General features: G+C 41.8%; 2 protein-coding genes and 1 pseudogene across 3 annotated transcripts; 2 read left to right on the top strand and 1 right to left on the bottom strand.

Annotated features, from left to right (window-relative positions):
• Window positions 1-9,723: 9,723 nt before the first annotated feature.
• ANKRD31 (ankyrin repeat domain 31) lies at window positions 9,724-144,304 on the top strand (the record flags this gene model as incomplete). Its single annotated transcript, XM_081090248.1, has 25 exons — window positions 9,724-9,827; window positions 16,823-16,896; window positions 21,257-21,366; window positions 27,804-27,844; window positions 31,142-31,212; window positions 37,598-37,641; window positions 41,502-42,251; window positions 48,926-49,194; window positions 56,432-56,541; window positions 58,834-58,989; window positions 70,986-71,128; window positions 79,357-79,501; window positions 82,180-82,232; window positions 83,183-84,680; window positions 85,177-85,317; window positions 95,414-95,551; window positions 96,367-96,509; window positions 100,926-101,088; window positions 102,992-103,107; window positions 112,305-112,392; window positions 115,629-115,725; window positions 121,456-122,452; window positions 126,568-126,708; window positions 137,609-137,711; window positions 144,032-144,304. 25 exons carry the CDS (start codon window positions 9,724-9,726, stop codon window positions 144,175-144,177), a joined length of 5,841 nt encoding a protein of 1,946 aa, XP_080946374.1. The 3' UTR covers window positions 144,178-144,304.
• On the bottom strand, window positions 77,633-78,201 carry LOC308518471 (RWD domain-containing protein 4-like; annotated as a pseudogene). The gene has a single exon. The product of its transcript is annotated as an RWD domain-containing protein 4-like (transcript).
• A 10,384-nt stretch (window positions 144,305-154,688) lies between the features above and the next one.
• GCNT4 (glucosaminyl (N-acetyl) transferase 4) lies at window positions 154,689-176,418 on the top strand (the record flags this gene model as incomplete). The annotated part of the gene is given in 3 exon segments (XM_081089941.1): window positions 154,689-155,067; window positions 175,052-176,390; window positions 176,392-176,418. Coding segments are annotated over 2 exon segments (1,365 nt in total). The 5' UTR covers window positions 154,689-155,067; window position 175,052.
• Window positions 176,419-252,166: the final 75,748 nt, after the last annotated feature.

Raw genomic sequence — 252,166 nt, 5'->3', positions numbered from 1 at the left:
CCACTGGGCCCTATAGGACACCTAGCACAGAAAGCCACTCTATCGACACAGCGAAGCATAAAAAAATGCGGAGACAAAGAAACAGGACACAAATGACAGAAATGGAGAAAAGCAAACTATTGGATATAGAGTTCAAAACCACACTTATAAGGTTTTTCAAGAATATTCTAGAAACCGCTGATAAACTTAATGAGACCCTCAAGAAATCTAGTGAGACCCTCAATGCTGTAATAAAGGACCAACTAGAAATTAAACATACACTGACTGAAATAAAGAATATTATACAGACTTCCAACAGCAGACTAGAGGATTGCAAGAATCAAGTCAAAGATTTGAAATACGAAGAAGCAAAAACCACCCAACCGGAAAAGCAAAATGAAAAAAGTATCCAAAAATATGAAGGTTGTAGTTAAGCTGTCAAGGCTTAACTACAACAAGACTGTGCACAAAACCCACAAGGGGTGCACCAAGAGTGTTTACCTCAGGTAATTGGGGAGGCTGAGCCACTGGGCCCTATAGGACACCTAGCACAGAAAGCCACTCTATCGACACAGCGAAGCATAAAAAAATGCGGAGACAAAGAAACAGGACACAAATGACAGAAATGGAGAAAAGCAAACTATTGGATATAGAGTTCAAGTGTACTCTATACTCTGGGACAGCTTCAAGTGTACCAACATCAGAATTATAGGGGTGCCAGAAGAAGTGAGAAAGCAAGATATTGAAAACCTATTTGAAGAAATAATGACAGAAAACTTCCCCCACCTGGTGAAAGAAATAGACTTACAGGTCCAGGAAGCACAGAGAACCCCAAACAAAAGGAATCCAAAGAGGACCACACCAAGACACATCATAATTAAAATGCCAAGAGCAAAAGACAAAGAGAGAATCTTAAACGCAGCAAGAGAAAGAAAGTCAGTTACCTACAAGGGAGTACCCATACGACTGTCAGCTGATTTCTCTACAGAAAATTTGCAGGCCAGAAGGGAGTGGCAAGAAATATTCAAAGTGATGAATACCAAGAACCTACAACCAAGATTACTTTATCCAGCAAAGCTATCATTCAGAATTGAAGGTCAGATAAAGAGCTTCACAGATAAGAAAAAGTTAGAGGAGTTCATCACCACTAAACCAGTATTATATGAAATGCTGAAAGGTATCCTTTAAGAAGAGGAAGAAGAAGAAAAAGGTAAAGATACAAATTATGAACAACAAATATGCATCTATCAACAAGTGAATCTAAGAATCAAGTGAATAAATAATCTGATGAACAGAATGAACTGGTGATTATAATAGAATCAGGGACATAGAAAGGGAATGGACTGACTATTCTTGGGGGGGAAAGGGGTGTGGGAGATGCGGGAAGAGACTGGACAAAAATCGTGCACCTATGGATGAGGACAGTGGGTGGGGAGTGAGGGCGGAGGGTGGGGCGGGAACTGGGAGGAGGGGAGTTATGGGGGGGAAAAAGAGGAACAAATGTAATAATCTGAACAATAAAGATTTAATTTAAAAAAAAAAGAATATTTAACAAAAAAAATATTCTTAAAATTTCTTTATATGTCATAAAAATAGAGTGTACATTTTGTTTTAATATTGGTAGAAATTATTATGCCCATCACATTTAAGACCTTGGACTATTGGAAGAACCTGTCAATAGATAGTTAAGCATTCCAAACTTTCTGCCCATAAGATCTAACTATTAAATCCTAAAAGGAGCGAGAATTAGGTAGTGAATGCTAATGTGTTCCTGTTTGCCTACAGGTTGCTCTAATCCAGCGATTTTCTCTTTTTTTTTCCTTTTTTTTAATTTAATCTTTTTTAAAAAAATATATTTTATTGATTTTTTACAGAGAGGAAGGGAGAGAGATAGAGAGTTAGAAACATCGATGAGAGAGGAACATCGATCAGCTGCCTCCTGCACATCTCCCACTGGGGATGTGCCCGCAACCCAAGTACATGCCCTTGACCGGAATGGAACCTGGGACCTTTCAGTCCTCAGGCTGACGCTCTATCCACTGAGCCAAACCGGTTTTGGCTAATTTAATCTTTATTGTTGAAAGTATTACATATGTCCCCTTTTCCACCCATTGACCCCCTCCAGCCTGTCCCTGCCCCCCATCCCAGGCCTTCACCGCCCTATTGTCTGTGTCCATGGGTTATGCATATATGCATACAAGTTCTTTGGTTGATCACCACCCACCCTACCCCACCCTCTGAGATTCCACACTCTGTTCCATGCTCCCATGTTTCTGGATTCACTCCATTCATCAGTTTATTTTGTTCATTAGATTCCACATATAAGTGACATCATGTGCTACTTGAGGATAATAAAGGCCTGTAGCAAAGGGAAGGCAGAGGAAATTTAATCCAGCGTGTTCAACCAATGTGCTGCAAGAGGCACAATGGTGTGCCTCAAGATTTTTTAAAACATGCAATACCTAACTATTTAGTCAGGGGAACCTGAGCTCTTTTCCCTTAGATCAGTGGTTCTCAACCTTCCTAATGCCGCGACCCTTTAATACCATTCCTCATGTTGTGGTGACACCTAACCATAAAATTATTTTCATTGCTACTTCATAACTGTAATTTTGCTACTGTTATGAATCGTAATGTAAATATCTGATATGCAGGATGTATTTTCATTGTTACAAATTGAACATAATTAAAGCATAGTGATTAATCACAAAAACAATATGTAATTATATATGTGTTTTCCGATGGTCTTAGGCGACCCCTGTGAAAGGGTTGTTCGACCCCCAAAGGGCTCGCAACACACAGGTTGAGAACTGCTGCCTTAGATTGTCAAATAAAAAAATGACAACAGCCAACACAATAGCTGTGAATGAATCAAAATCATACCTTTTATTTTTGTCGGACCAGCAAAAAATATATTTTTTGGTGTGCTGCAGAATTTTAGTAATTCATTTATGTGTGCCATGAGACAAAAAAGGTTGAAAATTGCTGCTCTAATCTATGTCACTGTTACTCCTCTCTTTGATATTATATTAGAGATGTGCTTCTTGTTATGACTATTAGCCCATTATTTGTGATATATTTTGCAAGTATTGTCTTCCAGTTTATCTTTTGATTTTGCTTCTGGTGATTTTTGCTACATAAAGTTTTTGTAAAAAATGTAGTCTTTTATTACATTTGGATTTTGAATTATAGTTCAAAAACCTTCCCCACACCCAGGTTATAAAGAATTCATCGGTGTTTTAGTACTTGTTTGGTTTTGTTCTTTACATTAAGATCTCTGATTCCTTTGGATTCTATTTTTTGGTGTAGAGTGAGGTATAGAGCCAATTTAATCTTTTGACCAATGACTATATTTTCTGCAACCACACATCTATAAGCTCTCCCTTAGGATGAGTCACTTAGTGAATCACATTAGTTTTTTTGTTTGGTTCCAAAGGATAGTGTTTTCTGAAAATGTATATAGATTCTGAGGGTGTAACTTATCTGGAGCTCTAGTGCCTCGTATAAAGAATATTGTATTTACAAAGTACTTTTCTAATTGGCCAGACCTACTAAAGCAAGGGTTGTGGAAATTTTAAATAAGGTGAAAGATATGGTTTCCATGATTAAGGACTTCAACTTGTGGAAGTACATGTGGAGTGATTAGAAAACAATTGAAGGCAGCATAACTACTAGACTTTCCATTTTGTGTTACTCCCTACATACCAGGAAGTATTTCTCTGCACTAGGGCAATCAATCTATGAAGGAGTTGCTTTTGAATTATTCATTTCATTTTTTTCTTTTTATTAAAATTTATTGGGATGACATTGATTAATAAGATTATATAGGTTTCAAGTGTTCATTTTTATGATACATTTCAACTACAAGTAATGGAGAATTTAACTTACAGAGAGGCTTAAACATTTTTTCCCCTCTTATATCAAGACAAGAAATCTGGAGGTAGACGGCGGTTACTAGCTTTGGTCCAACAGCGCAACAGTGATAGGTATACCACCTCTACGGAATAGAAAAAGAAAATGAAAGAGGGGGATAAGGACACATATTAATACCTTAATCAATAAAGAAATTTAAAAGAAAAAGAAAATAGTTGAAAAAAAATGAAAGATAAATAATCAAGATATTGTCTGATTCAGTTGCTAAACTTTATATATAAAGAACTCTTCAGATCCCCGGCACAAAATCATAAGAGAAAAAATATGTTTATCTCTGATTTTTCTATAGCAGCATTTAACACCAAAAGACAATGGAGCTGTGTCTACAAGTTCTGAGAAAATGTATGACCCAAGAATATTATACTCAGCCAGGTTTAACTCAATTTTAAATGCAGCTAGTAGAAATTCTTAAATATGAAAATACTTAAGGAATATAACACTCATGAGCCATTTTTAAAAAATTTATAGGTGGGTAAATCCAGCTAACAAAAAGATGATTAGGAATAGTGTTAAAAGGACAAAAGGGAGTCTAATGTTAGAAAGAAATGGAGGAATGTACACATTTTTGGAAGGAAAATGTATGTGATCTAAATCTATGGAAAACCAGGCAAGTTATCCTTCAAGTATAAAGGCAAAAGGCAGACATATTAAAGGTAAAAAGAAACTCAGTGGGTACAATACCTATGAATGCTCTTGAAAATGTTACTTGTTGAAAAAATTCAGTGATCCAGGAAATGAATGAAATTCAAAAATGCATGTATGGAGAAAACGTGGTAAAAAGACTGGCAAATTTATATCAATTTAAATATAAAACGAAACCTAAATTGACAGAAATTATTATTATAAAACTATGATTATATAACTATGATTGCATAACTATAAGTATATAAATGTATTTAACTATAAATATAACTTTTTTAAAAATAAATCTTTATTGTTCAGTTTATTACAGTTGTTCCTCTTTTTTCCCCCCATAGCTCCCCTCTGCCCGGTTCCCACCCCACTCCATGCCCTTACCCCCACACTGTCCTCCTCCATAGGTGTATGATTTTTGTCCAGTCTCTTCCCGCACCCCCACACCCCTTTCGCCCCAAGAATTGTCAGTCCACTCCCTTTCTATGTCCCTGATTCTATTATATTCACTAGTTTATTCTGTTCAGATTTTTTATTCACTTGACTTTTAGATTCACCTGTTGATAGATATGTATTTGTTGTCACTTTGTTCTTCATAATTTTTATCTTTACCTTTTTCTTTTTCTTCCTCTTCTTAAAGAATACCCTTCAGCATTTCATATAATACTGGTTTGGTGGTGATGAACCCCTTTAGCTTTTCCTTACCTGTGAAGCTCTTTATCTGACCTTCAATTCTGAATGATAACTTTGCTGGATAAAGTAATTTTGGTTGTAGGTTCTTGCTATTCATCACTTTGAATATTTCTTGCCACTCCTTTCTGGCCCAGCATAGTTTCTGTTGAGAAATCCGCTGACAGTCATATGGGTACTCCCTTGTAGGTAAATAACTGTTTTTTCTCTTGCTGCTTTTAAGATTCTCTCTTTGTCTTTTGCCCTTGGCATTTTAATTATGATGTGTCTTGGTGTGGTCCTCTTTGGATTCCTCTTGTTTTGGATTCTCTGTGCTTCCTGGACTTATAAGTCTATTTCTTTCACAAGGTAGGGGAAGTTTTCTGTCATTATTTCTTCAAATAGGTTTTCAATATCTTGCTCTCTCTCTTCTTCTGGCACCCTCATAATTCGGATGTTGGTGCGCTTGAAGTTGTCCCAGAGGCTCCTTACACTATCTTCATATTTTTGGATTCTTTTTTCTTTTCTGGTTGGGTGTTATTTGCTTCTTCATATTTCAAATCTTTGATATGATTCTTGGGATCCTCTAGTCTGCTGTTGGATCTCTGTATATTATTCTTTATTTCAGTCTGTGTATGCTTAATTTCTAATTGGTCTTTTTTCATATCCTTGAGGGTCTCACTAAATTTCTCAGGTTTCCAGAAGATTCTTGAGTAACCTTATAACCGTGGTTTTGAACTCTATATCCAGTAGTTTGCTTTCCTCCATTTCTTTCATTTGTGACATGTGTTTTTATCTCTGAATTTTGGCTGCTTCTCTGTGTTGATAGAGTGGCTTTGTGTGCTAGGTGTCCTATAGGGCCCAGTGGCTCAGCCTCCCTAATTACATGAGGTGGACACTCTTGGTGCACCCCTTTGTGGGCTGTGTGCACAGTCTTGTAGTTAAGCCTTGATTGCTGTTGGTATCACTGGGAGGAATTGACCACCAGGCCAATTTGCTGTGAGGACCAGCTGTGTCTACATGGGAGAACTGCTGTGCTGGAGACACCCTTATGGGACAGGACTTGCTTCAGTGGCCCTTTGGTGCTCACTGAGTCTGCCCCTTGAGTGTGTCTCTTATGGATGTGAAGAGTTTTAAGCCGGTATGGTCTCACTCTGACGTCTGGGTACACTGGCTCTTGGATATCCAAGAAGGTGCAAAGTCAGTCACTGCCTGAGGCCACCCAGCAGGAGCTACAGAGACATCTGCAGATTCCTTTTCTTTGTTTGGGGTTTGGAGGTACCCAGATGAGGCCCAGCTGTGAAGCAATGCAGGCTGCTGTCAAGCCTTTTGGAAGCTCTGGTACTCTCTGACCCAGTTGCAGTTTGTTAGGTTTTAGGCAGTGAGCACACAGGCCATTCATATGCAAAAGCTGCTGCACACAGCTTGGATGGGGTTGTAAATTGGGTGGGGAGGGGTCTCAGGGAATCACCAGGGCGGAGCAAACAGCAGTGGCTGCCAGTCAGCCCTGCATTGGAGAGGTCCTCGCCTCTCCATGTTTCCCCCCACCCCCTTGCCCCCCACGGAGGAACAATGATTGCTGCAAGCACCTCTGAGAGAAAGCCGCCCTCGTGTTCCTGCTTGATGCCAGACAATCCAGTTTCTCCCCATATGAGTCTGGGTCCCCAGAGTCTCACCTGGAACTGGAGTTCAGAGCAATCAAGAGCTTGTATCTCCCTCCAGATTGAAAAAGAGAACAGCGCACCCAGTTGCCAGCCCATTTTGTGCGTGCCTCCGTACCTCCACACTTCCACACCTCCGCACCTCCTACCAGTCTCAAATGCGCTTTTCTCTTTTCTTCTTGTAGAACTTCCATTCGGCCAGCCTTCCTGTGGTTCTGGATGATATCCATTTTGTCTGTTAGTTGTATTTTTGATGTGGTTGTGCGAGGCAGCAAGTATAGGTGTGTACCTATGCCGCCATCTTGGTTCCTCCTAAATATAACTTTTGATAATGTAAAAATAATATAACTAAGAAATATTAGGTGATGGCTATGGAGTACAAAAAGAATATGCAGCCGTAACCGGTTTGGCTCAATGGATAGAGCGTCGGCCTGAGGACTGAAAGGTCTCAGGTTCAATTCTGGTCAAGGGCATGTACCTTGGTTGCGGGCACATCCCCAGTGGAAGGTGTGCAGGAGGCTGCTGGTTGATGTTTCTCTCTCACTGATGTTTCTGACTCTCTCTATCCCTCTCCCTTCCTCTCTGTAAAAAATCAATAAAATATATTTTTAAAAAAAAGGAAAAAAAAGAATATGCAATAAAAAATAAGACTGCTAATTTCTTTATCTTTCCTAGCAGTAAGTCAATTAACATTTGAATAGTCAGGTACTCTTTGACTATTGTGGAATTAAGATATAAATCACAAAAATAATGCCTCATACCTTGAAAATTAAATAGTACACTGTCACATACCCATGAGTCAAAGAAGAAATCACAGCTTGAAAAATCTTTTGAGCTGAATGATAATAAAGATTCAACATACTCAAACCTGTGAAATATTATTCAAGTGGCATTTAGAGAGAAATCTATGCTTTTAAGTGCATATATTAGAGATCAACCGAAGGACTTGTATGCAGGCATATAAGCATAACCAGTGGACACAAGACATGGGGGGGTGGGGTGAGGGCATGTGCTGGGGTATAGGGGAGGTCGAGGGAAGGTCAATGGAGGGAAAAAAATAAAGGAGACATATGTACTACTATCTGTAATACTTTAAACAATAAAATAAAATTAAAAAAAATATTTTTAAAAAAGATGAAGGAAGTTGATAACCCTCTATCAACATGGAAAAAAAGAGAACAAACACAAACTAACATTACTACATCGTGTTCATATTAAAAAGATATTGATATAATATTATAAACCATTTATGTCTCCCATTTAACATACTGCATTGTAATACTGGGTTAACTTGTCTATCACTGAACTCAGACTGAGACAAGGAGCTCAGACCAAGACAAGAGGTACTATCTGTACCATCTCTGTTTAGTTCATATGAAGTGGTCAATAAATGCAGAGTTAATAACAGAGGAGAGGGAGCACCTATTACCCAGGATTGTAAACAAAGACTGCTTTCAATAGTTTTTATTGCTCAACCAATAATTGATGGTTGGGTTACTCAAGACTTTTTTTAGCTGTAAGTCTAAACAATAGCAATTTCAAAACCACGATATTAAGGAAACACACACACCTATTTTTTTTTATTTAAGAAAAAGATAAAGTAATAAAATAAACAATATTATCCCAAAGCAATAGAGAGCTTTGAGCTAAATCCAATGTATCTTTCCTTTATTGTACACGGACCAATGCTATATCTTCTTATGTAATTTTAAATTCCACCCAGGTTATTTCCTCATGTCAATTTTAAAAGAAAAATACAGGATTCTTTGGGGTTGCATATATTTCCCATAATGGACTTACAGTGTAAATTTTGGTTAACATTTTATAAACATCCATCAAGGCTGTACATGTTGGAGGGGACAGCTACAATGCATCCCAAAGAACCATAGAGGAACCATTTATAGTGATGCAGAATAGAAGTCAGGGGAGGCCATTTTCTACTAGATTTCCAAATAGTTTAAGAGAGCAACAGTGAGATTTGTATATGTGGTGGTGCTCTTGTTTTGTTGTAATATTTATGTGTTTTGGCAAAATCTTTTTAGGCAAGCTGGCAGGTGAACTGTTTCTTAATAACTTTACTGTTATGTAAAAGGAAATTTTAAGAAAATATCTTTTTTATTGATTTTAGAGAGTGAAAAGAAGGGAGAGGGAGAAACATCCATCAGTTGTCTCCCAGGAATCAAACCTGAAGCCTGGGTATGTGGCCTGACCGGGAATCAAACTGGCAACCTTTCGGTGCATGTGAGGACGCTCAGAACGCCAGGCTGGGGCTGCCGGGTCCTGCAGGAGCTGACAGTTCGCTCCTCCGGGGTCTGGGTCGCATGAGCCTCAGGTGCCCGGCAGGTGATGCCACCCTGGACTCCGCCCCCCCCCCCCCCCCCCCCCCCCCGGCCGATGGCATTAGCGCGCTCGGCCGGCCGGCTGCCTGCGGCGGCGCTGCTTTTCTGGCCTCACTGTCGCAACTTCAGCCCCCACACCGCCCAGCCAGCCAAGAGGACGGGAAGCTAACCCGCAGGCGGCTTGGCAGCGGGCCACGCCCTACCCGGACGGGAAAGCCGGAGCCGGCGCGCGCCAGCGGCCACTTCCGGCCACGTGAGCGGGGGTGTGTGGCACGCGCGGGGAGGGGGTAGAGCGCACGCGGCGCGCGGCTCCCCCTGCCGGCGGCGCGCGGCCAGGCAGCCCAGCCGGACCGCCTTGCCACGACGACCCTCCTGGTTCCTCTGACCTCCTCAGCGCGCTGTGCAAGGCCAGGCTCCCGCCACGAATTTTGTTTTTAACTTACAGCGTAAAGAGGCGCTCACAGAGCCTTCTGGTTGCGGGAAGGGGACACCTGGAGGGCGAGGTGAAGATGGAGGAAGGCGCCCAGGCCCCAGACTGGGACAGCGACGAAACGGTGATAGACGGGTCGGTGACGGAGAGTGACCTGGAGGACGAGGAGCTGCCCTGGAGAAGGTGACCATCAGCCCCCGGTGCTGGGCCGGGTGACCGCCCTGAGGCCCGCACCGGCGCCGGGTGGGGAGACATTACCAGACCAGAGTCCGTAGGCCTTGTGAGGCCGCCAGGCCTGAGCTGAGAACTCGTAAACAAACAAGGCCACAACCCCCCAACTTAAGACAAAACGAGCTTTACAGGAGCTGGCTTTATGGCATTAAAAAAATAAATAAAATAAAAATTAAAAAAGCCTTTACTCTTAGCCTGAGGCCGTAAGTCCTTTTAAACAGGCCAAAACGTAGTAGGTCTACACAGCTGCAATGCATTTTGCTTCCAGCAGCTTGTAGCTCGGGTCTAGGAGACGGTTAACATCATCTCTCGGGAGAAGAGTGTGTGATGGGAGAACCGGATACCACCAGGCTGGAAACCGGGAATTCCCTAAGAATCAAAGAAGGCGGCAGTGTAGTCCACCAACACCTTCTTGGACACACGTCGCGTTCAGTGCTAGATTCGGGGAAAGGATAAAAGAGCTGGGGCCCCTGCCTTTGGAAGGACAGACACGTGCACACAATCTCCCTGCGGTGCGGGCAGCCCGGGTGGTTGAGGAGCTCGGAGTCTGCCATCGCAGCCCAGGTGGCCGTCGGAGCTGGTTGGGGTTATTTCTGAGTCCAGGCTCCAGGACGGGGTAGGAATTAGCCAGACGGAGAACAGGAGGTGTTCCAGGCCAGGGCCTGGCTGTGGGACATGGCATTGTGTTGTGTGTGGTGGAATGTACGGTTAGCGCTTACCGAAGTGCCGGATGCCGAGGTGGGGGGTGGTGGGCGGTGAGCCTGGTAGGGTGAGGTCTCCTAAGGCCTCAGATATCCCACATGTGTCCCTGTGAAATGTTAGGTGGAGGAGCAGCCTTTTCAGATTTCTGTTGACTCCAGCATGTCCTAGACCAGGGCCTTAAATTAAATTAACTAATTAATTAATTAATTTATTTTTAAGATAGGGATGTCCACTTTCACCACTCCTTTTAAAAGATATATACTTTTATTGTTTTCAGAGAGGGAGAGGAAGAGAGAGAGAGAAAAATCCATGATGAGACAATCATTGACTGGCTGCCTCCTGCATGCCCCCCCACACTGGGCATTGAGCCCGAAACCCAGGCATGTGCCCTGACCAAGAATCGAACCATGACCTCCTGGTTCATAGGTAGATGCTCAACCACTGAGCCACGCTGGCTGGGCTAGACTAGGGCTTTTAAAATTTTAATGCCCTTGTAAATCACTGTGGAATCCTGGTAAAATGTGTATTCCAATTCAGGAGTTATCTGGAGGGATCTGAGATTCTGCATTGCTAACAAGCTTCCAGATTAAAGTTGGTACTATTAGAGAGGGTATCACCTTTTACAAGGGCTTATCAAAGTAGTAACAGACTGGGATGATGAGAGCTCAACTAAGAAACAATGGGAATGGAGGGAAAAGGGCAAATTTGAGAAATCTTTAGAGAGTAGATTTGGCAGGAGATGGTGGTTCATTAGAAGCAGAGGATGATACCCAGGTTTCTGGCTTGTTTATGTACTAGAGGCCCAGTGCACGAAATCGTGCACTGGTGGGGTTCCCAGTGCCTGCTGGCTGCTGGCCAGGGCCTTCCTCCCTTCCCCTGGCCAGTCCCATCCCCTGGTTGAACTCCCAGAGAACTCCTGGTCCAGGGGACAATTTGCATACTACACTTTTATTATATAGAATACACATACAATAATAATCGCTCTTGTTGGTGTCCAGGAAACATTTTGACTAATCTTACAACCACCACCACAATCAAGATCCACACAGTTCCATCACTCTAGAAAAACTCCCTTTAGCTGCCCCTTTGTAGTTAAGCCCCTCTCCAATTTATTTTTAAAAAAATATATTTTATTGATTTTTCACAGAGAGGCAGGGAGAGGGAGAGTTAGAAACATCGATGAGAGAGAAACATTGATCAGCTGCCTCCTGCATGCCCCCTACTGGGGATGTGCCCACAACCAAGGTATATCCCCTTGACCGGAATTGAACCCAGGACCCCCCAGTCTGCAGGCTGACACTCTATCCACTGAGCCAAACCGGTTAAGGCAAGCCCCTCTCCAATTTAAATCACTATTCCTATATATGTAGTATATCATCTTTTTTGTCTGTTTTCTTTCTTTCCTCCTCCCTTCATCTTTGGTTGTTAGCAGTTTGATTATGATGTGCCTAGGCATGACTTTTTCCTGTTTTTGGTTCATTGATTTTGAATCTATAAATGTATGGCTTTCACCAAACTTGCGAAGTTTTCTGTTATAATTCCTTCATATATATTTTTTTCTGTACCAATTTCTTCTCTTCTGGAACTTTAAATGACCATAAATGGTCTCCCAGCTGCCTGAAGCTTTATTAATTCTATGGTCTTTCCTCTGTGTGCATGCATACCTGGTGTATCCCTCTCTTCTAATTTGATTATTAGATACCAGTCATATTAGATTAGGGCCCCACCCTTATTGCCAGGGTCCAGCCTCAGCAGGCCAGGGGTTCCCAAAGGTGTGGATGGAGTCAGCGAAGAATGTTTTACACGGAGTAGCTCTCTTTACTCTCCGTGGATCTTCCTGTGCCTGGCTGAGGCCACAGAGAAAGATCCCGAGGCAAGCTGAGCCTTTATTTTATAGTCAGAGGTAAACAAGGTAGTGGTTACCATAGTTACACTGTTCTTGTGAGTTTCACTTGTTTTTGTTCTTGCTGCACTTCCCTCAGCCCATTAGCTTCCCAGATAAGATCTAGGGAGCAGTTATAAGGTCAAGCCTAATTATGCTAACAGGACTGTGCCCTCTAAGCTGGGACTTGTTTGTGACTTTGCCAACAGGTCAGTTGGAGGCTTAACCCTATAGCGGCTCCCCACACCTTATAATCTTAATTGCCTCCTTTAAGGACTTGTTTCCAAATCTAGTCACATTGGGGGTTGATCTAAGTGGGTTCATGTCAAAAAACCCATGAGCCACTTTGAAGAAGCTATCACTAGCTAAAAATGGGACAGTTTGAACATTGAGAAGAACTATAACAGCAGTGGATTTAAATCAATGAGTTTGTAATGGTCTTTAAAAACATATTTAAATATTATGAAAACTGATAAGGAAAGAGAAAGAAGCAGCCCTAGCTGGTTTGGCTCAGTGGATAGAGCGTCAGCCTGTGGACTGAAGGGTCCCGGGTTCAAGTTAGGTCAAGGGCACATGCCCAGGTTGTGAGCTCGGTCCACAGTAGGGGGTGCAGGAGGCAATTTTTGTTTCTATCTCTATCTCCCTCACCCTTTCTCTCTGAAATCAATAAAAAATTTTTAAATAAAATACATAAAATAAAAAGAAAGGAGGGAAGAAAGGAAGAAAGAAGCAGGCATTTATTTTGCCTTTCCTATGCAAACTGTAACTAAGTAACTTGGCTGAGTTAACATAGCTTGATGGAAGGTAATTGTATAGTTGATAAGTGAAAGTGTTTTTTAAAAAATATGTTTTTATTGACTTCAGAGAGAGAAAGGGAGAGGGAGAGAGAGAGAGAAACATCAATGATGAGAGAGAATCATTCATCGGCTGCCTCTTACATGACCCTTGCATGTGTCCTGACTGGGAATCGAACCCTGACCTCCTGGTTCATGGGTTGATGCTCAACCACTGAACCACACCAGCTGGGCATGAGTGAAAGTTTTTAAAAATATGTATTTCAATTAATAAATGAAGAAAGTAATAAAGTAGAATATTGCCATTTTATATACTCCTAATAATGAATAGACCTAGGCAGGGTCAATCAGTGGTCACTAACATCACAAAATGAGTTACAACCATCATATTGAGCAAGTGGCATCTGTTGCCTATCACCAGAAGCAGAAATCCAGACACTTCTACCCACAGTATCTTGGTATCAGAGTCACCGATGAAAACACAGTGCTGGAACAACACTTCACTCACATAGAGAAGGGACAGAGCAAGATTGGCTTCAATAGTGGGCACTGGTCCCCCATGGCCACTGGCATGCCCACACCCCTCTTGTGCCACAGAATGAGGAACTTCATCCTCTCCCCACAGAAGACATATATAGTGGTGGGATTGGCCAGGTGCCAAGTGACACACACTTAAATCAAAGGAATACACATTGAGTCTGAAACAAGGAAAGGTATTCTCACACAAGGTAATAGGTCCAGCACAGCCTGAGAGAACTCTTTGTCTCTTTGTAAGAAAGTGTTTCAAGCTCGAGGCCAAAAGGTAGTTGAAAGACTGCATGCAGAAGACTGCCTTTCCCGACATATACTTCATTATCTTCTGTAGGAAGTACACATATGCTTCCCCAAATTGAACTTGAATTAGATCAAACCTCTAGGTCTAATAACCAGTTTACAGGAAATATACAAGATAGAGGAACATATTAAATAACATGCAGTCAGTAAATGCAAAATGTGGGAAACTCTTCAGTAAAAACAACCCAGTTTTTTCAACAAATAAATTGCAAAGGGGTGGGGGAGGTTGGGGGTAATATATAGATTTAAAAAGAGACTTACATAGCATCTAAATGCAATGTGTACCTTGTTTGGATCCTGATTTGAACAAAACAACTGTAAAAAGAGACACTTGGGGAAAAGTAACTAAAATCTCTTTATTAGTTTTCCATTGCTGTATAACAACTTATTCCAAAACTTAGCATCTTAAAACAATAAACATTACTATCTTGTAGTTTTTGTGCTTCAGGAATCTGGGAGTTGCTTAACTAAATCATCCTGCTCAGGGACTCCCAAGGCTGCATTCATCTCAAGGGTTCATGAGAAGGATCCATTTACACATGGTGGTTTTAAGAATTAGTTCCTCTCTGGCCTTAGTTCCTCTCTTACCTTCTTGCCACATAGGCTTCTCCACAGCGCATTTCACAACAAGGCGAACTGACTTCCATGAGCATCTAGAAGCAAGAGAGTAAGTGGAAGACAAGATGGAAGCTAGTGAATTTTTGTAACCTAATCTCAGAAGTAACATCCCAACATATTAATAGTGGTATAACTAAGAATGCTAGCAAGTTTAGGTATAAAAAAATGACAGTTAAGGTTTCATTTTTTATGGCCGAGTAATATTCCATCTTATATCTGTACCACAACTTTTTTATCCACTCGTCTATTGATAGGTACTTGGTTTGCTTTCATATCTTTTTTTTTTTTTAAATATATTTTATTGAGGTTTTACAGAGAGGAAAGGAGAGAAGATAGAGAGTTAGAAACATCGATGAGAGAGAAACATCGACCAGCCGCCTCCTGCACACTTCCCACTGGGGACGTGCCCGCAACCAAGGTACATGCCCTTGACCGGAATCGAACCTGGGACCTTTCAGTCTGCAGGCCGATGCTCTATCCACTGAGCCAAACCGGTTTCGGCTGCTTTCATATCTTGGCTATTCTAAATAACACTGCAGTGAACATAGATAGGGATGCATATAATCTTTTGGGTTTCTTCTGATAAATCTCCAGAAGTGGAATTGGTGGGTCATAAAGTAGTTCATTTTTAATTTTTTGAGGAAACTCCATACTGTTTTCCATAGTGGCTGCACCAATCTGCATTCCCACCAACAGTGCATGAGGGTTCCCTTTTCTCCACATCCTTGTCAACACTTATCACTTGTTGATGGTAGCCGTTCTGACAGGTGTGAGGTGATATCTCATTGTGGTTTTAATTTTCATTTCTCTGATAGTGATGTTGAGCATCTTTTTATATGACTGTTGCCCAACTATATGTCCTCTTCAGAGAAGTGTCTCAGATCCTGTCCTAATTTTTTGTTACTCCTCACCCGAGAATTTTTTTTCCAATTGACATTTAGAGAGAGTGGAAGGGAGGAAGGAGGAAGATGAGAGAGAGAGAGAGAGAGAGAGAGAGAGAGAGAGAGAGAGAGAGAGAGAAAGAAACATCAGTATGAGAAAGACCGATTGGTTGCCTTCTGCATGTGACAGTGCTGGCCAGGGATTGAACCTTCAACCCAGGTACATGCCCTTGACTCTCTGGTGTGAGGGCCAACACTCTAATCACTTAGCCATACAGTCCAGGGCCTGTGCTCCTTTTTTAAATTGGATTGTTTGTTGTTGCGACAGACTGGATGGACCTAGAGGGGAGTATGCTCAGTGAAATAAGTCAGTCAGAGAAAAAATACTACATGATTTCACGAATATGCGGAATCTAAAGAACAAAATAAACAAAACGGACTTATAGATGCAGATGGTTGCCAGAAGGGAGAAGGGGCTGGGGATTGGGTGAAAAAGGTGAAGGGATTAAGAAGAACAAATTGGCAGTTACAAAATAGTCACAGGTATGTAAAGGAAAGCATAGGGAATATAGTCAATAATATTGTATGGTGCCAATTGGGAACTGGAAATATTGAGGGGAACACTTTGTAAAGTATATGATTGTCTAACGTCTAAGCCAGCCGTGGGCAAACTACGGCCCGCTGGCCGGATCCGGCCCGTTCGGCTGTTCTATCCGGCCCGCGGAGCCGGAAGAGCGTAGGGTTCTCTTGCTCTCCCCTCCGCTCCTTCACCAGCAGCAGTGCTAACATGGCAACGTTGGGAAACACGACCGCAGCTCTTCTTCTGAATCCAGTTTAAGAACCCACTGTGGCCCTCGAGTCAAAAAGTTTGCCCACCCCTGGTCTAAGCTGTACACCCTAAACCAGTGTTTGGCAAACTGCGGCTCGCGAGCCACATGCGGCTCTTTGGCCCCTTGAGTGTGGCTCTTTCTAAGCCTTAGGAGTACCCTAATTAAGTTAATAACAGTGTACCTACCTATATAGTTTAAGTTTAAAAAATTGGGCTCTCAAAAGAAATTTCAATCATTGTACTGTTGATATTTGGCTCTGTTGACTAATGAGTTTGCCGACCACAGCCCTAAACCAATACAAAATAAAATTGACAGTAAACTGTAGGAAAAAACCTGACAGTTAAATTGTTAGTCTTTGTTTAGGAAACATGATAACAATCTGTACCTTCTTTTTGGTATTTGAAAGGTTGCTCTTTGATCAAGACACATCTCTTAGATCTGAGTTCAGTCTCCATCCTGATATAAGTGGAATATGCAAAGGTGAGAAATAATTCTTTTCACTAAGTAGTCCATTTAATTTCGCAGGTGTTATTATTTCATTAATGTCTCCTTTTACATTTAGTCTTGTTCTTTAACTTTACACAGAGTTAGTTTCTTTGAGGCATCTGTAATAGATCCTGAGGTCTATTAAGGTCTGTTACTATGAGGACAGCAATGGGGATTATACTTCTGGAAGATGTTTACAACAGAGATATGGTAGTAGTACTGAGATAGCTCTTCTCTGCCCCCCAACTCTATAGCTTAACCCTAGAAGCTGCAAAAGTAAATACTTTTTTTCTTGTTAATCCGCTCCCAAGGATATTTTTCCCATTGATTTTTAGAGAGAGGAGGGAGCAGGAGAAAGATAGAGAAACATCAATGTGAGAGAGACACATTGACTGGTTGCCTCCTACACACACCCCAACAGGAGCTGGGGATCAAACCTGCAACCCAGGTACGTGTTCTTGACTGGGAATTGAACCCACGACCCTTTGGTATACAGGCCAACGCTCTAACTACTGAGCAACAACTGCCAGGGCAGTAAATAGTACTTTTTAATAACCAGTCTGATTCTTTCAGTCAAAATTAAGTTGCAGATACCCTTGGTATATATTTTTTATTTATTTTCATTTTATTATTTTTTATTGAGGTATAAGTAACATATAACCTCATATTATTTTCAAGTGTAAAAAATAATGATTCAGTATCCTATATAATAAAACCCTTATATGCAAATAGATTGAATGGCAGAACGACCAGCAGAACGACCGGTCACTATAATGCACACTGACCACCAGGGAGCAGATGTTTAATGCAGGAGTTGCTCCTGCATTGAGCATCTGGCCCCCCGCCCCCCCAGAGGGAAGTGACTGGCAGCAGTGATCAGGGGGTGAGGCCGGCCAGTGGGCGGCGCCAGGCTGCCAGCCAAGGTGGGTGCCAGCAGGGTCCCCCCCATCGCCGTGCCCGTTGGTTGCCCCACAGATGGCCCTGATTGCCGGCCAGGCCTAGGGACCATACCCTATATATTGGGAACAGTCTCTTGGATTTAAAAATTAAAACCTGGCAAGGCTACTCTAACACTGAAAAAACAGGATGATGCAGTGATGACATGCATGGACTCTGGCTTGCACATTTTGTGGTCAGCCCTGATTCTGACACTTATAACTGTGTGACAAAGCCAATTACTTAACTTCTCTCTGCTTCAGTTTTTCTACCCGTAAGATAGGGAAAATTGTACTACTGCCTCAGAAGGATCATGTTATGTACTGCTTTTTATAATGAGGGCAAAAAAATGCAGCTGCCCATACAACAAACAGCAAGATGCCTTTCACCTGTATGAAAAGTATGGTCACTGGTGCATACAGTGTTCGGATTTCGAGAGGGATATCCGACTGCTGGTTTAGACCCGACATCCCCTGAGGGGGTCCCGGATTGCAAGAGGACACAGGCCAGGCTGAGGGACCCCCCTCCATGCACGGATTTCATGTACCGGGCCTCTAGTTTCTATATATTTTGAAATGATCACTACAGTAAGTCTAGTTAACAGTCTATTACATTAGTGCAGTTAACATTGTCACACAATAAGTCTAGTTATATATTTTTCAAAAATGCCTGTCACCTGCCAATTCATACTTCCTGAGTCCACTTCTAGATCAATGTAAATGGTGTCTAGAAAAGCCTGTCACTAATTGTTACTGTTTAAAAAGTTCAGTTCTGCAGTTGGTGTTTAAACGGTAGGTTATCTCCTTGTATTATTTCTTCTTGTGAGAATTTTCATTTTGGAGGATGTCTGGAAATGAGTATAGAAGAAAAATTTCCTAAACACCATGAAGATCTTTGTATAGTTTGCAATGTCTTTTCACTGTACATTACTTCACCTCATACCACAATGGCAAGTTACAGTTTCGTCTTGGAGTGGTTTTTCTTACTTGTAATTGGAAGGGACAGTGAGTAATATTGGTCTTCAGAATGTATTCTTTGATGTATAAAGTGCCAGTAGGAAAAAGTTAGAGGTCTGCTTTAATATTCTATCCAAGTTTTTTCTTTTATTTCCTTTTCCAAATAGACTTTTATTATTTTTGCTAATTACTAAAAGTATAAAACATTTTAAAAATAAAAAATTATATTATGTAGAAAATTGAAGATCCTATCCCCTATTCTTTCCTACAGTTCCACTCCCAATAATTGCCAGCATTTAGTATTTGTATATCCTTCTAGACTTTTGTATGCCAACATAAATATCTCTTATCATGATTGCTATTGTACTACATGTTTCATATTTTGTTATATTTATCTACCTTAACCTTTTAAATTGCTACATATTATTTTGTATGAATGTACTCTTACTTAATAAATAGATTATATTTTTGATGTTTCTCAATACTATAACAAATATGAATATTCTAATGCTTACACCTTTGCCTACTTTTTAATTATTTATTTAGAATAAATAACTAGCTAAAATTAAATTAACTTTCAAATAATGTATTCTGATTTTAAAGGATCTGACATGTGTCAGATCTTGATATTATGGACCCCTAGAAAAATGGCTTTCCCCTCTAACCAACATAGGACATATTCAGTCTTTGCAAACCTAATAAATAAAAAGTATCTGATTATTTTAATTTTAATTTTAAAGACTATTTAGGCATATATTAATTTTGATCATTCATACTTTTTTTTGGTGTGACTTGGCTTATATATCTCCTAATCTTTATTATTGATTTATAAGAGCATTTTACATATTAAATATAACAAAAATTGTCATATGTATTGCAAATAGGTTTTCCCAGTTTCTTAGTTATGTTTTCATGTTATTCATGATATGTTTTGTATTGCAGAAGTTTTAAGTTTTTATGTAGTAAAAGTCAGTCTTTTTTCTTTTAACTTTTTTTTTTTTTAATCCTCACCCGAGGATATTTTTCCATTGAATTTTAGAGAGAGTGGAAGAGAGAGAGGAAGAGAGAGAGAAACATCAGTGTGAGAGAAACACATCAATAGGTTGTCTCCTGCATGCACCCCGACCAGGGCCCAGAGATGAGTCTGCAACCCAGGTATGTGCCCTTGACCAGAATGGAATCCGGGACTCTTTGGTCCACAGGATGATGCTTTTATCCACTGAGCCAAACCGGCTAGGGCAGTCTCTTCTTTTTTTTTTTTTTTTTTTTTTAAGGTTTATTAGTTTTTTCAAATTTAGAAATAGTTTACCTATTTCAAGACTATAAAGTATTTTCTTCTCTCTTTATTTCCACTTATTATATTTATAGCTTTTACAAATAATCTCTTTGGAATATTTTGGCCTATGGGAAGGTAGTTCTAAATTTATTTTTTTCTAAATGATTAACCAATTTTCCCAATATTATTTATTGAATAATTCTTCTTGGTGCCACTGTTTAAAATACCATATTGTTACATATTAAATTCCTAGATATATATGTCTGTTTCCCACTTTTTTTTGTTTTGTTTCATTGATCTTTTTGACTATTTCTACTTCTGTGCCATTATTACATTATTTTACCAACCTTAGCTTTTAGTCCATTTCTATATCTGGGCAGGAATATATCTTCCTACACAGAGGAGCTGGCTACACCATTCATCCTAAGCTTCTTGGATACAAACAGCAAGCTCAGTACCACCGTGAACTTCTAATCTACGCTCTTGCATCTTTGTTGGTGGGATTCCTGAGCTGGGCAGTTTTCAGGGATGCTGATGGAAAAAGTCCATATACTAGTAGTTACTTCTGAAGGAGCCCCTCCCTTTCTATGTTGAGTGACCAGCTGTTTACTAATATTTTCTATTTAATCTATTTTCATCTTCTAATCTATAGAGGGTATCTTCCCCCCACCCCCCACCCCTGCCTTTTTTTTTTTTTTAAAAAAAACAAAAACAAAAACCATTGCTGTTTTAGATTTTTAAAACCTAATCATTTCTTTGGATTCTTTTTAGGAATTGGGAAGGGAAGAAAGTTAAAATATGGGCTCAATTTGCCATCTTGAAACAGAAATTTGGACTTTTTTTGAATTATATACTAGCATGATGGGTTTTTAAAAAGACCTAAAATTTTTTTTAAAAGGAAAGTATTCTTTCTAGTGGGATTTAAGTCTATATAATTTTCTATTTATATCCTTTGCGTCATTCATCCTGAAAAAAAGTAACTATCAAGTATTATTTTATTTACTGTAATGTGTATGTTTCTTCCTAATTAATAAGTTAAAAACCATAATTCATAAAAGTGACAATTAGGAAATTATAATTTAGAAAATGACCTTTAATGACATTTTTTTTTACTATCTTTAAATCCTTGAGTCATTGTCAGAGCAATAAAACTGTTATGAATGACTGTGATTATATTCCATTCTAGGCACATGCTCTCCTGAGATTCAACTTGGGTTGAAGCTCAGAGAGGATCCACAAATGCAAATAAGTAAAAAGAAGACTATGCCTGTGCTTAATGAGGATGCAGTCTTACAGGTGTGTAAGCATATTGATTAAATACATACTTGTTAAAAATTGGAAATGCTACTTTAAAGAGTGACAAATTACTAATGATTAATTCTTTTTGTCTGTTATTTTGCTGCTTCTTTCTTTTATCAGTTTTTTTCTCCGTTCTTAGCTAATCATTCTGTTTCTCTGTTGCAAATTTATTGAAAGACAGTTGTTTTAGGAGGAGGTGTTAAAATATTTCCGTTTTCCTCTTTATTTTTCTCTTTCAGTAGAGATGTGGAAGTGGGAGGAACAGAATGTTGTAAGAGGTTAGAATTATATTAGAATATAATAATTACAGTTTTCATCTCCATGATATGTCAGAGTCATCTTAAATTTGTGAAGAAGATACTAGTCTGTGTGGTAGAATTTGTGGTATGGGCCACTGAAAGGCTTTTCTGTTGTTCTGTGTGTGTGAATGCATGTGTGTGTACACACACTTATATACACACATTTTTATTTGCTTTGTAATGTAATCACCTTGAGGTAAGGTAAGGGGTGATTTAGTTAGTACCTTGACCTTGGCATAAATAAATTAGCTAACCAGAGATACCTATAAAGTCTTAAGGAATGGAAGGGAAGATTTGACCTGAGGATCTATTTAATATTGTACCTAGGAAGGTGTCTCACTTGAATTATCTCTGATTAAAAGAACATTTTAACATAAAATATTTTTTCTTAAAGCTGAAATGTCTATATTTAGTTTCTAATAATTTGTTTAAAATCATTTTGCAATTTCTGAGTTAAGGGAAAAACATTTTCCTTAGTCTCAGTAATTGTGAAATGGGAAATAATTTTATCAGTTTATTTCAGAAGCATTTGCTATGAGAATATTGTACCAGGCTCTAGATTATACCGCAGAACAGTGATTTTGAAAGTTTGATTATTAGACTCATTTGGATAGCTTTTTAAAAATATAGACCCTTAACACCTGTACCTGAGTGGAACTTAGGAATCTCCATTTTTTAAAATATATATTTTATTGATTTTTTACAGAGAGGAAGGGAGAGGGATAGAGAGTTAGAAATATTAATCAGCTGCCTCCTGCACACCCCATATTGAGGATGTGCCTGAAACCAAGGTACATGCCCTTGACCAGAATCGAACCCAGGACCCTTCAGTCCACAGGCCAATGCTCTGTCTACTGAGCCAAACCGGTTAGGGCAGGAATCTCCATTTTGAAACACTCCAAAGTAATTTCTGATAATCAACCAGCTTGGAACAATTGCTTTACAGGACTTTAAGAGTTAATGATTAGCCGAAACTGGTTTGGCTCAGTGGATAGAGCGTTGGCCTGCGGACTGAAAGGTCCTAGGTTCGATTCCGGTCAAGGGCATGTACCTGGGTTGCGGGCACATCCCCAGTAGGAGATGTGCAGGAGGCGGCTGATCGATGTTTCTCTCTCATCGATGTTTCTAACTCTCTATCTCTCTCCCTTCCTCTCTGTAAAAAATCAATAAAATATATTTTTTTAAAAAAAGAGTTAATGATTATATCTTTCAAAGGTTGGACATCAGATAGTAAATCAGTCATCTGCTGTATGGGCTTGTTGTAAAATTAGAAGAAGAAGGATAAATGAAGTATTTGATATTTGTTCCTCTTTTCTTCACCTTCATGGGAATTCATTGGTAGTAAAATAGATACCTCCTTTAACTTTCCCCTATCCCTCTTTTTTTGTCTGCAGTAAAAGTTAGACCATATAACCAAAATGTTTAAACATCTGTAGTGAATTTTAATATTATTTTAAAAATTGATACATATTGTTCTCATTTTTATTTTTATTCTATGAAAATAAACCATTAGGGGAAGGGAATATTCTTTCCCCACCTTAAAAAACAGACCCCAACACTTTTCCACAGTTGTTCTTTCTTTATATTCCAACACTCAGAACCCTTGTGACATTAGCCAGTGGGGGCTTGTGTGAACCATGGATGGAAATGCAAGTGGGCCTCAGCCAAGGAGACAGACAGACTTGGGTCTCTTTCCCTCAACCTTTACACTTGGTCAATTTGAAATAAAAAGTCACTCTAGGGCAGTGGTTCTCAACCTTCCTATTGCCGCGACCCTTTAATACAGTTCCTCATGTTGTGGTGACCCCCAATTTCATTGTTACAAATTGAACATAATTAAAGCATAGTGATTCATCACAAAAACAATATGTAATTATATGTGTTTTCTGATGGTCTTAGGCGACCCCTGTGAAAGGGTCGTTTGACCCCCAAAGGGGTCGCGACCCACAGGTTGAGAACCGCTGCTCTAGGGGGTCGGGGGAGAAAGAAAAGTCCACTGTGGGGGGGAGAGGGGAGAAGAAATTATATGAAAGAAATTGATTTTATCACGCTGAAACCGGTTTGGCTCAGTGGATAGGGCGTCAGCCTGTGGACTGAAAGGTCGCAGGTTCGATTCCGGTCAAGGGCATGTACCTTGGTTGCGGGCACATCCCCAGTGGGGGATGTGCAGGAGGCAGCTGATCGATGTTTCTCTCTCATCGATGTTTCTAACTCTCTCTCTCTCTCTCTTCCTCTCTGTAAAAAATCAATAAAATATATTTAAAAAAAAAAAAGAAAAAAAGAAATTGATTTTATCAAATAAAGAAATGGAGAGACCAGAAAAGATGCTTTCCCATAATTATTTTCAAATAATAAAATATATTGCTTTATACCTTGAATTGATTTCTAAATAAATTCCAAAAAATTACTAAATGGATTTCTAAATAAATTGTTCCTTAGTACTCATACAATATTTATATTTCAACTTCAAAACTGAATATTTTAGAAATGATGGACTATTTTACATAAGGATAAACTTTGTAGAAATCGAGGATCTTTGGTTTGTTATACACTGTACTAATTTTTAAAAATATAGGCAGGTACTGGCCGGTGTGGCTCAGTTGGCTGGGCGTTGTCTTGTCCACCAAAAGATTGCCAGTTTGATTCCCAGTCATGGACACATGGCTGAGTTGTGGGCTCAGTGTCCGGTAGGGGGTGTGCAGGAGACAACCAATCGCTGTTACACTCTCACATCGATGTTTCTCTCAATCTCTAAAAAAACCAATACATTATTCTTAAAAAGTAAAATAAAAATGTAAACAGCATCTGCCCTAACTGGTTTGGCTCAGTGGATAGAGTGTTGGCCTGCTGACTTAAAGGTCCCAGGGTCGATTCTGGTCAAGGGCATGTACCTTGGTTGCAGGCACATCCCCAGTAGGAGGTGTGCAGGAGGCAGCTGATCGATGTTTCTCTCTCATCCATGTTTCTAACTCTCTATCCCTCTCCCTTCCACTCTGTAAAAAAATCAATAAAAATAAAAAAAATATATAAGCAGCATCTTTAAAAATATTTCATATTCATCATTTTTGTTGGGTCTTGCAATACCTTTCCTTATTATTTACAGGTGCTATATAGCAAACAGTTTTTATTTTTAAATTTTTATTTTTTATTTTATTTGAACATTTATTTTCATTGATATATATAAGGTGGGACAAAAGTAGATTTACAGTTGTAAGTATGAGAAACAGTTTATTCTTGTGTTATTATTGATTAACTAGAGGCCTGGTGCATGAATTTGTGCACCAGTGGTGTCCCTTGGCCTGGCCTGCGGGATCGGGCCGAAACCGGCTCTCCGATATCCCCTGAGGGATCCCATATTGCGAGAGGGCACAGACCAGGCCAAGGGACCCCACGGGTACACGATCAGGGCTGGGAGGGACTTGGGAGGTTGACCAGCTGGGGAGGGACTGCAGGAGGGCTCCAGGGCGTGTCTGGCCCATCTCACTCAGTCCCAATTGGCCAGACCCCAGCAGCAAGCTAACCTACCGGTCAGAGTGTCTGCCCCCTGGTGGTCAGTGCATGTCATAGCGAGCGGTTGAACGGCCTTAACATATCATTAGCATATTATACTTTGATTGGTTGAATGGACGACTGGACGACTGGACACTTAGCATATTAGGCTTTTATTATATAGGATTCCTGTATTATTTGCCATACAAACAACTGTAAACCTATTTTTGCCCCACCTATATAGAACCTGTTTTATTATATTTCTAGGTGACATATTTTTTTGGAAAGCAGTTTTTTAACTTTACATGGAAAATGTTTAGTATAGCAGTTTCTGAGAGGATGTTTTTGACCCCCAAAGGGGTTAATAAATCTATATATTAACATTTAAATAATAGATTTTAGTAGAGTAGATTACCCTCCATAATGTAGGTGGCCCTCATCCAACCAGTTGAAGGTCTCAATAGAACAAAAAGACAGCTGCCCTGAGCAAGAGAGAATTTTCCAGCAGACAGCCTTTGGACTTCGTCTGCATCATCAGTTTTCCTGAGTCTTGAGCCTTGTGACCCACACCGCAGATTGGACTTGCCAGTCCATGAAGCCAATACCTTATAATACATCTCTTTCTATACATATGTACATATTCTATTGGTTTTGTTTCTCTGGAGAATGCTGATTAGTACAGGGGCATCACTGGTTTTATTATAATCCATTTTTGATCATATAGAAAATACTTGTTTAACAGGGAATAATGATTAATTCAATCTTACGGATATTACCTGTGGAACTCTTTATCTGAGAGGTGTGAATTCAGGTTGAATCTCACTTTCCTTCTCCATTCTGCAGCTTTCACCTTCCATCCTTACCCATATGTAAAGGTGAAATCAGTTTAAATCAGCGGTTCTCAACCTGTGGGTCGTGACCCCTTTGGGGGTCAAATGACCCTTTCACAGTGGTTGCCTAAGACCATCGGAAAACACATATATAATTACATATTGTTTTTGTGATTAATCACTATGCTTTAATTATGTTCAATTTGTAACAATGAAAATACATCCTGCATATCAGATATTTACATTACGATTCATAACAGTAGCAAAATTACAGCTATGAAGTAGCCACGAAAGTAATTTTATGGTTGGGGGTCACCACAACATGAGGAACTGTATTAAAGGGTCGCAGCATTAGGAAGGTTGAGAACCACTGGTTTAAATGAACATTAATGAGAACCTTGAAGGAAATGAACAATCACAAGCTTGTTTGATGACCATGTAATAGAAGAAGGATCATGGTTGGCAAGGCCAGCACTCGTAGAGAGATTTATATGTATATATAGTACCTGTTTTATTATATATGTAGCTGAAGCTGGTGTGTGTGTGTGTGTGTGTGTGTGTGTGTATCAGTATCAGTCTTTTTAAGCCCTAGTAGGGAGGTGACATTCTCTTTTTTAAAAATATATATTTTATTGATTTTTCACAGAGAGAAAGGGAGAGGGATAGAGAGCGAGAAACATCGATGAGAGAGAAACATTGATCAGCTGCCTCCTGCACACCCCCCACTGGGGAAGTGCCCGCAACCAAGGTACATGCCCTTGACCGGAATCAAACCCAAGACCCCCGGAATCTGTAGGCCGACACTCTATCCACTGAGCCAAACCAGCCAGGGCGACATTCTCTCTTAATCAGAATTCTTACTCATTGCTTGTGGGAAATGTAGAATGGTTGCAGTCTCTGTGGAAAATGGTATAGTGATCTCACAAAATATTATACATAGGATCCAAAAATTCCACTTTTGCAATTATACCTAAAATAAGTGGATATAGAGACTCAGAAATATATTTGTTTACCCACTTTCATAGAAACATTATTCACAATAGCCAAAAGGTGGAAGTAACCAAAGTGTCTACTAATAAATGAGTGGGTAAACAAAATATGGTACATACAATGGAATATTCTTCAGCCATGCTACAACATGGATAAACCTTGAAGACATTATACCAAGTGAAATAAACCACTCATAAGAGGACAAATATATGTAGTATTTCGTTTCTTTTTTCTTTTTAATCCTCATCGAGGATATTTTTCCATTATTTTTAGAGAGAGTGGAAGGGAGGGAGAGAGGCAGAGAGAAACATCGGACTGGTTGCTTTCCACTCGTGCCCCTACTTGGGTCCAGGGATTGAGCCTGCAACCGATGTACATGCCCTTGACCGGGAATTGAACCCATGACCCTTCAGCCCGCTGGCCAGCACTCTATCCACTAGGCAAAACTGGCTAGGGCTGCAGTATTTTTTTAATATGAGCTACTTAGAGTAGTCAAATTCATAGAGACAAAAAGTAAAAGGGTAGATGCTGAGGGTTGGTGGGGTGGTGAATGGACAGTTAGTGTTTAATGGGTATGGAGTTTTAGTAGGAGAGGATGAATAACTTCTGGAGATGGATGGTGGTGATGGTTGCACATCATTGTGAATATATATGTACCACAGAACTGTACATGGTTAAAATTGTAAATTTTATTTTAGACGTATTTTACTACAATAAAAAAATGCTAAGAAAGAATAATATGAATCACCTTAAATGTTAAATTTTTAGTGTGTTGCATTGGGTTAGTATTCATCAGTTGGAAAACTACTGTGTTTTTTTTCCCTAGCAACCTCAAGATGAAATGGAACAAAATCAAGTTCTGTTAGAGTAAGCATACTAATTTTTGGCTTTATTATGTTATAGATACTTAGTCATTTTGCACATCAAAAAAGTCTTCATTTTCGTTTTAGAATTATGTTTTTGAATAATTGCCCCTTTAGCAGCATATATATATATATATATATAATTTTACAAATACTTTCAAGTTTTATTTCTTTTTAAAATTTATTTTTTTTAAAGTATTCTTTTTTAAAAAATATGTTTTTATTGATTTTTAGAGAGAAAAGAAGGGAGAGGGATAGAGAGATAGAAACATCAATGATGAGAGAGAATCATTGATTGGCTGCATCCTGCACGCCCCCTGCTAGAGCCCGAACCTGCAACCTGGGCATGCGCCCTGACTGGGAATTGAACCAGTGACCTCTTGGCGCATGGGTCAATGCTCAACCACTGAACCACACTGTCTGGGCAGTAAGTTTTATTTCTTAAGAGAGGTTGAATCAGATTAAATGATTCTGTTTATTAATATTATTTTGAAAGGGAATTTAAGGCATAGCATGAAAGAAGAATTTGTAAAGTTTATTATATTAGATTTCATACAACTATTTACTTTAGGAGACTTTACTCTTTTAGTTCTTTTAAAACAATGATTCCCAAAGTATGGTCTGTGCACCATCTAGGAATCTTTGAGCCTCTTTCCAGAGAGTCTGTGAGGTCAAAATTATTTTCATAACAATACCAACACATTATTGCCTATTGCACGGTATTTATGTTTGCACTTACAGTCCTAAAGTAAATGGGTAAAATTCTGGAGCCATAGGTAAGAATCAGGGCAGTGCCACCAAATAGCACTAATAATCATAGTATTTTTCACTGCCATGTACTAGCAGTTAAAAACAAACAAAAAAAAACCTCAGCCATTTTCACTTAATGAATTTGTTGAAGCAGAAAAATTATTAGTTTTATTAAATCAAATGAAGCGGGAAGTATGCTAATAGTACTGAAGTGCTCTAATAGAGCACTTGTTTGAATTGTAAGCATTGTAAGAAAACTAGCCTTACTTTTCTTTTTAATTTGAAAAAATAACTAACAAACCAGTTATTCACACTTGTTTATATGTCAGACATTTTCTTGAAAATGAATGAAGTAACCCAGTCACTTCAAGGAAAATTGCTAATGGTATTTGTTGCAAAAGAAAAAATTCAAGCTTTCAAGAGAAAATTAGAGTTTAGGAAAACTTCTGTCTACCACTTTGACATTGATGTCTTTCCAGTACTTAAAAGTTTTCTGGTGAGATCAGTGGTAATATTTATAAAGGTGATCTTTTTGATATTTTATAATGAAACACATAGAAGATTTGCATGATTCGCCCTGGCCAGCTGGCAAAGTTGGTTAGAGTGTCATCCCATATACCTAAAAAGGTTTCAGGTTCAATTCCCAGTCAAGGCACATACCTAGGTTTCTGGTTCAATCCCTGGTTGGAGTGTATACAGGACACACTGATTGGTTTCTTTCTCACATCAGTGTTTTTCTCTCTCTCTTTTCCTCTCTCTTTAAAAATCAATAAAAACATATCCTTGAATGAGATTTAAAAAAAGATTTGCATAACTCAGTATTTTCTAAAAGACCAATGCATGATGTCACAAAATCAGTAATCCTATATAATAAAAGCTTAATATACAAATCGAGCAAACGGCAGAAGACCTGTGGAATGACTGGTCCCTATGATGTGCACTGACCACCAGGGGGCAGATGCTCAATACAGGAGCTGCCCCCAGGCCAGCCAAGGTGGGTGCCAGCGGTTGGGGGGTGTGTGTGTGATCACTCCGCCGGTTGCCCTACAGATGGGCCCTGATCACTGACCAGGCCTAGGGATCATACCCATGCATGAATTTCGTGCATTGAGCCTCTATGTGTTATAATGTAACACAATACAAAAAGTTCATTGAGTTTGATTCAATATCTACATTTTCAGTTACCTTTAAGGAAGTTATTGCTTTCATTTTATCTAAAAAGACTATTAAAATACTCCTTCCTTTCTCTTTTCTTTTTTTTTTTAAATATTTTTTTGATTTTTTACAGAGAGGAAGGGAGAGAGATAGTTAGAAACATCGATCAGCTGCCTCCTGCACACCCCCCACTGGGGATATGCCCGCAACCAAGGTACATGCCCTTGACCAGAATCAAACCTGGGACCCTTGAGTCCGCAGGCCAACACTTTATCCACTGAGCCAAACCGGTTAGGGCCTCCTTCCTTTTTCAGCTGCATGTCTGTTTAAGATCAGATTTTTATTATATATGTCAAACAAAATATATGGCAAAAGAGTGAAAACAGTCTTGGCCTGTGTTTCTCAGTGGTTAGAGTGTCAGCCCATGCACTGAAGGGTCACAGGTTTGATTTGTACCTGGGTTGCAAGTTCCATCCCTAGCCCTGGTCTGGGCGTGTGCAAGAGGGAACCAATCAATGTGTGTCTCTCTCACGTAGGTCTCTCTCCCTCTCTCCCTCTCTCCCTCTCCTCCTTCTCCCTCTTCCTCTCTCTCTCCCTCTTCCTCCCCCCCCTCCTTTCCCTGTGCTTCCCTCCTTCTCTCCCACTCTCTCTAAAAATCAATGGAGCCTGGCTGGTGTGGCTCAGTGGTTGAATGGTGACCCATGAACCAGGAGGTCACAGTTCGATTCCCAGTCAGGGCACATGCCTGGGTTGTGGGTTTAGTCCCAAGTAAGGGGCATGCAGGAGGCAGTCAATTGATGATTCTCTCTCATCATTGATTTTTCTCCATCTCCCTTTCGCTTCCTCTCTTTGAAATCTATAAAAACATATTTTTAAAAATCTATGGAAAAAATATTGAGTGAGGATTAGCAAAACAAAAAGATTAAAAGGAGTAACAAATATGAGATAGTAGCTTACATTAAAGAGATTTTTATTTTATTTTATTTTTAAATATATTTTATTGATTTTTTACAGAGAGGAAGGGAGAGAGGTAGAGTTAGAAACATTGATGAGAGAGAAACATCGATCAGCTGCCTCCTGCACACCTCCTACTGGGGATCAAGCCCACAAACCAGGCATGTGCCCTTGACCAGAATCGAACCCAGGACCCTTCAGTCCGCAGGCTGACACTCTGTCCACTGAGCCAAACAAAATAGGGCAGCACTTGAAATATTAATGTTAACAAATTGATAGTAATTGTAAAAGTGATTGGAATAATGTAGCAATAAAAACATCCTATTTTGAAATTCCTTTAAATGAAGAAAATAATTTAAATTGTATTTGAATGAGAAAGTGTTTCTTCTTTCCATTTAAAAATTTTTATTTCTTTATTAATTGATTTATGCTTTAAAACCAGAAAAAGTTGTCCAGTGTTCACGGTGTCATTTCCTGAAGCTGAACTTTCACTGAACCACGAAAGCATTCAAGGTATGTTTTCATGGATAGAGTCATATAAAGTAAATTTGTCTTAGTCTAATTAGATATATTTATTTACAACTGGGCTAGTCTAGTATATATTGCTGCCATACATTTTCAAAAATATTGATTTCAGAAAGGAAAGGAGAGGGAGAGATAGAAAACACCAATGAGGATAATCTTTCATCGGCTGCCTCCTACACACTCCCTACTGGAGACCCAGCCCACAACCACTGAGCCACATCAGCCAGGTAAAAAATATTTTTTAAAAATGTTAATAGTGTACCACATAGTCTCAGTGCAAAAAGAAAAGCAACTATAGTCGAGTGTTTAAGACTTCTTAATGACTTTAAGAAATAGGAACCTGTTAATACATGTGCTTTCTGTTTTCTCTATTAAATACATAATGTTTATAAAGCATAGGATATTTTTGTTTGTGACTGTGTAAGTAGAGAAGAAAGAAAACAGAATTGTAAGTCAAGTTGTCCTGGGATGAGAACTGTACCGAGAAAAGGGAAGACCACATAGCATCAGCAGCCACACATAAAAACATGTAATAAGTGGGGTCTAATTACATCCCAAGATGGCAGACTAACTTGATATTCAGTTAAGGAGACTTTTCTACACAGATTAGGTCCCTCATCTCTTAGGAAATTAAAGCCTTAGATGGTCCTGCTAGTCATGATAAGATATTAAAATTGCAGGCATAAATTTGCAATGATGCTAACAGAATAGGTCAGTATATAATAATGATAGCACAAAAGCTTTTGTAACATTGGCCACATAAAACTTAAAGGTAGCATTCTTGGGCAAAACATTAGATCATAAAAAATAACCTTTGTGAAGTTTTTTTTTAAAATTAAATCTTTATTGTTCAGATTATTACAGTTGTTCCTCTTTTCCCCCCCCCATAGCTCCCCTCCACCCGGTTCCCCTCCCACCCTCTGCCCTCACCCCCCCCCCCCAACCACTGTCCTCATTCACAGGTGCACGATTTTTGTCCAGTCTCTTCCCGCATCCCCCACACCCCTTTCCCCCCCAAGAATAGTCAGTCCACTCCCTTTCTATGCCCCTGATTCTATTATAATCACCAGTTTATTCTGTTCATCAGATTATTTATTCATTTGATTTTTAGATTCACTTGTTGATGGATGTGTATTTGTTGTTCATAATTTTTATCTTTACCTTTTTCTTCTTCCTCTTCTTAAAGGATACCTTTCAGCATTTCATATAATACTGGTTTGGTGGTGATGAACTCCTTTAGCTTTTCCTTATCTGTGAAGCTCTTTATCTGACCTTCAATTCTGAATGATAGCTTTGCTGGATAAAGTAATCTTGGTTGTAGGTTCTTGGCATTCATCACTTTGAATATTTCTTGCCACTCCCTTCTGGCCTGCAAAGTTTCTGTAGAGAAATCAGCTGACAGTTGTATGGGTACTCCCTTGTAGGTAACTGACTTTCTTTCTCTTGCTGCGTTTAAGATTCTCTCTTTGTCTTTTGCTCTTGGCATTTTAATTATGATGTGTCTTGGTGTGGTCCTCTTTGGATTCCTTTTGTTTGGGGTTCTCTGTGCTTCCTGGACCTGTAAGTCTATTTCTTTCACCAGGTGGGGGAAGTTTTCTGTCATTATTTCTTCAAGTAGGTTTTCAATATCTTGCTCTCTCTCATCTTCTGGCACCCCTATAATTCGGATGTTGGTGCGCTTGAAGCTGTCCCAGAGGCTCCTTACACTATCTTCGTATTTTCGGATTCTTTTTTCATTTTGCTTTTCCGGTTTGGTGTTTTTTGCTTCTTCGTATTTCAAATCTTTGACTTGATTCTTGCGATCCTCTGGTCTGCTGTTGGGAGTTTGTATAATATTCTTTATCTCAGTCAGTGTATGCTTAATTTCTAGTTGGTCCTTTATCACAACATCGAGGGTCTCACTAGATTTCTTGAGGGTATCATTTAGTTTATTGGCGGTTTCTAGAAAATTCTTGAAAAACCTTAAAAGTGTGGTTTTGAACTGTATATCCAGTAGTTTGCTTTCCTCCATTTCTGTCATTTGTGTCCTGTTTCTTTGTCTCGGCATTTTTTATGCTTTGCTGTGTCGATAGAGTGGCTTTCTGTGCTAAGTGTCCTATAGGGCCCAGTGGCTCAGCCTCCCCAATTACCTGAGGTAGACACTCTTGGTGCACCCCCTTGTGGGTTTTGTGCACAGTCTTGTTGTAGTTAAGCCTTGATTGTTGTAGTTATTACTGGGAGGAATTGACCTCCAGGCCAGTTTGCTGTGAGAATCAGCTGTGTCTATGGTGGGAGAACTTCTGTTCTGAAGACACCCTTCTGGGGCAAGACTTGCTTCAGTGGGGCTTTGGTGCTCACTGAGTCTGCCCCCTGAGTGTGTCCTTTATGGATCTGAGGAGTTGTAATTGGATGGTCCCACTCTGACCACTGGGTACACTGGCTCTTGGATCTAAGGAGGTGCTAATTTAGCCTCTGCCTGAGGCTACCCAGCAGAAGCCAGCTGTAAAGCAATGCAAGTTGCCCTGGGGCCTTGGGCCAGCTGCAGTTTGTTAAGTAATTTTCAGATTACAAAGGGCTGGGTCTTTCATATGCAAAAGCCTTCATGCAGGGCTTGGGCGGGGTGGGGTTCCAGGGGATCAACAGGGCAGGCAGAGCGAGCAGTATGGCTGCTCTCAGTCCTGCCCTCAGAGGCCCCAGCAATCGCTACGAGTGCCTTCGAGAGAAAGTTGCCCTCAAGTTCTGACTGATGCCAGACAGTCCAGTTTCTCCCAGTATGAGTCTGGGTCCCCAGAGACTCGCCCGGAACTGGAGCTTAGAGCTTGAGACTCCCTCCTGATTGAAAAAGACAACCGTGTCCTCAGCCGCCAGCCCTCTCCGCATGTGCCTCTGCACCTCTGTACCCTATCTCTGCACCACACCTCCTCTGAGTCTTGGTATGCTTTTCTCTTTCCTTCTTGTTGTGGAATTTCCACTCAGCCAGCCTTCCTGTGGTTCTGGATGATGTCCGTTCTGTCTTTTAGTTGTATTTTTGAAGTGGTTGTGTGAGGCAGCAATCTCCGGTGTTTACCTATGCCGCCATCTTGGTTTCTCCCCTTTTGTGAAGTTTAAGTTTATTAAAGTAAAGCAAGATAATTGGCTATTCAATTTTGAATTGTCTTGAGGGAAATGTCTCATGTGCCAAGAAAAAAATTAGTCAATAACTTCAATCATAAGAAAGCATAGGAACAGATATAGAAATAATGTAGAATGAATTATACCAATGTATTGTTATAGAATTAGGTTAAGAGTACTAATAAGTTTTATGGCCATTGTATTCATGTGTGTTTTGTCTAATAGTTAATATGTTTGAAATAGCAAACATGTTACATTTGCAGTTTAAATTATTTAAGGGAATTTAAGTTTGTAATTAATGTTGAAATATTAAAGAAACAGTAGTTTTCAGATTAAACAGACGTTTAATAAATTGACCATTAAACAAATATAAATACAAATAGTAATGGATGTTTCTCTCCAAGTATAAAAGCCTTTGTGGTTTTTCAGATGTCTAATCAATGGCAAATAGCCTAATATAACTCAGATTATGCCAAACATGCCCTCCAAATGTGGTGAAAACCTATTTAGCATCTTTTACAAGATGCAATTTATAGATAAACTGGAGCAATCATGAAGCTACAGAGGTACCATATTAGAGATTGAAGTCTTTTTTTTATGTAAGTACTAGAGGCCCAGTGCACGAATTCATGCACCAGTGAGTTCCCCCAGCCTGGCCGGTGGGATCAGGCCGAAACCGGCTCTCTGATATCCCCCGAGGGGTCCCAATTGCAAGAGAGTGCAGGCTAGGGCGAGGGACCCCACTGGTGCTCAGTTGGGGCCAGGGAGGGATTTGGGAGGTTGGCCAACTGGGGAGGGACCACAGGAGGGCTTGATTGGCCAGACCCCAGCAGCAAGCTAACCTACCGGTCAGAGTATCTGCCCCCTGGTGGTCGGTGCACATCATAGCAACTGGTTGACTGTCTGCCCCCTGGTGGTCAGTGCACGTCATAGCGAGTGGTTGAGCAGCCTTAGCATATCATTAGCATATTACTCTTTGATTGGTTGAATGGACAACTGGATGACCAGACACTTAGCATATTAGACTTTTATTATATAGGGTGTCTTGAACAATTTGAGAGAGAGGTGACATGGATGATAGCATGCCTTGGGTATGCCTTTCTCTCCTTTGGATTTTGATCATGATAATGAGGGTCAGCAATAGTTAGGCAAAAGATCTATTCTCATTTTTCTCATACTCGGTACCAGAAAAACAGGGTTTCACTATGTCCTGCATTTCCCACACTTCCAACCTCCTACTCATTTGGCCTTCTGAGAGCCGTTATACCTTATGATGCTATTGGTATCTGCACTTTTGCCACACGAATAGCATCATAAGGCACTCACTGAACTTCTGAGTCGCAAGTATTTTACTGAATGTTCCTTTAAAAGTGCCATGGGACTTTTAACTTCGGAATTATAACTTCATGGCGTTTCTTGATGCCATGAAGCTTCTTTGACTTGAGACTCAGAAATAATTCCCTTCCCTTCTGACACTTCATTGCAGCTCCCTCTTGCCTTTACTCTTCAGAGCGTTCAGAACAGGAAGTTCCGTTTGTTATCATTCTAGAGACTGTGGGTTAATTTACATATAAAGAAACAATTACATTGTTAGGTAGTATAATTGACTCTGTTCTCATACAATTCTATCTTCTCCCTCCCGATTCAGAGTAATTCTAACCAAAATAAGTAAATGATCTTTAGTGAATATGATAACATTGGCCTTAAAATAGTTGGTTTATAAGTTAAAATTCAGTTTCTCTGAGCATATTCTTTTCATTTGGCACTTTAGAATTTATTTCCTATACAGTACATTTTATCTTTTCAAGTGATAAGTAGAAAATCTTTTAATAATTTATTAAAGGAGAGACAAGAACTCAAGAAAAATACTTTTTTTATTTGTGAAAACTGTTTTAAGTAAATTTTGTTGCTGGAAAATGAGAATTCCTTCTAAATGTGTTTTTAAACATAGTAATCAAATTATAATAATACACTTCATTACATTAATTTATCAAGTTTTAAGAATAGTAACTATTGGCATAAAAGAATGATCATTTTTATATTGAGGTGGTTAGAAACAACATAAAAGATGACTGAGATTCTTTCTTTACAATTCAGAGAAGGAGGAAGAGGATGAACTTCTTTTTCTCTTTTTGAACTCTAACCCCAAATGATTTGAGAGTTTATTAAAAACAAAAACCTCCTTGCAAAGATGATTGAAGATGTATCTATTGTTTTTAAAGTATTCCTTTATTGGTATTACATTTTAATCAACCAGAGTTATAAAATTTTAAACAAAGATATTGATAGTGTTATATATCATTATTGCTTGGCACAAAGGACTCTAATGCAAGGATAAGAAATGATTTATTCTTATGACTTTTTGCTCATCATTCTTCGAGGAACTGGAATACCATGATATTAATCTTCCTAGCTGATTTTCATAGCGTTTCCTCTTCAAATGGCAAAGGTGAAGCAAATAATAATAATTACAGGTTTTTGCAGGCTGTAAAGCTCAGTGAGCATATAAGCTCAGTATGTTTATTTTCCCCCTGAAAAACCTGTCTTGCTTGTGAGGATGCATTCTGAGGTTTGGTGGATAATTACTTGCTTACACTCTAGGTCTAGATATTGCCTAATCAAAAGAAACCAAAGTAATGACTCAAACATATGCCAGTGAGCCCTGAATTCCTGCGTAAGTGTGTCAGAGTGGCAGGGCCTTGCTGGTGCAGGTTGGAGGCAAGAGGAATGGAGGAGGGGAAATATCTCTTTTCTTGATCCTCCTTAACTTGGTGTGAATTGCTGTCAGCCAGCTAATCTCAGAGGCAGCAGGCCAGGTGAGGAGTTGATGGTGAAGGCACATTTAGGACAACCTCCTGACTCTACATGGGCATTCCTTTTCATGCTTAACTTGACAGCATGAATTTCTTTAAATTATAATACCTATACTGGATAAGAACACTCAGAAAGTAGATGTGATTTTTCACCTCGTAGTTATAAACAGAATAGCTCAGCCAAAATAGAAAGGTTGGCTTTTAGCTAAAATAATTCCAAATAATTATAATTTTACTTGACTTCATGTAAAATATTTTTAAAGAAATGGCAAAATTTTCTTTTATAAACTTTATTGGCAACATAATGATACTTTTATGTCAAATTGTATAACATTTAGAAAATATTTAGAAAACATATATTTCTGAGGGAGTCATTTCAAGTTATATGATTAAGAAATGCCAGGTGAGGGTATGTATGGTTTTAGTACTTTAATAAAACTGGAATGTAAACATATATTTTTCTCTTCTAGGGCCTAAGGCTGAAAATCCTGAAGTTTTGCCACACCCAGCAAAGGTTGGTCTACATAACTGAGATGAAGCATGCAGATCAGAGGTTTAGATTTTTTTTTAAAAAAAATTATGTTGATTAAAGCCTCAAGCCCATTTAGACTCTTCCTTGGTCAATACTACTATACCTGTACCTTACTTGATCTCAGGTGTACCTTACACATTCCTGCTTCAGGGACTTGTTCAAGTCAAGAACCCGGAAGCAAGAGAAAGAGCATAAAATTTGGAACCAGATAGGTGTGCATTCCAAGTGTGTTATTTATATGTGTAGAATTCCACTTCACAGTGGTATGTGTAGATACCCATTTCACAGGATTGTGAGGACAGAGCAATGATAGTTCATGATGTCTGGACCTTAGTTGGTGCTTAATAATATGTGTTTCTCCCTTATTTCACTCCTTCACAAATTTTTTATTTCAGGCTCAAGTCCCTTTTCCTCTATGGCTCTTTCTCAGATAATTCTGTTGATCTTGACCAAATTGCTCTCTCTTTAGCATTCGTTATTCACTGACTATATCAGTATTTCTTAAGCACTTGCATCCTATAAAATTAATAGATCTTTTGAGAAAAAGGATTTTTTTGAACAAAGAAGTTTGGAGAACACTGTATCCTAAAGTCTCAGATTTATAATGTTCATACTATGAAAATTCTTATGGTAAAGAAACCAAGCATTTTTAAAACAATCACGAAAGCTTGCTGCAGACTCCCTCCTCTTCCCTTCTCCAGAAAACGATCTTGTAATACATTAGGCCACTCTATGGTTTATGCCATTCATTTGAGTTCATACAGTATTTTTGACATTATTTATACTTTATTTTATGTCTTATGTACTTAATCTTCAGTTAGAAATTAAATTCTTTCAGGGCAGTGTCCAATATACAGGGTGTCCCAAAAAATGTATACAAGCTTTAACAGCTGATAGTTCAATTGATGTTTCTTTCTTTTTAGATTTAACGAACATTGCCTTTATAGTTATTCAAAGTGTGTATACTTTATTACATCTATGGCTTTGGATTTAATAGCTATAAAGATTTTAAATAGGAGGGAGACCTTGAACTGTGACTTTAAGAATGGATAGGATCTGGTTCTTGAATTCCTTCTAAATTCCTTTTATCTTTCAGAGAAAATTATAGTTTGTATTACTGCTAAATAAATATATCTTCTTTTATTTTTCTTCTCCTTTTTTTTTATTGCTTAAAGTATTACAAAGGGTATTACATATGTGTCCTTTTTTTCCCCCCACCCTTGACAGTCCCCTAGCTTCCCCTACCCCCCAGTGTCTTATGTCCATTGGTTATGCTTATATGCGTGCATACAAGTCCTTCAGTTGATCTCTTACCCTCCTCCCTCCTGCCCCCCCAACCCTCCCCGGCCTTCCCGCTGCAGTTTGACAATCTGTTTGAGGCAGCTCTGCCTCTGTATCTATTATTGTTCAAAAGTTTATAATGGTCTCTATTATCCATGAATGAGTGAGATCATGTGGTATTTTTCCTTCATTGACTGGCTTATTTCACTTAGCATAATGCTCTCCAGTTCCATCCATGCCGTTGCAAATGGTAAGAGTTCCTTCCTTTTTACAGCAGCATAGTATTCCATCGTGTAGATGTACCACAGTTTTCTAATCCATTCATCTGCTGATGGGCACTTAGGCTGTTTTCAAATCTTAGCTATGGTGAATTGTGCTGCTATGAACATAGGGGTGCATATATCCTTTCTGATTGGTGTTTCTGGTTTCTTGGGATATATTCCTAGAAGTGGGATCACAGGGTCAAATGGGAGTTCCATTTTCAGTTTTTTGAGGAAACGCCATACTGTCTTCCATAGTGGCTGCACCAGTCTGCATTCCCACCAGCAGTGCACGAGTGTTCCTTTTTCTCCACATCCTCTCCAGCACTTGTCGTTTGTTGATTTGTTGATGATAGCCAGTCTGACAGGTGTGAGATGGTACCTCATTGTTGTTTTGATTTGCATCTCTCGGATGATTAGTGACTTTGAGCATGTTTTCATATGTCTCTTGGCTTTCTGAATGTCCTCTTTTGAAAGGTGTCTATTTAGGTCCTTTGCCCATTTTTTGATTGGATTGTTTATCTTCCTTTTGTTAAGTTGTATGAGTTCCCTATAAATTTTGGAGATTAGGCCCTTATCAGATATGACATTGGCAAATATGTTTTCCCACACAGTGGGTTTTCTCGTTGTTTTGTTGATGGTGTCTTTTGCTGTGTAGAAGCTTTTTATTTTGATGTAGTCCCATTTGTTCATTTTTTCTTTAGTTTCAAGTGCCTTAGGAGCTGTATCAGTGAAGCAATTGCTTCGGCATATGTCTGAGATTTTGTTGCCTTTGGATTCTTCTAGAATTTTTATGGTTTCCTGTCGTACATTTAAGTCCTTTATCCATTTTGAGTTTATTTTTGTGTATGGTGTAAGTTGGTGGTCTAGTTTCATTTTCTTGCATATATCTGTCCAATTTTCCCAACACCATTTATTGAAGAGACTATCTTGGCTCCATTGTATGTTCTTGCCTCCTTTGTCAAATATTAATTGAGCATATTGGTTTGGGCTGATTTCTGGGCTCTCTATTCTATTCCATTGATCTATATGCCTGTTCTTGTGCCAGTACCAGGCAGTTTTGAGAACAGTGGCTTTGTAATGCATCTTGATATCTGGTTTTGAGATCCCACCTACTTTGTTCTTTTTCAGGATTGCTGCAGCTATTCGGGGTCTTTTTTTATTCCAGATGAATTTTTGGAGAGTTTGTTCTAGATCTGTAAAATAAATATATCTTCTTAAGCTTTGTGTGTTATGTATGCAAGAAAATAAATTGTGGCAGGTAGAAAAGGAGGAGAGGGAATAAATAGTTTTCATTTTTCTTTTCAAATCAGAATATTAAAGGGCTTACAATTTACAGTTCATTTTATCAGAGTGGTGTGACAATGGAAGGTGGGTTTGATTTTTAGGAATAGTACATTATTGAAACCCATTCTGTTATTTAAGGTCAAGCAAATAAATGGTTTTTAGTATTGACAAGAAGTTCCGTTCTTTTAAAATACTGAGAGTGGTTTACTTTAATGGCTTATAAAAAGTTTGAAAGTACTTTCAACAGAGGAAGTCTAACAACATTTTGAGCATTAGAAATACTTGAGAATGGGTGTAACCTATTAAGGTGATGATTTTGAAAAATAATAGTCATTCAGAAATATAAGTTTTGTGTTTTTTTGTTTAAAAAATTCACAACTCAGAACCATTTATTTATAGGCAGGGCTCGTAATATTTACATAGAACTGTGCCCTCATTTCTCCTCTTTGTTCCTCTGACCTGTCTTTTGGCTTTTTTACTTCACATTTATATATTCATAAAGAGGTGGGAAATAAAAAGAAGATGAAAGTATACCAATTTTATTCCTGGTTAATAATTTTTTAAAAATTCAATAGGTTTATGACCAAGTTTTTGACAACCATTAACTGCAGTGAAATTTTGAGATAATCTGTTAACTATCCATGCCATCTCTGCATCTTCTTTTAGCACAGTTAAACTTAGCTGAACAGATAAATTGCCATCTGTAATTATGGTCCAGCCAATTTTACCCTTGGTCTACTTTTGTTTGTTTAGCCATTTGTTCATTAGTGATTTGGTATAGGAAAGTAGTATAGACTATTTTTATTTTTTTAAATTATTTATTGCTTAAAGTATTACAAAGAGTATTACATATGTCTCCCTTTAGACTATTTTTATTTATAGAAGGGGAGGAAATTTGTTAAAATTTTTTGGTGATAACTTACTGACATGATAAATTGGAAAACTATAAAGTTTTCATTTTAAACACTTCTTTGTATATACTGTACTGATGGAATTTCTTTTTTGAATACATAGGAGCTAAATGCAGACAGAGATTCTCCTGAAATGAGCCTTCTCTCAGGTACTGCTATTGAAGTATCTGATACGGTTGCTGTCAAGGAGAATTCGTTAATAGAGCCGCAGAAGATCTTAGCAGCACCAAATGTATTTTTTGAGTCTGGAAAGGAAGTCACATTAACCATCACTTCTGAAGAAACCAAAGATGAAGAAAGCTCTGTTGAAACTTTTGTTTCTGCCTTAGAAAAGTTAATGACATCACCAGCAAACACTCAGGAGGAGACATTGTTTGGAATAATGAATGATATTGAACCTAGAGAGTTGATGAGCCCATTGAGCAACTCTTTGAATTCGCTATCAATACCTTTGACATGTCACAGAGATTTACTAGAAAACACAAAGGATGATGCATTGCCAGCTGAGTTGTTAGCAGCCATTAACACATTGTCAGAAGCCACGGTGGGACCCATTTGTCACAGAAAAGAGGGAAGCAGCAGTCTCAGTGCTGGAAATGAATGTTTAGGAATAGAGCCCAACATGTCTCAGACTGATGAAGATTGTACACAAATAGCAGAGGTGAATTTTGAGTCTCTTTGTTCTACTCCACCATATGAACAAGATTCCAAGTTAGCCGAGCTGCAGGACCAGACTGATGAAGATTGTACACAAATAGCAGAGGTGAATTTTGAGTCTCTTTGTTCTACTCCACCATATGAACAAGATTCCAAGTTAGCCGAGCTGCAGGACAAGCATCCTTCAGTGCAGCAAGTAAGTGCAAGCATGAGTCTGATTTTGCCTTTTATAGTGCCTTTTAAGAAGTCTACATTGCCCGTATACTTTATTTTAAAATCAAGCCTTCTACACAAATATCAACACTCAGAAAAGACTTTTTGACTTTGAAGCATAGTAATTTATTTTTTTTTAATTTTAAATATATTTTTATTGATTTCAGAGAGGAAGGGAGAGAGAGATAGAAACATCAATGACGAGAGAGAATCATTGATTGGCTGCCGCCTGCACGGCCTCCACTGGGGATCAAGCCCGCAACCCTGGCATGTGCCTTGACCGAGAATCAAACTGTGACCTGGTTCATAGGTCGACACTCAACCACTGAGCCACACCAGCTAGGCTAGTAATCTTTTTAAAGGTTCCTAGGGTTGAGTTTTCAAGGGGGCAAAAGTTAAAATAGATCAGTTTCTCCCCAGAAGACCTGCAAAGACATATCATTAGATTGCTTACATACAGGAAAGAGAGAATTCTTTACCAGAATTTTCCCTATTACCTAGGAAAGTCACTATGTCTACCTGGGTGCACAGTGGAGATGAGATACTTATCCTTAACAGGACATAAATATATGTAATTGGGCTGCTAAGAGAGGGGAAAAAGTATGCCTGGCTTCAGGAGAACTTTGCATTCTGTGTCTGAGGATACTGCCAGGTGTCACAGTGCCTACAGTATCATGCCTGGAGACCCTTCAGTGGCCTACCACTTGCCAAGTCCCTTTTCCTTGTTGACAATTAAAAAAAAATCATTACTGTTTTCCTGATTAAAATAGTAATATATCCTCATTATACAAAAATTAAGCATTACAGCAATACATAATAATATAGTCTCCCACAATTCTACTTTCCAGAGATAATCACTATTAACAGTTTAGTGTATCTCTGATTACTTCTATGCATAGTCTATATAATTTTATGTAAATGGGACTATAATACATATAATGTAAACATATAATTTGTTTTTTAAATTTAACAATAATCTTGGTTATCTTTCTGCCTCAGCAAATGTAGCACACAACTTAAATATTTTTATTTGCTGCATGTCATTCTACTGCATGATTTGTGTGTGTGTGTGTGTGTGTGTGTGTAATTTATTTCACCGATTCACTAATTATGGTTATTTGGATTATTGTTCTTTATTTTGGCTATTATCAAAATGCTCCTGTGAACATCCCTGGGAAGATTTAAATAACATGATACTAAGGTCATACTGCAACATACATACCTAGGATAAAAGACTACATGTAATTTTGGTAAAAAAAAAAAATCTCAAAACAGACATAATAGGACTAAAAATTATTCAGAAAAAGAGAAACTAATCACAGGAACCTGGCATGAAAATTAAAACATTTGCGTATTCTAATCTGAAATGAGGTAGTATGAATAAAGTGTAGGAAATTATGATTGGTATTGATAGAGTAGGCATGACCTTAGCAAGTCTTCAAGAAAAAAACTTTTTAAAAGTAAAAAGAAGAGCCGAAACCGGTTTGGCTCAGTGGATAGAGCGTCGGCCTGCGGACTGAAAGGTCTCAGGTTCGATTCCGGTCAAGGGCATGTGCCTGGGTTGCGGGCATATCCCCGGTGGGGGATGTGCGGGGGGCAGCTGATCGATGTTTCTCTCTCATCGATGTTTCTGACTATCTCTCTCCCTTCCTCTCTGTAAAAAATCAATAAAATATATTTAAAAAAAAAAAGTAAAAAGAAGAAATCTTTGAATAATTGATTTAGTTTGCTAATTTTCTTTTTTGATTAAGGCAGGGGTCCTCAAACTTTTTAAACAGGGGGCCAGTTAACTGTCCCTCAGACCGTAGGAGGGCTGGACTATAGTTTAAAGAAAAACTATGAACAAATTCCTATGCACACTGCACATATCTTATTTTGAAGTAAAAAAACAAAATGGGAACAAATACAATATTTGTATTTGCATGTGGCCCGCGGGCTGTAGTTTGAGGACCCCTGGATTAAGGTATTACTTATATGTCTTTATCTCCCCATTGCCCCCCTACCCCTACTCATGCCCTCACCCCCCTGGTGTCTGTGTCCATTGGTTAGGCTTATGTGCATGCATACAAGTCCTTTGGTTGATCTCTCCCCCTTACCCCCACCCTCCCCTATCTTCCCTCTGAGGTTTGACGGTCTGATCGATGCTTCTCTGTCTCTGGATCTATTTTTGTTCATTGGTGTATGTTGTTCATTATAGTCCACAAAAGAGTGAGAACATGTGATATTTATCTTTGTCTGACTGGCTTATTTCGCTTAGCATAATGCTCTCTAGTCCATCCATGCTGTAGCCTGTTTGTGCAATGAGTTTTGTCCCAGTGACATTAAATAATCATTGTTATTGGTTTTTTATTGAATATTATATTTATCTAGGGGCCCAGTGCACAAATTCATACACCTTGAAAGGAACTGTGGGCCGTGAGGCTGCTGTGGGCACAGGGGCGGGTCTCGGCCCATCCTCTGCATCCCCACCCAGCCCTTCCCACTGCAGCCCCCAGTCCCCTGTCTGCTGGCAGCCTTGCTCCTGCCACTCCCATGTGCTGATGGCGCTAGCCCCAGTCACACCCACTAATGGTGTGGAGTGATTTGGGCCAGCGCCAACAGTGGATGTGAGTAGGGCCAGTGCCGTCAGTGGGTGCAAGCAGTGGTGGCCAGCCCTGATCACCCTGCAGGAGTTGGGGGGGGGTGTGTGTGGAGAAGCCCTGAGGGGCGATTGGGGCCATCAGCTGCCGCTCGCACCCGCTGATGGGGCCAAGTGATCGGGTCCAGCGCTGGGTGCCAGCAGCAGGTGGGAGTGGTAGCTCCAGTGCCGACAGTGGGTGTGAGCGGGGCCAGCGCCAGCAGCAGGAGCAAGCGCTGGGCGGGACCGCGGTACACGGGAGCAAAGAATTTTCAGTAACCACCAAAGGCTCGCCCCAGTGATAGCGATTGGCGCCCTGCCTTGGTCTGGCGCCCCCACTCACCTGTTTTACCATCCTGCTGTGGCTAATGCCCACCATGTTTCGCGCTCTGCCGCCTGCTGCCGACGCCTGTCATATTCTGTGTGTGCCCCCTGGAGTCAGCGCAAGTCACAGCGACTGGTTGTTCAGTTGTTCCGCCGTTCAGTCTATTTGCATATTAGGGTTTTATATATATAGATAATTGTAATCAATACATATAAACTACTACCAATGAAAATTATTAATTTAATGTTAAAAGAAACCAGGATTAAATATATCACTCAAAAAATAAATAAAATTAGAAAGAAGATTGATTTAGAACAAAAAAAATTAAATACTCTTACATAGCTGTAATAAAAATATGGATCTTGTTACCTTGAGAAGCTTTGCAATCTGGATATATAAATAATTCAGGAAAGCTTTACATGATATTTATAAAAATATATTTCATCATGGAAGTTAAATCTATAATGCATTATTAAGGAGGGAAGTTAGAGCTATTCGTAATATACTGTTAACCTTTTAAAATCAGTATAATAATTATATATTATTCCATAAAATATCATTAACTACTGCTGTCAAATAACAAAATATCTAGGCTGAATAGAACATAGATCTAGCCTAGTGTGATATCTCTACCTTTTGTATGTGTCTATGCTACTTGTTTCCTGTGAAAAAGCACCAAGGTTTGCCACTAAATTTTAAGGATGAAATTGATAAAAATAACTTTTACTTATATTCTGCTTAACTTAGGCTGTTATTTTTTTATTTATTTTTAATTTTTATTTTAAACCATAATAAGAATATAGTTTATTTCATATATGGGTTGGTTAAATGATAATACTTTACATTAAAAAAAATTAACACAATAAAAAGTGTATCTCCATAAATGTACTTACTTGGTATTCCCAATAGCTCTGAAGTTAAAAAATATAGTGTACATTTAAATACAGAAGCTAAGCTGAAACCAGTTTGGCTCAGTGGATAGAGCATCGGCCTGCGGACTGAAAGGTCCCAGGTTCGATTCCGGTCGAGGGCATGTACCTGGGTTGTGGGCACATCCCCAGTAGGAGATGTGCAGGAGGCAGCTGATCGATGTTTCTCTCTCATCAATGTTTCTAACTCTCTATCTCTCTCTCTTCCTCTCTGTAAAAAATCAATAAAATATATTTTTAAAAAAAAGATACTTTAAAAAATAAAATAAAATAAATAAATACAGAAGCTAAAAATTAACTTAGGCTATTAAATATGCACTTTCTTTTATTATATAAACCGGAGGCCCAGTGCACAAATTGTGCATGGGTAGGGTCTATAGGCCTGGCCAGTGATCAGGGCCTTCCAGCTGCCAGCCAAGACCTTCCTTCCAGCTGCAGGTTGGGGCCTTCCTTCCCTGGCTGCTGGCTACCAGCTGGGACCTTCCTTCCCCAGCTGCCAGCTGCTGGCCAGGGCCTTCCTTTTCCAGCTGCCGGCTGCTGGCCGGGGCCTTCATTCTGCACCACCCCCTGGTGGTCAGTGCATGTCATAGAGAGCGATTGAACTCCCAGTCTCCTGGTTGAACTCCTGAGGGGACACTTTGCGTATTAGCCTTTTAAATATATACTAGAGGCCTGGTGCACAAAATTCGTGCACTGGGGGGTGGGGTTTCCTCAGCCCAGCCTGCCCCTCAGTCCGGAAGCCCTCAGTGGATGTCCTACCGATGGCCACAGTCTGGCAGCAGAGGCTCGGAGCAGGCATCCCGTGTGTGTGTGTGTGTGTGTGTGTGTGTGTGTGTGTGTGTATGTATGTGTCTCCTGGGGACTGCCCCCAGCCATGCCACGTAGGCTCGGAGCAGTTGCTGTTTGTGTGTGTGTGTGTGTGTGTGTGTGTGTGTGTGTGTGTATGTCTGCTGGGAGCCTGCCCCCAGTCATACCATGGAGGCTTGGAGCAGGCACCCCTCTCTGTTGATCTCTCAGACTCCTGGCCTCTACTGTGTGTTATACTCTCCCTTGAGCTGTGGCCAGGGTGGGGGGCTGCCTGCAGGCCGTCCTTTCCTGCTCTGGGATGCCACGGCGACCCAGGAGCAGGCCCACATGGGGGCTGCCTGCAGGCTGCCCTTTCCTGCTCGCTGATCACTGGATTGCAGGGCACCCGGGGTCAGGCCCTGCTGGGTGCTGCCTGTGGGCGGCACTTTCCTGCTCTCTAATCGCCATGGGGTCCCAGATGGGAGCAGGACTTAGGCGGCACACGGGGGTCCCGGCTGGGGGCGGGGATTAGGCGGCACACGGGGGTCCCGGCTGAGGGCGGGGCTGCACACAGGGCCTGGATGGCGGCTCCTGCTGTTCCGCCCTGCCTGCAGTATGCAAATTAGCCGCCATCTTTGTTGGCAACTAATTTGCATATCGTGCCAATTAGCCAATGGGAGGCATAGCGAAGGTATGGTCAATTACCATCTTTGTCTATTATTAGATAGGACTAGAGGCCCGGTGCACAAAACTCTGTGCACTTGGGGGCTCCCTCAGCCCGGCCTGTGCCCTCTCACAGTCTGGGACCCCTTGGAGGATGTCCACCTGCTGGCTTAGGCCCCAGGGGATTGGGCCTAAGCTGGCAGTCAGACATCCCTCTGGCAGCCTGGGAGCCCTTGGGGGATGTCCACTTGCCAGCGGGGAGCAGGCCTAAGCTACATTCAGACATCCTTAGCGCTGCTGAGGAGGCGGGAGAGGCTCCCACCACCATTGCTGTGCTGGCAGCCATAAGCCTGGCTTGTGGCTGAGCAGAGCTCCCACTGTGGGAGCACACTGACCACCAGGGGGCAGCTCCTGCATTGAGCATCTGCCCCCTGGTGGTCAGTGTGTGTCATAGTTGCCAGTCATTCCCAGTTGTTCTGTTGTTAGGGTCAATTTGCATATTACCCTTTTATTATATAGGATAGAGGCCTGGTTTGCCCTGAAGGGTGTCCCGGATCAGGGTGGGGTCCTGCTGGGTGCCTGGCCAGCCTGGGTGAGGGGCTGATGGCTGTTTGCAGGCTGGCCACGCTCCCCAGTGGGGACCCTCACCCCATGGGGATGTGGCCAGCCTGGGTGAGGGGCTGAGGGCAGTTTTCAGGCTGGCCACACCCCCCTTCAGGATAGGGGTCCCTACTGGGTTGCCTGGCCAGCCTGGGTGAGGGGCTGAGGGCTGTTTTCAGGCTTCCCACAGCCTCTTCAGGGTGGGGGTCCCTACTGGGTTGCCTGGCCAGCCTGGGTGAGGAGCTGATGGCCGTTTTCAGGCTGGCCATGCCCCCAGGAGACCCAAGCTCCCAGACTCTCCTTTTTTTCTTTTTTTTTCTGGGATTTATTTGTCTTCTATAATTGAAACTTTGTAGCCTTGAGTGGAGCCAAGGGCTGGCCAGGGCAGGTGTGAAGCTTTGCTTCCTCCATCACCGCGGGCAACCCAAGCCTCCTGCTCACTCCAGCTCCGTGGCTGCGGTCATCTTAGTTGGGTTAATTTGCCTACTCCCTCCTGATTGGCTTGTGGGCGTGGCTTGAGCATAGCAGAGGGATGGTTAATTTGCATGTTTCTCTTTTATTATATAGGATTACATACATTTTCATTATATTCACATATGTCTGGGTTTTTATACTTTCAACTTGTAAGAGGCATTTTTATGTACTCAAAGGACAAGATAAAACTTATTTCTCCTAGTTTTAATATTTTTGTATCATTGTAATTATTTGAATATGTATTTATTTATATTTTATTACAGACTCTAGAAGATCCAAATCCATTTGTATTGCAGACATTGGTTGATCAAAATGTAATCTCTTCTGATCCACTAAATAATAAGAGGAATTCAAGTCCAGTGGAAAATAGCTCTGACCAGGACCCTCCATCTGTGTTAAGGAGATCATCCAGAATTAAAGTAGGCAAATATACAAAGCACAAAGATGGCATGTATAAGATACCAGAAAAGATTTTACCCACAATACTTGGCTGTGAGAGTCAAGCAAAAAACTCTTCAACTGAGACTTTCAGGTATGCTATGAAATTATATTTATCTACCAGGTATGCAACAGACCTTATAGATAAATCTATGCTTGGGACATTGAGTCAGTGTATAGTTACCCCAAGTAAAGAACTTTACTTTTTAGTATTGGTAAATTTGTATCTTGCAGTTGCTTTTTTTTAAGCTAGAAAACTCTTTAACTTTTTTTTTTAAATTTTGTTTTATTGTTTAAAGTATTACAAAGAGTATTACACATCTCTCTCTTTTTTTTCTCCCCTTGATCTTGCCCTGACTTCCCCTACCCCCCAGTGTCTCTTTTTTTTAATTAAATCTTTATTGTTCAGATTATTACTGTTGTTCCTCCTTTTCCCCCCCATAGCTCTCCTCCACCCAGTTCCCACCCTACCCTCTGCCCTTACCCCTCCCACTGTCCTCATCCATAGGTGTACGATTTTTGTCCAGTCTCTTCCTGTAACCCCATACCCCTTTCCCCGCAAGAATTGTCAGTCCACTCCCTTTACATGCCCCTGGTTCTATCATATTCACCAGTTTACTCTGTTCATCAGATTTTTTATTCACTTGATTTTTAGATTCAGTTGTTGATAGATATTTATTTGCTGTTCATAATTTTTATCTTTCCCTTTTTCTTCTTCCTCTTCTTAAAGAATACCATTCAGCATTTCATATAATGCTGGTTTGGTGGTGATGAACTCCTTTAGCTTTTCCTTATCTGTGAAGCTCTTTATCTGACCTTTAATTCTGAATGATAGCTTTGCTGGATAAAGTAATCTTGGTTGTAGGTTCTTGGTATTCATCACTTTGAATATTTCTTGCCACTCTCTTCTGGCCTGCATGGTTTCTGTTGAGAAATCAGCTGACAGTCGCATGGGTACTCCCTTGTAGGTAACTGACTTTTTTTCTCTTGCTGCTTTTAAGATTCTCTCTTTGTCTTTTGCTCTTGGCATTTTAATTATGATGTGTCTTGGTGTGGTCCTCTTTGGATTCCTTTTGTTTGGGGTTCTCTGTGCTTCCTGGACTTGTAAGTCTATTTCTTACAACAGGTAGGGGAAGTTTTCTGTCATTATTTCTTCAAGTAGGTTTTCAATATCTTGCTTTCTCTCTTCTTCTGGCACCCCTATAATGTTGGTATGCTTGAAGCTGTCCCAGAGGCTTCTTACACTATCTTCATATTTTTGGGTTCTTTTGTCTTTTTGCTTTTCCGGTTGGGTATTTTTTGTTTCTTTGTATTTCAAATTTTTGACTTGATTCTTGGGATCCTCTTGTCTGCTGTTGGATCTCTGTATATTATTCTTTATTTCAGTCAGTGTATGCTTAATTTCTAGTTGGTCTTTTTTTTTTTTTTAAATACATTTTATTGATTTTTTACAGAGAGGAAGGGAGAGAAACAGAGAGTTAGAAACATCGACGAGAGAGAAACGTTGATCAGTTGCCTCCTGCACATCTCCTACTGGGGATGTGCCCGCAATCCAGGTACATGCCCCTGACCAGAATCGAACCTGGGACCTTTCAGTCTGCAGGCCGACGCTCTATCCACTGAGCCAAACCGGTTTCGGCAAGTGGGTCTTTTTTCATATCCTCCAGGGTCTCACTAAATTTATTGGCGGTTTCCAAAAAATTCTTGAAAAACCTTAAAAGTGTGGTTTTGAACTCTATATCCAGTTGTTTGCTTATCTCCATTTCTGTCATTTGTGACCTGTTTCTTTGTCTCCGCATTTTTTATGCTTCCCTGTGTTGGTAGAGTGGCTTTGTGTGCTAGGTGTCCTATAGATCCCAGTGGCTCAGCCTCCCCAATTACCTGAGGTGGACACTCTTGGTGCACCCCTTTGTGGGCTTTGTGCACAGTCTTGTCGTAGTCTTGTTGTAGTTAAGCCTTGATTGTTGTAGTTATTACTGGGAGGAATTGACCTCCAGGCCAATTGGCTTTGAGAATCAGCTGTGTCTGCAGTTGGAGAACTTCTGTGCTAAAGACACCCTTCTGGGGCAAGACTTGCTTCAGTGGGGCTTTGGTGATCACTGAGTCTGTCCCCTGAGTGTGTCCTTTATGGATCTGAGGAGTTGTAATTGGATGGTCCCACTCTGACCACTGGGTACACTGGCTCTTGGATCTAAGGAGGTGCTAATCTAGCCTCTGCCTGAGGCTACCCAGCAGGAGCTACGAAGAGATCTGCAGATTACCTTCCTTGTTTGGGGTTTGGAGGTGCCCAGATGAGGCCCAGCTGTGAAGCAATGCAAGCTGCTTGGGACCTTGGACCTTCTCTTGGAAGTTCTGGGTCTGTCTGGCCCAGCTGCAATTTGTTAGGTAATTTTCAGGTTGCAAAGGGCCAGGGCATTCATATGCAAAAGCCTCTGCCGCAGTCTGGGTGGGGCGGGGTCTCAGGGAATCAACAGGGCGGAGCAAGCAGTTATGGCTGATCCTCAGCCCTGCCCTAAGGGGCCCCGCGTCTCAGTGTCCTGGGGTAATTGCTGCAAGCACCTCTGAGGGAAAGCCACCCTCAAGTTCAGAGTTCTGCCTGCTGCCAGACAGTCCAGTTTCTCCCCGTATGAGTCTTGGGTCCCCAGAGACTTCCCGGAACCAGAGTTCAGAGCAGTCGGGGGCTTCTGACTCCCTCCCGATTTAAAATGACAGCTGTGTCCTCAGGTGCCAGCCCCTCTCTGCGCGCGCTTGAGCCTCCGTACCTCTGCACTTTACTTCCGCAGCTCCTCTGAGTCTCAGTGTGCTTTTCTCTTTCCTTCTAGTTGTAGAATTTCCACTCAGCCAGCCTCCCTGTGGTTCTGGATGATGTCTGTTTTGTCTTTCCGTTGTATTTTTGAGGTTGTTGTGGAAGGCAGCAGTTTCCGGTGTTTACCTATGCCGCCATCTTGGTTTCTCCCCCAGTGTCTCTTTTACTTTTTTATTTTTAAGACAAAGTAATGGAGACTTGTATTTCAGTCTAACACTAATTTTCTTTGTTTTGTTTTTCTTTAGTAAGTTTTAGATAACTCATCACCATATATAGTTACAGTTTTTTGAGTTGAGATGAGAACTTTTAAGATTTACTTTCTTAGCAACTTTCAAAAATCCAATGCAGTATTATTAACTACTAGGAATCCAGTGCCCAAATTTGTGTACCTTGAAAGGAACTGTGGGCCCCGAGGCTACGGTAGACACAGGGTCGAGTCTTGGCCCATCCTCCATGCTCCTGTCTGGCCCCTCCCACTGTGGCCACTGGTCCCCTCTCTGCCTGCTGCCCCAATCCCACCACCACCGCTCCCACGTGCTGATGGCGCCAGCCCTGCTTGCACCCGCTGACCGTGCGGAGCGATTGGGGCCAGCGCCAGCAGCGAGTGCAAGTGGAGCCAGTGCTGTTAGTGGGTGTGAGTGGCGGCTGCCAGCCCCGATCGCCCCTCAGGAGCAGGGGGAGGTGGAGAAGCCCTCAGGGGCAATCAGGGCCGGAAGCTGCCATTCGCACCTGCTGATGGCGCTGAGAGATCAGGACTGGTGCTGGGTGCCAGCAGCGAGTACGAGTGAAGGCTCTGGCACTGGCTAAAGGTGTGAGCGGGGCTGGCGCTGGCAGTGGGTGCAAATGGTGGCTCCGTTGCCAGCAGAGGGTGCTAGTGAGGCTGGTGCTGGCAGCAGGTGTGAGCGCCAGGCGGGACCATAGCACATGGGAGCAAAGAATTTTCAGTAACCACCAGAGGCTTGTCCTAATGACAGCAACCAGTTCCCAGCCTTGGCCTGGTGCCCCTGTTCACCTGCTCCCCAATCCCGCTGCAGCTGATGCCCGCCATGTTTCGTGCACACCCCCTGGTGGTCAGTGAACATCATAGTGACCAGTTGTTCGGTTGTTCCAGTTCCACTGTTCAGTCTGTTTTCATATTAGCTTTTCATTATATAGGATAGTTGCTGCTGTACATTATATCCCCAGGACTTATCTATCTATCTATCTATCTATCTATCTATCTATCTATCTAATGTATTTTTAAATTTTTTTTTTAAGAGAGAGAGAGAGAAAGGAATGGAGAGGGATGGAGAGATAGAAACATTGACGAGAGAGAAACATTATCGATAGGCTACCTCCTGCATACCCCCTATTGGGGATCAATCCCATAATCTGGGCATGTGCCCTGAACAGGAATTGAACTGTGACCTCTTGGTTCCTAGATTAATGCTCAACCAGTGAGCCACACCGGCAGGGCTGGACTTATTTATGTGTATATCTCAACTTTTAATTACATTTTTTGGGGGTGAACATTAGTAAATAAAATTGTATAGGTTTCAAGTGTACAATTCTAAAACATCATCTGTGTATTGCATTGTATGTTTACCACCCAAAGTCAGATCTCCTTCTGTCACCATATATTTGTCCCCCTTTACTTCTTACTACCCCTCCCTTTCCCACTATACTATTATCTGTGCCTATGAGTTTTGTATGTTGGTTTTTCTTGTTTGTTCATTTGTTGCTTTCAAAATTGATATACAAAAATCTATTGCATTCCTATATACTAACAATAAAATTTCAGAAAAAGAAATGGAAAAAACAGTTCCAGTTGCAAGAAAATTAAAATAGCTAGGAATAAACTTAACAAAAGGTGGAAGGACCTATATGCTGAAAACTACAGGACATTATTAAATGAAATTAAAGAAGATACAAAGAAATGGACAGGTATTCTATATGCATGGATTAGAAGAATCAACATAGTTAAAATGGCCATATTACCCAAAGCAATATACAGATTAAATATAATCCCCATCAAAATCCCAATGGTATTTTTTAAAGAAATAGAGCTAAAAAAAAAAATCACCATATTTGTATGGAACCACAAAGACTCAAAATAGCCAAAGCAATTCTGAAAGAAAAAAAAAAAAAGGATAAAGTGGGAGGTATCACACTCCCTGACTTCAGATTATACTACAATTAGTTTGAGACACTAATCAAAACAGCAGTGGTATTGGCAGAAAAACAGACACATAGACCAATGGAACAGAATTGAGAGCCCAGAAATAAATGTGAACAAATAATTTTTTACAAAGAAGCCAAAAACATACAATGGAGAAAATGAAGCTTCTTCAATAAATAGTGCTGGGAAAATTGGAAACCACATACAAAACATGAAACTACACTACTATTTGTCACCATATACAAAGATCTATTTGTGTTATAACTAGAAGTGTATACCTTGTGACCACCTTCACCCATTTTATCCACTGATCCTGCAACCACCAATCTGTTCTCTGTATCTATGAGTTTGGAGTTTTTTTAGATTTCATATATAAGGAGATCATATGGTCTTTGTCTTTCCCTGTCTGACTTATTTCACTTAACAATACCCACAAGGTCCATCCATGTTGTAAAAAATGACAGGTTTTGCCCTAGCTGGTTTGGCTCAGTGGATAAAGCATTGGTCTGTAGACTGAAGAGTCCCAGGTTAGATTCCAGTCAAGGGCACATGCCTGGTTTGTGGGAGACAGCCGATCAATCAATGATTCTCTCTCATCATTGATGTCTCTCTCTGACTCTCTCTCCCCCTCTCCCTCTCTCCTTCTCTCCCTTCCTCTCTGAAATCAATTAAAAAAAAAAAAAGGCAAGGTGTTGTTGTTTTTTTTTCCTTTCTATGGCTGAATGATATTCTGTTCTATATGTATACCACATTTTCTTTATCAAGTCATCCAACAATATAGATTGTTTTTCATGTCTTGGCTATTGTAAATAATGTTGCAATGAACATGAAGGTGCAGATAGCTTTTCAAGATCGTGATTTTGTTTCCTTTGGATAAATACCTGGAAGCGGAATTGCTGGATCATGTGGTAGTTTCATTTTTAATTTTTTTTTTTTTTAGGAAACTCCGTTCTGTTTTCTGTAGTGGCTGCACCAATTTATATTCCCAATAACAGTGCACAACCATTCCCTTTTCTATCTGCTCACCAACACTTGCTATTTCTTGTCTTTTGATAATAGCTACTCCACAGGTATAAGGTGCTATCTCATTGTGGTTTTGATTTGCATTTCCTTGATGGTTAGTAATGTTGAGTACCTTTACATATAACTCATGTACATCCATTGGCCATTTGGATGTCTTTTTTTTGAAAAAGGTCCTTTTAGTTCCTCTCCCATTTAAAAAATATGTTTTTTTAATTGATTTTTAGAGAGAGAGGAAGAGAGGGGGATAGAGAGATTGAAACATCAATGAGAAACATCATTGATCAGCTGTCTCCTACATGTCCCCTATTGGGGATCCAGCCCGCAACCTGGGCATGTGCCCTCACCGGGAATTGAACTGGTGACCTCTTGGTTCCTGGGTCAATGCTCAACTGCTTAGCCGCACTGGCCAGAACCTCTCCCATTTTTAAATCATATTTTATTGGCTATTGACTTGTATGTTTATATATTTTGGATTTTAACCCCCTTATCAGATATATGATTTGCAGATGTTTTCTTCCATTCAGTAGGTTACCTTTTCATTTTATTGATGGTTTCCTTTGCTGTGCAGAAGGTTTGTGTAGTTCCACTTGCTTGTTTTTGTTGCCTTTGCTTTTGGTGTTAATTTAAAAAAATAATTGCCAAGACAAGTGTGAAAGTGCTTACTCCTATGTTTTTTCCTATGAGCTTTATGGTGTTAGGTCATACTCTCAAATCTTTAATCCATTTTGAAATAATTTTTGTGTATGGTGTAAGATCATGATCCAGTTTTATTCTTTTGCATGTGGCGGTCCAGTTTTTCCAATACCATTTATTGAAGAGACTATCTTTTCTCCATTGCACATTCTTGGCTCCTTTATCATAAATTAATGCATGATTAGGTTTATTTACAGGCTTCCTATTATCTGCATGTCTGCTTTTATGCCAATATTTTGCAGCTTTTGATCAGTGCCATACCACATGTCAAGTTCTTTTTCTTGCAAAGAGCCTGCCTCTTTTTCCCTAGAAGGTAAATAGAGTGGATAGTCGCATGTCAACTTGGAGAGTGAGGGGCAAGAGACTCAGAATACACTTGCAGGTGACTTCCCCTAAAGGAGAGAAGCACACAGGTGCCACAAAGAATAGGCTAGAAACTATAATGACTAGCATACCTGCCACAGATTTATCCGCTGTTTTCTCAGGAGCCATCTCCTTATTTAAAATTGCTGTGCTGCTTGACAACAGCTCAGTAAAATACCTTTGAGTTTTAAAAATTTAGTCAGAATTTGATATGGCTCTCTGTGAATGGTCATAGAGAACATTAGAATAATTTTAAAAAATAAATTTTTAAAAAATGTGTTTTTCAAGAATGCAGGGTACTGCTTTAATGATTGAAGGTAAAAGGAAGAATATGCATTCATCCAGACTGAAGAGTGAAGAACAAATCTGGAAAAATGGAAAAATTAAGAGACAGAAAGGTGAGGAACATTTTATTTCTTTAAGCAGTTACTTACAGAAACATAGAATTCTGGTACTAAAAAAGATTTAAAGATTATCTATCTCAATGTTTTCATTTTACTGATGCGGCAATTCAAGGAGGTAGGTTAAGGATTTTTCCCAGCTATGCACAGCTCATCAGTAGCATAATTAGGACTTGATCCTGAACTTTTGGCTCATAGGCTGGTATTTTTTCTATACTTACTGGAGAGAATAGTTTTAGAACCCTTTTAAAACTTAGATGTCTGACTTATATTAATTACATAAAAAGGATATATTGGCTATAGAGGTCATCCCTGAAAAGTGAGCTGTCCCAGCACCATAACAGACCCCTAGTGCAGGGTCCAGAGCTGGGAAGAGAAGTCCCCATACTTCAGGCTGTAAAAACCATCAGGAATTGTGCCTGAGTGACATGAAGGCTGCTGGAGTCCCAGGCAGTTCCTCTTAAAGGGCCCACTCATTAACTTATTTGGACTTACTCCCTCTGAGCTACCTCATTGGGGCAGCAGCTTGAAAAGTACCAGGGACATAAGGGAGTAACTAATTCTCTGGCATCAGTGCAAAAGCTTCTGGAGAAGCTTTCTTCCAGACAAAAGTGCTGACAGAGCCACTGTTCCTTTGCTGAGCCCTTCCCCAACAGAACTGACAGTTGGTGACATATCTGAGTCTCCATCAACTGGGTTCCCACTTTTCATCCCATCCTGGTGATTCCCTGAGATCCTACCCTACCCAACTTGGGGGCTCATTCAAGCCGTTTCCAGTGGCTTTTCCATACAACTCTCCTCTCTTCAGACTTTCCTAAAATCTTTCAAACAAGAAGCAGCCACCTTTGTACACCCCATACATCTTGCTAAGTGGTACCAGGCCTGGCACTAGTAGCAGCCTGCCTTAGTTCAGAGCTTGTCCTCTCCTGAGTACCTCCAAACCCAAAACAAGTAGCAGCCTTCTTGCAGATCACTCTGTATCTTATGCCAGGTGGCCCCATGTCAACTTCTGCACAGCAGCTCTTCTGCTGTAGTCACAGCTGGTCCTCACAGCCAATTGGCCTAGGGGTCAATTCCTTCCAGTGATGCCAACAGCAGTCAAGGCTCAGCTACAACAGCACAGTGCACATAGCCCACACAGGGATGCACCTAAAGTGCCCAGCTCAGGTGACTGAGGAGATGAGCCATTGGACCCTCAGGACACCTAACACAAAGCCACTCTATTAAGACTGAGAGACATACCAACTCTACCTAATACATAGAAATAAACACAGAGAAGCAGCAAAATGTGTAGACAAAGAAACATGTTGCAGTGAAAGAATGGGAGAAATCTCTAGAAAAAGAACTAAATGAAATGGAAACAAGCAAACTACCAGATATGGAGTTAAAAACAATGATTATAAGGATGCTCAAGGAACTTAGGAAGAAATTCAAGTAACTTAGTGAAACTTAAAACACCATGACAAAGTGCCGAAACCGGTTTGGCTCAATGGATAGAGCGTCGGCCTACGGACTGAAAGGTCCCAGGTTCGATTCCGGTCAAGGGCATGTACCTGGGTTGCGGGCATATCCCCAGTGGGAGATGTGCAGGAGGCAGCTGATCGATGTTTCTCTCTCATCGATGTTTCTAACTCTCTCTCTCTCTCCCTTCCTCTCTGTAAAAAATCAATAAAATATATTTTTTTAAAAAAACACAAAACAAACAAAAAACCACCATGACAAAGGACATTGGAATCATAGAAAAGAACCAGTCAGAAATGAAGGATACACTAACTGAAATGAAGAATCAACAGTAGAATAGGTGATGCCTAGAATCAAATCAGTGATTTGGAATATGAGGAAGCCAAAAATGCCCAATCAGAACAACAAAAAGAAAAAAAGAATCCAAAAATAAGAAGATAGTGTAAGGAGCCTCAGATAAAACTTCAAGTGTACCAACATGCACATCATGGTGGTGCCAGGAGAAGAGAGGAAGCAAGAAATTAAAAACTTATTCTCAACAATAAAGGTTTAAAAAAAAGGAAAATCTGTTAATCTTCTCATATATGCACCTTTCATGGGTTTCAATCAACATAAACTGCTCAGATGATTTATAACTTCAAATTAATGTTTGTCTCTTTCACCTTATTTCATGTAGATGTTATAGTTGGGTTAATCGATGAAATACTCTTTCATAATACAGTGTATATCTATTCCGTTGACTGGATTCACTGTATCATCTGTATTCCTCCTGATTTTCAAGTACGGATTATTATTTTTTGGTTTCTTTTGTTCCTTCCCTCTTTTTAGAAAAAACGAAGATGAATAACATACCTCTTTCTCTCATTAACCGGAGAAACATTTTTGGAGAGAATTTACTGCATAAGGCTGCTCTTCTCAATGACTTTCATCTTGTTCATCATTGTATTGAAAAAGGAGGAAATGTTAATCAACCAAGTTATGCTGGTAAGTTGGGGTTACCACCCACAGTTATTTTGAAAGTGGTTTGTAGTTTTAGATTAGTTACTACTATGAAAGTATGGTAAAGTGAGCCTAAGGCAAGTCTCAAACAAAAAGCTTCCAGGTAATTTTCCTGCACAGGTACTCTTCAACATCATCTCCCAGGGAAGTGGGAAGTGGAGGGAGCAAGAGAAGAGTATTATATTTCATCTTCAGTGATTATGCCTGCCTGGGGCCCATCGGGTAGGCTGTGTGCAGTGACATTACAGAGAAGGATGGATCCTGAGACTGGCTTGCTGCCTTTGCCTGGGCATTGTTACTATGCACCTCATATCTGAGTGGAAAATGAGGTCAAAAGCTGAAAGAAGCTAATGGTACACTGAACTTGGGAGAGGCTGATGATAAAATGAAAGATGTACAGAAGTAGCAGTGGCCAGGGAAATGGGTCAAAAACTAAATATTAGAACAAAATATTCTAGCACTCCTGTATACAATGGTTTTTGGAGCTCTGTGTCAAAAACCAGAAGATAGAGACCAATATTTATTTCATCTTATTTCACATTTACCCGTCTAACAATCTCTTCGTTCATCAATCAATCCATCTTTATGTTGATGTATTTCAAAGAAAGTTATAGACAGTATATTTTACCACTAAAGACCTCAGCATAAATGTCATTAATTACAGTTAAATAGTTTTTTCTTTGAGATAAAGTTTTATACAGTGAAATGTCAAATCTTAAATATACCATTTGATGAATTTTTTTTTATCTTTAAATTCTTTATTAGTTAAGGAATTACAAATGTGTAATCATCCCCTCCATTAACCCCCATCCTCCCCTCCCCCACTCATGCTCTCATCCCCCTGTTGTCCATGTCCATTGGTTTGGCTTATATGCATGCATACAAGTCCTTTGGTAGATCTCTTCCCCTTACCCCAACCCTCCCCTACTTTCCCTCTGGGGATTAATAATCTGATTGCTGTTTCTCTGTCTCTGGATCTGCCCCTGTTCATCAGTCTATGTTGTTCTCTATATTCCACAAATGAGTGAGATCATGTGGTATTTATCTTTCTCTGACTGGCTTATTTCACTTAGCATAATGCTCTCCAGTTCCATCCAAGCTGTTGCAAAAGGCAAGAGTTCCTTCTTTTTTACCACAGCGTAGTATTCCATTGTGTAGATGTACCACAGTTTTCTAATCCACTCATCTGCTGATGGGCACTTAGGCTGTTTTCAAATCTTAGCTATGGTGAATTGTGCTGCTATGAACATAGGGGTGCATATATCCTTTCTGATTGGTGTTTCTGGCTTCTTGGGATATATTCCTAGAAGTGGGATCACTGGGTCAAATGAGAGTTCCATTTTTAGTTTTTTGAGGAAGCTCCATACTGTTCTCCACAGTGGCTGCACCAGTCTGCATTCCCACCAGCAGTGCAGAAGGGTTCCTTTTTCTCCACATCCTCTCCAACACTTGTTATTTGTTGATTTGTTGATGATAGACATTCTGACAGGTGTGAGATGATACCACATAGTCGTTTTGATTTGCATCTCTCGTATAATTAGTGATTTTGAGCATGTTTTCGTATGTCTTTCGGCCTTCTGTATGTCCTCTTTCGAAAAGTGTCTATCTAGGTCCATTGCCCATTTTTTGATTGGATTGTTTATCTTCCTTTTGTTAAGTTTCACGAGTGCCCTATAAATGTTGGAGATTAAACCCTTGTCGGTGATATCATTGGCAAATATGTTCTCCCATGCAGTGTGTCTTCTTGTTGTTTTGTTGATGGTTTCCTTTGCTGTGCAAAAGCTTTTTATTTTGATGTAGTCCCATTTGTTTATTTTCTCTTTAGTTTCCATTGCCCTAGGAGCAGTATCAGAGAAGAAATTCCTTCAGCATATGTTTGCGATTTTGCTGCCTGTGGATTCCTCTAGTATTTTTATGGTTCCCCGTCTTACGTTTAAGTCCTTTATCCATTTTGAGTTTATTTTTGTGTATAGTATGAGTTTGTGGTCTAGTTTCATCTTTTTGCATGTATCTGTCCAATTTTCCCAACACCATTTATTGAAGAGACTATCTTGACTCCATTGTATGCTCTTGCCTCCTTTGTCAAATATTAATTGGGCATAGTGGTTTGGGTCAATTTCTGGGTTCTCTATTCTATTCCATTGATCTATATGTCTGTTCTTGTGCCAGTACCAAGCTGTTTTAAGAACAGTGGCTTTGTAATACAGCTTGATATCTGGTATTGAGATCCCACCTACTTTGTTCTTCTTTCTCAGGATTGCTGCAGTATTCGAGGTCTTTTTTTATTTCAGATGAATTTTTGAAATGTTCATTCTAGATCTGTGAAATATGCTGTTGGTAATTTAATGGGGATTGCATTGAATCCATAGATTGCTTTGGGTAGTATGGGCATTTAGATAATATTGATTCTACCAATCCATGAACACGGTATGTTCTTCCATCTGTTTATGTCTTCCTGTATCTCTTTTTTCAGTGTCCTGTAGTTTTTCGCATATAAGTCTTTTACCTCCTTAGTTAAGTTTATTCTTAGGTATCTTAATTTTTTTGGTGTGATGGTAAATTGGATTGCTTTTTTTAGTCTCCCTTTCTGCAAGTTCACTATTGGTGTAAAGTAATGCCTTAGATTTCTTGGCATTAATTTTGTATCCTGCTACATTGCCGAATTCATTTATTAAGTCTACTAATTTTTGGATGGAGTCTTTAGGGTTTTCTATGTACAGTATCATGTCATCTGCAAATAAGGACAGTTTTACTTCTTCTTTTCCAGTTTGGATGCCTTTTATTTCTTCTTCTTGTCTAATCGCAATGGTTAGTACTTCAGTAATATGTTGAACAGGAGTGGTGAGAAGGGGCATCCCTGTCTTGTTCCTGTTCTTAGGGGAAATGGTTTTAGTTTTTGCCCATTGATTATGATGTTGGCTGTGGGTTTGTCATATATGGCTTTTATTATGTTGAGGTATGATCCTTCTTTTCCTACCTTGCTGAGAGTTTTTATCAAGAAAGGGTGTTGAATTTTGTCAAATGCTTTTTCTGCATCAATTGATATGACTGTGATTTTTATCTCTCAATTTGTTTATGTGATGTGCCACGTTTATTGATTTGCAGATATTGCACCATCCTTGCATCCCCAAATTCTACTTGGTCATGGTGTATGATCTTTCTGATGTATTGCTGGATCTGATTTGCTAGAATTTTGTTGAGTATTTTGGCATCTATGTTCATGAGGGATATTGGCCTATAATTCTCTTTCATTGTGTTGTCTCTATCTGGTTTTGGCATTAGGGTGATGCTGGCTTCATAGAATGAGCTGGGAAGTGTTCCTTCCTCTTGAATTTTTTGGAATAGTCTGAGGAGGATATGTTTTAGTTCTTCTTTGAATGTTTGGTAAAACTCCCCTGTGAAGGTGTCTGGCCCTGGGCTTTTGTTTGCTGGGAGCTTTTTGATGACTGCCTCAATTTCTTCCATAGTTATTGGCCTATTGAGATTTTTAGAATCTTCCAGATTGAGTTTTGGAAGATCGTATTTTTCTAGGAATATGTCCATTTCCTCCAGGTTGTCTAGTTTGTTAGAGTTGTTCATAGTATTTTTTAACAATTCTTTGAATTTCTGAAGGGTCTGTTGTTATTTCGCCTCTTTCATTTCTGATTTTGTTTATTTGAGTCCTCTCTCTTTGCTTCTTGGTGAGCCTGGCTAGAGGCTCATCAATCTTGTTTATCCTTTCAAAGAACCAGCTCTTGGTTTCATTGATTTTCTGTATTGTTTTTTTGGTCTCTATGTCATTTATTTCTGTTCTGATCTTTATTATCTCCTTCCTTCTGCTCACTCTGGACTTTTTTTGTTGTTCTCTTTCTAATTCTTTGAGTTGTAGAGTTAGGTGATTAACTATCATTTTTTCTTGTTTTTGAGGTAGGCCTGTAGTGCTATAAACTTCCCTCTCAGGACTGCTTTCATTGTGTCCCATAGATTTTGGATTGTTGTGCTGTTAATGTCATTAGTTTCCAGGGTGTTTTCAATTTCTTCTTTGATCTCACTGGTAACCCAATCATTATTTAGTAACATGCTAGTCAGTTTCCAAGTGTTTGAGTTTTTTGGATTGTTTTTATTGTGGTTTATTTCTAATATTATGCCATTGTGATCTGAGAAGATGCTTGGTATGATTTCAATCTTCTTGAATTTGGGGAGACTTTGCTTGTGACCCAATATGGTCTATTTTTGAAGATGTCCCATGTGCACTTGAGAAGAACGTATATTCCACGGCTATGGGGTGAAATGTTCTGAAGATGTCAATTAAGTATATCTGATCTAGTGAGTCATTTAGGATTGGTGTTTCTTTGCTGATTTTTTGTCTAGAGGATTTATCCAGTGATGTCAGTGGTGTGTTTAAGTCCCCTACTATGATTGTGTTGTTGTTGATCTCTCCCTTGTTATTTTCCAGGAGTTTTTTTATGGATTTGGATGCTCCTGCATTGGGTGCATATATGTTTATAAGGGTTATATCCTCTTGTTGTATCGACCTCTCTAATATTATGAAGTGGTCTTCCTTATCTCTTGTTATGGCCTTCACTTTGAGGTCTATTTTGTCAGATATAAGTATTGCTACCCCAGCTTTTTTTTTATTTCCATTTGCCTGAAAGATATTTTTCCATCCCTTCACTCTCAGTCTGTGTGAGTCCCTTGTTCTGAGGTGGGTCTCTTGTAGACAGTACATATATGGGTCATGTCTTTTTATCCATTCAGCCACTCGATGTCTTTTGATTGGAGCATTTAATGCATTCACATTTAAAGTTATTATTGAAAGGTACTTGCTTGTAGTCATTTCTATTTTTGTGCCTGTGTTCTTTCTTACCTTTATATTTCTTCTTTTTACAGCATTCCCTTTAGCATTTCTTGCATTGCTGACTTGGTAATGATAAACTCCCTTAGCCTTTTTTTGTCTGAAAAGCTCCTGATTTCCCCTTCAATTTAGATTGATAGTCTTGCTGGATAAAGTATTCTTGGATTCAGTCCTTTGCTTTGCAACACTTCGTATACCTCCTTCCATTCCCTTCTAGCTTGCTGTGTTCCTGTTGAGAAATCATTTGATAATCTGATGGGGGATCCTTTGTAGGTAACTCTCTCTCTCTTGCAGCCTTTAAGATTCTCTCTTTGTCTTGTACACTTGCCATCGTTATTATGACATGTCTTGGTGTGGGTCTTTTGGGGTTCATCTTGCTTGGGACTCTCTGTACTTGTGTAACTTTTTTCTTCCCCAAATCTGGCAAGTTTTCTGTCATTTCTTCAAATAGATTGTCTAATACTTGCTGCTCTTCTTGTCCTTCTGGCAGCCCTATTATATGTATGTTACTTCATTTCATGTTGTCCCAAAGCTCCCTTAGGCTCTTTTCCTTCTTTTTAATTTTTCTCTCTAGTTGCTGTTCAGATTGAGCTTATTTCTCTACCTTATCTTCTAACTCACTAATTAGGTCCTCTGCTTCTTCTAGTCTACTGTTGAAACCTTCCATGATGTTTTTGATTGTAGCTATATCACTTTTCATTTCTTCCTGATTCTTGCATAGGTTGTTGATTTTCTCATCCATCCGGTGAATGAATTGTACAACCATTACTCTGAATTCTTTTTCTGTCATGTTGCATGCTTCAATTTCATTAATTTCCTTTCTTGGTGACTCCTCATTTTCTTTCCTCTGGGGGTTGTGTCGTCTCCCCATTCTGATGATCTCCAGATGGTTCAAACGTCGAGTTGCTGTGTGCAGTGGGAGGTTCGCACCACCCTAGTGTCACTGAAGAGCTCTGACGCTAAGATGTGTGGTTGTGGTGGGTTGGTGGGAACCAGGCTCGCTCAGAGTCAGTGTTACCAGCCCTCAATGTGGCCTCGTGTACACCCTTAGAATCAGGGACCCTGCCTGCACTGTGCTAAAACAGAGACCCCCCCTGGAGTGTGTAGAAAATCAGAGCCCCCTGGCGTGCGCCAGGAGTCAGAGTTCCCCAAGAATCCAGTATCAGAGTCTCTGTTGTTTTGTGCGGCCTCACATTGAGAATCAGGGTCCCTGTGTGCCCATGTACTAAGAATTGGAGTCACTGGCTCTTAGTATGAATGCACAGGGAATCAGGGATCCCAGGTGCAGGTGATAAGAAACACAGTCAAGTCACTGGTGCTTGGTGCTGCCTCCTGCCTGGAGAATCGGGGTCCTGGGGCCCGCACTACGCGGCACCCATTCCCAGTGTTCACGCGTTAGCTCCCAGGCCAGGGCACCTGTAGCCAGCGCCGCGCAGGACCAGTTCCCGGTGTTTGCGCACTTACAGGCTAAAGTTCCTGTAGCAGCCCTGAGGCCTGGGCAAGGGGTGGGTCTATCAGTTCCTATGGCGCTGCCTGCGAGCCTGCAGGGAGCGGGATGGGCTCTGTTACTCACGGATCTGCCGCAGGGTTTTCTGGACTCTTGGTGTCTGTGGGTCTGTAGCTGTGGTCGCAGATCTCTGTACCCAGTGGCTGCAGGTTCCTGGTTTGCGTCTGAGACCAGACTGAGTGGTGCTGAGACCAGGATCCTAGTCTCAAGCAGCTCTGTTTCCCAAGATTGCGTGGTCGCTGTGCCTGTGCTGGCCGCCCAGGAGTGTCCACGCAGGGAGCGGGGTTCCGCCATCTAAGACTGCCCTGTTTAGCAGCCCCTTAGAAGACCTGCAGAATCTAACTGTCCCTAGCTCATACACACACACTCCACACACGTCCACACACTCTATCACTCCCTCATGCTCTCACACTCTCTCCTACACATAATATATTTTAAATATAACGACACAGACAGGCCCAAGTTGGTTTGCCTCAGTGAATAGAGTGTCGACCTGTGGACTGAAGGGTCCTGGGTTCGATTCTCAAGGGCACATGCCTGAATTGTGCAGTCTCAATCCCCAGTAGTGGGTGTGCAGGAGGCAGCTGATCAGTGATTCTCATCATTGATGTTTCTATCTCTCCCTCTATTGATTAAATCAATAAAAAAATTAAAAAAATGTATTTCGTGTAGACAGCATACACTTTTGCTATTTTTTAAAAAATATATTTTATTGATTTTTTACAGAGAGGAAGGGAGAGGGATAGAGAGCTAGAAACATCGATGAGAGAGAAACATCCATCAGCTGCCTCCTGCACACCCCCCACTGGGGATGTGCCCGCAACCAAGGTACATGCCCTTGACCGGAATCGAACCCGGGACCCTTCAGTCTGCAGGCTGCCACTCTGTCCACTGAGCCAAACCAGTTAGGGCACTTTTGCTGTTTTATGCATTTTGACAATCTTTGTCTTTTAATTGGGCTGATTAGTTAATTTTCACTTAATATAAGTAGTCAGATTTAGGTTGCCATTTTGCTAATTGTCCCTTGTGAGCTTCATTTGTTTTTTTTGTATCCTTTTCTGCATTATTTTGTAGTGGATAGTATAGGGATTACAATATGCATCTTTAATATTCCACAGTCTTTTTAGAGTTAATATTTTAATACTTCATATAAAATATATGAACATTGAACATACTTTCCCTATCCTTTGTGTGATAACTGTCACATCCTATCTAATAATAGACAAACAGGGTAATTGACCCTACCATCGCTACGCCTTCCACTGGCTAATCAGTGGGATATGCAAATTAACTGCCTAAAAAGATGGCGGTTAATTTGCATATGTAGGTGCCCAGTGGCTATCGGCTATTGGAGCCTGCAATCAGAACTGAGAGGTCCCCTGCCCAGGCCTGACGCCTCGGTCAGAAGCATTAAGCCTGGGCATGGGCAGAGCCGTGATGGTGGGGAGCAGGGGTGGAGCCAGCAATGGTGGGGAGCAGGAGCGGAGCCCGCAATTGTGGGGAACTGGGGGTCCCCTGCCAGGCCTAATGCCTCAGTGAGAGGCATTAGGCCTGGGCAGGGGTGGAGCTGGCAATCGCAGGGAGCAGGGGCCGAGTTGGCGATCTTGGGGAGCTGGGGGTTCCCTACCCAGGCCTAACGCCTCGGCCACAGGCGTTAGGCCTGGGCAGGGGTGGAGCGGGAGATCGCAGAGAGCTGGGGGTCCCCTGCCCAGACCTAAGGCCTCCGCCAGAGGCCTTAGGTCTGGGCAGGGGTGGTGCCAGAGATCGCGGGTAGCAGGGGCAGAGCCAGCGATGGTGGGAGCTGGGGGTCTTCTGCCCAGGCCTAATGCTTTGGTCAGAGGCATTAGGCCTGGGCAGGGGCGGAGCCGGCTATCGCGGGGGACTGTTGGTTCCCTGCCCAGGCCTAACACCTTGGCCAGAGGCGTTAGGCCTGGGCAGGGGAGGAGCCTGTGATTGCGGGGACCAGGGGGTCCCCTGCCCATGGCATTAGGCCTGGGTAGGGGCGGAGCCGGCAATCGTGGGGAGCAGGGGGTCCCCTGCCCGTGGCACTAGGCCTGGGCAGGGGTGGAGCCGGCAATCGTGGGGAGCTGGGAGTCCCCTGTCCAGGTCTAATGCCTGGGCCACAGGCGTTAGGCCTGGGCAGGGGCAGAGCGGAAGATTGCGGAGATCTGGGGGGTCCCCTGCCCAGGCCTAAGGCCTTGGCCAGAGGCATTAGGCCTGTGCAGCAGCGGAACCAGCGATTGCAGGGAGCAGGAAGGGAGTTGGTGATGGCGGGGAGCAGGGGTAGAGCCAGTGATCATGGGGAGCAGGGACTGAGCCTACGATTGAGGGAGCTGGAGGTCCCCTGCCCATGGCTAATGACTCAGCCAAAGGCATTAGGCCTGGGCAGGGGCCAAGCCAGCAATTGGTGTGAACTACAGAGGAAACACCTTTTCTGACTGCTCATTGGCTTAGCTCCCTCTATGCCACTGGTAATATTCTTCGTAACTTGGGTAATAAGAATCCAAGTAGGTGATCTAGGGTTTTTTACCACACTCCTGGAGAAAAAAAGGAAGGTCCGCTGCTGGAGGGTTAGGAAATGTCATATCCTGTCCTTGCTGGTTTTGCTCAGTGGATAATGCCTCGGCCTGCCTACTGCTGGGTCTGGGTTCAATTCTGACTAAGGGCATGTACCTAGGTTGCAGGCTCCTCCTGGCCTGAGCCCAGGTCAGGGCTCATGCAGGAGGCAACCAATTAACGTGTTCCTCTTACTTTGATGTTTCTCTCTGTCTTTCGCTTTCGCTTTCTCTTCCACATTCTCTAAAAATCAATGGAAACATATCCTCAGGTGAGGATAAAAAAAGAAAGAAAGAAATGTCATATCCTATGAAAGACACATCTTAAAAATGCCTGAAGAAAGTTGTCATTTTTTCATGGTAAAGGGACTGGAGTCCGTGTTGATGAAAACACCTTGGTGGCTGTGGTGACTGGCAGTGGCTGCAACAGCGGGGTGATGGGGCTGATGCCTTCCCCTGATCAGCCCGGTCGCCTCCCACTAAGGGAGGCCAGACTGTGGCTTAGGTCCTATCCCCAAGGGGAGCAGGGAGCAGTGAGTAGGACATCCCCTGAGGGCTCCCAGTATGTGATAGGGGGCAAGCTGGGCTGAGGGACCCCTCCCCTCCAGTGCACAAATTTTTCTGCACCGGGCCTCTAGTCTATAGATATAAAAGGCTAATATGCTAAGTGTCTGATTGTCCGACTGGTTGCTATGATGTGCACTGACCACCAGGGGGCAGATGCTCAGTGCAGGAGCTACCATGACACACACTGGCCATTTACAAAGAAATGGCACCACAGACCTAGCACCCACAAAGCAACACTCGGCTTCCCCAAAGTGGGACACAGGCCTTGCCACCACCCAGAGCGACAGCCCATGAAATCACAGCCGATGCTGCTGGGACCCCATGGTGCAAAATGCAGCCCACAACCCAGCCCAGCTTGGAAACGGTGGCTGTGGGCACCAGGTAAGGACCTACGTAGCAATGCCCGGCTTCCTCTCCCTAGCAACTAGCCTCCTTGCAGTTTCTTTAGCCCAGGAACATGACTTGCTTTATAGCCAGGTGGAAATATTTCACACTTTAACCATATGTCTGTGTGTGTTTTCCTGTGCCTCATCTCATTTGATCCTTACAGAAGTCCTGGAGTAGGTACATAGGAAACTCGGTGGAACCCTATTTTCTTTTCATTAGCAAGAAAATGGAGATTTAGAAAGCTTAGAAATTTGACCTGACTGAAAAGGAAATGGTGGACATTGAAAATTACTTCAGGTTTTCTTACTGTGCAGAATATAGTCAAACACTGCTGCAGTTAAATATTTTACCCTTTGTTCTCCCTGCATGATCTACAATAATAATCTGCTTCGTGTTGATATTTACTGCTGTGTTGCTGACAATTACCTGAAACAGGAGTTGGAGTGCTTCATTGGGCTGGAAAAAGTTTAGCTAAATCAGAAAGCAAGTCTAAATAAGCAAGTTTATCCTATATAACAAAAGCCTAATATGCTAAGGATGTCTGACTGAGAGTGGGGAATGGGCCTAAGCCATCAGTTGGACACCCTCCAAGGGCTCCTGGATGGCGAAAGGGCGCTGGCCAGGCTGAGGAAACCTCCCTCCCCAGTGAACGAATTTCATGCACCAGGACTCTAGTAATGTTATAATTATAGGCCAATATTACTTATTGCTTTAAATAGCCATGTACATTGTTAAGGAAATTTATAGGAAAAAAACCTCTATTAACTATATGTTTTCCATTTTTGGTGTCCTTTATTTTTTACTCTAGGCTTTCTATTTAAGAGAAATTCCTCCTATAACTGGGGTGATTTTGGCTCTCGGGACATTTGGCAGTTTCTGAAAACGTTTTTAGTTATTACAGCTGGGAAGGGGTTGGGTGCTACTGGCCTTTGGTAGAATGCTCAGAACGATAAAGAATTATCCAACCCAAAAATGTTAGTGTCAAAACTAAGAAACCCTCGTTTATGGAGAAGGTTCTAAAAAGAGTGAAATACACTTTGGAAAAAATTATATTTTATTATATTATATTTTATTTGTTATTATTTTTGAAATCCTCACCTAAGGATATTCTTTCCATTGACATTGATTTCCAGAGAGAGTAGAAGGGGGGAGGGGAGAGAGAGAGAGAGAGAGAGAGAGAGAGAGAGAGAGAGAGAGAGAGAGGGAGGGAGAGAGTGAGAGAGAGAGAGAGAGAGAGAGAGAGAAAGAAACATCGTGAGAGACATATCAATTGGTTGTCTCCCGCATGTACCCCTATAGGGGCTGGGGAACCTGCAACCAAGGTATGAGGTATGTGCCCTTGACCGGGAATCCAACTCGAGACCCTTCGATTTGTGGACTGATGTTCTAACCGCTAAGCAACCAGCCAGAGCTGAAATACATCTTTAACATGCAACTTTTAGATTTTCTTACATCAATCATATGGAATTTAATAAATCTTTATAACCTATACCATTGTCTCTGGCTAACAGAGAAAAAGAACATTCGTCTGGATGAATGGTTTTCTTAGAGTAGTTTGTGGATTGCTAATTGAACTACCTTGAATAGCTTTTTGCAAATAAGGAGAAAAGAAATATATAATTTTAAACTGGTTCTATGTAGTCCTTCCAGTTGGGTTACTTTAATGGAAGTACCTTGAGCTAGAAATAAAGCTTTTCTCCCTCTTTTTTGCAGAAAAGTAGCCTGCAGCCAACAAATGTTTTCTGAGCTAATAATGACTCCCCACCCTCCTTACAGCCTGTTTATTTGAAGAAGGCAGGAATAATTTTAAATACTTTACTTCTCTTATATTTTTCTGCAACAAAGTTGGGGTAGAAATTTGATTTATCCCTCAGATTTTTTGAATTCACCAAATAATACAGGTTGTTTTCATGGTGAGATTATCTTATCTCATATAATAAAAATATTTTTTAAAGAAACAGCTTAGAAAAAAGGAGACATGTAATACTCTTTGCAATACTTTAAGCAATAAAACAATTAAAAAGAAACAGCTTAGAATTTGAGTTTTTATTTTAAGGCTAAGCACAAAACATTATTAAGATGTATTAAGATGCCAAATATAGACAAGTACCATTTTCTTTTTGTATAATAGGTTGGACAGCACTTCATGAAGCTAGTGTAAGGGGATTTTATGAGACAGCAAGTGAACTAGTAAAAGGTGGAGCAGATGTAAATGTCAAAGGAAAGGACCAAATCACTCCCCTACATGATGCTGTGATGAGTGGACGTTATAAGGTACTGTGATGCTTTCGTTTGTGGAGCAAATGCTACATTCTGCAAATCTTAAAAAGCTCTGGCACCAAGCAATAGGAAAATAGGAATTATTTTAGATCATTCTGCTAATCAGTATTCAAAATTATTCTAAAATTTTACTGTATATGGATTTATTGTCCCTAATATGGTAGGTGACATTTTACATGTAACTTAAAAAATTTTTTTTTATTGATTTCAGAGAGGAAGGGAGAAGGAAAGAGAGATGGAAACATCAATAATGAGAAAGAATCATTGATTGGCTGCTTCCTACACACCCCATATTGGGGATCCAGCCCGAAACCCAGGCATGTGGCTTTGGGAATCGAACTGTGACTTCCTGGTTCATAGGTCGAAGCTCAACCACTAAGCCATGTCGGCTGGGCTGTGTGTAATTCTGATTAACTTTAGAACATTTTTGGTTTATATATAATATTTTTTTAAACTTGTGCTTCTTTTAGACCCTTTTAAAAAAATATGTTTCTTATTGATTTCAAAGAGGAAGGGAGAGGGAGAGAGAGAGATAGACACATCAATGATGAGAGAGAATCATTGATTGGCTGCCTCCTGCATGCCCCCCACTGGGGATCGAGCCTGCAACCCGGGCATGTGTCTTTAGGAATTGAACCATGACCTCCTGGTTCATAAGTCAATGCTCAACCACTAAGCCATGCCAGCTGGACACTTTTAGACTCATTTTGTATGGTGCTTTATAGCTTCAAGAAAATGTTTCCTTCTATAAAGTGTTACACGATGATGTCCAGTCCTGATAGGAGGCATATCGTTTTATGGAGTCTAGTATCAGTTTCATAGTTGTCATAAGACATGAGAACCTCCATAGGTTTAGTGATCAGGCAATACACACCAGCATAAGTGTACCTTGGTTAAATATCAAAATACTGTAATTCCATATGAGTTGATTAATAGTAACTGTAATAATGGATAATATGAATAAAGATTATGATTTCTAGCACACATAGTTTATTTCAGAAATCGAATATGCTGTGAGCTTTCTTGATTTTTTTTTTGTTGTTCAGGCACTGCATTACAGGGCTGAGACACTTACTGAAAATACCTTGTTATTTTTTTCAGTATTGAAGTTCCCCCTGGGTTCAAAACTCCTAGGATAGGAAAGAGGGCTAACAACGGGGCTCAGGAAGATCTGTTCTGTATACCTTCAGAAGAAATGCCTAACACAGAGCTGTGGAAGGCTGCTGGGAGCTATGGTCATAGATAGATAGGCCTATTTCTTCCTAGTGTGAAACAGTACTTTAGGTAATTTTGCTTTTTTGGATAATGTGTCACCTGCTAGTAAGTGATCATTTCTGAACATTGTGTAGAGGGCTGGGAGGAAAGAATTCTGCCTGGGACCTAATTTAATGGCCAGAAGAATACAGGTTTAGACAGGTAATGGTATGCACCCTCTCTCTGCCCTTTACCTCCTCTTCACAGCTGACCTCCAGCAGTGAAAACTTAATGCCAAAACACTTCTTTCTTCTCCTCTTGCCAGGGCTGACATTTTCTGGTGAGGAACCCTTTCTCCTTTTGGGCAATGTGAGCTCTTTTCTTTCACAGTTCTTCCTTTGCTCTAGCTGGTGATGAGTCTTCAGTTAATTTCCACATCAAAAGCTAGAATTAGCTATCTCCCACTAGCCTTTACAGATATGTAACCTTCTCTTGTTCCCTCAGTGAAGTAGAAGGGACCAAAGACACAGGCTCACTACTTACCACTTTCCCTTTTGCTAACTCCTGTGTTCCATGACTCGTGTATTCCTGGCACCATGGCATATCCTGATTGATGGCCAGATAAAAGAGAATGACAAGGAGTACAAATCTAGAGAAGGGTCATGAGAATTAAAAGCTAAAACATAATAGGGTGGGGTGAAGTCACAGTCTGTCTGCTTTTTACCCTCCCCTTCAGTTTATCTGGGGTAAGCCAACAAGTTTCTTCACCCAGTCTCTCTTGGGTGAAGTATAAAACTCCAGCTTTGTTCTGGACTGACTTAAGAACCAAAGCCTTGAGAATCAAAGTGGGACAGGAAATTGTGTTGGAGGGTAGAGTAGGAATTGTGAGAGCATAAGATGAGGATCTAGGCTTACCTTAGGGAATCTCATAGGTGAGGCAAAGATGATTCGAAAAAAATGGCATACGCCCTAGGTATTGGATTGCTCATATATTTTAGATGTGACAGGAGCCCTGGGAACCTGATTCTGGTTTGAGAAGCTGGAGAGGGTGAGCTTCTTAAACATTCCAGAGTTGAATAAACTTGAATATATTGTCCCACAGGCATTGACTATATGTTGGAAAGATACTAAAAAAAATAGGAGATACTAGAAGATAATATTTCTAAAAAGTGAAAAAGCCATCAACACATATTGTATGATTTAAAAAAATATCTATAATAGAACAACTGTATAGATACAGAAAGAAGATTAGGAATGGGAGGTAGACGGTGGGGAAAAGTGAATTGACAGATCATGGTTAAAGGCTTCTTTTAAGGGGAATGAAAATGTTCCAAAATAAGGTTATGTTTACACAACCCTCTTAACATACTTAAAACATTGATTGTATTCTTTTTTTTTTTAATTTTAGCTCTTTTTTTTATTTATTAAATCTTTATTGTTCAGATTATTACATTTGTTCCTCTTTTTTTCCCGCCATAGCTCCCCTCCACCCAGTTCCCACTCCACCCTCTGCCCTTACCCCCCCACTGTCCTCATCCATAGGTGCACGATTTTGGTCCAGTCTCTTCCCGCATCTCCCACACCCCTTTCCCCCCCAAGAATAGTGAGTCCATTCCCTTTCTATGTCCCTGATTCTATTATAATCACCAGTTCATTCTGTACATCAGATTATTTATTCACTTGATTCTTAGATTCACTTGTTGATAGATGCATATTTGTTGTTCATAATTTGTATCTTTACCTTTTTCTTCTTCTTCCTCTTCTTAAAGGATACCTTTCAGCATTTCATATAATCCTGGTTTGGTGGTGATGAACTCCTTTAGCTTTTCCTTATCTGTGAAGCTCTTTATCTGACCTTCAATTCTGAATGATAGCTTTGCTGGATAAAGTAATCTTGGTTGTAGGTTCTTGGCATTCATCATTTTGAATATTTCTTGCCACTCCCTTCTGGCCTGTAAAGTTTCTGTTGAGAAATAAGCTGACAGTTGTATGGGTACTCCCTTGTAGGTAACTGAGTTTCTTTCTCTTGCTGCTTTTAAGATTCTCTCTTTGTCTTTTGCTCTTGGCATTTTAATTATGATGTGTCTTGGTGTGGTCCTCTTTGGATTCCTTTTGTTTAGGGTTCTCTTCGCTTCCTGGACTTGTAAGTCTATTTCTTTCACCCGGTAGGGGAAGTTTTCTGTCATTATTTCTTCAAACAGGTTTTCAATATCTTGCTCTCTCTCATCTTCTGGCACCCCTATAATTTGGATGTTGGTACGCTTGAAGCTGTCCCAGAGGTTCCTTACATTATCTTCGTATTTTCGGATTCTTTTTTCATTTTGCTTTTCCGGTTGGGTGTTTTTTGCTTCTTTGCATTTCAAATCTTTGCCTTGATTCTTGCGCTCCTCTGGTCTGCTGTTGGGAGTCTGTAAGTATTCGTGATTTCAGTCCGTGTATGCTTAATTTCTAGTTGGTTCTTTATCATAACATTGAGGGTCTCATTAGATTTCTTGAGGATCTCATTGTTTATCAGTAGCTTCTAGACAGTTCTTAAGAGACCTTAAAAGTGTGGTTCTGAACTCAATATCCTCCATTGACAGTTTTGTCCTGTTTCTTTGTCTCCGCATTTTTTATGCTTTCTTGGTGCACCCCCTAGTGGTCTTTGTGCACAGTCTTGTTGTAGTTAAGCCTTGATTGTTGTAGTTAATACTAGGGGGATTTGACCTCCAGGCCAACTGGCTGTGAGAATCAGCTGTGTCTGCAGTGGGAAAACTTCTGTCCTTTAGGGAGGTGCTAATCTAGCCTTTGCCTGAGGCTATCTGGCAAATGGCTCTGTGCAGGGCTTGGGCGGGGCGGGTGGGTCGCTTGGGCTCGGGATCAATAGGGTGGGCCGGAGGGAGCAGTTATGGCGGCTCTCAGTTCCGTCCCTAGGGGCTCTGCCTCACAGAGTCCCAGCAACCGCTGCAAACCTCGGAGAGAAAGCTGCCCTCCCGTTCCGACTGATGCCAGACAGTCCCACTTTTCCCGTTTGAGTCTGGGTCCCTAGAGACTCACCCAGAACTGGAGCTCAGAATCTGAGACTCCCTCCCGATTGAAAACGACAACCGCGCCCTCAGCTACCAGCCGGCTCCGCGCGCACCTCCGCACCTTTGTATTTTCCGCACTGCGCCTCCTCTGAGTCTCGTATGCTGTTCTCTTTCCTTCTAGTTGAAGAATTTCCCCTCAGCCAGTCTTCCTGTGGTTCTGGGCGATGTCCGTTCCATCTTTTAGTTGTATTTTTGAAGTGGTTGTTCGAGGCAGCTAACTCCGATGTTTACCTATGCCGCCATCTAGGTTTTTCTGTATTCTTTTTAAAAAATAGATTTTTATTGATTTCAGAGAGGAAGAGGGAGAGAAAGAGAAAAACACATCAATGATGAGAGAGAATCATTGATCAGCTGCCTCTGGCATGCCCCCCACTGGGATCGAACCTGCAACCTGGGCATGTGCCCTTGACTGGAATCGAACCCAGGACCCCCTCAGTCCCCAGGCAGATGCTCTGTCCATTGAGCCAAACCAGCCAGGGCTGATTGTATTCTTTACATGAATTGAGTGTCATGTGAATTCTATATCAATAAAATACATTCAAAAATACATTTTTTAAATGAGGGAAAGGTAAAATTTGAGAATTACAGATCAGTTCAGTGTGGTTCCTGAGAAAAATCTGGAACAAATCATTTAACAGATGGTAGGAGACATTTAGACAAGAAGATAGTGGTCTTTGAAAATCTGTAGGCATCACTAAGAACAAGTTATATCAGATAAACCTTGATTCCTCTTTCATTAGGCTTACTTTGTTAGTCAGTAAAAGAAATGGCATGGCGAGTGGATGTAAGCTGTCATGATTTTAACAAAGCTTTTATTTCATAAAGTGTCCTGAGGTATATGTGTGTATGAGATTGGTTGACAGTGGTATTGGGATTCACATATATTGAAAAGATATTCCTTAGACATGATGATTATTCATTCCATGTGTGTCTGGAGTGAGCTCTCTTACAAAATTTGATGATCTATTTTATTACATTATGAAGTTTAAACCACTTCTTACAGACTATGGAGCAGATACAGAATCACTGTAAATCACACAAAGACATTAGTAACTCCTTGGTAAAACTGCACTAATAGTTTTCTCTATTAATCATTAAAAAATCAAGCATGTAGTACAGTTTGGCATTTGAAATATTTCTATTATAAAGATGCTCAGATTGAGAAATACCTTTGGACATTTGAAAAGAAACAAAACTTTAAATGTGTTTTTTATTTTAAATCATTTAGAAGACATCAGTTACCAAACAACTAAAAATGCATAATAGCAGATAAGTAGAAATTTATTAAAACCAGTGTCTTCTATAAGCCTGACCTTAATTCAAATTAATCCAGGGTGGGTTTTTGGGTTCTTTTTTTTTCTCCAGATGGAAAAGTATTTGCAAATTTTCAAGATGATTAGCCAGAATAAGAGTACATTCTGCGAACATTATTAATAAAGTTCTGTTGTATGCAAAAAAAGTCTCCAACTGTACAAAAATTAAATGTCAAGGCATCTTTTACTCCCATCTTGGTGTGCAGTGAAGAGAAATGTTTTAAATAAGAATCAGCACTTCTATTCAGATGCTTTCTAAAGTATTTGGCAGATTTGTTTTATATTCTCCTATTCCACATACCATGGAAAGCTTTCATGATCAAACATTGTGACCCAAGCCAAAATTATAAACAAGTATTCATTTATTAAAGAGAAGCAGTTCACCATTGGAAATTTAAAAGAAACTACAAATAATATTATGTGTAAAGTTCAAATACTAGTATTTAAATTTCTCTGAAGCAATTTATGCCTCAGTAATTAAGAGAAAGAAGAGATGAACAATTTATTAAGACAAAAAACCACCTAATATGGATTATGCTGTGGAATAATTGTCCACTCAGTATCTATCCCACTGGGACATTTTTTAAAAAAGATTTTCATGCTTTTTTAAAAAATTATCACATCCACCAGAATAAGATGGTATAAATTAACATTAGTTACTCATTATCCTCCATATTTGTCCATTGACAGCTGAAAAGGCTTCTAAAGTATACTAAACAGTAACATTTTCACCTTTTATTACAGCAAGTTTGTGAAAATAATTTAATACAACCAAGTCTCTTCATGAATTTTCAGGTTAAAACATTTTTACGTAAGAAACATACAAAAATTGTTTTATAAAAGCGTAATGAGACATTTTGAACCCAGCTTACTTTTTAAAGGATGTTCTTCCCTTGTTTCTAATTCCAAGTGCTGTTTTCACCTCAAGAGCCAGTTTTGCTTAAATGCTTCACCACATCAACCCATCCTGGAGATAGAATTTCCTGGAGGAAGTTCTCCTTTGTCATCTGTTTTATCTGCCAACTTACATTTCTGAGCTTTTGAAAGTTGTTCTCTTTTGTCTTTTTTCTTACTTGATGGTACTTTATTAGGAGTTTCAACTGAGGTGATATTGCTTATGGATGCTGTAGAATTAACGGGATGGTGATTCTCCATGATTCTTTATTGTTCTTGGCATATTTGAACAACGTGCAGGTCATAGTGGTGCCGAGATTGACCTCCACTGCTTCCTGTAATTTGGCTAATATGCTCTGCTTTACAACTGAGGATATGGTGGTGTTAAAAAAATCATTCATAGATATAATTGGAGGTGTTTGGTGTATGTATCTGTCCATGAAATCTCTATTAAGATCCAAAGCTTAAAAAGCTTTGGGATCACTATTTTCTCCCCATATTGAAATGAAACTGGACTTAATTCCCTGAAACTTTCATCTCCTTCATATATAGAATGTAATGTTTTCAGTTCCATCTGCTGAACCTTGTTGGCACTCATTGTGCAGGTCAGGACAACTATGAAGAGAAAGTGGGAGCAGTGGGGCCCCCAGGCCAGGGAGTCCCTATTCCTTGCCCTTGGCTGCCAAAGGCACCCCCTTCACACAGCAGGTGACAGTCACATGCACCCCTGCCCTCCTCTGGCAACACAAAGCTGTTGGCTGAAGGACTGTGGCTATGTTGCCTGGCATAATAAATTAATTTTAAAAGAAAAACATAGTCCCACCTTTTAAAAACTTAGACAGATATATAAGAAATAGCCCGGCCGGCGTGGCTCAGAGGTTGAGCTCAACCTATAAACCAGGAGCTCACGGTTCTATTTCCGGTCAGGGCACAGGCCTGGGGTTGCGGGCTCAATCCCCAGTGGGGAGCATGCAGGAGACAGCCCATCAATGATTCTTTCACATCATTGATGTTTTTCTCTCTTCCTCTCTGAAGTCAATAAAAATATGTTTTTTAGAAAAGAAATAAGTATAATATAGAGTATATTGGGCACTAAGATAAAATATATACATGATAGAAGGGAGAGCTTATTTTTCTCTAGGACAGCAGTGGAAAAGAAGGTCAGAAAGAGCTTCACAGAAGAGGTTCCTTAAGGATAGTAACAGATTAAGATTGACCAGTTTCTCTCTGACACTCTGAGGAGAACAGCAGCATCACAGGTATAGGTGGAAGACAACTATCTCCTGGAGCCTGTTACACTAACATTTACTGCTGCAGAACCCGGTCCTCATTCTTGGTATATCTAGCCCCATTTCAGGAGCAGCTGAAATGCAGATATTTCCCTTCCTCCCTCCCTTCTTTTTTTCCATTCTTCCCTTCTTTCTTTTTCTCCTTCCTCTCCTCTCCTCTCCTCTCCTCTCCTCTCCTCTCCTCTCCTCTCCTCTCCTCTCCTCTCCTCCCTTCCCCTCCCTCCCTCCCTCCCTCCCTCCCTCCTTCCCTCCCTAATTTTTTGTAAGAAAAGTGATATGCATATCAACAAATTATGGTTCAGTAGCAATTATATTAAATTTTTTATTGGGCAAGATATTATAGGTAAACCCAAACTTTGTATTGTTGGAAGAAATATTTGATTTGCTTAGAGTTGTATGCTAGCACACATTTACAATAATGTACCTTTTGTACATGTTCCCTCATTTGAACAATCTTCCTCTAGGTGGCAGAGTTACTTCTTTTCAATGGAGCTGATCCATTATTTAGAAATGCCAATGGAAAGTGTGCTTTGGATGTGGCCCAAGGTATACGTATGAGGCATCTTCTTGAGAGATATGTTCCTAAACATCAAAAACATCTTACTTCAGGTAAGATTAAACTGCCTTGTTATATCTGTTCACCATGTCAGTAGAGAATTACAGAAATTTAATTTAAAATTATAGAAATTAAATTTATTTTCCTTGTACATTTTGAGAAAATCCACCCAATGGTGTCCTTGCTCCATTCTTTTTTTTTAAAAAAAAATATATATTAATCCTCACCCAAGGTTATGTTTTTCATTGATTCTAGAGAGAGAGGAAGGAAGAGAGAGAAAAACATCGACGTGAGAGAGATACATGGATTGGTTGCCTTCTGGTATACTCCCTGACCTGGGATTGAACCTGCAACCTGGGTATGTGCCCTGACTGGGAATTGAACCCACGATCCTTTGGTGCACAAGATGATGCTCCAACCAACTGAGCCATACCACCCGAGGCCTTGCTCCATTCCTTTAATAAACTCACTCGTTTGCTAATGCATATAAATGAAGGACTCTAAAAGAACAAAGAATGATAATAGCAGATGTACTTTTCTCAAGATTGTACATTACAGACAGTTAAGAAAACTTCTATAAAATTCTGACAGTCTCCATAATCCTTTGGCTGAATAGCATGATGTGATGTAAATTATATTTGGCTGTATCTTTATCAATGAATATAGCCAAAATTGTTTATTTCCATTCCCTAAGAATCTTTTCTTATGACTATACTTTTGCCCTCTCATCCATTACACTTTTAAATTAAACTACAAAAAAAATGGTTCCGCAGTTGTCAATAACAAGATTATTATTTTCTTCTTTTCCCTTAAGATATTCTGAATTTATTAGATTATTAAATACATCTTTTTAAAATTTATTTTTTTTAAAAAAAATCTTTATTGTTGAAAGTATTACATAGGCCCTCCTTTTCCCCCCAGTAACCTCTTCCATCCCTTTCCCATTCTCCCTCCTCCCCCCAGGCCCTCACCACCCCATTGTCTGTGTCCACTGGTTATACATATATGCATACAAGTTCATTGGCTATTCTCTTCCCACCCACCCTCCCCTGCCTTCCCTCTGAGGTTCAACAGTATATGGCATATTCTTGATGTTCTCCTTAATACATCTGTCATATAATTTATTTATTTTTGTAAGAAAAATATTTTCCAGGAGCCACCTAATAGGCACAGTTTCTAAGAGAATCTGGAAACAAGAAGGGGCTTTAATTTCCTCTCTCTTTTAAGACTCTATATGTAGCCTTAACCGGTTTGGCTCAGTAGATAGGGCGTTGGCCTGCGGGCTCAAGGGTCCCAGGTTCGATTCCGGTCAAGGGCATGTACCTTGGTTGCGGCCACATACCCAGTGGGGAGTGTGCAGGAGGCAGCTGATCGATGTTTCTCTCTGATGGATGTTTCTAACTCTCTATCCCTCTCCCTTCCTCTCTGCAAAAAATCAATAAAATTAAAAAAAGTTCTCATGGATCCAGAACAGAAATAAAGTAAATTTGTTTTTTAAAAAAGACTCTATATGTAAAAAAAAACAAATAAACAAACAAAAACTGAATTTTCCTGCCCTGGTTGTCAGCTGGTGCCTTCAGGTACTTGCCAATTGAGCTTTTCCAGGGCTGCTGATGACCTAAAAGCTGGCTCAGAGAAAGTCCTATACTCCAGGAGAGAATGCACCCAAGACAAAAGCCACAGGCTTTTTACAACCTAATCTTGGAATTGATATAGAATAACTTCTGCTATATTTACATATTTACTTGTTAGAAGTGAGTCTCTTAAGTCAGGCTCACACTCAGGGGGAACAAAATTAAGCTCCACCTCTTGAATGGAAGGGTATCAAAAATTTTATGAACATGTTTTTAGAACTACCACATTTCAATCCCTCTTACCCTATTGTACTAATATTTATCCTTTTCTCCTGGTACTTAACACTATCTTACACATTGGACAATTGCTTATTTTTTATTTTGGTCTTCCCCCATTAGAATCTAAGCTCCATGAAGGAAAGGATGTTTATTTTGTCTAGTAATGAATATTAGAGTACCATATACATAGTAGGCATTCAGTAAATTTTTGTTGAATAATTAGTATCAGTCCTTTGAAAAAAAACCACAAAACAAATTCTTTCCACTCAAGAGATAATATGTGTGTAATTTTCTCAAGAGCTAATTGTTGAATGTCATTGACTAAGGACTAAGATCTGGATCAAAGCACTCTATTTTTATAGTAAAGAAATAACTTCATTGATAAAAGCCACCTAGGGGCAATTAATAAGTTCTTTAGAGCAAAAGACTTCTTTCTGGTAACCTAATCTCACTGGAAAACAAGAGAAACAGACTGAACTTTATTAAGCAAACACATCAGGAAATGATAATTCAATTAATTATGAAATAATTTTTTGCTTTATAAAAGTAGGTTTTACACAGTTAAATATCTAGATATATCTGTGGAGAATATAAAAATACTCCACAGTATAGTGTCTGTCTTCAGTTAATTTTTAAGGTCAATTTTGCTTTACCCACAGAAATTTTCTCAGCTCTCTCTTAAGATAGCTTTTGGTTTCTGATACATATGGAAATTATAGTAATATTATGTAAGATTATGCCAATCTTAATAGAAAATGTTTGTATAATTTTGCTTAATTCTACCTAGTTTTCTCATAGCAAGGGACTTGTGTGTTTTAGGAGTCCTGAGTCTGGCCACTGGAGGCTGTTTTCTTTGATTTTTCTCTTTTTGTTTACAGCTCAAAAGGATAGCACTGATCCATTAGGTGTAGAGGATGCACCCCAGCCAAAGGTATATCTCTGTTTAGCAAAAAAACCATTTTTTTTAGAATGCATCATCAAAGAGGAAAGAAAAGTTACTGAAGCATGCATCAGGAACAGTGACTTCACCTTTGCTTTTAAGATACTTTGGAATAATTATATGAGAATCAGGGGGTTCTAGGTTGTTAATTTGGGAAGCAGTAAATGTAGCATATCTGGGCACACTAATGTATTGGTGGACATTTCCTTTTACCTCCTCTTCATGGAGCCATTAGGGTTATCAACCATGTCAAATTTCCTCTGGCCTAAACACAGTACAAGAGTCAAAGGCGTCAACCCATCCCTTCGAACTTTACATGGTGGGCAGTTACTCTTCATCTGGTGCTTGGGTTGTGATGAGTGACAGGAAGCAGTAAGCAGGAAGCATTGTTCCTGTTTTAATCTTAGCAGCCCACAATAATCTTTCCATGCAGACCAATTTGGGAGCAGATATGTCTTCTTGTTTTTAAAATCCTTCTTCTGCTGCCCTACCTACAGTCTCTCATAGATACAAGAGGAAGAAACTCTCTTAATTCTAGCTCTATCTGTATAACAATTGGGAAAGAAGAGTGTTTCTAAAAAATTCTTAAGTTTCCTTTACAAGGAAACTTTTATCTGATTTATTTTGAGAGCCTATAAATATTAAGTAGATTAAGATTTTTAAATTATATTTAGTAAGATTGGTAGTGCTAAAATATTGGCAAAAATTGAAATGTACAGCAGAAAATAAAGATTAGTACACACACTGAGTCTATATTTGCCTTTCTTCCATTAGTCTACTTTTTCTGAAGAATCAGGTTGTATATATCTCAGCAGTCCCTGTGATTAGATCAAATTATAAAATTGAATGGAATAATAGTTTAATTTATGAACAATCCAGAATGAATTGAGTATAGAACTACAGCTGAAAATTAAAGCTAACTATATATTTTGTTTCTATAGAAACCAAAATTCAGTTCTAAAAATTGCATTGGGTTTGTTTGTGATGAAAATTCCAACAGACAGAAGCCAGATCATATAAAAGTTGATAAAGGAAGCAAAAAAGGTTTATTTATAAAGAAAGAAGATGTAAATGAACATTACCCAAGAAATTCCAAAAGCACGAAATTTGGCAACTTCAAGCATAAGCAATCAACTGTTAACCAAATATACTCTACAGGACTCAGAAAAAACAATCTCCATAATGTCAAGGATTCCAGCACAAATGCATCCAAATATAAAGGAAGAAGAAATGAACAATATAAAAGGACTCAGGTGCATAAGGCAATCCAAGAAAGAAACTCAAGAAAGACCGTAGCTGTGTCTTCTTCCAGAAGAAGTAGATTGGTTACTGATCAGCAGCATATTCTCCAAACCCTTTATGACCTTCCAGAAGAGTCATGTAAACCTTTTAGCCCAGCTCTTGCAAGCCTGGAAAATGGATTAAGTAACAATATTGACACTCATTCAGTTCCCAAAGAGACACATACCCAGAGCCTGGATTTATTAGAAAGTCAAGAAATAAAATCCTTGGAATTAGAATCCAGTGACCAAGCTAAAGCTGTTACTTTCTCAGGACTTTCTGTACATAAAGAAATCGAATTACCCATTGTTACTACAGATCAGCAGGCTCAAACTCAAGAACAACAGCACATTAGTCCTTATAAATCTCATGAAAACACTAACTCAGATGAAAAAAAAGAGGACCTTAATAAGTGGGAAAATTTTAATAATGATATTCATGTTGATTGCTGTACCTCTGAAGAGACTATAACGTCTAAAAAGATGATATGTTCTACAAGTTGCAAAAATCACTATAATGATAAAGAGAATATAACAAATAGAGAAGTAATGGATTTTGAACAGTCTTTACCTTCTAAAGACCATTTTTCACAGGACAATAAGTTAAAAGCAGGTGGCCTAAGCATACTTCCACAACAGGAGGCTGTTAATTTTTCTAATTTAGATAATACAGCCGTTTCTGAACCACACGTTGCAAATTATGAACAATATATATATGAGACTTCTTTTGTTCACTCACAAGACAGTCCTGAGCATACTTCCTTGGCTTGTACAAGAACAATTTCAACACATGACGTTTTCCAGTTGACTGATGTGGAGCAATTTCAAAGGCCTCAGGATTGCAGTAGCCCCAGCATACCAACTTCTTTAATGAATCGAACAAATACACATATTGTGGAAAAGGTGAATAAGAAAGAAGGCACTAAAAGGAATTACACTGACAAAGGCCAAAAACCAAATTTTTCAAATGGGCCTTTATCCACAGTTGTTCATTCTCAAGTAATAGAAACAACTAACGTTGAAAAAAGGAGACAAGACCTTGCAGAGAGTGAAATCATACTTAATAGAGATTTTCATTCCATTGACAATATGAATAAAGAACTGACCAACATCTCACAAGTTAGTCAAAGAGAAGAGAAGGAAATTTCTCATAAACCAGGTATTTGTAGTATTGCTAGATTTGTACACATTTCCTATAGATTTACTTATAGAAGTTTCCAACTGAATTTCACTCAACCTATGCCCAAACTGACAAGAATGAGGACATGAAGGCTATAATTTGGGGGATGCTGCTAATTATTTAAGTAATTGTGTTTACCTTAAAAGTTCAACCATTATTATCAAAGATTGTTGCTAAATTGATATTGACAGAAGTAACAGTATTTATATCAATTATTATATTCATTTTTAGTATAGACTTATCTTAGTATCAATAAACAACATTTTTACAGCAGGAAATTGTTAGCTCCAGTGATTTCAGCAATTCACTGTATTCCCATCAGAATTGCATTTAGCAAACTAATTTACATTAGTTATATAAAACCATTTCTAAATTCTTCTTGCTAGGAATAGAAACTTGGAATAGTTACATGACTAGTCATTTAACCAGTAAGGAGAATTGCCACACTGATACTGCAAAAATGTTTGTTTTTCAGATGAGGAATTAACTAATAATATCAATGGAGATGAAAGCACTGTAAGAAATTGTGAGGAGAAAAAAGATAGAATAGATTCAGAGATTCACATACCTGTTAACATCCAAGAACAAAATTTATCAAAAGCTGCCTGCAGCCAAGGTTTGTATTCCTTTACTTGTATAAGTAAATGTTTACCTGGCCAGGCCCAGGAATCCACTGTGTTTCAGAATAATTCTAAACTTTCAGATGTACTTGTTTATTTTTTTTGTCATTCACTATATTATAAAATTATTTCAACGATATTTTAGATGGTTTTACTGTAAAGCAACATTTGAGAATTTATTAGTCTTCAGATATATTCTTATGATATTTCTGCCTCTGACTTCTAATTTGTTATTTTAGAGGAGATAAACAGCAAGAATATTGAGTGTGGACATTGTGGGTGAACTGTGTCTCATCTCTGATACTTCCACTGAGCCCTTTTAACATAACGAACATTAAAAAAGCATAGCCACTAGTTTTTTGGTGTCATATGAATGAACTGTATGTATTTGGAAGTATGGACAAGCTAACTACCCTTTGATAGTTCTTGGAGTTAGTTCTGTGATGAACAATGGGCTGGACCACTTCGAATTGAATACTAAGTGTAAAAAAGTTGATTTATTTTCTGTTTAGTATACTAGTGGTAGGACGAACACTGGATTAGGCATTTTCTGTAAACCTTCTCCCATTGTCCTGTCTCATGTAAACTGAAGCCCTTCTTATATATTCCTCCTGTAGTGAGTTAAATGGTGGCTTTGCAAAATGTGTCCATGCCCTAAGCCCTGGAATCTATGCTATTATCTATCTATATTATAAAAGCCTAAATGACCGTTCGACTGGTAGCTATGATGCACACTGACCACCAGGGTGCAGACGCTCAACACACAGGCATGGAAACATGGAACAGACTGATGAATCTCAGTGGGAAGCGGGGTGGAGGGAGGGCAGGAAGAGATTAACCAAAGATCTTATATGCATACTAGAGGCCCAGTGCATGGATTTGCACCTCTTGTAATCTGGGACCCTTGGGGGATGTCAGACTGCCAGTTTCGGCCCAGTCCCCGCAGGCCAAGGCTGAGGGACCCCACCAGTGCACGCATCTGTGCACCAGGCCTCTAGTGTTATATAAAAGAGTGAATATTTAGAAAAAAACTTTGCAGATGTAATTAAGATCTTAAGGTGAGGAGATCATCCTGGATTATTTGGTGGGTCCTGGATCTAATTACTACTGTGTCTTTATAAAAGAAAAACAGAAGGAGATTTGAGGCACACAGGAGAGAAGACAATGTGAAGCTGGAAGTAGTGGAGTGATGTAGCCAAATCCAAGGAAGCCAAGAAATGCTGATTCTTTCTTAGAGAGTGTAGCCCTGCTGACACCTAGGTTTTAGACTTCTGATCTCTAGAACTTTGAAATAATACATTTCTTTTGTGTTTCATCTCTGGTGGTTTTTTGTTGTTGTTTGTTTTGTTTTTTAACACAGTGCCTGAGTAAGTATCTTTAAACTAATAAATTGAACTGCCCAAGAGGAGGTAATTCCAAATACATCTGGCAATTCCCTAACATAAAGGCCAGCTTACTTCTTGATCACCAAGGGTGAATTCAACCAAGCCCTGAGCTCTGCTGTACTCCTTTTACCCTTCACAGATTTCCAGTCAGCATTTTAGTTTCTCTCACTTAAATAAGAACAGATAGCCAAAAATCAACAAGTGTTTGTAGAAAACCCCAATACTCCAATATAAAAGAGACATCAAAGTGATCTAAACATACTAAAGGAACCCAGAAGAAACAGAAATAATTCAAGAATCAGGATATATTAAACTTGCTTAAAAAGGTATAGAAACAAAGGAATGAAGAACAATACAGAGAGCCCTTAGATATTAAAAATATAATAGGATTTTTAAGTATATATATATATATATATATGTGGATATAGCAGAGTTGGGAGGTAAAGCTTTCCAAGTCTCCTAAAAATAAAACTAGAAAAAATAGAGAGAATAAAATTAGATCACTCCAGGATATCCAGAGAGAACAGTGAAAATAGAAAAGAAATAAAAGAAATAAGAAAGGAAATAAAGCACAGAAATTTCCATATTGAAAGGGCCCACAAAGTGTCCAGTACCATAAGCAAGACATCTCACTGTGAAATTTCTGAACAAAAATGAGAAGATCCAAAAATCTAGAGAGGAAAGACAGGCCACATAAAAAGGTAGATAGCTGAGTATTTCTTTTTCTTTTTTTTTGTTCTCATCCGAGGATATGTTTTTTTATTGATTCTAGAGAGAAAGGAAGGGCAGGTGAAAGAGAGAGAAACATTGATATGAAAGAGAAACATTGATCAGTTGTTCTCTGTACACACTCCAACTGGGAATTGAACCTCTAACCTGAATATGTGCCCTGACTGGGAATTGAAGCTGAGATCCTTCGGTGCACGTGACGATGCTCTAAACCACTGAGCCACACGGGCCAGGACCAGCTGAGTATTTCTTTTTCTTTTTTTTTTTCTATTGTGGTTGTTCTTTTTTAAATTTTTTTAAATTAATAAATCTTTATTGTTCAGATTATTACAGATGTTCCTCTTTTTTCCGCATATCTCCCCTCCACCTGGTTCCCATACCACCCCATGCTCTTACCCCCTGCCACTGTGCTTATCCCTAAGTGTAAGATTTTTGTCCAGTCTCTTCCCGCATCCTTTTCCCCCCAAGAATTGTCAGTCCACTCCCTTTCTATGCCCCTGCTTCTATTATATTCACCAGTTTATTCTGACTTAATTTTTAGGTTCACTTGTTGGTAGGTATTTATTTGTTGTCACTTTGTTGTTCATAATTTTTATCTTTACCTTTTTTTTCTTCTTCCTCTTCTTAAAGAATATCCTTTAGCATTTCATATATTCCTCGTTTGATGGTGATGATCTCCTTAAACTTTTTCTTGTCTGTGATGCTCTTTATCTGACCTTCAATTCTAAATGATAGCTTTGCTGGGTAGAGTAATCTTGGTTGTAGGTTCTTTCTACTCATCACTTTGAATATTTCTTGCCACTCCCTTCTGGCCTGCATGGTTTCTGTTGAGAAATCAGCTGACAGTCGTATGGGTACTCCCTTGTAGGTAACTAACTGTTTTTCTCTTGCTGCTTTTAAGATTCTCTCTTTGTCCTTAGCTCTTGGCATTTTAATTATGATGTGTCTTGGTGTGGTCCTTCTTGGATTCCTTTTGTTTGGGGTTCTCTGTGCTTCCTGGACTTGTAAGTCTATTTCTTTCATCAGTTAGGGGAAGTTTTCTGTCATGATTTCTTCTAATATGCCTTCAGTATCTTGGTCTCTCTCTTCTTCTGGCACCCCAATAATTCGGATGTTGGTATGTTTGAAGTTGTCCCAGAGGCTCCTTACACTATCTTCATATTTTTGGATTCTTTTTTCGTTTTGCTTTTTGGGATGGGTGTTTTTATCTTCTTCATATTTCAAATCTTTGACTTGATTCTTGGGATCCTCTAGTCTGCTGTTGGATCTCTGTATTTTATTTTTAATTTTAGTCAGTGTATGTTTAATTTCTGACTGGTCCTTTTCCATTTTTTTGGCCTTCTCATTAAGATCCTTGAAGGTCTCACTAAGTTCCTCGGAGGTCTCACTAAGTTCCTCGGAGGTCTCACTAAGTTTCTCGGAGGTTTGTAGAAGATTCTTGAGTAACCTTATAACTGTGGTTTTGAACTCCATGTCCTTCATTAGTTTGCTTTCCTCCATTTCTTTCATTTGTGACATGTTTCTTTGTCTCCACATTTTTGGCAGACTGTGAGGACCAGTTGTGTCTATAGTGGAAGAACTGCTGTGCTGGAGACACCCTTATGGAGCAGGACTTGCTTCAGTGGGGCTTTGGTGCTCACTGAGTCTGCTTCTTGAGTGTGTCCCTTATGGATGTGAGGAGTTGAAATCTGGTGTCTGACCAGGGGTACCCTGGCTCCTGGATCTCCAAGTCAACCACTGTGTGGGTCCACCCAGCAGGAGCTACAGCAATATCAACAGATTTCTCCTCTTTGTTTGGTATTTGGAAGTTTTGGAGCTCTCTGACCCAGCTGCAGTTTGTTGGGTTAGGCTGCAAAAGTGCAGGTGGTTCCTTTGCGCCACTGGCCCAGCTTGGGTGGGGATGTAAATTGAGTGGGGCGGGGTCTCAGAGAATCACCAGGGCGGAGCAAACAGCAATGGTTGTCGTCAGCGTCTCCACAACTCCTCACATCTCCGTGACTCCGACTCCGTGTCTCCCGCAGTGCCGCGCCCCCACAGCAACAGTGATCCCTGTGAGCAGCTCTGAGAAAGCCACCCTCGCTTTCTGACCCACTGCAAGACAGTTCAGTTTCTCCCTTTAGGAGCCTGGGACCTCAGAATCTCGCCTTAAACGAGCTCAGTGCATTCGAGAGCTTATATCCCCTTCTGATGGGAAAAAACCTCGCATCCAGTTGCAGCCCGCCTTCGTACCTCTGTTCTTGGTGCCTTTGCACCTCCTACTCAGTCTCAATGCGCTTCTTTCTTTCCTTCTAGTTGTAGAACTTCCACTTGGCCAGCTTTCCCGTGGTTCTGGATGATAGCTGTTTTGTCTTATAGTTGTAGTAGTTTCAGTGTTGTTGTGGGAGGCAGCACACACAGGTTTATACCTTACGCCTCCATCTTGGTTCTTCCTAAGTATTTCTTAATGACATTATATTTTATTAATAAACTAGAAGCTCAGTGCACAAAATTCATGCATGGGTGGGAGTCCCTCAACCCGGCCTGCACCCTCTCCAATCCGGGACTTCTTGGGGGATGTCCAACTGCCAGTTTAGGCCCAATCCCTGCACATCCCCCTCACAATCCGGGACCGCTGGCTCCTAACTGCCTCTGCCTGCTGGCCTGATGCCCCTAACTGCTCTCCTGCCAGCCAAATCGCCCCTAACTGCCTCTGCCTGCCAGCCTGATTACTCCTAACTGTCCTCCCCTGCCGGCTGATCACCCCTAACCACCTCTGCCTTGGCCCCCGCCACTGGCTTTGTCCAGAAGGATGTCTGAAAGATGTCCAGTCTAATTAGCATATTACCCCATGATTAGTATAGACAACTAATACTCAATGCTTTAATTAAATATAAAGCTGTTAAGAAATACTCAACTTTAACTACAGTGTACTTTATAAAGAATTTTAGTATAAGTCCCCTTTGTTTCCTTTCCATTTTCTCCCAGATTTTGTTATTTTCAAATTTCTTTTTTTTTTTTTTTTTTTTTTTTAATATTTTTTATTGATTAAGATATTACATATGTGTACCCTCTCCCCCCCCTCTCCCCGCTCACCCCCTCACCCCCCCGTTGTCCGTGTCCATTGGTTAGGCCTATATGCTTGCATATAAGTCCTTTGGTTGATCTTTCCCCCTTGCCCCCACCCTCCCCTACCTTCCCTCCAAGGCCCGACAGTCCAATCAATGCCTCTCCGTCTCTGGATCAGTCCTTGTTCATCAGTTTATGTTGTTCATTATATTCCACAAATAAGTGAGATCTTGTGGTATTTATCCGCTCTCCAGTTCCATCCATGCTGTGGCAAATGGTAAGAGTTCCTTTTTCTTCTTCCTCTTCTTAAAGAATACCTTTCAGCATTTCATATAATGCTGGTTTGGTGGTGATGAACTCCTTTAGCTTTTTCTTATCCGTGAAGCTCTTTATCTGACCTTCAGTTCTGAATGATAGCTTTGCTGGATAAAGTAATCTTGGTTGTAGGTTCTTGGTATTCATCTCTTTGAATATTTCTTGCCACTCTCTTCTGGCCTGCATGGTTTCTGTTGAGAAATCAGCTGACAGTCGGATGGGTACTCCCTTGTAGGTAACTGACTGTCTTTCTCTTGCTGCTTTTAAGATTCTCTCTTTATCTTTTGCTCTTGGCATTTTAATTATGATGTGTCTTGGTGTGGTCCTCTTTGGATTCCTTTTGTTTGGGGTTCTCTGCGCTTCCTGGACTTGTAAGTCCATTTCTTTCACCAGGTGGGGGAAGTTTTCTGTCATTATTTCTTCAAAAAGGTTTTCAATATCTTGCCCTCTCTCTCCTTCTGGTACCCCTATAATTCTGATGTTGGTACGCTTGAAGTTGTCCCAGAGGTTCCTTACACTATCTTCATATTTTTTGAATCTCTTTTCTTTTTTCTTTTTCGGTTGGGTATTTTTTGTTTCTTTGCATTTCAAATCTTTGACTTGATTCTTGGGATCCTCTTGTCTGCTGTTGGATCTCTGTAAAGTATTCTTTATTTCAGTCAGTGTATGCATAATTTCTAATTGGTCCTTTTTCATGACCTCCATGGTCTCACCATATTCCTTGAGGGATTCATTAAATTTATCGGCGGTTTCCATAAAATTCTTGACAAACCTTATAAACGTGGCCTTGAACTCTAAATCCAGTCGTCTGGCCTCCTCCGTTTCTGCCAATTGTGACCTGTTTCTTTGTCTCCGCATTTTGGCTGCTTCCCTGTGTTGATAGAGTGGCCTGCGCGCCAGGTGTCCTGTAGGGCCCAGTGGCTCAGCCTCCCCAGTTACCCGGGGTGGACACTCTTGGTGCACTCTTGGTGCCTCGCTAGTTGTAGGATCACTGGGAGGAATTGACCTCCAGGCCAATTGGCTGTGGGAAGCAGCTGTGTCTGAAGTGGGAGAATGGTCCCCCTCTGACCACTGGGTACAGTGGCTCCTGGATCTAAGGAGGTGCTAATTCAGCCCCTGCCTGAGGCCACACAGCAGGAACTACGAAGAGGCTCAGCTGTGAAGCAATGCAAGCCGCTGCGGGGCCTTGGGCCTTCTCTTGGAAGTTCCGGGTCTGGCTGGCCCGGCTGCAGTTAGGTAATTATCAGGTTGCAAAGTTCTGGGGCATTCACATGCAAAAGCCTCTGCCGCAGCCCGGGTGGGGCGTGGTCTCAGGTAGTCAAAGGGCGTAGAAAGAAGTAATGGCTGATTCTCCGCGCCCGGAGTTGCGCGTCTCAGTGTCCCGGTAACGGCTGCAAGCACCTCTGAGGGAAAGAGGCCCTCAAGTTCGCCCGCTGCCGCCTGAGAGAGCCGCCTCTCCCGTATGAGACCTGGGTCCCCAGAGACTTCCCGGAACCGGCGTTCAGAGCAGTCGGGAGCTTGTGATTCAAAAAGACAGCCGCGTCCTCAGGTGCCACCCCCTTTCCGCGCGCGCGAGCCGCCGCCGTACCTCTGCACTCAGCCTCCGCAGCTCCTCTGGCTCTCAGCGTGCTTTTCTTTTCTTCTAGTTGTAGAAATTACACTCAGCCAGCCTTCCTGTTGTTTTGGACGATGTTTGCTCCGTCCTTTAGGCTAATTTTCAATTGTTGTGGGAGGCGACTATTTCCCGGTGTTTATCTATGCCGCCATCTTAGTTTCTCCTTCAAATTTCTTTTTAAAAAAATATATTTTATTGATTTTTTACAGAGAGGAAGGGAGAGGGACAGAGAGTTAGAAACATCGATGAGAGAGAAACATCGATCAGCTGCCCCCTGCACACCCCCCACTGGGGATGTGCCCACAACCAAGGCACATGCCCCTGACTGGAATCGAACCTGGGACCTTTCAGTCCGCAGGCCGATGCTCCATCCACTGAGCCAAACCGGTTACGGCTATTTTCAAATTTCAGTTAAATGCTGGGGAAATTTACAATGAGAGTAACATTGAGCAATTTTTGAGTTTTTGCACCAAAATGTTTATCACATGCCTACCTTCTTTGCTACGAACATACCAGGAACAATGCGAGATTTATATTATTCACAGTAACAGTTACTGAGAGAGATTTTTCCATTCAAACTTGTAATCTGCATTTTAAAAAATATACATATAACACATGAAATATATGTAATATCTCTTTTTCTTCCAATAAACAATTTCTGAGTGCAAATTTCTTAAGAAATTTAGAAATTTTGTCCGGATGTCAATGGAAGATGAACATGAAACTATTAATCTTCCATGTGACTCTCATAGCCAAAGGATCCATCCATTATAGACTTTTTTTTCTCTTGCTCTGAAATTTATGTCTGGTTGCTGACATTTAGGAAACAGGACTGGGTAAGGATCTGATGATTTAATGCGGTGCTTTTCAAACCTTACGTTGCATCAGAGTCACCTGGAAAGCCATTAAAGCATTGCTGGGGTCTACCGTCAGGAATTCTAATTCAGTAGGTGTGTTAGTTATATATTAGTGCATGAAAAATGATCACAAATTATTTTAAAATAACACACCTTTATTATCTCATAGTTTCTGTAGGTCAGGAAATAGGGCATGGCTTAGCCAGGTCTTTTGCTCAGGATCTTTCCTGGGCTGCAATCAAGGTGTTGGCCAGGACTGGGGTCTCATCTGAAGGCTCAACTAGGGAAGAAGCCACTTTTAAGCCCATGTGATTGTTGGCAGAATTCAGTTCCTTTAGGGTTGTGCCCATCCTGTTTCTTGTTTCATGGGCTCTTTCAAGGTGGCCACTTGCTTCATTAAAACATACAAGCTGAAGGTGATAGAGGAAGTCAACTAGCAAGACAGAATATGTTATAATCTTTTATAACCTAACTAGAGGCCTGGTGCACAATTTGTGCACGGGTGGGGTCCCTTGGCCTGTCCAGTGATTGGCCTGATCAGGGCTGTCTCATGGGAGGGACCACAGGAGGTTGGCTGTGGGAGCGCACTGACCACCAGGGGGACAGCTCCTGCATTGAGTGTCTGCCTCCTGGTGGTCAGTGCATGTCATAGCTACCAGCCAGTTATCCAGCTTAGGCTTTTATATATATAGACTAGAAACCCAGCTTGCGAAATTGCATGGCCACAGCCACCTGTGTGCACCTCTCTGTACTCATAGCCCCGCCCGCCTGCATTTGCCCCGCCACACTTGCAGCCCCACCCACCCGAGCGCATCTCTCAGTGCACTGATCGTTATGGCGTTACGACCACTGGATTTTTATATATATAGATAAGGAAATTAAGTACCCTCAATGTTAAGTTATTCTATTGATTAGAAGCAAGTTTCTCAAGGAGGATTTGTTACAAGACTATAAATATGAGGAAGTAAGGATCATTAGGAGCCATCTTAAAGTCTGCCCTCCAGAGTAGGCTTAGGATGGCTGAAGAATTTGCATTTCTAACACATTTCCCAAGTGAAACTGATACTGTTGATCTGGGATTCCACTTTGAGTACTACTGTTTAATCAGCCCAACTCTCTACTTTGCCTTGTGTCTTAGTCTGAAGCTTCTTTGATGTAGTTTCTACAGAAAGTGAACCTCCAGATGGGGGCCTGGGCTAAGAGGAATGGTTGCCAGGCACTTTGGGGTTGGGAAAGGCAACTTGGAGTCTTAACTTTTCTATATACATACTTTTACAGTCAGTGTTGCTTTTTCCAGCCCTGTTCTATACATACTGCCTTTCATGGTACCTGATGCCCCCAAGTGCTGAGTGCCTGGTGCAGATTGGCTCCCTTCCTCTGCAAATTCCTTTCGCAGGCACTTGGGTTGGAGCATTTCCCACTCTGCCTTGTCAGTCAATTCTTCTCCATCAGTGACTTTCCAGTTCCCCTAAATTTGTTGAAGTCTTCTTTTTATTCTTTCCTCTTTTATTGTTCTTATATGACATTTTTCAATATATCTTTTACTATCATTTTTGCATGGTTTGGGGAGAAATGTGGTTAGTTCAACGTTTTTAGCTTCAACCTATAAGTCTGTCTAACTTGTGTTGCAAAGAAAAGATTTAAAAAAGAATCTTTAAATAATGATACTGTACTTTATTTTTTATGAAAGAAAAATAAAAAAACCAATAGGCCATAGTTTGGTTCTTGCATCTTATGTGATCAGAAACAGACCCATTGAGATAGAGAGAATAGCTGTAGAACAAAGAGAATTTTTATAAAATCACAATTTGTTTTAAGAAAAAAATTATTGCTAAAGGACTACTGAGGGTAAAATGAGTATAGAACTGAAACAGGTTTATTTGTTTTAATCAAACATATAATAGAGTGACTGAAGAATTGCTAGAATGACTTTGAAGTAATGCTTAAGTGCACTATAATTTCTTCACAAGTTGAAGAACTGTGTTAGTTATATTTTAAAATAGTAACAGTTATATTAATAGATGTATATTTCTGTGTAGTACACCCTACTTAGGATGTTTTGAGAAGTTGGTATGTATTTTTTAAGCTCCTTTATAATCAGCATTTGGCAGAAAAGAAGCCTCAGTTTTACTTGGCAAATTTACAGAAATGAAAACAGCTGGGATCAATAAGAGGAATACCAGGGGGGAAAGCCCACTTCATTTGGCTGTCAGAAGAGGAGATTTGTCTCTGATGAAAGTTCTAATAGAATCTGGAGCAGATGTGAATCTAAAAGATAATGCAGGTTTGGATTCTTTTAATTGTATTTAAAATTTGAACTCACATTTCACAGCCCCTAACCCCAGTTTTGGATCTGGCTACTATGTAATAATTAACTTTGAACAATTTTCTTTAGTGACATATAAGTTGAATAGTAAGACTTATCTTGGTTCTCACCAATTGCTAAAATAACTTTCTTCTTCAACATGCGTTTGGGAGCATTCAGCAAGAGTATATAGAATGGGAAGTAAGGGAAACTTTATTTAGGCCTTTTCTTTGTAGGCCCTAATTCCATTCCCTAACTTTGGAGAGAATGCAAAATTTTTCCTGCTTTCTTGTTCCTTCTTTCCTTTCCTCCTGTCTTTCTACTATTCCTTTCTTTTCCCCTCCCTTAATTTATTTTAAACCTCCAATTTTAAATTGATCTAACATTTTGCTCAGCATGAAAGAATCTTGTGTGAGGAATTCCAGAGGGAAAAACTCAAAAATTGATGGAATGACATGTCATTTTAAAGAAAAATGTGACAATGAAAGGATACAAGTAGAAAAGTCAGAGATGATCTTTTAATATCTGAGCTGAAACAAATTGACATGATTAATATTTACTTTGGTCCCATTATGATTATGCTTCTGTTTTGGCACCTCTAGCAAATATTTTTTTATGAGATCAATTTGTTTTTAAAAATGAAACACATTTTAAGGCCACAGTTTTCAATATTTTTTCCACTAATATGTACATTTGAATCAATGTAGATGTTAATGTCATTAATGCAAGCAAACTTAATAATGAGTATATGTCAGCAGCAGCTTGTTTTAATTTTTCCCCTTTTCCATTTTTAGGTTGGACACCACTGCATAAGGCATCTAGTGAGGGAGCTGATGATATAATTGTGGAGTTGTTAAGAGCTGGTGCTAATGTTAACTGTGAAGATCTAGATGGAATTCTGCCCTTACATGATGCTGTTGCAAATAATCATTTAAAGGTACAGTGCACATCAGATTTGGCTCCTATTACTCTTTTTTAGAAAAATGAGTGAAGAAAATGAAGATATTTTAAATTGAGAACTAAAGTGATTCCTTAAGACAAATTATTTTTAAAACCTTAAAATTACAAATGAAGATAAGACATTGTGTAATGATTGAAAAATCAATCTATTTGCTAATGACTCATTTTTCTATTGTCTCTTCATCACATAATTCATATAAATCAGAATAAAATGAAATGGTTCAGAGTAAACACAGGCTATCAATCTAATACATTCCATTTTTAATGGTTTTAAATGATTTGCTATTGTGTATAAAAACTCTAATTATAGTGATGATATATGTGACAGCTAGACTTTATTTAACTCAGAATTACACAGTGGATTTGAGGTTTCAAAGAAATGACTAAAAACACAATAGCTTGTTACTTGGAGGTTTGTTATATATTTTTCTCCTTTGTTTTTCTTAATTGGGCAGTGTGGTAAAAATATCGTAAGAAAATTACTAGGGTTATTCTTTTAGTAACACTGAATTTCAAATCTAGACTTTAAAATTCTTCATAGTTTTTAAATTAAATCTTTATTGTTGAAAGTATTACATATCCCCTTTTTTCTCCCATTGGCCCCCTTCTATCCTGCCCCTGTTCCCCCACCCCCAAGGCCTTCACCACCCTATTGTCTTCTACATGCGTTATGCATATATGCATACAAGTTCTTTGGTTAATTTCTTCCCACCCACCCTCCTACCCCTGCCTTCTCTCTAAGATTCCACGTCTGTTCCATGCTTCTATGTTTCTGGATCTATTTTTTTCATCAGTTTATTTTGTTCATTAGATTCCACATATGAGATCATGTGGTACTTGTCTTTCTCTGACTGGCTTATTTCACTTAGCATAATACTCTCCAGGTCCCTCCATGTTGTCTCAAAGGGTCAGAGATCCTTCTTTTTTACTGCTACATAGTATTCCATGTTGTAAATGTACCATAACTTTTTTTTAAAATATATTTTTATTGATTTCAGAGAGGAAGGAAGAGAAGGAAGAGGGACAGAGAGATAGAAACATCAATGATGAGAGAGAATCATTGATTGGCTGCCTCCTGCACGCCCCACACTGGGGATCGAGCCCACAACCCGGGCATGTGCCCTTGACCAGAATCGAACCCGGGACCCTTCAGTTCGCAGACCAACGCTCTATCCACTGAGCAAAACTGGCTAGGACCCACAACTTTTTTTTAAAGTATATTTTTATATATTTCAGTGAGGAAGGGATAGGGAGAGAGAGATAGAAACATCAATGATGAGAGAGAATCATTGATCAGCTGCCTCCTACATGCACCCCACTGGGGATCAAGCCTGCAATCCAGGTATATGCCCTGACCAGCAATTGAACCAGTGGCCTTCTGGTTTCTGGGTTGACATTCAACCTCTGAGCCACACCCAGCTTGGCTACCACAACTTTTTTATCCATTCACCTACTGATGGGCACTTGGGCTTTTTCCAGATCTTAGCTATTATAAATTGTGCTGCTATGAACATAGGGGTGCATATATTCTTTCTGATCGGTGTTTCGGGTCTCTTAGGGTATTTTCCTATAAGTAGGATCACTGGATCAAATGGCAATTCCATATTTAATTTTTTGAGGAAACTCCATACTGTTTTCCATAATGGCTACACCAGTCTGCATTCCCACCAGCAGTGCACTAAGGTTCCCTTTTCTCCACATCCTCACCAGCACTTGTCAAGTTTGTTGATTTGTTGATGGTAGCCATTCTGACAGGTGTGAGGTGACACCTCAGTCGAATCTAATGAACATAAACTGATGAACAAGAAATAGACCCAGAGACATAGGAACATGGACAGACTGTCAAACCTCAGAGGGAAGGCAGCGGGGGTAGAGGGTGGGGTGCAGGGGAGGAAGGGATCAACCAATAGGAAGTAGCAGAAGGGGAGCTTGGTTTAGTGGATAAAGCACCAAGTTTGATAATAGAAAACGTGAATTCTAGGCCGAGTTCAGCTGCTTGAGAAAGAGATAATATCTTTACCTTTGAAATAAGGAATTTCATCTAGAGCGTGCTATCTTATGCTATAGCCACTAGCCAACATGTGTCTATTTAATTACTTAAAATTAAATTTGAAATCAATTCTTCAGTTGCACTAGTCACATTTCAAGTACTCAGTAGCTACATGTGGCGAGTAGCTACCATTATGAACTTTGCAGATTAGAACATTTCTGTCATCACAGAAAATCCTACTAGAGATAGTGCTCTGGTCTAGAGCAGAGGTTGTTAAGTATTTCCTATAAAGGACTAGATAATAAACAGTTTAGGTTTTCTAGGCCACTCAGTCTTTGTTGCAACTAATCAACTGCTGTTATATTGCAAAAGCAACCATAGACAATATGTAAATGACTGGTTATAGCTGCTCCAATAAAACTTTTTTTTACAAAATCAGGCAGCAGACTGGATTTGGCCAGTGAGGGCTATAGTTTGCTGTTGTTTGATCTATTGTTATATCACCTAAGTGGTGATATAGACAGTTCGCTTTTGGAGGAAACTCCAATAAATCTATTGCATTTATTTTAAGAGAAATGTTCTATTTGAAAAGAAGATGGTATTTTTCATGATATTTTAGTTCCCCTGACATGGATATATTATTAACACCTTTCCTCATATTTTCATGAACTTTCTCTCTGTGTGACCTTTCTTCTATCATTGGCTCATTTTATTTCTGACTGACTTTGTCCCTTTTATCTTTATTTCTTTATCTTGAGATAGGCTACTAATAGGTAAACTAGAAAGATAAAAAAGAGAGCAAGAGAGATAAATGTGGTATTGTTATTGGTGGGGAGCTCTCAGGTGAGGGGCGGGTGTAGGATAGAAGGGGACGGTGCGGGGCGGAATGGGACCTCTGTAATACATTAAACCAGTGGTTCTCAACCTCTGGCCCTTTAAATACAGTTCCTCATATTGTGACCCAACCATAAAATTATTGTGACCCAACCATAAAATTACAGCTACTTCATAACTGTAATGTTGCTACTGTTATGAATCATAATGTAAATATCTGATATGCAGGATGGTCGTAGGCGACCCCTGTGAAAGGGTCGTTCAACCGCCAAAGTGGTCGCGACCCACAGATTGAGAACCGCTGCTTTAAACAATAAAGATTTTAAAAAATAAAAATAAATGTGTTTTCTTTATGTTGTGCTATCTCTAGGCTGATGGAACAAATAAGGGCCATTTCTAGCTGGCCATTTGCTCCTCAATTTCTCTGCTTCTTCATCCATGAACACAAGCAGAAAGAGAAAAGCTCCTAACACATAGCATATCTCTGTTTAAACAAAACCTTACCATCTTTTCCTAATTAGAAAGTTTTTCAGTGGTTGGAGTCACTTGCTTGCCTCATGCAAGTGGAATCACTGGCTGTTTTTTACTAATTGACTTATACCATAAACTAATTAGTAACTATTTTTAACTTTGACCGATTGCAAACTGACTTCTAATACATAATTTCGATTTATTTAGAGACATCTTATTTATATTATTTTGCCCCTAAAATGCCACAATCTCTGACTTCAGTTTTTTCGTCTATAAAATGATAGGGTTGGAATAAATTATATCTACATTCCCTTTTATCTTTAACATTTTGTGACTATGAATCAGTTATTTAGGACACATATTTGCATAGACATTATTAGATTGGATATTAAGTTTACTGAAATATAGTCCAAATAGAACTATGTCTAATGTCAATATATAATAAAGTTTATAATATAATATAGTCCTGAAGTGACTCTTCTCCCTTCTCTACCCCTTCCTTCATCAGCTTGGAGGAGGGTGAACAGGGCACTCTGTTAAAGAGATCAAATAGCCCTAGCTGGTTTTGCTCAGTGGATAGAGCATTGGCCTGTGGACTGAAGGGTCCCAGGTTTGATTCCAGTTCAGGGCACATGCCTGGGTTGGGGGCTCGATCCCCAGTAGGGGGTGTGCAAGAGGCAGCCAATCAATGATTCTCTCTCATCATTGATGTTTCTATGTCTCTCTCCCTCTCTCTTCCTCTCTGAATTCAATAAAAATATTATATATATATATATATATATATATATAGAGAGAGAGAGAGAGAGAGAGAGAGAGAGAGAGAGAGAGAGATATCAAATAAAACCTGTCTGCCTCTTACTAGATTCAAGGCTGCATATCTGTTACTTCTATGTTATCATGTTTGGTTTTCCTGTGGGAACAAATCAGGTAAAATTAGTGGGTCCACTTGCAGTTGTCATATCAAATTTAATAAGTGGCCAGAGTTTGAAAGCTTTTTTAAAAATAACTTTTAATGCTTGGTAATGGTGTCTTATAATAAAAGCAGAAATTATTAATCTAAGATGTTAATAGAGATAATTTTGGAAAAATGTCTTCTAGGCAGCTGAGATTCTACTACAGCATGGAGCAAACACGAATAAAAAGAATAAAAAACAGAAGACTGCTTTAGATGAAGCAGATGATGAAAAAATGAGAGAGCTGCTAAAATCTTATGGTGCTACTGAGATTGGTAATAGAGATGAGAGTAAAGCTAGAGCCACTGGTATGTATGTCCGTATTGCTTACCTTTTTATATAGGTGTATAGCTCTGCTTAGAAAAATAAAATCTTTATATTTGTAGTGTAAGTTGTTTTATAACTGGGGATAGATGTTTTGTATGCTTATTAAACTCTTGAGAAACCATATTTTTAGAAAGTAGCATTTCCAAACTTGGTTTAATTTATAAATAATATGATCCTATTTGATTTGGAGTTACAATTGAAATAAAACCCGTACCATTCATTAAATAAACATGAATCTCTTTAACATTGGGTATGACATAGAGATGTAACTAAAGCAATGCACATTGGTTTACTTGTAGTGGGGCTGGAAAAGGATATTATACTACTGAACTATTGGCAACTAAAGATTTCATTACTTCACAATTTGTAATGATTCATATAAAAGTTGGACTAATGCCAGCTTTTAAAGAATCTAATATTCTAATGCTATAATATGAATTTGTTAAGCAAACATATTATATGGGTATGTGTGTAATAAATAGTGAAAAAATATTTCAAGGGAATGTACAGTCAGGCAAAATTTTATGAACCATTTTATAGTAGTAGTTTGAGTTGAAATACTATAATATAATGGATTGTCTATAAGAAATAGGCATTTAGTAAACACTAATTTAGAAAACATATTTGTTGAATACCTGCTATGCAAACCAGGCACTTGCCCATGAGGAGCTTTCCGTCTTTTGGAGAGACCATTCAGAGAATAGGCAATTCAACACAATTTATTAAGTATTGAGGAGAAGGAATTATTCTACCCTTTCCCTTATGCTTGAGTCTTGACTCATAGAAGTAGAAACCATGAACATAATCTGCCCTCTCTCTTTATGAAGGGGAATATTAGGAAGAGTCTGACACACATTTCTCCCCAGCCTACCAGCATTCTTACCAACTATTGATTTTCAAGGGAGGAATTATATAATTGATATTATTGGTTAGAGCCAGGAATAATCATTGTGTCATATTTTACTAGTATATTAAATCACATGTATATAAAGTTCTTCTTTCCATAGTCTGCGACTATAGGGTAAGTCCCCCGGTTAGGGCCTTTTTTAGAGCCACATCCATGTCTCTATCCCAGTGATGGCGAACCTATGACACGCGTGTCAGAGGTGATACCCAAACTCATTTTTTTGGTTGATTTTTCTTTGTTAAATGGCATTTAAATATATAAAATAAATATCAAAAATATAAATCTTTGTTTTACTATGGTTGCAAATATCAAAAAATTTCTATATGTGACATGGCACCGGAGTTAAGTTAGGGTTTTTCAAAGTGCTGGCACACCGAGCTCAAAAGGTTCGCCATCACTGCTCTATCCCTTTCCACAGCTCTATCTGAAGGTTTGGATCCCATGAATTATATCAGCTCAACTTAAGAGAAGCCTTTCATTTGGCGTTATCAGGCACTCTGTTATAAAGTGCTATATCTATTCCCACTTGTTTATATGGTTATATGGAGAAAGGGAATCCAGAATGGGAGAAGAGTCAGAGAGAACTATACAGAGACAATAAATCATAGTCATAGTGATTAAGAGCATGGACTTTGAAGTCAGATCTGGTTTCAGTACTAGCTATGTGACAATTAGACAACTTTCTGAATTCCTCTAAGCTTCACGTTCCTCTTCTGTAAAATATAATAAACTGCCTATCACACAGAATTCATATGAAGATTAAATATGATTCAGGGAAAGAGTATGATATCCACCATGTGGTAAGTATTCAGTAAATGTTAGCTATAATTAGTCAATTGATAATAAACATTAAGGTGTTGACCAACATTAATATAATTGTAGACTTAATTTAGCTATTCCTTTCACCATTACAACTGATAAAATTAAGCTGAATTTTTGCACATTCTTATTATATTTTCTAATTTTACTTTTTAAAGTAAAAATTCCTACTGTCCAGTCCAAAAGACACAAACCGTGTTTTTGTGATGGCTTAAAGACTGTTGATCCACCTTCTCTTTCACACCAAGAAAAAACAAGAGAAAGCCTTCATATGGTAAGTAAAGTTGAAGTCCTTTGTCCTTCTCCTAGAAAATGCCATTCTTTGGGCCAGCCAAACTTTGGCTATTGCAGCACTCCTTTCGTTTTAAGGACACACAGGTTGAAAATGTTTTCTGTCATAAGACAATGTAGCATAATTGAACAAAAGAAGCCAAGAAGGTATGTTGTATGGTTAATTCTCAGTTATCTGCACTGATAAAGAGCTATAGGTTAGCTGCTGTCTTTTACACCTAGGTTTGGTTCTTTGGCTACTTCTTGTCCCATAGACACTTCCGCAGTCATAGTGTGTATTTAGGGAACATACGAGAAAAGACCCCAAATTTCAGATAGAGAAGAGGAAAGCAATCTGGTTTAATCAACCTGGATCCCACATGGTTAATAGTGATCAATAGTGTTTGCTATATCTGAAACCTTTCATATAAAGGTATATTTTTGCAAAAATAACATACTAGTTTCTCAATAAAATATATATTAATTGATAAGATATATATCCTTACTTTGATAAAAAACCAAAGCATACTAGATCCTAACTTACTTCTTAAGCAAAGTAGTATCCTCAGTGAAATATCATTTTGAATAAGACTATGTTGATCGGGCTTCTCTTATATACTTTCTATTAGTGTAGAGAGGGAAAATGTCATTCATTGAACCCAAATTATGATTAATCATCTAATTTATACCTTATATAAATATATTATTAATATGTTTTTATTGATTTCAGAGAGGGAAGGGAGAGGGAGAGAGAGATAGAAACATCAATGATGAGAGAATCATTGATTGGCTGCCTCTTGCATACCCCTACTGGGGATTGAGCCCACAACCTGGGCATGTGCCCTTGACTGGAATTGAACTGGGGACCCTTCAGTCCATAGGCCAACACTCTATCTACTGAGCCAAACTGGCAAAGGCTACTCCTAAATATTTTAAGTCGATTTCAAAGCTAAATTGTATTTGCCTCAGCACTTTGAAATATTTTGCATTGTTTCCTGGTATCTGTTGTAATAAATGAAAAGTCAACTTTTCATTTCCTTGTAGATAATCTATTTTTTAATCTTTCAGTTTTAAAAATTTTTCTCTTATTCTTTTACATTCTAAATATGGATGTGTTTTTATTAATTATAGTCAGGACTAGGCATGCTCCTTTATCTGAAGACATTTCTCATTGATATTCTAGATACTCTCAGCCCTTATATCATTGAATATTGCCTCTCCTCCAGCCTCAGTATTCTCTTTTTTTTGAAACTCCTATTTAGATGTCTGTTAGGCCCATCTTTGTGTCTCCTAATATGTTTTTTATTTTCTATATCTTGAACCCTTTGTATTATATTCTGGGTGATTTCCTTTGATTTCTCTTTCAATTCATTATTTTTCTCCTCAAATATTTATAATTTATTCAACCTATATATTGAGTCTTTAATTTTAATGACTTTTTTATTTCTAGAAATTGTTTACTTTTCAAATATTTTTTAAAAAATAAAGCAAACAAAAAGACTTTTCTGCTCTTGCCTTACAATATTGATATTACTTTATAAAATATTTTCAAACATTTTTAAAGGAATTTTAAACTCTCCTCCTGACTCTTTTTCATGATAACATGATTTTTCATGTGGTTTGTAATTTTTTTATTCTAATCTCACTTCAGTGATGGTTGTTTACTGTGGGAATTTTGGTGAGTGTAGGCTTCCTATTTAAAATTTGCTTTTGAAAGGGTCCTAGAAGTTTGTCAGTTGCACACCAATTTTTATGCTAATTTCCCTTTTTGGTTTGCTAACTACACATTGTATAAATATAGTTCTCATATACATGTGTGACAAAAGTAGGTTTCTACCTAAAGCCTGGATGGGTGACAAGTTTTTCTAACCCTTAATCTAACCTAAAACGTACCCACTCTGGGCCACTAGCTTTATGCAGGAACTGCATTATAATTCCCTCCTCAAATGGGCTTGAGTTTATCTCCTATTCCTGCATGGGCATTAAAAACCTAACCCCTAATACCTGTGTTCCAAATCCCACATGGACCATTGCTAGCTTAATTTCTGGCACCAGGGAATTTTCCTTTCCTTTTCCATTTTTAGGTGTGTGTGTGTGTGTGTGTGTGTGTGTGTGTGTGTGTGTGTGTGTTAAAGCTTGTATTTTGTCCAGCATTTACATGATAATGTGACTTAAAGGTATATTTTCATGTCAAGATTAGAACATTATGAAAAAACACTATTGTTATTAACTATGGGTAGGGTATTTGCTTCAGGAAAAATATATATAGTTTTAGATGCCACACCTCGGAAAATGGAGATATAGCAGAAAACCAATTTCACAAAAAAGAAAAACTCAAAAGAAATATGAGGACTTTAAATGTAAAATTGGTTTTAAATATTGAAAATTTCAAAATTTCCAGTGAGGGGTAACTCTGTGGTCACAAAGGAAATGAGATCATTTTACCTTGGAACTACCTTCAGATCATAGCATGTAGGCAGCCTCCTTCTCTGTCATAAAATAAGTACAGAAATAATAATAATAATAATAATAATAACAATAATAATAGACATTCACTGAGTACCTATCATATGGCAAGCTGTCCTCTATGTACTTTACTTTTTTAATTAAATCTTTATTGTTCAGATTATTACAGTTGTTCCTCTTTTTCCCCCCCATAGCTCCCCGCCATCACCTCCCCCCGCCCCCGTCCTCATCAATAGGTGCACGATTTTTGTCCAGTCTCTTCCCGCATCCCCCACATCCCTTTCCCCCTCAAGAATAGTCAGCCCATTCCCTTTCTATGCCCCTGATTCTATTATAATCACCAGTTTATTCTGTTCATCAGATTATTTATTTGCTTGATTTTTAGATTCACTTGTTGATAGATGTGTATTTGTTGTTCATAATTTGTATCTTTACCTTTTTCTTCTTCTTTCTCTTCTTAAAGGATACCTTTCAGCATTTCATATAATACTGGTTTGGTGGTGGTGAACTCCTTTAGCTTTTCCTTACCTGTGAAACTCTTTATCTGACCTTCAATTCTGAATGATAGCTTTGCTGGATGAAGTAATCTTGGTTGTAGGTTCTTGGCATTCATCACTTTGAATATTTCTTGCCACTCCCTTCTGGCCTGTAAAGTTTCTGTTGAGAAATCAGCTGACAGTCGTATGGGTATTCCCTTGTAGGTAACTGACTTTCTTTCTCTTGCTGCTTTTAAGATTCTTTCTTTGTCTTTTGCTCTTGGCATTTTAATCATGATGTGTCTTGGTGTGGTCCTCTTTGGATTCCTTTTGTTTGGGGTTCTCTGCATTTCCTGGACTTGTAAGTCTATTTCTTTCACCAGGTAGGGAAAGTTTTCTGTTATTATTTCTTCAAATAGGTTTTCAATATCTTGCTCTCTCTCATCTCCTGGTACCCCTATAATTTGGATGTTGGTATGCTTGAAGCTGTCCCAGAGGCTCCTTACACTATCTTCATATTTTTGGATTCTTTTTTCATTCTGCTTTTCAGGTTGGGTGTGTTTTGCTTCTTTGTATTTTAAATCTTTGGCTTGATTCTTGTGATCCTCTAGTCTGCTGTTGGAACTCTGCATAATATCCTTTATTTCAGTCAGTGTATGCTTAATTTCTTGTTGGTCCTTTATCATAACCTCGAGGGTCTCACTAGATTTCTTGAGGGTCTGAGTACATTTATCGGCGGTTTCTAGGAAGTTCTTGAAAAACCTTAAAAGTGTGGTTTTGAACTCTATATCTAGTCATTTGCTTTCCTCCATTTCTGTCATTTGTGACCTGTTTCTTTGTCTCCGTACTTTTTATGCTTCCCTGTGTTGGTAGAGTGGCTTTGTGTGCTAGATGTCCTATAGGGCCCAGTGGCTCAGCCTCCCCAGTTACCTGAGGTGGACACTCTTGGTGCACCCCTTTGTGGGCTTTGTGCACAGTCTTGTTGTAGTTAAGCCTTGATTGTTGTAGTTATTACTGGGAGGAATTGACCTCCAGGCCAATTGGCTGTGAGAGTCAGCTGTGTTTACGGTGGGAGAACTTCTGTGCTGAAGACACCCTTATGAGGCAAGACTTGCTTCAGTGGGGCTTTGGTGCTCACTGAGTCTACCCCTGAGTGTGTCCCTTATGGAGCTGAGGAGTTGTAATTGGATGGTCCCACTCTGACCACTGGGTACACTGGCTCTTGGATCTAAGGAGGTGCTAATTTAGCCTCTTCCTGAGGCTACCCAGCAGGAGCTACGAAGAGATCTGCAGATTCCCCTTCCTTTTTTGGGGTTTGGAGGTGCCCAAATGAGGCCCAGCTGTGAAGCAGTGAAAGCTGCTGTGGGGCCTTGGGCCTTCTCTTGGAAGTTCTGGGTCTGTCTGGCCCAGCTGCAGTTTGTTAGGTTATTTTCAGATTGCATAGGGCCAGTGCATTCATATGTAAAATGAATATGCTGTAGCCTGGGTGGGGCGGGGTCTCAGGGAATCAGCAGGGTGGAGCAAGCAGCTATGGCTGATCCTCAGCCCTGCCCTAAGGGGCCCCGCGTCTCAGTGTCCTGCGGTAATCGCTGCAAGCACCCCCGAGAGAAAGCCGCCCTCAAGTTCAGATTTCTGCCCGCTGCCAGACAGTCCAGTCTCTCCCTGTATGAATCTGGGTCCCAAGAGAATCGCCCAGAACTGGAGTTCATAGCAGTTGGGGGCTTGTGACTCCCTCCCGATTCAAAAAGACAGCTGCGACTGAGCCCCTGCCACGTGCGCATCCGTACCTCTGCACTTCCGCACCTCCTCTGAGTCTCAGTGTGCTTTTCTCTTTCCTTCTAGTTGTAGAATTTCCACTCAGCCAGCCTTCCTATGGTTATAGATGATGTCCGTTTTGTCTATTAGTTGTATTTTTGAATTTGTTGTGGGAGGCAGCAATTTCTGGTGTTTACCTATGCCGCCATCTTGGTTTCCGGTCTCTCTATGTACTTTATTAACACATTTAGTCATCGTAATAACCCTTCTAGGTAGGTTCTGTTATTGTCATTACTTTCTTCCTTATAGATGAGGAAGCTGAAGTAAGAGAGCTTAAGTCACTTGATCCAAAATTACATTTCTAACCTGGCTGGTGTGGTTCAGTGGTTGAGGGTGAACCCTGATTTAGGAGGCCTTGGTTTGATTCCCTGTCAGGGTGCATATCCAGGTTGTGGGCTCAATCCCCAATCCGGGGCATGCAGGAGTCAGCCCATCAGTGATTCTCTCTAATCCTTGATATTTCTATCTCTCCCTCTCCCTTCTTCTCTCTGAAATTAATAAAAACATTTTTTTTAAATTACATTTCTCTTATGTAGCTATCCCAGAATTAAACTCTGGTAGTCTGGCTCCAGAGCCTATCATATGCCACTGTGCTATGTTATACAAAATTTAAGAGGTGTCAGAGGCAAAGATGATCCTGCCACAGTAAAAATCGAAAGTCTGGAATAAAATCATAGTGAAGCTTTATAGTAAGCAGAATATAAACTGTAAAGCTGTTTGTTTCAAAGACAAGTTCTAGGTTAGGTTTTTTTGTTTTGTTGTGTGTGTGTTTTAATATAAGCAATAATGAAGGACTAAGAAGGGGGTCTTGGAGGGAAGATTGTGTTGGATCCTCCAGGGTGGAATATGGAACTAGTGTGGAGTGAAAGCTTATGGCCAAGGGTGGCTGAGACTACTTGCATGAACAATATAAGGCAAACAAAGGAAAGTCAGCATCAGAAGTTGTTTTATTTGAATCTATAGGTAGAGGCTTAGCCTGGACACAAATTCAGTCCTTTGTTTTATTACCATAGCCATTCAATGTACAAAGAAGTAAATCTCATTGTTTGTTTGTTTTGCATGTTTATATTTTGAGTTTAGTTTTGATTCATTTTATAAAAGACAGCAATGAGATTGTTTTTCCACATAGTTGGATGGTTTTATTATGTGCATTTTCCATATCCCTTCTGGACACCAAAGTATAATTTCAGAGCGACATACTTCAGAAGGCTTTGAGAACCTACACATTGTAAAAATTAATGTATATTGGGAATATATTAAAGGATGGGTAATATGAGCCAGTCTTTCAGTTGTTATCTATTGAGCAACAACTTTATATCCAATCGTGTGGAAACCACATGTAAATATAAAAACTATGCTCCTGATGACAAGATCTCATTATCTTGATGGAGAAATAGAATTTGTAAGACATGCATATTAATCCTAAATTCTGTAGCCCTGAAATTGTTAAGTAATTCTGAGAAAGGAAAAACCAGTGTGGATTAAGAGGCTTTGTGTGTGAGATGGGTTTTATCCTATCTAATAAAAGAGAAACATGGTAATTGGCGTACGACTACTACCCTTCCCATTGGCTAATCAGGGCGATATGCAAATTAACTGCCAACCAAGATGGCGGTTAACCGCCAACAAAGATGGCGGCTAATTTGCATACTGAAGGCAGGGTAGGACAGCGTAAGCCACCATCCAGGCCCCGTTTGCCATGGGGGCTGCAGGGGGCTGGGGCCAAGGCAAGCGGTGCTGATCACTGCACCGGAACCCTCCCCGCCCTCCCGAGGGGTGGGGGCTGATGCGAAGGTAAGCGGTGCAGTTTGACCCATCCCAATGCGATCTGGGGGCGGGCGGGGGGCTGGGGCAATGCAATCAGTGCAGATGCCTTGCCCAAGCCCTCGCCTGCCCACTGGAGAAATGTCCCAATGCGATCCGGGGTCGGGCAGGGGCTGGGGTGAATGCAAGTGGTGCAGATGCGTCGCTGGAGCCCAAGCCCGCCCACCCGAGACACGTCCCAATGCGCCGGGGGTGGGGCGAAGGCAGTTGGTGCAGATTGCCTCGCCCAGAGCCCTCGCCTGCCCACCGGAGACATGGGGCCCACTCTGAGAGGGAGGGAGGAGAGAGAGAGAGAGAGAGAGAGAGAGAGAGAGAGAGAGAGAGAGAGAGAGAGGCGGAATTTTGCATCCCGCATCCCTCCCTGGTTGACCACTGTGATTCCAAGCCAGCAAGGGCTGCCTTCAGGACAGTGCTCCACGTCCCTCACCCCCACCCCAGGCCCGAGAGCACAGTGCTGGGCAGGGGACCCAGGGGTTTGGGAATGCAGCACGAGGGGCTGGCACAACGTGGGGGTGAGCTGTGTTTACACCGCCAAGTTCCCCACTTCTACCCTGGCCAGGCATGCATCCTCCTTCCCCTCAGAGGCCCAGCTCCTGCCTACATGCTTGCTGGGCAGGCCCAACTGCACCGGGGAGTGAGCCATGGTGATCAGGATGGCCACTTCCTGGGATGGGACGGCCGGACCACGGCGATTCATGAGGGCGATGAGACCCGTGGGGCATGTGCAGGGGGTGGCCGGGCAAGCCGAGACTGGCTTCAGTGGGGCCAGTGGGAGCCCGTTGAGGGCACCCCAACACCCACAGGTCTCAGGTGGATGGTGGCCCAGTGGAGAGCGGTTTCTCCATGCATGGTGCCAGGGATGGCTGTGAGCTGCTGCAACCCCGCCCCACGCTTCAGGGTGGGGGAGAAGGCTCGCAGCCACCAGCACCCTAGGCTGCACCTCCTGTGCCTCAGCCTGCCAGGTTGGCAGGGTCCAGAGCAGGTGAGCTGCTCCCTTCCCCCAGGGGTAGAACAGGGAGGAGAGTGCTGGGTGCAGGGAGGGGACCTCAACTGGGATCCTCCTGGTGTGGGGAAGGGGCCCGGCCTGGGCCCAGTGGGGAGCTTAGGAAGTCTGGCTAAGCAGACGCTGGTTCATACCAACTCTTACTCTGCCATCTTCCTCCAGCTCTTCAAGCTAGCCCCCTGCCCCACCTGTCCAGGGCAACGGGCTTTGGGTGACCTCCCTGAGCTCAGACTGTGGACCCAAAGACCTCAAGGAAGAGTGCAGGGGCCGGTGCAGAACTACCAGGGCAGAGTGTCTTGGTGAAGTTTGCAACTGACCCATGGAGGAAGCCCCAGAGGGGAAAGGCCAGGAGGCATGAATTGCCAGCACTTTAGCCACTTGAAAACAGCTCCACTTGTAATGTGAGGCGGTTGTATGTTCAGCTGAGAAGTGAGAGGGCTGAACTCCACCATCGCTGGGCTCCTGTCAGTCCGAGGCCCAAGCGTCCACCACGACAAGGAAAGAACAGAGTGAGGGGCCCAGAGGAAGGGAGGACAATTGAAGAAAACCATGTCTAGACTTTCCCCAGCCCTCTCCTTTCTGCTGCCTACAAGAGCCCTAGGCCTGGCCACAGTTCTGTCTCCACCTTTTAGTACCCTATTCTCCAACCACAGAGGAAAGAAATAAGGACGGAGTCTGTGCTGCCTTCAGAAAGTATCTATATACCTGATCGGCCAGTTGCCTTCCACAGAGGGAGGCCAGACTGTGGCTTAGGCTCACTCCCCACAGGGACATCAGTAGAACATCTTGTGAGGGCTCCAGACTGTTAGAGGGGGCAGGCTGGGCTGAGGGATGCCCCCCGAGTGCACAAATTTTTGTGCACCGGGCCACTAGTATAATAATAATAAGCAGTATTTATTGAGCTCTTTCGTACTTTGTGCTGGTACTGTCCTACCCACTTCACATATGTTACTCATTTCAAGCAGGAAGGATAAATGACCTGCTGGAGTTACCAGCCAGGAAGAGATGGAGTCAGAATTCACACCCAGGCAGTTTGGTTCAAGAGTTCACTTTTATTACTCCATCTCTCATAAGAAGGGAGGGATCTGGGCAGAATAAATTGAAGACGTTCCAGGAAGGAAGATTAATACTAACAAGGGTATAAATATGTGGTCTTAAATCCCCTTTCTGAGTTTTTGAAAGTAATGTTTTGTATTTCTAATATCATATGTGATATTTTAATCAGGTGCAATGATAGTCATAAGGCTTTAAAGTGAACTTGTTGTATATGTTATCTTTAAATATTATGTGCTGAGTTATTGTTTTTTCTCCTACACCTATAATTATGACAGAAGTCAATGAAAAATTATGATTCTTTAAATGGTTGCTACTCTTACATTCTGTTTTCCAGGAATAGAACTGCTGCTTAAATCAAGATATATTTCAGTTTATTTTTTCCCTCAAATGTGCAGTATTTATACACTTAAGGCTAAACAAAGCATGAGTACATTTTGAATATAAAGAGAAATGAGTATTTTTAATAACACTTTCTTTGGCACTTTTGTGCATTTGTCAATTGCATATCAGAGAGAAATATCTACTTTCTTATAATGAAGTTTTAATATTTTTATTTGATAGCATCAGACCATAAGTGCCATTCTACAAGATATAGAAGAAAAACAGGAAATTTTATTGGAGTTTGAAATAAGAACCCCCGAAGATGCAGGTAAATATGATCATGTGGTACTTGTCTTTCTCTGACTGGCTTATTTCACTTAGCATAATACTCTCCGGGTCCCTCCATGCTGTCTCAAAGGGTAAGAGATTCTTCTTTTTTACTGCTACATAGTATTCCATGGTGTAAATGTACCACAGCTTTTTTAAAAATATAGTTTTATTGATTTCAGAGAGGAAGGGAGAGGGAGACAGAGAGAGATAGATAGAAACATCAATGATGAGAGAGAATCATTGATCAGCTGCCTCCTGCATGCCCCTACTGGGGAACTAGCCCTCAACGGTGGCATGTGCCCTGACTGGGAATCGAACCATGACCTCCTGGTTCATAGGTCAATGCTCAACCACTGAGCAACACTGGCCAGGCTAAATTCTTAATGATCATAGACATTCCCCCCTTTGTTAGCACATGCATCACATTGTGACACTAACCCTTTTGAGGAATCAAAAATTACTCTGGAAACATTTATTCTATAATTATCAAATCATTTGTCTAATTTGCAAAGGCAGGTTCTGGAACTAATTCCAACCATGAACTTCATGTTATTTCTCACTACTGATTTTCTCTAGTTAAATTATATAGAAAATATGCATTAGTTTAAAAAATTAGTCAAAAACACAAGGGAACAGTACCAAAAGTGAAATGAATAGCAGATGATCTTAAAAGATGATCTTAAAGGATATCAAACCTAAGTTTCAATTTCCTACTTGGGACTCTGTATTTGGACATAATTGGTATTTATGTGTACATCCTGTGGGTTTATGATGGGGCCGGGGGAGTGCATGATACCTTTACTTAGGAGGCAATAGAAGAAAGTAGGAAAATTTTAATTATTACAAAACTTACTTTATATAGATCTATAAGTGACCTTCAATTTTATATAGCCCTCTCTAAGTGTTAAGAATAAAGAGCAAGAACTGACAGCACAATTATTATTATTACTAGGGGCCCGGTGCACGAAATTCGTGCACTGGGTGTGTGTGTTGGGGAGTGCCCCTCAGCCCAGCCTGCCCCCTCTCACATACTGGGAGTCCTCAGGTGTTGACCCCCATCACCCTCCGATCGCCTGATCGGCCCCTTGCCCAGGCCTGACGCCTCCGCCAGAGGTGTCAGGCTTGGACAGGGGACCCCCATCTCCCCCCGATCACTGGCTCTGGCCCCCACCCAGGCCTGAGGCCTCTGGCCCAGGAATCATGCCTGGCCAGGGGACCCCCATCTCCCTCTGATCGCTTGCTCCACCCCCCTCCCAAGCCTGACGCCTCTGACCCAGGCTTCAGGCCTGGGCAAGGGGACCATCATATCCCCCCAATCCCCGGCTCCGCCCCCCACCCAGGCCTGATGCCTCAGCCAGAGGAGTTGACCCTCATCACCCTCCGATCACCAATCACCGGATCGGCCCCTTGACCAGGCCTGAGGCCTCCGGGAGAGGTGTCAGGCCTGGGCAGGGGACCCCCAGCTCCCCGCGGTTGCAGGCTCCGCCCCTGCCCAGGCCTAACGCCTCTGGCCTAGGCGTCCGGCCCGGGCAGCGGGGACCTGCAGTGGCAGCGGGGGGCGCCGCGATCGTGGGCTTCACTTTAGGCCCAGGCAAGGGACCCCTAGCTCCTGGGACTGCCAGCTTCGACCGTGCCCAGCTCCCATCACTGGCTCCACCCCTACTTCCTGTTATCACTGGCCAGGGTGGCAAAGGCGCCTGATTCTCCGATCATGGCTGGGGGGCAGGGCAAAGGCGGCCCCAGGGCCGCCTTTGCCCTGCCCCCCAGCTCTTAGCTCCCCCCTGGGTTTCCGGTCACTGTCAGTGCCAGGGGGCTTCTTCCTGCTTTCCCTTTCGCCTCCCTGCATTGTGCCTACATATGCAAATTAGCCGCCATCTTGTTGGCAGTTAACTGCCAATCTTAGTTGGCAGTTAATTTGCATATAGCCCTGATTAGCCAATGAAGACGGTATCGCCGTACGCCAATTACCATTTTTCTCTTTTATTAGTGTAGATTATTTTTATTTTTTTATTTCAATATATATTTTATTGATTTTTTACAGAGAGAAAGGGAGAAGGATAGAGAGTCAGAAACATCGATGAGAGAGAAACATTGATTAGCTACCTCCTGCACAACCCCCACTGGGGATGTGCCCGCAACTAAGGTACATGCCCCTGACTAGAATCGAACCTGGGACCCTTCAGTCCCTAGGCCGACGCTCTATCCACTGAGCCAAACTGATCAGGACACACAATTATTATTTTTAAACACACATATGTAGTTTTATATTTTAAATATATATATAACAATACATTACATAAATATATTTAACTAGAAGCCTGTTGCATGAAGAGATTCGTGCATTAGGCCTTCGCTTCCCTTGGCTGTTGGCACCAGTTTTCCTCTGGCACCTGGGACCCAGGCATTTGCTCTGGCTGGGCTCTGGCTAGAGCCCCGCCCCCCCCCCCCCCCCCGCCCCCAGCCGTCAGGCTTCGCTGCTCCGCTGATCCCGGGGCCGTGAGGCCTCACTGCTCAGCCAGCTTCAGGGCCATTTGGCTTGGCTCCACCACTTGGAGCCTATGTATGCAAATTAACTGCCATCTTTGTTGGCAGTTAATTTGCATATCACCCTGATTAGCCAATGCGAAGCATAGCGAAGGTAGGGTCAGTTACCCTTGTTGTCTTTTATTAGATAGGATATGTACACACAAATATATACACTACCACAAAGCATTTACAGCAGTCTCTTTTATAAAGTAAAATAGAGGTGAAGCAGGGGGGTGAGTGGGATACTCTTACTTTTCCTCTGGGTAAACATTCATTTTGTTTGAAATTATTTTTTACAACGATAATGTATTTTTTTTGCATTTAAAAAGTAAATAATTTTAATAGGCAAAATACTTACCTTCCTATTTATCTTCCTTTACCCCCCTCATTTCACAGATAAGGAAGCTGACCATAGAGGTCATGTGACTTGCCCCGTTTCAGACTAGTCAATAGGGTAGCAGGATTAGAACTCAAGCTGGCTGGCTCTTTCTTGATACAGTGTTCTTACCTATAGATGTTAGGGTACTTCCATATGGTAATGTAAGTCATTAAGCCTTGATTTATATATCTGGACCACTGATATTGGGGAAAAGGGTAAGGAAATAATAACTTTTTAAAATTAACAGCAAGGCTGAGTCCTATGTGACCAAATTCAACATTTGCTATCTCTCAGTTAACTGACTTTTTACTTTATTACTGTGTTTCTAGAACAATACACGGAAAAGATGTTAGAGATAAAAGAGATTATGGATAATGTGCTTGCCAAACAGAAGGCAGAAAGGGATGATCTGGCTAAAAAATACAGGTGAGTGGAAAAAATAGGAGTGTGTTAGAGTTATTAGAATTTATACATTTTTAGCTATAATAGTTAGGCCTAGAATTTCTTAGAATACAAATTCTTAAGACTGTTGCTTAGGACCAAAAAATAGCTTTATCTAATCTATTACCTCCACAGGGAATTGTACTTCCGAGAAAGATATTTTTCTTCATTACTAGAAATATTCAGGAAACCAAAAGTTGTAGAAAACTTGTCTACAGCCAAAAATTTTATGAAAGTCTTTCTGGTCATGAATCCCCAAAATAAATTTTTTTCCTTAGTAAACTTAATTTTTTTACATTAAATTTTTTTAAAAATATATTTTATTGATTTTTTACAGAGAAGAAGGGAGAGGGATAGAGAGTTAGAAACATTGATGAGAGAGATCCATCAGCTGCCTCCTGCACGCCCCCTACTGGGGATGTGCCTGCAACCAAGGTACATGCGCTTGACTGTAATGGAACTTGGGACCCTTCAGTCTGCAGGCCGACACTCTATCCACTGAACCAAACTGGTTCGGCAAATTTTTTTTTTTTTTGCTATTGCAGATGTTGTTCCCCTAAGCAGTTTAATTATGTATATTTATTTGTTTTATGTACTTCTAAGTTCTCAGGGTTCTTAAGGAGTTTTATCCTGATTATATGGGTTATCTACCTCTTTTCATCCTTTTTTTTTTTTTTTAAATCTTCACCTGAGGATATTTTTCCATTGATTTTTAGAAATAGTGTAAGAAAGAGGGAAAGACAGAGAAATACCCATGTGAAAGAAACACATTGATTGGTTGCCTCCTGCACATGCCCTTACCAGTGCATGAGCCCTTACCAGGCCTGGGGCCTGCAACTGAGGTACTTGTCCTTGACCAGAATTGAACCCGGGACCCTTCAGTCCACAAGCCGACGCTTTATACATTTAGCGGAACTGGCTAGGGCTTCTCATCCTTGGTTGAGAAAGATGTTATACTAGAGGCCCGGTTCATGAATTTGTGCACCAGTGGGGTCCCTCGGCCTGGCCTGTGGGATCGGGCCAAAACCGGCCCTCTGACATCCCCTGAGGGGTCCTGGATTGCAAGAGGGCGAGGGCCAGGCCAAGGGACCCCACCGGTGCATGATCAGGGCTGGGGAGGGACACGGGAGGTTGGCCAGCCAAGGAGGGACTGTGGGAGGGCTCCAGGGTGTGTCCGGCCCATCTCCCTCAGTCCTGATCTGCTGGACCCCAGCAGCAAGCTAACCTATTGGTCAGAGTGTCTGCCCCCTGGTGGTCAGTGCATGACATAGCAACTGGTCAACCAGTTGACTGTCTGCCCCCTAGTGGTCAGTGCATGTCATAGAGAGCAGTTGAGTGGCCTTAGCATCTCATTAGCATATTATGCTTTGATTGGTTGAACGGACGACCGGATGACTGGACACTTAGCATATTAGGCTTTTATTATATAGGATATTTTCTTGTTTGGGCATTATCTATTTTTTTTCTTGTGATGAGAACTTTTAAGATCTGTTCTCTTAGGAACTTTCAAATATACAATACAGTATTATTAACTGTAACCACCATGCTGTGCATTACATCCCCATGACTTACTTATTTTATAACTGGATGTTTGTACTTTTTGACCACCTTCACTTAAATCAGCCACCTCCTGCCCCCCACCTCCTGTTCTCGGAATATCTATATATCTATATATCTATATCTATATCTATATCTATATCTATAGATATATCATATATAGGTGAGATCATAGGGTATTTGTTTTTTTGTTTGACTTTCACTTAGCATAATGCCCTCAAAGTTCATCCATGTTATCGCAAATGGCAGGATTTCCTTCTTTTTGTGGCTAAGTAATAGTCCACTGTATGTGTGTTACATTTTCTTTATTCATTGATGGACACTTAAGCTGTTTCCATGTCTTAACTGTTGTGAATAATGCTGCAATGAATATGCAGATATATTTTTGACCCTATTCTTTATTCACATGTAATATTTCTTTTCCTTTATATTCTTGTCTTATAATCCTTTGGCATCCATTGCATATTCAGATTTTTTTCTGAACTTATTTTTAAATCAGTTTTTATTTTTATTATAAATCTATCTTTATCCCCATTTTTCTTTAATCTTTAGTGAATAAGTATCATAAATTCCTCTCTATAAAGCCACTGAGCTTATAAGACCTACAGATGGGGAATTGAATAAAGGAAGCTGTCCACTGAGTGCAATGACTCTGGGGCCTTCAGGGAGGTTCCAGTGCCTTGCCTGGGCCCACCTGGCATTTTCTAGGGGACTTTGGAGAAGGCTAGCTTCAATTTTTCTTATGTCCTCTGATTAACAAGATACTTAGAATTTTGGAAATTCCTGATCAGTTAGGGTTTCAAGTGGGTTTTAATAAGGATTTACAAATCCTTATTAAAATTGCTGTAAGACTTAAAATCTTACAAACTAAAGAACACTTTTATTTTGTGTCTGAACTCTTTGTTTCACATAGTTTTATTTTTTAATTTATTTTTACTTTTAATCATTTTTTATTTTTCAATTACAGTTGACATACAGTATTACATTAGTTTCAGGTGTACACGTCAGTGATTAGACATTATAAAACTTACTACGTGAGCTCCCTGAAAAATCTCATACCCATCTGATACTATATATAGTTATTAGAATATTATTGACTATATTCCCTGTGCTGTACTTTACACCCCCATGAATATACTATAACTACTAATTTATACTTCTAAATCCCTTCACCTTCTTCATCCGTCCCATCAATCCCATCTGGCAACCATCAAAATGTTCTCTGTATCTATGAGTCTATTTCTGTTCTGCTTGTTCATTTATTTTTATTTTTTGATTCAATTGTTGATAGATATTGCCATTATGTTGGTCATATTTTTTATCTTTTTTGTTCTTCTTCTTCTTAAAGAAGACCCTTTAACATTTCATGTAATATTGGTTTGGTGGCAGTGTACTCCTTTGACTTTTCTTGTCTGGGAAGCTCTTTATCTGACCTTTAATTCTAAATGATAATCTTGCTGGGTAGAGTAATCTTGGTTGTAGGTCCTTGGTTTTCATTGTTTTGAGTATTTCTTGACACTCTCTTCTGGCCTGCAAAGTTTCTGTTAAAAAATTACCTGACAGTCTTATGGGAGCTTCCTTGAGTGTATCACTCATGGAGATGGTAGCGTTGTAATTCAGTATGGTCTGAAGCTGTCCACTGAGTGCACTCGCTCTGGGGCCTCCAGGGAGGTTCTGGTGCCTTGCTTGGGCCCACCTGGCATGAGCTACAGAGTTATCTGCAGATGGCTGCTACTTGTTTGGGGTTTGGAGGTACCCAGGAGAGGCCAAGCTCTGAGCCAAGGCAGGCTGCAACTAGTGCCAGGCCTGGGGCCACTTAGCAAGAGATAAGAGGTACACTGAGGCCAGTTGCTGCTTGTTTGAGAGATTTTAGGGAAGCCTGTCCTCTGAGGCAAGAGAGGACAGTTGTATGGAAAAGCCACTGGAAATGGCTTGGATAAGCCCCCAAGTTGGGTAGGGCAGGGTCACAGGGAATCACCAGAATGGAGCGAAAAATGTGATCCAAATTGATGGAGACTCAGACTTGGCACCCGTCTGTCGGCTCTGTTGGGGAAGGGCTGAGCAAAGGAACAGTGGCCTCTGCCAGCACTTTTGTCTGGGAGAAAGCGTCTCCCCAGCTCTTGCACTGATGCCAGACAATTTAGTTATTCCCTGTATGTCCCTGGTTCCTTTCAAGCTGCTGCCCCAATGGGATAGCTCAGAGGGAATAAGTCCAAATAAGTTAATGAGTGGGCCCTTTAAGAGGAACTGCCCAGGACTCCAGCAGCCTCCATGTCACTCAGTCATTATCCCCGCTGGTTTTTACAACCCAAAGTTATAGAGACTTCTTTTCTCAGCTCTGGAACCCTGGGCTAGAGGTCTGATATGGGGCTGGCATCCCTCACTCCTCAGGGGGGATCTCTGTAGCCAAGATATCCCTCCCAATTAAAACCTGCCACACCAACCTATTCCATGCCTCCACCCCTCCTACTGGTTTCTATGGGGCTTCTTTAATTCCCTAGTTGTGGAACTTCCATTCAGCTAAATTTCAGGCAGTTCTGAATGATGGTTCTAAAGATTAGTTGTATTTTTTATTTTATTTTATTATTTCTTTAAAATATATATTTTTTATTGATTTCAGAGAGGAAGGGAAAGGGAGAGAGACATAGAAACATCAATGATGAGAGAGAATCATTGATTGGCCACCTCCTGCACGCCCCTCACTGGGGATAGAGCCCACAACCCAGGCATATGCCCTTGACCAGAATCGAACCTGGGACCCTTCAGTCTGCAGCCCGGAGCTCTATCCACTGATCCAAACCGGCCAGGGCTAGTTGTATTTTTTATATGATTGTGGAAAGATTTGAGTACCGCATTTACCTATGCTGCCATTTTGTCTGAAGCCTCTGTTTCACATAGTTTAAAATGTGATATTGTTAAATTCTTTTTTCTTTATTTTCTTGCATTTTTATGCTATCAGTTGTTAATCTGATTTATTCTTTCTGTTTCTTACACTTACATCTACTTTAATACCCAGTATACTTGGAGTTTAGCAGCAACAACTCTAAACTGTGACAGAAAAAACAGATATCTATTTTACTGCTTTTCTTAAAACAGCTGCTCTTAAATGGGTGGTTCCTAAGGATCCCTGACACTATTTCAAGGGGTCTATGAAGTCAGAACTATTTTTTAAGAATACTAAAATGTTATTTGCCCTTTTTTGCTCGCATTCTCTCATGAGTGTATAATGGAATTTTTTTTAGGCCACATAGTGTGTGATGACATCATCACTCTAATAGTGAATGGAATGTGTGCTTGGGTATTCTTGTGTTTTTAAATTTTTTCAGTTTTATTTTCCAAACAGTAAATATTCATAGATATAACCCATATAAACAAAAGCTCTTTGGGTTTCTCAATAAATTTTAGGAGTACAAAATAATCCTGAGAACAAAAAGATTGAGAACTACTGGAAACAAGGTGTCACAGGATGTCCAGAAGGTGGTAACTGTGGAATATAACAAAAAACAGAGGTGTGGGCGAGCCATTTTCTCCCACTTAGTCCTCCACCCCTGAGAGATTTGGTTTGGGGGAGGCATATCGGTTAATGCTTGTCTGAGTAGTCCCTCTGGACTTGAAAATGCTCAGTACAATTACAGTAATTACTTGTTGAACTGAATTTCTCAGATTAGCTCAGGCATAATTATTCTCAAAACAATCTCACTCTTCTAAAATTAAGGGAACTTGAGTGGAACTTCCAAATTTTACTTCTTTATACACTTTTCCACTGTAAATAGGTAACCAAACTTGAAATGTAAAGAATGGTGTTCCTCCTCGGCCACCAATTGCTAGCTTCCAAGTAAAGGACTAGTAGATATCCGGAGAGACTACCCACGTTTTGTTTCTCTTTTAGGGTTGACTCACAACTGCTAAATAATGATCTGAATATAAATGTGGGTATAAATGTGGATAACCACACTGCCACCTCCTTAGAACGGCAAACTCACTTACCTTAAGAGTCAGTTTCCTCTCAAAGAAAATGCATTTACAAAGACAGAACCTTGTGTACTTTGTGGGGGTCAAATTTAAATTGAAAGAAAGTATCTTTAAAGTGCAAATGACTGCTTTTAAAAAAGCTTTTTACTTTGTTTGTATTTTTGTCTCTTCTGTTTCTTACTATAGGGTTTCCATAGAATCATTTAAGCATGGTGTCCTGAGAGAACAACTGGCTAACTTGGCCATGAGACAGAAGAGCCTTTTAGTTGTGGCAAAAAAACAGAAAAAAATAAGCCAGAAAATTCAAAACTATAAGAATGTTACATCTGTTTCTGGTCTTAGTCTGAGGAAACTGCCATCCAGCTCAGAGATCTCTTGTGAAAAGGACAGCCAAGAGCTCACCAGCCTGGAAAATTCAGTGCAGCCCCAAGCGGGTTCATTTTCTCCTGCCAGCTCTGTTTGTGTAAGCATACAGGAATCACAGTTGTCTCTGGAAATGTGGAATGACAGCCAAAATACCAACACTTGTCTAAATTTAGAGACAGTGAGAGGGGAAGACTTTTCTGAAATTAAGCTGAATTCTAGACGAAATGTCAGTGACTGTTCCTTGGATGAGTTTTCAAAATCCAGACCTTCAGATGGCACTAAGAAGATTAAATTACCATCCCAACCTGTTGCTTTTATTGCTCAAGCAGAATATTTACAAAAAGAAAATGATCTTACAGCACATACAACCAAAGGTCATGAATCCTATAGTTCTTCAGCACTAACTGGCCCATTAAATACATCAGAAACCACAAGTGTACTTGTCCCAAATGCCCATTCATCCACTGGTATTTGTGGTCAGACTCTTTCCAATTATGATCTAAAAAGAGGAAACAAGAGAACAGCTTCCCAGCAACCACCTAGGGGGACATCAGAAACCCTGACACATCAAGATATTGATGACTTAGGCAGTGATATGGGGCATCAGATGAAACCATATCTTAAAAATTCAGCTTTTGCTGTTCCACATGCAAATGACAGTCAGAGAACCTCCTCCTCTGGGTCTGGCCCTCAGCATACTGCAAAAAAGCCTTTAAACTACAGCACAGCTCCTAAAAAGAAGCGTATGCAGATAAAGGATCTGATAGCACTAGGAAGAATTAATCCAGGAAATAACATTTTGGAATTCAAAACACAGGTATCTTTTTTTTCTTCTCTAAAATGATCTAAATTTTAAAAGTGAATAAATTTTGCTGTTGCATAGTGTAGGCATTTACCTCCAACTAGTGAAATGGGGTTTGGCTAGGCTTCTTGAATGGAGGGACCATAACCATTGTATTCTTAGCAAATGAAATAATGCTTCTAGAATTTCCCTATACATTTTAGTCACAAGTATCTGTGGGCTCTCAGACCGAAATTATATTGCACCAGGAAGGATTTAAGAACAACATAAAAATAGTAAGCTGGAGCTGGCTTTGATTCCAAAATTTTGGAAACTACCAGCGTACTGCTGAAGCTTCCCCTGATAAAAGGTAAGTATAAATTCATCTTCCATAGAAACTTTGTTGTTTTTCTGTGTGTGTTTTTTTAATCCTTACCCCAAATATTTTTTCCATTGTTTGCTTGTTTGATTTTAGAGAGAGAGAGTGGAAAGGAAGGAGGAAAGGAGAGAGAGAGAGAGAGAGAGAGAGAGAGAGAGAGAGAGAGAGAGAGAGAGAGATTGGTTGCGTCCTGTACACCCTGACTGGGGCTGGATATTGAACCTGTAACTGAGGTACGTGCCCTTGACCGGGAATCAAATCTGCGACCCTTTGGTCAGAGGGCGGGCACTCTAACCACTGAGCAAATTAGCCAGGGCTGAGTTTGTTTTTACAAAAAAAAAAAAGTGACTTGGAGTTTGCATAAATCTGACCCACTTAAAACAATATCACATATGCATAAAAGTAAAGGAAAGGAAAAAAGGTTCTGCTAGAAATGCTGACAAAGAGGCTTCTTCTCCTCCCTCCCCACTTTCACTTTTTGAAAGAGGAATTCAGAGTAGCAAAGATTGCAGAGTCCAGGAATGCTTTCTTTCTTATGACCATCCAACAGATATCAGTCCAGGCTAACAGGAATTTAATCTGAATGACCTATGTTTCCAACCCTTTCCATCTCTGGGTAATTGGGCTTTTCCTAGTTAGCAAGCTTTACTTATAAATTAGGAGCAAAAAAACCCCCAAACATTTAAAGCTTCAAACTATAATTTAAAGACCAAATTAGTAGCTTGATCTCAGATTCCTTAATGTTCCTATTTGCTTGTCTGTCAACCAGTTTATTGCTAAGTAGTACCTACCTCAGATTAGCCAGAGCAAATTACATTTTATTTAGTAAATTAGTTTCATTAACTCATATTTTGATAGTTGTGGTTAATTCTCTGGATTAGCTATAATTAAATTTTAATACAACTTTTTATATTAAGTTTTATTAAGATATAATTGACATACAATACAATACACGTATTTAAAGTATACAGTTTGACAAGTTTCGACATATGTATACACCTATGTAGCCATGACCACAAACAATATACATCAACCCCCAAAGCTTCTGTGTGTCCTTTTGTACACCTCCTTCACCTGCTCCCTTCCCATGCCAATGTCTAGACAATTATTGGTCTGCTTTCTGTCCATATACATTAGTTTGCATATCCAAAAATTCTATGTAAGTGGAATTATACCATATGTATTTATTTTTGTCTGGCTTCTTTTTCTGAGCATAATTATTTGAAATTCATCCCTATTGTAGCATGTATCAGTAGTTTGTTTATTTTCATTGCTGAGTATTAGTTCATTATATGTATATTAGAGGCCCGGTGCATGAAATTCGTGCACTGGGGTGGGGGGGGGGGGTTCCTCAGCCTGGCCTGCACCCTCTCGCAGTCAGGGAGCCCTGAGGACATGTCCAACTGACAGCTTAGGCCCACTATGCCATCAGTCAGATGTCCTTAGATTGCCATGGAGGAGGAAGAGGCTCCCACCAACTGCCGCTGGCTCGCCAGCCATGAGCCCAGCTTCTGGCTGAACAGCGCTCCCCCTGTGGGAGCACATTGACAACCAGGGGCAGCTCCTGCATTGAGTGTCTGCCCCCTGGTGGTCAGTGTGCGTCATAGTGACCAGTCACTCCACCATTCGGTCATTTGCATATTAGCCTTTTATTATGTAGGATACGCTGTAGATGAGGCCCCCTAGAACTATAAGAAATGCAGAAAATTCACTGTTAACTCATTCTCAAATTGCCCCCACTTAAAAATAAAATTGCCCCCCTGTGGGGGGGTGTGCTGCACCTTGGGAACCACTGGGCTTGACACTTTTCCTCTCTGAGCTTCATTTCTGAATACATACGCATATACCATGGGAATTGTAATCTCTTCTCTGCCTCCCTCACTGGGTTGTCATGAGGAGGTTCTGAGCTAATAAACCTAGAAATGTTTCATCAAGTAAGTGATGTCTAAATGGGAAAGGATTGTTATTTTTTAAGCTCTCGGGTACCCTTGCAAGTAGCAGGTGCTGATTAGGGGAGGAGGGCATGATTGTTTCCTGGGACTGTAGCTATCAAAGCTTTGCAGACGGTTCCACAGGCCTCGGGCGGGCTCTGGCCAGCAGCCCTGTAGTGGTGGTCATCCCTGGAGGTGCTGGCTGGGGGGGCGGTAAGGGGAGACTAGGGGGCAGCGAGGCCGAAGGGGGAGTAACTCAAACCTCCCTACTTGTGCCATTCTTTAAATTGTCTGTGGCCGTTTCACAGCTGTAGGTGCTCAGTGCAGGGCTCCAATCTCCTGGAGTGGGGTGGGGGCCGGGCCAGGGCGGAGCCAGGTGGGCTAGGAGGGTGGGTTTAACCGCGGCCCCTGCTGAGGTTCAGTGCACTTCCACTGCAGAGATGGCGTCGCTGCTATCAGGGCGAATGGGTCTGACCCTGGGGGGCTGCTGGGGCCTGCCTCCACCTGGGTCTGGAGTTGTAGGGAGGAGAGGCATGCCCGGTCCCAGCGGAGGGGGCCCAGCAGTGGCGGGCTGCAAGTCCTGGGTGTTTCAGGGGCGCTGACGGATCGTCGCCATTGTTTTGGGCGCCCCTGGCAGGGGTGGCAGGGGAAGAGATTGGGAGTCGGAGGTGTGGGCTGCGGCTACCCCCGAGGCTGGTTCTCTTCTCCCCGTCCAGTCAGCCTCCGCGTTCCCCCGGGGGTGCAGGGGCTGGGGTAGGGTGTCCGTGTAGGGGGATTGGAAGAGCTCCCCGTAGCCGCTTACTCTTCCTTTGCAGTCTGGGCTTCTGTCAGTGCTCTCCTCAGACCCCCGGGAACTTGGCTCTGGCCGCCCCACCCCTCCGTGGCTCCCTGCTGCCCTGTCCCACTTGGCTCTCCCTGGCCGCCGGCCCGCCTGTCAGGAGGCTGCCGGCCCTGCTGCGGGCAGCGCGGTCCTGGGGCAGGGGGTGGGGTGTGGGGAGAAGCTCCAGTGAAGTTTAGTAAACCCCAGGTCTGCCTCAGGATTTGGCTGTGGGGCCGCAGGGGAATCTGCCAAGGTGGGACAAAATCACGGGAGACCCGGTGTCTCGCCCCGCAGCCCCACAGCCCCGCCCACCTTGCTGAATGGTCATGATGTGAGGGTGTCCCAGATACTTTGCATATTCCTCTATTATTATATAGGATTATTATATAGGATACTACAGTTTATTAATTCATCTGTGGTAGACATTTAGATTGTTTCCAATTGTTGGTTGTTACAAAAAAGGCTATTACGAACATTGATATACAGTTTTGGTCTGACACAGACTTTCATTATTTCTTGGGTAAGTACTTGAGAGTGGAATGGCAAAATTATATACGGTAAGTGTATATTTAACTTTTTAAGAAATTGCCAAAGTTTGTAACATTTTACATTCCCACCAGCTATCAATGAGAGTTATAGTTCCTTAGCCAACACTTAGTATGATCAGTCTTTTAACTTTAGCCATGCTAACATATAGTGTAAATATGTATATGTACTATAGTATATGTGTTGTGGTTTTAATTTACATTTCTTAATGATTAATTATGGTGAGTATCTTTTCATGTGCTATTTGCCTTCATATTTATTCTTTAGTGAAATGTCTGTTCAAATCATTTGTTCCTTTTTATTGTTTTCTTGTTTTTTTATTGAGTTTTAAGGATTTTTAAACCATTGTTTTCATATATTTTGTTTTTTGGTTGCGTCAGGTGCTAGGGTAAATCTGGTCCCTGTTACTTCATGGTCAGAAACAGAAGTTCACATATTTCATCTATATTTTAATATTAACATTTTTTTTCTTCAGGAGACTACCCACAAAGCCAGTGTTTTATTGAGTGGTAAAATTAAGGTAGAAAATGGTCAGATTTATCAAAATCCAGTCACCTGGCTCAAGGATCTTCTAGGAGGTGACAGCCATGTGACCTGGAATTATGCTTGGAGTAAGGTGGGTCATCTTTCACTTCATGCTCAAATGAAAAGATACATTTTTTTAAAAATGATAAAAGTGCTTACTTTTTTTCTTATAAAGAAATCTGCAAGTTCTCCAAGCTCATTTTTGTCCCCAGGTGTCCCTTTTGCAATATGCTACATGCTTTCTCCCACAACTTCTATTTGCCAGAATTCCCTGGGGGAAGGGCCTCCTTCCTTGCTCCTCACGTAGTCTCAGAAATTTGAATGCCCCAATTTTCTTGACACCAAGTGATTTCAGGTCCTTGTGACTCCATGTAGAAAATCTGGAACCACTGTTGACTTTAATAATTTATTAATATGTTATCAGCATTCTGACAGAATCTTCTCCTAAAGACAGAAGGAACCAGCAAGGGCCTTAAGACCCACAGAAGTTATGGTTCATTTTTATGTTTGAACATAGTTTTATCTATGAATTGCTAGCTCCCCAAAAAAGAAATATTTCTTTTCATTCATACTTCCCAGGCTTAGTAGCTTCCCTCTCAGTTCTGTCTTCTGACTCATAAGCCCAGTCTGACCACCAATTTGAAACTATTAATGACTGACACCCTTGAGGTCCAGTGACCAGCCACTTCCAGATGTCTATGGCACCACTTAAGGGACAGTCTTGCAATGATTCACCCAGGAAAGTGTGAAAATTGGACATCCACCATAACTGTTTCACAGAACTGCAGATGTCTTCAGCCTCCACTCACTATTACAGTGAGCCTCAGTACAGCACTAATAAGAGGCAGAGTTTCCTCTTTTTTTGTCCAAGCCCTGCTCACCCTTTCTCATAACCCCTGCTCTTGGTCTGTGTCCCTAAATACAGCATTCTGGTCTCCTAGACCTTTGTGGCAGGTGCTTCCAGAACTCTTTCAATTCCTTATATCAGTGCATTTTAAATTGTCTCTGTCCTTTTTTTTTTTTTTTTTTTTAACTTTCAACCCCTGGAGTCAGTTGGCCATCTGCTTTCAATTCACCCTGCCCAATCCTTTCCATGGGTTCATAAATCATATTTGCATATTAGTAATTAACACTTAACTCATGGAAATTCCTTTTTTTACAACGTTTCTTAAACTTATGATAGATTATATTATTTTGCTGAAACAGTCTATGCTCAGTATAAATATGGTGCTAATTGCTGTAGCTTAAGTTCTTTTGAGCCTGACATGCCTCTGTTACAGTGTGCCTACTGATGACTCAAGTCTCCTACTCTTTCTCTCCTAGAACTATGGCATTCTCGCTTTTGAATAACTGACTGACATCATTTAGCCCTCACTCTGTACTTCATTTACATATCACATTGCTTCCGATCTTTTCTTATTAGTCATGTCAGTTAGGTTGTATTGTTTAACATCTATGTGATAGTGAAGCCAAATGCAAATGTGGACATCAATATTAGTGCAAATCTTGGATATAAGGTACTCATACAGATTATCTGAACAGGATTATATATATATATATATATATATATATATATATATATATATATATATTTTTTTTTTATTGATTACGATGTTACATATGTGTCCTTATCCCCACGTTGCCCCCTACCCCGCCCCCCCGCTCATGCCCTCACCCCCCCGTTGTCCGTGTCCATTGGTTAGGTCTATATGCTTGCATATAAGTCCTTTGGTTGATCTTTCCCCCTTACCCCCACCCTCCCCTACCTTCCCTCCAAGGCCTGACAGTCCAATCAATGCCTCTCCGTCTCTGGATCAGTCCTTGTTCATCAGTTTATGTTGTTCATTATATTCCACAAATGAGTGAGATCCTGTGGTATTTATCCGCTCTCCAGTTCCATCCATGCTGTGGCAAATGGTAAGAGTTCCTTTTCTTCTTCCTCTTCTTAAAGGATACCTTTCAGCATTTCATATAATACTGGTTTGGTGGTGATGAACTCCTTTAGCTTTTCCTTATCTGTGAAGCTCTTTATCTGACCTTTAATTCTGAATGATAGCTTTGCTGGATAAAGTAATCTTGGTTGTAGGTTCTTGCTATTCATCACTTTGAATATTTCTTGCCATTCCCTTCTGGCCTGCAAAGTTTCTGTTGAGAAATCAGCTGACAGTCGTATGGGTACTCCCTTGTAGGTAACTGAGTTTCTTTCTCTTGCTGCTCTTAAGAGTCACTCTTTGTCTTTTGCTCTTGGCGTTTTAATTATGATGTGTCTTGGTGTGGTCCTCTTTGGATTCCTTTTGTTTGGGGTTCTCTGTGCTTCCTGGACTTGTAAGTCTATTTCTTTCACCAGGTAGGGGAAGTTTTCTGTCATTATTTCTTCAAATAGGTTTTCAATAGCTTGCTCTCTCTCTTCTTCTGGTACCCCTATAATTCTGATGTTGGTACGCTTGAAGTTGTCCCAGAGGCTCCTTACACTATCTTCATATTTTTGGATTCTTTTTTCTTTTTTCTTTTTCGGTTGGGTATTTTTTCTTTCTTCGTATTTCAAATCTTTGACTTGATTCTTTGGATCCTCTTGTCTGCTGTTGGAACTCTGCATAATATCCTTTATTTCAGTCAGTGTATGCTTAATTTCTAGTTGGTCTTTTTTCATATCCTCCAGGGTCTCACTAAATTTATCAGCGGTTTCCAAAAAATTCTTAAAAAACCTTATAAACGTGGTTTTGAACTCTATATCCAGTCGTTTGCTTTCCTCTATTTCTGTCATTTGTGACCTGTTTCTTTGTCTCCGCATTTTTTATGCTTCCCTGTGTTGGTAGAGTGGTTTTGTGTGCTAGGTGTCCTGTAGGGCCCAGTGGCTCAGCCTCCCCAGTTACCTGAGGTGGACACTTTTGGTGCACCCCTTTGTGGGCTTTGTGCACAGTCTTGTTGTAGTTAAGCCTTGATTGTTGTAGGACCACTGGGAGGAATTGACCTCCAGGCCAATTGGCAGTGAGAATCAGCTGTGTCTGCATTGGGAGAACTTCTTTGCTGAAGACACCCTTCTGGGGCAAGACTTGCTTCAGTGGGGCTTTGGTGCTCACTGAGTCTGCGCCCTGAGTGTGTCCCTTATGGAGCTGAGGAGTTGTAATCTGGATGGTCCCCCTCTGACCACTGGGTACACAGGCTCTTGGATCTAAGGAGGTGCTAATTTAGCCTCTGCCTGAGGTTACCCAGCAGGAGCTACGAAGAGAACTGCAGATTCCCCTTCCTTTTTTGGAGTTTGGAGGTGCCCTGATGAGGCCCAGCTGTGAAGCAATGCGAGCTCCTGTGGGGCCTTGGGCCTTCTCTTGGAAGTTCTGGGTCTGTCTGGCCCAGCTGGAATTTGTTAGGTAATTTTCAGGTTGCAAAGGGCCGGGGCATTCATATGCAAAAGCCTCTGCCGCAGCCTCGGTGGATCGGGGTCTCAGGGAATCAAAGGGCGGAGCAAGCAGCTATGGCTGGTCCTAAGGGGCCGCGTGTCTCAGTGTCCCAGTAATTGCTGCAAGCACCTCTGAGGGAAAGCCGCCCTCAAGTTCAGAGTTCTGCCTGCTGCCAGACAGTCCAGTTTCTCCCCATATGAGTCTTGGGTCCCCAGAGACTTCCCGGAACCAGAGTTCATAGCAGTTGGGGGCTTGTGACTCCCTCCCGATTCAAAAAGACAGCCATGTCCTCAGGTACCAGCCCCTTTCTGCGCACGCGTGGCTTCCGCAGCTCCTCTGAGTCTCAGTGTGCTTTTCTCTTTCCTTCTAGTTGTAGAATTTACACTCAGCCAGCTTTCCTGTAGTTCTGGATGATGTCCGTTTTGTCTTTTAGTTGTATTTTTGAAGTTGTTGTGGGAGGCAGCAATTTCCCGGTGTTTACCTATGCCGCCATCTTAGTTTCTCCTGAACAGGATTATATTTTTAAAAAATTGTTCTAAAAACATGAACAGTTTTTAAAATTTCTATAGGCCATGCATATACTTCTAGTAAATACTCTAAGCCAGTGGTCGGCAAACTGCGGCTCGCAAGCCACATGCGGCTCTTTGGCCCCTTGAGTGTGGCTCTTCCACAAAATAAATACCGACTTCTGCGCATGGGCCACGAAGTTTCAGTCACACTGTACGTGTGCGCCCTTGCGTGGTATTTTGTGGAAAAGCCACACTCAAGGGGCCGCAGTTTGCCGACCACTGCTCTAGACTAAGAAACTCTATTCCAGTGAGTTGCTTTACTTAGTTTATTTTAAAAGCCTCTTTTAAAATTTACCACAGAAATTGCCTCTACCTCCTCTTGTCTTGAAGTAACTCCTGAATTCACAGTCACTTCTTGATGAAGGGAACTTTTGTTACATTGGTAAATATGAACATTTTAACTGACTAGTCTTAAGAATGTTGGTGAGGCTATGGGACCAGGAATGGTTAGTTGTCAGGCAAGAAATGCCATAAAACTAGGTCTTGTCCTGCATCAGACAGAATGACAGAGCCACAAGACCAAGAGATGACTCATACTTCCTACCCAAGCAGCTGGGCCTAGCCACGGGAATCCTGCTTACTCCCATTGGGCATCACTACTTGCTGTCACTGACAGTCTCCTGGCTGTTAGCTATCATCCTGATATGGCAGAGTGATCTCTCTTTCTGTGGGAGACAGGAGACCATGCTTGTTCCTGATACCACCCTTGATAAGTTATATGATGTGGGCAACAGTTTTCAATCCTGCCTACACATTAGAATCACTTGGGGAGCTTTTAAATCTACCAGTGCCTAGTGGACTTTAGGCCCTTAGCTTCTGACCTAATAGTCTGAGTTAAAGACTAAGTGGTAATATTTTTTAAAAGGTTTCCAGGCGATTCTAATGTGCAGCCTGGAGTGAGAATCACTGATCTAGGTCAAATCATTTAACCTTTCTGAACCTGTTTTCTTATGTATAAAATAAATAATAATGCCAATGGTCTCTAAATATTTTTCCAACATGGAGATGCTAGGACTTGCATAGCACTGTGTGTAAAACACTTTTATGTATATTCTTTCACAAAAGTCCTAAGAAGTCAGAAGATCAACTATTATCTTTATTCGTGGATGTGAAACAGTATTGCTTGTGGTTAGTGACCTGATTAGCCTCAAGGCCAGTAAGTGCCAGAACTGGACTAGAACCTGATCTGATTCCCTATGCACTGTTTTCTACATTTACAACAATATCACACACAAGGGAGGCCCACTTCCTTTTCCTGGAAACAGCTTGCCCTGAACTCAGAATCATTCAGCTGCCTTTATGAATTTCTGCAAAGATGTATTCTTGTGCAGCAAAATGGCCCACTTCCACAGGGAAAATGCCTTTCTGTGATACAGGTGCAATATGAACATCATAAGAATGGCAATGACAGTTCAAGCCCTGGACGAGACTTATGCAGATAAAAAGTAAGCTGTCGTTTGGGCAGTGACTCAAGGAGCACTGACAGATCTCTTTTGCAAACACACTTCCCATCGTGACACTTCCCTGTCTGAATTCTACCCTCATGAATGTACTCCTTTGGATATAGCATTGACTTTTCTCTATGGTTTCCCCCTCACCCTACACACTTTGTAAAAAAATTTCTCACACCCTATGATTAGGAATATCAAGATATGGAGAAGTTGGGGTAGGAATACAGAAAGTGATGGAGATTGTTTATCTGGACAGTCTCATTCAGTCCATTAATTACACTCCCAGTGTGTCATAACTTAAACCTCCTGTGAGTCCAGCTTCTACTCAGGAGGAGATGGTTAGAGATGTGGGCCCCTTTAAAATACAGATATCTAGCCCTGGTGGGTGTGGCTCCATTGGTTGAAGCATTGTCACATACACCAAAAGGTCTCGGGTTTGATTCCCAGTCAGGGCACATATCTAGATTGCAGGTTCAGTCCCCAGTCTGGGCACATACAGCATGCAACCGATGGATATTTTGCTCTCTTCCTCTCTCCCTTCCTCTCTCTAAATCAGTGGTTCTCAACCTGTGGGTCGTGACCCCTTTGGGGGTTGAACGACCCTTTCACAGGGGTCACCTAAGACCATCGGAAAACACATATAAAATTACATATTGTTTTTGTGATTAATCACTATGCTTTAATTATGTTCAATTTGTAACAATGAAAATACATCCTGCATATCAGATATTTACATTATGATTCATAACAGTAGCAAAATTACAGTTATGAAGTAGCAACTAAAATAATTTTATGGTTGGGGGTCACCACAACATGAGGAACTGTATTAAAGGGTCGCAGCATTAGGAAGGTTGAGAACTACTGCTCTAAATAAACATCCTCCAGTGAGGATTAAAATACAAACATCTGAAGTATGAGTCCTAAAGACATAAATAATGTGAAAGTCCTGCTGCTCTTCTCTTGCCTCTAATTGCATAGGGTATCTGGGGGAAGTGGAAAGAGAGGCTTCAGGATGGCGAGTAGGTGAGGAAGGTATCTGTCGTCATTTCCCCAGGATCAGCTCTTCCAAAGCAGTTACTATAATTACACTTTGATACTCTTTTCTATATTGTCTTTTGAATTCCTTAGAAATATTTTAATATTCTTAGCCCAAATGTGTTTTTATCTTGCAGCGAACTTAAAGAAATGAACTTTGCCTTTCTGCTCCCCCTAAGATGGAAAATAATTTTTCTTTTCTCTTTCATCCTCTTGGAGTAGTGAAAGTTGTTAAGACTTGCTTCTTAAAACTTGAAATTACAATAGTCATTTGATCATCCATGAACAGATTCTCATTATTCAATACTAATAAATGTTTTTCCTGAAGATCTGTGAAAAATGGCCTGGTACTTTGAAATAAAATGCAGTCCCAGGAGGGAAACAAATTCTTGAACACTTCTTCAATATTCAAAGGCAGGTTATGTTTTATATTCTTTTCTTGATGCATGTTAATACATAAGGTATAGAGAAACATTTGTTACTGCAATTAATGACAGTTGATACCATACTTTATTTTCAGAGACCTAACCAAAATAAAGTTAATTGATCATTTCACTTGGCTCATTCACTACATTTTCAGAATAGTGGCTGCCTGAATTATCCATCCACCTGAAACACCTACATGCACACTTCCCACACCCCACTTCTTTCCTAAATATGATATTAGGGCATCAGCATAGACTGGTTTCTGAGGAATAATGGATCTCTGCTCTACCTGTGGCCTCAGGGTGAAGCACCCTTTTAGCTCTACCTTTTAGAAAAGTAAGAACACAACAACTTACAGAATATACCTTGCCCTGAGCTACAACTCTCTTACCTGTCCTCATCTGGGGGAAGGTTGCATCACATCAGGTACCCTTCATCAAAATGGGCTTTGGACGGTGAAGTTGCTGAGATTGCTGGAGGTTATGTAGCCCAAGACCCTATGAACCCAGCCTCTGTCAGGGCAGGCATATGAGCTAGATTTGCATCTAATGAGATTAGTCCAGGAATTAGTTTGTCATAGACAGATGTACTTTATTATTTTTCTACTAGAAGCCCGGTGCACGAAATTCATGCACTTGGGGACAGGGAGGTGGGTCGGGGGGGGGGGGAGGATTGCAAGAGGGTACAGGCCAGGCCGAGGGACCCCACTGGTGCATACTTGGGGACCGGGGCGTGGGGGGGGGGGTTAGCCAGCTGGGGAGGGACGGCAGGAGGGCTCCAGGGCGTGTCCGGCCTGTCTCGCTCAGTCCCGATTGGCTGGACCCCAGCAGCAAGCTAACTTACCGGTTAGAGCATCTTCCCCTCTGGTGGTCAGTGCACATCATTGCAGCTGGTCGACCAGTCCACTCTCTGCCCCATGGTGATCAGTTCACATCATAGCGACTGGTCAACCCGTCGACTGTCTGCCCCATGGTGGTCAGTGCACATCATAGCGAGCAGTTGAGCAGCCTTAGCATATCATTAGCGTATTGCGCTTTGATTGGTTGAATGGCCAACCAGACACTTAGCATATTAGGCTTTTATTATATAAGATAGTACAGTAAATACACAAACCAGTAGCATAGTCATTTATTATCATTATCAAGTAGTATATACTGTACATAATTGTATGTGCTGTACTTTTACACTGATGGCAGGACAGTAGATTTGTTTACACCAGCATCACTACAAACACATGAGCAGTGTGTTGCACTGTGACATTAGGATGGGGTGGCTTTAGCCAACTGGAGCACAGGTACTAATGTGAGATGGACAGATTCCAGAAGTGACCTAGTCCCTGCTCATTTAGAGATCTATTTATTACTATCCTTGTTCAACAAATCACTCTATCTTGTGGAAAATAGATTTTAAACTCAATGGATTTGTTGTTGCTGTTAACAACTGATAGTCAATTTATTTAAACAGTTGATTTAAGCATCTGCAATGGTGACTGCAGCCTCCAACTCCTGGCTCAGTATGATGGAAGGAATCTGTTTAACAATCTCAGAAGAGCTGTGCAGGTCAATGAAGTCACTGTAGATCCTTGTCTGAAACTGATCCCAAGTGTTAGAACCCTCCCCACTGGGGTTTTTTTGTAGTGATTCTCTGGGTTTTGGTAGGCATCTGAACTGGTCCTTTCACTTTGAGATTCTTTTTTTTGTACCTCTGGTCAAGTCAGCATACAGCTTCTCCAACCGTTTTACATTGTGGCTGGTTAGAGTAATTATAATTCGGTGAATTGCCACCTCTGGTTCCATGGTTCCACGGGTGTATTTCTGGTACCTTTAAAAACCATGGCTGTGGCTCAGCTTCCTGACGGACTTGTTTCTTGGTGAGTCAGGAGCAGGAGCGATTGGTCAGACAGTTGGAGGGACACTTAGCATATTAGCCTTTTATATATATAGATTACCTAGCACCAATGATAAAAATGTACTTTAAATCTGAGATATAGGTGAAAACATACTGAGCCTCCACATTGGTGAGTGTATAAGGTGTATTGTATATTGTCAGGGCATAATATGAACAAAATCCATAGTTTCTAATTTTGGTTGTTTGGAGAACTGACAGATGGCATTTGGTGCCTTGCCCTTCTCCAATGCAAGTGAGGAGGGGTTAGCACACTGAATAGCCAGGTCTGTTTCATTTCCATTACCAGGCTTCTTTTGGTCATGGGACTGAGCCCAAAGGGTGCCTAATCCTGCCAGATTCCCTAGGTCCTCCTCACTCTGTTCAGTAACAAGCATTTATTGAAGATGTGATAGACAGTATGCCAAATGATTTTCATATGTTATCTCTTGTAATCCTCACAACAATTTAATAAGCCAAAGGTGCTTATCTTATAAATGTACAAACAGACTTAGAATTTAAGAATCTTGCTTAAGATCTAGGACTTCAGAGTCCCCTCCTCCCCCCAGTTTTGCCAGGAACAATGTGAAGTGGAGTATGACACAGACTCTGTCTTCAAGGAGCTTATAGTTTAATGCAGACAGATGCATTAACCCATAATTTCATTTAAATGTGATAGGTGCCTTGACAAAAATATGAGCACAGAAGGTATGGGAGCCTAGAGGAGAGTCATTACTTGAGTTAAAGGTTTAGGAAGGCATCTTGGAGGAAGTCGTGTTCAAGTTAAAACGATGTAAGTTTAGCTACAGTGAACCTAGCTTCTGGGGTATATTATCAGACTGCCCTAGAACTAAGAGTGGAAGACCCAAAGACAGGCCCAGAATATTTCTGGTAGGTGTTTGCCAGTTTGCCCTAGCTCAGCCCATTCATTGTAGATATTTCTAAGCTCTAACCTTTCAGAGTGATAAACAATAGCTGAGTTCACAAACAAACAAACTTGTATGTATAGACCCAAATGTTGTTAATCTAATCAGTTAAGTATCTGATTTCTTAAAAAGTACCATTACTTTTGTGGCTAAACTTTATTAATGCAACATAATTTTTAAAAAAGTTTTAAAGTATCAAGTGCCAAATAAATGCTTGTTAAATAAGTGAATGAATAAGAGAAGTAATCATATACAACAGGGGTCAACAAATATTTTCTGTGAAGGACCAGATAATAAATGTTTTATCCTTCATGAGCATATAGTTTCTGTCGCAACTACTTGATCTTGTTGTAGCACAAAAGCAACCATGGATGTTAAGTGAACAAATGTGTGTCACTGTGCTCTAATAAAACTTTATTTACATAAATAAGGTGGCAGCTTGAATTTGGTTGTGGGTTGCAGTTTACCGATTCATAATATATAACAGTCAATACTTTACCAAAGTTACAATTTGCTCCTTATAAAATGTACTAGGGGCCCAGTGCATGAACTCATGCACGTTGAAAGGAACTGTGGGCCGTGAGGTGCCACAGGCACAGGGGCAGGTCTTGGCCCATCCTCCATGCCCCTGCCCGGCTCCTCCTGCCACGGCCCCTTGTCCCCTGTCTGCTGGTAGCCCCGCTCCTGACACTGCTGCTCCCATGTGCTGACGGCGCTGGCCCCGCTCGCACCCGCTGATGGCGTGGAGTGATTGGGACTGGTGCCAGCAGCAGGTGCAAATGGGGCCAGCGCCGTCAGTGGGTTCGAGCAGAGGCTGCTGCCCCGACCACCCCTCAGGAGCAGGGGGAGGTGGAGAAGTCCTCAGGGGCGATCAGGGCCATCAGCCACCGCTTGCACCCACTGATGGCACCAAGTGATTGGGACCGGCACCGAGCACCGGCAGCGGGTGCAAGTGGCAACTCTGGTGCCAGCTGCAGGTGTGAGCAGGGCCAGCATCGGCAGTAGGTGTGAGTGCCAGGCGGGACCGTGGCAGGTGGGAGCAGTTTTCAGTAACCGCCAGAGGCTTGCCCCAATGACAGTAGCCGGCGCCCCACCTTGGTCTGGCTCCCCTGCTCACCTGCTCCACCATCCTGCCGCGGGTAACACCTGCCATGTTCTGCCATGTGTGCCCCCTGGTGGTCAGTACACATCATAGTGACTGGTTGTTCAGTTGTTTTGGTTCCAGTTGTTCCACCGTTCGGTCTATTTGCATATTAGCCTTTTATTATATAGTTTTTAAATTCTGTGCTTAATTATATACAGGTAACATATCTGGGGAAGGAGCTTTTAAAGTGTGTTTCTGAAGAAGTACCCATACCTCCAGAACCAAACTTGGTACCTCAGCAACATCAACCTTGTCTTCCAGGTATGTGCAGACCCACACCCATTTCTTAGTTATGGGAACAACACACACCAACCTACTGGGAAAGCATTCCTCTTTTTTATTTTTGTCGTCTTTTTCTTTCGGGTGAAATTCACATAACATTCAAATGACCATTTTTAAATGAACAGTCATACACAGTGCATTTAGTACATACAGTGTTGTACAGTCACCACCTCTGTGTAGTTCCAACACTTTCATCACCTCAAAAAGAAACCCCATACCACGCAGCAGTTACTCCCCATTCTCCAGTCCCCCATCCCTGGGGTCTACCAGTCTGCTTTCTGTCTATGTGGATTTGCCTATTCTGAATGTATCATAGAGAGAGTGGAAGGGGTAGGGGGAGGAGAGAGAGAGAAAGAGGGAGAGGAGAGAGAGAGAGAGAGAGAGAGAAACATCAATGTGAGAGATATATCAATTGGTTGCCTCCTGCACATGCCTGGATTGGGGTGGGGATAGATAGAACCTGCAACCCAGGCACATGCCCCTGACAGGGGCGGGCCGACACTCTAGCTACTGAGCCATGCTATATCTTTTTGTGGAACAGCCACACTGTTTTCTACAGCAGCGGAACCATTTTACATTCCCAACTGCAATGTACAAGGCTCCCAATTTCTCCATGCCCTCACCAACACTTGCTGTTTTCTGTTTGTTTATAGCACTTGATTTTTAACCACAGATGATTCTAGGATAATTAAGGAAATTATACCCTCTGCTCACAATTTCTTTCTCTCTACTTTGGGTAGATTTTTTTTAATGTCATTATTTGGTTAGTTTTTCATATTTTCTAAAAATATACTTAAATAAATCTTTGCTTATTAGTGTAAACAAATACGATTTATCTGATGAAATAAACCTTAGCCTGAGAAAACTGAAAAGAATGTAGTCTTAGCCAATTAGCTGCAGATTTTGAAATGATCTTAAAGTGGCAGCACACATTTTTGGAAAACTTAACTAATGTTAAGTTACCCTTCTCTGCTGTAGTATTCCCTCTTTTTTCTCCCTGTCCTTGCCCAGACTAGTTGGGGACAATGTAGACCAGTGATGGCGAACCTATGACACGCGTGTCAGAGGTGACACCAAACTCATTTTTTTGGTTGATTTTTCTTTGTTAAATGGCATTTAAATATATAAAATAAATATCAAAAATATAAGTCTTTGTTTTACTATGGTTGCAAATATCAAAAAATTTCTATATGTGACACGGCACCAGAGTTAAGTTAGGGTTTTTCAAAATGCTGACACGCCGAGCTCAAAAGGTTCGCCACCACTGAGTAGACTGAGAAGAGGTAAAAAGCAGAAGATAATAATACTGAGATAACCAGTCGTGAACCAAACGGGGATTACTATCACCACGCCCCTAACCAGGGTGCTGTAGGGATTTTCCCTTCCTTACAACAAACCCCAATAATTCAAAGTAATTTCCTCTCCTAACTTGATACCTAATCCACCCTAACTTCTGAGGGTCCTCCTTTGTCTCCAAAACTGGCTTCAGAATAGGATGCATTTCCCCTAATTTTCTGAAGACAGCTTCAAAAGTGCTTTTTATCATTTGGGAGAAACAAATTTGGTAAAACAGCAATTGTGGTGAAATTAAAAGCCTTAAGAAAGGAAAAGGAGTTTGTGTAGTAATTTATGGTATTTGATTCCTAACCCTGACTGCAGATCTATCTAGTTCAGGTTCCTGGCATAGGGTCCAGGAACCTGAATTTTAAAAAGTGATTCTTATGCAGTCAGCCTGACCTATTACTCTAAACCTATTACTTTAAGTGACCAGTAGTATCTAATTTCTTATGCAGATAATAATTGGAAAACTTGATACATTCAGTCCTTTATTTTGATTCAAAAGTACACCCGCTCTAGTGCTCACAGGCACTTCTTTCTCTCCTCTCTTCTCTTCTCTTCTCTTCTCTTCTCTTCTCTTCTCTTCTCTTCTCTTCTCTTCTCTTCTCTCTCAGGAAAGCCAAGTAAACTCTTTCTTCTCCTAGATTCTAATCTCAAAGCAGAACTGTAGGTCTTCTTTATACACAAAGGTTATCTGTTCTTCAGATTTTCTAGTGATATGTGATAGGTACATGCCAACAGGAGCCAGGCCAAGAGGTGTGAGAGTTTAAGAAATTTTATTATATTCTCTCACAGTGGGCTGAGACTATTGTGTCAGTGTCAGTGTTACAGAATTTACCAGGTGACCGAAAAATACACTGGGAGTACTCGGAGATCCAGGATAAACCCATTTATTTTCAGATGTACTAGAATAGTGACTCAGGTGGTCAGTTCTCCAAATCCTGAGTGAGTGAATATGAAGGAAGCTTTCCCTTTATACCCTTCGGTTTGTTTGTTTTCTGTTTCCTAACTACCAGGCTTTTGTGGTGGGCTTCCACAGCCTCTCCTGGGTCAGTTAGATGGGGAACTTAGACTGTATCTGAATGACGGGTCTGGGTGGTGTCAGTGACCTCCCCTGGAGCTAAGCTGTTACATTCTTTGTTTATGGCTCCTTTGTAAATTGTGAGTAATTAGGAAAACAGGTCTTGCTAGACCAGATTGTGAAGAAAGGGACAGTGACTTAATGTAGGCTATCAAGAATGTACATTAGGTTACTGGCACAGATTCAGATTGCTAGCCCTCCCAAAATGTCTTATATTCCCTATCATCAGCACCGAGGGAGTGTTTATGTTCTCTTATATATGGACTGGGTCAGGGTTGCACCAGCCAGCTGGGTAGCTGCCTGAAAACAGGATGTCCTTGGGAGATAGCACAACTCAGGCAAAGGGGAGCGCCTGAGTCAGCTGGGGAGTGTATCTTATCTTTTGCAGGTGCAGGGCGTTTGCTTCAAGCTATGGGAAAAAATTTATAACAATATATTTCAGAAAACATGTCCAAACAGGATAGGCCATGGGTAGTGCGTCCTAACAATAGGCATGCATTTCCACCCCCAGCCATGCATCTCCTTCCTCAGAGGGACCACAATTCCCTGCTCAGTGAGCATGAAGTAAAAAAATGGTTTCTCAACTGCTGTTTCTGTTGCTGGCAATGTAAACAGTTTCTTGTCACTAAATTCTGGACTATCTTTCCTTTAGATATTTTTTAAAATATTAATGCTAATTTGAGAACGGTGGAAGTGCCAGAACCCACTTCTTACTACCTTGATCTGGGACTAGGAATCTACAGGCAGGTCCCTGCTGACATTCTGTAGGCTGCTGTTAGAGTTTTGTTTGAACCTTCTTGATTTAGGATTCTTTTGTACTTATTTTTGTGGTACCTTACAAAAATCCAAAGACATGGCAAATTAGAAAAGTGCTAACTCTTTCATGGGGGCTTAACATCATTTGTTCATTTGAAAATAGAACATGCTTTTTGAGGAAAAAATAGACTCTTTTTGCAATGATAACCATGAACATCTACTTCTAGCTTTGTGACAAAGAATTTTTCCATCAGGGGCATTTAAAAACATAAAAATGGCCCTTGACTTACTGATAATCTGTTGTAAATAAGTGACTTTAAAGGGTTTTCATCATTTCGGTGCTGTTATTGTGCTTCATTTCTCTGTAAAAGTATAAGTAATAGAGCACAGACATCCACAGGTGCTTCTGTTTTATGTGGTTAAGAACTTCTTAAACCGTAAACACCTGAGGAAGATGGGTGTTTGATAACAGCAGAGTGTTCAGCTCCTATTTACAACTCTTAATTCTTTTTCATTATTTTCATCATGTTTTTCATACTGGTTTTATGTTTGTTTTAATTAATTAATTTTTTAAACTTATCTTTATTGTTGGAAGTATTACAGATGTTCCCCTCTTTTCTACCCTGCACCTGCCCCTACCCCCAGGCATTTACCACACTATTGTCTGTGTCCATGAGTTATGCATATACATTTTTTGGTTAATCTCTTCCTACCCATGCCCCTCCCCCCACCCCCAACGCCCTTCCCTCTGAGATTGGGCAGTATGTTCTATGTTTCCATGTTTCTGGATCTATTTTGTTCATCAGTTTATTTTGTTCTTTAGATTCCACATATGAGTGAGATCATATGATACTTGTCTTTTTCTGACTGGCTTATTTTGCTTAGCATAATACTCTCCAGGTCCCTCCATGCTGTCTCAAAGGGCAAGAGATCCTTCTTCTTTATTGCTGCATAGTATTCCATGGTGTAAATGTACCACAGCTTTTTTATCCACTCACCCACTGATGGGCACTTGTGCTGTTTCCAGATTTTAGCTATTGTAAATTGTGCTGCTATGAATAGAGGGAGTAGAATGGTTTCTTAGCTCTGCAGTTCTTGTTGGAGATGAGGGGCAAGAAAGAACCAAATGTCTACATCAGTGGCTATTTTCCTAGTCGTTGGGCTGCTGAATATGCGACTGTCTAGAAATTTTGTTTGCAGATCTCAGAGGCATTTTGCCTAGGGAATCTACCTCAAGTGAAAATGAACGTGGGAAGAACTTCTGCACTTCAGTGTGGTAGATTGGTTGTCTTCACAGCTCCCGATGAAAAAATTCTTTGTCGCAAATCTGCAAGTAGATGATCATGGTTATCATTGCAAAGAAGATGATAATTACTTGACCAATGAAGGGATTTAATAACTATTTCTCAGGATTCTTATTTCTCATTAACAAGAATTCTTTTAGTGATAGAGCTTCCTTCAGGCTCTAGAGGCAGGCGAATCTGGTCCTTAAGCAGAACTAGGAATCCAAGCACTGCTCCACTTAATCCTCCCCAAAGTGAGGACTGGAAGAAAGAAACAGCAGGTATTGTCAGGCTGCTTCAGTCTATATGTGTGTGCATGTTCCTGGTATCACAGTGTTTCACCTGTCAGTTCCTGTTTCTGCAGATCACAACAGCTTAGTTTTTCTAGGGTCTTTCCATGGTGGTGACAATTACTAATGTACCCCAAATAAAATCATCTCCTATTAAAAAATATTCAATTTAAACATTTTATATGTAATATTTGAATTATGCTGCTTTATTCCTTTTTTCAACTTCCTACCCTTACTGTGACTGTCAGGGCCAGAATGGAAGCAAAACTTCAGTGTTTGGGATCTCTATGTGAACACCATGGTGATGACTTCTTGTTACAGATAAGGTGAAGGTCATCAGGTGCTCCTGGCCCTCTCACCTAGTCCCTTTATTTAGGTCTGTGGCTTTTGGGGAAAGGCCACTCTGGAAAGACAGGTTTTTTGTGTGCAAAAGACCTAGTCTTCATCTGATGAAGCTAAGCTAACCTTAAGGAATTTAAGTAATATTTAAAGCTGTGGGGTTTTTTGAAAGAAGAATTCCCCTCACCCCCAACCTTTGTGGAATGCCTTGTTTCAGAAAGTCTACAAAACAAGGCTGCTATAAGGGAATTATTATGTTTTAGATATGGGCCATGTGTAAAAAAAGTTAAAATTCTTTGTGTTGTGACAGTTTAAAACCCAAATTAAATTCACTTAACCCTCTTCCTCTGAAAAAAGGAATTTTATGGACTCATGTATATGAAAGTCCAGGAAGAGGTCTTCAGCTTAAGCCGGGCTTCAAACAGCATGACTAGCACCAGTTTCTCTGCTTTTCGTTTCTCAGCTCCATCCTAACAGTCTCTCCTCTCATTATCCCAGAGCTATATGCTTCCAGATTCAAGTTCAGAGGGGAAGAATATGGAACTCTTTCCTAGAAGAACCAACAAAGATCTCTTGCATCTCACTTCACTCTGAATGGGTCATGTTTTCATCCTTAAGTCAATGCCTATTCACTGGTTGGCTTAGATCTAAATAAATTCCACTAGAAGCACATGGTCAAGTGAAGGGAAAGGGATGATTCTTCAGAAGCAAATTAGAGTGGGGTCAGCATTAGATGGATTAATGGCTACTGGGCATCACAAGAACCCAGTGCCCACACAGGTGTGTAATTATGAAAACACTTGGGCATTGCTTAGAATTACAAACAGAGCTCTTGGACTACATGGTCTGTCTAACTGAAATTGCCTGGCAAAGGTCACACCCATATTGGTGCTGTCTGTGGACTAAGATTCAATTTGCTGAATTATATAGAGCTCATATAGCCCTCTGAGAAAGGACTTTCTGAGACTGTCAGTGAGGATGAAGAAGCCAGTTTTAGGATGAATGACTCAGACTGCAAACAGGCTTCTTTCCCCAAGAGCAGCCAGTGCTGATTTACAGCTTATCTGGGGTATAGAAAATGGGGTGAAGAGTGATGTGGTCAGAAAGCCTATTATGTGTGCTCACAGACTTGACGAGGGTCTGGGATTTGCAATAAATTTAAATCTTATTTTTAAAAGGCAGATTTTAATTTGTTGACACTTATTTAAACAGGAACTTCCAGTGAGTCAATGCAAAGCATCCCACATTATCTACAAATAAATGAAATACTATTAATCAGCGACCAAGAATATCTCCCATGCCATATAATGGATCAGCATTGGAAGTTCTATGTGGAGTGTGAAGAGCTAACATTCTAAAGCCTTGTTTTCTTAATAATGTATTAGGTATTTGTTCATATTATTAACTAACGTTCATATTTCATCTTTGTGGTCTGGTGGGCCTATTTTAATACACACTTAAGATGTGTGTTTACTGTTGTAAGAAAAAACATAACTTCAACTACTGAAGTAAGATTAATACATTTTTACCATTCAAATAAAGGCATTTAAAAAAATCTTTATTGTTGAAAGTATTACATAGGTCCCCTTGATCCCCCATTAACCTCTTCTAACCCACTCCTGTCCCCCCCACCCCCAGGCCCTCACCACCCCATTGTCTGTGCCCATAGGTTATGCATATATGCGTACAAGTTTATTGGTTGATCTCTTCCCATCTACCTTCCCCTGCCTCCCTCTGAGGTTCAACAGTCTGTTCATGCTTCTATGTCTCTGGGTCTATTTTTGTTCATCAATTCAAATAAAGGCATTTTTGAAGTAAACCATATTGACTCTCTGGCTTTCTTTTTACCAACATAACTTTAAAACGAATCTTTTGATCAACACCTCTGCCTTTGTATAAATAACAGTTATTCCTTAAGGGAAGTAAGGATACAAGCAAGAGTGGTCATTGGTCAAAAAAAAGGCCTGGCTAAAGTGAATCTACTTCAAATAAGAAGTCAAGTCCCAATACCTTTACCCATTTACTTTGAAATTTATCTCGAAATAAAAATTTGAAATTATTAAAGAGATTTACTCTAAGTTTTGTAAAATTTAGCGTAGATAGAATTGTAACTGTGCTGAGTCTGAGAACAAAAACATGAATCAAGTGTTGATTTGGGGCTGATTATTTTATTTATTATTTCATCTTTGACTTTTGCTACATTTTCATGAAGGTTTTTTTAAATCGATATATTCAAGAGCATTATAAGTTTTCTCAAGGGTATGTCTAATCCTTTGATAACCATATTCTTCTTCATTTATTATTCATCATCATCCCAGACTCCCAAATAAACTTCTTAATTACAATTAAAATTACTCTAGCAGTGCTAGAATTTTGAGGGGAGGTGGAGAGGAGATATGATGGTGTTGTTTTTATATTTCTTATTTTAAGTGTATAGAATTTTAAATATCATTAACAGTTACCTGTGAGGAGAAAAGTTATGGGGCTGGGGATCTAAGGGGAAAGAAAGAGTTTTTAACTACATGGACCCTTTGGCAAATTTTGAATGGGTTCTATATGTGTGTTCTTTCTATTCAGATACAAATTTTAAGTTTTTGAAAAGAAAGTACCTGGAAGATTTACCTATTAATAAAAGTATAAAGACATAGATCATTTTATTTTTCTTCCTTTGAGAGTCCACTGAAAATGTTCAGGATAGAATAACCCTTCAAGTTATAATGTTTGAGAACTGAAAAGAGTTTCATTATTCTATATAATAAAAGGCTAATATGCAAATCGACCAAACGGCAGAATGACTGGTTGCTATGACATGCACTAACCACCAGGTCAACACAGGAGCTGCCCCCTGGTGGTCAGTGAACTCCCACAGGGGGAGCGCCACTCAGCCAGAAGCTGGGCTCACGGCTGGCGAGCGCAGCGGTGGTGGCAGGAGCCTTTCCCACCTCTGAGGCAGCACTAAGAACCCCTCGGGGATGTCTGACTGCCTGCGGAGAGCAGGCCTAAGCCAGCAGGTGGACATCCCCCGAGAGATCCTGGACTGCAAGAGGGCACAGGCCGGGCTGAGGGACCTCCCCCCGCCCCTCCAATCCCTAGTGCATAAGTGTTGTGCATCATGCCTCTAGTTCCAACATAGTTTTCTTAGAATATTCTATTTTTCTAATTCTTGAATAGTCTACATGATGTGGTCTATTTGGCTTTTATTACTTAAGGATATATTTAAAACATGGGTCCTTTGGGAATATATGTACTAACATGGAACTTGTACATATAAGTAAATGAAAGATGCAAATTGTTAGGAAATGTTTAAAACAAATACTGGTTTTAAATGAATAAAAATTATATGCCTTTGCACGTATAAAAATAACCATATAAATCTATAATAATAAAAGTGTAATATACTAATTAGACTGGACGTCCGACCGGACGACCTTCCAGACCACCTTCTGGACAAAGCCGGGGTTATGAGGGAAGCCCAGGTCCCAGATGCCAGAGGGAGTCAGTGCCAGCAGCCGGGGGAAGGAAGGCCTACTCTTGCACGAATTTCATGCATTGGGGACTCTAGTATACATATATTATGTATGGTATATGTACTTTATAAGCTATGAAATGTGTATTTGTATGTATAAGTGTGTAGGGGGTAGAGTATGCTGAGTAAAAGGTCTGGAATGCTGCAAATAAAACTATGCAATGATGGTCCCTAAGGATATTTTTGTAATTTTATTTTTCAACTACAGTTGGCATTCAATATTATATTAGTTTTAGGTGTACAACATAGTGATTAGATATTTATATAACTTACAAAGTGATCACCCCATAAGTCTGGTACACCCTGGCACCATACATAATTATTACAATATTATTGACTGTATTCCCTGTGCTGTATTTTACATCCCCACGACTATTTTATAATTGCCAATTTGTGCTTCTTAATCCCTGGTGAAAGCATACTTTTGCAGTTTACTTTCAACTTAAAAAACACACACCACATTTCTTTTGTAATTTAAAAATATATTTTTAAGAACAACTTTAAAAGGTATTTTATTTAGTGATTATAATTTACATAAGTCATACATTCTAAATTTATACTACAAGAAATCTTGCAATTCTAAGTTTTCATCTTAGTGATCAAATTCTTACACTTAATTTTCTAAGCCCCCTTTAAAATTTTATATACCGACTGGAAACTGACATAACACCTAGTGCCCTGAGGCACACTGAGTATTGCCCAAACTGAACAGCAAAAAGGTCTACTCCCATTAGGGTTCAGGGACGAGAGCTACCTGAACCCAGATCATGCAGGAGAGAAGACGGGGCAATTTGGGGATTTGCTAGATGTTTTGCCTATTCTGGGTCCTAAATGAAGCCCTCAAGCTTCTGACCCTGAGCCTTATAAGGGACTTCCGGGAATATCTAAAAATCCAGTCTTCTGCCTGATACTTGAATCCTTTCCGTAAAACTCACTTCTTGAACACCTCCAGATACTCCTTACTCAACAAGGAAGCCTATTCCTTACTACCACTTCGTAAGGTAGTCCTCGGTGTTAGAAAGCTGGAGCCTCAATGTTACAATCCTGTTACAAAAATTACAAAATAAAACTTCCTTCTAAGGCTTGAATTACTATAGTACAGACTTCCGCTGGCCTGGTGGCTGATGTCCAAGCATACGTCTTGTCCCTTTCTCCTCAGTTTCTTTCATTCAGTCCCTTCCACTTCCCCTCCTGGCTTCAGTCCTTTATCAGTGCATGTTTAGACAATGTGCATCGGCAATCCTAACCCACCCCCATTTTTCCTTATGAAAACCTGTGGCACACTGTGCCAAATTCTTCTTAAAGATCTATTTTACTTCCCTGCTGCTTCAAGAGGAAAATCTAGGTCCAATTCAAGGCCGCCTACTCTGTGATCCTATATAACCTTCCAGCTTCATGTCCCAATCATCTTTAACTTTGACTCGCTCGTAAACTTTTTTCATCCCTGTTATGGGATGAATTGTTTCCCCTCAAAAGTCATATGTTGAGCCCAGCCTGTGTGGGCTCCTATGAAATAGGAGGTCAAGATTCGATTCCTGGTCAGGGCACATGCCTAGGTTACAGGCTCAATCCCCATTAGGGGGCGTACAGGAGTCAGCCAGTCAATGATTCTCTCTCATCACTGATGTTACTATCTCTCCCTCTCCGTTCCTCTCTGAAATGAAAATATATATATATATGTGTGTGTGTATATATATATATATATATATATATATATATATACACACACACATATATATATGTAATATTTTAATTCATATATTGAAGTTCTAATCCCCAGCTCCTCAAAATGTGACTGTATTTAGAGATAGAGCCTTTAAAGGGGTGATTAAGTTAGAATAAGGCTGCGCCTAATTCAACATGACTGTTGTCCTTATATGAAGAAACTTAGTTACACAAAAGGACCTCAGGGATGCACCTGCAAGGATAGAAGACTCTGTGAGGACACAGTGAAAAGGTAGCCATCTGCAAACCAGGGAGAGAGGCTCCTTCCACCTCCACATCCTGAGGGAGTCAGTGTTTGCTCATTTTGGTGAATGGCAGGCAATCAGGGAAGATGGCGATGCTCATTGGTGGGTAATGGAATGCAGACGTCTTACTGGACAAGTTTCAGGGCGAACACACTGGTGTCTGCTCGTGGGCTCCCTTTTTCAATCTAGGGAGTTCCAGGTATAAAGAATGAGTAAAGCTCATTCCTCCGAGATATTGCCTAAACTCAATTTTCCTGGAGACTATCCTGTTTATTTTTTGTTTGTTTGTTAATCCTCACCTGAGGACTTTTTTCCATTGATATTTAGGGGAGTAGAAGAGAGAAGGAAAGACAGAGAAACATCGATGTGAGAGAAACATTGATTGGTTGCCTCGTGCTTGAGCCCTGACCAGGGCCTGGGGCCTAGCCCAGGAGGAGTCTGCAACTAAGGTACGTGCCCTTTGACCAGAATTGAACCCGGGATCCTTTGGTCTGCAGGCTGACACTCTATCCACTGAGCCAAACCAGCTTGGGCAATCCTGTTGTTTTTAAGTTAATGCATGTGCCCATAGGACCTGGGTTTCAAGTCTCTTTGGGTTTTCAGTACTCAGCACATGACCTCCACATTTGTTTCTCTGGACTCCCTTTCCTTCTATTTTCCTCATCTCATTGTTGTTGAAGCCGATTTTACAGGAAACCAGGGATATATCTTTCTTAAATACATGAAGGCCAAGAAATGTGGTAAGTTTCTGCTTAAGCTCGATCATCATCTTCTCACATCCCCTTTTCCTTTCCCACCTAAATAAGAGCAACAGAACTTGAAGCCATGTCAGATCAACTCAGCCTGTTGAGCACAGGCTGCTGCATGGTTCACCTCTAAATTCCTGGGGCAAATTTTAAGTTCATATTCCTTCATTTTGGCTACTTTGACAGGGGCTTTAAAATCGAAACAATGGGTGCAGACATTTTAAGCTGTAATGTGAATAGTGGTACTTGTAAAGGTAAAGGCAGTTGACATTTCTGTACACAAGACACCTGGATGAGATAGGAAGTTGGGTCCTGTCCCTTCAAAGCCGGAGGCAAGGAAGTGGTAAGGCGAGTTTCCTAGCTGGGGGTTGAGCCGCACCAATCGCCCAACACTTGCCTCTCAGCACAGCCTCTTTGTTCTGTTCATTACAGCCCACACATTATCTGTCATGAAGAGATTAAACAGCACAAAACAAAACTGTTTCTTTGTGTTAAAATGGCCCCAAAATATATGCTGGTGATGGAAATGAAGAGGTTTAAGAAAATGTTGGTTCTTAGTGCTCCGACCCCAAAAGAGAGATATTTAGGATGTATTAAGGGGCAGGCAGTTAAATTTGGAAGAGCCCAGCTCTGTGCCACAAATGATTTTATGTGCAGTAATGCATGCCTGGGAGCCCCTAGCTCCCTGGGATTGTGGCCCTCCTTTTTTTTTTTTTTTTTTTTTAGAGGCCAAGTGGGGTGACTTGAGCCCTTTAGTCAACATACAGGGCAAAAGCCACTAACCTCCCCTGAAAGGAGGCTCCAAGGCGCGCGCAGAGAGTAAGCTTAAAGAAACAAAAATAAGAAAAATAAGTTGTTAAGCTAAAGATAGGTAAGGAGAAATAAGCTGTAGAAATAGAGAAATAAGTAGAAATAAGTGGTAGAAATAGAGACATAAGCGGTAGGAAATAAGCTGTAGAAAATAAGCGGTAGAAATAAGCTGTAGAAGTAAGAAATAAGTAGAAAATAAGCAATAGAAATAAGTGAAACGTTAGGAAATAAGTGGTAGAAAATAAGAGATCTCTTAAATAAGCTGTAGGCAGTAGGAATAGAGAAATAAGTAAGTTGTAGAAACAGAGAAATAGGTGGAAATAAGTGGTAGAAATAGAGACCTAAGCGGTAGGAAATAAGCTTTAGAAAATAAGCGGTAAGAAATAAGCTGTGGAAGCGGTAGACGTCAGAAAATTAGTAGAAATAGCGAAAATAAGTAGAAATAAGAGCTGTAGGAATAGAGAAATAAGCTATAGAAATAAACAGTAGAAAATAAGCGGCAAGAAGCAAGCGGTGTAATTAGGAGGTATAAAATAAGGTGGAAATCTCCTAGGTTTTAAGCCACTGTAAAGCAGAAGATGGCTGTGGTTGATGTTGTTTATCCTGAAAATGTTAACATGTTTGTAGCTTGATTTTGCATTGGTATTGCTTTGTTATTAGCCAGAGTTTTTAGCCAGAGTTTTGTTCTCTTGGTAACATTGCTGTTTATGGTTTTGTTAATAGCCAGAAGTCTGTTTTGATGATGCTGAATAATTTATTTAGAGTTTTTTTGATAATGTAAGTGGTCGTGTTTAAAAACAAAAGTAAAGGGGGATATATAGGGCGCGGCTACAGTGTTTTGGCCAGGTTCAAACCTCGGACTAATGAAAGGACAGGGTCCTCTCATTGCCACGTGCAAGTCCCAGCTGGAAGGCAGGGCCCTCCCAGCACAATTAAGCTTGAACCTATGGTCCGAACACGTAGCCCCACGTGCCTGTGTGCTAGAGTTCAGGTGCATGTAGTTGAGTAGGGTTGGAACTCACGAGAATGCTGTAAACAACTTGATCACGCCCCTACTTTGCCTCGTGGCATCTGCTATAAAATAAAGACAGGGCGTGTGGGCGTTGGCGATGTCTCCTCATCAGGGAGCAGTGTCCCACCGAGACCCAGCTTTCACTCTCTTGTCTGTCTTTTCTCAATCCTTTCAACGCCCCCCCCCCCGCCCCCACTCAGGGTCACTGAACCAAGCTGAGCTGGCATGGCACATAAGGCGCCCTGGGGCTGAGTATGCCATGGCCGTGCCGGCTCACCACACTCCCCCACTTTAGGTACCCTGGTTTCTCTACATAGAATAGACTTATGCTCTATTCTTTCTCCCAAGAATAGACTTATGTTCTCCCACTGTAGCTGCTTTTCTCTGAGAAAAATCCATCAGCCTGTTGATCAACTCGGTCCCTGGTCATTGCTCTCAGCTCTCAGCACAGCCACTGTGCGGTCACCACCTCCCACATGCCCCTGCCTCATGCTGATCCCACCCCACCTGGGCCTTTCCCGAAGCACCATGCACCCCAGCTGCTGTGGAGCAGGAGCAGGCTTCCCCGAAGGCTTGGTGGTAAAGGGGAAGGAGTTACAGCACAGCACACGACTTAGAAATGACTAAACGTGGCCTCTCCCGCAGGGACTCGGTCCTTGATGATGTTCCCTTCAGACCCGGCCTTGGTTGAGGTGTATAGGACAGTGGATATGAATGCAGGCTCTAGGCCCACATCCTGGCTCCCCCACTCACTAGTTATTTAACCTTGTTTGTGAGGATTTAATAAGATAATCTGTGTAAAGTGAGCAGCCCACTGGCTGGCACACAGTGGTTACTCAATAAATCATATATATTGTTATTATGAGAAGTTGCTCAGTCTCCCTAATTCTCTCTAAACCACTGATTAACAACCCTGCTGCATCACTCACACACATCCCTGTACCCATTACAGTAGAATCTTTGAGAGTAAGTTTGGGCATCAGTAATTGCTTAAGTTCCCCAGGCGATGCTAATGTGCAGCCAGGCTGAAAACCACTTCTATAGCTTCTTTCCACATCTTCCCCTTCTCTCTCCTGGGCCACCCATCACCTTTCTCCAGGCCTGCCATAGGAAGTCAAAATTCTCCTGTTTCCTCCTATTTTATTATAAGCATAGCATTTGACTCTCTGTGACTCACCCCTGCCCATCTAGGCTTTGCCCAGGGGGCCTCAGCTTTCTCATTATTAAAATATTCGTGAAGTGTTTTCTGGTCTAGCCATGAAGTATAAGAGATTACATTCAGTTGCTTTAAATAACACTTTTTTCCACAATAGAGAAAGTGACTATAGTTCTCCCCAAATTGAGTTATTGTATATAACGCAATAACTGCACATGTCCCTTTCAGACTAGGGGATCAAGGATCCCAGCCGTGGGACACGAGAAGCTGGAAGCCACTGGAGCACCGCCTAGCAGCACTCAGAGTACTCCAAAGCAGTGCTGTGGGTCTCAGCGGGCTTCCAGCCTGGGCTCACTTTAGAATTTCCCGAGGAGCTTTCAAACCTGGCCCATGAATTGCCTTTTGTCCCAGTCAGTTGGCCCTTAGCATCCCCTATCTTGTTGGTTAGTTATGTTCTGGGTGCAGGGACTACCTCTGTAGCTACAGTGTCTTTCTTTGAGGGCAGGGACTGTGACTTATATTTCTTTGCATCCTCAACTCAAGCAACACATTTTCATTAACAGTGAATGACTTTTGGCCATTGTACTGGGTTGAATAAGGTCCCTCCAAAATTCATATATGTATGAATATGTAATCAAGTTAAGAGGCTATACTGGATTAGAGTGGCCATAAATCCAATGTCCTGTATTCTTTATAGAAGAGACAAGTTTGGACACAGAGGAGACACAGGAAAAGAAGGCCAAGCAATGGTGAAGGCAGAGATGGGAATGACGCAGCTGCAAGAAGGAACATCAAGGACGGGCAGCAACCACCACAAGCTCAGAGGCAGAGGAGTCTTCCCTGCAGAAGGATCATAGCCCTGCCCACACCTTGGTTTCGGCTTCTGGCCTCCACAACCATGAAAGACACATTTCTGCTGTTGTAAGTCACCCAATTTGGGGAGTTTGTTACAGCAGTCCTGGGAGACTCCCCTGGGAATGCTGAGCATGCTGTGGTACTAGCAGAGGCCTTCTGGGGCCACCATCCAGCCTCTGGTAACTGCTTTCTGAAGACCCAGGCGCTGATCGGAGGGCGGTTTCAAGGGAAGGAAGGGGCTAAGTGAAGGCAGTGGGTGGACAGGACAGGGAGAGCGCTGGGTATGGTCTGAGTGTAGAATAATCTAACACAAAGTTTACAGAATTCATGTTAGTGGTGTTTTTAGAGTCCCATCCTAGAAACAGTTCTCTTTATGACAAAAAGGTTGGTCTGGGAGTTGGAGATACTAGAGCAAGTGAGTTAAATGGATAACCACTTTATGATATGATATATTAAAATAATAACATGGACCTGTTTGGGAGTGTGTGTGCAGATTTCATGGCGGCCTTCCTGAGGTAACTGGAGGCCCCTGTGAGCTGGGCTGCTGGTGGCTGGTGAACCATTTGGATTCCAGTCCTGGAGGCCTCAGTTTCCTCAGTTGTTAACAGCACGGACACCAGGATAGACCTCCTGCTTCTGGGTTCTGGCCTGCCACTTACTGGCAAATTATTTCACCTCACTTGCCTCGCTCTTTCTCATCTATAAAATCAGAATAGAAATGGCACCTCCCTCCTAACGCTGTAAGGACTGAGAGTTAATCTGCATAAGTTGCTTAGAATTAGCACCTTTGATGGATAATAGAAGCCTCCGTGGTTTTTGTCATCGCCGTCGCCATCACTGTCGCCATCATCATCCTGATGTGCAAATGAGGGAGACCAGAGGGGTGAATTGGTGACTTCTAATGACTCGTCCAGAGAGGGGAGTTCCCACTGGGAAAAAAGATGAGTGCAAAACTAGGATTTGCTTGAAAACAAGCCTGTAAAATGGATATTACTTGCTCCCCCTGAGAACAGGGAACTTTTTAAAGGGCAGGGTAGTCTCAGAGTCTCTATTACTGTGGACAGACTATCCTGGGAGTAAAGACGATGGGATCCCTTTCAGGACTCCTAGCCGATTTACCAGGTCCTTTCCAGCTCCCCACCATCCAGCCAGGCATACAGCAGGCCCTCAGTCACCTTAGACCGAGGAGGGAGTAAAGAAACCAGTTGGGAACGGCTCTCCGGGTGCGCTCCCTGCCCCACCAGGCAGACCACAGACCCTAGGAGCTCTGGCCCTCGAAGTGGGGGAGCTCCGCGGGGGCGCCTGCGGGTGCAGGAATGAATTCCGAGCACAGCGCAGAGCAGAGCGCCCGTTTAATAAAGCCAGCCTATGCAGAGGAACCCGCTACACGGGCCCAGTGATGGGTATTGCCCAATCGGCTAAGTAGGCGTGTGCTTGCTTTCAGGCAGTTTTGGGGTGAGCAGATTGGTACCGGATACCGCGCCCGCGCGGCCCGCCACCCTCACCCCGCTTGCGGGTCAAGAGGAAGCCGCGGTGTCTATTTGGCATGTAGGCACTGATTGAAAAAAACAACTTTGTAGTCTATTTATTGGGCATAAAGCTCCCCCTTCCCACGCTGCTTCTCCGGGGCAGTTATCTTACCAATGGAAGCGGGCGAGTCCCGCAAAGCCGAGCCTCGCGGAGCCCAGCCTTGGGGGGGAAGCAAGAAAACGCAGACTTGAGTTTGCGTTCTGACCGCTCCGAGCAACTTGGGGCAAGTCGCTTAGCTCTTCAGGCCGCGGGTTTCTGGTCTGTTTGACGCGGGGAGGGAGCCGAACCTGGAGGACGCTCGGGGCAGCTGCGGCTGGACCCGAACGGAGCGCGCCGCGTGCGCCTGGGAACTTTGCCCGGAGCGCGGGGCCGGGACCCCGGAGCGCGGGCCGGGAGCTCCCTCTGCGGGAGCGCGGCGGCGGCGCTCCTCCTTTCCCCTCCACGTCACGGGGGCCGCTCGGCGCTCTCCCACCCCCGGCGGAGGGAGAGCAAGTCCTTGGCAGGGCGCGCCGCCGAGGTGGCGGAGGAGGCGGGAGCCAGCGGCGGCAGCAGAGGGGCCGGGAGCCGGAGCGCAGCCGAGGCCCCCTGCGGGACGACCTCTGCAGCCGAGGGGACCCCGCTTCGGGGCGGCCCGCTCTCTTTCGTAAGTCGACTTGGTCTCGCCGGCCGGCGAGGTGTGGGGCTGCCCCGCGGCGGCGGGTGCGGGGCCCCTGTCCCAGCCGCTGGGAGGCCGGGACGTCCGGACCCTTCTTCCTCGCGACTTTCACTTTGCCTCCCGGGGAAACCTGGGCGCCCGTCCTTCTCGAGGGACGGGGGCGCGGATCGGCCGGGGAAGTCGCCCGGATCCTCAGCTGAGCCTGCGGGTGTCCCAGGCCCGTGCGGGCACCGGACGGCGGAGTCCGAGTCCGGGGCCGGAGGCGGCTCCGCCGGGCGCAGGAACTTCAGGGCCCCGGGCGGAGGCCGGACGCTGGAAGTTCCCTGGGGACCAGGGCGGAGGGTGCGGGCGGCCGGCGCGTGAAGGGCGAGGGCGTCCTGGGAGATGGGGTCCGCGTGTCCACACCCCGGCCCCCGGGCATGCGGAGCGGGATGGCCGAGTAGCCGCGCGGGTCCCAGGGTTTCCCTGGGCTCCCCCCCCCCACCCACCCCCGCCTCCCCGGGTGCGGACGCGGCTGCCGGGATGCGCCCCTTCCCGGGGCCGGAGCCCGCCGTTTGGTCCTTTTGCCTGAGGGTCACCTAGACCCGCCCAGGTGAGGGGAGCCCAAGGACGGGGTCCCCGCGCCCGTGTGTGCGGACCCGCCTGCTAGCCTCTCCTCCGACCTGGACCTGCGGGGCCCGGCCACGCTGCCCCCAGGCGGCGGGAGGCGAATGGGAGGGAGAGGGAGGCGGCGCCCGCGGGAACGGGCTGCTTCCCCGGCTTCCCCAATAGGACAAGGTGTGTGGGTTGGGGGTGGGGATGTCTCCTCCTAGTTCGGGCACCGGAGGCTGCGGGACTGACCTCCCGCGGCGCCCTGGGCAGGGACGATCTTCTGCGCTTCTAAGGTCGGCGCGGCGCGGCGCGGCGGAGCTGGCCGGGAGTCCTCCGTCCCCCGGCGAAGTGGCGGCGCCGTCCCGGCGGGCTGGGAGCTCCGGGGCCCCGAGCCAAGAGGTGTGCATTCGAGTCGGCATTACGGTCTGCACTTAGGCTAACGGTGCTCGCGGGTGGTGTTGTTTTGTTCATCGCAGAACAAAACAACTGTCCCGCTTGCGGGAGGTTTTTTCACGGGGTTGTAGCCCAGGAAACTCGGGTATTGTAGCCCGGCTGGGCCAGTGGAGAGCTGGCTTTAGCCTTGAGGCACTTGACTTTTCCGCGTCCTCAAAATGAAAAAGCAGCAAACTATATAAGTCCACGTTGTTTGGGAGACATGAAAGCCACCCGTTTGACCTTATCTTACATGCACACACATGCCCTTTATATGAAGCCGCCTATCAAATATTCTAGAGCCCGTCCTTGGCACCGATCTTGTTGGTAGTGCCGTGAGGAAGTAAAGTCCTTAAAGGTAAGCGAATCGTTGAGAGAGCAGTTTCTATATGGAACTTTCTAAGGATCCATTTCGCTGTGAGAAATGACCAGTTAAGATGCTGTTGAATCATTGTTTAACTTGCATTTGCAGAGAAACACATAGTTGAAGAATCACAGAATCGGTTTGTGTGGCACTGAATGTTTCTGGGAAAGACTGAAGAGTTCCGTTGGGAGTGGGGGAGAAGTGTCCCCTCCTGGTTATTACTTGAACCCATTCCTTTGAGAGGTAAAATTTACAGCTATTTGCTAAATGCCACACAGTCTGCAGAGAGGTGGTTTGGGGGTGGTGGTGAATGGTGTAATTGGGCAATGAGTCCACCAGGCTAAGTACCCTCAGGATAGGGCAGTAAATCGTTATGGAACTAACTGGGCATGAACTTGGGTCATGGAGGCAGGGGCAGGTAGAGACATAAGACTATACAGACAGTGCCCAGCTTCTGCTCCCTCTCCCTTGAGAACCACCAGCCAGTGGGGCCGCTGGTGTTGGGGACCTGGGGCTATTAGCACCAGGGACTGGAAGTAAAACTATGTCAGCCTCAAAAGCAGGGAGACAGGATTATGTACTGCAAGGATGAAAAGTCACTTCATCAACCCAAATGTATGGAGCACGTACTGTGTGCCCGGCCGTCCTGGGTGCTGGGGGAGCACAGGTGTGCTGGGGTGAAGGCAAGGGTCCTTCTTGGGGAGATTGAAGTTAGAACCTGAAGGATGAGTAGGAGCTGCATAAACCAAGTGGAAGGAGGAAGAGGATTAAAGGGGGAGTGTGCTCGCCCAGGGAAGGGTGTGCCCTGAGACTGAGGAGGGGAGAGCAGGGACTGAACCCGGCTAGTGTGACCTGGGGGAGAATGGCAACACCTGAGGTCAGCAGGTACCAGGGCTAGATGATGCCAGATCTTTGGGCCATCTTGCGGAATTGATCCTCAGGAGTGTTTCACATCTGAAAGTATCCTGGTGAGAGTTAAATTCAAAGCTGCAGGGGCCGTGTGGAAAATGGACTCAACAGCCCTTCAAGTAGACAGGGCTGTTTCGGGCTGTGAGAGGCCTGGTGGCCTAGGCTGAGGTTGTGGCAGCAGGGATGACACAAGTGGGTGGATTGAAGGCAGACCTGGTGACTAGTTTTGTGTAGGGTGTGAGAGTGCAGGGTGACACTGCTGAATTTAAGCTTGAGCGCTTGGGTATATGGTGCTACCATGTACACAAGAGGGAACAGTGGAGGAAGGGCGGATTTGGGGAGAAAAACAAGTTGGGTTTTGTTAAGTCTGAGCTGCTTTCTAGGCTTTGAGAGTAGAAATACTTCAATGTCTGGATAGAGCAGGCTGCAGATTACCCTCCAAAGAGCTGGGGGTCACCTGTTGTTTTAAGCCTGCGGTGGGTGGGGGAGGGGTGTGGACCTGGAAAAAAGCCCCTGCCTTCATGGGAAGAGGTGGAGGAAAACCAGGGGGTGCTGGATCTCCACCTCGTCTGCAGTGGGAGTGAGCATCGCGGTGTGTGTGTGTGTGTGTGTGTGTGCGCGCGTGCAGTGGGGGGCTACACTTATCTCCCTAGAAATTGCCCTTTGAATGAGAGGTGGGACAGAGACCTGGCTTTTTAAAATACATATATTTATTGATTTCAGAGAGGAAGGGAGAGGGAGAGAAACATCAGTGAGAGAGAATCATTTATTGGCTGCCTTCTGCACACCCCTTAATGGTGATTGAGCCCACAATCTGGGCATGTGCCCTGACCAGGAATTGAACTTGTGGCCTCCTTGTTCATAGGTCAATGCTCAACCACTGAGACACACTAGCTGGGCAAGTGCTGGCTTTTTTAAGAAGAGAGAGCCGCACACATTGATCTGTGAATGGAATGAACGAGTGGGAAGGAGGGGTGAACATACAGGATGTCTGCAGCCCCTTCCACTCTGGGAGCGTTTGGTAAAAACAGCCTGGTCATGCTGGCATTTTGATATCAAACTCATATAACAAATTTCAACTTCTTACTAAGACAAATTTTGAAGCACTTATGTCTATGAAGTTTGAAGTTTTACTTCGTAGATATGCAAATTTAATGCTTAGGAGAAACATTGATGGAATTCACACAACAGAGCTGCAGAGTGGCTGAGAGTGGTTCTGGAGTGACCCCACCACTCTCTAGCTCAGGGGTGGGCAAACTTTTTAACTCGAGGGCCACAACGGGTTCTTAAACTGGACCGGAGGGCCAGAACAAAAGCATGGATGGAGTGTTTGTGTGAACTAATATAAATTCAAAGTAAACATCATTACATAAAAGGGTACGGTCTTTTTTTTTTTTTTTTAGTTTTATTCATTTCAAACGGGCCGGATCCGGCCCGCGGGCTGTAGTTTGCCCACGGCTGCTCTAGCTCATGACCTTGCACAAGCTCCCTGACTTTTCTGCCTGGTCTCCTGGCCTCTGAAATGGCACCACACCTAAGGGGTACATGCTCTACGGTGACTTCTTGCAGGCTGTTGTGAGGATTGCATGTGTGCATTATGTATGTGCAGTGTCTGTACAATGTATGAATGTTTGTATGATGTATGCACAAGGTAGGCACATGTGCATCATGAATGCCCAATGTGTGTGTGTATGGTGCATGTACAGTGTGTGTGTGTGTGTGTGTGCGCGCGCGCATTGTGCCTGGTACATAGTGAGTGCTCAGTAAGCCTTAGCGCTGGTGGATGTATTATGATGATGTCGTTTCCATCATTTCCAGATGTAGAATCTGAGACCTAGAGAATTTTGAGAACCTGTCCAAGCCCTTCAGAGTCGAACAGTAGCAAAGTTAAGGCCAGGATCCCATTTGCCTAACTCACAGGCAGGGGCATCTTTCACTTAGCATGTCAACAAGTATCAGGTGCCGGATGCTCTTTAACATTAGCTGTAACAAACAAAATAAATAAGACAAAATTAAGTTAATTGTAATAAAAGGGTCCCGTGACGCTCACCACAGTGCAGAGGAGCCAAGCAGATATCAGGCTTTTCCTACTCAATGTAGAGATGCATGGTTTGTATTAATTTGCATTGCTTTCCATGTCACTTTATATGCATTTCCATCTGCTGGTAATTTTCCTTGTGAGATCTAAAGGCTGAAGCTTCAAGTACATAAGATCAAACAAAATTAATGAGGAATTAAATGCAGCTGCTTCAAACCCTAATGGGCCCCTGGGAATGGTGAGCTTGGTGTGGGCTTTGGGGAAAGGAGTGGATCAATATTTACTATTCTAGAAGATGTGGGACAGCCAGATACCATTTGTTAAAAGCAGGTCACATCTTAATGTGTCTTGAAGCTTGTTCTGCTGAGCATACTAGAAAAATAAGGAAAAGTGGAAGAAGACCAGAGAGAAATGGCCTGTTATATAAAATGCCAGAAAATGAAGCAGCAACAGAAGTCTGCTTTATGAAGCTGAACTAATAAGAAACGCTAAGGGTCAGAAAGTAAAGGTGGAACTTTTAAGCATAATTTTAAATACCAATGGTGTGGAGTTTTAAAACCAATAAAGTTTCCCTAAATTGGGCTTACTAAGAAATAGGCCATTGTGTCTTAGTAAAAAAAAAAAAAATTATATATATACATCTGTTTGGGTCCCATTTCTGTCATATATATATTTACTTAGAGCAGTGGTTCTCAAAGTATGGTCCCTGGACCAGCTGCATCAGCATCATCTGGGAACTTATTAATTTGCACCTGGAAAATACAAATTCTGAGCACAGACTGCTGAATTGGGACCTCTGGGCCCAACAACCTGCATTTTAATATTTAGAACCAAGCCCAGTGATGTGGCTCAGTGGTTGAGTATCAACCTATGAACCCAGGATGTCACGGTTCCATTCCCAGGCAGGCCACAGGTCTGGTTGCGGGCTTGATCCCCAGTAGGGAGTATGTAGGAGGCAGCCAATCAGTGATTCTCATCATTGATGTTTCCATCTCTCTCTCCCTCTCCCTTCCTCTCTGAAATCAATAAAAACTATATTTTTAAAAATATTTGGAGCCAGCTTTCATTCCCCTTGAATTTTTACTCGTTTGGTCTTACCCTTTCATTTCCCTCTTTGGTCACTAGCTTCTCACTGTGCTGCTTAACTGGTAGAAGATTGTGCCCAGACACAAACCCATCCCTTCCTCTGTCCCAAGGTCTAAACTGGTGGAAGATTCTTTCTAAGATCCCTTAAGGGTTCTGCAGCTCTGTGATCCTCACTCTGGGAGAACCACATTGATTTGGTTTTAGATTTGGTTTTGCTGCCTTTAAAAGGAAAACTCGTCTGGCAGTCTTATGCTAAACAGATTCTTCCAAATAATGGAGTCAGCCAAAACACAGCTGTTCTCCATAGATGCTCCTTTTGCACCACAGTTCTCCACCTGGGACGGGTGCAGTTAATTTCTTGGACCTCAGTGTTAGCCTTTATCTCTGTTAGGTTTGCTCTTACTAGATCCAAGTCTGTCCAGATCTGTTTGGGTCCTATTTCTGTCCTTTTTCATAGAAACCTTCAATGTCCTCTGCCAACTGGCCGCTGATGTCCTGGCCTGAGGAATTAACAATACGAGGATTTTTGTTAGAGGCCTTCCCCACAGTTAATGAGGCTTGAAAACTGGGCATCTTTGGCAGTCCTTGCGGGCCTCGCATCAGAGTAGCTGTCATCAGTCCCATGGTGGCTTGCACTGAAAGTCCTGCTGTTCTCATGTGCCCCCTCACAGCCTCACCGGGGAGAGCTGCTCTCACCCCAGCCCAGGCGGCGCGCCTTTCGCGGCATCATCCCAGCACTTCCTCAGGAGCTGTTTGTGCTGGAGGCTTCCTTCTCCCTCCTATGTTTATACCACCAACTGAGATGTTTTTTGTAGGTGACACAGAAGTAATTTTCAACTTATGTGCAGTCAGGTGAAGCTGAATTCAGAAATTTCAAAATAATAGGAAGTAAAGCTTGTGCCTCATTTGTCCTCTCCGCTTCACTGCACACTCCCTTCTCCCAAGCTCTAGAACTCAAGTCCACATTTAGCCAAGAGATTCAGTTATTTTATAATGTACAGTTTTGCTCACACATGATTCTTTTTTATTTTTAGGATTTTTAAAATTAAATTTATTAGAGTGAGATGAGTTAATAAAGACATATGTATGTTGCATTGTATGCTCACCAACCACCCAGAGTCTAGACTCCTTCCATCACCATATATTTGACCCCCTTCACTTTTTCCTTCTTCTTTCTCCCTCCACCCCCCTGCCCCTCTGGTAACCACCATACTGTTATCTGTGTCAGTGAGTTTGTTCATTTGTTTGTTGACTTCTGTTTTGTATACCCCATATGAGTGAAATCATATGGTTCTCGTCTTTTTTCCATCTGACTTACTTCACTTAGCATGATACTCTCAAGATACAGCCATGTTGTCTGTCACAAATGGAAAATTTCATCATTTTTATGGCTGAGTAGTATTCCATTGTATGTATGAACCACGTCCCCCTTTTCCAGTCATCCATTGAAGGACACTTGGGTTGTTTCCATGTCCTACATATTGTGAACAGTGCTGCAATGAACATAAGGGCGCATATATCTTTATGAATAAGTGTTTTCAAATTTTGGGGGTAGATATCCTAAGAGGGATTGCTGGGTCATATGGTAGCTCTTAATTTTTTGAGGAACCTCCATACTGTTTTCCATGGAGATTGCTCCAATTTACATTCCCACCAGCAGGTGTGAAGGTTCCATTTTCTCCACATCCTCTCAACACTTGTTGCTTCCTGTTTTGTTGATAATAGCCATTCTAACCGGTGTGAGGTGGTATCTCATTGTGGTTTTGGCTTGCATTTACTTTATAGCGAGTGAGGGTGAGCATCTTTTCATATATCTGTCAGCAATCTGTCATACATGATTCTTAAAGGAGTACAACCAGATGATGTAATTGCACAAAAAATACTTTAAAAGGCAAAAGCAAAACAACTTTATGGCAAGAGTGCTTTTAGCCATGGTTGCTAGAGCATGAAGCAATGCCTGGAATTCTACACTGTTATTCATGACCCTCATCTAATCCTGCGGGAGCCCTCTCTTCCCTCCCCCTGCATGGAAAGAGGAGCCTTAAACCAAACAGCAAAAATCTCCCAAAAAATCCAAGACGACTCTCTTCTTCCAAGATGCTACCCAGCCCCTTCCGATGGGCTCTCCCTTGCGCAGCAAACAGAAAACGTGTCTGGTGCCAGTGGAGCACTTTGTCACCTCAGGTAAACGTCCATGAACACTCACTTCTAGCTCTTTGCTTTCATCCCTCCTCTGTCTGCCCCCTTTGTTGTGTTCTGATCTAGTTAAGGGAGCAATAGACCAGGTAGTCCCTTGGGAGGAGGGCTGCCTGTGCTCAGCCTGGACAGGTGGCCTGTCTGCTTTTGGATGGGTTGTTTCCGGAGGCTCCATGAACCCTGGCATTTCTCACGGTCATCTGCCAGATCTGGACAGCCTGTGACAAAGCTGCTCGTTCAGATTGCAACAGAGGTGGGCACTGGTGCACAGACCAGGAAGAACAGTCTCAGCACAGGTCCTTGCCCAGGTTTCTTTTCTCTTCCTTCTACTCCTCTGCATCTCTGCAGCATATTTGGAGTATTTAAACTGTTGCATCCTTTTTCCACCCCCCTCTCACTCCCCCACATCCCACCTTGATGCGACAAGGAGAGGCTCTCTCTGCTAGTCATCATCTTCCACCAGGTTCTCCCTTTGGCCTTTCTGGCACCCACCCTGCCCTGTTCTGAGGCAGGCAAAGGCAGATGGCTGTAGCATCCGATGGGTCAGGAGAGAGGTGGGATGACACACAGGTAGACACAAATTAAAGTGTGAAGACTAGATCATGAAAACATACTAGTAGAATGATATGGAGCCCTGGCCAGTGTGGCTCAGTAGGTTGAGCATCATCCCATGCACCAAAAGGTCACCAGTTCAATTCCCGGTCGGGGCACATGCCCAGGTTGCGGGCTTGATCCCCAGTAGGGGATGAGCAGGAGACAGCCGATCGATGTTTTTCTCTGTCTCTCCCTCTACTTTCCTCTCTCTAAAATCAATGAAAAAATATTTTTGAAAAGAATCATATGGAGATTCTGGAGCTGAAGAAAGGGATGGGGACCAGGGGAGGGATCCTAAGATAGAAGGAACATAAAGTCAACATCGTGGCAGGAAAATCCCTGAATAAAAGAAGCATTTCCAACTGCTAGCTAGTGGCCTTTTCTGGGGAGCTGTCGCTACAGTGAAATTGGAATGTCACAAAATGACTGGGGCTTCCTGAGATTGTGTTCAAGCCGCCCAGGGCCTCACTGTTTCTTTCTGTATTCTCCTGGGCAGCGCGGTTCCTAGTTGTACCTCCCCAGCATCAGCATAGTGCCTGCCTAGCACATGGTGGGACCGCAGGAGATGTTTGCTGGATGGGCAACCAATTGAAGAGGGGTAGAAGTAGGCTATGTGAGCATAAAGGCATATAGATCAGCTAGGTATCCAAAAGAAGCAAAAGCAGGGACATGGCAGATGCTTGAACACCCATGTTCATAGCAGCATTATTCGCAAGAGCCAAAAGATGGGAGCAGTCATTGCACGTGCCCATGGACAGACAAATGGATAAACAAAATGTGGTCTGTACATACAATGGAGTATTACCCAGCCTTAAATGGAAGAATATGGATGAAACTTGAAGACATTGTGTTAAGTAAAATGAGCCAGTCACAAAAAGGCAACTATTGTCTGACTTCTCCTCTATGGCGTTCCCAGGGTAGTCACGTTCATAGAAAGAGAAAGTAGAATGGTGGTTGCCAGGGGCTGGGAGGAGGAGAGAAGTGGGCGTTTGAGTGGAATGGGTACTGAGCTTCAGTTGGGCAAGAGGAAGCTCTGTGGATGGACGGTGGTAATGGCTGCAAAGCAGTGAATGTACTTAATGCCACAGAACTGTACACACAAAACTGGTCAAAACTGTAAACTTGATGTTATATATTTTATGACAATAAAATAATAGAAACATGCATATATGATCAACTAATTCATAAATATGGAACAACGAAAGTTATTTTATAACAAAGACGTTAAGCAGGTAATACTCAGGAAGTTTATATTGTAGAGAGGCCAGCAGTGGCACCAGGCTTGTAAAGATGTGTAAGTTGGTGTTGCTCAGAATGTCAGAATGGACGTCTGAATCCTCATACAAGGTGGGGACATTCAAAGGCATTTAGTCCCCGTTACACCCCCCGCCACACACACAAAATAACAAGCAAACAAAAAGAAAGCTGTTTTATTTTGAAAAATTGTAAACCTACAAAAAAGTCGTAAGAATAGCACAGTGGGCAGCCAGCTGATCCCCCTTGATGGTGAGAATGCTGAAGGCTTTGGTGGGGCGTCTGCACCATCCTGCGGGGGGCTGACCCCCGTGGCTGCCTCTGGGAGGCCGTCTCTGCATGCAGACACGGGGGTGGATGTTGAGGATGGAGTCCAGTCCCCGCTGGAACAGCCCCCGCTCTGTGACACTTGGTGCTCCTCCTCCAGCTGCTGTTTAAATGCTTTCCACCCCTTACGCTCATGCAGCCCGTGTGCCAGTCTGCCCTCCTGCCGGAATGTGCCCATGTGTGAGCTCTGTCCCCACAGTGTCCATGTGAGTCAGCCCCTGGGCCCTCTCTCAGATGAGGAAGCAGGGAAGTAACAAGATTAGTGACGGCTGGTTAGGGCAGTCAGGACTGAAATTCAGAACTTCACATTCCAAACCCATTATGTTGTACACACAGGTAAGCAGGAGGGTCAGATGGGGGGCGTGGGACGGGTCAAGTGTGTGGCAGGGAGGCGAGGAATGGGGTCGGGCAGGTAGGGGAGGAACGAGAGAGTGACTCACAGCTGCTCAATGTGGTTCACCCTACACGACAAGGATATCTTTTCTTTGTAACAAGCTTGTTCCAACAAGCTCTGCAGAGGGCTGCTCACCTGTAAGTGACTTTCAGAAATCATGTGGCCTGCCGCCTGCCTATGGCCAGAACCGGACCAAAGGAGGGTTGCCATAAGCTGAGTCGTGCTTACCTGAGGTTCGGTGAGCAGGCTGCACCGTTCAGGCTAACGTTAGAGTTGGTTCGGTGAATCTTGGAGTCTGCTTTCCTCCCAATGTTTACCCAAAGCCTCCATCTGCCTCCACATACAGATGGGTGAGACATGCTCAGCATCATCCGAGACACATAATTTTGCGCTTGGCTATATATGGGATTGGACTGTTGTATAAGCGGACATGTTAGCCTGGTTTAAATTTAAGCTTGTGTGTGTGTGTGAAGCATTACTCTTTCCATATGGTCATCTTAAACATAGACGGGTGCTGTTTTTCTCATATGACAAGAATGCAGAGTGGGCCTTTGCTGCTGCTGCCTCAGTGGTTTGAGGTTTGGGGGCTGAGGTCTCTGATATTCGCTGGACCTGGTGCTTTGTGGTCCCGAGACGGCAGCTACAATGCTAGCCGTCATGTTGGAGTTTTTGCAGAAAAATGGACGAAGGGGAATAGATAACAACATGGCACACTTGCCCCCAGATTAGGTTTTTTAAAGAACTTTCCCAGATACTGGCATTATATTTCACTGGCTGGTCCTCTATACTGGACTTTCCCCCCTCCCCCCCAGAAGGAATTTAGGACTTTAGTCTTTTTTTTTTTAAAAAAAGTTTATTTTATTGTTTAAAGTATTACAAATAGTAGTACATATATCTCCTTTTGGGGAAAGGCTTTTAGAGGGGCACGTTTCTGCTACAGCAATATAGGGGTCTCTTATTACAGAAGAAAGGAAGGATGGGCTTGCAAGGGAACTGGCTGTCTCTTCCACAGCCATAGATAAAAGCGTTACCTCCCAGGTCTGCTTCCGAATTTCATCTCATTGATCTCTCTATTCTAGCACAGCACCACACGTTCTGATGATTGTAACATTATAATTTGTGTGACAATCTGAAGCATCTGCTTTTACTGTTCTATGCAGTTGGCTAAGTTTGCTTAGATTTTTGATGGTGGTGGATTGTTAATCCTCACTGGAAGATATTTTTCCATTGATTTTTATAGAGAGTGGGAGAGAGGGAGGGAGGAGAAGGAGAGAGAGAGAAACATCAATGTGAGAGAGACACATCGATTGGTTGCCTCTCCCACATGCTGGATTGGGCTGGGAGGATTGAACCTGCAACCCAGGTATGTGCCCTTGACCTGGAATCGAACCTGTGACCTTTCAGTGTGTAGGCCAACACTCTAACCACTGAGCCACCGGCCAGGGCAGGATGTTTAGTTTTTAACTAAACAGTCTTTTCACTTCTTTATTATATTAACCTAAAATAAAACCTGCATGTTGAGAAAACAGACAAAGGCCTGTCCAGGAGACAGAAATAAACAGGTTAACAAAGTAACTGCCACTGTGATAAGTGCTTAGAAGAAAACAAGGACTTGAGCGATTCGAGAAGGGTGATCAGAGAGGACCCCAGGAAAGGACATTCCTCCTACATGGAGGGATAGGAGGGGCCCGTCCGGCCAGGGCCGAAGGGAAAGCCGTCTGAACATAGGAACAGCGGTACAAGGTCCTGAGGCAGGGAAGAAGCTGTGTCCTAGGAAATTGTAGAGGCTGGTGTTGCTTAGAGTGTAATGAGCAGAATGAGATGAAGCCGGAGAGGAGGGCAGGGACAGGAACCTGGGCCTTGTGGCTGTGGGAACAATTTCTGATTTTATTCTAAGTGCAATGAAACCCCAGGGGAGGGTTGCAAGTGTAGGGAGTGAGACTAGGGAGAGGGAGTGATCTGACTTATGTGTTTAAAAGATCTTCTTGGCAACTGTACAGAGAATGGATTAGAGGGAAGCAAAGGAAGCTAGTGAGGAGGTTATTTCATATGTAGGCAGATGCTGCCTTGGATCAGAGAGGTTCTGATGGAGTGGAAAGGGGTGAGTGGATTCAGAATACTTTCTGGATGGGTTTTGCTACTGTCAAGAGCTTGGAGAGGCAGCCTCGCATTGTGGTTAAAAGTATAGGCTCTATGCCTGGCTGGTGTGGCTCAGTGGTTGAGCATTGACCTATGAGCCAGGAGGTCACTGTTCAATTCCTGGTCGGAGCACATGGCTGGGTTAGGGGCTCGATCCCCAGTAGGGGGTGTGCAGGAGGCAGCCAATCAATGATTCTCACTCATCATTCATGTTTCTATCTCTCTCTCCCTCTCTGAAATCGATAAAACAATTTTTTTTTTAAAGTGTAGGCTCTAAAATTGGACCATAGTTGAGAATACTGGCTCCTCTACATATATCCTCTGAGACTCAATTTCCTGATCTGAAAAATGAAGATAACGATAGTACCTACCTCATAGGTGTATTGAGTGGAATAAACAAGAAAATGTAGATAGTTCTAGTGATCAGTATAGACCATTAGGAGGGGACAGGTATGTGCCCAGTGACTCGGGCAGCATGGAGACTTGTGTTGACTTTGGCCAGAACCCTCTACGTGGAGGGGGCTGTGGAGTCCGGCTGGACATAACGCTACCCTGAGGGGCCTGGATATGGGGCCTAGAGGTCCCTGCTCTGTCCAATCCCTTGAGGGGCTCAGGTGGATGTACAACCATGTATGTAATGGGGAAAACATGTTCCCAGCATCCCAAGAATGGAACGGTGTTACATGATGGTTTGGCCTGCTTCCTCATTTAGAGAAGGAAGAATTTGGACTCGATCACCATTAAAGTCCTTGTCAGTTTTAAAATTTTGCTCCCAGGCTTATCGGGAAGTGTGGATTAATCAATTAAGCCTTGGTGGACGAGGCTCAGAAAAGGAAATGCTGTTCTTTAAATGTCTTCTTCCTATGAGAAGTATGTTGACTTCTGTTCGAAATCACTTTCTAACAATTTAAAGTCCCAGTTTAGGTTAGGACTCGTTCATGGTATACCGTGAAATGAAAGAAACATAAGACGGTGCTATATAGCGAGACTTCTTATTAAAAAGCAAGATCCCCACCCCCACCCCCCCAAAAAAACACACACAAAAAACCACCCAACAAGGTGTATTGAAAACAGTCTGGAAGGACACACCACCCACAGAGTGTCCTTACGCAGGGGAGGTGGATTACTAAGGAGTTGTGTTTTCCTCTGAGACTTTCCTGACTTTCTGACTTCTATTTATTTAACGAAAATATTGACTTTCATAAACAGAGAATGGAAAGCCTTTTCCTTTGCTTTTTGAAACTACCCTCTCTTATTATTTAGGGCTGTTCGTTCTCAATTTGTATGACCTTGTGTTTTGCCTCCTTATAGTTTCCTGCTCACAGTCGGATAATTATTTGCTGTTGCAATCTTTCCTCTAACAATGAGAACGTAAGGTTCTGGGCAAGAGACCTGCCTTCCTGCTCCTTTGCAGACTCTTCGGGTGCTGCTGGGGGTGAGGGGGTGGGGGTGGAGGAAATTCATCTTGGCTGGGCCATCCTGCGCTAGTGGTCGTGTTCCAAAACTTTCTCTGAGTTCGGTGATGTGCATGTCATCAAAGAGAACCAGTGGCTTTGTTGAAATCAAGGAGCTACGTTCAGTAGAAGGACCTTAGCTCATTCAACTGGATGAGGGGTTTTTCTTTTGTTTGTTTGTTTGTTTGTTTAGTGAGCTCATCTTTATATTAGTGTTCTTAAGTGATGATTCTTTGTAAGACTTCAGCAAGAAACAAAATCTTAACACTTCTAAGTCAATAAACTCTTCAAATCCTATTTTCACACTGACATAATGATACAAAGTTTACGAAGTTGAAGGTGGCCCACAAAGGGAATACAGTCTCCACACAGAGGGAGTTCATCCAGAAGTTTTCTGAAATAATTAGTGATTCTCAGAGCCCAAATGGTCTCACTGCCCTGCGAAAACAGGTGAGTCAGTAGGTAAACAGACAGGACATGAGACAGGAATTTCTTAGGACGAGCTAGCTTTCTTTTCCTTCCGTGGCTTCCTGGGCTGGGAGATGGACTCATCTCTCCCTTCCCACAGGGATTGGCCCAGCCTCCTGCACCATGTAAATAAACAAGCCCTAACCGGGTGGAAGGCTCAGGACTTCAAACATGGTAAACATGGTTTGCTATTCATTTCTGTTCCAGCTTTAGGACAGTTAGATGAGACATAGTAATGAAAGAGTTTAGTCAGGGACCAAAACTGTTGTGGAAAATAGAGTTTTTCTTTAGATGCCAAGAGACAGTATTAGCTAAAGGGTTAAGAGTGCATCTCTGGAACAAGACTCTCTGGGTTCAAGTTCCAGCTAAAGTAGTTTCTAGCCCTGTAGCCGTGGGCAGCTTCTCAATCTCCTTGTGCCTCGGTTTACTGTCTTGTAGGAAGCATAAAGGTGGTGCCTACCTCACTGATCTGTTGAGAGGGTTGAATTCTTACATGCAGAGCATTTAGAACAGTGTCCTGAGTAACAACTCTATTGAATGAGTTTACATTAATAATAGTGATATTATTAAATTAATAAAGAGCATTACATGGAGGCATTCTGGCATTATTCATTCCAAAATATTGAATTTATGTTGAGACTTTTAGGGGGAATAGAAAGTAGGTTGAAAAATACGAAAAGATGCCAAAAGTCTGGGGGGGGGGGATCTAAAAAAAAAAAAAAAAGTGCTCACCACTGAGAAACAGCAGTGTCTGGGCTTGAGGGTGGAGGTGATGGGGAGGAGGGGACGGAACCACGGCTGGCATTTACCAGGCGGTCACGATCTATTCTAGACTGTGCTAAGCACTGCGCGTGCATCCCCTCGGTCAGCCCCAAACTCCTCGGGTGTTACTGCTATTATTAACGCCCTACACCAATGAAGATGCAGAGGTCGAGGGACTTGTCCGGGCTCCAGGTGCTCAATGGGCCGTTCCTGAGGGGTGCAGGGGCCTGTCCTGAGCTGAACCCAGTGGTTTCAGGATCCCATGTGGATTCCTCTTCTTCCACCCCGCCCCCCCCAAGTGAGCTCTTAGCTCTCCTCAGCTTTCTCCTTCCCTAAAACATTTCCACCTCTCACTTTGATCAGAAAAGTAAAAGTCAGTTATCTCCTTAACGTCGTCTACATAAAATTACCTAGTGAATTCTTTTCATTAAAAAAACCGGCAAAGTCAGCACAGCCTCCCAGATTCAGAGTCTGGCAAGCTGGGCATGGGAAAAAAAAAAGAGGCCTGATCACCTGTGCTTGTGGGGTGACTCTTGTCACAGGGTCTCCTGAACCCTCACAGCAGCTGGGGGGAGGGGTGCTAATCCCCACTTTGAAATCAGAAAACCGGGCTGTGCAGTTGGTTTGATCAGTCTTGCAGCTGCTAATTGTTTCTCCAGGCATCAAGCCCAGGTCTGTGGCATCCTGCAGCCCACACAGGCACTTTCTTTCCTCTCTTCCATGTGCCCCCCTCCAACCTGTAGGAGTTTCTGGAAGGAATTGCAGGTGTGCAGAGAGGCAGCAGGAAAGGGAGGGGCCTGGAGGGGGCTGAGGTCACCTAATCTGCAGATATGGCCTGTGGGTCCCTCATTACTGGTGCCCAGGCTAAACCGTATTCATTACCTTTCTTCCAGTCTCCTCCTCCCATTCACGACTTACCACCCCTCTCCTTCCCTGGGAAAGGAAGCATGCGCTTCTGCGATGTGTCTGGATTTTGAAATCGCTGACTTAAGGAGAGTGCATTGAGGAGCTGCTAATGGCTGTGCCATTTAGCCCTGAGTGCAATTATAACTACTTAGCTGGGTGTACCTTTGTGCCTGCTGTTTCCCTTAAGGCTGTAAACAGTACCTGGAAGGCTGGGGAAAATGATGATTTGGGGGAAAAGCTTCATTCAACATCCTGTTGGGTTTTTATTGAATTATCCAAATAGACCAGCGGTTCTCAACCTGTGGGTCGAACAACCCTTGCACAGGGGCCGCCTAAGACCATCCTGCATATCAGATATTTACATTACGATTCATAACAGTAGCAACATTACAGTTATGAAGTAGCAATGAAAATAATTTTATGGTTGGGTCACAACATGAGGGACTGTATTTAAAGGGCCAGAAGGTTGAGAACCACTGAAATAGACCCTATTTCAGCTGTGCTCTGGTGATCAGACCTCACTGTCATTTTCTTCTCAGTTCTGCCGTCATCACCAGGAACTGAACCCATGTGGGGATAGGCTCCATGTTGGGTCAGGCTTCCTTCTCCCTGGGTGGGTGGGAGGGGAAATACCCTTCTCCCATGGGTGGGAGATTACTTGTAATCTATGTAATAAAAACCTAAGTGACCGGTACAGTGGAATGGCCAGAACGACTAGTTGCCATGATGGTTGGAAGGACAGCCTGGGCTGTCCAACTCCCACTCCTTCTTCCTTTAAAATGGACTCTGGTCCCTCACTGCTGAGGCTCAGACATGGGACCCAGAGCGTGCCTGCCGCCTCTCCCTTCCGGGTGCCCTGTGACCTTCCCTCTTTGGGCAGGCAGCCAGGCCTCCTCGCCCCACTCAGCCTCCCCAGGCAGCAGGGTGGAGTCAGAAGTGTGTGCTCCAGGCATTCATTCTCAGGAAGGTGCAGGGGAAGGTGGTGCAGAGGGGGCCCCCGGGAAAGGGTGGGGGGACCAGGAGCCTTTTTACGTAAGGGTGAAGCTGGTAATTAAATGATATGTTCAATGACATGACAGCTCTGGAAGCCTTTGTAAACCTCTTTAGAAATGTGAGGGCTTTTCATTGTAGTCACTGTGGTTATCAGGGGAACTATTAACTAATGCTAATTCGAGATTTCATGGACCAATAAAGTAAGAAAAGAAAAAGCAAAAAATTCATTTGGGTAAGATTCATTCTAATTCTAGCCATTTATGTAAGTTGCTATTTATGCCTAATTACCATGAATTAGGACAATGAGGAGACAGATTGATTGATTTGGGATTGATTAATCTTCTAAGTTTATCACAACACCCAGATCAAGTGCATCCATAGGCACAACACCTAATTCCGAACGTGTGCTTGGGTTTCTAGGGTTGTAGTTTGTGTTGCCTTGTTCACTGGGAGTCAGTTTTCCCACACTTCCCAACAACTGGCAGGAACTTGAGACTGAGTGGATGGAACCCTGCTCAGTTCACTGTGGAGGAGAAGGCCGAGACCTGGTAAGGGACTCTGAGCCATGTGCTTGATTGGGGTTCCTTTGACCTGGGTTCTGAGTCAGCAAAGGTGTTGTCTGGACGTGGTAACAGGATGAAGAAGAAAGACTGGGTTTGAGGCATGTTAATGAGGTGATTTGTTAATGTGGGTATGGGAAACTGGAAGAGTCAGATGGCTCTTGAGTTTCAAGCTTGGCTCATTGAGTGGATGGTCTCACTATAAACTGAGACAGAAAACAGAAGAGATGAAATTTCAGGTTCAATTCTGGACTCCTTGAGGTTGAGTGCCTTAGACATCTTAGTGGACATGTCTCTCCAACAATCGGCTGTTCACTTTGGAGGCGTGGGCAAGAGGTGGGGTTAGAGATAAAGTGTTGACATTGTGTATGTGGAAGTTGAAATCCAAAGACCCAGGAAGAGTATGGGTGAGAAGAGCAGTGAGCTGAGAACAGGACCCCGGGGAAACCCACAGAGAGACACTGAGATGTGGCCGGAGAGGACACGGATTCTGCAGGGCAGCTCACTGTCCATAGATGTTCTTCAAGGGAGAGTGAGTCAAGCGGATGTAAATGAGTAAATGTTATTCTCAGCAAAAGTTTTTTCAGTTTAGCTATACAATCTTCAAAAATAAACCAGGTTCAAAAATGTCTTGCTAATTCTAAGGAAATTGGTAGAAGTTTACATTCTCATTTAAGATTTATTGAGATGTATTAGGAGATTACATTGGGCTCCTCAAACCTTGGGTAGTACTCCCTGGATCCTGCTGCTCCCCAAATAGCATATCTGTGCCCTCCCCTTCATTAGGCTGCTTTTACCTAATAAAGCGATATAATCGTCTTTTAAGTTCAAGTAGTATGAAAGGCTACTCAGTGATAAGTAAATCCCCCTCCTACCCTGGCCCACCCTGCCCTGCAAAGCAACTCCTGTTCCCAGCAGTGTGTCTCTACATCTTCCTGAAATACTGGCCCATGGGCCAGAATCAGCCAGCTCTCTGTTTTTGTAAATAAAGTTTTATTGGAACACAGCCATGCCCACTCTCACATTGTCTGGAGGCTGCATTTTCACTCCAACGGCAGAGCCGAATAGTGGTGACAGAGAAGGGAAAGCTTTGCCAACATGTGCTCTTTGTGTGTAGACACCTGTGTGTATGGTCTTTTTTTTTATACACATGTGAGCACACTACACACAGTTCTGACTTTTGCTTATTTCTATTTCACACGACATGGTGGAAATTGTTCCACAGGGGCACATGCAGGTTGTCTTTTTCCCAGAGTGTGGATGTAATTAATCAGTCCCTGTTGAGGGATATTTTAGTACTTTTCATTCTTTAGGCTGAACAAGTAACACTGCAGGGAACCTGCTTGTGTGCACACCTTCCTTGCACACGTGAGCTCTTCTGGGTAGATACATTTAAAATTGAGAGATATTGCCTAACTGCCCCCCCCCCCCCAAGTAGTTTTTATCCCTCACGCTCAATGAGAGTCATGTTCTTTTCACCATAAGGGAGGGCTAAATTGCTAAACCCTGTGAGGAAATGGAGGCTAACAAAATAAAAAATAAAGAAATGGGCAGGATTACCAAATTTGTATAATTTGTACAAAATTTTACAGTCCTAATACCTACTATAGCTCCTTTGGGTGACTTCCCACTGCTCTTATTTTTTAAGGTCGTCTTAGTCCATGCATGCTGCTATAAATACCATGGATAGGGTGGCTGGTAAACAACAGAAATTTCTGGAAGTGCAAGATCAGCATGATGGGCTCTGGGGAAGGCCCTCTCCCAGGTGCACACTGCTGACTTCTTGCCATGTCTTCACTGGGGTCTCTCCTCATAAGGCCACTAATCCTATTCATGAGGGCTCCACCCTCATGACCCAATCACCTTCATGACCCAAAAGCCCCACCCCCAAATACCATCACAGTTATGGATTAGGTTTCAACATATGAATTTTGGAGGAGACCCATTCAGTCTATAGTAGTGGGATTCACAGGATTCTCCCCATCTGACTTCAGATGTCCATCTAATCAGGATCTGAAGGTAAAATCAAGAAAAATATTCCTTTTAGCCTCAAGTGGGCCATTTGCCTCTCCAAAGATTTCTTAATGACATTCATCTCTCGAGACCTTTGCCCAGAATACTCCCTCCCCAAATATGCCAAGCAGAAATGCAGACAATATACAGTAAAATGACATAGTCCCTATATTTTAGTAGTTTACATTATTTTGCATTCTATTTGGTAAGCAACATCTCTCAAAATTAGATATAGTTAGTACAGAATCCCACAAAATACCACCATTCTACATAGTTCCATGTCCTTATTTCTGGATTCTCTCAAGGCAAGAAACTTATTTTAATCTTTATTGTTGAAAGTATTACATATGTCCCCTTCCCCCGTACCCCTCTTCACCTCTTCCAGCCTACCCCCTGCCCTCCACCCCAGGCCTTCACCACCCTATTGTCTGTGTCTGTTCGAGTAATTTTATTTGAATGTCTCCACTGAATTACTCCTTTTGCCTCTTACAGAATGAAGATACTCAGATGTTGTATTAAATACCCCCTTCAGCAGAAAGTCTTCATCCTGTTTTTAACCCTGTGGCTGTTCTCCTTGTTGAAGCTTCTAAATGTAGGAAGACTCCTCTTCCCTCAGAGAGGCATTTACTTGGTGGAGCACTTCCTCAGCACCTCCCCTTTTGTAAGGAACAGATACACCCATGTTAACAACGAAGTCCGGTATAAAGTTAACTGTTCGGGTGTCTATGAACAGGAGCCTCTGGAAATTGGCAAGACTCTGGAAATTAGAAGAAGAGACATCATCGACTTGGATGATGATGACGTCGTGGCAATGACCAGCAATTGTGACGTTTACCAGATCCTAAGAAGGTACCATCAAAAGCTCGTTTCAAGGGAAGAGAGAAGCTTCCCAATTGCCTATTCTTTGGTGGTTCACAAAGATGCAATTATGGTTGAAAGGCTAATCCATGCTATATACAACCAGCACAATATTTACTGCATCCATTATGACCGTAAGTCACCCGACACCTTCAAAGTCGCCATGAACAATTTAGCTAAGTGCTTCTCCAATATTTTCATTGCTTCCAAATTAGAGACTGTGCATTATGCCCACATTTCCAGACTCCAAGCTGATTTAAATTGCTTGTCAGACCTGCTCAAGTCTTCAGTTCAGTGGAAATACGTTATCAACCTGTGTGGGCAAGACTTTCCTTTGAAGTCAAACTTTGAATTGGTGTCAGAGTTGAAGAAACTCAATGGAGCAAATATGTTAGAGACGGTGAAACCCCCTCACAGTAAAACGGAAAGATTCACTTATCACCATGAGCTCAGACAGATGCCGTATGAATATGTGAAGCTACCAGTAAGGACAAACATCTCCAAAGAGGCACCCCCTCATAACATTGAGATATTTGTTGGCAGTGCTTACTTTGTTTTAAGTCGAGCATTTGTTAAATATGTTTTCAACAGCTCTCTCGTTAAAGACTTCTTTGCCTGGTCTGAAGACACCTACTCGCCTGATGAGCATTTTTGGGCTACCTTAATTCGGGTGCCAGGAATCCCTGGGGAGATTTCTCGGTCAGCCAAGGATGTGTCTGACCTACAGAGCAAGACCCGCCTTGTCAAGTGGAATTATCACGAAGGCCTTTTCTATCCCAGTTGTACTGGCTCTCACCGCCGAAGTGTGTGTATCTATGGAGCAGCAGAATTGAGGTGGCTTATCAAAGATGGGCATTGGTTTGCTAATAAATTTGATTCTAAGGTGGACCCTGTCTTGATTAAATGCTTGGCAGAAAAGCTTGAAGAACAACAGAGAGAGTGGATCAATTTGTCTTCAGAAAAGTTATTTATGGATTAAAAATCCCACAATCTCATCATGATAAAATCATGATGGAAGTAAGGCATCTGATAAATGGAGTTATTATGGAGTTGTATACTATCCCAAATCCAGTACCATATGAGCTTAACTTTCTCATTGTTTGAAAGGGATCTAAAATTCCATGCACAAGGGAAAGTGACTTAGCCTTTGGTGACAACTAGCCTGCAGTTGGTTGAGTACTTTTGTTTGTTTCTTTAAAAAAAAACCAAAGTTTTTTTTTTATTGATTTCAGAGAGGAAGGGAAAGGGAGAGAAACATCAGTGATGAGAGAGAATCATTAATTGGCTGCCTCCTGCATGCCCCCTACTGGGGATCGAGCCTGCAACCTGGGCATGTGCTCTGACCAGGAATGGAATCACGACCTCCTGGTTCATAGGTCAACTCTCAACTACTGAGCCACACCAGCTGGGCCTGTTTGTTTCTGCCTGTAATTTCACTGAGATAAATCAGAGTTCTTAAACAGCCATCAGATATTTATTGATCTCCTACTGTATGTCAGACAATTTTTTAGAAATGTGTAGCAATTAAGTCCAAGTTTTAATGACTTATACAATGCTCTCAAGGGAATATGTCTTTCCCTACTCACACAGCAACTTTAATATCTTAAGTTCGCCACATAACAACCTGGATCCCGCTGAGTAAGTTTTAGAGTGTGGTGATCACCCATATTAACCTCCCATTTCAGAATAGCATTTAAGTACAGTGACCAATATTCCACTTGTCTCTTAATTCAAGTCATTCAACTTTTTCTAACCATTAGAATATTAGAAGGAGAGACTTCACTACCTCAGAAGAGCTCAAAAAATCGTCCAATTTCCTACTTGCCAAAGCATAATTTACCTTTTGGTGCCTCACTCATTCAATTCAGGGTCGGGAGACTCTGTGGGTGTGGCATTTGTAGTGTCTGAACGTTGGGGAGGTGTTCGGGGTAAGCAGGGGGATTGAGACATGTGGTATCTGAAGAGGAACAAAGGGATTTTGCATCGTGTCACACGTGGTGTCAGGATGGCCTCCTTTTTAATTCAACTGTTTCTGTAAAGCACATTTCCTGATTAAAAATGAGAACTGATTAATACTCCAAGTGTTATATTCCAGAACATTGAACGTAAGTCTTCAAGTTCATAGATTATCATTACATGTAAGTTTCTTTATAATGAAATTAGTATGCTTTTGTTTTATGGAACTACCAAACTGAGAATCACTGAATTTTCTTTTTTTAAAAATATATTTTATTGATTTTTTAGAGAGAGGAAGGGAGAGGGACAGAGAGTTAGAAACATCCGTGAGAGAGAGACATTGATCAACTGCCTCCTGCACATCCCCTACTGGGGTGTGCCCGCAACCAATGTACATGCCCTTGACTGGAATCGAACCCGGGACCCTTCAGTCCACAGGCTGATGCTCTATCCACTAAGCCAAACCAGTTAGGGCAAGAATCACTGAATTTTCTTGAAAAGACTATATGAAATATGACAGCTTTCAAAATTAATTATCATGGCCATTAAAATAAATTTCTTCTCCAGCAACTGTCCAAGTGGAACCCAAACTTAAAATTATGAAAGTTCGTTGCAGTCTTCTTAGCTTAGATCCGGAGAGAGCAAGCTAATTTTCCTAAGGACATAGCAAGAATATTGATTAAAGATATTTTGTAAAACCTACACCTTAAACAACTACCAAATGAGTCAAATATACATCTACTGTAATGTAACTGTGTGGTGCTGGAGGTGAAATGGGATAGGAGCAGGGTTTTTATGTCTTGGAAAATCAAGGGACTGGTAAAAATTTCTGGGTGGCCCTAACTGGTTTGGCTCAGTGGATAGAGCTTCGGCCTGCAGACTGAAGGGTCCCAGGTTCGATTCTGGTCAAGGCCATGTGCCTTGGTTGCGGGCACACCCCCGTAGGGGGCATGCAGGAGGCAGCTGATCGAAGTTTCTCTCTCCTTGATGTTTCTAACTCTCTGTCCCTCTCCCTTCCTCTCTGTAAAAAAATCAATAAAATATATTTTAAAAAAATTTCTGGGTGATCTTATGTTTCAGTGTCAGCCTCAGGGACTACATAAAGATGTAGTAATCAATACCCGTGTGAGACTATTTGGAAGTTTGAAGTATTTAAGTACTTTTTAAAACGTCTGTGAAACGAACTTTGCTTGTTTTCAAGTTTATGATACTAACTGCCATGTGGCACCATTGTCTCCCTTGGACTCACTTTTCTTCCTTTCTTCCCCCTGCCTGCTTCAAATTACTTTCTTCTTCAGAAAACAATTACCAAGTTCTTGTTCTTAAAGATAAGTAACTGTTGGGCAGAGCTGAGTTGTGCAGAGCATCCTTATCAGGTCGTTAGTGTGAGTGACTGTGACAAGCTGTCACTTTGGTCTTTGAAGTGAGCACTGGATTGCCTATCCTGGCTTTGCCTACCTCCACCCAGCCTCCTCACCACACTGCTGTCCGTGTCCATGGGCTATCCATAAATGTTCTTTGGCTAATCTCTTCACCTTCTTTCACCCAGTCCCCTCATTCCCCTCCACTCTGAACTCTTGTCAGTCTGTTTCATGTATCCATGCCTCTGGTTCTATTGTGTTCATTGGTTTATTTTATTTATTAGAGTCAACATATAAGTGAGATCATATGGTATTTGTCTTTGTCTGGCTTATTTCACTTAGCATAATAATCTCCAGGTCCATCCATGCTGTAACAAAAGGTAGGCGTTCCTTTTTTATAGCTGCATAGTATTCCATTGTGTAAATGTACCACAGCTTTATTATCCACTCATCTACTGATGGGCACTTGGGCTGTTCCCAGATCTTGGCTATTGTAAATAATGTAGCTATGAAGTGTTTTGAATATAGGAACAAATTTTTGAAGTGTCAGAGAACAGCAGCCTACAATAAAGCTGACATAGATCCAACACTATTGTTAGACTTAACCATTTGCCTTTTCAGAAAAAAAACGTTTGCAATATAAAAAGAAGCCACAATTGCAGGGGCAATGCCTGGAGCCAAATCCAGGTATGCAGAAACTCAGTCACTCCATGTGGGGCTTCTTTCTAAGCCAATAGGATTAGCAAGTTGGTCCCGTGGCTTAGACTGGGACAATGAATTGAAGTACTTTTCCTTTCATCCAGGCTTAAAGTACACAAGGTCCTGATGCAGTTTTGGTTTTTAAGCCTTGGGTCATCAGAATAAATGCAAATACTGAAAAACAAGTGTCGACCTTCTGGCCCAGTGTCTTGATTCTCAGGAGGAATGATTCTAGTTCATGTTCCTTGGGAAATTGGCAAGTTATTAATCAGCCTAATTCCATGTTCAGATGAAACACAGAACCATGAAAAGGTGGCAGTGCCTTTTGTTCCACAGAAACTTTTCTCAGGATTCACTATCTAACCTTCAGGGAGCCGGTCAGAACATGCCCTGGCCTCAGGGACCCTGCAGAATCCCTACACACCTCCCAGCCTGACCTTCCCTACAGCCTTTCTGCGCGATCCCCTCTGGTCTGGAGGATGTCCTGCAGTCCGTGTTTTATCATTATTCTTTGCATCATATTTACTGAATCTACACTCTAAGTTATTTGGTGATGAGACCAGGACCTTGGGGTTTGTAAAGTGTATCAAATAATATTAATAATGAAAGATCTACTAAAAAAAATATAAATATATCACAGAACAAACTACTGTAATATTATAATAAAGACCCATGCTGCTGCTATTCTTAATGTTTTGGTTGTTTTAAGTGAAATATTTATATAAATATTTAAATTTGTAGAGTTAAGCCTGAAGATTTATCTTGCCTTCCAGAATGTGATGATTTGATATATATTCGATGAAATGACAATCTTTGCGAATGTAAAGTGGATGAATGTACCCGATGAATGTTACAGCTGTTTTGTGGTTGTTGATGATGATGGAATGAGAGTTTTGATTTTTTTAAACATTTTTATCAGCTGACCTTTAAGTCTCCTACTGTGCGAGTGTTACCATTTTCAAAACATGTATTTCCCATGACACGAGTTTTAAATAGATCAGCATTGCATTGTGTGTATGCTGCTACCAGATGATAATGCTCCAGGATTGTAAAATAAAATGTTCTTCAAACATTTTATGGTGTTGTCTTTCTCTGGTTGTGCTATTTCCCCACAAAGATTCTTTCAGTTTCTGACACTTGCCCAGTAAGCGAAGACCACAGTCAGTTTCACTTCGGAGTAGAAGAAACTCAGTGTGTGTACTATATACAGAACATAGGCACACAAACATGAATAGTTTAATTTGGCAAAGTCTCAAAAGATCTTCCAGGATTTCCCTGTCTTCATCCTCTTTCAGGTTGGTTTCTCTAAGATTAATTATCTAGATAAATATTTGTGGATGTTGGATTACTTTGTGGAAGTTCTTAATAAGGCATCGTGAGCCCTTTATCCCTGGAAAAGCCAGACTCCTGTCTGCATCAAGACTCCTGCCAGGTTGTGAGCCCTGTGGACATGAGGACCCTGGCTCCACGGGTGTCCTCAGGCCTGGTTGGCAGGTAATTCCTGATGAGCTTCCCTCTGTCCTTCCAACATGACCTTCTCCAGCTCTACTAGGTCCGAGGGATATTTGGCATTGCTCATCCACACACCCCTGCCCTCGCTCTGAAAAGCCCCTCACCTGTTTTCCTTTTTCACCTTTTCTAAAGCAATGACAGCCACCAGCCTTCCTAGCTGGCAAGGAGCGTGCATATCACACTCATAAATTATCCATCTCAAGGAGTAAGCCTATTGTAGGAATCTTCAACATAAAGAAATTTACACCTACTCTTCACCAGGGGTTAGTTCTAGCTCTTGCCAAGCTGGACAATCATACAAATCATAGTAATCTCACAGAAGAATTTGGATGTTTTTAGTAGTGGTGGGGAGTGTGAGCAAGTCTCTCCAGCATTGTATTAAAGACCTATAGGCTTGACTCCTAGATAATCAGTTTCATCTTTTTTAATTTCCTTTGGTATCTACCAAGTTACATCTAAACTAGAACTACTGGCTTCTAGTTTCATGAAACTGATTATGGCCCCGGCAAGAGAGCAGGTGACTGCAAATTCATGCCTATCACTGGAAAACTATTCCTATGATGATGCATAACAAACAGCTGGAGCATCACTTCAGAGACAGGTGATCAGTGGGTCAACTTATACAGATGTGCAAAACCCACAGGAAGACTGTTCCCCGGACGGCAGGGGTGCTCTTCACACAGAGCCGCAGCGCCTTCCTTCCTGGAAGCACCTCGCCCTGAATCATGCAGAGGACACACGGCATCAGAAAAACCATGGTCAGCCATCAGGGTAAGTTTATTTTACTTTCGTTGTTGTGGCTGTTGTTTCTCAGAGAACAATAAAGGAAATTTAAACAGAAACCCTTTGTATTCACAATTCTAACAGCCTGACAAAAACACTAATTCTCTGACTGCTCTTCTAATCTTATCCATATCCACATGCATCTTCTTATCTCCCTTCCCACTGCCTACATAGTTGCACCACTTCCCCATATTAATACATGATATTTATGGCTATAATTCACGCAGTCTTTCCTTTATTGTAGAACATTTGAATTTTAAGCTACTTACCTTTTTCTTCTTGGCTGTCATAAATAATGATGCTGTGAACAGCTTTATACATAAAGCTTCTCATTTCCTTGATTCAATTCCTTAGGAGGCATTTTCAAGAGTGGGATTACAATCCTGAAGAGAATGCATTGTTTTCTATATTATTATTATTATTATTATTATTATTATTATCATTATTATTTTTACTGATTGTTTTTACTATATGTTGCAAATCACCCAAAGAATTATATAGGACGCTTGGTTGGTGTAAATCAATGACAGCCTCAACCTATGTGAAATAAATTGTATTTATTTATTCTGATATATGGCTGTTTTGATTCTCAACGTGATCAAAGACTTTGCCTAAAGCAAGGTTATAGCCATTCCTCTAACAGATCAAACAATATTTTTTTTTTGTTTTTAAACATTTTTATTGATTTCAGAGAGGAAGGGAGAGGGGGAGAGAGATAGAAACATCAATGATGAGAATCATTGATTGGCTGCCTGCGGCACGCCCCCCTACTGGGGATCGAGCCTGCAACCCAGGCATGTGCCCTTGACAGGAATTGAACTTGGGACCCTTCAGTCTGCAGGTCGATGCTCTACCCACTGAGCAAACCGTCCAGGGCAAACAGTATGTTTTAATGTATGGTAGTGAAGAGCTCTTTCAGAATGATATTCTCAACGGTGTAACTTGGATCACTGACTCCGTTCAAGGAAGGACTGAAAGGCTGCTAGTTCCTTCTAGTACCTATTCTCCCTGGCTTCTGTGGTTTTATTCTGAACAATATGACCAGCTGTTCAGTTCCAGCCTTCCTTTTAACTAGGTGTGGCAAAGAGAAAAAGTCACTGAGTGGGGCATCTGATAATGCGCTTCAATGGCTTACCTAGCTTGTCTTCCACCCATTCCCTTACTTTTTTCCTGCTGCCTGGAATGTGTTTGTAATAGCTGGAATTTCAGCAGCCATTTTGAAACCATGAGGATGCAAGGGATAAGAATAGAGTAAAAATGTGACATTTGAACCATCCCAAACTACCTTCTTCCAGTCTTCTTTTATGGGAGAAAAAAACTGACATGTACATTACTGTTATCTCAGATCTCTATTACTAAAAGCAGATCTCTATAATCCCTAACTTATACAATGTTTTTCTAGGACAATGGTTTCCAAACATTAGTCTGCATCAAAATCCCTGAGTGGGCTTGTTAACACAGAAATTGCTCCATTACCCCCTGCCCCCTTTCTCATGAAGTGGGATGAGTCAAGGGAGAGGAAAATTGGCATCTCTAATAAGTTCCCAGATTAGGCTAATGCTGTTCTGGACACACTTTGAGAACTACTGTTAGGATATCTTTCCTGAAAATCATTTCTTCAACATTGTAAACATTAGGTCACGTTAGCATTTAAAAAGCACCAAATATTGCAACAGGCACACATACCTTCAGACAGTGTAATGCTGTCATCAGAAGTTCAGAAATATTGTATATGCCTTGCCTTATATACCTTTCTACATTATTGGCTAACTCTATTTTCTGAAATATTACTAAAGTTGATACATTTCCATAACTATAAGTCCCCCAAACTTATTTTTTACCAAATCGCTGCCTTATTTGGAACTATGTTATAAAATGTAATAAAAACAAATGTATTTTGGGGATGCAGTTAACCTGAAATTACAGTCGTGAAGTCTCAAGTTGAGATCCATGTGTTAATTTTATTAAGCAAAAATGTATGCTGGTGAGACAGACTCTACCCAGATGGAATATTTCATGAACATTTCAATGTGATAGTCCTAAAAAAAATGTTTAAAAAGATAAATCAGAGAGCCATATCATTCTAACTCTTCACTATTTCAAGCCATTACAGGAATGCCAATGTGAAACAGATACAGAATTATGTGTCAGCTCATAAATACTTTCAAGTTCTTACTTCAACCGTGGGTGGATACTGAAAAAAAAAATTGGACCAAGAAAATTTAACAAATGTATCTGCCTAAAGGGTATTAGTTCCCATTTTTTTATAGTATTTTTAATTACTTTGTTTTAAATAGCTACATGCAACAGGTGAGTTTCATTGCAATAATTTCACCCATGATTTAATAGCGTCTTAATGACTACTAGTTATTTTTATTCAGGGTTATTATTAATCCAGCTTTATAGGTAGTTTCACTAATTGTCATTAGTAATACCAATTCTGCAGGAAATAAGGAAAGAGGACCCTGGGGTGGTGGTGAAGGGACACCCCAGGATGGGACCTGGGTACTAGCAGGGGTGGCGACCAGTTCAGATTGGGTCAGACAGCTTCAGAGACCTCATAAATCTGAATGCACCTTTTTAGAGGAAAATTGGACCATTGGACAATTAGGGACTGAATGTCAATGGGAAAAACTTATGAACTCAAAGGAGAACAAAAAGTTGTAGAGCTGTGGCTCAGCTGGAGGTAGTGTTTGCACAGTCATAATACTGTAATGTTAATCATGTAAGATCTAGCATGTGAATGTTAAATATTGATCTTCTCAAGATGATACTATTGGGAACTTGGGGGGCGTAGGAAGGACAAATAAGTGGGGTGGGGAGTGTGGGTGTGGGTGAAAGACCTCAGGATCATCTCCCATGGTGGGAATCAGTGGATAATGCCTCCAATTGCAAAACCAAGTATAGCAATACAAGGATGCCATTTATATATGTGGAAGTAAGACCAAAAGATCCAGTTCAGAGTTGAAAATATTTGCCTCCAAGGAAGGAAAATGGGGGAAGAGATGGAAACTGCTAATTATTTTTTGCACAAGCCTTGGGGCCAGGTCTATAAAACGTTAAAGTAAAAACTGGAGAGAAAACAAACAACTGGGAAGGAAAAAGTCGTGATCTGTGATCAAAGACGGCTTGTAATCTAATCGCTAGAGCCAATAACTGGAAACCTTATAAGGGCGGCTATTGTTTCTGTCTGCTCAGCCCTTCTCCCTCTCCCGAGTCTTCAGAAAACAGCCTTTCTGGCTCAGAGGTGGTCAGGTGACCGGGGTGGGCCAATGACAGACCCTCACAGCCACAGCCACAGTGACTGGTCTATGGAGTGGGCACATGTTGGGACAAGAACTGCTTGTTCCTCTCTTATTACAAAGCCCAAGGATATGGGTCTACTAGCTGTGGGCAGCTCTACCACACCACCTGGACAAGTTTGTATCAGCCGAGGAAGTTAATGCACCAAGAACTAGAGAAGGACAGAAGATGTCAAGGTAATCGAGCAGTGAATCCAGTCTTTCTCGAGACCAACTCCACCCTGCCCTCTGGTCAATCACACAGCCCAATTAAATCCCTCCTTTGGCTTAAGCAAGATTGAATTGGGTTTCTGCCACAGTCCTAAATACTGATACACAGTCAAAAAGCATCAAACAAAACTTTAAAATAATTTTTTTTATTATGGAAAGTTTTGGACAAGCACAAAAGTAGAGAGAATGGTATGATGAAACCCCACATTCTCACCAACCAGCCTCACAATTATTAATATTTTGACGACCTTGTTTTATTTGTCTATACCTCCTCCCTTTTGTTCCTCAGGAATATCCTATATAATAAAAGCATAGTATGCAAATTGTCCCCTTGACCAGTGTCAGGGAGTTCAACCAGTGGGCGGGGCCAGCCGAGGGAAGGGAGGGAGTACCTGGCTGGCAGCCGGGAGCCTTTAGGGTCTCTACCAGTGCACAAATTTCATGAACTGGGACTCTAGTTTTAAAAGAAGATCCCAGCATTGACCTATAAACCAGAAGGTCACAGTTCAATTCCCAGTCAGGGCACATGCCCTGGTTGCAAGCTTGATTCCCAGTGTGGGGTGTGTAGGGGGCAGCTGACCAATGATTCTTTCTCATCATTGATTTTTCTCTCCCCCTCCCTCTCTGAAATCAATAAAAATATATATATTTTTAAAAATCCTAGACATCACATTATTTCACTTAGTCCCTGCACTCATCTGTGCTTTATGTTCTGGTCTGGGTGAGCAAGAAAGTGCTGAACAGGTGCCTGTTTTGTTCATATTTGAGCCACATGGAATTACTGTTTCTGCAGGTCAAAATGGTCAAATATTTTTCACATACCACCATGCCATTATCACACCTAATATGTCTTTGTATCCCCGATTTCTTGAAATCAGGACCCAACAAGGTCTGCACAATGATTTGGTTAAGATCACTTTCTAAGTGTTCTCACTCTCATTGAGTGCTCTTGAAGGAACCGAGACAGGTAACATGGAACGGTGGACAACCCTCAAACAGAAAGAGTCAGGAGAATCAGGCCCAGCTCCTTGTGTATATTATCCAGCATACACTTACATTATACTCAATAATATACCATGTATATGTGTGCGTACGTGTGTATGTGCCTGTATCTCACTGTGCCAGGCTTGGTGCTCTTTGTTTCCCATCCTTTCTGCATTTACATTATGAGGTGGTTGCCAGTATCATTCTTATTTTGTAGATGAGGAAGGACTCCAAGGAGGTCAGCTGACTTGCACAAAGTTACTAGCTAGTAAGTGGCGGAGCTGAGATCGGAATTCAGGCTATGTGGCTCCACAGCCCACGTTCTTAGCCTCTGCACTTCACCTGTGCTTTATGCACCTGACCTGGTGAGCAGTCAAGTGCCTGACACAAACCTGTTATTATTTATTCCACAAAGTACTGAGATCTTGTAGGGAAGGTGGCAACCAGAGCTTATGTAACAGTAAGCCGGGGTTGAGTGACTGCATCCATGTGGTTCAGGGGGAGTTAGTATTTGGGCTATTCATTGCATTTCCTCTCTAGTGCCCACTTTGGCATGCCTGTGTGAGTCCACCAGCTTCACTGTGGGCTCCTCCTCCCCGCTGAACTGCCGACCTCTGGTCTTCCTCCCCTCACTTGCTTACCTGCAGTGGTCATTCCTCTTGGCCCTGTACTTTACCTGCTTTTCCACTTTAAGTCTCTTTTGCCTGCTTCCAACCCCGGCCTCCAAGTTAGCCCCAACTCTTAGATGATAATTTATTCAATTAGAGTGTTTCACTCTTGTGAATCCTGAAGTTAATGAACCCAGTATTGGTGTTTCAGACTAAAGGGCCCCTACCCCTGTTGGAAGATGGGATTCTCTCCATTTCTAATATATTGTCCTTGGGAAGTCACAGCAGGCACACCAGCTATGCTGGCTGCTTTGGACTTCTCCATTGTCATCATGTGGTCAACAGGAAACCTGGCTCACAGCGCACTGTCCAGGGAGTTATCTTCTTCATGAGGACCAGCGGGTGTAGGAAGATCGTCTCATAGAAATCACACGTGGATCTTATTAAAATGCAAATACGTTCTGGTAGATCTGGGTGAGGGCCTGAGAGCTGCCTTTCTAATAAGCCCAGGTGGTGCCAGTGCTGCTAGTCCGTGTGCCACCCTTTGAGTAGCAACCGTCAGATCACTGGTTCTCAACAGCAATTGCACGTTGGAGCCCCCTCAGGTGCTTCTAATTAAGGAGACGGTGCAGGGAGTTACAAAAGCTCCCAGGAGATCCTAATGAACAATTAGAGTTGAAACCGCCATTGTGGAGGCTGAAGGGCAGCAGGAATTGGGTGGCCGGATGGAAGAAGTGGGTGGCTGTAGGAAGGTGGAGCTCCTTGTGTTTCCTGCCTCTCCTGGCTGTTCCTCACCTTTTCTCTCTTTTGTGTTCCCGCTACCAATTTATCTCACTGTATCAATAATTTATCACTGTATCAATAAGAAAAAAGTTGAACAAACTGAAAATCAACAACTCAGAGAACTGAGGTCACAAGGCAACCGTTACCCTGAGAATCGGAGAGGCGGGCAAGTACAGAGGATCACCTTACCAGGAGCAGGAGTCCACAGCTGGGGCCAGTACGGTCGCAACACTTCCACTGTAAGTGACACATGGCTGGAGGCTCAGGGTAAAGGAGCTTGAGAATTAGAAGTTCCAGGGGTGGGGATGGGGAGTGTCTATGGGGCTCCTTCACTTTTGTTCATCTCCAGGAGCCCCACCAGATTCTCGGGATGGAGACTGGAGAAAAGTCCCCTCATGCTCCCAGCAAGTGGAGGGGAAGAGAGGGTGTGGCTTCTAGGAAATAAATCTTTCTGAAAAAAAAAGTGTTGGAATTAAAAACAACCTTACAATTGAGCAAGCATGCAAGTCAGCACATCATCAGTGATGAGTTATTATATGCTAGGTGCTGGGGATTTAAGATGCATAAGACTAGCCCCTCTCCTGCAGGAACTCAGGGTCTAGCTAGTGGGAAATGCTTAAGTGCACATGATAATGACAGAGATTGATAGTTGCTGCCCCTCATAGCTCATCTTGGCTTCCTCCATAGTAATAGAACCCTCCTTTTTAGCTGAGCACATGCTTCCAGAATAAAGATTATATTTCCCAGCCTCCCTTGCAAGGTAGATGTGGCCATATGACAAAGTTATGGCCAATAAGATGTAATGGAAGTTTAATGTGTAACTTTCTGAGGCATGTCTTTAAATTGAGCGGATGTCTAAGCCCTCACCCCATAACTGTGAATGTGATCTATTTGGAGATTGCTTTTGCAGATGTAATTAAGTTAAGGATCTGGAGGTGAGGTCATCGGATGTGAGGGGCAACAGCTCTCCATCTCCCCCTTTCTCCCTTCTACTAGCTGCAAAGCAGATATAATAGCTGGACCAAAGCAGACATCTTAGATAATAAGGTAGAAACCTCAACCAAGATCCTGGGTTCCTGATTATTGTAGAGTCACCATAGCAGCCTGCATTCATGTAAACAAAGAGAAATAGATTTCTAATTTGGTCCTGCGTTATTTTTGGATTCTGTCTCTTATAGCAAACCTTTTACTAACAAACATACCAACAAACCACAATAAATTTGTTTCTTTTCAGTCCTCTCATCAATATCCAAAGTACAAGACAGCATATTAGGCACGTTCTAGTTCAGTTAGAAAAAATACAAACTCCTTTAAATACTCAGTAAGGTTTTGTGTGAGCAGTTTCATTTTATGCCACTCTTCTCTAGTTCAGCACATGAGTGCTTGAAAGGTAGCTCATGTGTCTGAGGAACTGAATTTCTAATTTTATTTCATTTTAAATGCATTTACATTTAATTAGCACAGGACTAGTGGCTGACAGCATGGACAGTACAGGTTGTGAAAACTCTACTCCCTGCTACAAGTGGCCAATGCCTTGAGGTGTTTCAGAACCTGGTCACAAACTCTTTGACCCACCTCTGACTGAGACATGAGGTCTATATTCCTTCTCCTTGAATCTAATTGTGATGGAGGTGATTTTAACGTGTCTTCTACAGCTTCTGCTTGTCTCTTGACAGTCATGCTCTTGGTCACCACACTGTGAGAAGCTGAAACCACATCAGGAGGCCACAGGGAGCTGCTTCATCCTTTGAGCCCTCTCAGCCTAGATGCCTATATTAGTTTCCTGTGGCTGCCACCATAAATTACCACAAAATTGATGGCTTAAAACAACAGAAATTCATCCTCTTGCAGCTCTGAAGTCTGCCAGAAGTCTGAAATCAAGCTGTTGGCAGTGCTGCTTTTTTCTGGTCTTGGAGGGAGAATCCGTTCCACTCCTCTCTCCTAGTTTCTGGTGGTAGCCAGTAATCCTTGGTGCTCCCCAGCGTGTAGACACCCCAGTCTCTGCCTCCATCTTCACACCACCGCCCCTGTGTTTCTCCTCTCCCTAACTCTCCACTCTCTTACAAGGACACAGGTTATTGGCGTTAGGACCCTCCCTAAATTCAAGATGCTCTCACCTCAGGATCTCTATCTCAATCACATCTACAAAGACCCTTTTTGAAAATAAGGTCATATTCACAGGTGCTGGGGATTAGGACTTGACAGATCTCTTTGGAGCCACTATTCAGCCCATGCAGCACCAGCCATGTGCGTGAGGAATCCAGAAATGATTCCAGCCGAGCTGTTTGAGTTGTTCCCAGATATGCATGCACATTTTCTTAGCTGAGACCCTAAACACTGTGGAGCAGACATAGGTCATTGCCACCAGGCCTGGTTTGAAATCTTGACCTACAGAATGTTTTAGCATAATGAACTGGAATTCTATGCCACTGACTTGGACATTCCTGTCTATCTTTTAAGTCCCTGGTCAAATAACCTGTCCTCAAAGAGGCCTCCTTAGATATCTCCTCCACAGTCTAAATCATATTCCCCTCTCCTTACTTTTCCTTTATGGCATGTATCACAACTTATAATTATATATGTAATAGGTGTTTTTCATTTTTCTTTTTATTTATTATATATATACATATATATATATACATATATACACACATATATATATATATATATGATTTCAGAGAGCAAGTTTAGAAGGAGAGAGAGATAGAAACACAATGATGAGAGAGAGTCATTGATTGGCTGCCTCCTGCACACCCCCCTACTGAGTATCAAGCCTGCAACCCAGACATGTGTCCTTGACCAGAATTGAACCCGGACTCTACAATCCACAGCTGATGCTCTATCCACTGAGCCAAACCGACTGGGGCAGGTGTTTTCCTTTTTCAGACGTCTGTCTCCCCAGTAGACTTACATTCCATGAGAGCAGGGACCAAGTTTGTTTCATTTAGTGCTATGCTCTCTTTGTGTGCCAGGCACACAGCAAAGGCCCAGTAATTATTTGCCAAATGAGTGAAATTCTGAGCTTTCTGTGACTGAATCTACAACTGACTTTTCTTGGTCACCTGAGCTGAGACAGCTCTTGGAAAACATAATTTATGTTGCCTTATTGCTCTCAGCAGATTAAATAAGCTGGAATACAGCAAGTGGAAAGCAAAATGTTTATTTTCCAAGATTCAAGCATTAGTCTTGCCAGTTCAGGTTTTTTGCATATTTGGATAATTGCTGTGGTTTTTAATTGCAGTGAAAACAAATGAACACAAAAGACAGAGCCGGTCAGAGAGCCAGGTTGTGAGATAACCTCTTCAATTTTTAAAAAAGCATCTGTAAGTTCACAGAATGGATCTTAGATTGTCCTTGTATGTGAGCAATAACCTCAGGAAGCATTCTTCCATGAAATGAATGCTTAATGACAAATCAAGATGAACAGACCCCCTGGCATCTGGGCCATCATCCATCTTGCTCTAGGAAGCCCACCGGTACAAATTCTGCTGTTATTTTCTTGGAACAGAAACAAAAAATTGGACTTGAATGAAAAATCAAGCCGAAACCGGTTTGGCTCAGTGGATAGAGCATCGGCCTGCGGACTGAAAGGTCCCAGGTTCGATTCCGGTCAAGGGCATGTACCTGGGTTGCGGGCACATCCCCAGTGGGAGATGTGCAGTAGGCAGCTGATCGATGTTTCTCTCTCATCGATGTTTCTAACTCTCTATCTCTCTCCCTTCCTCTCTGTAAAAAATCAATAAAATATATTTAAAAAAAAATTAACACATACCAAGTAACACCAGGAGTGATCAGATAAGACTTGTAACCAGCTGCACAAATTAGCCTAAAAGAAATCAGGAATTGGTGGGAATCTTACCTGAAAAACTGAGTATGAGCAGTTGGTGCTCACCTTGGTGACTGTCACCATAGCCACTGTGGTTAGTGGACCCATCTGTGGTGAGTGGAAGGATTCCTGCCACTCCCGGGTACACCCAGCTTGTGCGCTCTAGGAATTTTAACCTGATCTGCAAGGCCCTACACGGTCATGTTCTGTGTTTTTTTAGAGTCTGTATTTGTCTGTTTGGCATCTACTCATCATAGAGCCAAACTAACACTCAAAGTTGCTTACATCTCTCCCTGAGAACTGCAGCCCATGGTCTGAACCTCCTCCTTATCTAACTCACATACCCAGCCAGTATGTCCCCTGCCCTCAACTAGCCCAGGGCCAGGTACCGAGCCACTAGAGGTCACCTTTGTAGCCACAGCCACCAATATTATTCAAACTAGCCAGTCAGCTGTTTCTTCTGCCCTGCCTCCCTTTCCTTTGGAAACCTGTCAAGGCTCTGGACTGGGCACCTCTTCTCTCCACTTCTGCTTCCTGACCAAATCTGTTTCTTCCCCACCTGGCCCACTGTCCTCAGGAACTGTAAGCAATAACTTCTTCCAGTGGCACCTGCATTTCCACGTCATCGCTCCGTGGCCTTTGTACATTGTATCCCATGGCTACAGTTGAGACTGACCACCACCCCCCACCCCGCCCACCCCCCTTCCCCGCCCAGGCCTTTGCAGTCCCTGTTCCCTTTGCCTGTAACACTCCTCCCTCTGTATCCACATGGCTTCCTCTCTCACATTTAAGTCTTTGCTCAAATATCACTGCTGCCAAGAAGGCTTCCCTGGCTATCCCACCTCACTAACCTACCAATCCTTCCCAAACCTGGAAGTCTCTATCCCTTTGTTCTACATTATTTTTCTTAATAGCTCTTATCGCCTCCTGACTCATTGTTTGTTTCTTTCTTTTGTGTGTTCCCTCACTGTGTCCCAGATGGTTTACATTCCATTAGAGTGAGGCAAGGATTTTGTTTTAACAACAAACTTCCTACCACTTAGAACAATGCCTAGCACACAGTGAGTACAGAATAGATTTTCTTAAATAAATACATTTTCTTTTCGCAGAGCACCTGGCTGGTTAGTGAGTACATGAATGGTCTAAATCCCTTCAGATTTACAAGACCCATTGGGCCCAGAGAGCCATGAGAAGCCAGTCCTCTGGGCCAATAGAATATGAATTTCTAAAAGGGAGTCACTGGCTCAAAACACAGCCTGGGTCACCCCAGGATAACATCCCAGGCAAAGGTTTGTGCAATTAATACTGGGGATTAGGAAAAGTGAGCAATTCCCATTCCTGAATTACCCGGCCCCGTGCCATTTCTCTGACATTGCGTTTTGGACTCTATGACTCTGAGGGGATAAGGAAAATGGCTTCGTTTATTGTACAGTAATAGCACCACGCCCTCTCCTGAGGCCGCGGCTGAGTGTAGGAAGCATCTTAGCAAGTGTGGGCCGACACCCTTCAGGGTGCCCAGGGCTCTTTCCCCGCAGACAGAGCCCAGGTCGCTCCTCTCTGCGAATGCAGTTCGTCAGTTGTGCGTTTTGTGTGTTCCAGCTCAGCACCAGTTCACGCTGGATGCAGGCAGCCTTTTTCTCCCAGCGATCACAGGCACAGCCAATGCTTTTCAGAGGAAAGCTGCATGTCCGCAGGGTGCTTACAAGGCTGCATCTCAAATGGATACCATTTAAGTCAAGACAAAGAGGATGTAACAATAATGACCAAAACCACAGGGGCTCGGGGAGGAAGAAAGGAATTTCTGCTCTCTCTGAAAGGCCCAAGAACATACATGCCTCGTTGGTGTGCCCCACGGCCTCTATGAAAAATACGCGCCCCGCCCCCCCCCCCCCCCCCCCGAAAGATTTGCATGCAGGCTTCCTTGGGAGCTGATCAGCTGTTGGCTTTACGATGTTTCCATTTGCCTAATGCTGGTGTTATCATCTAGGACTAACATCAGGTCAGTTTTTCTCTCTCAGAGTTTAAAGACATTATAAAAAATTACTGAAATGGAGAAAGTTAGAGAAAGGAGAGTTGGTACTTGTCAGCCTCCCAGCCTGTCTGGCAGGCAGTGCTGGCTTAGCCCTTGTCTGCAGGTATCCAGGTAAAGTTCTGCAGCTCACTTACATGCTACCCAGGCAGCTCTGTGACAGCCGAGTTGACTCACTGTGGCAGAGGTGGCCTGCAAAGCTGAGGACACTGTGTATCTTGCCCTTTACAGAAAGAGCTTGCTGGTCTCTGGCAGCTATTAAAGGAGCAGGGTGAGTCACCCGGCTATCGTGGTCTGACTGAAATATTTCTGAGGCCTATATAAGGCCCTTCATTGGATCCCCTCTTTATCAAGCAACCCTCGGAATGTAATGAGACTTCTCGACATAATAAGTCTTCTCGAGTATGTTTCTCTATTAAGAAGACAAGGTGTCTGCTTGCTAACACAGTTTCCAACCATCCTTGACAGTTATCTTTCTCACGGTAATTATAACTGACCTCTGGCCCAATCTCTCTCCTATATTACACGGGGCACTCTAGTTTTCAGGGGGTGGGCATCCCTTGATGCTCTGGACCTGAGCTGCCCCTCTGACCTCCTACAGCAGTCACGCTCTTACCCCTTGTGGGAACAGGGAAGAATATGGGTCAGGGATGTGTTTGGTGTTTGTAAACTTTGTAGGCCATGTAATACATGAATAAAGTTTTAAAAAATCAAATAGAAGTACAGGGTTAAAACAAAAAATATCAGTCACCTCCCCAACGCCTTCCTGATTAAAGAATTTCCACTCCCCAGAAGCAATCATCTTCAAATCTTTTCACTGTGTTTTTTATATTTGCCTTCATAATTCTAAATACCATGCTAAATGACACTCTTTGAAGTACAGTATAACAAGGAAATCATGAGGTCCTCTGCCCCTTTGTCCACTCTCTATAGTCCTCCCTTAGATTATTTTTTTTTTTAAATCCTCACCAGAGGATGTTTTTATTGATTTTAAGAGAGAGAGGAAGGTGGGGGATGGAGAAAGAGAAACATCAATGTGAGAGAGAAACATTGATTGGTTGCCGCCCATATACACCGTGACCAGAGATTGAACCCCCTCGGGCCTGAGCACCCAACCAGGAGGGAGCCCATACTCCTGGTTTTATAAAATAAAAGTGGTTCAAATAACTTATGTGGATCTTTCTAGCTCTACAATCACTAAATCTATATCGATGCTTACTGAGGGCAAATATCCCCAGAGGGATGTAGAAACACAATCTGCTTCTGTAGAGAAAAGCCTTCCGGGAGAGCTGGGCCTGGCTCTCCCCGACTCCTGTGTCACTCACTGGTGGTGTCCTGAGGGTTGTGATCACTGTCGGCGTTTCCATGCTTCCGTAGGGTTGGTACACATATCACTCCCTCTTCTCAGATATCCCAGCCAAGAGCTGCAAGGTGCGTCTGTGGGCCTTGATGCCGGCTCCCAGTCCCTGGCAGTTAAGTCCTGGGGTTGTTTTCTTTAAATCCTCAAACAAAAAAGCATAATGATTGTATTTGGGCTTGGGGTCATGTTGAGGTCCCGGGGACTCCCTCCTCTGAGAGCGAAGGCAAGTTTTGGAGGAAGAGGAAGCAAAGAGCCTGCCCCATAGACTGATCCCATGAAGCTGCATAGACCAGCTGCAACCTGCTGGGTCCAGTTGGTTGTAACGCACTGGACATGCACTGCGTGAAACGGGAAACGTGTGCAGGATGTTATGGGTTGGATTGTGTCTCCAAAAAAGACATGTTAAGGTCCTAACCCCCAGAGTGTGACCTTATTTGGAAATAGGGTCATTGTTGATATGAGTTAGACGAGGTCATACTGGAGCAGGGTGGGCCCTTAATCAAATATGACTGAGGGCCTTTAAAAAAGACCAGTGAGAAAATGCAAGGGGAGAACGAACACTGTGGAGACGGGCAGAGGTCGGAGCTGTGCCCTGCAAACCCACATTCGGAAACCGGTACGCAGGGTTTGCCTGTACAGACAGCCAAGGTGAAAATCGCCTTTGGCCATCCCTTGATTGAAAAGGCAGCAAAGAAAGGTTTAAGCCTGGTAAACTTTAGAACATAATTAAATGATCATCAATATTTAAATCCTCAAGGTAGCCCAGTCAGTGAAATGGAAAATTCCAAACTCTCCTAGAATCCCTGCCATCAATCCATCTATATTTAAAATGTTGGAGGTTGTTTCTTGGGCCTTGTTGACAATCTGGCAACAAAATTACTAGGAATTTATCATGTGCTAAGAACCACGCTGGGTGCTGGGCATACAGAGATCAATAGGGAGCAACAAGTACCCCAGTGCCTCCCTCATAAACTTCACTTTCTTGTGAGAAACACAGACATTCAACACTATTTCAAATAGTAAAAGATTACAAGCATGGGAAAAACAAACCGAAAAGTGCGGGGTGCTGAGCCAGCAGGTAATGGGAGACGGGATGGTGGTGTGCTGGTAAATGTAACACCTGCTCAAAAAAACCCCGTGCAGCCTTCGCCCAGCGCTCCACCATGGCTGATTGCGTCTCTGTCAGCAGAGCAAGAGCTGCACCCAGATGCACAGGAGCAGACCAGTCCATTGTACTCACACATGGCCTCAGGAGCAGGGGTAATTGTGCAATGTAATAAAATAATTAGGATGTAATGAGTGTCAGTGTTAATTACATTTGTTTTTGTATACTGCGTTTAATTGTGTTTTTATAATTTAATTTCTAATAATGGCTGTTGAACATCCAGCTTGTAAAAGTCCACCTCTCACAAGCTGGAACAAGTTCGGGGCCAGGGGTTAAGGAAGGCTCCTAAGGAGGCGACACTTAACCTAAAGGATGAATCTAAACACAGAGGAGGTGAGGGTGGACCTTCCAGGCAGGAACCATGACGTGTGAGAAGGTCCTGGGATTAATGAGAGCCGGCCATTCTTGAGAAACTGAGAACAAAGAAAGTGAGGGAAGTGAGACTAAAGAGAAAGACAGGGGCCACATTATGCAGAGCCTTGTAGTCCATGGAGAGGATTCTAGATTTTATTTTAGGTGCAATGGGAAAGTATTGAAGGTGTTAAGCAGGGGAGTGATAATCAGGTATAAGTATTTAAATTACTCTGCTCTGCAAATTAATTAAACATGAATGCAAGATGACAAAAGTATATGCAAAAGAAAAAATAGACAAATTGGATTTCCTCAAAATGAAAGATTTTGTGCATCAAAGGACACTACCAAGAGAGCAAAAAGATAACCCACAGAAGGGAGAAAATATTTGCAAATCATTTATCTGATATAAGAGTCTAATATCCAGAACACATAAAGAACTATTCCAGCTCAGGAACAAGAAACCAATCAGTGAAACAATGGACAAAGTATGTGAGTAGATATTTCTCCAAAGAAGGTATAAAAATGGACAACAAGCTCTTGAAAACGTGCTCAATGTCATTAGTCACTAGGGAAATATATTAGGAACCAGTGAGATACCACTTCGCACTCATTAGGATGGCTGTAATTAAAACAAAACAAAACACAAGTGTGATGAGGATGTAGAGAAATTCAAACCCTCTAATTTTTGGTAGGAATATAAAATTGTATAGTTGCTGTTGAAAATGTTGGGCAGTTCCTCAATAAGTTAAATGTAGACTACCATATGACCCAGCAATTCCACACACTCATAAGTACCTGCCCTCAAAAAAACAACAGCACTAAAAAAAGGTTCAAACAAAAACTCGTACACAAATGTTCATAGCAGCACTATTCCCAATAGCCAAAAGGTAGAAACAACTCAAATATCTCTCAACTGATCAATAGATAAACTAAATATGATATATCCACATAATGGAATATTATCCAGCCACAAAAGGGAATGAAGTACTAGTACATGCTACAACACGGATAAACCTTGAAAATATCATGTTATGAGAAAGAAGCCGGACAGAAAAAGCCACATATTGTATGACTGTGTTTATGTTGAAGTCATAGAGCCAGACAACAAATAATGGCTACCGGGAGGCAGGAGTAGGGAAGAACAGTAAATACTGCTTAATAGGCATCAGGCTTTCTTTCGGGGTGATAAAAGTATTTTAGAACAAGATAGTGGAGATGTTTGTACACATTATGAGTGTTCTGTCACCAAATTTACACATTAAGATGGTAAGTTTTGTCATGTGTATTTTGCTACAATAAGAAAAAGGGGGAAAAAGGGAATGCAAGGGGTCTGTAAGGAAATATTTGGTTGGGAACTTGGGAGTGAGGGCATAGCTTCCAGTTTTTTTATGCCATTTACCACAATAGAATGTTCTGGAGGTAGAAATGGAAAGATCCTGAGTTCCCTTCTGGACGTGTGTGACAGAGATGCCTGAGACACAGCAGCATTTCAGGAAGGGAGTGGCTGCTTGGTATGTCTTCCTCGTACTTGTTACCTATGTTCCAGGTGGGTGTTGCTCCTCCAGGCCTCCTGTCCACCTGACAGAGAAGAAGAAGGTGTGGAGGAGGGGTGCAGAAAGACAGGGGGGAAAGCTTTCCCAGAAACTCTTAGCTTATGTCCCATCCATCAGCTGAGTGCCAGTGGCCACCGTTTGCCGCAGGGAATGAGGAGAAGGAGTTTTGCTGGGCACACTGCCCCTTGTAAACAAAACTGTGATCCTGCTTGTGGGGAAGAAACTGGACTGGCTATTGGAGAGGCAAATACCACTGTCTGCCATGGGAGGTACTTAATGTCATGAACGATTCTAGCAGAATCTGGACAGGAAGGCTGGAAAATAATATCCTTTTTATTTTTATTTTTTTCTCTTTTTAAATATATTTTATTGATTTTTCACAGAGAGGAAGGGAGAGGGATAGAGAGTTAGAAACATCGATGAGAGAGAAACATCGATCAGCTGCCTCCTGCACACTCCCTACTGGGGATGTGCCCACAACCAAGGTACATGCCTTTGACCGGAATCGAACCTGGGACCCTTGAGTCTGCAGGCCGATGCTCCATCCACTGAGCCAAACCGGTTAGGGCGAAAATAATATCCTTTTAACTTGTCAGTGAGGCTGAGCGATTTCAGTTCCTTTCATCTTCCCTCATAGTTCATTCACATTTCTCAAAATTTCGTCACATCCGTAGCTTTTCCCTAAGTTGCTTTGACTTTCCCACATCCCCCGGGACCCCTGCAAAGGAAGAAGAGTAGACATCGGCCTCCTTCATCTGAGAGTTCCGTGAGGTATACCTGCTGGTGCCACGCTCTAGAAAAATAAAGTTAAACACCACCCAGATGGAAGCTGCATCCTAACTGTTGTTTGACACGTAGGCACGGGGGCCAGCGAGGGTTTCAGTCACCCACGGCCTGGTGAGGTATTCATTTTCTCATTTTACCACAGGTGGATTTTCATTGTTTGGCCTTTGCTCAAAGATATGAACCTTTACAGACTAAAATAAACTTCCAGCTCTTCATGACTAAGCCCAACTAAAATAAATGAAGTTTTGTCCCACACACAAAAAGACATGCCATTTAAAAAAAATGTCAGCTAGCACGAGTGACTGCATTTTTACCCTTCAGTTTTAAGTCATAATTTAAGGACTGACACGGCTAATGCTATGCCAGGCACGTGCGCTGGCAGGAGCAGTGGACAGAGGCGGAGGCTGACTCCTGGAAGTGAGTCCGTGTTGGAGAATTATTTAGGGCAGGAGGGATCGCTTTCCTGTGCTCGCCCCGAGAGACCAGCGTTTAATGTTTGCTTTGTGACTCCAGGGGAAAATATCACCTTTCTCTCCTGCACTACAAGGCTCTGTTGCCTCATTTATAAAACATGCAATTGCTCCTCTCGGTAATTACCCTTGTAAGCATAAAATTCCACTCTGCATGGTTTCTCTTGGTTGGTTTAAGGAAATGTTTGACATTGAACATGGAAATGGCAGAGTGCAGCAGCCACTCTGGGAGGAGCCTTGCTCTGGAGTCACTCACTGTGGGTCCTGTGGGTCCTCGCAGGCTGGGGGTCCCTCCACTTGTCCGGGTTTGCTTCCTTCTCTGTTAAGAAGAAGAAGAAGGAAGTGGTAGGTCGGTGGAGGAGCCTTTGAACAGCTAATCCCCAAGGTCCCCTCAGGCTTAAATTTTCTGTGATTTTATTGTGTAAGCCAAGGCATCGGATAGAGGTAGCAGGAAATTTTGTTTCCAGCTGCAACTATGGGGGAAAATAACTTCCTCTGGTGTAATTATTAGATTTTTTTCCCGATAGAAAGCTAGCCCACTGGTTAACTGGTTCGACAGTGTGAGAGAGAGAGCTTTTTATTTTTTACAGATTTATAGAGGTACAATGGACACCAGATAAACTTCACATAACTAAAGTGCACAGCGTGATGAGTTTGGACATTTGCACATACCCGTGAAACCATCACAGCCCTCGAGACAGTGAACATGCCCACCACCCTCAAAGGCTCTCATTCCCCTTGACAATCCCTCCCTCCGTCTCTCTCCACGCTCCTCAGGCAGCCACTGACCTGCTTCCTGTCACTATAGTTCACGTTGGCCAGGTTTCTGTACAAATAGAACCAGTAGTATATACTCATTTTGTCTCATTTTTTTTCCACGCAGTATAATTATTTTGAGATTCACCCATGACGTGGCATGTGTCAATAGTTTTATTCCCTTTAATTACTAAGTAGTATTCCGCTGGATGGCTGTCTCACAGGTTACCCGTCCACATATTGAAGGGCATTTGGGTTGTTTCCAGTTTGTTACTATTATGACTAAAGTTGCTATAAACATTTGTGTGTAAAATGTTTGGACATATATTTCCAAACATTTGTATGGACATATATTTCCTTTTCTCTTTGGTACATATCAGTGGGGATGGAATAGCTTGAGCATATGGTAGATAAAAGGGTGTGTTGGTTTTTTGTTTTTTTTAAGGAAACTGCCAAACTGTTTCCAACATGGTTGCACCGTTTGCCTTCCCACCAGCAGCATCGGAGCGTTCCAGTTTTTCTGCATTCCTGACAACAGTTGGTATGTCATTCTTTCCCTTTAGTCATTCTAAGACAGTGATGGAGTTACCTTACAGTGGTGGCGAACCTTTTGAGCTCAGCGTGTCAGCATTTTGAAAAACCCTAACTTAACTCTGGTGCCGTGTCACATATAGAAATTTTTTGATATTTGCAACCATAGTAAAACAAAGACTTATATTTTTGATATTTATTTTATATATTTAAATGCCATTTAACAAAGAAAAATCAGCCCAAAAAATGAGTTCGCTTGTCACCTCTGACATGCGTGTCATAGGTTCGCCATCACTGTTCTAATAGGTCTATAGTGGTATCATATTGTTTTAATTTGTGCTTCCTATGATTTTATCTTTATGTGCTTATTTACATACATTTTCTTGGTGAAGTGTCTGTTCAAAATTTTGTCCATTGCTTTACTGGGTTGTTTGTTTCCCCATTGTCAAGTTTAGACAATTCTTTATGTATCCTGGAAATGCCTGATCAGATACATGGTTTGCAAATATTTTCTTCCGGTAGGTGGCTTGTCTACTCATTCTCTTGCCTGTGTCTTTCAAACAGCAGATGTTTTTTATTTTTATAAAATTCAACTTGTCAGTTATTTGATGGGTTATGCTTTTAGTATTGTGTCTAAGAAATCTGGTGTAGACTAAAGTCACAAAAGTTTCTTACATTTTCTTCTAGAAGCTTTAAAAAAAATTGTTAAAGCCTGGCCAGTGGCTCAGCTGGTTGGAACATTGTTCCGTTAACCGAAGGGTTGGGGGTTTGATCCCCAGTCAGGGTGCGTGTGTGAGGCAACTGATTGATGTTTCTCTCTCACATTGATGTTCCTCTCTTGCTTTTTCCTTTCTTCTCTCTCAAATCAATAAAAATATATCCTCTGTGAGGATTTAAAAAATGTTTTAGATTTTACATTTAGGTCCATGATCCATTTTGAGTTAAATTTTGTATATGGTGTCAAGTATAAACCACTTTTTTTGTATATGGATATTCAGTTGTTCAAATATCATTTGTTGAAAAGACTATCTCTACTAAATTCCTTTGGTAATTTTGTGAAAAATAAGTTGTCAATATATGTATGGGTTTATTTCTGGTCTTCCCATCTGTTCCATTTATCTATTTGTCTAGCTTTGTGTCACTCTGTCTTGATTATTGTAACTTTATGAGATTTGAAACTGGGTAATATAAATCCTACAATTTTTTTTTTTTTCAAAGATGGTTGGCTATTTGGTGAGTGGCATTACGAGCCTTCTGGGGTTTTAGTTGAGATTCATCAAATCTATAGATTGGGGAGGAATGGTGTTTCAACTATATTGAATTGAGTCTTCAGACCCATGAACACAGTTTCTGTCCATTTATTTCGCGTCTCTTAATTTTTCTTTCAATAATGTTTGCAGTATATAGATGTTAAACATTTTTGTTAGATTTATCCTCAAATATTTCATATATTTTATGTTATTGTAATTGGTATTGTTTTTAAATTGTTAAATATCTGATTGCACATTGCTAGTATATAGAAATACAATTGATTTTTTATATGTTGTGCATGTCTTCTGCAACCTTGCCAAACTCACTTATTACTTAAATAGCTTTTTTATAGATTTCACTGGACTTTCTACAGATCATATTGTCAGTGAATGGACATTTTAATTTATTTCTTTCCAGTCTGGATGCTTTCTATATTTGTTTGTTTGTTTGTTCCCTGATTGCACTGGCTGGAACTTTAGAAGCAACATTGAATAGAGGTGTTGAGAACGGTCATCCTCGCCTTGTTCCTGATCTTACGAGGAAAGCACTCAGTCTTCCATCATTATGATGTCAGCTGAACATTCTTATAAATGACTTTCAATAAGCTAAGGAAAAGTCCTTCTATTCCTAGTTTGCTGGGAGTTTATGAGGACGAGATGGTGAATTTTGTTAAGTGTTTCTTTCTGCATTTATTGAGATGATTATATACAGTTGTTTTGTTTTTAGTTTCTTTACATAATGAATTACCTTGGTAGATTTTTCAAATATTAAGCCAATCTCATTGTTGGGGTCCAACCCCAGCAGGTCCAGGGGTCCCCAAAGGTGTGGACAGAGTCGGCGAAGAAGGAATGACACGGAGACAGCGTTCAGTTGATCAGCAGCCTAGCCAGGATCTCCAGCCAAGTTCTGTCCGGGTTCTCTTGCCATGTTCTCTCTCTAGGTTCTCCAGCCAGGTTCTCCAGGTTCTCCAGCCAGGTTCTCCAGGTTCTCCAGCCAGGTTCGGTCGCCAGGTTCTGTCTTTTCTTGTCTTGTTACATCTGTATTTATACCAGTTGATTTTAATCCTGTCAATTTCTATTCCAAAGGTTAGGGTGTTTCTTATCTCCATTCCAGGAAGTAAAGATTATGTAGCTTAAGGGTGATTGTTCATAGTTAAAGTGATTAACTACTGGCCTGGCACTTAGTTAAGGGATTTTATTCCCTCAATAACTTTAGGGAAAAATCCCTACCTGGGGAAACAACCTTTCTCGGAGAGATGACCTTGGTTAAAACACATAGCGCCAAGAAGGGGAGCAAACATATTAAGAACAGTATGCCATATACGCCAGGTCCCTTGAGACATATGCTGTGCAGATGTTTCTTCCCTGCAGCAACTGTGTCAAGCAGCAAGGATGGACCGGCTTCCAGTATCTCATGTCTATTACCTGTTTAGATTTTAGCACCTATATTTGTGAGGGATCATGGGCTATAGTTCTCTTTCCTTGCAATGTCTTGGTCTGGCTTTTGTCTCAGGATAATGGTGGTCATAGAGAATGAGTTAGGAAGAATTTTCCTCATCTTCACATTTTGGGGGAAGCATTTCTGTAGGATTGGAATTCTTTCTTTCTTAAATATTGGGTAGAATTTGTGAGTAAAGCTATCTGGACTGAAGTTTTATTTATTGGGGCATGTTTAACTTCAAATTAATTTCTTCAATAGACAAAGAGCTACTCAGGTTACCTACTTTTTTTTGTAAGCTTTGGCAATTTGTGTCTTTGAAATAAGTTTTTATTTCATCTAAGCTATTAAATTTATTGTATAAAAGTATTAATAATATTCCATTATTATTTTAGAATCCATAGTGATATTACTTCTATTATTCCTGGTTTTAATAATGTGTCTTCTTTCTTTTTCTCCCTAATAGGATTTATCAATTATCTTGTTTTTCCCAAAGAGCTGGCTTTTGGTTTCATTGATCTTCTCTATTTTTTTTTCCTGTTTTCTATTTCATTGAGTTCTGTTTAGATGTTTATTATTATTTCCTTTCTTCTGTTTACTTTGGGTTTCATTGGCTCTTTTTCTAGTTTTTTAAGATGAAAGCTTATACCAAAGGTCTCTCATCTTTGTTAATATAGATGTTTAGTGCTATGATTTTCCCCCTATGTATTTGTATTGCCTACGTGGCATCCCATAACATTTAATATGTTGTAGTTTTTTTAAAATTCAGTTCAAACTACATACTTTCTAATGTCCTTTTCTTGGCCCTAAGTAATTTTCATAAATGCATGTGCTGACCGGTACTTGGCTGAAACTCAAGGAGGACCTCTGCAGATCTCTGAATTTCTCTCTGTGTGTAGCTCTCTCTCCTGTGGTTCTCTGTTCTACAAACTCTAGCTGTGTGGTCTCCTCAAACACTTGGCTCTATCACCTCAACTCGGAGAGTGCTGGGCTCTGCCTGGATTCCCCTCCCTGCTTCACAGCCGGGGAACTCTGTCCAGGAAGTAATCTGGAGTCATCATAGGACTAGCTTTTTTTTTTTTTTTTCAAGCCTCTTATATATCACTATTTTTCATTACCTGATGTTCTAGTGTCTTGATATCTGTCATTTCATATATTTTTTCTTATTTTATGATGTTCGTTTCAAGTTAAAGGATAAATCTGGTCCCTGTTACTCCATATAGCCAGAAGTCCGGGGGTGAGGGAGGGTGTCCCTAGCATCTTAACCTTTCTCTTGAAACCTTCCCTCATGGGGCCTAATGATCACAAAATGGCTACTATGTCACTAAGTGTCATCTTTACATTTAATGCAGAATTTAATCCCAGCCATGTTGGTCCATTTCATTACAAATGCAAAATATTTTCCCTAAAGTTCCCCTAGCAAACTTCCCCCTATATCTCATTGGCCATAATGAGGCCATTCTTTTCTGCAAGTGAGTCTGAGAAAGCAGGAAACAGTATTTCATGACTGGCTTATATTTAGGTAGGATTTAGCACCAAGTATTACTACCCCAAAAGGTTTGAAGAAGAGAAGGGAATGGACATAGGATCTGGATAGGTAACTAATAGGGTATGCCGCTCAGGCACATTTCCTATAGAAGGTAAGGTCAGCTTTGTGTCTTCCCTGGCACCTCTTCGCCTGCACACACTCCACAGAGGCTTTTCTGACATTAACTGCTGTCCAGCCTCTCTATAGCTGATAAAGACTCTTGTGTACCCAGGGCAAGGGTAGGGGGAAAACATTCTGGTGCTTTCTAAGGGCTACTTTACACCTCAGGGCGGTCTTTGAAGCTCTAACATATTTAGCCAAGGAGGTTTTCTGTTATTTCCTTCTAATTAAGTTAAAATAACAAGTGGACATAGCATCCAAGTAACAGCTACTTCACTAACTTCAAAAGTCACCTTGTTAGGTTTCTGAAAGCACATCTAAGGATCCATTGTTTTGCTTATCTTGTTGGGCTCAACTCAGAGGTAATTAGAGAGAATGAAGATCCAGCTAGTTCCTAGCATTCTTCCCAGCAGTGGTGGCCTGGGAGTGGAAGCTTCGGACAGACTGATAGAGCAGGTCACAAGAGGCCTGGCTTCTAGGCCAAGGAGACATTTTATTTGGCCATTTCTGTGCAAATGCTTGGCAGTTCAAGTTTGGGTCAGTAGCAGAGCCTCTGGGCACTTAGATGTTAACTTTGCAGAAAAAAGGAAAGGCAACCATGAGTTTTACACCAACATTTTGAGCCCTAAGATTGACATTTAGGTGTCAGGGAAAAGGGGAGAGTAATTCTTCCCCTAGTAAAAATAGACTTGACCTACTTCACAATTGAGCCAGGTACAGATACCTATTCAGTGAAGAGAGTCAAATATTCCCTCTTCTCTTGGGAATAAAACTGTTAATGTAAAAACATTCAAACCTGTAAAGAATTTTTGTGAGTTTATTTGAGCCAAACTGTCGACAGTTGCCAGGAAGCAGTATCTCAACGGATTGGGATAGTGCTCCTGAGAAAGGCGGTTTCTCGTCTATTTTTATACATTGCAATCAAAGGAAGGGACGTAGGTGGGTTACATGAAATCCATTGGTGATAGCATTATCTCAATCCGTTGAGGTTCTGCTTCCCGGCATGTGTCGACAGTTTGGCTCAAATAAACTCACAAAAATTCTTTACAGGTTTGAATGTTTTTATGCGAACACCCAGACATTTCAAGGATGTTATCATAGATAAAAAAAGGCAGATAGGCTCAGTTAAGGTAAAGGTTGACCTGTCAGTGAAGATACCAGCCTAGGAAGTGACTACCCACAATAGCTGCTTTTGGGTTAAAGTTTAATTTCAGACCATCCTTTGTGGTTACTGTAGGTCCTTGAGTTTGCAAGACTGCCATGCAGGCCTCCCCTGAGCTTGTCAGGTCAGCATGTGGTCCCTTTTGTCCACAAAGCTAATTCTCCATGGGGCTTAAAATTTTTTGTTTCATGTAAATCTTCATCAGAATTTCCTGTTTAGGCTAATGTGGCAGAGAAAGCTTCTTGGGGAGTGGTTCTCAAACTTGGCTGCACATTAGAATCACCTGGGAATCTTTTTAAAATCCTGATTTCTGGGCCTCATCCTCCGGAAATCCTGTTTCTTTGTTATGGGGTGGGGCCACAACATTAGTAACAAAGAAACAGGATTTCCGGAGGATGAGGCCCAGAAATCAGGATTTTAAAAAGATTCCCAGGTGATTCTAATGTGCAGCCAAGGTTGAGAACCACTGTTCTTGGGTCTGCAGTGTCCTCAGGGTTGAGTGGTTAAGCATGAACTCTACACTGAACAGGGTCTAAGCATGGTTTGACTGTGGAAGAAAGGCCTGGGAGAGGCATTGGGCTTGGGCTGGACAGAACTGGAGGAGAGAGGTGTAGCTTGGAAGATAGTATTTGACTAAAAGAGAAGAAGGATGGGATCAGAAGAAAATTAAGTTGCTCTGTGGAACATTACTTCTTATATTAGTAAGGGTGGGCTAAGTTATGCTGCAGTAACAAACAACCCCTAAACTCTTAGAGGCTGAACATAGCAAAAGTTTATTTCTCTCTCATGCAAAGTCCTTTGTGGGCCCAGGTACCTCTCTAGGGCAGTTGTCCTCTGCGTGGTAACTGAGTTATCCAGGCTGCTTCAGTTTTGTGGGCCTTCCATCTCAGCATAAGGCGTTCTCCACAATTGCCTCACTGGAACAAGAGTCTGGGCATTTCACTGTCTCAGCCTGGGAATGAAGTTAGTCATTACATTGGCCAGCACAACTAGTAACTCTGCCCTGTCCAACTGCAAGGAGACTGGGAAATGCAGTCTTTTACTAGTATATGCCTACAATAGGAAAAAAACAGATATTGGTATATACATTGATGCCAACATACCATGCTGGTTCATAAGACTTCTCTTGGGGAAGAATGCTATGTCAGTTTGCCACCTGATTCAGGATTTCGTTCCAGAAAGTATTTAGGGACAGCCTTATGGTTGGAAGAGGTGTTGAGGGATTTATTTGAAGCCACATTTACATAGCAAGAAACAAGTATTTATAGAAATTGAATTTTTGTTCCAGGAAGATTTGGAGGATGCTGGTGGAGACCATGAGTGAGCAATCCCACCTCTCTTCCTCTCCCCTGCCTTGTCACTTCTCTAAGTGCTTCAGGCGTGATGCAGTAAGCAGTGCACATTTGGTAGTAGCCCAAACCCGAAATGGGCAGGCCGCCAAGGGCAGGAAGGCTGGGGAAGTGGTGGCAGGCACCTAGGAAACACTGCTCCCCACAACATGGTACCTCTCTCTGGGCGGATATCTTTTTTTTTTTTTAATATATTTTATTGATTTTTTACAGAGAGGAAGGGAGAGGGTTAGAGAGCTAGAAACATTGATGAGAGAGAAACATTGATCAGCTGCCTCCTGTACACCTCCCCTGGGGATGTGCCCGCAACCAAGGCACATACCCTTGACCGGAATCGAACCTGGGACCCTTCAGTCCGCAGGCCGACGCTCTATCCACTGAGCCAAACCGGCTAGGGCTGGGCAGATAACTTATTGCAATTTCTGTTTCCTACAATGATCAGAAGCTTCCACACCTTGCAACACAGTAACATGTCTTCTCAGAAAAGGTAATCAGAAAATCACGATCAATAGACTAGATCAGTGATTTTCAATGGGTGTGCTGCAAGAATTTTGAAAACATGCAATAGCTGATTATTTAGTCAGGGACACTGACCTCTTTTCCCTTAGATTGTCAAATTTAAAAAAATGACAACAGCAACACAACAATAGCTGTCCAGTGTAAATGAATCAAAATTATACTTTTTTTTGCTCAGATCAACAAAAAATATATTTATTGGTGTGGTACAGAATTTTCGTAATTAGTTCATGTGTGCCATGAAATGAAAAAGGTTAAAAATCGCTGGAGTAGATTAATGTTATGAATCTTGGAGCTCATCTTTTATTTTATTTTTTTATTGATTTCAGAGAGGAAGGGAGAAGGAGAGAGAGAGAGAGAAACATCAATGATGAGAGAGAATCATTGACTGGCTGCCTCCTGCACACCCCTACTGGGGATCGAGCCCGCAACCCGGGCCTGTGCCCTGACCGGGAATCAGACCATGATCTCCTAGTTCATAGATTGATGATCAACCACTGAGCCATGCCGGTTGGACGGAGCTTATCTTTTAGAACTGAGCAAGTGCTACTTGTGTCTGAAAGAGCAGGAGAGTAAAGAGCAGCCCTTACACAGTTGTCTCAGTGGGAATTTCAGGCTAAGCACTCAGGCCAATCAATGAACTGGGAAGAGGGTAGACAGGAAGCTGTGCAGCCAAATGATTCACAGCCCTCCATCCTGGGAGGCTAGGGAATCAGAGATCAAATCATAGAGGGGCCAGGTACAGTGAGCGTTTTATCATCTGAAGCAGCCACATTGGCCCTTCAGCTGACATCCACAGCCGTTTTCTGACCTGCCAAGTATGGGAAGCATCTGGTTGTGTCTTCTCAAGGCTCACTCCACTTTGCACACAAAACTGTAATACTTTACAGATCTGCCTAAGGGAAACTAAGGGGAAATAAATGCCTCTTCTAAATTTCCCTTTGCTAAAGGCTCCCTTTGTGCTAGTCCCCAAATAGGCAGGTCTTCCTTCCTCCTCTGGGCTAAATCTCCCAGGACAGCTCTTACAATTCTTTTTTTTTATTTTATTTTTTTTATTGCTTAAAGTATTACAAAGGGTATTACATATGTGTCCTTCCCCCCCCCCCGCCCTTGACAGTCCCCTAGCCTCCCCTACCCCCCAGTGTCTTATGTCCATTGGTTATGCTTATATGCATGCATACAAGTCCTTAGGTTGATCTCTTACCCCCCTCCCTCCTGCCCCCCAACCCTCCCCAGTCTTCCCGCTGCAGTTTGACAATCTGTTTGAGGCAGCTCTGCCTCTGTATCTATTATTGTTCAAAAGTTTATAATGGTCTCTATTATCCATGAATGAGTGAGATCATGTGGTAGTTTTTCTTCATTGACTGGCTTATTTCACTTAGCATAATTACAATTCTTCTTTAAATGTTCCTGCCTTAGTTTCATTTCCTTAAATGATTCTCTGCTATTCTGAAAATGATTCTAACAAGTGGATAGTCAACACATTTTCTGCATTATCAATTAATGCATTAATTATTCAAATCAGTGAATACTTTTAACTCTTCAAGTGTATCACTCCAGCCACTTATCTGTGTTCTCCTTCTATGTAATAAATATGCTTTGACTGGAGGACGATGGCAGTGCCCACTTTGCCATGTTGCTACATGGGCACCCGGGCCGCAGAGCCTTCTTGACGAGTTCCAGCCCTCTGCTGCCCTCGAGGGGTAGTGGCCAAGGGGTGGTGGACACTCCCAGGAGTAGAAATATGCCTGGAAGTAGGGTCAGAGCTGGACTCTAGCCACAGTCCTAGCCTCTACCATAGGTCCTCAAGCTTAGTGCATGGGCACTGATATGAACTCTAGGCAGCAGTGTGTGTCCCAACAACATTCACATACAACCCGTAATTTCAGATTTGGTCAAAGTCTTGCTACCACGATTGAAGGGAAAAGGTGATCTTCTGGTGTTTAAGCCCCCTGTGTAGTGACTCCGTCCAAAGAGACAGGAAGTCATGAGACGGAAGCAGCTTGAGCTGGTGGCAGGAATGGGCGTGAAGTCATGCACAGGTGCTTCCATCAAGAGGGTTATTCTATTTAGTTATCATGAAAGAAAACAACCCGGAAGAAAATTTGAAAACAATAAAGATGGAAAATCTACAAGGGACTACTGCAATTTCCAGGCATAGGAGTCTCAGGGACGGTGGAAAACTGCCAAGCAGACAAAAGGAAAGGGTGTGATCACCTCCAAGACCCAGAGCTTCAAAGGAGCATAGTATCCGAAGAATAACATGGGGTTGAGTGTACCGGAGCACTCGATGGAGTCATGACATACGGAGAAAAGAAAAGCAAGTATGAGTAAGAAGGCAGGGAGGTGGGCACAGGCTAGATGATAAAGGAACTTAGGTAACAAATTAAAGAGTTTTAAGTTTTTCCAGCAGGCCACAGAAAGGCGTGGAAAAGTCTATCCAGGACAGGGAACTGGTCTGATTTGCACTTTAAAAGTCTGGTAGCCACGGCATGAAGGATGAATTGGAAGTGGGAGCCTGGGTAGGGAGGCCGTTTTAGGTTATTATTATGAGCAAGGAACACTCAATGGAGCTAAAGGAGTTTAGGGTAGACCTTGTCTAATGATTTGCTGAAATCAGTTTACTCTGGGTTGGACTCAAACCAGAGAATTATTTTTGCAAAATATTCACCAAGCCTGATTAAAATTGTCACAACTTCCCAAGTTTTGTAAGAACATATTTCCTTTCGATGATACAGGAGCCACCAAACTCAGTCAGAGGGGCTGTACCACTGCAGAAGAGTAGCTGGCTGAGAACCATGGGGTCAAGGGCCCGTAGCTCCCTTCTGTGCACGAATTTTGACACATAAACAGCAGTGCACCTTCTCTTGACTAATAAAGACCCTGTACTTCTTTATCCTCTGCCTAGGTGCATTCTTCCAGTTATTTTCTCCCATTTAATTTTTGTTTTTAAATGTTACACTTCTAAACAGATCAATCTTAGCATCACTAAGAGTGGCACAAGTAGACATTATGTGTGTCCTACCCTGATGCAATAGGAAACCCAGGCACCACCCATGACGGTTCTTATCTGAATCACTCTGGATCTAACCAGCAGTTTACGGGATATACGGGAACTACAGGTAACCATAAGGGAGCAGTCAGCCAAATCTAGAATGTAGGACATTTTACATGAGAGATTATCAGCTTCGTCAATGAATTGCTGACACAAAAGAGATAGGATAGTGGTTATGGAATAAAAGACATTTAAAAGAATAACGATCCAATTCTGTGTTTGAACCTTGATTCAAGGAAGCTATTAAAGACATCTTTCCCAACTGGGGAAATCTGATATGGACTGAATATTAGATGATATTAAACATAATAGACATGATAATGGTGTGTTGTTTCTGTGGGTTTTTTTTTAATGTCCTATGTATTATATTGTCATATTTGGGGTAAAATGGCATGACCTTTGGGATAAATAGAGTGAAAGAAATTTTATTCAATTAAAATGAAAAAAGATGGGCAAACCATTGATAATTATTGGTAAGTTATACTATTGTGTATGTTTTGTGTTTTCCATAACAGAAAGGTTGTGTGTGTGTGTGTGTGTGTGTGTGTGTGTGTGTTTAATTAGTTCTACTTTAAAATTTCCACTATAAAAATAACATAAACACTTTAAGGAGAACAAAAAATATGTAAAAGAAATTAATTACATTCCCATCACTCTTAACACTGTCAGTATTTATTGTATTTCATGGCAACTTTTTCTTTGCACACACTTGATTTTTACATAGTTAGTACTCATTTGTATTTCTAATTTCATTCTTATTTTTCACATAATACCTATATCATAGCATCTTTCATGTTATTACCTGGGCTTCATAACCCAAGATGTGCAGGTTCTTGAGAGCTATCAGCACTTTTTCTTAACTCTTTGTTCTTAAAATCAGCCATGGAGGGAATATTTAAACCATGGAAATCAGCAAACATTACAAATCCCAGGTTTGTCCCCATAGAGTGGTTTGTTAAACATTTACCAGCAATCACTGTTTACAACCATGATTTTTAATGGTCCTCTAATAGCCCTTTGAGTAAATGCCTGATAGTAAACAGTTAATGATACTTATTACATGCAAGGTACTAAGTACATCACCCATCTCAGCTCATTTAATCCTAACAATGGCCCCTATGAGGTAGGTGCTATTATCATCCACATTTTGCAGATGAAGAAACTGGGGCAGAAGCAGTGAAGTAAATTTCCCAATGTCCCACAGGTAATAAGTGATAGAAGCTGGAGAGCTGGGATTTGAACTCAGGGAGTCTCACTGCAGCATCTTAGCCTCTATCCCACGCCCCTGCTTTGTACCTCCACGCCAGCCAACACCTGGGCGGCCATCTTCTGCGGCCAGTGCTATTGCTCTGTGGATCATTCAGCGAGTGGGCCAGCGAGTGGGTCACATTCTTCCTGCAGCCTGAGTGCGTGCCATGGGGGCCCAGCCCCACCCCCGGTTTAGATTACTCTCCTGGAACACCACTCTGCTCTGAGACAGAGCAAATGTTGCTCAGCAGGCACTGCCTTCTTGGGTCACTTTTGGAGCTGAGATGGGTTTGAGGAGGAGGATGGCATACCCCAAGTTGCAAGGACCATTATGACCCCAGGGGCCAGGTGAGCTTTCATGTCTTATCAGGGGCAGGACTCCATGGGTGACCTCTTTCCCTGCCCCAGGGTTCTGCAGTGTTTTATGCTCCTGCAGGGCAGTCGGGAGTACTGGGCAGAAGTCTATTTCTGGGGTAGCCGCTGAGTTGTTGAGTGATAACAAGGCCAGTCATCTGACCTTGGCAATGATCCTTTTGCAGAATAGAGGCATCATAAGACTAGAGTGTTGTCAGAGCACTCAGGAGCTCTTGCAGGCGACATGCTGTGTGTGCAATTTAGCTGCCAGCACTGCTCGCTGAGGACCCAGCAATTACCTTCACAGGGGCTGAGAGCCCCAGGGTTCCTGGATCTGAGTTCTCGTATCAGTGTGATAAGTGGGAGATGGAGCAATGGGGTGGTTACTTAATGCTCCTGAGGCCTGTCAGCCCAGCTTTCGATAAGGAGCTCGCATGAAGCCAAGCACAAACCATTTCATCAAGAAGAGGGAGAGAAGAAATATTGCCTTACAGTGTGGGGTTTAATTATCATACAACAAAAATCATCATTGAAACAGAAGAAGTTTATGTTCTCTACATGCAAAGCCTTGCAACACCATAGGGACTCAACCAATATTGACTTAATAAATGCCTCTGTCATTCTAAGACCAAGCAAGAGGGGTCTTATAAGCATCTCTGTTCTGTCTGTTTAGGATTTTCCCCTGATCTTTCAAATGCTCTAACCCAGGGGTGGGGAATGTCTGGCCTGCGGGCCCTATAAGGCCCATGAAATCATTTGGTCTCCGCCCTGCCAAGTTAATTAAATGTTTGACCAAATATAGCAGGCTACAAGTAATGTTTAAGTTGATGGTTTTGTATGGCCTGAGAATGATGTTATAAATATCCAAATGGCCCTTGGCAGAAAAAAGGTTCCCCACCCTGACCTAATCCAGTAAGTACCAAGTAGGGATCCAACCAGAATTAGAATGCAGCAGATGTCTGTCCATTTTCCAGCAGTGCTTCTAAGGAAGGAGTTCAGGCAGTGTAAACGTGTGTGTGTGTGTGTGAGAGAGAGAGAGAGAGAGAGAGAGAGAGAGAGAGAAAGACAATCTGTAAAGGACTTGAATGAATCATTTACATTTAGGATTCCCTCACCTCTGCATACCCTGATTCTCTTGAGTGCCTTTGATATAGGGACAGGACGCTTCTGCAATGCCAGATTACTCCCAGATGTGAAGGTACAGTGGAGGACTAAGACCTGGGTCCCTACACGGGTAATTGAGGAGAAACAGAGCCTCTGGGGAGGGAGAGGCAGTTGTCTTAGCTTCCTTGTGGCAACCATCAACCAATAGAAAGAAGATGTGCATGGACAAGAGCCACATAACTAAGGCCTATATTGCCATGATTTGTTCTGTAGATGTTGGAAACCATGTGTGATCTCTCCAGTCAGATGCACTTTCTATTCTTTCATATCCCTTGTAGGGCTAATAGCTCATGTAATCACTTAAAAAACTTTTTTTAGCCGAAACCGGTTTGGCTAAGTGGATAGAGCGTCGGCCTGCGGACTGAAAGGTCCCAGGTTCGATTCCGGTCAAGGGCATGTGCCTGGGTTGCGGGCATATCCCCAGTGGGAGATGTGCAGGAGGCAGCTGATCGATGTTTCTCTCTCATCGATGTTTCTAACTCTCTATCTCTCTCCCTTCCTCTCTGTAAAAAATCAATAAAATATATTTAAAAAATAAATAAATAAATAAAATAAAATAAAATAAAATAAAAAACTTTTTTTATTAAAACATAGTTGACATACAATGTTATATTAGTTTCAGGTGTACAACATCATGATTCTACATTTATATATATCATACTAGAGGCCTGGTGCACAAAATACACGCATGGGGGCAGGGCCCCTCAGCCTGGCCTGCAACTTCTCGCAATCTGGGACCCCTCGGGGGATGTTCAACTGTTGGTTTAGGTCCGATCCCATAGGTCGGGCCTAAACTGGCAGTTGGACATCCCTCTCACAATCCGGGACTGCTGGCTCCTAACTGCTCACCTGCCTGCCTGCCTGATCAACCCTAACCACTTTGCCTGCCTGCCTGATCACCCCTAACCACTTGCCTGCCTGCCTGATCACCCCTAACCACCTCTGCCTTGGCCCCTGCCACCGCGGCTTCATCCGGAAGGACATCCAGAATGATGTCCGGAAGGTCATTTGGCTGTCTGGTCTAATTAGTATATTATGCTTTTATTATTATAGATGATGTGATCACCATGATATGTCTAGTAAGCATCTGTCACCATACAAATTTATTACAATATTATTGATTATATTTTCTGTGATGTACATTATATTTCTGTGACTTATTTATTTTTGTAACTGGATGTTTTTACTTCTTAATCCTTCACCTTTTTTACCCATCACATACCCCATCCCCTCTGGCAACCATCAGTTTTTCCTCTGTATCTATTAGTCTGTTTCTGCTTTGTTTGTTCATTTGTTTTGATTTTTTTTTAAGATTCCAACATAGAAGTGAAATCATATAGTATTTCTCTTTTTCTGTCTGATTTATTTCACTTAGCATAGTACCCTCTAGGTCAGGGGTGGGCAAACTTTTTGACTCCAGGGCCACAATGGGTTCTTAATCTGGACCGGATGGCCGGAACAAAAGCATGGATGGAGTGTTTGTGTGAACTAATATAAATTCAAAGTAAACATCATTACATAAAAGGGTATGGTCTTTTTTTTTTTAGTTTTATTCATTTCAAACAGGCCGGATCCGGCCCGTGGGCCGTAGTTTGCCCACGGCTGCTCTAGGTCCATCCAAGATTTTATTATTTTTTTTATTGCTAAATAATATTTCATTGTATATATAAATATACCACATCATCTTTTTGAGGCTCATGTTTCCTTCCTGTGCTCTCACATGAAGAGGAAAAATTATAAAGACGATGACTTTGTATTTTCTCTTTCTTAATGTATAACTTAAAAAAAAATGATATAGAGCTCCCCTTAATGCAGCGCTGAATTTCACAATGTATGTGTGAACTCTGCCATTTGTTCCTCTCACATGGACCCAGGCACTCAGTCCTCTCAACATGCCCACCACATGATCCTTAAGGCAGAAGGACGGCTGACCCATGGCCGAGGCCTGGGTCATCAATGAGTAGCATTAGCAGGGCTGACATTTGACTACAGCTAATAGCCCAAGGTCTCCAGGACTCAATGACTCATACCCTGACCCCTGCCCTTCTTTGTCTTTGATGGCAGTGCTTCTACCACTCACCCAGACAGCACATTGTACTTGCTCCCTGTGCATTTTGATAACACACTGGGTTATGTTCCAACTGGGGACAGTCTTCTCCCTCCCCCGCATTGCAGATCTTGCTATGATTTCATTTAACTGAGAACCACTGACTCCAGGAGCGGCGCATTCAACCCCTTAAACCTAAGGGAGTTTTTAGTCAAGGCTGCAAGGTGTAGGCACACCAGCCAGAGGAAGCACAATCTTTCCACTGCTACAGGAGCAGGAGCGAAGCCTCCGACGCATCCAGGAGTGCAGTTCTTTCATTGAGGAGCCTCTAAAGTATTAATGGTGCATCCAGCAGGTCAGCAGGTCAATCCATCTCCATTAGCTGGGCCCCATCAGTTTGGCATCAGAACATAAGGTTCTGATTGGATCCAATGATTTTCTCCTTTCTTATTCCCCTTTGGACTGGAGAGGATTATCATCTGGAGGTGGAATCCCTTCTCCACTTGCTCTTTGTTCTATAAGGTTTCAGCCTAATACTGTGACATGTAAACATTTTTTACCTCAACTCAGAATAGGAGGTGCATCATTCATGGCCACTCAGAGTGTATACACACATACACGTGAGATGAACGTTTCAAAGCTGCATTGTGATGCCTCCAGTTTTATTCTATTTTCTTCCTCCTCCTTTTTTTTAAAAATATATTTTATTGATTTTTTACAGAGAGGAAGGGAGAGGGATAGAGAGTTAGAAACATCGATGAGAGAGAAACATCGATCAGCTGCCTCCTGCACACTCCCCACTGGGGATGTGCCTGCAACCAAGGCACATGCCCTTGACCGGAATCGAACCTGGGACCCTTGAATCCGCAGGCCGACGCTCCATCCACTGAGCCAAACCGGTTAGGGCCTTCCTCCTCCTTTTTAATACTGGCCACGACCACTTAATTGCTTTTGTGACTTGCAAATGGATCACCATGCATGTCATGAAAAGCACTGGTCACGTTCACACGTGAACCATTCACCCCCCGCACCACCACCACCTGTTCTCTGTGATGCTTTCATTGTCCTCTAGGTTTTACTATTTTTTCTGCAGGTTTTTTACATTTGTCAATTATCTGAAAACAATTTAGCTTGCCAATTATTTACATATATCTCTAAAAAAATCCTTGAACCATTCTCAAACCACCTCAATATTTTCTTTCATCTCTGCTGCTTCATTTTTTTTCTCTCTGTCCCAAAGGCTATGACTATATAGGAAACACTCTGAAAAGAATACCCCAAAATGCTCACAGATTCTCCCTGGGCGGTGACATTACAAGTAATTTTTTGAAAAACTTTATTTTGTAATACCTGTATGTTATTTGCATAAAAATAGTGCAAGTAGCCCTGACCGGTTTGGCTCAGTGGATAGAGCAGTGATGGCGAACCTTTTGAGCTCGGCGTGTCAGCATTTTGAAAAACCCTAATTTAACTCTGGTGCTGTGTCACATATAGAAATTTTTTGATATTTGCAACCATAGTAAAACAAAGACATATTTTTGATATTTATTTTATATATTTAAATGCCATTTAACAAAGAAAAATCAACCAAAAAAATGAGTTCGTGTGTCACCTCTGACACGCGTGTCATAGGTTCGCCATCACTGGGATAGAGTGTCGGCCTGCGGACTGAAGGGTCCCAGGTTCGATTCCAATCAAGGGCATGTACCTTGGTTGCGGGCACATCCCCAGTAGCAGGTGTTCAGGAGGCGACTCATTGATGTTTCTCTCTCATCCATGTTTCTAACTCTCTATGCCTCTCCCTTCCTCTTTATAAAAAATCAATAAAAAATATATTTTTAAAAAAATAGTGCAAGTAGTTAAGATGATCATTGCTATCTTTAACTAGCAGATAAGCTGCTGGAGCTTTTAAAAATGCTAGTAAATTCTCAGAGTCTTGTTCATTTTTTGCTTACTATTATTAATTCAAAATGAATTTTGCAAATAGAATCCAATCAACAGCCTTTGAATAATATCACTGTTTGTAGTAGTTGTTTCCTTTACTGTCCTTTTCATTTACTCTCTTGTCTTTCAATTCTCTTAGAGTATTTATGTAAATATGTTTTTTTATCAGTTTGCTAGTGTCAGTCATCAAGAATGGTAGGAAACTACAGCTCATCCTATATAATAAAAGCCTAATATGCAAATTGTCCCCTCGACTGGGAGTTGGACCAGGAGTTCGACCACTCACTAGGACGTGCGCTGACCACCAGGGGTGGCGCAAAACATGGCAGGTGTTGGTGATGTGGCGCTAGCAGCGGGTGGCAGTGGAGGCGCTTCCAGCCCCAATGGGCCCTGATGAGAGTGGGACTGTGGCGGGATGGTAGAGCAGGTGAGCAGGTGGCACCAGGCCAAGGTATGTGCCAGTGGGGCCCAATCACCCTGCTGATTGCCCTGCAGATGGCAACCAGCAGTGCTGAGGGAGCCGGGCAGGGGCCGATGACTCAGGCAGAGGTGGGTGCACCATGCTGCCCAGGACCCAGAGGTCAGCTGGGACCTGCCCTTCCACACCAGATGCTCACACTTCAATCGCCAGCCAGGCCTAGGGACCACACCCATGCATGACTTTCATGCACCGGGCCTCTAGTAAGTTTTATATTTAGGTAACATCATTTCTGTCTTCTCTGGGATTCATAATTCAGCAAAGTTGTTCAGTTTCAAAGGTAATATATTGTGTTTGCATTTATTCTTTGTCTGATCTAAACTAATTTCCTGATTCTTGGTTAGAGATTAGCAGTAATGTTTTTTAATTGGTTCCAAGCTATGTGGACTTTACTCATTTCAGTCGTAGATAACAGTTGATTATTATATGTGTATTTCTTTATAGTTTGAGGAAGTGACATTTACTCAGGGCCTCTGTCAAAATAAAGGCATGAACTACAACCTCTGGGGTATTATTTAGAGCAGATTAAATTGCCAGCCTGCAAACATACCTGCTTTCTATCATTTCTGACCCTGCCTTGGAGACCTCCTCGGGAAGCAAGAATATCGACATAGGAAGGAAAAGAATAGGGCAAGGCAAGTAATCCTTTCAGAGAGGGAAGGCCGTTTTTAGTCCAGGCTGCAAGATGCAGGCACACCAGCCAGAGGAAGCATGATCTTCCAGGTGTTTTCTCATTCACTCTCTTTCATGTTGAGCACACATGTTACCTTCTAACCCTTTGAAGTTCTTGTTTGCCAAGGCAGTTCATGGAGTCTGCTCAGAGCCAGCCAACCAAAACCATCTCACACCCATCTTTGCCAACATCAGAATTTGTCAACTGAAATATTAATTAAACTAAATAATAAGCTAAATTTGGTAATGGAAGTAGAATATGAATGAAGATCTCCCCATGTAGGATTTTAAAATAGGGTTCACCACTTTTTATTAGAATCCCTCCCTCTTTGGCGCGGCTCCTCTCTGTGGCTAGGCACACAGCACCATAGTGCTCTGTGCCTCATCTCTGTATTTTTCTCTCCTCTAGTTCTCAGGGCTACTTCTTCACCCCACAGCCAGAGATCCTATTAAAGCCACTGACTTAAAGATCAGGTGATGTCACCCCTGCACTCAGAATCTTCCATTGGCTCCCATATCATTTAGAATAGGAGCCAAAGTACTGACCATGACCTACAAGACCGTATTTAGCATGACTGTTAACTCTCTGAACTTATATCCTACTCTACTCCCTCTTCCTCTCCACCTCCTCTCCATTTCAGCTCTACTTGCCACCTTTCTGTTCCTTGAACATATAAGTCATTGTCTTACATCAGGGCCTTTGCACATGTGGTTCTCTCTACTTATTCCCTTCCCCCAAATAGTTACATGGCTCACTCCTTACTTCCTTAAGGTCTTTACTTAAAACTCACCTTATCAACGAGACCTCCTTGGCCCTCCTACCTAAAATGTCATATAATTCACCTCCTGTGACCCTGCTATATAACATAACATTTGCTATTCCCCTTTCTTATTTTTGTCTTTTTCCTTTTTGGCACAATTCATTCTAATTTACTTTTTTGTTGTGTTCATTATCTGTCTTCCACACGGGAATGTAAGATCCGGGAAGGCAGAAATTTCTGTTAATTTTAGTTTCTACTGTCACAAGGGTACTCAATAGATGCCTGTTGAATGAATAAATGAATCCTCCACAAAAGGGAAGCCAAGTGTAAATGAATTTTACAGAAAATGTTTTGAAAACTAAGCTGAGATAATAATGACCAAGCAAAGCTTATTGTGTGCCCTACTCAGGTTTTTACAACATAATGGACTGATCTTTAAGGAGAGTGAGTGGTAAACCTTAAAGAACTCTAAAGGCCAGTGGAAGACTTCTTTTAGAATAAATAACACAGCACTGGAGCATCTGTACCTTCACTGCCCTCGTTACTGAAACACATAGGCTTACATTGATGTAATTAAGCACATTTAGTTATTGTTTTTCGCACACCTATTCTGTGCCCAGTACTGGTTATCACCTAGTTTGTCTCCTCAGTTAGAAGCCCTAGGCAGCGAATCTCCATTAGTCTGGTTAGAGAGGTTGTGGAACATTATGGACAAAGCTGCTTACTAGATATATAATCTCAGCCAAATGCTTTAGTTTTCTGTGAAATAGGCATATGAAGGTTGGCAGGATATGCCAGCCAGAATAGGCCACTTTGTCATTAAGATTATTTTGAGCCAAAGGCACCTGAAAAACAGCAGATGGGAGAAGGGCATTCTAATCTCCCCCTTTGTTCCTGAAAACAGGAGATAAAAACTCCCCGGAGAAAATGCCCTCCCTGTACGGAAGGAAAGCAGCATTCTTATCGGCAAGGACAAGCGGTGACTAGGAGGATACGAACGGGCCTTGTTAATAATGTTAGCCTCCCCACACAGCTACTTCTCCACAATACCCCCTCTGTGCATCCTAATGTGAAAACATATAGCTTTCAGCCTTTCCTTGGGTCTTCATTTCCTTCTGGGGGCTCCCGGTCACGTAAAACTCTAGAGCAGCGGTTCTCAACCTGTGGGTCGCGACCCCTTTGGCGGCCGAACGACCCTTTCACAGGGGTCGCCTAAGACCATCCTGCATATCAGATATTTACATTACAATTCATAACAGTAGCAACATTACAGTTATGAAGTAGCAACGAAAATAATTTTATGGTTGGGTCACAACATGAGGAACTGTATTTAAAGGGCCAGAAGGTTGAGAACCACTGCTCTAGAGGCTAGAGGTAAATTTCGCCTCCCTACTCGGAACAGCAATGCCTCCCTCGGAGAGTTGTGCCACTTAGGAGGTGCCGCTCAGACCCCCTTCAAGAAAGGACTTGCTCCCCAGCCATGAAGGGCACAGAGAGATGACGACCTCCAGCTCCAAGGACCTGCCACATCATTTGAGATAAGGCCAGACTCCTCCTGTGTAGAGCTCAGCCAGTGGCCAAACACAGCAGAGCACTAGAGCCTGGCCGTGTCTATCCAAAGTCTCCTGAGCCCGCCCACCCCCACCCCGCTGGGTTGGCCTAGAATTTATCAGCCCTGCGCTGTGGCCTGGGCCTCTCTCCCTGCCAGTCCATTCCTTTTTTATTTTTTATTTATTTTTATTTTTTTATGGTTCACAGATGTGACTCCCTGATAAACCAGCATCCGGTTATCAGAAGACACAAACGCAGTTATCTGTAGATTAAATAAGACATCTGGCAGAATGCCTACCCAGAGTTCAGTTTTCATTAAAGTTCATTTTGCAATCTTTCTGCCGATGAAATATTGGAAATGCAAATAATCCCGAACAGTGCACAATCTGGGAAACTACGGAGGCGCAGCTCTGGGGTCCCGATGGCACACAGTCACACTAGGATAGTTCGCTTTCTCAAAGCATGCCAGCACATAGGAGGGGCTCAGAGAATATGTGGAAAGGAAAGCAGATTCCAGTCCTGTCAGTAAAATGGAAACGCCAAAATCCCTCTAATATCTTCTTCTGGTGACTTGATTGACTAATTTGATGTGAAATTCTGAAATTCTGACAAGCATTAGCAAATCACTTTCAGTGCTTGAAGCAGGAATGCCTCCTTTGGGACTTAGCCGTGATGTGGGGCGTTGCATAAACACCCATTAAGAGAAATGAAATGCAGCCTTTAATGAATGAATGGAAGCACTCTCACTGATGTTCATGGAGGAGACAGCCCAGAGCACAGAGGGGAGCAAGAGTCTGGAAGTGGCCTGACACCTGCACCAGAGCCACAAGGATTGAGGGGGACCTGGCCCCCAGAAGCACTGGCAAATTGCAGCCCTCCTGAGGATCCCGGTTTAACCAGCTAGCACCGGTTGGCTCTTTCCGACTTTCACAGCGGGTGTTCCGGAGGAGTGGGCAGAAATCAATTGGATTTGTTTTGTGGTCTAGGTTTCTACCAGGAAATGACTGCTTTGGGTTCCACCAGCTTCAGTAGGAAGGTTCATTAAATCGTTATCCTGCTGGCTGGCATTTAGCTGGTTGATGCCTTTAATCAACAGGGAACTTTCTAAAGTGTCCCGCTGAAAGCAGAGTTCAGATGCTCTTTGCCCCACTGGTGTCCCAACCCAGGGTCATGAACCGGCCACACCTACAGAGGCATCAGCTTTGAGGAGCTTGCCTTCGCTGCACGGTTCCTTCCGAGCCTGCTGAGAAGTCATTGACTTTTTGCACCTTGGCTCCTGTAGCATTGGAAGAGTTCCATCAGTAATAGCTGACTCAGGAATTGGGGAGGGGAGCGGGCGGGGAGAGGGTGTCCCAGTGGTGATAGGGCATGCTTTGTTTTCCAAGAGCACAAGCAGGGCATGGACATGTGACATCTGTTAGTTACATTGCCACTGCTTGTACTTATTATACCTCAGAGTAAGAAAGAGGATATGCAGGTGTCTCGGTGGTCTCCCCGAAATGGTTTTCATCTATAAAGACTTCTTGTCTTATCAGTATGGACAAGATTATTACAGAATAGTCCCTGGGATGTAAAGTACAGCACAGGGATTTTAGCCAATAATATTGCAATAACTTTATGGGTGCCAGGGGGGTCCTGGAAATGTCAGGGGAAACACTTTGTGAAGTACATGATTGTCTAACCACTATGCTGTACACCTGAAAGCAATACAAAATAATATTGGAAGTAAAATGTAATTAAAAAAGAAAAAATATGGAACAGGATTTGTAAAGCTCATTTTCCCAAGACACTGTTACAATAATAAAGTGCTACACCAGACATCCTATGCCATCCTGCCTCTTGTGTGAGAAAAGTTTAAATGGCTGGGTCACCAGTTGGCACAGAGTTTCTGACAGGATGCTTAATGGCCAACTGCATAAATGATTAAGCCGAGAAATGTAGAGAGTATCCCATTGTATTAGTTTCCTATTGCTACTGCAGCAAATTATCGCGAACTTAGTGCCTTCACACAACACAAATGTATTCTCTTACAGTTCTGGAGGTCAGAAGTCTGAAATGAGTCTCACTGGGCCAACATGCAGGTGCCGGCAGAGCTTTGTTGCATCCAGGGGCTCTAAAGAAGCATCTGCTGCCTTGTTATTTCCACCTTCTGAAGGCTTCTTACAGCCCTTGGCTCCTAGCCCCCAGCAAGCAGTCCCATCACTCCAGCCTCTGCTTCTGTTGTCAAATCTCTGACCCTCTGCCTCCCTCTTTCCCTGGGAAGGACCCAGTGATGACATAGGACCACCAGATAATCCAGGATAATCTCCTGCGCTGCAACATCCTTAATTTCATCCCATCTGAAAACTCCCTTTGCTGTGTAAGGTCCGTGGTCGGCAAACTGCGGCTTGCAAGCCACATGCAGCTCTTTGGCCCCTTGAGTGTGGCTCTTCCACAAAATACCACGTGCAGGTGCACATGTACAGTGCGATTGAAACTTCGTGGCCCATGCGCACAAGTCGGTATTTTGTGGAAGAGCCACACTCAAGGGGCCAAAGAGCCGCATTTAGCTCCCGAGCCGCAGTTTGCTGACCACTAGTAAGGTAACATATTCACAGGTCCCAGGAAGAAGAACATGGACGTCTTTGGGGAAGCATTGTTCTGCCTACTACACCTATTAAGGGAATTGCTGCTTTCCCCTCTCAATGTTAGAGTTGTTTTCAACTCCTTTTGCCATAGAAAGACAAAATAGCAACGTAGATATGGCCCCTCCGAGACCCAGAATCCCATCTTCCATTATCAAATTCAATTTCTATTGCTCAGGCAATGGCCATTTTAAAGAACCATAAAGATAATGGCACCTCCTGGTTGAACAGATGGCCGCTTGGCACTGAGATAGGTACAGTAACAGTTTCATAGCTTGGTTGGGTGTTTGTGGGGGGCGGGGGGGGGGCGGTGGTGGAAGGGTAAACCTCCAAGTAGAATTCTCAGCCTACATTGCCCTGAATTTCTAGGTTATTTGTGAACCATCCTGTCCTTGGAGGAGTCAGTCAGCCTTGAAAACAAGAACCTCCTGTTCCTTAACTGCCCTCCCCACCCCCAAAAAGCTGAGACAGGGCAGGTCCTCAAAGAGATATAACAAACTAGGAGGAGCATGAGCTTTGGAGTCAGACAGATGGGGGTCCAGTCTTGTTCTGTGTGACTTGGACCACATTTCTTAATCTCTCTGAACTTTACTATTGCCAACTGTAAAACAAAAATAGTATCTATATCATAGGACTGATGTAAAGATCAGAAACAATGCATGTAACGCTTATGGTTCAATGGTTGGCTCAAAAATAGCAAGTGCTGCCCAGCCAGTGTGGCTCGGTGGTTGAGTGTTGACCCATGAACCAGGAGGTCATGGTTCGATTCCTGGTCAGGGCACATGCCCAGGTTGCGGGCTCCAACCCCAGTAGGGAGAGTGTAGGAAATAGCTGGTCAATGATTCTCTCTCATCATTGATGTTTCTATCTCTCTCTCTCTTTCTCCCTTCCTCTCTCTGAAACCCATAAAAATATGTTTAAAAAAATAGTAAGTGTTACTACTACTACTACTACTACTACTACTACTACTAGAGGAAGTAGGGATTGAGGTCCACAAGTCTGCAAGAAAAATTTTAATTAGTTCGTGTTTCTCACATTGTTACAACCACTAGGCATTTGCCAAACCAAGTGAGAGGACTTGAGGGTAAGAATAATGAAGAAAAAATGATTATTTCCCACTCCCTGGGCCTTCCCTACTGAGACCCTGCTCTGGAAGAAGCCTGAGGCTCTAAGGAAAAGAATTGAGCACAGTAACACCCTAAGCCTTGAGGGTGTTAAAATTTAGCCAGCAGAGAAGCAATTTAGTGCATCAAATAACTGGCTGAAATACTCTAATTTTATTCTTTTCCAGCAATTTTTGAGGCTTAAAGAGGCCCTATCTTCCCCTCCAGCGCTCAGAAGTAGGCAATATGATAGTCATGTCGATGGCGCTCACAATATCACTGGAAGTGCTGATGGGAGATCATGACTTCACATCCACAGCCATTTGGGCTTACTACCAATTCGCCCCAATGAGATGGCCTTACCCACCAAGTCACTGGCATAGCTGGACAAGTCAAGGACTTCCCAGAGAGCTGGCCCCCTACTCTTGGCCAAAAGCAGATTAGAATGCCTGCACCCTGGGAAAATGATTGCTCCAAAATAAAACAACTCCAAAGAAACGGACTCCAAATTCACCAACTGGGAACTCCTTTTCCTCCCATGGGCAAGAGCGAGTGGGAAATAGGCCAGGAGAATTGCCGAAGCAGGAACTCCTTTCATTGCATCAAAACCTGAGGCTCAGATCACTTGCTCGGGGGAAGCCATGGAGCCGGAGGGAGAGGGCCTTGTGGTGGGGAACTGAGGACTCCTGCCAACAACCAGCACTAACTTGCCAGGCTTGTGTGTGAGCCACTTTGGAAGTGGATCCTTCCCCCAGTCAAGCCTTCAAACGCAGGAGCCTGTAGCGAATGACAGGGTTTGTCAGTTAAATCAGATCCTACTTGATGAGAGCCAATCAATGGAACAGATACCTACACTATTGAAAATGGAGGAAGAAGGTACATCGATCTGTTGGGCAGCAAAAACGAGGGGTCTGCTAAAAAGAGTACTTTCTTCTTGACCCCAGAACTCAGATGCACAGACAAGGATACATTCTCAGTTAGAAAATGAGACTTTGTTCCCACCATATCCAAATAATCAGAGTTTTGTTTTCTCTAGTCTTTAATTTTCTCTTTTCCATTCCTTTATGTGTCTGTGTACCAGTATATTACATTTGTGTTTTGTTTTTTAGTTTTTTTGTACTAAATGGCCCGTGATATATTTTGATCAGCATCAAATGGAGATGGGGTGGGAGAAAGCTGTTTTTTGTCAAAACACCCCTTTCTCTATTAATAGCATTCTAATTCAACTTTTATCTCCCCCACTTTCATTCAAGTTTCTGCCCAAATGTCACCATCTCAGAGGCTTCCCCTGACTAGCCCATCTCAAATAGGAAAATCCCTGTGCACTATCTCCTTTGCTTGCTTGCTTTTCTTTTTCTTTTCTCTGCATCCATGGTTAACCATAGGCTTGTTCTCTGCATCTATGAGTATTTTGTTTATTTATTTCTGTGTGTGTGTTTTTAAGATTCCACATATAAGTAAAATCATACAGTATTTGTCTTTCTCTGTCTGACTTATTTCACTTAGCATAATGCCCTCTCGGCCCATCCATGTTGTAGCAAATGGCAAGATGTCATTCTTTTTTTATGGCTGAGTAATATTCCATTATCTATATTCCATTATCTATATGTCATGTCTTCTTAATCCATTCATATATCAATGAACACCTAATTTGCTTTCATATCTTAGTGATGTGTCTTTTTTCCAGATAAATACACAGAAGTGGAATTGCTGGGTTTTATGGCAGCTCCATTTTTAATTTTTTGAGAAATCTTCATACTGTTTTCTGTAGTGGCTGCACCAATTTACAATCCAACCAGCAGTGCATTTGGGTTCCCTTTTCTCTACATCCTCGCCTGCACTTGTTATTTGTTGACTTTTTTATAACAGCCATTCCAACAGGTGTAAAGTGTTATCTCATTTTGGTTTTGATTTGCATTTTCCTAATTATTAGTAGTGTTGATCATCTTTTCCTGTCTGTTGGCTACCTGAGTGTCCTCTTTGGCAAAATGTCTATTCAAGTCCTCTGCCCATTTTTTAAAAAACCCCAAGCAACTAATTTTCATTTTGTTGCATGTATCTATCCAATTTTCCCAACACCACTTATTGAAGGGATTGTTTTTACCCCATTGTACATTCTTGCCTCCTTTGTCATGATTAATTGATCATATAAGCAAGGGTTTGTTTCTGGGTTCTCTGTTTATTCCATTGATTTATATATCTGTTGTTATGCCAGTACCATATTGTTTTGGTTATTATAGTTTTGTAGTCCAGTTGAAATCAGGGGTAGTGATACCTCACACTTTGTTCTTTCTCACGATTGCTTTGGCTATTTGGGTCTTTTATGGTTCCATATAAAGCTTAGGATTATTTCTAGTTCTGAGGAGAATAGGGGTTGAGTTAAATCTGTATATTGCTTTGCATGGTAAGGATATTTAACAGTATTAATCCTTCCAATCTATTAGCATAGTATTTCCTTTCATTTATTTTTATCCTCTTCAATTTCTTTCCTCAGTGTCTTATAATTTTCAGAGTACAGGTTTTCACCTATTTGGTTAAAATTATTTCTAGGTATTTTATGCTTCTGATGCAACTGCAAATGGGATTGTTAATTTCTCCTTCTGTTTTTTTGTAATTGATGTATAAAATGCAACAGATTTCTCATCTCCAAGGTTGCAGGTTCGATCTCTGATCAGGGCACATACAAGAAGCAACCAATGAATGCATCAACAAGTGGAACAATAAATCGATGTTTCTCTCCCTCTCTCTCTGAAATCAATAAATTAAAAAATAAATAAATAAAATAAGATGCAACAGATTTCTGTATATTGATTTTGTATCCTGAAATTTTACTAAATTCATTTATTAGTTCAAGTAGTTTGGGGTGGAATCATTAGGGTTCTCTATATATAGCATCATGTTATCTGCAAATAATGAGAGTTTTACTTCTGTCTTTCAACTTGGATACCTTTTATTTATTTTTCTTGTCTTATTACTGTGGCTGGGACTTCCAATAGTAAATTGAATAGAAGTGGTGATAGTGGGTGTCCTTGTCTTGTTCCTGGTTTTAGACAAAACGTTTCAGCTTTTCACCATGAGTTATATTAGCTGGGGGATTGTCATATGTGGCCTTTATTATGTTGAGGCATGTGCCTTCTGTATGAGTTTTTATCATAAAAGGATGTTCAATTTTGCCAAATGCTTTCCTGAATCTATTGAAATGATAATATAATTTTTATCCTTTTTTTGATGTATGTATCATGTTCATTAATTTACAAATGTAATTAGTAAAATAGCCCTCCTCTCCATTAACGGGGCATGCTAATTCACCTTTATCTTTCCATTACTTGCATTTTTTACCAAAGAAAGTGAGGATTTAGGATAAGCTCTGACCCCTGCAAGACTACAGTGCCGTAAGTCCCAAAGATTAAAATTCAAAGAGAAAAACTAATAATAATAAATTATGCTATTTCTTGTGACTTGAGTTTATGTGTGTCAGTTTCTTAGGGAATGAACCCATCATTCTCAAGACACTGGTAGCTAAGATTCACATAATGTTGAATGTCTAGACCTGGAAGGAAACAAAAACAGCAAACAATAACAAAAAACTCAACATGGAGAAAATGCCATCACTCTGGAGGCCTCCTAACATTATAAGTGAAGGGACTCTGTGTGAAACAGAGAAATGGTGAAAGGAAAAACAGGATACACAGAAAAGAAAGACAACAATGATAGAAGAAGATGGGTAAGGAAATAGCTCCTGACTATAGGGCACATGCCAGATAAATTTTCTTGGAATCATTTTTGGGGGAAAATCTGATTATGAGAACCAGCCACAAAGCACCATTGTTATTGAGCAGGCATGTCATCTGTTAGCTCAGGTGGGAGGAAGTGTACTAAACCTTTGATACCTATAGATGGAACTTACGTATCACCAACAATATTATCAAGCCAAGCCAAAACCGGTTTGGCTCAGTGGATAGAGCGTCGGCCTGTGGACTGAAAGGTCCCAGGTTCGATTCCGGTCAAGGGCATGTACCTGGGTTGCGGCACATCCCCAGTAGGAGATGTGCAGGAGGCAGCTGATCGATGTTTCTCTCTCATCGATGTTTCTAACTCTCTATCTCTCTCCCTTCCTCTCTGTAGAAAATCAATAAAATATATTAAAAAAAAAATATTATCAAGCCAAAAAAGTTGTGGTTTGACTAGAAAATATCAAATCATGGCTTAAAATGCACCCTCTCATTGTCCACACTTTTACTCCAAGGGAAGAAGACAGTAGCCTTCGCTGGTTTGGCTCAGTGGGTAAAGTGTTGGCCTGGGGACTGAAGAGTCCTGGGTTCAATTCTGGTCAAGGGCACATGCCGGTGTTGCGGACTCGATCCCCAGTAGGGATGATGTAGGAGGCAGCTGATCAATGATTCTCTCATCATTGATGTTTCTATCTCCCTTTCCCTCTCCCTTCCTCTCTGAAATAAATAAAAATATTAAATAATATAAAGAAGACAATTGCTATGGAACTGTGGGGGAGAAATAAACTTTCCACTAATAATCAAATCAATAGGAGAGCATCAGAGACCCCATAAATAAGTGAGGTTCAGAGACAGAAATTTAAAATGAGGTGTATATGGCATTCTGCGCTAAGGATGAGGTAAGATCTCTTGGGGCCTCAGGGGAGAGAAAGATCATTTGCAGAACGATAAAAAGAACAGATATTCAGTAATTAGATGTTTTCCCTGCCCTATAGATAGGTCTTAAAATTTGTTTCTGGTAATAACTCTTATTAAGAGCAAACCTCCAAATTTAAGTTCTTTAAGGGAGAGGTGAAAGTTTCTCATGCGCCACCAGAGTCTTAACTGCCTTCAACTCAAAATAATTCACACGCCAAAGTGGCACATGTTGGGGAGGCCTGTTCTGAAACCCTTCAGAACCAATAATAACAATCAGTCCTGGATGTTGTAGTCTACTTTTAGGAAACCTAGAAAAGTTTTGTTTCTTTAAATAGAAGCACACTCTCACAGCACTATCCTGTGTTTCATCTACTCCCTCGTGAATTAGTACCCACAGGAAAGCCGCTCAGATGTAGGGTTCAGGGAGGCACCGTTACCTTTTGTGTACAGAGCCTGCGGGCCTCACCGGTAGGAATGACAAGCAGAGTGGCATTTCCACGAGTTAGAGTTTCCCACCTGCAAGTCCACATCAGTGAAAGGGAATTCGCAGCGTCTGCCTTTCCTCATACAGTCTTATAAATGTGAATTGGATAGTTCCCTATAGTTCCTATTTCCTGTGTCAAGTCAGCGCCAGTGCTTATCAACAACTTGACCCATTTCTCCCTTCACAAAAGGGAAAAACAAAGCCCTGGATGCTTTTCCTAGTGGTCCCAGTTCACACAGAGAAGACAGTTTCATGTTCAGTCTTGGGGTTTGCGGCCGCCTGGAGCAGCTCAGATCACAGGTGGGGCTTCACTAAAACAAGGTTCAACCACTCTGCTCTGTTAGAGCCCAGCAGCCCCCTGAGGCGGACAAGCCCTCCGGAGCCCCGAGCCTCTCTTTTAATGTCGAGAGTGGGTTCTAGTGCTTCACGCCCTAGGAGGCGACCCTCCTGCTGGCCCCACCTGGGTGGTGTGCATGCAGTCCCTTCAGGAGAGGTGCTCTTCAATCCTCTTGGCCCCTCAGGTAGTGCAGGGGACTGGCCTCCAGGGGGCCCTGCCTTTCACACAGACTCCATGCCACCTCTTCAGATAGAGTAGAAGGAAAGGAACAAGTTCCTCCTGTTGGGGAAAAAAAAAAAAAAAAAAAAGCCGAACCTATAGAAAGCTTTATAAAAATGTATGAACCAAAGTTTTGAGGACATGCCTGAAAGCAAGATCTCAACCGATAGAGAATACGCTCCTGAGAGGGGCAGTTTTGCAGTCTATTTTATACACTTAGAATCAAAGAAGATGTAATGAATGTTACCTGGACTCTATTGGTGGTGGGAGACAGGAGAAAGTGAAGAAATGTCTAGGGTTGGATAAAATACTAAGTGGAGAACCATACTTCTTACATTGGTGGGTATAGGGTAGCTAGCATTTAACATTTATAGCGCATGGAGATGGTATGCAGGCAATAACAATGAGGAGTTTCATGGTCTTGTGCTCCCATGACCATGGTTGTACCTTTTGAGGGGCAGGAAAAGAAAACTACTCTGATATTCAAAGATATGCTGTCCTTGCTGCATAAGGACAATGGACAGAGTTCATTTAAGGTAAAGATTGACCTTTGCTAAGGAAGCAATAGACCTGGGATGTGACTATCGGCCATGACCTGCCCAGTTAGGAATTTATGACCAGACCAACCTGTGTGGTTGCTTTCAGTAACTTGCCAGGCCTGCTATGTAGCCCCAGGAGCTCATCGGGTCTACTCTGTTGCCCTGTTTGTTCACACTTCCCCTGAAACCAAACAACCAGTGAGTCCAAGCTGCCTGTCACTACTTGAGCCAATTAAGCAGGGACAGGGTTGAATCATATATGAGTGTTTATTCCTATAATGCCAGCAGTATGGGAGAGCAGCAGGTCATACATGAAAATCTGCTCTGCCCACCGCCCCCCATAAGCCAGCTGGTAGAAAGACAAAGATTACATGAGGAAGTAGGCAAAAGGAATAAGAATGGGTATGCAAAAGGAATTAAAATGAGTATAATGGTTACAGATTACAGGCAATGTGGGCTAATCTTTCCACGATGATAGGCAGTCCTTGGATGAGAATGGGCTGCATTCCAAGGTTAATTCAGGTCCTGCTTACAACTCCCAGCCAGATCAGAATATGTCTTCTTTAATCAGAACAAAACAGTTAACAGAGCACGATTAATGTTTCTTATAACTATAGCTAGTCTCTACACTATTTCTTTCTGTCTCTCCTTATCTCTCCTCTTCTCTCTCCCTCCTTCTCTCTCTCTCTCTCTTTCTCATATATATATACATATTTCATCCTCAGTTCCTGGCACAGAGCTTCTAAAAGCCTTATAACTTCCTGAGTGGCAAGGGTAAGAGGAGCATATTTTGTTATTCATGATAATCCCCCTTCACCATACCTGAGTTTATGCTAATAGTGTGTCTTGGAGGATGCAGGCTGGTTGTCAAAGGCACCTACACTTTGATTAAAAGGTTGGGCTGGGCCCTGGCGTGGCTCAGTGGTTAAGTATCAGTCCATGAACCAGAAGGTCACGGTTCCATTCCTGTTCAAGGCACATGCCTGGGTTGCAGGTTGCGAGCTCGATCCCCAGTGGCAGACATGCAGGAGGTGGCCGATCTGGGATTCTCTCTCATCATTGATGTTTCTCTCTCCCTCTCCCTTCCTCTATGAAATCAATAAAAATATATATTTTTAAAAAGTCAATATCCCGCCGAAACCGGTTTGGCTCAGTGGATAGAGCGTCGGTCTGCGGACTGAAGGGTCCCGGGTTCGATTCCGGTCAAGGGCATGTACCTGAGTTGCGGGCACATCCCCAGTGGGAGATGTGCAGGAGGCAGCTGATCGATGTTTCTCTCTCATCGATGTTTCTAGCTCTCTGTCTCTCTCCTTTCCTCTCTGTAAAAAATCAATAAAAATATATATTAAAAAAAAAGTCAATATCCCAAAAGGCACATTTTGGGATGGCAAAACTTGGGTTCCCCTCAAAGTCTTTTATGGATTATGGGAGCTGCTGGAAGCTAGCTTTTCAGTCGCTCGGAAGAAGCTGACTTGACACAGTGAGGCATCATGGTTCAAAAAGAGAAGCAGAGATGGGAGCAAGGGAGAGTCCCAGCTGCATCCAGGTCCCTGGTTCTGGGGTCACTGAGGCTCATTTTCCCCAGTCTCCATTTACATATACACGTCAACGAATTTCTTCTTGTATCAAGCAATCAAACTGGGTTTCCATAACTTGCTACCAGAAAAGTCTTACCACTTTTGAGCCACCCCATTTCCAAAAAATATCTATTCCTCCAGTCGGCCATACTTCTAACAGAGACTCCACTTGAATGAAAACATTGCCCCTCCAGGAACCCACAGCTATATACAAATACCCCCTATCTATTTAACTTCAAAAACCAAGAGGGAAAAATCAGGCAACCTAACATCTTTATAAAACAAAACCAAGTTCACATGGGTAATGTATGAATTGGCAGATGGTTCTAAAGGCATTGATTAAATCTCAAGGCATTTTATCATACCCTTGTAAAACCTTCAGAGTTCTAAAAAGTTGGACACTTAATTTATAAACCAAGTAGTGATATAACTTGATATCTGGCATTGTGATTCCTCCAACTTTGCTCTTCTTTCTCAAGATTGCTATGGCTATTTGAGGTATTTTTGGGTTCCATATAAATTTTTGGAGTGTTTGTTCTAGGTCTGTGAAATATGTCATCCTATCTAATAAAAGAGAAACATGGTAATTAGCCATATGTCTGCTACCCTTCCCATTGGCTAATCAGGGCGATTTGCAAATTAACTGCCAGCCAAGATGGCGGCTGGCAGCCAGGCTACTGACATGAACATGAGGCTTGCTTGCTTCAGTGACAGAGGACTCCAACGTTCCCCGCCTGCCGCTGCTGGGCTCTGAGCTGCTAAGAAACATTGTTACAAATATAGAAGCTAAACAAAACCCCAGAAACCTGTTTTCAGTCAGCCGGGATCTCAGAGCTGGAGTCGCAACAAAGTTTCAAATACAGAAAGTAAACAAAGCCAGAAACCTGCTTTCAGCAGCGAGGTCTCACAGCTAAAGCCGGCTCTCAGCTCCAGTGACAGCCATAAATCCAAGAATAAAAAAAAAAAAAAAGGAAAAATAGAGTGGTTGGGAGCTTCAGTCATCTGCCAGCCTGAAAACGGCCCTCAGCCCCTCACCCAGACTGGCCAGGCACCCCAGTAGGGACCCCCACCCTGAAGGGGGTGTGACCAGATGCAAACAGCCATTATCCCCTCATCCAGGCTGGCCAGGCACCCCAGTGGGGACCCCCACCCTGATCCAGGACACCCTTCAGGGCAAACCAGCCGGCCTCCACCCATGCACCAGGCCTCTATCCTATATAGTAAAAGGGTAATATGCCTCCCAGCACCAGGATCAGTGGAGCCGCGAGGCCTCCTGGCCCCTGGAGCAGCATGACAGGGGGCAGCGCCCAAAACCCCTGATCGCCCTGTGGCTCTGTGTGTGACAGGGGGCGGTGCCCCAACTCCCCTATCGGCCCTACTCTGTGAGTGGCCGTGGGGGGGGGGTGGAGCTCACCAACCCCCCTGATGGGCCCTGCTCTGTGCGTGACAGGGGGCTGTGCCCCAACCCCCTGATCGGCCCTGCTCTGAGTCCGACCAGGGGCTGCGGGGCAGGCACCTAGGAATTGGGCTTGCCCTCTGCCACCCGGGAGTGGGCCTAAGTCAGCAGGTCATTATCTCCCGAGGGGTCCCAGACTGTGAGAGGGCAGAAGTGGGGCTGAGGGACACCCCCCCACCCCCGCCAGTGTACAAATTTTTGTGCACCGGGCCTCTAGTTGGTATTATAATAGGGATTGCATTGAATCTATAAATTTCTTTGGGTAGTATGGACATTTTAATGATGTTGATTCTACCAACCCATGAGCACACTATATTCTTCCACTTGTTTATATCTTCCTCTATCTCTTTTTTCAACGTTCTGTAGTTTTCCGAGTACAGGTCTTTTAACCTCCTTAGTTAAGTTTATTCCTAAGTATCTTAATTTTTTTGTTGGAATGGTGAATGGGATTTATTTTCTAGAATATATATTAGATTGTTTAATATAATTGTTTTTCATTAGAAGTTTAATCAATTGAATCTGATAGAAAATGATTATTAGGAATATTTAGTGAAATATCTCTTTCATATTTATTAGGACTCCTATAAATGTATTAAGAATTTTAAACTAAGCAAATTATAATAAGTTCAGAAATCTCTTAAATATGGTTATGCAGAAAAAGTAAGTCCCAAGGTATTACAAATCATCTCACAGAGCTAAACCTTGAAAATGAGAAATTACTTTCAGCTTGCACCATCTAGAGGTGGAAACAAATAATTCCCCAAGTATCTTAGAAATCTCTCAGATCTTTCTCTTTATCTCATGAAGTTGCTAAAGGTCTTAGACATGTGTATAATCCTATTAACATGCTGCTGAATTCTGCTTCCTGGCATTTTTTTCAGAATATTTGTATCAATGATTATGAGATATTGGTCTGTAGTCCTCTTTGCTCGTAATGTCTTTATCTGGCTTTGTATCAGGGTAAGGCTGACCTCATAGATTGAGTTTAGAAATGTTCCCTCTCTTCAATTTTTTTGAAAAGTTTGAGAAAAATTGGTATTCTTTAAGTTTTTGGTAGAATTCAGCAGTGAAGTCATCAGGCACAGGCATTTATTTTATTAATTAATTAGCTAATTAATTAATTAATTAATTTTGGTAGGGATATTTTTGATTACTGATTCGATCTCCTTACTAATTATAGGCTATTTAGATTTCCTACTTCTTTATGATTTAGTCTAGGTAGATTTTGTGTTTCTAGGAATTTGTCCATTTCATCTATGTTATCTAATCTGTTGGCATATAATTGTTTACGGTACTCTCTTATAATCCTCTTTATTTCCGTAGAATGACTGTAATGTGTCTTTTGTATCTGGTTTTAGTAATATGTCTTCTTTTGTTTTTCTTAGTCCACTTACTAAAGGTTTGTTGACTTCGTTGAGCTTTTCAATGAATTAACTTTTGGTTTCATTGATTTTTCTCTTCTCTGTTTTGTTTGCCTCTAATCTTTTACTTCCTTCCTGTTGCTAGCATTGAGTTTAGCTTTTCTTTTCTAGTTCCTTAGTGTATAAAGGTAGGTTGTTGTTTTGACATATTTCTTATTTTTATTTTATTTTTTTTTAGTTTTCCATTACAGTTTGTATTCAGCACTTTTTTGTTTTAGTTTCAAGTGTGTAGCACAGTGGATGGACATTCATATAGGTTACAAAGCGTTCCCTTCAATAATTCAAGTGCCCACCTGGTACCAATAAAAGCTATTCCAATATTTATTTACTATATTTATTTACTATATTTATTTACTATATTTCCTATGCTGTACTTTACATCCCCATGCCTATTTTGTAACTACAATTAGTACTTCTTAATCCCATCACCTTGTTTTTACCCCATCTCCCAATACCCCTCCTCTCTGGTCTCCATGAGTTTGTTCTCTGTATCTATAAATCTGTTTCTATTTTATTAGTTCATTTATTTTGTTCTTTAGATTCCACATATTAGTCATATCATATGCTATTTGTCTTTCTCTGTCCGGTTTATTTTATTTCGCATAATACCCTCTAGATCAGTGGTTCTCAACCTTGGCTGCACATTAGAATCACCTGGGAATCTTTTTAAAATCCTGATTTCTAGGCCTCATCCTCCAGAAATTCTGTTTCTTTGTTACTAATGTTGTGGCCCCACCCCATAACAAACAAACAGAATTTCCAGAGGATAAGGCCCGGAAATCAGGATTCTAAAAGGATTCCCAGGTGATTCTAATGTGCAGCCAAGGTTGAGAACCACTGCCCTAGATCCATCTATCCTGTTGCAAATGGTAAGATTTCATTCTTTTCTTATGGCCGAGTAATATTCCGTTGTATATATGTACCATTGCTTTTTTATCCATTTGTCTATTGATAGACACTTGGGTTGCTTCCATATCTTGGCTACAGTAAATAATACTGCAATGAACATGGGGGTGTATATATTCTTCCAAATTAGTGTTTTGGGTTTCTTTGGATAAATCCCCAGAATTAGAATCACTGGGCCATAAGGTAATTTCATTTTTAACTTTTTGAGGAATCTCCACACTGTTTTCCATCATGACTGCACCATTTCCATTCCCACCAACAGTGTACTAAAGTTCACTTTTCTCCACATCCTCTCTAATACTTGTTTATTGATTTATTGAAAACCTTTTTGACAGGTGCGAGGTGGTATCTCATTGTGGTTTTGAATTGCATTTCTCTGATTATTAGTGAAGTTGAGCATCTTTTCATGTATCTATTGGCCTTCTGTAGGTCCTCTTTGGAAATGTGTCTATTCAGGTCTTTTGCCCATTTTTTTATTGGGTTGTTTGCTTTTTTGGTGTTGAATTGTCTTTATAAATTTTTGATATTAACCCCTTCTCAGATGTATCATTGTCAAATATCTTCTCCCATTCAGTAGGTCCTTTTTTCATTTTGTGGATGGTTTCCCTTGCTATGCAAAACCTTTTTAGTTCGATGTAGTCCCATTCGTTTATTTTTTCTTTTATTTCCCATGCCCAAGGAGATGTGTCAGAAAAAAATATTGCTATGAGAAATGTGTGAAACTCTACTGTCTATGTTTTCTTCTAGGTCTTTTATGATTTTGAGTCTAACATTTGAGTCTTTAATCCATTTTCAGTTTATTCTTGTATATGGTGTAAGAAGGTAGTCTAGTGTAATTTGCATATATCTGTCCAATTTTCCCATTGACTAGACTGTCTTTACCCCATTGTAGGTTCTTGCTTTCTTTATTATAGATGAATTGACCATATAGGTGTGGGTTTATTTCTGGGCTCTCTATTCTATTCTATTGCTCTATGAGTCTGTTTTTATGTCAATTTCGTGTTTTTTGGTTATATGGCCTCCTTGTAGTATAATTTGATATCAGGTAGTGTGATACCTCCTTCTTTGTTCTTTTTCAAAATTGCTGTTGCTATTTGGGGTCAATTATGTTTTCATACAAATTTTTGGTTTATTTCTTCTAGTTCTTTGGAAAACTCACTGGTATTTTTGATAGGAATTGTATTGAATCTATAGATTGCTTTGTGTTGTGTGGACATTTTAATAATGTTAATTCTTCCTATCCATAAACATGGTACGTGCTTCCATTTATTAGTATCTTCATTTTCTTTCATCCATGTGTTATAATTTTCTGAGGTTTTTACTTACTTGGTTAAATTTAAGGGGGAAAGAAAAGGAGACATATGTAATACTCTTTGTAATACTTTAAGCAATAAAACAAAATATATATATAAAAAAATAAAATAAATTTATTTGTAGGTTGTTTTTGATGCAATTATAAATGGGATTTTCTTTTTTTAAATATTTTTTTATTGAGTTCAGAGAGGGAGAGAGAAATAGAAACATCAATGATGGGAGAGAATCAGTGATTGTCTGCCTCCTGCAGGCCTCCTGCTGGGGATTGAGCAGAAACCTGGGCATGTGCCCCAGCTGGGAATCAAACCATGACCTTAGGATCATGCTGGTTCATAGGTCAACCCTCAACCACTGAGCCACACCCACTGGCCTGGGATTAGTTTCTTAGTTTCTCTTTCTAATAGTTCATTATTGGTATATAAAGATGCAACCAATTTCTAATATTTATTTTATATTTTGCTACTTTACTGAATGCATTTAGTAGTTTTTTTTGTTGGAATCTTTAGGGTTCTCTATATACATTATCATGTCACCTGCAAATGACAGTTTTACTTCTTCCTTTCCAATTTGGATGCCTTTTATTTCTTTTTGTCTGATTGCTATGGCTAGGACTTTTTGTCTGATTGCTATGTTGATTAAGAGAATGGAAATCCCTGTCTTGTTCCTGATCTTAAGGGAAAGGCTTTAGTTTTTCCTTATTAAGTATAATGTTAGCTGTGGGTTTGTCATATAAGGCCTTTATTATGTTGAGGTATTTTCTGCTCTTCCACTTTGCTGAGTGTTTTTATCACAAATAGGTGCTGGGTTTTGTCAAATGTTTTTTTTCTGCACCTATTGATATGATCATATGATTTTTATCCCTCTTTTTGTTTATGTGCTGTATCACATTAATTGATTTGCAGATATTGAACCACCCTTGCATCCCAGGAATAAGTCCCACTTGATCATGGTGTTTGATCTTTTTAATGCATTGTTGAATTCAGTTTGCTAATATTTTGTTGAGGATTTTTGCATCTATGTTCATCAGGGATACTGGTCTATAATTTTCTTTCTATGTAGTATCTTTATCTGGTTTTGGAATTTGGATAATGCTGGCCTCATAAAATGAGTTTGGGATTATTATCTTGGAAAGGCTGAATGCTGTGAAGAGAGGCTGGGACTTTCACAATTTAAATTGGCAAGAACATTATTTATGACAGTGATTGTTTAAAAATTGTTATGAAACATTTTCATGGGGAACTTTCCTCCTCCACAAATATGAGGGTTTTTTTTGTAAATATGTTTTTATTGATTCCAGAGAAGAAGGGAAAGGGTGTCTAGACCATTCGACAAGGAAAGGACACTCTTTTCAACAAATGGTGCTAGGAAAACTGGATACCCACTTGCAAAATCATGAAGGTAGACCCTTCTACCACATACAAAAATTAACTCAAAATGAATCAAAGACATAAATGTAAAACATAAAACTATAAACATCTTAGAAGAAAATGAGAAGATCGTCAAGACATTGGATTTGGCAATGATTTATTGAATATGATGCCAAAAGCACAGGCAACAACAAAAATAGATAATTTAGACTTCATCAAAATGAAAAGCTTTTGTATATCAAAGGATACTATCCAGAGAGTGAAAAGACAGCCCACAGAATAGGAAAGAATATATACAAATCATATATCTTATAAGAGGTTAATATATAGAATACATAAAGAACTGTAATTCAACAGCAAAAAACAAACAAACATCTAAAATGGGCAAAGGACTTGAATTTCTCTGAAGAAAATATACAGATGCCCAATAAGATACTTAACAGCATTAATGATGGGGGGAAATGCAAATCAAAATCACAATGAGGTATCACTTTACACCCTCTGGGATAGCTATTGTTTTTACACTTGATCTTAGCTAAAAGGCCGAAAAGCAATGACTATTATTTTAAAAAACACAAAAATGAAAGTAACAAATGTCAGCAGATATGGAGAAATTGAAACCCTTGTGTACTGCTGGTTAGAATATAATCTGTTACAGTAAAAAAATTTGACAGTTCCTCAAAAGTTAAACATAGACTTTTCATATGACTCCGCAGTTCCACTCCCAGGTACATACCCCCAAGATTTGAAAACAGGGATTTAATCAGATACTTGTATGCCAATGTTTATAGCATTATTCACAAAAGCCAAAACTTAGAAACAACCAAAATGTCTATCAACACATGAACGGAAAAACAAAATGTGGTGCACACATCCAATGGAATGTAACTTCGCCATAAGAAAGGATTGATGTTCTGTACATGCCACAATATGAATGAACTGTGCTGCATCATGGATGAATACATGGCTAATACATGCTAATATTCTGATAAGTGAAAAAAGCCAGACACACAAGGACAAAGATTGTATGATTCCCCTTATATGAGGTAGCCACAATGGAGAAATTCATAGAGTCAGGGAGGAGGAACGGGGACCTATTGTTTAATGGTTGCAATTTGTTTTTAGGTGCTACAGTTTAGGAAATAGTGGTGATAGTTACATAACATTGTGAATGTACTTAATCCCATTGAGTTGTAAACTAAAAATTGTAAAATGGTACATTTTGTGTTATATGTATTTTACCACATTTAAAAACAAAACCAAGCAAAACAGGTGTCCTGTGGTACAGGGATGAGCAGATGCCTTCAGGAGAGCCACCATCTTCAGCATTCACTCATTTCTCAGGATTCCTGCCCTTGTTTCATTTCCCTCACTTTTACCTGTTAAGCATGCATTAAGAATTCGTTTGTATTTTATTTAGCATTTATAAGTATTCTATAGCAGAAGTATTTTTTAATATATATATAAATTTGCCAGAAATGTCAAATTTTCCAACTTATCTTTTCAAATTCTACTGAAGTACCATTATGTTTTTTCAAAATATGTACACACATATACACACTGTATATTCAGATGTATACATATCTATATATATAAAACCCTAATGTGCAAATAGACCGAACGGTGAAACAACCCAACAACCAGTCGCTATGATGTGCACTGACCATTAGGGGGCGCGCACAGAACATGGCAGGCATCGGCCACAGTGGGATGGTGGAGCAGGTGAGCGGGGGCACCAGACCACGGCAGGGCACCGGTCACTGTCATTGGGGCCAGCCTCTGGTGGTTACTGAAAATTCTTTGCTCCCGTGCACCGCAGTCCCACTGGGCACTCGCACCTGCTGCCAGCACTGGCCCTGTTCGCACCCACTGCTGGTGCCAGAGCTGCTGCTCAACCTGCTGCCAGTGCCCAGTGCTGGCCCCGATCACTCCGCACTGTCAGCGGGTGTGAGCGGTGGCTACTGGTCCCGATGGCCCCTCAGGGCTTCTCCACCTGCCCCAGCTCCTGAGGGGCCATCGGGGCTGGCAGCCGCCGCTAGCACCCATGGCTGGCAACGGCCCCACTCACACCTGCTGCTGGCACCCGGCGCCAGTCCTGATCGCTCGATGCCGTCAGCCAGTGCGAGTGGTGGCTGCCAGCCCTGATCACCCCTGAGGGCTTCTCCACATCCCCCTGCTCCTGAGGGGCAATCGGGGCAGCAGCTGCCGCTCACACCCACTGACCGCACCGGCCCCTTTCGCTCTGTGCTGTCACCGGTTGCAAGCAGGGCTGGTGCCGTCAGCACATGGGAGCAGCAACGGCAGGAGCAGGGCTGCCAGCAGATGGGCCCGGTGCTGCAGCGGGAGGGGCCAGATGGGGGTGTGGAGGATGAGCCGAGACCCACCCCTGTGCCCACTGCAGCCTCACAGCCCACAATTCCTTTCAAGGCACACGAATTTGTGCACTGGGCCCCTAGTATGTATATAAATACATATACTGGGTGAGGGCAAAAGTAGGTTTATAGTTGTGAGGTATGGGAAAGAATTTATTTTGTATTATTATTTATTAATGATTGTATTATTTTCCATACAAAAAACTGTAAATTTACTTTTGCCCCACCATACATATATATACACACACACATATATATACATACACACATATATATACATCAATACTAGATATACTGTTTGATTTAAGAAAGTCACATGGTGCCAAAGAATATGCATACACGTGGTATACTGTCACTTGTGTTTTAGTAAAGAGGGACAGATATGTGCGTGTTCATGTTCACTACTTTTATACACATAACATACTTCTGGAATAATGCATCCATAACTGCTAACTTCCCCTGGAGAGAGAGAGCATGGGACTAAGGTTCTGAGGTAGGCGGGCAACATTTTTGTGTTGCTTGAATATTTTACTCTGTGTGTGTGTGTGTGTGTTTTAATTTTTAAAATCTACCTAAAATTTTTGAGGAGCTCCTACTTCTCCTTTCCACTGAAAATGCATTAAATTATATATATATATTTTTATCAGTTGCAACCATACTGCTTTGGGTTTATACAACCTTCTCCTTTAAGGAACTTGTTTAACTGCTGAATTCTAACCTTGAAGCTTCAAGAAGTTGAGCCCAAACAAGGAGCCTGAGGGTTTATCAGAGCCACAGCAGCTACAGGCAGAAGCAACCTGCTCTCCAGGTCTTTATCTGCTCGTTCTTTCTAACAGCTTTCTAAGATGTAATCTTAGATTCTCATTACAGAGGAAATGGCTGACTCATCAAACATCTCATATCCTCTTTGATGGAACTAGATACATCCCTGAAAGGATGTATCTGAACTGATAACAGCAAATACATTTTCAATTTAAAATGGTGATCTTTTTCTTCAAATAAAATGCATATTCGTTTGAGTGAGTTTAAACTATCAGTGTTATAGGCGGTGGGGAGCAGCACCAGGTGTCTGACTAGTGGAGTCAGATTAAACCTGAGTTCAGCAACCTCGGTACTTGGGTTCTGGCTAGGAAAGAATTCAAGCAAGACCCAAACTGTAAGAGAACAGTTAATGGGTAAATTACGGAGGTAGAAGAAGTAATTCCTAGAAGAAATGGGCTTAGGAAATGAGTTATGGTGGTAAAGGAAGGGCCCTTTGGAGCTCGGGAGTGAGGAAGCTAAAGGTTAATGTGCCTGGGGAGGGGGAAGGAGAAGAGGAAGGGAAAGGCAAGAGTGTGCTCCCTGGAAGGAGAGCGCACTGGTCTTCCATCCTAAGGGTTTTAAGGGCGGAGATTTCAGAGGCGGTCCCAGGAGATGATCTTAATAGAATATTCAGTCGATTTCCAGGTGTGTCCTTCAGGGTTGTGGTCTCCACGGATTGATTGGCCGACATCAGGGCAGGGGTCGTAATTTAATGCAGCTGGTCCTGACAGTCAACCATGGCTGGTTTTGTTGTTTATGGGGCCTGGAGCTGAAGTACAGCTGAGGCCTAGATGTTGTCTCTAGGGAGGAAAGGCTAGGGGGATGCTAGGGGAGGAAAAGTCACCCTGGGAGCAAGGTCCCACCCTACAACTGATTGTCCATTGCTGGGCACCGGGGCTTTCCACCCTGATGACCTTCGTACCTGGCCCACCATCCTTGCTCTGCTCACGTCTGTCTGCCTATGCATAAGTCTAAGTACTAGCATAGAAATATATCCAAACATACAATGGGAAGGCTAGTTTTAAAACAATATATATATATATAATATAATATTGGGTTCTGGCTAGGTAAAAGATTTAAAGTCCAAGCTAATGTTTTATAGTAAATATATAACTATATATTTGTTTAATTTTTTAAAATAATGTTCATTGTCTACATTTATGGTAAATAAACAAAACTTTAGGAAGAAAAACTGAAAATGAACCATAGCACTTCTCCAGAGAAATAATTCAAATAGTTACTATATTGGTAGATTTCCTTCCAGCCTTTCTCTCTTTTTCTTGTTCTTTTCTTTCTTTTTTTCCTGTCCTACTTTCATCTGTCTTCCATAGTTATGTGAATATAAATAAATAGATATGTATTACTCTGCTTTACTCTTACCATTATATTATAAGCATTCTTCCATGTCAATAAATAGTACTTGAAAACACAATTTCAAATGTTAAGTAATATTCCTTTATATGGAAATAGTATAATTTATTTAACTCTCCTATTTTTGCACATTTTCTTTTTCTGCTATACAACTTGATGAAAATCCTAATATGTAAAATTTGTTATCTTCAACTATTTTTGTTGGATTTTCTAGACGTAGAATTATTGAGTCAGGAAATGTGGACATTTTAAAGCAACTTTAACGTGTAAGTTCTCTCCAAAAAGTGGTTGTACTAATTGTTGTGTCAATGTCCACTCTCACCAAACCTACAGAAATACCTATTTTTCTCATCCTGAAATTGGGTATAACTCTCTTTAAAACTTTGTAGTAAACATACGCGCGCGCACACACACACACACACAAACACATACATATCCTTTAAATGTCTTAAATTAATGTCTTTTAAAATAAAAACTATCTTTAGTATTTAAAATTACTTAAACATTAAAATTATATAATTATTGGCCATCCGTATTTCTACATTTTTAACATTTAACATTAGTACTTATTCCCCAAATAGCATGCGTGAGTGTGTGTGAGTGTGGGTGTGTTTTAGGTGCTGAGGGAGCAAGTACACAGAGTTTACCACAAGAGGTCGCTAACACATAAATTACACCAAAATCTGAAAAGTATTGGGCTTAAGTACCAACAAATCCGATTTTCATCAATTCTCATTTTAGGGCTTTCAAACATTCACTGGCCTCATAAGACCAGGCTTCTGAAATTGACAAAAAATATTGAAGAGAGCGACGTTAGCTCCCTAATTCGGAAAGCTAGGCATTGAAGAGTTGAACTCCTCCGCACTCCACGCCCCACCTTCCTTCACTTTTTTGAAAAAATCTCCTATAACTTGATTCTTCTTGTTAGATATATTCACAAGGAGAATATATGGAATGATATATGTTATGGAATGCGGTATATTAATTTGCAAAAAAATACATATAATGACCTTAAATCTGAGATGCTGTTTTGTCATTCATTTTGATCGTTCAGCACATATTTATTACTCTCTTCATACCTAATACGTGGACCCCTCTCTACACTGATCTACTCTACAAAGGAGCAACAATTCCAGGTGGGGCTGGTTCATTCAGGATGCATTTACTGATGGTTCGCCTGCTGAGAAGAGGGAGTTGAGTGAAACATGGCCTCTGCCTTTGAGGACCCATGGCCCGGCAAATCAGTGACAAGAATTTAGAGTGAGAAGTTTACGTCTATTAGAAGGAAACTAGGGGAGAGAAAAGAGGGCCCAGAAAGGCTTCTGGGAAGAAATTATAACCTGTTGGAGTCTGAAGAAAACTAAGATTAAGCTAGGAAGGAAAGGGGAAAGACAACACATCGAGTGTGTGGGTTTGTAGCAGCATTGCTGATTCAGGGACCTGAAGAGGTGGCAGGAGCAGTAGGGGGTACAGGACAGAGAGGGGAGGCAGATGCAATGAGAAAGAGGTGGGCCCAGTGCCTGAAGGACCCTGGTGCTGAGTCAGGTGTTGGATTTCTGTCCTGAAAGCCATGGATGACCATGGATGACCACTGAGGTACTGAGCAAGAGAGTAACACCCTCTGAGTTTAGAATGAGGGCTCTGGCAGTCACGGGGAGAAAGCAGGATCAGCAACAGTAAAACCAGTCAGGCAGCGGTGGCAGATCCTACCAGTGACCCACCCTTTATCTACCCTCCAGGTCTTCCTTCTTTTAAAGAAAATAAAGTCTGTTCCTGTCTCTTCCCCAGACAATCATGAACATACTTTTTAAAAAATATATATACAATGTCTTTTCTGTGCATTTCTATAAAAGGAATCATACTGTACGTGATCTTTCATGCCTGGCTTTTTTCACTCAGCATAATTATGTTTAAGTTTGTTTGTGTTTTTGCGTCTATCAGTGGTTCAAACCTTGTTTACTTCTGAATATGTATTCCATTATATGATTACTAGTGACCCTGTGCACGGGTTCGTGCACATTGAAAGGAAATTAATTAGAAGGTGGCTGGCAGGGCAGGACTGGGCGAGAAGGGCTGAACACACCTTGGAGCCAACCTCCCGCAGTTCCTCCCTGGCCAGCCACATCTGGGGTGGCATGGTGGCTGGAAGGGCATCTGCGGGGTCCCTCCGGCAGGTGGGTTCCCTCAGTTGGGCCAAAACTGGCTCTCCGACACACCTTGAGGTGTCCTAGAGTGCGAGAGGGGACTCTGCAACGTTGCTGTCGTACAGGGTGTCAAACGCAAACGCAAGTGTGCAGTAAACCAGTTTCAGGGTGCTAGTGCCCCAGCAACAACATAACCCACAGCCAAAAGTGGAATCGCGCAGCCCCGTGAGGAATCAGGCTCCCTCCTCTCTGGTTTCGGGGTGTGTCACCCGAGAACCGCCACTACCAAGTCACTACAGCTCAGCAGCTCCTGCATTGAGCGTCTGCCCATCGGTGATCAGTGCACATCATAGTGACCGGTCAGACGGTAGGAGAGACATTTAGCATATTAGCCTTATATATATATAGATAACACATTTTGTGCTTCCATTAATCAGTTGATAAACATTTGGGTTGTTTCCACTTTTTGACTATTATTAATAATGCTGCCACGAACATTCATGTACAAGTCTTTTTTAAAAATATTTTTTTATTGATTTCAGAGAGGAAGGGAGAAGGAGAGATAGATAGAAACATCAATGATGAGAGACAATCATTGATTGGCTGCCTCCTGCACACCCCCTACTGTGCACTGAGTGCACAACCTGGGCATGTGCCCTGACCAGGAATCAAACTGTGACCTCCTGGTTTATAGGTCAAATGCTCAACCACTGAGCCACGCCGCTTGGGCTCATGTACCAATCTTCGTGGGGAAATAGTTTCACTTCACTTGGGTAGATACAGAGGAGTGGAATTGTTGGATCATGTGGCGAGCTTACTGTTTTAAAAGCTGGATATTTTAAATTCATGATCAAGAGGTGATTTCCATTGGGAAGATGGTCTGTTACAGTGCCCAGGGGAAAGGGTCACGCCACACCATGCAGGGCCACACAGGCCAGCACCGTGTTGGTCAGGAGGCAGAGAGGGGAAACGGGGACAAAGCCTTCACTGCGATTTCTGCGGCGGGAACAGGAGAGGCCAGGCAAGCAGGCTCGGGATTGGCTAGTTGAAGTACTTTGGTGGGCTCTGGGGCAGAGGGCCTGTCTCTGGTTGTGTGGCAGCTGGCATTGGGATCACTAGAGCAGGAGGGTACCGGTGCTGCATGTGAGGGCTCCATAAAGGAGGTAGCAATGCTTCAGGTGTGTTGGTTTTCATGTGGAAAAGTTGTTTACTCTCTTCAGGAATTGCTGGACCTGGGAAGAACAGACTCCCTCGGTCTATAAGCCAAGGGTGTCAAAATGTCAGGGGAAAAAACATGCTTAGTGCACATTTCACTTTTTAAGAACCTGCCATACTGTTTTCCAATGGGGCGAATACCATTTTACATTTACTAGTATTTCAGCAATGCACAAAGCTTTCATTTTCGACATTTTCACCAACACTGGTTATTGTCTGACATTTTTATTATAGCTGTTTTAGCAAGTGTGGAATGCCTTTCTCATTGTGGTCTTAATTTAATAACATGATGTTGAGCATCCTTTAACGTGCTCATTGGCTATTGTATGTCTTTTTTAGTGAAATATCTATTCAAAAATTTGCCCATTTTATTTTTTGTCTTTTCCTTATTGAGTTTTAAGGGCTCTTTATATATTCTGCAATTCCATATATGATGTGCTTCCTTACAGCTTGGCAGCTGGGTTCCAATAAAGAGCCTTCTAAGAGGTAGAAAGTTGCCAGTCCTTGTCCAGCCTGGGTCTAAGTACCAGAATGTCACTCTGCCACACGCTTGTGGTCAGAGGTAGTTACAAGGCCAGCCCAGATTTAAAGGGAGAGGAAATAAGCTCCCCTTCTTGTTATGAGGCGCAAAATGCACCTATAGGGCGGGCATGAATTGATTATGGCTACCTTTGGAGGCTGGCTGACACCCTTTCAAGTACTTTAATAATTCTAATATTTGTAACACATTGAATATATATGTATGATAAATGTTAAGCTATTTTAAATGTTTCAATGTAGTTTTCAAACTTATTAAAACTCTCTTATGCCTCTTAACTCAAATTTCAAATCTAAACCAATGTACTGCAGAAATATGACAAAGGTGGTGTAACGTCATTCCCTTGGTTAGGCTGTGTTACATGGAAAAGATGATGGGATGTTACTCCCATGATGATGTTCTGTGACAAAATACATGAGCGATGGGCTTGATGAAACAAGCAGCTGTTGGCAAAGCCTGCTATGGACTGAATGTTTGTATCCCCGACCCCAAATTCATAAGTTGAAATCCAAACCCCCCATGTGGATTAGAAGGTAGGACATTTGGAGTTCATTAGGTCATGAGCGGGTGGAGCCCTCATGAATGGATTTAGTACCTTTTAAAGGGACCCCAGAGAGCTCTCTTGCCCTTTTTCTGAAATGTGAGGACATGACTACAAGGAAGCAGTCTGCAACCTGGGGAAGGGCCCTCACTCAACTCGACCACGCTGGCACCTGAGCTCTGACTTCCAGCCTATGGGACTGTGAGGAAGCAATGTCTGTGTTTATAAGCCACCCAGACTCTTGTAGTTTGTTACAGCAGCCCAAATAAGCCCCATAGCAAGGAAATGACTTCTGTAAACAACCCCAATGAGCCTGGAAGTGGGTTTTCCTCAGTGGAGCCTCCAGTTGAACTTGCAGCCGGCCGGCACTTTAATGGGAGCCTTTTGGAAGCTGGAGCAGAACCAGCCTGGCTCCTGATCCTCAGAATCTGTGAAATAAAAAATGTGTGTTTTAAGCCGTTATGTTTGTGGTAATTCATTATAAAACATTAGAAAACTAATATATTTTAATCTTAGAACAAGAAATATTAATATTATGGATCAGATTTACTTAAAAAAACACCACACCTTAATTCCAATCTTTCTAGGTCAAAGAACAGCCATAAAACAATTTTACCGTCTAAGCAAACTGGGCTCTTATTTTATCTCAGTCATTGAAGGGTGTATATCAACCAGAGAGATTTTTTTTTTTACTGGGACTTAGGATTTGATTTTTTCATAAGTTCCTAGTGAAACATTATGAGCCCTTTTAATTCAGTTCTACATCTTAAAGGCGCTGGTCCTAGGCTAATGTCTCCTATATTATTCTGTCTGATTTGAAGCTGTGACTCCACTTGACCCCTTCGTTAGTTATAGCCTGTTATTTGTTCCTTATTTAGATGGTGTGTTTCTCTACCTTTCTTAAGATACTGAAATATCTTTCTGTATGGCTCAAAAGTTGGTTTAATGACTTTGCATAGGAATCTTCCCACAAATATATTATTCGTACTAATCCTCTTTCAACTTCATCATTGAGTATCTTTTCTTTTTTTGTTTTTGTTTTTCAGGTCAGGACTCATATAGATATTCAAATGGCATTTGGCTACCGCAGAAACAACGGACATTTGGCGAATGTTCTCATCATGCCCGCGCTGGTTGGGCTTGGTGGGGAGAGAGTCGGCCCTTGAGCTGAAGGGTCCTGGGTTCAATTACCGTCAGGGGAACGGACTTGAGTTGCAGGCTCAATCCTGGGTTGGGGGCGCCCACAGGAGGCAACCAATCGATTTGTGTCTCTCACATCAATGTTTCTCTCTCTGTGTCTCTCCTCCTCCCTTCCATTCTCTCTATGGAGGGAATATCCTCGGGTGAGGATTAACAACAACAAAAGAAGCCCCCATCATGAAAATATAGACCAAAACAAACAGAAAAGAAGAAACCTGGTGGAAGTGAACAAGAACAGAAGAAAACAAAGCCAACCAATAACTAACATACTTGGAAACACAATAGAAGATTTTGTATCCATAAAACAAGTATAGAATACTATGAAAAAGTAAACAGAGACCCACAAAGAACACTTGGAAATTATAAAATATGAAAGCTAAAATTAAACATTTTTATGGAAGAGGTGAAAAGTCAAGTCAAGGGTATCTTCCAGCAAGTGGAAGATACAATAAAAAAGATAGAAAATAGAACAGAAAGGGGCGGGGCATAGGGCATCAATTCAGAAGATCAGGAATAATTTTTTTTTAAATGCAAGATAGAAAATTTCCCAAGGAGAAATGCAAGAAAATTTCTCAGAACGGAAGGACACAGAGCCTCCAGATTAGAAGAGCCCTCTAAGTGTCTAGCATCATGCATAGCAAATTATCCACCAGAAGGTACATCCCCTATATTTCAGAACATCAGGAATAAAGAGGCAATCTTAAAAGCTTTCAGAAAGGTAAACGAGTTACATATAGTATAGTAAAAATCAGAGTGCCATAAGACTTGTCAACACCACTGGATAGTAGAAGATAATGGAGTAATGCCTTGGAAATTACCCAGGCAAACCATGAGTCAAGTGTAGGGGTAGGTGAAGAGTCTCTCCTCCCTTGGAAGCTTTGCAGAGAGCAAACTGAGGGAAACAATATCACGCCCACAGTGCACTATACAGATGATGTGATAGAATTATACATTGAAACTTGCATAATCTTGTTAACCAATGTCATCCCGATAAATTTGATTTTAAAAAGATACTACATAAACTCAAAAAGCAATCACTGGATCCAGGAAAAGGAAACCCAACAGAAGAGAAATCGTTTGATAGCAAAGGGGATTCTCAGGGTGACAGCTGTGTGCAGGCTTTAGGGTAACCCACCCAGACTGCAGTGGAGGGTGGAGTGTTACTGAAGGGAAATCTCCAAGAAAAAAGAAAAATTATTTAATATGCCTGAGCCTTGTGGGGAAGAAAAAAACCTGAGAATATTTGCCAGAGTGAATGGACTACCTGAGAAAACATTAAAGATAGGTACATAAAAAACAGAATTTTAAAAATTATTAATTCCAGGAAAAATAAAAATTTGTACAAGATGCATTGCTCTTCCTCCCCCTCCTGAGAGCCTTTTTCCTCCTCCTTCCCCCCCCCCCCAGGCACATGACCTTTACCTTCCTCACTAAATAAATAAATAAATAATTTGTGCACGATACAATCATAAGACATTGACTATTGATTTATGTAGGATTTTTTTTTTTTAATCCTGGAGGACAGGGAAAGTAGGAGGTGATAAGAACAGACTAAACCATCATCTACGTGATAGGAAGTTAATAGTTTCAAGTTGATAAATCAAGAAATAGAAGTATAAGTATATTGCTTAGAAATGTGAAGATAAATGCCAGTTTACATTTTGTTGTGTGTTTTTTTTAAAAAAAGCTGAATTAGTTCAAAGTGGTTTCCTCCAGGGTATAGGGGACAGAAGTTTCATTAAGACCTTAAGACCTTTCAATACTGTTTTATCACCTCCTATATGCCTCCTTCTTCACAATACCTCAATCATCAGCACAGCCCCCCTCAAAGAGCCATTTGGTGGTCCCTTTTATTGCCGCTCAGGACCCTGCTCCATCTATTACTGTTTCTTTCATCTCCATCATCAGTCAATCTCTCCCTCTTCACTGGCTTCTTTCCCTTAGCGTGTAACTGTGTCCAAGAACTTCCAGCCTTGCTCACTGACTGGCCAACGTTGGCTTCGTTCCCTGGGTTCTGATCTCATTTCTTGGCACAGAATATCGTTGGAATGATATCCACTGCTAATGAGCCCTCGTTGGGCCCGGATCCAGGACCTCCCACGTATGGGTACTTGTCAGGTACTCTGTACCCTGCAGCTTGGAGCACATAAAGCCAGCCCTACCTGCAGCAAAGGGCATTAGAAGTCTGAAGTAAAATAACTGTGGAAATTACGAAACAAGAAACAGAAAGAGGAGTCCGAGGTGATGCCAAAAGATGTTGAGGCCATTATTGATATTGGGAACTCAAGAACAGGACATTTGGTAAGGGCGGTAAAAAAGATGATAAATTTGGCTTTAAACAAATTGAGTTTGAAGCTAATAGAATTGGGAAATAACGGGGTAAAGCACACAGATTAATCATCATCTAGAAACAGTGAAATACATGAGAAAGGTTTTAGAGTTAATATGCACTAGATTTATAACCTGGCTCTACCAGCTACTAACTGAAGGACCATTTGCAAGTTACTTAATTTCTCTGAGGCTCAGTTTTCTCATCTGCAAAGTGGGGATTGCACGTTGATTAGAAAGGAGGCGTGACAAATTTGAGATGTCTCCAGGCAAAGGCCACTTGACTCAGATAGGGCAATCTGGCTCGAGTGTGAAGACGAGGTTAGAGATGTCAAGGCTGCAATTCAGTATCCTGATTGCAGAGAAGATCAAGGGTGATGGGATCAAGGGCTACCTGAGGGAGTGGGCAACTAGGAGTGGAGAGAAATAGGACAATTTGGGGAATACTTGGGAGACAGAAGTTGTAGGATGCTCTGATTTACTACTGGGGGTTGGGGGGGGGGGCGGGCAGATGTCAATGCTCCACCTTTAGGCTTCTGGATCCCTCTACCATTCTCAAGCTGTGTTTTCTTTTTAAT

This window comes from Myotis nattereri (genome assembly GCF_964212035.1).
Source record: "Myotis nattereri genome assembly, chromosome: 4".
NCBI classification, from domain to species: Eukaryota; Metazoa; Chordata; class Mammalia; order Chiroptera; family Vespertilionidae; genus Myotis; species Myotis nattereri.
The sequence above is the reverse complement of the archived record's forward strand: the minus strand, read 5'-3'. Positions and strand labels throughout refer to the sequence as shown.